This window comes from Temnothorax longispinosus, chromosome 9 (assembly GCF_030848805.1).
Source record: "Temnothorax longispinosus isolate EJ_2023e chromosome 9, Tlon_JGU_v1, whole genome shotgun sequence".
In the NCBI taxonomy this organism is placed as follows: Eukaryota; Metazoa; Arthropoda; class Insecta; order Hymenoptera; family Formicidae; genus Temnothorax; species Temnothorax longispinosus.
The window spans coordinates 5716633-6000223 of NC_092366.1; the positions used below are offsets into that span (position 1 = coordinate 5716633).

At 43.9% G+C, this 283591-nt stretch overlaps 6 protein-coding genes and 1 long non-coding RNA gene across 21 annotated transcripts in view; 3 read left to right on the forward strand and 4 right to left on the reverse strand.

Moving 5' to 3' along the window:
- Positions 1 to 1266: 1266 nt before the first annotated feature.
- Positions 1267 to 93664, reverse strand: Unc-13 (unc-13). 8 transcript variants are annotated; one of them, XM_071787429.1, is made up of 22 exons: positions 92782 to 93663; positions 90060 to 90978; positions 55674 to 61306; positions 55345 to 55595; positions 42461 to 42504; positions 40971 to 41061; positions 34797 to 34871; positions 32038 to 32257; positions 29952 to 30072; positions 23041 to 23147; positions 16747 to 16888; positions 15999 to 16451; positions 15621 to 15771; positions 13698 to 14432; positions 13387 to 13608; positions 12851 to 13303; positions 12626 to 12757; positions 12332 to 12557; positions 11906 to 12055; positions 10826 to 10930; positions 10553 to 10715; positions 1267 to 10453 (listed from the first exon to the last, which is right to left on the reverse strand). In XM_071787429.1, exons 3-22 carry the CDS (start codon positions 60817 to 60819, stop codon positions 10156 to 10158), a joined length of 9285 nt encoding a protein of 3094 aa, XP_071643530.1. In that variant the 5' UTR covers positions 60820 to 61306; positions 90060 to 90978; positions 92782 to 93663; the 3' UTR covers positions 1267 to 10155. The 8 variants fall into 8 exon arrangements, with proteins under 8 accessions (XP_071643530.1, XP_071643528.1, XP_071643527.1 ...); XM_071787427.1 differs by having other exon boundaries at positions 12332 to 12545; positions 55345 to 61306; positions 92782 to 93664; XM_071787426.1 differs by having other exon boundaries at positions 10826 to 10924; positions 55345 to 61306; positions 92782 to 93664.
- Positions 93665 to 104250: 10586 nt separating this feature from the next.
- LOC139818629 (uncharacterized) lies at positions 104251 to 156213 on the reverse strand. Its single transcript, XM_071787432.1, has 16 exons — positions 155175 to 156213; positions 142444 to 142473; positions 140738 to 140840; positions 139742 to 139979; positions 130866 to 130989; positions 120849 to 120968; positions 118964 to 119133; positions 118541 to 118737; positions 118285 to 118317; positions 117504 to 117634; positions 117056 to 117245; positions 116765 to 116962; positions 114573 to 116570; positions 114361 to 114461; positions 114064 to 114266; positions 104251 to 104679 (listed from the first exon to the last, which is right to left on the reverse strand). Exons 1-16 carry the CDS (start codon positions 155194 to 155196, stop codon positions 104572 to 104574), a joined length of 3966 nt encoding a protein of 1321 aa, XP_071643533.1. The 5' UTR covers positions 155197 to 156213; the 3' UTR covers positions 104251 to 104571.
- Positions 107746 to 119061, forward strand: LOC139818632 (uncharacterized). Of its 2 annotated transcripts, none has more exons than XR_011733466.1 (3): positions 107746 to 108496; positions 118577 to 118726; positions 118926 to 119007. It is a non-coding gene; the product is annotated as an uncharacterized lncRNA (long non-coding RNA). The 2 variants fall into 2 exon arrangements; XR_011733465.1 differs by having other exon boundaries at positions 107753 to 108496; positions 118577 to 118706; positions 118926 to 119061.
- A 7394-nt stretch (positions 156214 to 163607) lies between the features above and the next one.
- On the forward strand, positions 163608 to 182917 carry LOC139818575 (unconventional myosin-IXa). Of its 6 annotated transcripts, none has more exons than XM_071787313.1 (16): positions 163608 to 164698; positions 165854 to 166737; positions 166813 to 167117; positions 167215 to 167832; positions 167909 to 168207; positions 168273 to 168532; positions 168608 to 168915; positions 168994 to 169331; positions 169424 to 169484; positions 169808 to 169855; positions 170441 to 170770; positions 171696 to 172607; positions 172676 to 172756; positions 172825 to 175064; positions 175158 to 176168; positions 176426 to 182917. In XM_071787313.1, exons 3-16 carry the CDS (start codon positions 166825 to 166827, stop codon positions 176521 to 176523), a joined length of 6897 nt encoding a protein of 2298 aa, XP_071643414.1. In that variant the 5' UTR covers positions 163608 to 164698; positions 165854 to 166737; positions 166813 to 166824; the 3' UTR covers positions 176524 to 182917. The 6 variants fall into 6 exon arrangements, with proteins under 6 accessions (XP_071643414.1, XP_071643417.1, XP_071643418.1 ...); XM_071787314.1 differs by lacking the exon at positions 163608 to 164698 and adding an exon at positions 165402 to 165470; XM_071787315.1 differs by lacking the exon at positions 163608 to 164698 and adding an exon at positions 165615 to 165736.
- Positions 182918 to 217280: 34363 nt separating this feature from the next.
- On the forward strand, positions 217281 to 233183 carry LOC139818584 (neurotrimin). The gene is made up of 5 exons (XM_071787341.1): positions 217281 to 218082; positions 223389 to 223540; positions 225394 to 225601; positions 225691 to 225987; positions 226293 to 233183. The coding sequence occupies exons 1-5, from the start codon at positions 218013 to 218015 to the stop codon at positions 226475 to 226477; spliced, it is 912 nt and encodes a 303-aa protein (XP_071643442.1). The 5' UTR covers positions 217281 to 218012; the 3' UTR covers positions 226478 to 233183.
- Positions 233172 to 235337, reverse strand: Kdsr (3-ketodihydrosphingosine reductase). Its single transcript, XM_071787340.1, has 4 exons — positions 234793 to 235337; positions 234216 to 234645; positions 233893 to 234134; positions 233172 to 233818 (listed from the first exon to the last, which is right to left on the reverse strand). Exons 1-4 carry the CDS (start codon positions 234940 to 234942, stop codon positions 233633 to 233635), a joined length of 1008 nt encoding a protein of 335 aa, XP_071643441.1. The 5' UTR covers positions 234943 to 235337; the 3' UTR covers positions 233172 to 233632.
- Positions 235338 to 275893: 40556 nt separating this feature from the next.
- Positions 275894 to 283591, reverse strand: part of LOC139818591 (RNA-binding protein MEX3B-like) — a 41184-nt gene continuing 33486 nt past the window's right edge. For both annotated transcript variants that reach the window (XM_071787357.1, XM_071787359.1), the window contains one exon: positions 275894 to 283591. This exon is cut by the window's right edge and continues 3180 nt beyond it. The gene's annotated coding sequence lies outside the window, so the exon portion shown is untranslated.

A 283591-nucleotide genomic window follows, 5' to 3' on the forward strand; every position in this document is an offset into this window, starting at 1 on the left:
TTAGTTGCTTTCCATTTACATGAAAACTCAGATAATTCTCACTTGTGATGTCATTCTGTCTTTATTATTCATTAATTGCCAAAAAGGATAGAACGACGTCACAAGTGAGAATTATCTGAGTTTTCATGTAAATGGAAAGCACCTAGCGTTTCGGATGTTTTTCTTGAGAAATACCAATTATTATATTGATTATTAAATTTTCAGTTTTTGTTTGTAGGGCGACACAAAATCGAATGGTAACTTTATATTTGCGAAAAAACAATTTTAATATTTTACTCACAAAAATATTCTTGTGTAATCTTAACGGTTCGACGTAGGGGGAGGGGGGGGGGTTAGAATCGTGATATTCTAAAGTGTTTCAGGTTGCGAATTTTTTAATTTAATAATCTGGTCACTTTACATGAAAAATATTACAAAGGCAGAGAGAAGCCTGAGAGAGTTCTTTTTCCCGGCCTTTTTCGTGGGACTGTCGAAAGCCCCTGTACACTACCGCCAGTACAATCCATTTTCGAAGTTGGTATACTACGTAGCCACGTTCATTTTCCGACCTATCGATAAAACATCATTTTGGTGCGCGTCCGTGCTACATCTGCGAAATGTAATATATGATACATATTACAATATTATTTAACTAACGCTTGCATGAACATCTAAAAAAAGCGATCATTCGAAGTCAGAGTGTTACGGTTAAAGTGTGTTACAATATAGGCTGTGTTCCTTTATTCACTGCCAGTACTGAAAATCTATAGTTACGTGACGCAAACTATATATTTTCAGCACTGCCAGTAAAAAAGAAACACGGGATTAATGTATGTACAAGTATATGCGTCAGTTTTTCTTCTATACATGATCATTTACGGTGTGTTATGATAGAATCGTATCCGCCTTCGGCTCGTGCGTAAACTCCGCACCCGGGAATTTTCATCTTTACGCACGGCTTACACACCCTATTTTATGTTGCAAGTGCCTGGAAAGTGGTCTATCACACACGCGTAGCGTGCGTAATGGGGCACTTTCCATGCACGTGTTGCATTTTCTTAACTACTTAACTAGTGGCCGGATCGCCCCTAGTTAGTGGAAGAGTACCAATTCAATTTCGAAAATGGATATACTGGCGCTAATGTACAGGAGCTTTCGAACGGTCCCATGAAAAAGACCGGGATGGCTTCTCTCCAGGCTTCTCTCTGCAAAGGATGGAATCCGATGGAATAAAAGGAGGGTCACGGACACGGCCCCGGCGACAGATGGAATAATTTCAGAGGCAAGTAGTTTCGGATAAGTTTATTAGAGTCCCTGGATTTACCTTCCCCTGAGGCAGCTTATCCCAATAAGAAAGCCATCCTTTTCTACCCCTCGCTCAAACGGTACGCACCGTCTTGATACATCGCAAGGTTTCACTTTCACTTTCCCTCTCGCTATATTCCATTTTTTTTTTTAAGAGCACCCTTCGGATATGGTACGTTGATCGCAAAACGAGGAACGAGAGAAGTGCGCGAAAACGGACCGCGGATAAGGAAGTTGCGAAATTAAAGGAATTGTCATATTGAACGTGTGACTCGTTTACTTTGCTCTTAGGACGCCAACCGTAGAAACTTCGATACTTTACAGACTCGCTAGAGGCACGATAGCGGCTGCCTGATCGCCCGAGTGTTTATACAGACTCGTTCTCGCGTTTCCGGATTGATTCTACCAACCTTGAGTTATAACAGGCTTTTCTTATAATTAACTAAATTACGTCCATTATACTATGCATATTGTTCTACGCACTACGCTATTATCTAAAACGAAACAATCACTTGCTATTACAGAGAATTGAATAACGTTGATAGAATCGTCTCTACAAAATTCGACGAGATTTTTCGAAGATCTTCGGATACCGAGCAAGATGCAGCCGCTACGATTCCTCCTCGCGATGCGAACAACTTTACCATAGGCAACGTGATATTTTTTTTAAAAACATTTACAATGCGGAAGTATATACGACGAAGTAACGCAACGCAATAAAGTAGTCGTAAAGTTCAGCGGCCGTCTCTCTCTCTCTCTCTGTCTCCGTCTGTCGTTTTTAATATGCTAACACGATGGAAACGAAACGTGTATATTGAAACACTTCACAACGATATTTTTCCCCTTTTATGTACAATTATCCCAAGAAGATCGGAATACGTCTATTTTCTGTTTTCACTTTTCTATTACACTTTTGTCACAACAAAAGCGTACCTGAAAAATGGAAAATAAGAAGTGACAAGCTATTCCGTCCCTTTTCGAAGAGTGTTTCCTCAGGCAAAAATCGTTCTGAAAACGATTGGGCTGTGGAAACATTCTCTCATCCGCTTTACTTCTCGCTCAAGCGTATTACCTGCAATACCTGCACATACGTTTACTTGTGTGAGACAAAAGAAGAGAATGACAGTCAGAAAAAACACGGCACAGCGCATTGTAACACATGGAGGCAAAAACATGTTGGAACATTGAAATTTTTATAGGGGGAGGGGGTAATTTTGATGGGATAATGAACATTCGGAAAATCACCGCTCCGTGGCTGTCTCTCGGGATTTCTTCTCGAGATATTTCCCACGTTTCTTCTAGATGTTCGGTGAAATAGCATTTGCAACAAAGATATAGACAATTTATAATACAACGATAAACAGTCTGTGTATATTTGCAACAAGATATCTTTCCTTAAGCATAATTTCTCCGAACTGCATGCTCTTTGCCCAATGAACCTTTTAATTTCGAGTTCTTTTTCTTCAGCAAATATATCGTAACCCTTCAATACACGCAACGTCATATATTTTTGTAAGTTTTAAATTAAAATCTTATTCAAGCAAAACTACTTATGATTAATTGAAAAATATGAAGAACACAAGAAATGTATTATCTCCTTGATTTTCAATTCCTTGTAAAAACTAGATTGCTTTTGTAAAAACAAAATAAATTTTAGCTTGATTGAGAAATTTGCAGTTTAAAGGAAACGCGCTTAGCATGAGAGGGGACATCCTGTATAATAATATAATATGACTCTTAAAATATAATTTGTGTGGTGAAAATGGGCGGAAAAGTACGTTTTTCTCTGAGTTTTAGATATGTTTCAGAATAGATTCAAATCACTCGAGGAAAGATAAAGTGAAAGTGATGATGGTTCAGAATTATTTTTCGATCGAGCGGGTGAGACAGCAACACGGATCGCGATCATGACCATGTATATGTATATGTATATATAATGTATATACACACTTGTAAATATGTATATAATATGTGCAGTCGTATGTGCAATATATTCTGTGATTACACGATCGAGATGCGATAATATCTTACACGTGCGTGTGTACTGTCGATGCGAAAAAAAAAAGAAAAATTAGATTACAGAGGGTGTTTTTCGGTTGGGCAACGGCGAACAGACGCTTCGTTCGGTGTCGACGTAACGACGCGAGTGTGACTCGCTATCATGACGATGATGATGACGACGATTGAATGAACAAGGTTCGCACTAACGATCTCTCCCTCGTCTCCCGCCGAGTCGGAAACCTCGTGGTCTTCGACCGGGCCGAAATAATTGTGATCGCGCGAGCAAATAATGTCGGTCGATATCCGAGTAACAAGAATTCTATTTCGTTATATTGCGTTCGCTTACGCAATAGAGAATATTATTGAAGAGGCGAATGAATAAGGAAGAAAAAACGCGTTTATTTATAATCTTTCGAGACAATTATTTATAGCGTTCGCTTTGAAATTGAACGTTTTTAGATTTTTTAGAAGACGAATATCTTCGTATATTTTTGAATATCTTTTTTTATCTCGATGTCTTCATTCACTCACCCCCTTGTCACACTGTATATGTATCATATACAGCGTGTATCAACGTTGTATTACTCGAATAAAGACCAGCAACAAATCACAGTTAGTCAAACGAATGCTGTACACGTGCCGGATTTCCACCCCGCGTGATTCCGTCACGCCGTATATGTATACGCCATATGTATACAACTGTATATCTAGCTACGACTTAAAATTAATAGTATTTAAACTCTGTCTCTCTGATATAATAATGCGATGATATGGCACGTGGTGTGTGTGTATGCATGTGCGATGAGATTCAACGATGATATATAACTCTAATAGGTCCCTCTCTCGATCGTCTCTTTTCTCTATCTCCCTCGTCCATTCGACTACAATGTTTCCCCATTATTACCTAACTAATCACTCGGGCATTAGCCCCTCTCTCTCTCTCTCTCACTCTCGCTCTGATTCCACATTATGTACCACACTTCTCTCTGGAATCCAACCGTATATACCTACACTCGATTACTCTCTAAATATATGTATACGAACTCATTGAATATATAAATGTAAATAATAAACAGGCGGGACCGTGTTCTCGCGGCGCGATCAGCGCTTGGAAATACAGTTGCCCGAGTTTTAATTTTTATTTGTCTAATACACACACGAAGGTCGCCTTTTTAACGTCAACATGACGCGAGAGAGTCTCAGACAATCGCACTTACGCTGAATATACGCCGTCAGAACACGGACCTCGACATTGGCCATACGACAGCTAGGATCTCTCACGTTTAGCATTAACACGAAAACGGTTAACGAATTCATCGTTAGAATCGACAGCTCCTCAACGTATACGAAATAGAATTTTCTTATAACCCAAGGAAGAGATTTTATATATCTTTAACTTTTTTTATTCGCTAACTACGTGCGGCACGATATTTAATGGATGATGCGCGATATATCCTTAAAACGAGGCAAGTCGTACTGTATATATGGATCTCTAATATCTAGTTGAACGGTGCGATTGATGCGAGCCGACATCCTCCGTGAAAATCGCGTCTCACTATGCATTGATGTCACCAGGATTGTCAGGATTGTCAGGAGAGGCAACGCGCGCTTGCCCGAGCCGCACGATCGCCGTCCGATAGTTGAATCGAGCGAATCGATCAGTGGGACAATACTGGTAATTCGTCCGCGACGATGATGATAATGATCGACGATGACAATGATCCGTTTTTCAGAGATGAGAAGCGTAACGACGACGCGTGCGTTCGGAGCTTCGATCGTGTGAATGTGGACTATGTGGAGTCACACAAGCGCTATTCCGCATGAATGTGGGTGTGTGAGTGTGTTTTTGTGTGTATGCGATGTGTATTTTGTGTTGTATGGCATTATTTACATATATGTGCGTCCGGTTCGCTGGAGAACAACGCGTCGGCGCGAGTGAACAAACGAAACGTTAATTATCGATGAAGATTCGGTACTCTAGGATTCTACGCAGATAAATCCTCTTTGTGTTGAATGTGCGTGTTTCATACTCGGATACAATTGCTTTGGGTCATCTTTGCACGCTCGCGGCTTGCGTAACGGCGACGTGTCATCGAAATCTCTCTCCCTCTTTCGTTTCCATTCTCCCTTGCTCGAAAAATTTTCTCGACAATAACGGCGCTTTCCGTGGGACGACGAAGCTTGCTTCTTCTCTTCTCGCTCGTTAGTCGTAATTACCTAATAAATCACGCTGGTGATACGCGCAAAAGTTACGCGTTCCGCGTTTTCGCGCGAGTTTTCATCGTGCCACCCCTCTCGCGCCCTATTACGAGTTTACTCTTAATACGCTTTTACTTACGAAACACAAACATCCCGTCTTGTTTTATATATTTATTAGGTACATTACATATGTGTCAATACGATTCTCAAGCATAGTATTGTCAACAGTTGTGTATATCTTTTTTTTTCTCCTTAATTTCCCTTTGTTACGTGATCTCTCTCTCTTCCCCCTGCTAAAAAAATGTATATCTCGCTTACTTAGCGGTCTGGAGTCTGCCTTGAATTTCTGATCGTGATTCTCTACACTTTCATCGGCGACCGGACGCAAAAGTTTGCGGCGATCCCTTGGGGATTTCCCTTCAATACAAACGAGAGATAATCCGAGATACTTTACTTTGAATATTTTTTTTACGCTTGAAAGGAACTGTGAAGCAATGATGGATCGATTTACAGATGATTCAGATTTCATTCCAAAAAATTAATCATAAACTTTATTTATTTAAAATTGTAATTGTATTTATTTAAATTTGCAATCACTCAGAGAGGACTAAGAATGATGTAAAACTATGAAAAATATGTTTTAAGAAAGGCAAACCCGTAAAATTATAGTAATTATAGTATAGTATGTTAAACTAAACATATATGGTTTAATCGTAAATTACGTAATTTTTTTCAGAGCTTTGGTTTTTCGAGTGGATTCTTTTTTATCAGCACCGTGTCATGTGTAATCGTTCACTGAATTTCCGAATTTTTGTCGTTATGCGCTACATACTTTTGCGTCCTGTAATTTCGCGTCAATATCTCCTTGCAGCTGGTAATATCGTGGCTGAAGAGTTACGATTTGTCAATGCGGTACACAGGATGTTCCAAGTTTCGCCCATCTACGGATTCTCCGATCAATTTCGAGTATTCTTCCTTAAACGAAAAGTGTCAAGGCAGCGATAAGTTTTAAACTGTAACGTGATAAAAAGTCTAAGAATTTCAACGAGCAGTAGAGATGACGGACCTTCTTTATTTAATTCGAAGGAAATTTTACTTTCACGGTATTTTAATTTACGGCTTAGACGTATTTAACATTAGAAAGTTGTGAAAAAGGATAAAACTTTCGTTAAGGAGAAATCAACTGCGAATTGGCCACAGAATCGATAGATGAAGGGAAGTGGAGGCGAATCTGGATCACTCTGTACATAATATATATATATATATATAATCTCTCTTTCTTTTACTCTCATTATTGCGACGAGACTCCTCGGACGTTTACAGAGAATAGAAATATGGGAATGTATTTAAAGAAGAAAAATACTGTTGCTATGTTTAGGATCGGTGTAATGTCGTAGTCATCTATCTTTGTTATCTGTTTCCAATTTTTCTGTACAATTTCCATTTTCCGCGCAGGTACGCGGACTCCGTCTGCAGGTCTTGCCTCGTACGTGTACGTGTATATGTTTCTTGTGCGTGTAAGGTGTAGCGTGTCAATGTCCTCTTTAAGGGGTAATTATCACAGAATACACGAGATATTTTCATTAAGCTTACAAGATATTAATCGAAGCGGAGAGTAGGAGGAAAAATTGGCGGCCGACCCCGTCGACGGTCGCGGGTGGTTGCGGGTGGATCTGCGATCGGGGGGGAACGAGTGCCGAAGTAATCGTCTGGGTGTGCTGCCCCGTCGACGTGGCCGATCTGAGTGCCGAATTCGCCAGCCCTTTCGTATTAAGTAATGTACTTAGTGTTAGGCAGCGGAGAAAATAGACACTTTTATAAATGAAGATGGTGGCGAGATCGCGGACCCGTGTTTTTCTTTCCTATCAGCTTGATTTTTCCCGATAACCGTCAACGACATATGCAGATGCAGGTGCTTCGTAAATCGGTCACCAAATTGAAGTTAAAAAAAACTTCCAACAGAATTGTAATACAATTTCGAACATCTTATATCATTGGCTAAAGATATTTTGAAGAATTCGATACCGTAACAATCTGTCCCACTTTTCTTTTAAAAAATACTTAAACAAATTAATCTAAACTTAGCGAATATAAATTATTAATTTATAATTGATTAAAGTTACTTTATTTTTCTTAATGTTAAGATTAATTCTCTCAGATTCTTAAAGAGGCGAGCTCGATCACTGTTATGTGGAATTCTTTAATTCACGGCCTAATGCTTCGACGTGTACTCAAATTTGGTAAGCACCTGCAGCTGACAATGAGATAATTGGACGTTCATTATTTAGATGGCTCTCGTCTCTCTTTTTCTCTATCTGCCGATCGAAAATCCCGCGCTCGCAGCTACATCAGCAGTTTTAGACACTATACACAATACGTAAGTATAATCTAGACGTACTACGTAGTAGAAACTTTTGAATATAATAGCGTAATCTCCGGAGTTGTGTTGTACTTGCCCCGCCCGACTCTGCAGCCCTGGGCTGGACGATGACTGGATTCATCGGATACGAGGTCGCGTGCCTTCGAGTTTCTCTCACGGAGGGATCCGACCGAAGCTTCGTGCGATCGTAGCGGATGATAGCGAACAGGGGTTCTCTCTACCCACCTTCTCGGCGCGATATACGTGTTCCTGATAAAAAGAGATCGGCGAAAACGCGGTGGATGCGTTTCTACGGACAGGCGAACGTCCGCTATGCACACGAGGTAAGATGTACAAGATGCGGATGAAGCTAATAGACGGTAGAGGTAGTTATACTAATAACAGTAGCTTTAACGTCCAGTGCCTCACGTCACATTCCGAGATAGGCGTAAAAAAACAGCGATAGCTAAAGAGAGAGAATCAAAAGCTACGATATAATTACTTGCGCGCGCGCTACAAGATTACAAGTAGCCGTCGAAGTTCACGGATACATTACTCGAATAGCTCGGGGTATTACCTAACTTTGATAATATCCAGTAATCGGTCACACTCAGATAATATTCAAAGTACCCAGGGTATCCGAGTACCGACAGCACTTATTTACAGGAGTGTAAAGTTCAATTTTGTAGACTCGTTCGCTCGCCAGTTCGTAGACCGAGGATTCGCGTTCGCAGCGTGTCGGGGGCGTATCGCTGGTTACGTTAATACGCGATTTCCGGAGGCGCGAAGGGATGTTTCGCTCGTACATCTTTCGCTCGGCAACGGTCTGGAATCGGTACGCTGCTCTCGCGTAGCTCTCGAAGCTTTCGGGCGGATCACGGCATCATTCATTCGCAACAGCAGCAACAGCATCAGCAACAGTCAGACTCTTACGATCATTTCTGGTATAATCTTACGAATAAGAACGTACTTTACAATTACAATGCCTTACTAACTTTTATCTGTTTTTTTTTTATTACTAATGGCACGTCGCTACGTGACGTCACAGGACGTGCCTATTTGGTCGTACGCAATGCTACATTTAAACTGTATATTTAGAAAAAACTTCTTCGTCTCAACAATGTTTTCACGTATCTACAGTAAATTCATCCTCCCGAACAAACGGCCTAGAAACGACGCGGTCGTATCGCGCGCGCACGTGTGTAAACGTACATGTGAGTGTTATGCGTACGTGCGTGGTATGTAATCTTTGTGTATACGATTCCGGGTGTATTTTCGACTTCGCCCTTTGTTTACAGCACATGCGGCCGCGTCGCGATCAAGGACCCCGCACCATACGTGGACTCGCTCTTCGTCCTCTTCCATTTCGAAGTCAGTCTTTCGGCGAACGGCGGCGCGTCCGATCGAGAGAGTCTTTGTCGCCTTTTGCGCGAAGCACCTGTACTTGAGTTTGTTCGCGGTGTTGATCTCTCGTCCTATCTTACATTACGAATATTACCAAATATATTGCGTACTGGCAGCACTGTTTTCACGTTTCGCGTTTTTTGTCTAGCGAACACTCTCTCCTTCGTATCTCCATCTCTTCCTGCGTCTCGCCTGCGACACCCGCACGAAGAAGAGTCCGATCTGTCTCTTGTCTCATAGTAGTACCGGAGCATCACTCATTGTCGTCGTTATCGCGAGCTCTGCTTTGTCGATTATTTTAATTCTCTATAAATCCAGGCGGGAGGAATAGCTCTTTTTTCATTATTGTAGTAGTACGCAGGACGAACGCCGAGCCACGCGGGGTTGACCTAGCTCGTCGTCCTATCTCGAGATCTGTGGAAGATGGTGGTTCCCGGTGCATCGTCGCTGTCCAGGGACGGGGTTGAAGCTCTGCGTGTATGTGTGTGTGTGTGTGAGAGAGTCTCGTAAAAAAGGGAGAGGAATTACGCTCGATTGAACTCCACGGCGCGAGGGAAGCTGGAGAGAAGAAGCTTCACGGTAAATCGAATCCCGTCGCTAGGATTGTCCCTCCTTGAGTTGCGTGCCTCTCGGCGAAGAAGGGCGGAAGGGTTCGGGGCGATCGTTTTCGCCGGGTGAAATCGCGCGAATTACATCTCTCTCACGGAATCGTGAAAGGTTTTGTTCGCTTGTGGCACCGAAGGCATCAAAATGCTGACCCCCTTTGGACGGCCTCCTGCATCTCCTCCTCCTCCTTCTCTTCCTGCTCTTTTCTTCTCTTTCTCTTTCTTCTCCTCTTCGGGCTCTTTCCAAGCTCGAAGTACTCGAGTCGCTTCGCTATCGGCTTATTAACGCAACGTCGTGTCTCCTCAAGTAGGATTCGGTAGCGGTGCCTCCTGCCTGATGTCACTCTTTAGCTTCACGAATTCCTTGGCGATCTCGTCGTTGTTGCGCTGCGATAGGATGCGCAAGATCGTGTAGCCGGTCTCGTCCATCTGGATACGCTTGCCGAGCGACAGCCAGCATGCGCACGAGCCTTCCTCGACGATGTCCTTGAGTTGCATCACCGCGACTCCGACGAGCCTGTCCTCCCTCGCGAAGCAATAATCCTTCACGCAGATGTGCAATTCGTAGAAATCTAGCTGTTGTTGCTCGTTACCGATCATACTGAGGACAAAGACGAGGCAAGAGTCAGAGAAATCTTAAATTTGTATTTGTGTAAATGGTAGTAATTACCGAGAAATTAAATTTTGCGTCGTAACTTACAAGTCAAAGCTCTCGTTAAATTGCGGCGACCAGTTATTGCTCTTTGATTTCGTCGATTGTTTCCTTTTCTTGCCAGTAAGATGCGGTCCGATTAGATTCACTTCAACGTACGGCCTGAACATGCCCGTCGCCAACTGCCACTTCAAATCGTTCGCGGCCACAACTAGAAAACAAAAGATTTTTTAAAATAAAATTATCGATGAGTAAATTAACAATTAGAATTACTAATTGTCAATGTTATATGATACAAATTTTACGAGATTGTAATCGTACCTTTGACGGTGACTTTCTGCTCTCCCGTTCCCGGATGTGTAAAGAGATCCACCTGGATGCTCACCTCGCCTACCGAACCTTCGTCCGAACCGGCGGTATCTGGAACTTCAAGAATTCGCAGTCAAAATTTACGCTCAAGCACGATGATCGTAAAAGCTAGAAATGGCATCTAAACACTACGCGGACTTCGTCTGATTCTATCTGATGCTATGATCTGAGACTAAGGCTAAGAGAGTTCTAGTTCTCGATTTCTATTTCTAGAGCAGATTACATGCTCTGATAATAGGCAGGTCAGGTACTTGTTGTCAGCATAATTATCAGAGAAGACGAAGTCAGCCTCAGCGAAGTTTTCACGATTTGGTCACACGTGGTGTGTGTATCGGGAATTATAAATTTTCTGATTTCATCGGTTTTGCATTAAAAGAACAAATCATTTTCTTTTGTATTCGGAGAATTCTAGCGACAATCTCAGAAGTGCGTATGATACAAGTGTCCATGGTGCAGATGATCGATCGATTGATCAATTAATCTGTGAATCTTTTTTTTTGGCGTTTGTTCCTTGAAATTTTCGAAGGAACAGCGTGGCGCTAGATAACGACAAGTATGTCACGCGCTTGTAAGAAGATCGTGTATGGTGACAGGTGGTTAAATGACAAAGTTTTCTTGATACGTATGTGTCAGAAGCGTTGTACTGAAAAAACATGAGACCGAAGGAGGCAGTTTGCTGGTCGATAAAGTTCTCAGTAGTAGCAGCAAGAGTGGCGGCAGTAGCAGCAGCGGCAGTGATAACAGCACAGCTTCCTAACACAGCTATCGTTGTCGAGACATTTTTGGAACATTCTTCTTCTTTAGGAATATAAAGACATGAACATAAAGATTTAAAAGAAATCTCTTATCGGCTTATTTATTCTTATTTATTAAACGGATATTTTCAAATTGATAGTAAAAGAGTATATTGTGGAAAAGTGAAGAAGAAAATTTCGCATCGAAAGACGTCTCGACGGAACGATCACAATTCACTACGGCCTAAAAGTCTCTCCGACACTTCCAGCGACCTTCTAAGGTCTGCTCTGGTGGTACCTTGTCGGCTCTCTCGACGAAGAGAGGGCTTGCTCTGGCGAAGGGGTTCCTCGAGGCTTTCCATACCCTCGGCTCCTTCCCCTTCGTCACCTCTCTCGCTGCTCATCGAACGCTGACGCTGACGTAGCGTTGACGCATCGTTCAGCGGCACTGTCCCGACAATTTTCATTACGTCGTAATGTGAGTGTAAACACGCACACGCCGATATATACCGACTTCTCGCACGATAATTGCGCGACGGAACGTGTAATGTGTCGTTAGAATATATCGTTTATGCCTAACTAATTCATGTGTGTTCCTGATTAGTTTCGCTTTTATCGCGATTTCGTTCCGCAATTACGTAGTACAAGAAACATATATAAAAATAATAGTTATTATTACAGTTTATTCATTTGTAATGTGAATAATGAACTCCGAGCGACATACCTTGGTTGACTTGCGAGGTGACGAAGGTCTTGATGAGGGTGTCCGTCGTCTGCGTGTACAAGCTTAACGCATAACGGAGGCTCTGCAGTTCCGGTGATTTTTCCAGGTACGTCTTCTTCAAGCCGTTACCGGCGGCGTGGAAGTACTGTTTGATTGTGTCCAGAGCGACCTCGAGAACCGCGCACTGCTTCGGCGAAAGATTTTTTTCCACTTCCTTGGAGATATCCTGAATGGATATCATAAATTTAGATAATTCAAATCATTTTTGCGATTTGAATAATTTGTTCCAATTACCATAACTCCGCTGAGAGCATTCTTGACATCGGGTTTTCCAGCCATGTGGTTCTTAAACAGCTTCGACATGTCTTCTATCTTGGCGTTCGCAGCGAGATTCTTTGCGTTATCCGTCAGATTCTTGAACATCATCTACAAGAAACAAGAATCACAAATTATAACACATATGTCGCTTAATAATACTTCTGCCAATTTTTTTCAAATAAATTTAATTATAACACGTACGCTCTTATCCGTCATAGGTGGCAAAACGACGGTCTTTTCTAAAATTCTCATGACTATCTTCCACAGTTCTTTCAATAGTCTCTTCAATACCGTTTTCTCGCACGATTGAGCGTATAGAGATAGGCTACCGTCGAGTAAAACCATGAGTGGCCTCAAAACGTCTTCGGCCTCCACGTTTACGTTGTTTCTTTGCGCTGGCTGCGACAGGGTTACCTGTCCTCCGCCTTTGATAGCCAACAAAAGATCTCCTACCTCCCTGACGGAAACTGTTATTCGCGGTTCCAAACTGTCCGCGAATAGTATAGCCAAATCATCCAGAGCGCTGTTCAGTTGTTGTTGCAGCTCTTTCAATATGTTCGCCGCGTCCTCCTCGAGCTTGTCGCCGCCCATCGACTCGAACATCTTTTCTAATTGCACCCGAAGTTGTTGGATGTTGTTCATTAAAATGCACGCCTGTGGAATAAAAGAATTTGTAATAAAGTCTGTCAGTAACTTTGCGCGAATTTTTGTAAATTTTGTCACTCTCGGGCACGTACAATTCGTTCCTCCTTCAGATGGCTGGGGAATTCCTTCTTCACTATATCCGCGTAAGCCACTAAAACTTTGACGATGGTCTTCGCGAATCTCTTCATATATCTCTTCCAGATCTCCGGGTCCGGACATTCCAGCTTCGACACCACGTCGAAGCACTGCGTCAGCTGTGTGAAAACATCGACGACGGAGACGCTGAAGAGCACATGCTCGCTGCTCTTCTGGAACTGTAAGAAAAGATTGAAGAACCACATTAGAGAACACTGCTGCATCGCCGTATCGAGACTCGTGGATAAAATCATGGCATATCACTTACGCCTTCCTTTTTATCTCTACTAAAGGCACCGTGGAGATATTCTAATGAGACGTCATCGTTTTCATTGAGCCATTGCATGACGAAAGGCTCGAACCAGGCCGGGTATTCTGGTACGGCGCCCTTGTATGGCGGCACGTCTTTGACGTAATTGGCGTGCAGCCACTTGACTTTGAAGTGCAGATTCATATAGGCCGAGGACTTGCACAGTCTATGCTGCTCGTGCTCCTCCAGGGCGTACTTCATGTCCACCGCGAACAAGGACCACATCGTGGCCGCCGACAGTTGACCGATGTTGAACTCCTGAGGGAATTGATTTAACACGGGCGCATAGCTGTTCTTGTCCTCCTCGATCACCGAGACTATCAGGGCGATCAGCTTGTGCCAGAAGTCGAGCGAGTCGAGTCGCGGCCCATGATCGTCCGAATCCCGTTTTGCCTCGTTCGGATCCGCCTGGAACTCTCGATTGTACAAATCGTAACAGTTCTCGAAGAGGAACTGGTAGGTCGATCGCAGGCACGCCTTCACGCAGTCCTTCACGACGGTGCTGGCCCGCGGCGGGCTCGACAGTTCCTGGACCTTCATACGGAAGAACGTAATGCTCGTCAGCAGGTCCACGGTGCTCTTCAGGTCCATCAGCTTCTCCTGAGTCGAGGCCGGGAAGTTGTTCCTGTACATCGACAGGTCGATCCTGAGGGAGTTGTGCAGCTGATCCAGTAGCTTGACGAATTTTTCTTTCTATAACGAGAATCGTCTACTTAGTTTCTTTCATCAGTAATGGTAGTTGCGGTAAGGTTTCCTTTTTGAGAAAATACGCTACGATAAGTACGTCGACTTTTTTTATTTTACCGCGGAAATTTTTTTACCGATGTAATATCTATATGTTTCGCTAAGAGAGTTCCTCGAATTTTTTTCTCTTTTAATTTTTAGCCGAATTTCTTCGTGCTCGGAAAGTTTCGCGTAATATTTTCGAAGAGAAATATCATGCATAATTCAAAACTATGAGAAACACATACTCTCTCGTACACCAGTTCTCTTCCGGAATTAAGAGATTTATGAATTTAAATTTTGTACGAAATTTCGATTTACATATCGTTCGCTGTTTTATGGGAGAGAACGTCGATTTGTAGAGGTATGTGAAAAGAATTTCCATATTCCCCGCGCGGCGGAAAAATCCATTCGCTCGGCCTTGGCTGCCAGTCAGTTAAACTACAGATGGTGGAAAAAGAACGCGGTCAAAGAGAATCTTAATTAAAATCTTAATTAAGTGGCGTGCATACGGTCTTTCCGCTGTTTTTTCTCTTTTGTTCAAGAAAAAGTTGTACGCTAAGAAAGAAATAAAAAATGCAATCATAAACACGGCGCGACCTTGCCACTCTTTAATACAGGCATGGTTTCGTGACTCGACAGGTTTCGGAACCGAATGTAAGCATCTCTCGCTTAGACTTTATTGTCTTTTAAAATCAATACGGCTAAAAGTCAAGTTACTGATTCTTGGAAGAAATCCATTCTAATCCGCTAAATGACCAATTCGCCAAGATTCAGGCTTTATTCAAAGCGCCTCGATGCCGGCAGAGACTTCGCTTAATCCCTCTCGAAAGTTTGTGAAGTAATTATTTAACCAACGTTATATATATATATATTCGCGTCGGCTGATCCCTTTATTCCTGGTGACCTGGTGAGAACGGAATTGACGGAGGATCGGGTGAAAGGCGCGTTTTTGCGCAAGTCAACGCGTGATCGTCTAGGTGTCTAGGATATGAGAAGTAGCTCGGGATAAGGGATAGCGCCGGTTGCCAGGAAATTGCACGAGTATTTCTCGCTTCTCTCGCCGTCGGGTACCATTACAGCCTTCGCCATCCCTTACTCCTCTACTGCGCGCGCGGCGGAGATACCGCGGCGCAATCTTCAACATCCGGCACTTACCCCGAAGTTACTGGCAGCAAATCTATCACTGGCCGACACGGCCGGACTGGCGGTTGTGTGGGCGTAGTACGCGTTTATGTTTGCCAGGAGGGTCGACATAACGGCCGGCACGCCTGGACACAGGTACTTGGTTGAGAGGCAGTGGAAGTGCCTGGAAAATACGATATCACGATTGTATCGAAAAACCATTCGTTTTGATTCTCTCTATTGCGTCAGAGCGCTCATCGCAGTTTATTTTAATCTGAAATACGTGATTTTAACTTTTATTCCGCTTATTTCGATTTCAATTTTAATAAATATTGTCTTGTTATAGCAAAAACCAATAGTCGTTAATTGATTAATGGCCAATTGCGAATATGTGGCTTAAACGATACTCACGTCATCGCCTGGTAGATGCTCTCGATGCCGTAACGCATGGCGAATTCGTCGACGAGCTCTTCGCCGGGAGGATCGAAGTAGAGCTTCCAGTCGTCGTCGCCCTTGTTCTGAGGAGGAGGCAAGATCACCATGCCGCCGTTCTCCTCGCACAGACTGTGAAAGAGATTCTCGTGCAGGCAAGTGTACTGCACGTGGTAAGGTGCCACCTTCTCCTCGCCCTTGATCTCGACGCTAATGTGCAGTCGAATGGCGCCCGACACTGCGCTCTTGTCCGTCCTCTTCTCCAGGTTGTACCAGACGTCCATCTCGCCGCTGAGAGTCCGTACCTCGATGATGGTCTGCCCAAGAAAGTCGTCGCTCTCCCTCGTCAGTTTTTGCCTCAGCTTCGACTTCAGATCGTTGTCCTCGTCCCACACCCGAACTTTGATCCGATCGGACGAATTGTGGCACTCGCTGCGAACAGGAATTTGTGGTTTTTACGACGCCTAGCGTAATGCACTTTAAATCACGCTCTTCCTGAGACCAGATTGAATTTTCTTCCAGCGATCTTAAGCGACTGATAATTTATCGACGAAAATGTACGCTAATGTAATTTTAACAATGGAGAAGTAAACATGTAAATATGTGCGAGCAAACAATTTGACGTCATCGCTTGTGAAAACGAAAATTCACAGTCAGCAAGATTGAGAGCGAAGAGAATTACGCATTTTGCTGGCGTAGCAGAGAGAAACTTATCGAAATTACTTACAAGTAGAACTTTTCGTGCCAGACTGGATTTAGTTCCCGCGGCATGGTCCTCGTGCGTTTCTTTACTTTGCCAACTTGGACCGTCACGTAGGGATCGGATGTGCCGCTCTTATCTTTGGCGATTAATCCCTGAGCGCTGATCACTAAGGACGGAAGAATACAATTAGGAGACCGTTCGTCAGGCTAATGCCTAAAGGTAATGCCTAGAATTCCAGATGGAACAGACTGAGCGCGAAGAATTTAATTCCCGCGGGCGTAAATTTCTAATCTTGCGGTGTACATAATTCGATTACCGCGGGACAATACCGCCGAATGAAAACATTACCGAAGTTTTGCCAGCTGGCCAGTATCCAAGAACGCGACTGCGAGAGTTAATCCAATAGAGCTAACAGAACCGGATATCCGTCGGAACATATGTTCGCACCGCGCTGGTGAAAAAAAAAGTTTGCCCTGAACCCGCACATTCCACTTTCAATCGCACGATTGCGTCGCGATGAATTGGCATACGTGGAACAATATCCGCGTGTCTTTATCATATTTCTTCCTCGTATAATCGGGCGAATAAAACGGGCGGGCGATAAAACCGTCGCGTAGAATCTCGATTCGCGACTCGCGCCCCGACGAACTTAAACGGTACCTTCTTACGCGATAAGCCAACTGAAATTACGAACTATCCTGCGGGCCCGTCGCATCGTTCGGTAGATCGTCGTTTCGAGTCGACGGGGTAGCTGGACGATCGGTCACAAACGCGTGGTTACGACTTTCAAAACCGAGGCTGCACGTTCCCCGAAGCGATAAAGTTTTACTGTCCCGTCCCGATTCTGATTTGGCGACGTATTTTATGCACATCCTCCGTCGGCGTTAGCCCGCATTTACGCCACGACGATTTCACGTTTATTACTTATGACAGATATAATCCGCGCCGTATCGTTGGAGTTGCTCTACTTTGACAGTGACTAATAAGGCTAAGTAGGTAATGTAAAGATTTTATGCCGTTAATTTATGTTAATCACAGGATTTTCTCCACTCTTGGAGAAAATAGAAGAAAATAAAAACTCGTGTTTTCCTGAACGCGACAATATATGAATCTACGAATCGCTTCCATTTTTTTCGCTATCATCAACTTGATTTTTGCGCTTACGATAAACAGACAGCGGACTATTTGGAAGAAGTCTTTTCGCGGATGTTTCATATTCATCTATTCGCACGTGCGCGTCGGCCGAATGAATAAATATGACTCTGCTTTATGTGAGAATTTAATTAAAAACAGGTAGTTTGAAAACAGGTAGCGAGTCCCGCAGGGCTTTTATCTCGAAATATTCGAGGAATTGAGAAGAGCTGATGCTTCCCCATTGTATCTTTTCCGTTATTAAATTCGTTAGGTGTTTTTTTTTTGCGAAACTCTTCAGATTTAAAACAATCAACTTTATTCCCCGAGGGTGAGAGGAACTTGCGGCGTATTTCAATTTTTAAACGGAAGAACTATTACCCGTACGTACACGAACGAGTGGCAAATCAATAAACGTAGATAAGTCAATTCACGATTGGTATTTTTCAATGGCAAAATGGCGTGAAATATTCTCTTTTTATCCGTGTCATCATAGTTACAAATAATTATATACGTTGTGTGTGAGAAGATGCATGCAAAGGCTCAACATCCATCCGATTTGGACATTCGATGTCCATTGTAGGCAGCCATCGTAAAAGCGTGCAAAAGCTTGGCTTGGATCACGTACATATATATCATATAATAACGTACGTATATAAGGATACATACGTATACGTCCACATACATATATAAGGCATATATGTGACAACATAAAAGGAATATTTAAAACATATAAATATATATAGATAGGTATATATATATATATATATTTGGGTGTGTGTGTGTGCGTGTGTGGTATCATATATCAAATAACGTGCTTCGGTTTGGATCGACGGACAGACACACATGCCCATGCTACTAACTCTTTCTGATTCGCACCGCCGATTGCAGTGGGGACGATCGTCGATGCTTCCTGCCCTCGATGAATGTCGATTTCATACCTAATCTCATTAATCATCAAGTCATCGCCACAATCCACTTGGTGAGAGAGATGTCAAGAGTCTCGGCGCGTACAGGCGCGTCCGTGTATTGTGTGTGTACGTGTGTATATCCACGCATGTGTGTGTGTGAGTGTTAATTTGCGCAGCAGATTGCGTTTTACAACGTCTCTGCACTCTGTATATAAATGAGCATTGCGCTTCATTAATTTGATAATTAATCCGACATAAGAATATTATCGCCATATGCGATAATGATTGAGGCAGGTTTATGGATTTGTGCAGCACCGATTTATGCGTTTTGTTGGAGCGCAAGGCGCTTAAGATGGGGAAGAGGTGCCACGCACATAGCGCTCGGCAGATGATGCACGCGATAGAAACTGAGCACTTCATCGCGCATAAAAATTACGAATAAAGCAAATGTGTCGAACATTCGAAAAATCCTCGCTGTTAAACGAAACGATGTAGACGGGGTGAACGCGTTACGCATGTTTTACGCCGTCACGTCGCGTTCTGCATGACCCGTTATAACAGAACTCGGCATTTCGAGAATTTAATTTTTAAATATCAAAAACCCGAAATATAACGCTTCGCTAAATTTCACGTATGATTTCGAAAAAGAAAATGTCGGATCGATCGTTGCAACGATTGATCGCGACGCAACATAAATATTGCAGTATCATTATCGTCATCAAACGTGTAATTTGTCGTTTGCGTGTGCGTTACGAGGTCGATCGTTATCAACGCATATTGGTTCTGCGTGTTAAGTCGCGTACTTACTCCGTACGCAGATCCAATCTCGCGATTGAACACACACTCACACGCCAATTTAACGTGTCGGGCTCGCAGCCGTGAGTCGCATTCATTTTTAATTGATCGTACTGCGGCGATGCGTACACATTGGTGGCGATTATGCGCGGTGTCGCGCGCGGAATACACTACGTTTTCTCTGGTTTCTTTTTATTTTATCTCTCTCGCAAAGGGAGATTCTCTCCCGCGGGAATAATACGATCCTTCCCGCGTCTCTCTTCGACGCTCGATTCTCCGGCGCAATCTGCAGCGGTATATCTCGTCAGATCGTAGTCATTTTAATTTGCGCCCAGTGAATCAGGAGATTTGATTACTGGGGCGGAAGAGGAAGCGGCGCCGACTGTTACCACCTCCGCTCCACCTCTTTCCCCCAATTCGCACTCCCTTATTTCCTTGAATCTCCTCCCTTATTTCGCGGCGGTTAACCCGTTGAGGGCGCACGATCAAAATCAGATTACTCTCCGAAAGCACACGGGGGAACGTCAAAGCATTAAAACCAATAAATATTGAATAGCTCGATCCAGTTTCTCGAATTATTTTGAAGAGAAAATTTAGACCCTTATTTATCTCAATAATGAAAAATAACGCTCGAATCTTCTCGCAAAGATTTATACGATACGTTTCGTAGTTGCAGGTCGATATTGCGTCGCTTCTTTTCCCTCGAATGTAATTCTTTATCAGGACGAAAGTCACGAACAGAGCAGAAATGGTCAAGCCAACGAAGCAAGCAGCCAGCACGCGGTTGACAACAGTTTCTTGGCGAACTAACTTCGCCCAGAAATTGTCTCAATTTTCTTCCGCTTCTTTTTTTGATTATCCGAAGTCGTTTTCCGCGCCGAGAGTACATAAACGCGCGACGAAAGAAACGCTCACGACGGAGGAAATAAAAAGCTTAGAAAGGAGGAGAGACGCGCTGTCTAAAACAGACTATTCCGCCGATTTTCATTCCTCCCGTTTCTTTTTTTATACCGCGTCCTATTTACTTATCTCCCGTTCTCAACGGGATAATCGTAACCTTCCCTTTTTCATACCGCCGTCCTCGCTTTTTCCCTCGCTACTTCCGCTGTTAGCGGTGGACTAGGAAAGCACCGCTGGATACGTCGGCAGCTTTTGAAAGGCAAAAAAGTTTCGTTGCAGCTCGCCGTGCTCTCTGCTTATCGACTTTCCTCCGCTGGAACACATTCCGTGGCGCAAATACCGTTCATCCTCTCCTTTATCTTTCCAGCTTGATCGTAAATAATTAAGTACCCCCTATAGTGTCTCTCAGTCTCTTGCATTACGTTAAGTGCGCAAAATGTAGTTTATGGTAAATTTTATGTGCTTTATGTCATTTGAAATTCGTCCGTGTTCTTCGTCCGCAATTCGCAGCTTTTTGTTCTGCAGCTTCGATTAATGCACGGTGGAACGATGTGTTAGAACCGTCTTGTTATCGTACCATTATTGAGGCGTTAGATATATATACGAGCGATGATAAGAGATATGAAAGCGCTCCTGGGCGCGCTCAACCGAAACGTTAAGCCCCTCCTTTGGGATCCACGGCGAGCTTCGGTTATTTAAGACGACCGAGACTGCGAGACGGGGAAAATTTCCTCCGCGCATAAGATTCTCTTCACTCGGGTGCGCGAATCCCCGCAGCAGGAGCGTCGCTGCAGGCGTAGCTCGAAATGGTTTCTTCCATTATCCATTTGCAGGTTTCACCATCGGCAGTGGTCTTAAATGAAAGAAAACAAATCGAATATCCCACTGGATTTTCCTCCGACGAGTTCTCTTAGCTCCTCGCTTTTTCGGCGAGTTCCTGGCGTATCTCCGACGTTGACGTCCCCGATCGCATTTCGACTGTTTCTCATTATTGGCTGCGAGCCACGTTGATCGGGGACACGTTAGCACTCTTTCCTTTTCTCTCTGTGTTATATTTCGGATGCTTGAAATATTAAAGAGACGTGCTGAGAATTGAATTGGCGGAATTCTTGCGACAAAGCGATATAACATTATCCTGTGAGATTATGACGAGAATTCCGAATACCGCGTTTCCTGAAAAATGGGGATATGCCCGTTCAGTTGTATTCTTTTATGCAATTTCCCAGTAGATAAGAAATATATCTATTCATACATGTATGATGTGAATGGGCTGCGGAGGCTGAGCACAGCTATTACGCTGGTCTGTACGTTGAACTATCGATCTTGGCGAAGAGGAGCGCATATGTATGCAGCTTGCACCGCTCGCGTCTGCCATGTCGTTCGCGACACTACGATTGCAATTCCGATCGGTGAACTATAATTTTCTACGACATACGCTACTTGTAATACCGTATAAAGTTATACGCCCCGGCCGCTTATCATTTTTATTGGCATCTGGACGTTGTAGCAGCGTCGGCGAATTGATAAAAAATCGGAAGAAATAAAAGTCGCCGCTGTGAACGGGAAAGGGTTGCGTTAGTCGAGAGGGTTTTGGCCATTCCCGAATGGCGTACAAATGGGATAAGTCACCGATGATTATATTTGCCGATTCGACATGTTACCTTGATGTTACGGATCTGGACAAATCGCTTCGTTGGAACGACGTCGTCACGCTTTTCAGTCGACCGACCGGCGGAACTTCAAATTGCTTTAGTTTTCATTGTAACAACAGGAATGCGAAACGAGCATAGCAATATATATCGTCTAACTTTAATATATTTCGAAAGTTTACGCAAGAATGAACAGTAACGTCGGGGAGAGATTCAAGTACGCCCCTCGATCGATTCTCGGGGTTTGACTTCGTGCCGGACGAAGTGCATCGATCGCACAATGTGCATGCCCCGGTGGTGCAATTGGAATGCGAGAACTCGACTGTACGCGGCACAACGCAAAGTGTACCTCATATATCACGCGCCGTTGCTTATCAACCCGATGGTGCTCTGTGATATAGATCTTTTCGTGTTTGCTTTGAAAGACGAGAGTCGCGCGCGCGCGAATAATGACGATTGAAAAATTGAGATACGTGTGCGTGTGTGCGTGTGTGTGTGTGTGAGAGAGACAGAGAGAAAGAGAGACTGTGCTCTTATCAAGGGGCGCGCGCACACAGGATGCATAATACGTCGCTTCTGCTCTTGATTACGGATTGTCGGATGAATTCGCGGCCTGTCTGTTTCGAGGCGAAGTTTCAAACTCATCAGAAAATCTGTAAGCGACAGAGATTACGCAACCGTGAGATGCGCTCCGTAACGCGGTGATTTTCGAAACTTTGCTCTCGTGATTCGGTGAAAGAAAATAGTATCACGAAGGAAAGTAAATGGTGATCATTGTTCGCAGAGAGTTTCAAGAAGTTTTTGTGTAAATGTGTATTTAAAGCATGTGTGTGTGTGTGTGTAACGTGGTTACAGAACTGAGTGGTGGCTCATTATCGAGATTGTGGTGAAGGATCGTTAAAACGCTTTCTAAAGTATCAGTATCGTGTCACCTGTGATGGCGATCTTGCAGGACCACTTGCTGGTACCCTCAAGGACGATCTGTTCGGCCTGCTCGAGGCTGTCTATGTGGGTATCCGGGTCGACTGAAAACGTCGTGCTGAAAAGAAGACAATGTCGTCGTCATCGGATCGTCCTTCGACAACCTCTCGTACCCTTCTCCTCTTATCGTCACTTCTCCTCTCATTTTCACGCTTTTTAGAGATTCCTCGGGGAGGAGGATCCTCTCGAGGCGGGTAGCCTCGAGGCGACCAGGAAGTGTACGTCTTACGGAGGCCACCGAAGGACGCGGGATCATCGCGAGGCGGAAAAAATCGTCCGTAATCATCCAACATCATCCAGCAGCAGCGACGGCAGCATATTCAGCAGCTCAGCTATGCTAGCAGGAATACATTCGCGCAGCCAGAATGCTAAAGTATTTTTCCGGGGGTTTTTAGCCTGTATGTATCTCGATATTTCGTGTATGTGTATGAGTGGGTGTCTCGTGTGAAAGCAAAGCGAGACGTGTGAGTTAGATCCGCGCCTCAATACAGGATGAATTAGCTCTGTCCGCTAGTCCGAGTTTCTCCCCTGTGATCTCCTGTACCTTTTGCGAATTTTGCGCGAGTCGAGCATACGGAATTTGACGGATGAATATGGATGATGGATGTCAATCGGGACTACTCGAATTATAGCTCGACCGGAAGCAACGCGATTGATTTTATTTACATGATAAAAAAGGATTCACGCTGGGATTCACGCTTCGGTGTGGAGGAATAATAGATGGATTGAAGCCGAGGAGAGCGAGAACCGCGTCGATCACAATGCCGTACAACGGAACGCCATACCAAGTTCTATCTGAAGTTTCGTTGTAAGTACACGGAAGTATGTGCAAGAGAGACCAATCGATCACGCCGATACGGTAACGAGCGCATTGCCATGCCACCTGTTAATCTCTCGTGGTTGTGGAATTAGCGCTGTTTTATACAGGAAGCTGTTCTTCTGCGAGGGCGCGTCTACCAGCGTAGAATAAGAAACTTGTTGCTCGACTTACATGGCCCACCGCCAACACGAGACTTTCATTGATCTCTAAGTTATGGTCTCTAAATAATCGTTTTACGAAGACGATCAACTATATGAACATCTTTATAAGCGCAACGACCGGGTTACTCGATCAAATTTCCACCTATCTATTAACTCAGAAAAATCTAATTTTCTTTTTTTTTTTATCAAGGAATAACTACAGATATCTTTTACTTGTGTCGAAAGTTCGGTGTCAACATCGAGTTAAAAATTTCTAAAAAAAATTGCGAAAATTGGAGCGTAGGTTTGGAGTCAGAAGATAATTTGAGGTAACGTAATTTTTTTGAAAGTAAAAGAGAAAAAGAATGATGAATCGAAATTCTCTTTCAAGTTACGGCGATCAAACAACGTTGAATTATTCTTCACTAAATATGCTGCGAGGGCTGTGTATGTATTTACATTTCTACCATCCCCGTCGGCACGATAAAACAACGATTGGAAGAAGAAAAGTTTCATCTTTCCTTTGAACCGGAGCCACGATGGTCCTGAAGACGTGTCGTCGCGTGAAATGAAAACGGCGAGTACAAAGGCGCACGCGAAATATTTTGGTCACCCATTCGGTGGGTACTTTTTCCTCGATCGAGTATTTCTCCTGCGCGTGTTTCCAGCAAAACATCTCGCACGGAAATAGTCCGTGGGAAGGAAATCGATACGCACGACATGTGCCAGTGCGGTTCGTTTACGAGAAGTAAATAAAATGACGCAGACTAACTTGAATGTTTTTTCAATAGGAACGTAACTTTATAAAGGTACATTGAAACAAAGAAACAAAGAAAATGTACCTAGTTTCATTGTGACGTATTGTCTCGCTCTTCCTGCATGCCCGACAAACTTTATCGTCTACAATTTATAATCGTAATTTATTTCCCGAGATAAAGCGTATAGGAAGCGCGAGAGAAAGGACAAATACATTTATCTATCCTTCAACACCTACGTCTTCGTAATAAAATGCAAACCGTTGAGCTAATCCGACATCTATCGAGACGAATTCATTTTCCTTATCTTCGACACGCGAGACCTATATTTCCGCTACGGGTTTCGAACCGAGCAGCTAAGCTGACGCGTTCGATCGGGGCGATGATCGATGCCCCGTGACGTTCGACTCTCATCTCGCAGCGAAACGCAACGGAAAAAAAGAACGTGCCCTCGATATACCGAAGATTACAGGTGGTCGGTAGATTGCTTTCGATAGACGTCGCTGTGGTATTGGTCTATTGGTCAGGGACTCGCGTTCATGGAAGCTCGACGGCTATAGCCGGGCCGGGTTTACCTTAGACAATGGCAACGGCACATACTTGCCGCCACAACAAGTTGCCACGTGACCTTAATGGACTTTCGATTGAATTCTCTCGGAGAGGAGCATCGCGTGACGCCCTGACCAGGACGATCGCACGACGCGGGGAGTATGTAGGGGGGAGTATGTACTACATGTAAATATATACATTCACCGTGGAGACCCACATATCTTGATATCGATGCGTAAACAGACACGCGAATGCGGCACTCGAATCAGAAGCGTGCACGGTGACCTGGTTAATGTGATTTCGTTAACGAGAAATAATGAGCGGCCCGTGGATGCGTTTCAAGGATTTCCGGAGATACTTCCACCGAACGGTAGTAATTGAGACGTTGTTTCTGGAGGAAAATTCGCGCGCTCGAGCCGACTGCGAGAGATTTCATTTCGCCGATGGAACACGAAACTCCACTCGTTCCCGGGGAAAAGAGGCTATTGCAAATAGCGCGTTGAGCGCGCGAACGAGGAGAGAACTGTCTGCAAACTCGATTTCGTCGATCTCGTTGAAGCGGACCAGTTGCCACGGCGCGGGCGGAGCAGCGGAGATTGGCGTGAAATTGGAGCGAAGGGAAGTACCCTTTGAAGGTAAAAAGAAGGAAACGTTGCGGGAGGGGGGGAGAAAAGGGGGAATCCCAGGTAATGCCCAATTACAAACCGGGTGTTGTAAACTAACGGTCAGCGCGCTGTATCGGCGTTACATCCAGCGGACAAATGTATTAGATCACAAAAAAAAAACGCCAGCACATACACGTAAAACAGCAGCATAGCGTACACGCGCACACATACCATAATCTGCACTGGTTAGGTGGAAATAGTTGCGAGGGTATGTAAGTCAAGGTGTTTCTAAGGAGGGAATGGATGTAGTTCGTCCATCGTGAGAGTACGCTCTTTGTGACGCAGTCAATGTTGAATATAGATATACACTCAGCTTTTAAAGAAGTTAAAGAAAAAAGAGAAAAATATTAAGGCAAAAGCTAAGTTTTAAATGGTAATTTATAGCTCCAACGTGAAGCGGTTCTCCTTTATTATCCACATTATTTCTCGATGATCGAACGGCTTTACGAACGGAATTACATATGGGAATGGGATTACATGTAGGACAGTGATTGTTACTCAATATCGGTACGGTTTATGGCACAATCAATACAACACAGCTACACGCGCGGCAGCCACCAAGAGCCAATTAATACCGTCAGGTGTAAATGGCAATAATAACAATAATAAGAAGTATAATCAAGGTAAATATTGTGCGTACACGCATTATGTATATGTATACGGGAGGCAACGATGAGACTCGCACTGTACAGATCAAAATACGTATAGGCATACTGCAGCACACACATGTATCGTGTATCGGGACGGACACCATACTGATGACACGCTCGTCGCGTGGGGTACGGAGAGTGCACAAGACCAGTTTAGAAATCGGCGAGCACGAGCTGGCCAACAAACCTGTAATAGCGATCTTCGCCGACCACTTGCTGGTACCGTCCAAAACTGACTGCTCCACCGCCATCATGTGACCCGCGTGCGCCTTTTCGTCGACTCCGAAGACTGACCTAAACTCCGACGAGACTCTCTTTCACATAAGCTGTGCCAACGGCCGCGATCTCGTCCTATCTGCTTCTCTCGTCGTGAAATATATCTTTATATTCCGAGATTACCTTCACCTAAAATCGCCTTTTTGCCGCGAATTTTCAACGGAAGATTATTTCGCTCGCGAAATATTGTCAATCTGCAATAGTGAGTAGAAATTCGAAAAAAGAAGGAAAAAAGGCGCGACGGCGCAAACGGAATTTCAACCGGCACGCGAATTTAGCCATTCTTTTGCAAACGGGTGAAAACTGCGCTCGCTTTTACAGTTAGCGTTCCGTGAAACAGAACACGTTTGCAGGGCTGTTAGCAGCAAATCCCTACGTGACAGCTTGAGAATTCTCTTTGTAGGATCAACTGTTCATTCAGACGGCGCTGTTTCTTGCTAAATTTTTCCGATGATCCCGAATAAAACGAAAACGGCGATAATCGAGCGTTTCGGCAACGGAAATTTTTGTGCCAAACAAAATAATCTTCTGAGGCGACTGGTCATCGATCAAATCGCTGACGAAAGCACGGTATCGGTGTCGGTCATATTTACGTTCGGATACGTCACGATTATATCCTTCAGAGAAGACGAGATCGAGCCTAGTGACGGTAAAGATTTCGCTTTAGCTTCGTTCTCCCTTACAATCTGCCCTGCCTATTACTGTCGCCACTGCATCGCCGTATTCGCGTTTCATTTAATTATAGATTAATCCCAGTCTATTGCCGCTGGGTACAAGCATTCTTAATTGACAACTAATTATTGTCGCCTGGGATATTAAATTAATTTTCAGTAATACATATAACCATATTGCGGGGCACGACATTCTGCGTTGCAGTATTTCTTGCAGAAGCGACTGCCGCTTTCCCCGGCACGTAATAACGGTCGCTGCAGCTGTTCCACTAATTTCGCACGTACTAATTACCGACAATCTAAATTACTAATGCTCGGCAAAAATGAGAAAAATATCTGCGTGAGTATTAATGCGCACTGATTAATTCATACGTTTACTGATAAAATAATCTTTGCTAATTTTAACGTTTGAAGTTTAGGTTGAGTTGATTTCAAGTAATTCAGAAAAATAATATTCCCTGCTAAGGCAACTCACTGCTTCATTAAAAACTGTATAAATGTAGTTTGCGCTTCAAAAATCCCTCTAATATGCTAATTACATGACTAATTGAACAAATATCGATTGGCCGGTTTATCGGCGCGGTTATTGGGCCCCTCGCGATGCAGATCGCGCAAGCGATTATTAATTAACGTTGATTTTCATTAGCCGACTGCCTGCCGAACTGGCTTTTATCGCGATGGCTTTTACGCAATCGTGCTCCACCATGTCTGTCGCGCCGTCGATATTTATAATAGTCGCGATAACAAGCCGATACTAGGGTAATAAGATTGAAATGTGGCGCGAGCAGCGGAGATATCTCGAATAGCTCGCCGCTTAATTAATTATGGCAGATATGCGACGGATTGACGCAAGGTGCGCAAATGCGATTAGACGGTTATTATGACGATGCTGACGTGCCTAAGCCGCGTGTGTTATCCATTTATCATTTACCGCAAATAGACCGGTTATGATACTTGAAAACGATCACTCGTCGCTTGACCTCATTATATTTTCGTAAAAACAAATCAGAATTTATTTGAATAAACATTTAAATTTAATCAGCAATCTCACTGGATTACAGTTGAAATTCAAATAACACACAAAAGATTTTTAGTTTGTGGTCTCTCAGACGTAGTACAATTCAGAGTTCGAACTGAAATAATATCATGAATGTATGTGTACTTGTGTGTCAGTGCCGATTATTGAGCGGACAATATTAATTTGTGAGATTATTTAATTCTGACAGCTTATTTGATTGCATGAAAATAACACGTTTATTGAACGAAGCGGATTTTGCCTTCCCTTTAAATCAATAATATTACGGAAATTATCATATCTCAGTATTACATTATTAAACTAAAATCGTTGGGCATGCAGTATTTAACTTAAAATTTACTTAACTTTTAATTAATAAATATATAAATTACATATAAAAAAAATATAATATACATATATAAAATTTATATCCCGTTTGCTAAACTACTCTGTCACGTCACAATTTTGAGAAATTTGTAGTTAAAATTGCAAAAAGGGCTATTTTAATGTACTTTGGTACATTATAACTACGATATATGACGCGTTGAAGAAGCTTTCTTCCATAAATGCTTTTTGGACAGTTTCGAACAGAAAAATTGAAGAGAATATCGGTCACGTGTATGATATGTTTGCGGTAACGGAAACGGTGCGATGTGAAACGAATACACACAAATTCGCCAAGATAACAAGGAGATAACTTCGAAGTCTGAAACACGAACCGTGTTTGCCGCGCTTATCGTAAGGCATTATTCACGAACATTCACACAATATATGCTACCCCGGGGGTGTGTCGTGACGCATTAATATTCGTCCGAACGATGTTTATACGGCCTTTAACGATTTCCTATGTTTGAGGTCGTGAAATAGATCCGGCTCGGCTGTGGCGATTTATTCGCGGAACAACAATTTGCAATCCGCTCGCGCAAAGGGCGAGACGAGTCTCGGGTGGAGCGGGTTTCAAATGGGTTGTTGCGGCGCGGGCGGACTAATTAATGCACAGTCGGGAATAGCTTTTTATCCATTAAAAGAAAAAGCACAATCACAGGCGACATTAAATACGTCCCTTACGAGACTTTTATTTACAATGCACGAGCCGCGCTATTATTCACTGACGACGAGAACCTGCTGAAAAATGGCGAGCAGTGGTGACAGACGACCAATAAATCGCATCGGGATCGATCGGTGCATCGATCGACACCATTCCTCCTCGAACCGAACTGTCTATTGATCGACAGTACGGTTGTCGTTGGATTGACTTCTGCTGCGAGGAAAAGAAGAAAAGAAAAAAAAAAAGAAGCGAGCGCAGAAAGCGGATACTCACCGAATTAACTCGAAGATCTCCGGTTTCTCTCGTTCTCTTTGCTTCATTCTCTCCTTCATCGCCGTGATTATGCTAATCGCCTTATCCTCAGCGCCGTGCTTTGAGCTCTTCTCAGCCGCCCCTATGAGAACGGAATAACGAAATACAGATTATATTCGAGATTCGCATATATTTTGCATATTTTTGTTTAGCCGGGTCACTAAAGATGCATTACCGAACAGATTTTCGATCAAACGTTTTAAATCTGATTACTCGTTTACAGATTAATTTTCAATCTTCTCGATGTCATACCGGTATCGATAAAAACGTTTTTATTTCCGGCAGAGAGGAAGTGAGATGGAAACGTGTTTTACACGTAAAGAAGATTTATTACGCGATTCGGTGCGCATGCCGCGCTGTTTTTCAATGCGTCAAACGATAAAACGCTGGCAAAAAAAATCGTGTTTTTCCCCGAGGCAGAATTTTATATATCGATGAAAATCATAATTCGTATCATCGGTATATAGTGATTGAATAACACCAACACAGGTTTTTTCGTTCTTTAGTATCATCCGAACACGAAGCTGATAATCACCGTGTAAAGGTCGGTATTGCGTTGCGCAAAATTACATACAAACTGGAAAATATGACATCGCGTACAGATCGTGATAGATGACCATGCGTTCTGCGTATCACATAATATTCATGTCAATTTTGATTACATATAATCGTTGGACATCAGATAGATTACAGATAGATTACATTAGATGCAAGAACGATGACGCGATAGCGATACATTTCGCATGCAATTTACCCGGTGTCGATCACGTTTCAAATTTTCGCACGAAGGTATACACATCGAAGCTGCTTTCCGTAGCTATCGATATCGGTAATTTTAATTATTATTACACTGGAAATCCTGTTGCACAGCCGGATAGCGGTTGTACGGCGAAGGAAAGGGAAGTAAGGATAAACGATAGTACAGGACGTGACGCAAAACACCCGGTACATTGGAATTACAACGGACAGCAGCGGATGAGGGAGAATTAATTGAGAACGGAATTACGAGGCAAACCGTCGTGCGGCGAATCAGAGGCGGAGAGGCTGTAAATTAATCGTGGACTGTCCGATCAAGGAAAGAAACTTTATCGGGGACAGAGCCAGAGGGGAAAGGAGTGAGAATCATTAGTCTGGGAGTGTTAGTACGAATCGATAGCGAATGGTATCCAGGCGAAAGGGACATCTATAGAGAACGCAAAGATCACTGGAATCAAATTGAAAGTCTGACGGACGGGCCGACGCGACGTTAAAAGTGTCATTACTTCCCGATTTCCGAACATTGGAAATTGGTTTATAAAATTCGCCGCGTCGTTGCGGATACTTTTATCGGGGCAAAATGCGAAAATGGCTTCGCAAGCGTATTGCGCTTACGTAAAAATGATTTTTCCGCGCGACGGCCAATCCGTGAAATTCAATTGCGCGGTTTGACAATCGTTTGGTTATCCCCGTTACGGATCGATTTTATACGGAATACAGGAATAATATCCGTTTATTGACAAGACACCGGTCGACGACGGAAATAGCACTAGTATAAATTGCAAAAAGCAACGAACGGAGGTCGAATCGTCTTACACGGCAAATTAATAATTAATTCGCGTGAGTAGCGACAGCAAAGACAGAAAATAGTAATTTAAACTGCTGCATTTATGTCTGCTCAGACTTATTCATTCGCTCTAATTTCTGTTTAACGAATTGCGAAACTTTTCTCGATTTCGCTTGATTCTTGTTACTCCGTCGAGGGACAATCGATTTTATTATTGCCCAGACGTTAATAAATAAGCCCGAAGTTTTTAATTACGCTGAAAAAAAGGGTAATTTTGTTGTAATCTCGGCGTTTCCGAATCTTCAAAACACATTTGTAATTTCCGCCGACAAATCCCCAATGTGTGATCATGACAATTATCAATTTCGAGATCCTTTAATTAATAATGCCAATTAACCGAAGTGAAATAAACGATTAATTCTACATATTGTCTTTCGCGATAATAATATTTCGTGGGCACGGAAATTGCGCTTGGAAAGCAAAATATAGATTGACGTTACTCACTCTGCAAGCAATCGGCGTTTAGGAGGTCCTTGCACTTTTCGTGACATTTGACACCGCATTCCATACATCGAACTCCCTGTCGAGCAATGCCCCAGAGAAGACCCTCGCACTCGTAGCAGTACGTCGGCGACGTGGCCGTCCAAGTGACGAAGTTGTGAGGAGTGGTCGATGATATAGGGTAGATCATCGCTTGCAGAGTTTTCTTGTACACGTGCATCTTCTGCGGGTGTTTCATGGTGCGATTGCATCGCCGTTATATTAAGAAATAAGGAGAAAGAGAGAAAGACAAGTCGGAAAGGAGATAGGTAGGCGTTTTATGTAAACATTCGTTTTTCTACTACTCGGTTCTCCATTCGTAATAAGGTTTACGACTTTTGAGTGATTTAAACGATTCGTTGGACATTATCGTGAATTGCTAATCCTTTGAAGAGTCGGTGCTTTCTGACACGCTCAAAATTTCCAATGTTGCGGAATGTTTTACATTGTTTATCGAACTTTAAAGATTGTTCCGCGAACATTCTGTTTGTCGCGAATAGAGGAGAAATACCGTGAATTCCTGACGTTCACAGCGGATGAAGCGCTGTGACCGTCGCGGTCGTGTCTCCATTAACGTATTATAAAATTCTATTACCCGTGTGTGAACAATCGATCGAACAATTGTGCAATAATAGATCGGAAATTATATTAGCGGGGCTATTTCTAATTCAAGAAATGAGACAGTTTTATCATGACCTTTTAAGAGAGCAATTTTGTTAATTTATTACTTGCTTCGCGTTACTCCCTTGTCGATCTTCAAAGTACATTTTCTGCAATGTAAAATTTGCGTTTCAAATTATAAGCGGAATACCGAAGGATTAGCATTTTGTCCGTTTTTTTTTGTCCGTTCGATCTCTCTCGCAAAAACTCCCTCATGGATTCAGTTATTAACCGAAGTGCCTTTGTGGGTTCTAGTTACATAATCATGTGCACGCAAACCATATAGGTTTCACGAAGGAAAGCCCGTGTATGGTTCCGATAAAGGCGAATTGGATGCGCCAAGAAACTGTTTTAGGTTTCTATTTGCACGTGCCTCTCGAAAACAGAATGACTCTCCCGTCGTTCTGGTTTTAGATTTTCCAAGAGCACCTCTATATCGATTTTCTTTCTCTTCGGGGTATCTTTTTTCCATGCTTGTGGGATAGGATTACCTAAGAGAGATTCGCGAGCACACGTACGCGAGCTTCTCGATTCTAAGGGGATCATCACGTTTCATATCGGACATCTGGAATTTTCACGCTTTATCTCGTTTTGCGACTTACTCGAAAATACATTTTTTTTCTTGCAAAGTCCTGTACGCGGACAAGTTTTAGAGCGAGCGACATTTTCTCTGGATATCGGTAGACTATCTAGCGAGAGAAGAAGGATATAAATGCATCGATCCGCTAAGCACATGGTACTAACGTGTGAACTCGGGATGTTCCTCGGTGCATGAATTTTTCAAATTCCGTATATCTTCATCCCGACGTAAGAACGTATATGTGCGCGAATGGCTGAATTACCTTTCAACGAATTACTTCGATATCTTTTAGACGATCGGCAATGTCGAAAGCATTTTTCAATTCAAACTTTTTCGCGTTTGTTAGCAAAGCCTGCGAGTACCTAAATCGTACGCCTAACGAACTGTGCAGTATAATTAAATTGCAACTTCGTATCAACTTGTTACACTCGGTAACTTTTCACGGTAACTCGGGGTGTTTTAATAAATCACATATCTGAGAAGAGCTTCGATATTTCGTTATCGAATATTGCGCGCGTGTCAAAGTGATCTGGAAAGGACACCTAGGTATTCGATATACGAGGAACATCCAACGTCACAGAAATCGGAAACTCCTAGCACTAGCCTAGCTATTTCTCTCTGATATGGTATCCCGCGTGATACCCCTATGTAGACTATGTAGGCTCTTCTATGGACGTCCTATATGTACGCGTGGTCCGACCACTATTTTCTCACGTAATGCATACATATGCATGTATTTCTTTGGCACGTACGCGATGCGTATCGCGTATCACGACCCTAGCCGCTAATGTATTTTACACTAGGTCGCTACGTGTTGCTCCAAAGTAACACGGTGCGAGAAGAGTGGTCAAATAGAAAATAAGGAGATTCAGAACAAAAACAGGCTAGATCGCACACTTACGTGAAAGAAAATAGCGTGGCAATGAGGATAAAATGCAGCACGTTTCGTATGAAAAGAAAAGAGAGTCCAACGGTTAAGTTAAACTCCTTCGGCGCCGGTCTTTCACCGGTATTGAAGCTTAAAATTAAATGATGTACGATCTAATTCCTCCCTAACGCCTGTCTCCGTATTTCTTCTGATATTACTTTCCGCCTTAATATCTCGGTCTCACAAGCTAGAAGCTAAACGTCCTTTTCTACTTTCGCTTTTAGAACTTTGCTTTCAAAACTTTTCCCTCATCCCTTATCCATTGCGCAAAGGTTTCCGAATGGAGTACGTCACGTAGAAAGAAAGTAATTAAGCTTCGCTTTGTGATTTATGTGGCACTAATTAATGCGGTATATCGCATCATCCAGTGGCAACCTTGAAAAATGTTGCTGCGGAAGAGAGCTTAGTCGTTATTTCACTTGTAGAGAGAACTTAAATATCAGCAGGATGACGCGGCGGTAGCTAACTCTTCTCTTTCAGAGCAAGCATGTTTCTCTCGGTTCATGAACTGGTGACGCGATGACGAAGTATAATGACTAAAGGGGAAGTCCTTACCAGCTCTTCGTCGTTCAGCGTCGCTCGAGGTACGGCGGATGTGAGACCAGCGTTCCTCTTCGTCGCTGCCATGGTCTGAGAAAAGATAAGAATTAATGTGCATCTGATAATGGAATAATAATGCCTGGTATCTTCCAGTCTCTCTATCGCATAAATGATAGTCCTGGGACTGAAAAAACTGAAAGGAAGAGAGAAAAAGAGATAGAGATAGAGAAAAATAGAAAGAAAAATATTAAAGAAAAGCATTAATAAAATAAATCGAGAGACGTGAAGAGACGTATGTAAATAAATGTGGAAACACGAAGAAAAATTCTTCGAAAAGTGTTATTTACAGATATTTTTCGACATCGAGATAAAAAAACGTGGCTGTTTACGAGTCACAATAAAAATAACGTTACAACGACATGGAAACGTTTCTTAGAACGACGAGAAAAACTCCAATAATGATGGTGACAAGATATATATATCTCGAAATATTTAATATTAATCAATCAAATGTGAGTACATTTCCAAAGGAAGCAACTTAACATCGAGATTAAATTGCAACTGCCGTAGTAATGTAAAAACTTGCGAGATAGAAATAAATCCAAAGCCGAAGGGAAATCTTGTGACGTAAAAGTCTTGTGACGTAAAAGAAGCGGTGATATTACATGCCAAGTGAAATATCGATAAAGTTAAATTTTTATTTACAAGTTTTATGAAGTGAGTATAAGTGTGAGTTATGTATACACATCGAACGCTTGTAAAAAATTGTGCTGAGAGATTGTTTCACAGATGTTATGGAAAGCGCTTTCCTTAGTACTCCATATTTAATACACAGTAGTAATTTTATGTAACCGGACTTTGACATTTACATATCTCGACAAACACACGCGTTTCTGAAATGCTGAAAATTTAACAAGTATCTACTGACCGCGCGTTTGAGCATACTGTATGACGAAACGTCAGAGCAGCGTATTTACTCGTGCAAACGTTTGTGGATTAATATAATATCTGTCCGATTATCTTTGCGCGTAGTCGCGTGCATGGAGAAAATTAATGCAGCGACGGTCAACAAACAAGATTGCAAGTATTAAAACTGGTAGTAAGATCCAACTCGATGGTCTGGATTAATGCTACCGTATACCGAGACCCATGGCGGAAATTGTACTGAAGGCTAATCAAAGGCCTGAACCCTGTTTAATAAGGTCGAGTGCAGTTTCAACGTGGCGTAGATTTGCATATACGATTGGTAACGTATATACATATGTGTGTACTGTATCTAATATCGAAATTAGAACGAAGACAGCGATAGTGAGAAGGTGAAAGGCAAGAGTCAAGAAGCGAATTGAGCGGAAATCCTAGGAGATATGTAAATCAGTTGGTAGAAGACGAGAGTGAGAGAGAGAGACACAAAGAGTGTGAAAGAGAGAAATAGAGATAGAGCGTGGGTGAATCTCTACGGAGAAAAAAAAATCTAATCTAATTAGCTTATAGACGTCTGATAGGTATGGTGTGCGATAGGATTTGTGGTTAGCATAGATTTTAATTAAGATATTATACACGGAGCCCCGCGAACCGTGCACGCGCCATTGTTTGATCCCGACAATCGGGCATTTCATTCCGTACATGCTAATATCACTTTTATCGGTCATAATCCACGTATGCCGACGCGACATTGTTTTTCTAACGCGTTCCTCGATCGGACGAGGGATGCTGCGACGCGGCACGGGAGGAGGAGCACCGAGGCAATTTAATTCTGTCTCGTGTGAGAATTCCGCGCGATATCATTTTTCTTAACGATGTTATCGGGTCATCTCCTTCGCTTCGCTTTTCTCGTTTCCTCTCGTCGAGAGGTAGAAACGAAGGAGTGAGAGGAAGAGAATCGGCGAATCAAAGAAAACTTCCGTTAAAACGTTTAAATTTCCTGATCGAAACTTACGACTACATGTGATATTTTTATAACTATTCGTAACACGTATCTATAGCTACCAAGACACTCATGCGATATATTGATGCTCGAACATTTCTGCATGCAGGCGAGAGACATCATAACTGTTATAAGATAAAACAAAATTAATCGTTTTTTTAATCGATAGATTGGAAATTACTCGATGATCACATAGATCAAATTTGAATGCACGCGAAACAGATGATTATACGAGAAAAGTTTCTTCGGATCGCTAGATCGCACATCCGCGTCGTGCTTCATTCAAAAAAAAGCACAATGACAATGCGTCTCGTTGAAGTATAAACATCTCTTGTCTCTCCGACTACACGTACCGCGTTCAATTTAACGAGTCGCTGGAGACTTGATATGCTGTTTTCTCGCATTCGATATTTTATACGCGGGAGATAGAAATTGCGTGTTTCGCAGATAACGAAATTACTCCGGTATCTATTTACTAACGAGTCGGTACACATGTAACAGTGTTATATTAAATTAGAGATGTAATCAAGAAGTTTCTACACCGCTGACTCTATTCCATCGAGAAGTTCGCGACTTTCAACGATTCGCAGCGAGGGAAGCATGCACATTCCCTTTACAGCAAGTAATCAGCAGAAAAAAAGACGTCGTAACGAATTAGAAAAGAAAAAAAAAACAGCCGAGAGCAAGTAACTTAACAGAGAAATGTAAATCGCGTAGAACAAACGAAGGAATGTAAATCAAAGAAAAAGTAACAGTATACACAGCTAGTGAGAATAAAGACGAATTAAAAATTTACATGCAAACATTCGAACAAGCTTTTAATTGACTTGGCTAAGGAGGCATTTAATTTGTACCTTCAAGACCTGGAGGTAGAGTTTTTGAGATTTTTTGAGAGGTTTTTTTCAGTGAGTGGTTTTGTTTTTTTCAGGTGTTCAGGTGGATACAACAACGGGCGCCACAGAGAACAAACAAAGAAAATAGCATTATATGCCGATTAGTAAGTGTATCACTTGCAATTCCTTCTTTTTTTTTTTTTGTTAAATTACGATATAGATATAGATGTTTTAAAAGTTAGACACAAGAGAGGCACAAAGACGATGTTAACGGATTGTTAATTAGGATTGATTCATCACGAAGAGATAATTGCGTGATATAAAAACATGAAAAATAATGTAATTTTCTTGCAATCAAGATATTACATCAAGTTTCGACAATGACAAATACTTTGTAATTTTAGAAATTTATATCTCCGTGGTGAATTTAAACGACCGAAATTACTGGGCGATAATCGCGTTTTACACGTGGTCAGTCAATTTCGTTCGTTCGACGACCGATGCAGGCGATGCGTGGTTCGCCAATGCTATTGCAATTTTTTCTGGCGAATAACGCAAACGTTTTTGCGGTTATGACCCAGTAATCTTTTCACGCTTTTTGTGGACTGCCAGGACATTTTTATTCATGTGACGATACCGCATGAAAATATACTTCACGTCGCGAGACTTCAGGATTTCAGGATTAGATGAGATATGCACAACAATTATATGTAAACCGTTAACATTAAACAGGGAGACAAACATACAGGAAGACAGACATCGGATACCGGGATCTAAAGGTGATCGAGGATATCTATATTCGGGACCGGAGTGCTATGCTACCTGCAAGAGGAAAGGTAGAATTGGTGAATCTTCTTTTTTTTTGACACTGAATTCATAGGAAAATGTAATCGAGGTACTTAAGTAATCTCGAGTCTACAATTTTCAAAATGGGACGCGTTAAATGTATCATACGGATTAACTGAAAAATCTAATTTTCTATTATTTTGCTCTGATGAAAATTACATTTTGCTGCCAACGCTTCACTTTCCCAGTGTTAAATTAAATCACGTTTTCCGCGACACACTTATCCCTGCTAGGCGCTTTTCTCTGGAGCGCGATCGATAAACTACTTAAGAATTTCATTTAAAGTATCACGCACTAGTTGCACACGCGAGCCTTTTACCCTGCAATGGCATCCATGACGTAGACAAGACATATTTATTATGGTTTCGAGCACGTGCGTCACTCTTCTTTGAGTGATCGTTTACCGATCACAGGTGACCCCTGTGCATACGTGTGAATCAGATATATGGGATTTACATTTTAACGCCGATTCCGAACGGCTTTCTATACAGAGAGGTTTTCCCGGGAAAGACGCGCGTCATTATCGTGTATACAATAATCGAGCTGCAGCAAGCGTGCCGCTTTATAAACTACTCATCGCTTTATACTTCTTCTTTCTCTTCTTTTTTAAATAAAATTCGATTGGCTATTTTTACCAATTTATTGGTTGAAAAACACAATCGCGGAGTGATTTACTTAAAAGGGTTTGCGACTACTTGTCTTTATTCCGCACACTGTTTATACGGCAAGCGGAATAAATCGTTGCGAATATATCGATGACTAATCCGAATTTCAAATCGCGAGTTTCCTAGTATTTTCGATCGACCGATTGAAGATAAAGGCACGAGTATACGAGCCGCATCAGCGAATTGCGAATTTAAAGTCTGCGGGAATGCTTTGATCGATTTGCTTAATCGTCATTTGCGCGATTATATTTGTTAAGTTTTGTTGAAATAATAATTGAAACCTCTCAGCCGTATTATTCATATTTGACGAATAAATGAATTTTATTTTATTCACTTGTATATTGACGGATATATTTAGGACATTAATGGCGTAATTATCGGACTATGAAACGTAATGTCTTTTTTATTTGGGAATTTCAGGGGAAAAAAGGAAATGACACGTGAGAGGAAATATTTCGTTAGATTTGCTCGTTGGCGCTTTGCGATGGCTTTTAGAAAAATTAGCGATTTAATTCGTCGCAGAAAACGACGTAACACTGAAACGTAAAACACGTAATTAGGTCACGACGAGATACACGTTTGTTACGAACCGCATCGGAAGATCTCCCGCATCGTCTTGAAATTTAAAGGGAAATGTTTTTCATGTCTTTTAATTCTTTTGGCTTTCGTTTTACGGCAGATCCTCGGATGCGTCGTGCATGATACACAAAATTAGATCTCGCGACGAAGGTATTTTAAGTCATCGTCGTCGCCGTCGTCTCGCGAGATGGAAATGAAGTTAGAGAAGAAGCGATGGCTGTTTTGTAATCGAGAGAACGTAGCCGTTGCGTTTCCGCAGCCGTTGGATGACAAACTAATTAAGCTCCAGGTATATAACTTTCAGTTATAATTTTCCGCTGCGTTCACTAATATATTCATAAAAGAAGTTGACAGAGGGACAGAACACGAAGTTGGTCCTGGCGCAGCTTTTTCCTTGGAAACGCGGCAAGATAAATAGAACGCGAAGCGACGATGTTGCCCGTGGTCGTTGGGTATGTATCAGCAAGCGTATTAGCATAATCGACCGCACGTGCCGCCCGATTGATCGGTTGTCGAATATCGGTTCATATTTTATATGTCACCAATTCGACCCTCGAACCGGCGCATCTCACAAATGGATTTACCACGTTCGCCAATAATATCTCACCCCTGGTTTCCTCATGGCGGTTTATACGTGTAAACTGAATACGTATAAATATATAAAATATTCCGTGGAAATAATGCTATCTAAAAAAGGCATGTTAATTTTTAAAAATTCCCGTGTCTGTATACCGCATCGGAGAACTTTTAAGGTTATAATTTATACGCTGTTGTTCGGTGGGCTCGATCACGTATTTCGCGTGGGCATCGCCAACAGTGTGCACACGCTGCACACATCCGCGGTAATTAATTTTATAGCTCTGTTTTAGTCTGCCGGTGCAAACGTAGAACACAAACTCGCAAAGCGTACCAAAGGAGCCGCGCGTTAAAATTCTAAAATGCCAGGACGTATCAAGAGATAGCCTCGAGCTAGTTGGGCGAATTAATTAAACTCAGCTGGCCGCATAATCGGCCACGGAGATCGAGAGAGGTCAAATTCGGTGCTGTGCTGCGCGGAAGTGGAGAAGACTGCGTTTTTTTAGCTAGCATTAGAAAATTTAGAAATAGATCTCAACGACCACGGTCAAAGAGAACGACGACGATGACGACGACATCGATAACGACGGCGACAACAACGAGAACGTTTCGTCGGATCCGATAATTATTTCCGACGAATATATATGTATGGACACGGTCCAGGCAATGTACATATATGTATGTGTGTACACGGTGTACTTATACATATGTATAGATATCGCGGAGACAATGACGGGACGGTGTTAATGGGCAATCGGCTACCTACCAGCTCGGAAACCAATGGTATCGACTTCCGGCGCGGTCGAATGTCCGGCATGCTGTCGATGGTGCTGTAGAAGGGATTGTCGCCTGGATGTCTGGAACAGAAAAGATTTCGGAAGCTGCATCAGCACGAGTCTGAGATTGCGTCCATCTCCTGCTTGAACAGTTTGTGCTAAACTTGCAGTTTTTATATATATATATATATATATATATATATATATATATATATATATTTAGTTTTATATATTTTTTAATCGTTATTATTAATACTTATAATCGCGTGCTATTAGTACTTATTATGAGATTATATTTGTTCGAACTATGTTTTGCAAGTATAATTTTTAAATATAAATATAATGAGTTTTAAAAATTTAAATTTCAAGAATCAATTGAAAATTCAAATGTTTGAATAGTATAGATAAAAAAGAAGTGAGCATCGACAAAGCGTTTGCAAGTTGAATCTAAGATCGATTCCATGTGGATTGGAAATGAACTGAACTTTCAAATCAAACTGCAGGTTTAAGTTAGCCATATAGTTCTAGTCGAGATCTCTTCGTGCAATTCAGGATGTTCGAAAATCTCCTGGAAGCACAATGGAAATTTCGTGCTCGTTAGAAAGTTTTTAGAAAATCCAAGTTTCCGTGAGTTTAAATCTGTTCTTCACTGCATTATCGTAAGAATAAAATTATATTAGGAATTTTTCATCGATTTTCACGCGGTTTTTTTATTCCTGACAAATTATTTATAAGTTTCTATATCTCGAGAAATATCGCGATAAAATGTACGAAATAGGATAAGCCGTAAACTTATTTGACATCAGCGATACATTTTATAATATTAAATCTGCTTTTACAAGAACTCGTTAAAAATGACACGTTAAGTATCTGTCCGATATAATAATCTATAAAATATAGGTAACGCTGTTACAAAGATCTCGATTTTTAGAAAAATGACAGCAAAAGTAAAGCGAGCATCTGGGTTTTCCTAAGATCTAAGAGCCACTTACGTGATTCATTTTTTTTTATATGTCGAATAATGACACCGTGAAATACATTACCACTCATGCGATTCAAAATGGAAATTTATTGGAAATACTGATGTGTAACCGTGAATTGAAAGAAATTTTATCAATGTGTTCATATCCCATCTTCCATTTGACACATAAAAATGACATGTGTTGAATCATCCCTCAAGAAAATCGATATATATATTTCTCCGTTTTTTTTATGTACAAAATTTATTTTTTATACTTCATATTTAATTAAATAAAAATGCGATGAGGAAAAGGAATTACATATACATATGTAAATTTCATATATTATATAATATTATTATGTGTGGGTGAAGATACCAACAATGACACGGTTTTAAAACTGCAATGATGCTTCGCAGATATATATGAAATCTGTATGCATTTCAAATTGAAATTGATGCGGTACGAGTATAATTATAGGATTAAAAGCTTAATTGAGGAAATGACGGAAATGTACTCACCCGTTCGCTCGTCCACCGGATTCGCCGCCCGGTCCGCTGCCGTTCTAACAAACAAAAAAACAAGTTTATTAAAAACAAGCTCGGTAACAGTTCAAAAAACGAAATGGAGGGCGCGCAATGCCGATCTCGTGAACGCAATATGTGGCGCAGGGTCATTTTTTTTTCATTTTCGCATAATTACAGTCTTAGATAAAGGACGCGCGGCCATGGAATGACGCGAGCAAGAATAACGATGATACGAGGCGCGATCGATTTTGAAAATTCTCATTCTCTTCGTGCTCAAAGCGACAGATATTCTACAATAATAACGGCTCGGCTTCGGTTGGATATTACAATACCGCAAGATGAATTCCTCTCTTTGATTTCCGTGGCCGCGCGCGCACGCACAATGCTCTGTCTCGTTCTGAATCGTTTTGTTATCTAAGGGAGAAATTACGAATGGAGAAAAATGAGATGGACACAGAGGAAATTGCTAGATGACATGGGGAAACATTATGAAATAGCTGCGTCGGTCGGTAGAATAGAGGAAAGGGAGAGGGCTATCATTCGCGCATGATTTTGAAAAACCTCCGTCCCTCCGGTTGCGGAGAGTCGACTTCTTCACCCTTCCTTTCTTCTCCCGACCGCTTGATTTAGATTCAGGACTTCCTTCACCCGGTACCACTGGGGTCGCTTCGTCCGTCTTCGCACTCGCAGCTGCATTTTCCTCCTCGCCCATCTATTGTTCCTCGCATCGCAAATCTCTCCGTCGATTGCATCGATGTAAACGTACTCTCTGTCTCTGCCTCTCTCTCTCTCTCTCTTTCTCTCACACACAATCCAACTACGAACCACCACCTTCCGTTTAATCCCTTTCTCGTTCGTCGGACAGGTCGAACCCATTCTCGTCTCGCTTGTCGCCATTAATCAACCTTCGGCCCGCCGGTGACCTCGAAGAAGCACCGGCATTTTGTCGTCTGTCAGCTGGTCGGATTCATGGTTCGATCGTTCGTACGGTGGACTCGCGATAAATTCTGTTGGTCCGAGTTTTCGTGCCTTTACTAGTCCCGAGGTCCTGACCCTCCTCCATACTGGTCCTCTTCGCATCAGGCTCCTCTCGGTCTTAACTGTGGTTCCCGTCATAGTAACGATTTTTCTCAATAAGGATTCGGCTCTCCGAGTCGCGAAAATCTCGAGGACTAATCGATACCTGCCGCCGAAGAGAAAGGGATATATATATGTGTATCAGCAACTGACATGTTGGATGCTGTTCACGCTTCTTTCATTTTCTCGAGCATCTGTCTTTCCCACCTTCGTTTTTGCTCTCCTACGCTCTTCGCCTACTAACCCACGTTCGCTCGGCCGCGCGATGAAATGGAAGTTTCGGAGATAGAGTGTGTAACAGCCCGTATAAATATAATATCACGTACAATACGTCGTAAATTCTGTCACGATAGAGATATAATATAAACTTATCGATAGCATAACAAGTGTAATAAGTATTTAGAGTTAGAGCCGCAGGTATTTCGTCCCTTAACGCTGTCTCTTTCTCCCCCACTCTCTCTCGCTACTTCCGCACTCAGTTTCTCTTCTTCATTCTCTCAAATTACAATTTCTCACTCACGTATTTGTCGCTCTTTCACTCTTTTTCTCCCACTCTCTATCGCTCGTTCTCTCTTTCTTTCAAAAACAGTTTCGCGGAAAGGGGTTCTTTTTTTCTCTGATCGCTTAAAAAGCTTAGATAACATTGGAGCATAATATTCGTTTCATTTTCACGTTTAATCACGAAATGGTGGCCTTTGAGAGCGTCTCGTTAGACAGAATGCGCAAATAAAGCATGAAGCGTTAATTCTCATTATCGCAATGCGCTCATATATGAATTTGCATTCGTAACGAATTCGTTGGATGAGAACGTTTTAATTGACAGTAAGGATTAACGTTTGGATCGAAAAAGAAATAATTCAAAAATGCTGCGGCAGAAGCGTCATACAATAGTACGACATAAAAATGAAAGAATATATAATCATGTAGCCGTAAAATTTCGTATGAAAGAGGTCACGCAAATAATCTCTATCATCTCACAAAGCGGGAATCGGTTTCGTCGGTGGTCCGAAAATTCACGCTGCACATTTGTGGCGTAAAATGACATTTTCTGCCAGCGAAACGATACGCAGATTAATTATTCATAATGTATATGGAATTTCGCTGCACAACGGCTAATTAGACCTGGTCGACTCATAAATTTTCGCCCCGTAGCGAAATTAGATGCGACATTTCCGATGTTACGTGACATAATTTTTGTCAACATGCGGATATTTGCGCGGTATCGGAATTAATTTATTTATTCCCGATAGACTCGGTGACAGTCGATAAATAATACGGGATGAAAATGTAGATAATACTTGGAGACACGCTCAAAGGCAAGGAAACATACATACAACTCAATAGTAGATACATGTCTATACAGAATATAGTATCGCTTCGCGAATATAATTCTGGCAAGCGTTTACACACAATTAACAACAAAAACCTAACCGCGTATGTAATTGTGTCTGTATGTGTATCTGCATCTGTGTTATCTCATTACTCTCTAACAAGTTTTTCTTTTATCTATTAGGCCTTAACAATGTATTTTGCTTTAATTCGCTTAGACACTAGTCGTCAATTGACGGTGCTATTCGCTAAGTTGATAAGCCTTAAGAAACCTTCGCTGTACTACATCGATCGACGAAGGGGCGAGCACCTTCGCGCCCGCCCCTCCTGTTAATGATATGACATTTAATGAAACGATATCGGATGATATGCAGGTGCGATTTTAAGGGGGCTGCCTACTCGTCGAGACTCTGTGATTTGCGAAATTGAAACGTCGGGGGCAACGTGTAGTTAAGTATGTCGAATGATTCTTTCAGTTTTTAGTAGACTGTATGATGTCGAGTATCTCGACAGCCATCGGCTGAAAGCCAGATCGCACTATTTTCACGAGCAAACTGTTCTTCTTGGCATCGAACTGGATCGGGGTCGCGGAAAAATTTATGCGAAACTTCGCCGTCGTCTCGTCCCGACGAGAAGACACACTCACGATAAAGCTCTCCGCTCTGTGCTCCGTATCCTGGGTTTTACCCGCGGCCAACGCGTGTACCTCACGAAAATATGTATGAAAGAGAAACTTCTTTTACCGATTTGCGCAAATTATTCCTACGTGTATGTCAACTATATAGTCGGCAAATGAGACTGTTAGATATTATCAGTTCTATAATATTGCGGTAATTTCTCTCTCGTTTCACCCACTTATCACGTCGTCAATTAATTAGGAAACTCATTATAGAGATACTCTAGGAAAGATCAACATCTAATGCGTGTGATATGTAAATATGCAATACGTGGTGACATGTGTGATTTGAGCGATACGTAATACTTGCAAATATCACTTCGGCATAATATACGTAGTGGACGTTGATGATTTGCGATGATAAAACGTCGGAATTTCGGCAGGCTTTGTAATTTTTGCAATTTAACGGGAATAAAATACGTCATGTGAAAAACGCGACCAGTTCATTTTCGCTTCTGCGTAAAGATTCCGATAATAGCTGGCGTGGCTCACTTACGAATTCAAGGTCTACGCTACGACGAGGAGCCATTAGCCAACGAAAATACTTGAGCATGCGAAACTACGCTTTTATGCGACTCTCAAGGAGAGAGAAAACGTCGCGATTGGAAGTTGATTGTACAGTCGCGTTGCGTATAAAAGTTACGAGTCATTGGAATAGATTTCCCGTGGGTCCCCATATTCGGGAAATGAATGGATCCGATTGTCGCATATGTACGAAAGTGCGCGCATGTCGGTGATTAATGGAAATGGAAATGGGGCAAGTTACAAGGGAAAGCTAATACACCCCTAGGAAGAAGGCTGGTCCAGGAAACGTTCATATACCGTTTACGTATGCATGCGATGTGCACGTGCTTTTGCATAAAAGCCAATTCTGCGCTGTGTCCCGGTACCCCCATCAACCTGCTGAGTACGCGAACAAGTGCATACGCATAAAAAATATACTGTAAGCTGTAAAGTTTAGACTGAAACAATGGAACTTGGACGAAGACCGTCGAAATTCCGGATTCCTTACGATATGTATGAATACAGCCGTGATTTATGAATATGTATGCATTATTATGAGTGATTATAATAATGTTGATTTCGTTATGATATACAAGATAATTATGAATAGACAAATAATTTTATATAATAGAAAATAACTCTAATAGACCGGATTTTCCAGAAAAAGTTCTGCACGCGAATTTCGAAGGATTAACGATAATGTCGATAATTAATTGAATTAATCGATTCCTCGTGAGGTGATACGCGAGTAAATTCCCGTAAGTGTTTCGACGTCAGTCGAAAACTGGAAATGGCCGCAGGTAACCAGAGGCATTTCGCCCGGTGTGTCTATGTATCTAACGTGTGTATATGTGTAACTCTGTGGTATAACATGGACACCGTGTACGTGTAGGTATGCATATGCGATTTCTGCGAATGATATGTCGAGCTGTATGTGTGACGATAATAGCATGGTGTGCGCCTAACTGTGCTAGCGGCCAAGTTGTAGACCCGCGCTGCGTGGCAACCTAATCCCACGTTCGCCTAATCATCCCACAGCTCACCGCGATTTATCTTAAACTTCCGCTTCCGCACGTGGATACGTATACGTATAGTAATACCCGATTCGCCCGTCGTAAATTATCATTATAGTCCGTATCCGTTGCGTCGCGAGCACCTTTATTGTTGCACCAATAATCTTAATTATAACGGGATATGTATTTGGGATACCCTCTCTCTCTTGAAATCGCCTCTGTAAATAGGGCGACGTTGTCTGAACACATGTAAGAACACAGAAATATATTCCGCGCAAGAGGAAAGAAAGAAACTAGAAAGACCATCTTATGTGTTAATTTCGGGTCGTAAAAAAAAAGTCTTTTTACACGCTCAACAATTTGTTCGCGTCTATTATACATCGAGTCTGCATAATCGTTGCAGACGATGTTGCGCAACATTCGAAAGACATTAATATCCGTGTCTGCGTGACACGACACCCTTTGTGCCTCCCTCTTGCGTCATGCGTTTAATGTTCCGTGTAATTTTGATGCGTCTGCATTATCACTGTGGATTCGAGATAATTATTCACGAACGGTTGCCCGCAATGAATTGCAAGATGGCAATAAATGAGGAGTACGATTAGTCGTCAGACGTGATTCTAGGTGTTCTCCTGAAGCCAGACGCCGTCAAGAGTTGTTGGGAGATGAGCCAGAAGTAATCTGTGTGACTGGCGAATTAATTTGAGAGTTCTGTGGGGGTGAATTGAGCCCCAGTCTGTTTATATATATCTCTACCTTCTTAATATCTTTCGGATAAAATAAATTTTTTTATTGCCGAGCAAGTGAAGGTGAATTTTTATTACAGTGCTTTTATTACGAGTTGTCTCCTCACGTTTCTGTACAATATCAAATCCGATATTTTCATGTGTCGTAAAATTCCCCGTATATTTCTTTATAGTTTTGGATCCTTTTGACGTGCACGCGATATATCAGGGCTGAACTTCCCCATTCGGCATGACTAATGGATTAACTAAGTTGAATGCACCAAAGGCGTAACGCGCATGCAACTTCCAGCACGGAGTAACTTGCAGTTATGGAGATGCTGAATGCGTGACAGTTGCTCGTGATCTTATTACGCTCCCTCCGCAGTGAGGGAAGATATTGGATGAATCACGGCAAGACCGAGACACGTCAAGGGGATATTTGTTAATGTCGTTCAATTGCACTCGCAATTTGTATCTCTTTGACATTTCTCTAGAGACACGCGAAAGAAAATGCGTCGCCTTTCGCTTTTGTCCGTGTTATATATACGTTCCATCGTTCTTCACGCTCTTCACGAGATATATTCCGCAAAATTACCGCCCTTACAGGCCACGCATTTATTTTCTTAAAGACTAACCCAGATGTGACCCTCTTGGCATACATCACGACATTTTTTACTCTATTTCACGACTACGTATCTATTACCGTGGCGACAAAATAGTTTTCTTCCCACGCGAAGGACACCGTTAGAATGTTTCACCGGACGTGAAACTTCTCCTTGAACCTTTGCCCGGCATCGAAGTGTCTTTCTATAAAATTGCCATTAATGGATCTTAATTGTATCCTAACGAACTTCGTTATATTTTACTAGCTGCGAGCAAACTTTTACGTCATTAAATATAAAATAAATCTACCGGGGTATAAGTATCAAATTGCTCTTTTACCTCCCGGCTCGAGAACTTTCAGAAAACGATATGCGTCATACTTACTTGACAGTTTTTAAAAGAATTATCTTAAAATTGAACGTCGTGCGCGCGCAAGCGGGACATTGGATTCATGTAATCGATCATTCTATTATCTCGGCTAGTTCCCGTAACGGATCGTACTAGGTCGCGCTGTCGATATATCGAAAAAAAAAATGGCAAGTTTGCGCCTGCCTGGATTGCCAGACAGATCAATTAAAATTAATCCACGCTGCCAATTGCATAGCGCAAAAATACAGAAAAATGTGAGGAATTGCGGATTAAAAAAAATGAATCAGAAATTATAACAAAACACAGGAAAATTGAATAACGTTTTGTGTCGCGCGTTAGCTCCGTCGCAAAAAATAATTTTTCGGAAACGAGAATTTTCCTCGAGATTTAGTCATTGCGTTTCATTGCGTTATAGTCTGACGTCTGACGACTAATCTCTATTGTCTCCAATTTTCGTACAATGTTATTAAAAATTTTTCTTTTTAACGTTACCTCTAACGACAGTCCCGTTGGACATTAAAAGAAAACGAAAAGGGCCATTTTTTTTAGAGTGTGAGCTTGTGAGATGCTATGAGCTACGTTTGTTTCCCCACTTCTATTTCCCATTGTCTCGATTATCACACGAAAACTTATACGCTACGTTTTTTTTTCGCGCTTGCCCCGCTGAAAAAACACGACTAAACATTTTGTTATAGTATTAATTGACACAAATCTACCGCGTAGGCTAGTAATATATATGTATATATACCTTCATGTATATATTTATATGCGTAAATTAGGCGAATGTGTACGTGTACGTGAGAGATGTATAGCGAAGAATTATATGATGATATCTTTGGTATATGAGACGTGAAGTGTCTGAGAGAGCCAAGAAAAAATCGGCCTGGCGCACCATGCTCGAGCAATAACTCGACGAGAAGACGATTACGAGCGTGTATTAGACACTTATAGTGGTACCACGACAGTATACATATACAATTATTAATGACCATTACTAGGCGTCTAGTATATACTTATCTCGACGCGGACGCGGTAGTATTCGCTCCTTTCGCATTACGCTCATATAAAAGTGAGAAACGGTAGAGAATTGGTCTTGTCGTATATTGGCCTCGTATCGCTGCCGATCTCTTTCGGGAGAACTCGCGACTCGACTGACGCGAAAACTCGACGTCGGTATTCGATCGGCCCTTTTGTTCATCAACAACTTGAGGCGGATAATATACTTGCGGCGCGGTAATTGATTTATGCGCGAGCACGAATCCGACTGCCGTTGCGTCAATCGAGTCGTTCGTTTATCTCGAAGACGATTTCACGGAACGTCGTGGAGCCAGCCGCTCGATTTTCCTTCCTCGAAGACACGCTCCGCTCGGCATAGCTCGTCCAATTAAAATCATTTGCATCGACGGATCATTCAATTAAAAAAGTATTTCACTCTCGCCCCTTGGGTGCTCCTCTCTTTTCCTTTTTCTCGTTCTTCTCAACGTGATTTTACGCCGTCTCTCAAGTCAGACCGTCGCAATTTGCGGAAGCCCGAATAAACGTTGATAAAACGTGATAAATAGGAATTTCATTGAAATGTTTGTTGGCGCGGACTACGTGCCGACAGTTTTCAACGAGTGACTTATGCGGCGAACGCCGGGAAAGTAAGGAATGGAAATTTGCAAAACTGTACAAAGAAGGGAGGGATCTCTCGTTTGTCTCGCAATCGACTCTTTGATTAAATAAAATTAGAGCTTGTGGCGAGTTAAATGGCGGATTTACGAGAAAGAATTTTAAATAGGCGTGAGAAGAATAGGGACAGCTTTCAACCACAATGCTCTTTAACGTTGTAAAGCATTACGTTATTTTGTGATGACCCGTACAAACGCAATGCCCGCGAAACAACTTGCTAATATGCGTGCGTCAGCAGTGGCCATTAATTAGGAGCCTGACATCCTTGCTAGTTGTTGATAGAAGCTAGGATGATTAAGGAAGCTGCATAATGGACGCGCGTTGTGCGAAACAACGGCTTGTCCTTGCGGTATGTTAAATGTAGATAATGCTGTACAAACAAGTGAGATTTTTTGTAATATTTTTTCGCGACGTAAATTTGGCGAATTGCAGCAAGCCATTTAAGCTCTCTTTTAAATCTCTTTGTGTAAGTATCCGCGCTATATCTTTAACGAAGTAGCGAAAGAAGAGCGCACCAGTTTTTACATAAAACTCGGTTTTATGTAAACTTATCGTTTTCTTAACATGTTGTAATTAACAAGCGACACTTTTCCTTCAATTTCTGCCGGTAAATGGTAGGATTTGCGTTTGGTTTTACTGCCTCGTTAAAAATGTTCATCCACCGGCGGCGAAATAATCGGACCGTGAATTGTAAATGAATTAACATGTGAAAAAATTATAATTTCTTTATGGAAGAAAGAGCAGAAAGAGAAAGAAAGTGTGTGTGTGTTTTTCGCTACGCAGCGAGTTAATTATAATTGGTCTCCACATGCACAGGAAGCAAATGCAATTACTAAATGCGAATATGAAATTTTTCCTGAACGACTCGCTAACGGAAGGACTTGGAACTATTGTTTTAGCTCTTTCCTATATATAAAAGATGGATTCGAGAAATTTTTAAATAATTTTATATTTAGATTATATATATTTATATATATAAGTATAAATTTATATAATAATATATATAATAATATATATAATAATTATATATAAGTATAAATTTATATATATTTATATAAATAATATATATTTATATTTATATTATATTTATATTCTTTCTCAAAGAGGGCACCTATTAAGATGAGCGAAAGTGAAATTTTTGATGCAATTGCGGAGTTTGCTTGCCCCTTTATTCTTATCATAATCAGCGTGCAAGGCTCAACGACATATAATTTCGAAAGAGTTGCCAGTTTCTTATCACTTATGCATCCATGACGGATTATCTCAGAGGTATTCCTCCGTTCCTAATGCGCCTTTTTCGTTTCCTCATTCTCTCTTAGGACAGCACTTCCACAATCTTATTATTTTTCAGTATTATTGACTCTTGCACCGGCGACGCCGGTTTCGGTACCTTCTCAATGCTATCCGCTTTAAGAAATAATGTGCAAAATTTGTGGTTTCTCTAAAGGTAAAACTTTGTTACATAAAGTATCCCAAAATAATTCTTCGTAGTTTAGCAAAAGTTTTTAGTAACCCCGAACTCTATGTGAATTTTACGAACGTCGCTGGCAACTTTGACAATGCTCGCGATATACATCTTTACATACGCTTTCGTATAAATTTTGCATTTTCGTTCTTCTCTCGATACTCTTTTCTTAATAATTCCCCTTATTCTTGTCCGATAAATGTGTCAGTATCGAAACCAGCGTCTCTACACATTTTCTTCGAACACCAGGTACTGCCCCAGTCACCTAATTCTAACACAACACATCGAGAATTACGCAGGATAATATTCCCTAGCTTAAGTACAGTACTATACGTCTGCAAGTCTTTAGATACGGAAGCATATGTATCGGACGTGGATGTATGTGTGTGGTGTGTGTGTCTCTCGCACGCGTACCAACGTAGTTCATTCATTCGATTATTGCGAAACAGTTTCTATGCAAGTCGAACAACTGTCGGTGTACGCAATGCGGTCGATCGTACGGAGTAGTATATGCATGTCTGTTAACAAGAACAAGAAAAATGCTTATTTCTGCAAGCTATCAATCGGTTGTAATAATACCTCCCTGTCGTTTGTATGCACCTTTCATTTAATTATCGAGATATAAATTCGTGTGTTCCGAGATTTAATAGAAACTAAATGCAAATTTCCATTAAATAACGCTGTTCTACTATTTAAATTATTTATAATTTACTATCGCGACTTGACGTGTAACAACACAAATTTCGAAGTCAGGTTGTTAAGTCAGTACAGGTCGTTCGGTGTATACAAACGACACGTTACCGTCACGATATAGTTTTATTACTCTACCATGGTATAATGTATAATAATTATTACTACACGACGTACAACAACGATCATTAGTCTTGTCGTTTTCCACCTTATCGTAGCTGCACCGCGACGTACTGACGACAGTTAAAAAAATTTTGCGCACGCACCGTATATACACGGCGAATTTTTTCTCTGGCGTAACACGCGCGTTTTTCGCGTCACGTTCTTTCACGGATGTACATATCTGCTGCGGTCGGCATAAAGATCATCGGAGGGACTCGTCGAATTTTATTTTATTTTTTTCAGGAGACGCTCCTGTCTCGGAAGGAAATCCACGGGAGACGAACCCCCGTCGTTGGCTCGCTTCGCGATGGAACGTGTAGAAAAGGTAAGAAGTACAAGCTGCGGAGATATTGTCGGCGTAATACTGTCTCTCGCACGACGGCGCGAGTTACGAGGTACGCGAGGTATCGATTTTTCTGCATTCACGCGCGATTGAATGGGATGTATCGCCCCGCGGAATATATCGTTGCACTAAACGTGTGTGTCGCCCTGAATGGCATTAATATCGGGGGCAACGATAAGCGTCGTCGATTTTGGAAGTCCCTGTATATTGTACGACGGATACCCAAGGCGTCTGTCAACCGGTTATCGTTATCGATCGCGATCGATAGCGCGATCTACTTAACTTGATCCGTCGTTTACGTAAAAAAAAAACGCGACGTTAGGTAAAAATTGCCTCGGGCAAATCGTCCTTGCTGATCGGAAACGTTGCAAAATTGACTCTACATACTTCGATTTCGCGTGGGTGATATAGGAAGATGTGTGAGTGTAACAGTGGCGGATATATGGATGCAATATTCTATGATGTCAGGAACTAAGAATTCGGTATTCGCAGTTTGATCTTATACCCAAGGCCGCGTATCGAGCGCGACCTTAAAATGCTATACGGATTTATAGTCGCGAGTTAAAGCTCGCGATCGTCTTACGTCTTGCGAATCGTAAATCTATACGTATAGGATTTCGAGAAGATCGCACACGTGGGACAATCCCGAGTATAAGATTCGACTATGAATATCGCAAAAGGAATGATCTTCCGTATATACCGCGTGTTTATTGTCCACGCGTCAAGAAACCGTGCGAGAAATGTCCATTTAGCAACGACTATAGTCACCGCTGCTGGATCTCTCGCGCGTTTCTCTCACTCGTCTCGAACGATTCGTCGCGCTAATAGCCGCGCTTTTAAAAACCCTTTGTGTTTCTCGCGAATTCTTGCGGCGTCACTACTTCTAGGCACGTATCATGCGCCTTTTATCGCAGCGTGCTCTTTGTACCTAGATCGCAGAAACGCCGGTCCATTCGCCGGCGCAATTTCCACTCCGGGTCGTTTTCTTCTCTCTCTCTTATATAGCATGATGAACGGCTCGCGTGTACGCGAGTATTTCCGGTATGTTTACAGGCGTTTACGGGAGCGATGGATTTCGATGTTTTACGATTTTCTCCGCAGTGTCTGCGCGACGTACGTTCTTATCGCTATAATGTGACTTATCATTATGCCCTCTGCGATTCTCAGGTAACATTCGACGCGAACAATGGCGCTTGTACTTGACGCAATTTTTGACAACTTTTGACAATGAGACATGCGAGAAAAATTAAAGAATGATAAGGACTAGGTGAACGATAAAAATAAGATAAGAATAATTTGACGACGCGAAATACTTGTCTGAACAATTATATCGCATTTTTCTTTTCGCAGGCATATTTTCACAACACTTGTCCGCGTCGCTCAGACACAGCGGTAGTTTCTAACGATAATAGTTACTAGCTTAAAGCGTATCTACGAATAAAGCACCATCTAAATTACGTCTAAAATGCTTATTAAATGAGCTTTCCGACGGCCACGCGTCGCCCGCGTGGGATCTCAAGATCAATCATCGTCGATCACAATAAATCAATCGCTACCGAAGCGGCGTTTCCTCGCCCCTTAGAAATATTGCTTGATCAAGCGTTAGTGGTGTTACACTTAAATTGACTAGTACCGTTTGTAACATGTATCTCACACAACCATCTCAGAGGTTCTCGGTCTCCCTTAACAACCTTAGTGAAAGAGAGCGAGCAAAATTGTCGTCGCTCTCTTTGACGGCAAAGCTTGACTTCCTTTCGGTGTCGCGCGCAACGTTGATTGAGTATACGTGTCACTTGGTGACACGGTCTTAACTTTAACGCCAAATATTGTTAAATTCGCAATACCTCACCCATTTTACAGTCAGTCGACGTACCCGCGTACTCGATATTCGAGAGATCTATACCGTGCCGCATAATGAATTCGAAGCACGCGGGAAATCAATCGTCGAGAATTTTACGTCAGCTGCCAAAACGATCAAGGTGCTAAAGCGCTGACAATGGTGAAGAGATAAAGGGCCCCTTTTCCGGCATGCTCGAGTACCGTCTCGTTTGAGATAAATCGAATTCGGACTTGACAATAATTGAATATCCGTATCGAGATGTCCAATAAAAAGCGTTAGAATATCATATGTGTAGCCGATCGCAAAAATGCGCGAAACGTGATAAAAACGATTTCACTATTTTACCCAACCTCCGAATCTCGAGTACGCTTTACAGAAGTTTTCGTGTCCTCACTTGATCATGATACTCACTGCCGTGGGTCCCTGAGAGATAGCGTTCTCCTTAGAGGCCTCTTCGACCTCCTTGAGCTTCTCCTCGGCCTTACGTTCCTTCAAGGCCTTGAGCAGCTTCCACTTGGACCCGGGTGGGCCAGGACTCACCTGGCCCTCCTTCAATGTCGTGTCCGAGCTTCCGCAGGACGAGGAGTCGATCTTGATCTTCGGTAGACTCAAGGTCGCCGTGGTAGCTGTCTCGGCGCTACCGGCTCCATCGCGCTCGAGGCCTTCAAGGACAGTGCTTTCAGAATCCCAAGCTCCCGGGATGCTGACCGACACTTCGCTAGGTGGTACACTTACGCTACCTTCGCGGGACAAAGAATCCGAGCCCTGCGGCATCTTCTCGCTGTGACGTAGCGTCGAACCGTTGGAGCTTCGTCGCGATTGTTGCTCTTCGAGATCCTTCGGCAGCTCCTCTTCTTCTTCCTCGTCCATCGATTGTCCGGGGCTGTCTGGACCGGATGTTTCGCCGGAGGAACCCTCCTCCGTGGGTGGTGGTGGTGGAGGCTTCTCCTTTTTGGCTTCTAGCTCGTGCGCCCACGTATGGTAATCGGTCACTCTGGCGAACACAGCTTCCACACTTTCCGCGGACTTCCGTTTGGGTATAGGCTTCTCGTCGCGATACCTGCTGTCGTTCTCTTCGAAGCGATGTTCCTTAATGACCGTACCGTTCATCCTGCTTCGTGATTCTTCTCTACCCTCCTTTCTCTGATCTTTTGGTTTCGTGACGGCTTTGAGCTTAAGCTCCTTCAGCACGAACGACATCTTTTCTTTTACCGTTTCGTCTGGTTGGTAAACCTCGTCTTCGGGTTCCTCGATCAGTGCTTCTGTCATTTCCATCTCGGACTGTCTTTCCATCTCTTCGAGTTTTCTTAATTCGTAACAATACCATTCGTCTTCGGAATCGATAGAGTCCTCGGTGCTTTGCCGTCTTGATGACACTCTTGACGTGCTTCTGTACGAATGAGTGCTGCGATTATCCTCGTCAGGTTCACCCGATCGCCCAGTCCAAGGAATCTCTAGAGATTGTTGATGGCGCGGTAAAAATCGAGTTCCTCCCATGGTATTGTAACCTCTTATGGACGCCGATGGGCTACCCTCCGACGGCGGGGCCTCTTCCGACAGACTGGTAACCAGTTCCGGTAGTTTTGCACTGCCAGACTTCTCGCTCTTCTCACTCTTTTCCGACATATCTTCCGGATACTCGAAACTCGTTTCCAAAGTCTGCGCCGGGCCCTCCTCGCCCGGCTTCTTTTCGTTGTTCTCGTCAGGCACCGATTGGTCATCGGATACTGTTGAAGATTGTCGTTGGCGATACTTGCCGAGCGCTCGTGACACAGCAAATTCCATGCTCGAGCCACCGATCAAAGTAACTGGAGGCAGTTTTGGCGCCTTCTCATTGGGGGCCTCATCCGAACTGCCTGTCGATCTCTTAATATCGCCGACGGTTTGGAAGATCGACGATCCGCCGGATCCCGAGCCAGTACTTTTTCCCGAAGCTTCTTCCTCGAGCAAAGCTGCCTGGTCGTTCGCGTCATGCTCGTTAACCTCGTTCTTTCTTTGATCCTTTTCTTTGATCTCTTTAGCCCATGTATCTTGAAGAGCCTGTTGGTGCAATTGCTCCTGATGTTGTTGAATTTGCTGTTGAAGCGCTTGCTGCTGCTGCTGAAGCGCCTGTTGTAGCTGTGCTTGCTGTTGTAGCTGTGCTTGCTGTTGTAGTTGCGCTTGATGTTGTAGCTGTGCTTGCTGCTGTTGCATATATTCCTTTTGTTGCGCTTGAATCTGTGCTTGCTGCTGCTGCTGCTGTTGCGTCATTATCTGCTGCGGAGGCGGCTGCTTCCTTTTCGTGCTCGCACTCTTTACTTTGGCGAAGAAAGGCGGTTCTTGAACGATGTCAGATATGACGCTGTCTTCATCCTCCGAGAGACCGCTTTGCCGACCACTGCTCCATTCCGTCTCGGACTGTTCCGGATCGGACAGAGATGCGGACTGATGACTGCGACGTTTGGCCTTCTGGAGAATGCCGGAGACCGTGGAAACCAACGTATGTTTTTTCTTTTTTCTAGCGGTCTGAGCTCTGCCCCGACCTCGGCCCATCATTTCAGCAGGCAATCTTGGCTGCTGACCGTCTTGCGGCACGTCCAGATCTTCTCTTCTGACACCACCTGGCAACGATTGACTTCTGTGACGTTTAGTGAGATGCAAATCAGGCAGCCAGTTGCTCATGGAGCTCATCGCGTTCTTCAGCGAAGAGCCTCTCCTGACCTTCTTCGACAGCTTGCTGGTATCTACCTCGTGATCTTTCAAATTCGAGGCGATACTGATGTATCCGGATTGCGAGACTATCACACTGGAGGCGTCATAATACTCGCCCTGCTGCGTCTGTTGTTGTTCCATTCTTCCGCCCTCGTGATCCTGAATGTACTGATGCTCCCTTTGCCACTGTCTCTGATAACCGTCCGCGAGTTGCGCGCTCTCGGCACTGCTCAGTCGCTGGCTGTACGGCTGATACTGCTGTTGATAGGCTTGAGGATAATTCTGATTTGCGTAAATATGATGCTGCTGATACGCCGCATGCGCTTGATAGGCCGGTGGCTGGGGATACCTCCGGTCCGTGTACGGACTTTGAGCGTAGCTCCCGTCGGAAGTCAAGGATCTGATGCTGGAAGATGTCGAATCGTGCGGTATCTGTTCCTCCATCGAGTTTAACCACGACGAGCTCTCGTTTGTCTCCGTACGTGGCAGATTAGTCGCGCTGGTCGGATAGTACGAGAGAGCGTCTGTGATGTTGCCGGTGGGAAACATCGTGCGATACATCGCCGCCTTGTATCCTTCGTGGTTCGTCATGCCGTCTGTGAAAGAATTTCCGCGTATCGGTTTCTTCCCATGGGACATCATAGTGCCCGTCGTTTCCGCGTACTGAAGCGCGGCGTAATCCTGATAGTTGGTATATTGATCCATCGACTCGGCGGGGTAGTAAGCCGAGGTGGTAGTCTTGGGCCCGTAGCTCCCAGCACCGCTGGTATAGACGCTCGTAATGGCCTGCTGTCGATTACTACCGGCCACGGAGTAAATAGCCGGTTGCTCCGATCTGTAGACATAATCCGCGCTCGTATCGGAGGACGTCGAGCCATAATGTTGAAGGCTCTGCTGACGACTGCGCTTCTTGGGACTCTGACAGGTAGTAGTTACACCTGGAGCTGGTGGTGGCACAAAAGTATAGTCTTCTTTCGCTGGCGATTTGCTGGCGGTCGTATATGCCGACAAGTGATTCATCGTCGTTGTGTAGGGATGACCGGACGTAGTCGTCATGGCGCTCGCAAAGGCGTCTCTACCCTCGGGAGTGTCATAGAGTGGTTCCTGCGTGATAGCGGTGGTAGTAGTCGTTTCTGGAAGGGGTGGTATCGAGCTGGATGTTCTGGCGGGCTGCGTGCTAGATATGAGATTACTCGCGCGGGTGTGATCCACCGAATAAGAGGTCAGCATCTTAGCGATGGTGCTCTTCGGGGAACACGGTGACTTGTCTAAGCTGCTCCAACCGCTCATAGAGGACAGACCGGAATCGGATTTAGCTGTGACTATGTTAGCGGCACTGCCAGATTTACCCGCATGTTTCGGTGAAATTCGTGGTGATTTGGGCGAATGAGGAGTGCGGGGGCTGAGACGACCTTGGTCCATGGAGACTAATTTTTCCGCGTTTCGCAGGAAACTCGGGCTCTGAGACTCCTTCGCGTCCGATTCTCTTTGTTCTGCGCCGGACATGAGGAAGGACTCGGTGGTGTCTCGCGGTGCTGGTGGAGGTGGTGAGCTAGGCGATGGACTAGGTGGTGTACGACTTTCCTGGAATTCGAGATTGAGTCGGGCTGCGCTGCCAAAGTAACCGTCCTGTCTGGTGCGGAGACCCTGGACGCTGTGAACGCTGTGTACGCTGCCGGCCGACAAAGTGGGTGACGATACCTTGTCGGTGGTCGTACTGTAAATGTTGGGCGAGGCGCAGGTGACGGCGGTCGCGAAACTTTCGGCCATCAGATCTGTCAGCTCCTTGTTCTCTGCGTATCCCTTTGCGAAGCTACCGACATCGATCGGCAACATCACGGGCTCCGGGCTCTTTTCTAGTATGGCCGATGTATATCCTAATCTAGGCGGGGTATAAGTAGTCGAAATAGAGTCTAAATTACTCCTGGACGTAGAAGTCAGTCTTGGCGATATAGATCTCGTTGTAAAGTCGCCATCGGTGGCCAATCCGCTGTCAGTACTGACTCTGGAGATCGATCTGCCGGTGGAGCTGGGACTTTTGGAGAAGGTCCAGCTGTCCACGTCGGTCTCCGCGTAGATCTTCCTCAGTTGTTCATCTATGCTACTCGCCTCCTCGGCCAGTTTCGCTTCGGCCTCGGACGCATATTGGTTTCGCTTCGGCGAGTCTATCAGTCTCGATTGCAATTCAATTAGATTTTGCGAATCCTTTTGCAACTTGCTGGTTAGCCTATCTATTTCGTGCAATTTTTCTAACGCCACCTGATCGAGGGAGCTGAGTCTCGAGAGTTGAGCGAGATCTTGCTCGCTGACGCACGGCGTGTTCCCTCTGTAGCTCTTGTAATCGGCCGCGCTGAACACCTCGCCCTCATCCTCGTCCGCTTCATCCTCCTTCTTCATTATGGAGGTTTGCACTTCCTCCTTGGTCGGTTGGTTGGACAGTTCTTCCAGTTCTTTTTCCTTCGGTATAGTCTTGTCGAAGATGCTGGACTCGATCTCCTTCTTGCCGTTTATGTCCTCGTCTTCGGCCTCCTCCCAGATCATACCCAGCTGCGACGTCGGTCTCGACGTGTCGCCACAAATCAGATCTTCCCTATAGGCGTTATTCAGGCTTCTGTAGAATGCCTCGTCGGGAATGTTGCCCTCTTCCTCAAGGGTCTCCAAAGTGTCCAAATTCCTGACATTCCTGTGCATGTCGGTGACCACAGCCGCGGCCGTTGTACTGTCCTGCGTGAGCCCGATCCTCGCCAGCTCCTGTTGTGCCAGTTTCTCCCGTAGCACAGTGGTCTCCTCGATGCTTATCGCAGCACCCAGACTCTCCGCTATCGCGTCTAGCTCGCCTACCGAGCCTTGCTGGTTGGCCAAAGTCTCCTCGACGATACTCACGTTATCGTGAGCGCCGCCGCTGGTATAAAACTCAATCAGCTGGCTGATAACGTTCTGCTGCTCGTACAGCAGGCCCTCCAGCTTCTCTAATCTTTCCCACATTTTTATGTACTCCTGGCTGAGAAGATCCAGTGCCCTCCACGCATACTTCAACTCGGTTTCAAGGATGTTCAGTCTCGTGCCTAATCTCTCCATGTAGTCGCCTATGATGTAATCGATATTACCGTCGCCGGGCGCGGGGTAGCTTGGCAGGACTGGCGAATGAGTCCTCGGACTGGTCGGTGCTGGACCGCCCAATTTCGTCGAATCCATATTTCAGCCTTATCTAGTCGCACTACGCGTCGCAAGTACTTTTTATAGTAATCCTCTTAATTTTTGTTTGTTTGTTATGCGCCTATGTTTCTATTTGACGATCCCTGAGGCGATTCATCGTCGAGGCTCGCTCCCAAATCAAGTCACATCCCCCCTTGTGGACCAAGAAGGAACATGAATTGCAGCTTGGCGAACCTCACGGAGGCCATCGAGTTTTTGGTCGTTGCGTCGCGTTTCGTGATGATCTCCATGCTGGCTCGTTTCGAATTCTCACATTTCACACGTAGTCTAACTATGTCCTACGATTTCTTGTTCACTTTTACGTCTACATGTATCAAGTGTCTGTCTTCGCGTTCTACAGGCTACACTGCGTACACAAAGTTTGGAAGTCGTTGAGATGCAATCTTGATAGAACGCTCCGGATCGCGCAACTCTCTGCAAATGGCACTTTGTAACCAGTCTCGTACGTTCATGCCGCCGTTGTTATCTGCAAAATAGCAAAAGCCAACCCGTGCGGCTTGGTACAACGGATATCGAATACCAAGTCAACACCGAGTATCAAGTCAACAGCTCCCATGGTGTTTGCATTATCTTGATAAACATTATCAACCGTGTATCAAGATAACATAGTTAGAAATACGTCGAGGCATTTGCTTCATATCCACGAGATAAAAAGATAAATATTTTATGTAGCCTAAAATTGTATTATTGAATTATAATTGAATTATAATCATCATAGGTTGACTATAAGTGTGTGCCGCTATCAAGATTTCTGTCTAATTGCGCCTCGTTGGCCTCAATCTAAACTTAATAGCGACGAGGCGAGACTCCGCCGCGCTGTGAAATAGATCAAAATTCTGTCAAATATACGTGAACACTTAAATATTATATCGCGTGCTAAAAATCGATTGACCGTATAATTTATGAAATAAAGGATTTAAGAGAAATGCTTCATTTACACGTCATCTTATTGATCTAGCGTAATTCTACCCGGTGTCCTGCTGCGAGTTACATTCACGTATCGGTAGCAATATTCAAAATAACCATCACGACCTGAAAACCTACCGATCGATCGTATCTAGATCCTGGATCCTCATAAACTGTCGACAAGTCAATTCTTTATTGCCGTTATTTTTAGATTTCGCGCAGCTATCGATATTTCTTTTTATACGCGTCTTTCCGTCACGATTTACCCCAGACAGTACAGCACGGACAAGATACTGCTTTTTATGATGGCAATGAAATTACTATTCCGTAATAATGGGAAAACGTGTCGCTTAAAGCTACCCGAAATGATCGTGCAATCTCGAAAGTCGTTAACCTAATTTCGCGTGCATTATACAGGGCGTTGAAACAAAAAGACGCGTAAGTTAAATAAACCTTGAATTTTACGTTAAAATTTTACGTTAATTTTTCCTAATAATTGACAAAAAGCAATATCATCGTAAATCGTCGATTTAAGTGATGTATCGTAATGTAAAATTTATTCGACCGACTGTCATTTTAATATATATTAAATCAAGAAATACCAGCTTATAGAATAATGTATTCTGAACCTTTAACCTTTCTTCAATTGAAAAGTGTTACAATGTTAACCCTGCGTGTTTCGACAAACGTCATAAAAATGACATGAGACGTAACTGTCGTGATTTAAAATATCGCGTGACACTTTACTTTGTTAAGATAAATTATCTCGGATTTCAAGATTCTAACAACGATCGTGGCTCGCTATTTACGATCGTATATCAAGCGGCACGTGCGTTTATCACCCGTGCCCTTTTTATATTTTACACTCGAGAATCTAGCTCCATCGTTTCACGTGCTGCTAGCTTCCTATCGGCTTCCTTCCGGTTAAGCGAGCTGTCACGGGCCGCAGAAAAGAATACCGCCACGACGATATTGCGCTGGATGTATGTGTACCGCAGGCAGATTCCTCGCCGGGTTAAAATGGGCATTCATGAGTTGCATCACAAAAGGGGCGAACGGTTATATCGCCATTGCGAGAATTCAACTCGTGGAAGATTCCTCCCGCGTTCGCAAATATTTCCCCTCGCCGCGTTTCTTTGAATGTCGGCAGGCAGAAAGTAAGATACGCCGTATATGTCTCGTTTTAATATATCGCTCTCTTGTAACGCGCCCTCCTGCACGCGCTACGTGCAGGATAACGGTACAAAATTATCGTCGTTAATCGCACAATTAATAGCTATTAATATGCAGCGGTTATTTACGTGACGGAGTATAGAGCGTTTCTTTATGGGCCAGTTATTTTTATTCCCGCTCATGCTGTCGCTCTACGTCTTTACGATATCAATTGCAGATAGCTGATGGCATGTAAACACAGTAAAGCCGAATGATTATCGATCTACTATCTATAAACTACGTATCAACTGGAATGTTTATTGTGCTATATCCGTGTCACAGAGATTATTATTCGCGTAATATAGTGGGCGGTTAATTCTTACCGATAGTTCTACCGTAGACTTTATATTTTTCATCACGTCACAAGACGATCATTACTAACACGATAAGTGTCGTTCGATATCAACCGTCGTCAACGAAGTTGCTTCCTTCGGTGCTTTCTATTGTATATTTCCCGTGAAAGTAAGTGAAAAGTAAGTTACGACGCGGCAGTAAAACGAATCTCCGTTTCCCAACTATTTCAGATTTTACTTTAAGCCGACTTAAGCCGCTTCGTAATTAATTAAGAACGGAAGTCCGGTGGATTGGCGACGGAAAGTCTGTCGGAAATCGAGTATTTCGATGCAACAAGTCACGCCATGTATCGATTATCTGATGCCCGTTGAATAGATTTTATACGCAAAATCATCCCGATATGTAGATTGTTCTTATCGAAGATGAATATCACTGCAAAATTGATCGTAAATTGATACATTCGCTTGTGCGATTGGATTTGTATCTTTTGTACCTTTTGAAGCTTCCATTGCATGGAATTTTTTTACTTTTAAAGAGGATTTTGATGGGCCCGCCGACAAAGTAGATAAAATGTCAGCGAGTGGCGAGAGTCGAAATTTATTGTACTTTACACGTAAAAAAGATATTCTTCGGTCTATAGAAAATTTGTGAATTTTTCGAGCGTCTAATGTTTTTTTTTCCACAAAATTGGCTTACCTCATAAATCTCACAAAAATCCTTGTCCGCTTTTTTATACAAAAATCGTAGAAATTTATATGCTCTTATATTCTGTAAAATAGCGTAATGATTTATTTATGCTCCCACGGTGTGCGGTATCGTAAGTAGTATTTTAGGGTGATTTGTAGAAGAGCTTACTTATATGCGACACGAAAATTTTTCAACGAAAAATAACGTAAAACACTTTTAACCGGGTAAAACCCGGTTTCTCCCGTTAGAGAAAAACCATCGCTCGGCCGCTTCTGGATAGCGTAAAAGACCATAATCTTGTTAAAAGGGGGACCGAGATTAATTCACAACACGTCATGTATAGCGAAAAATGGGACAACCCTGCGGGATTTAGCAGTTTATCGCCGGAGATTTTCTTATATGTGCATCACATGTTTATGGAGAAAAATATCCCTTTGAAAATTATGCGCACGGGACTCGAGAGGGAGGGAGAGAGAGAGAGAACATTCGAGCGCATCTAAGATAAGAAAGAAAACTAGTTGCTCGTGTAATTACTTGTATTGTTGTGAAACTTCGGGGAGTTGCCACTTGCGTGGCATGTCGCTATATGCAGTTTAATGCGATCATAAATTTTAATTTTCAATTTCATCGCGACATAGTTGCTGCTAAGGTACTTTCCCAGGTAGTTTTCCTCTCGAGATTTCCGTGACAAAAAAAAGAGCGTAAATTATTCTTGTAGTTTTCATGTTTTCAAGATGACACGAGAAAGACGTATCTGTAAAATCATACATTAATGTAGTTTTTGTTGAACCACTTTCTGCAACACATGCAATATGCAGTTCCACAAACGTTCCAGCAAGATGATCACGACATCGGAAACATTAACCTCGTACAACGCGCAAAGAAACTATACTCTTTCTCCTTTATTGCAGTTTCGTCCCGAACGATAGTTTGGAAGTAGAAAAAAGGAAAGTGCAATTTCTTTGAACGACATTAATTATCGTTACCGTGAGTACTTGATACAATGTTCATGATGTTGCGTAATATTATATGTGTGCGTATGTTATATGTGTAGTATGTGTGTCCTAATAAAAAATCAACAGATGCTTTGATATATAATTCGCGCAAAAATAAAAGAGAATAAATACGACAATAATATACATCTAACGACCACGATGTATGGTTGCTTTTACTCGAGCCTTCTCTCGCGTATCTTTTTATTCTATCCTAAGAAGACCTATACATAGGTCGAAGGCTGCGCCGGAAATGGGATACGGGAGAGATACCGCTTAATCCCATCCTAGACGGGGAGAAAACGACTTCTCACAGATGGCAGGGTCAACTACGAAATTTATACGATGCTGTAGAAGTTAGTTTTTCGAGATAATGTCTCACGCAGATAGGCTAAATTTATCAAGCAACAGGTCTTTCTCTTTCTCGCTGTTAGTATTATTAATTGTCATAAAACCATTCTTGCGCGGCAGAAACCGCTCGGTAATTTTGCCGGGCCGGCGATCTTGCTGCGGCAAGACAAAAGAATTAATCTGCATTATTCCGTCGATGTGTAGCGAATATTGCGCTTAAATTGTCGTCGTCGTTCATTCGTGAATTTTCTGTTTAACAAAACCATTGTGTAAAGTTTAAAAATACGTTTATTGGCAAATAGAAACGCAATTTCGACGTAATACGAGACATTTAAAGTATAAGCCGAAAGACAATGGACACGATACTCAATTATATTTATTTCCATATTTAAGCTACAGTAAGCTTCTACGATATATTCTATTCACTGCGTGTAACGTCGCAACGGACTTTCATGTATTTAAACGTGATCACACGGAGAAAATTTTATGTTAAATTTTACTATGCTGCCGCACCAACTGCGGACCATCAAGACGCCCAAGTTTAAATGCTATAGTCTTGTGTAAAATTACTATGTCCATAGCATTTAATGCTACGATCATAGCATTCAATGCTATAATAATGCTATGATTGTATCACTATGGACATAGTAATTTTACACAAGACTATAGCATTTAAACTTGGGCGTCTTGATGGTCCGCAGTTGGTGCGGCAGCATAGTAAAATTTAACATAAGAAATAAGATATTAGCATGGCATAATGAAATGTTGTTTATAGTTGTTTATTGTTATAAATTACTCTACACTCCCAATAAAAGTAAAAACAAGCAATTGTTCCGTAAATGTCCTGCAAACGAGCCTGTGAATGTCCTATGCCATAAAGGCGCCATAAGGTATCTCTTTTATTAAATTTTAGGGGTTTGCCCGCGCATATTGTCGCACTACGGATTTACAAGATGCGTCATAACGTGCAATATATTGTGGTTACCCGGCACAATTCAGTTTATGTACCCGATAAACCGCGTCGTGGAAAAGGCATTATGGTCTTTGGAAACAACTCGCGCCGGTCTCGTCGCTATAGATACATGTATAGATATATATGTATATCGATATCGTTCCTGCTCAAAGTTTACATAAACGACCCGCCATTGTAAAAAACGAATAACCAGCTGGAAACTATCGAAGAGCCAGCTGGGCCCGGTCAATAATTAATCCGAGTGAGCAACAAAATGCGCTGCACGGTGTCGTGTATTCGAAGATATTTATGCCCGTTTATAAATTTTAATGGCCTCGCCGAGTTTTAATGGCCTGGTGTTTCATGGCATCTAAGGAGTATCGTCAATAATCCCGAAATAGTCGTTCGCGTGTATTAGCGTTCGAAAATGTTCGAATTACGCGAAGATCGGGCCGTGCGAATCGCACTTTATCATACATTTGACGGGATTCAAGCGAAATTCACCTAGTGTGTCTTCATTATTGGAAATCGCGTCGAATTTCCTGCGACCGTATCTATTTCCGTTATCTCTATTTGTACCGTTATTGACATCCGTCCCGTTAATTGAACAGTCAATTTTTGAGAGGTTGATAATTCATGAGGTTTTTCAGCCTCTGACTTCATCGACGCGTTCGAGAATCAGTCTCTCTCTCGCTCTCTCTCTCTCTCTCTAAATTTTTAAGTTGGTTTCACTCAAACCCAATAAAACGGGCATCGCCGTCCTCACGGACGCATAAAATACACCCGAGACCATTAGAAGCGGATTTACGTGGCTTCTTCTTCTTTCGCGAGATCTCATTTCTCAAAGAGGGGGTAAGAACTCCATGGTAAGATGGAATTGGATTTTGCTTGTAAGACGCGCGCATGACTCCCATACGTGAAGCAAAACATTTACCGTACTCACCTAATGAAGGTAAACCCGGACACTGATGTAAGATAATACGTTTTATTATGCTGCGAGCAATATTGCGTAATAATTTCTACTTTTCAGGACAATAGCCATTCTAGATAATATTTTCTTGTATTCCTGCTGGTCTCTTTCGAAGAAGCCAACCTCCTGCTCTACCAGCAAGTTGGCCGCGAGATTATCCTCCTGACGCTACATGGGAAAAATGAGTTGCTTTGCAACAGCGACACCCACTGAGAAGCAGGGACGAGCGAAACGATACAAACGTTTCCGAAGGAGTATGGCGACAGACGTTGAAATGGAATTCGATTCTGCACGGATGTTGCGCGTATATTGTCGGTAAATTGAAAAAGCCAGGTTCTGGCAGGTGGAGATATGTTCCTGATGCTGTGGGCAATAACGTTCGAGCATTTGAGTCTCGAATGTAATTTACTTTAAGAAGCAATTGCTCGAATTGTATTCTTACGTTCATAGGGGATTCCTTGTTATTAGATTATTAGATCTCTACGTTATTCCAGAGAACGCCATTTCTATTGCCTCCGCAATGGCTTGCTCGTAATAATATCGTGACCAAACTATCTAATATTAATCTAATATTAAACTAAATCTAATATTAAATCTAAATGAGGAATAATTTTCTTCGCGATATTCGTAAAACTTCTTTCGTAAGCTCTGACGTTTGAGAAGCGAAGTTATGTAAGAAATATCCCCCCACGAGAGCGTGTGATCGAGGTACTTCCTTTTTTTTCGGAGATACATTTTTCATCGGGACACCGTCGAGCCGTTCACGATCCAATGAAGTTCGAAGTTTGAACAACTCTACCGCTATGTCGCAAGTTTTTCCTTTTGTCGTGCTAACCGAATCGTATTGGGAAATCGAACTTTTTGGTGGACCCCGTGTTTCTAAGAATTTTGCTGAAAAATAACGATTTAAAGGTCGGCCTTAGAATTGTTATCGCAAACCGCAATGTATATTGAAAACAGCAGACAGGGTAAAATTATATATCCCTATAAAAATTTATATTAAAGAAATTTATGTCAAACGTATTGTTAAATAACAGGATTATGTAATCGTTATAAAGATCAATGAGTATAATTGTAGCACATTTTCAAACGATATGAAAACTTAGATGTTATATCACTATTATGCAATTACCGAGTTGTTGAGATAATATATATTTCCTATATGCATCTATTTATTAAATATCGACATTCTATATTTATAGCACAATTGAGAATGGAGAAATTTCGCAACGAGACGTCGCGTGATATTTCGCGTATTATTTTGTTACTGTATCCGTTCGCGGTGTATGATAGATTAACTTGAACCGCAGGTACGCTTTAAAGTTCCAGCGAAGATAACCCAGTCTTCGTCGTCTGGCGAGCACTCATCTGACGAATATTAACTTTGTTTTTGCGGTGGCCAAGTTTCCGCAAACTGGTGTCCTTCGGGGACCGCGTTGTGTACATGTATCGCATGTTAATCATACTCTCGTGATCTGTCCGCGTACGCGCATAATTAGATTGACAATAACACCGCGCGGGTTGCGTGCTTTACGTCGCCCGTACACGCATCTACCAGCTCGTCAATAATACGATAATCATGATGGACGATTTGTATTACAACACTTGCGGTGCTCGCGTAGCGAGCATTTTCCGCGACGTTTCGAATTTCGCTCACGTTGATGAACCGCATTATAACCAACAACGCAAAGGGCAGGCGGATCTCGCAGCCCGTAGGGTTTCCAGGCCCAGCTTTCACTCCCGCGCGTCGAGGATCAATATTCGCCAGCAACCCTCCAAAACCGTGTGCAAATCTAACTTCCTCTCTCTCTCTTTCTCTCCCTCTTTCTCTATATCGGAATTCGATATTTATCGTAGTCTTGTCTTCTTCCAGTAACTCTTCGCCTTATCTGATATTTGTCCCTCCCGCTAAACAGCTGTGCCTCACTGAATACTGCTCATTTTTAAATTTTATTTCCGACAATTTCTCTTTTAGATCAAAAGACGCTTTGGCTGTTTGTACGATTGTCTGTCTCTTTCTTCTTCTCTCTCTCTCTCTCTCTCTCTCTCTCTCTCTCTCTCCCCCCCATTCGTCTTGAATCGACACTCCTGCGTCGGTTGACTGAAATTCTCGTTCACCGAGAGCGTCCTCCGAGGTTAAGGGGGTTGAGAGAGGGTGAGAAACGGAGAGAGAGCGGAATTGTGCGCGGAACTACCCGGTTCACTGAGCCCACTTCAGATTTTCATTCATACAAATGTCAACCTAACACCTCGCGTCAAATGAGATCGACCAGTCACTTGACTTCCAAGTTATCGCTATCCGAAAGAAATAACATCGTCCGACAATCTTTCTCTCAGTTTTCTTCTCACGTTGTTTATCGTTCGCTCACCCTCTCTCCTTAAATCGGATAATATGCGCAACGGATCCGACCCCGCTCCAGTAAATCCACGACATCGGCGTGTTTGCGTCAAAAAAGTTTCTCTCAAGATTATAGCCCCAGGGGGATTTTTTCTAAACGTTGTAACTGCGTGTCGTGTATCATTATCGCGACTAAATAACAAGGAACTGTCTAACAGTTTAACGATGCTATGCGATCCTGTCGCTGCTAGCGGTATTCAGACAAGCAAATCATGGCAGATATTCGAATAAACGAGGCACATTAACGGGAAAGAGATAATCGTTACTTCGCATTGTCAATCGGTAACTGCCTTTTGCTATCGAGTTATCGATTTTTACCACCGTATAATCGGACACTTAATTTAAAAAAGATAAAAACGCGGCTAAATTGTAAATCCCTATCTCATGGCTTACTATTCTGGCAATAAAATTCTACGTATAACAGTATTGTTATGGAAATTAAATTAATCGAAAAATGGATGTTAATAAGTGCATTTTTATTCATAGCTTCAATTATAACATAATTAACTTATACTCCTCTCAAATATTTTAAAAATTCGTGCTTTAATCTCGCGATATGTATATTAACAACGATGCCCTTTCATGAAAATAAAAATATTTTAATAAAAAATAATTATACATATGTATATTTAGTTATATGTATCTGGAAATTATTCAACAAAATTCCCTTTTCTGGCTCTCAATACTGTCTAACAGAAATGTAAAATATACATTTGCAGCAATCAATAAAAATAACAATTTAATTTTCATCATTATATTAAAAAGATAAAAAAACCGCGTCGTATTTTTTCACTTTTTGCCCGATATCGATTGCTTGAAAATAAGGTTGTAAGGATGCAAATGAAGTGGATCAATGGATAGATAGGTGACACTTCTAGGGGTAAAAAAGTGGTTGGGGAGGGTCGGCATCCCCCCTGCGGGAAAAGAATCAAGGAGTTTTTTCATCGGGATCGGAGACACGGGAGGGGGAATATTATATTTTACGTCAATATGCTCGTTACGTTTGTTCTCAAATTAAATACGCGATGTCAGTACTTGTGCTATAAAATAAACTGAAAACCATCGTCGAGAGAACCGTCCCTCGTAACCGTCAAAGTTAAACAAACTAACGCGCACATCTTCACATTTAATATTTTTCAATTTTTTGATAGAAAAGTTTCAGGTAAAGTTAAAAATCGCTAAATAAACACGAAGTGTTCGAAGTGTATGAACTGCAATGTAAAGGCGTAGTTTCGAATAATTTCAATTCCAATTTTACTCGAGATGGCTTTTCGTGGCACGTTAACATCGGGAGAAGAAGTGGCAGGGTTAAAAACGTGGAAGCACAATTGCTCACGGAGGCGTGCAACCCTGAAATCCCCAGTTTGCGATAAATGACACGATGGCTGTGTCTGTACGGCCGTACACGCACTTAAGCACGCGATCTCACATAGCCCATAGGTGATTAAAGAGAGCTTAATAACAGCCGCTCATTACATCGATCGCGACCGCTTGCGAAAAAATCGTTAGATACCAGCGAGAAGGCGCTGGAGGCAATCATCACTGGATAGTGGTTACCTTCAAGTATACAGGTATCGTTGTCCGATACGGACGGTAATTCGCGACACGGATCCGATACGCGGAATTCTTCGAACCGAGGACGAAATAGCATCCATAAAATGTCCTCCCATATCAAATCTCTCGTGTCATGCACTCTCAAATTCGTCTCTCGTGAGTCCTTTTTATGTCAATTCGATCCGATAGCCCTGGGCCGCCCATCCTTGCGATCGGCCGATACGCGCGGATATCGTAAAGAATCGTTGCCTTTCAATTCGCGTCGTTCGGAAAATTTGCTACATAAATCGGAGATTTGCGATCAGCTGCTCTTTTCTTTTCTTCCTTCATCCATCCATCATAACGAGCAGATGTAACAATGCAACACGCGACGCAACTTGTACACGCGCGTAGCATTACGGCTGCTCTGATTTTACCTGTTCGGAAAAAGAAATATCGGAAAATTACCGTGAAAGTTGCCTTTTATTTCTACGTCCTACGTATCTGTCGCCGCGGCAAGAATGTAAAATGTCCAACGCGCGAGAGGTAGCCAGCCTTCTCTCCGCTTCTCCGCGGCGGTATTGATCCGCCAGCGAAAACCGCGGCATTCGAATTTCCGAATCGGGTCGACGTCTAACAATAATTTTCGAGAGAGTATTTCGAAGTCAACGACGGGGTCACCGAGACAACCGGGTGTATCAACGGAGTCACGAAATTTCGAGGGTCGTAACTCACGGCGAAAAGCAATCCCTGTCCAAAAGTTTCAGTAAAATTGCTTATACTCGGGATATAGATAGGTCTCGTCCTTTTAGTCGCGTCGAACAAAGTGTTAAATTAATTCATTATCGATATCAGGTCGAGTAAGTATCGAGCGACTTGTATGTGTATGTGGGTATGCGTGTGTATATATGCGCGAAGGGAGGACTGATCGTCGTTTTATTTAGTGACGGAATATCGAATTTAACAGCTTCTACGAGCGAAGACGAGCCGAGAGAGTCGATCAAGCTGTGCTTCGTAATTAGTCGAGCTTCGTCGTAAATGAAGCATACACCCTATATATGCCGTCGTTTCCTTAAAAGCATCCCTAAAGACGACTCGAATCGAATTTACTCTACTTTTTTCTTGGGCTTAAAGATAATTTCGAGCGAATCCTTCGTAATTCCTTTACTATATTATAAATCAATATCCTATAATGATCGGTGTGCCCAGAAAAGAAACTAGAACTCACCGTGACGTTCACTTCTGTCGCTATTCAACTACGATCGAAAATGTTTTGGAGACTTGACGGTACTTGAACCTTCTTTAATTCTTTAAAGACCTTTGAATGCATGTGTTATTCAATCGTGCCGACTCGATTCAGATGGATAAATTATTCAAATGAGATTATTCGCGGGCAGAGACTTCAGTTTCCGATCTTTTAGGGAACGTATGAGACATCGCGGTTGAGTCATCAAAATGCATAACGCGGAAACCATAAACTATTGTCCAATTATTCCACCAGGCGTGCAAATGAGCGAAGAGTAAATATTGTTTGCGCAATGTGCATTTATACACAGTGTACAGGTGTTGTCGCGACACGTGTCCCTTTTCCTACGCAAGTGGGTTGTTTGCTTGTTAGAACAGGCGCATAGAAAGGGCGTAACTGCACACGAAGGATGAGGAAAAAAAAAGGCGAAAGGTGAAGGACATCGCTCACGTCCCAGTGGCTGCCTCTCGTCCCTGTTCACGTGAGATACAATTGCCTACTTAATGCGACCTTAGTTAAAACTTAAAACCCTCATCTCGCAGGTGCATTCGGTAGTCTCCACGCAAAGTATAAATCCGCAAAACTTCTGCGAGACCGCGGCTTCCGCGAAATTACCGAATATTTTGCCGTCCGGCCGAAACTGCGGTAGGAGAAAGCACGCGAGGAAACTTTCCCGGCATCGAGGACAAAATGGTCGGACGGCTGGTGGCGGTTCCGAGATGCCGAAATCCCGGGATTGGGGAACCATCCATGTATTTCGCACAGAAACAAGTGGAAAGTTTCGCGTTGCCAGCCGAACAATCTCGCCACGCGTCACCTGCTTTAGTTTGTCCTTGTTCTAAGAGCGGACTATAATTGGGACAATGCCGTTTAATAAATAATGTAACGAGGAAGACGGAAAGTGATAAAACTTAAAGTTCCCTGTACGTTAATGTATTTACACTATAAACGTTCTTGTAGGAATTGACGTTAAATGTAAAGTTAGTTCTTTCTACATAACAGCATTGTATGATGACACTACACATTGACTACAGACAAGACCTGTCTCGTTATGAACCAGAGACAGAATAGAATTCTTTTGTTGAAAAAAAATAAAAAGAAATAAAACAATATCTCCTTTCTTCCCAGCGCGCTTGTCTAATTTCGCAGGATATAAAGCACTAATCAAGGCACGTTTCCTCGGCGTATTTTCAGAGACCGTACAACCCCAAAGCGGAACGTCATTGTAAGCGCTCAGCCAATCGAGCGACCGGAACTCCGAGATAAGCGCGTGCCGTCGCTCCGTTCCGAGTAGCAGTTTCATTAGTTAGCACAACAGGGTCATTCCCGTTTCCCGTATGCGCTTCCGGGTGGTAAAGAGCCTGTTGGCGCGCCTTTCGACGAAATTTCTGTACCGGCACGTCGCGTCGTGGGCGCTCGAGTAACGCGCTTATAGAAGCATTCACGTGCACATGTGATTGCAGTCAATGCGAGAAACCAGGCCGCACGTACTGACCGGCTTCCACTTCCGGTTGGAGAACTCCATGAATGGCGGCTGACTCGGTACGGAAGCTATATAGAAGTACCACTGTTTATCAATTGTCGATTAATTCTTGCATCGGAAGGGAGAAGCGATGTATTACGTGTCACGATGCTACTTGTCAAACGATTTCAAACGCAAGCTGGACATATTCGCGGTTATATTCGGTGAGATCAACGCACCTTCAATTAGCATCGCGATCGTGGAACTTTCAACTGAATATAATCCCATACAATTACATTTTATTAAGCTTGCATTTGAAAGTATAGTACGAGCGCTCGTAATACGAAGTCCATGTACTACAAGAGGGTGTGTGCACACGTCGGTGTGCCCCGACTTCCGGTCGGTGGTTAATGACTGCTCGGCTGATACAGGAGGCGGCAAAACTATTATCAAGTGGAGTTATGAATTAATCTCTGGACAAACGCGGCGTAAGCATTGTGAAGTTTATTTTAGAGCGAGATTCCTGGAAAGAGCTTTCCTCGCAATTGCTAATTGGTGCAATCAAGCGTTGATATTTGTATTGCGCCGAACTTTATTAAAATTGACGTTGCAGTGCTTTACTAAAATTGACGTCCGGCGCGATGCTCTGCGGACCGGAGGAATTTGTAGATTTAACGTGTTCTCTCTGAAACGTACACCGGTTCATTAAACCACACGCGGTTACTCGAGAGTTAAGGCCGAAAGAAGATTATCCAACGGCTCGAGTGCACTGCAAGACACTAAACAACGCACCTGGTAGCGTTAATTGGAGCGCTAAATTAAATTAAAGCCGGCGGCAGGATTCGTGCCTTCAGGATATTTCGAAAGCTCGTAGCGTAACAATAAGCGTTATAATGTCATGTCGTTAGATTAGATAGAATGGACTTAAGTAATCCAATTCGCACGTCGTATTGTCGCATAACAATTCTTGCATCTAGTTAAACGGCTAATGTAATGAAGAGCGATGTTCGGAGAGATCTTCAAGAGAGTCAGGGTGAATCAACGTTGCTTATTTCGTGCTTCTATTAAAGATCGAAATTTGAATACGCTTCTTTCAAGAGAATGATCAAAGAATCTCGAATTTCTGCTGGAAAAGAGACTATATTAGAGGAACGACATTCTCGAGATTCTCCTTCCCTCGCATTGTATCTTGACGCAAGAACTTTCTTTTGAAAATGCTCCTTGGAGTGTTTCCCCCTTTCCCTTTGTTCTTCTCGAGACTTCTCGTCGCCGTGCTTTAAGCCAGAGAAAAACTTTTCCCTTTATAAAATAGTGATTTAAACTTTAGCCCAGCGCGGGGACAATTTTTCCCCGTATGCCTCCGGTTAGCCGTAGCCTCTATCGCAATTAGAAAAATCGATTAGAAAAATCGATCGGGTTTCACCCCCGAGAAATAGGGATAATCTCTGATTTGCATCCTTGGCCGATTTCCAATCGCGACAATTGCTTTTGAATTCATTTTAAAATCGTAAAGCTAAAGAAATGTATGTATGTGATAAGAGAACCAATTTTTTATGCTTAAGGTTTCATTTGCATTCGAATCCACCGAATGTCTGACCAGAAAAGTTCTAAAATTAAACTTTTTGGTCGAGTCGTTTTACGCAGCTCGTGCAGAAAACCATTTATATTCTAGAATAGAAACTATTAAACGACAAATTAACGGCAGAAGTGATTATTTGAACGATAATTTTTTGGCAAATATTTCGCGCGTTTCAATCATTTCACGTGAGTCATAAAATTTGGCGCATCCGCGCGATGCATTTAAATTAAACTCTAAATTGGATATTCTACCGCATTCTCGGCTTGTGCGAAACTCAACGCAAATAAGGCGCTCGTGTTTCAAACGGTGCAGTGCGGCGGACGAAACGGAGGTGCATTAATCACGAATTAATTATCACGCGTGGCCCTGCAGCTACGTAAAAGTTTTAATTGACCTTTTTAACCGCCCACAGGAAGGGCGCGAGCATAAATTTTGTGCGTTCCAACGCATAACGGTAACATATGTGACTCTTTCAGCAAGCCGGAATGTTTTGTCTCGCATTGCATCGGCACTTTTGCCGCGCAAATAGTATAACATATTTTATCTCGACGATGTATGGGCGCAATTAATTTTATCGGTATAGACCCAAGGTCGCTTACGCGCGTGCACGACGTTAGACGTGTTCTGAACTGCTGCGTGCTCATATCTTCGTGGCGCGAAGTTCATCTGTTATAGCGACGCGAATTACTAATGCGAGATACGAGCGGCGGGCGAAATGTGCCGCGGGCCAACAAGTACCCTCGATTCCTGATTATTCCACGATTTAGCAACGATTGCGACACATGCGAGCCGAATTCACGTATTCTCCTAAGACACATAGATACAGTTAGGCATATCCTGCCGAGGACACATTACGTGAGATTGCATTACGCGTATACATATTGGATTAATTGTCACACTTCTCATCATGATTACACGGATAGGTTCAAACGGGATGCATAATGGATCAAGATTTGGTGGCGAAAATTCAATATTTGTTAATTATTCTTATGAGGCTAACGAATACTGATCGCGAATACAGACTCACGTACTATTATTAGTAACGGTGCTTCAATGTTTGAACCCATTTAGGTATTATCGACGTAAAGCGAGGGCTTTTTGTGCGGTGAAACCCTTTAGTGGTACTGTTCGCGTCGTGGGTTGCTGTTATATCCTATCCATAAACATCATTAATTAATTTCTCGCCGCTAACGAGAACGGGATTAAAGCGAGCTTTCGCCACGGTGGTTTGGCCGAGGGATGTTGAAACTTTCAAATGATCCAGCATGACAAAGTGGTTCGTCCACTTGATCGAAGTGTTACGGGTTGGTGCCGGTATCTGTGCACGGCTGAATATTCTACGTTCTTGCAATTAATTCAATCAATGCGTTCGCGACGCGGATCGGTGGTGCAGCTGCCAAATTTCCATCCGCGTGTTGTCGATATACCGAAGGTCGTTTGCATGTCGATTCCCTCTATCTATATATGCATCTAACGGGAGGAATAACTGTGATTGCGATATTTTTCTAACAAATATTATTTGTAGTTATTGCAACAGTACGGACAATATCGACAGGTAGATTGCGCGGGTCAAAGGTAGCGACAACAACCAAACGATTAATTTAAATCGTTTTGAGAGATTTAAGTTATTATACAATTGTGTGATTCCAATCTGCGATTAAATTACAATATGTTCGAACCATAAAGTAATTTCGTCTGTCATCCAGAATAAAGAAAGGGTTCACCAGAAGAACGTGCAGCAATTAAAAGATTATATGGCAGTCACATTTTATCAGACGGCGGCAGTTATTTGTACGGAATGGAATTCGGGGAATCGGGAAGAAAAACGAGGGAAGCCTGCATCAAACGGCGCAAAGAATGGAACGGAAGATCGATTCGCTTTGAGACCGTTACTTAACCCGTTTGCCCTTTCGTAGGAAGGAAGGAAGAAAGGAGTCTGTGTGAAACTTGCAGCCTTGAATTCCTAAACGAAGCCTGAATTCCAAATTGGTGCAAGAGCCGATGAGTCCTGCAAGATGGATGAAGCAATAATTCGCTATCACACAATATCGTGGCTTATTTATTAAATCTCGTCGGCAAACTTCACGACCGTTATATAAAGTATTTATAATACCAGTACTGCTAAAATTATAAAATTATGATCTTACGAGAACAACGAACAAGTCCAACGAACTAATTGAAATTGGTGCAAGAGCCGAGGAAGTTTAACGCTCCTCGCAACCTCGCTTTAATCTCTTCGAATCTTTCGTGAAGGTCTATCTACCTCAGATTGCTTCAGCTCACGGATTGAGGACTCAACAAGTACGCGACCCTTTAGAACTAAGAAAGCGCAGTCCGTGGAATTTAAACGCCTCCGCGGCAGATTGATCGCGAGACCTTGCGAGGTGACCGGCTTATTTCTGCACGTCAGAGAAACGGACTGACCGTGCGGTCGGGCAGGAATAAGTTCGTTCGTTGAGCTTACTTGGCCTCGATCGATGCCGGCTGTCTAGCTGGAATTGTCTAGCTGTATACGTATATATCGTTCCGAACGCGGCCAGTCCATTACTCTGTCCCTGGTGTTTCGGAATGACCAACCCAACAGGACAACTAGTTTTCATCCCTCTGTGTTTCATCTGCCATTCCTTGGCTCCGCGTTCCGCACCGACAAACGAGAGAAGCACGGTCGTGGCTGGTTTGACCCTGCCCGTTGAACCAGCGACGGTACGACGGTATTCGGTATCTTTCCGATGGCTCGGGATATCGATTCTCGTTGGATAACGGATACAATTATAAATAACCATCTGTTTCCTTGCCGAAGATATCAAGTCATTTTATTAAGTACATTCACGATGCGTAGAATTTTGAAAAATTCAAACGCGTTAAATGCAATTTCCGCGAACTAAATGCAATTTCCGCGAACCGTGGTTCACGGTTAGTGAACCGATTAACAGCGTCGCGAGAGCCGACATGTATAACGGCCTTTCAAGCTCCCAAAGAACTCGAGAGAATCGAAAACTTTACATTCACTTTAGGCCACGAGGGAAGTACCGTTTTCCGCAACTTCCGGCGGTATAATACCAATCTCGAAGTTCGCCGTGTCCGAAATCACGAGGTACCTTAATCCAGCTAATCGATTTTGCTTCGCAAAGTAGCGCAGACGCGCACACTCACTGGCAAGGCGGATTAACGCAAAACGCGAAGGGCGACCGAGGCCCGAGACCGTTGACCTTTGCTTCGACACGCGAAATCGAACCCTTTCCCTTCAAGCTCATCGCAATGGTGGATCACTTTCCGAAAATTTCTAGACGGCTCATGTTGGCGTCGAGGCGATCGATTAATGCGCGGTCGACTCGGGTTTGCAAAGTTTCAAGTAACGAGGCGTGACGCGATGGTATTTCTCGGTAGTTGAACTTTATTTCTGCTACCCACAGCTATGTGTAAATGATATTCACCGCGTTCTCCGGTCGACTAACGAGGGGAGAAACACGAGAGAGAAAGAGGGAAACAGACTTGTTATGATCAGCTCGTCAAGATGCGGAAGCAAAGATACATAGAAACGCGCTGCCTGATAAAACTCAGACGAGTCCGACGAGTCCTCGTTCGCTAATGTCACTTCAAGTGACTCTCGCCTCACTTTCTGTCCTCTTTTTAATTTCCCTAATAAATAACTGTCGTAACAAAATACATCGATGCGTCCGTTCATTTATCCAACTTGGTCCAAAATTGATACGAGGACACGGGTGCCGTAAAGATGTCCTTCTTCGACACTATAAATTGGATTTTACGATCGCGCGTGGTGGAGGGCGACATTCGCATTCAGTTGTCTACGTGAGCTCGTGCCGAATTAGTGGCTCGATTGCCCCTTGTACCCGGTACAATCCCCGGGCCCGGGAGAGATGCCACAGACCGGATATTCAAATGGAGAGATTACAGCGCGGTCCTGAATATCCATGAAACGCAATAATGTTGGCTGTTATCTTGCCTCGCAATCATGCAATCGTTCTTTTTCGTCGCCGGCTGCCTGAAGTTCCTGGCAAAATATTTCGCTTGTAGCGATTAAATTTACCGGTTCATCGGAACGAAAAAGAGAAAGACGGAGAAAAAGATAAAAGAAGTTATTATCAGTCTGTGGTGAGCTCTCTCTAAGGTCGTTACCATAACGTAAATGTAAAACTCTCAAGAGAGAGAGAGAGAGAGTATATATTAAATAACTAGAGAAGAAAGAAAAGAGATGCGGCAGCGCTATGTATAAAGAAAATATAAGAAAAATCCCGAAATGTACACGCAAATATGTATCACAGATTCGCAGTTGTTATTTAAATAGAACATATAAAGAGTAATATCCCCCTATATCGATCTAAAGTATCGGTAGCTAAGTTAAAAGAGGAATCTCTGCTTTTGAACGGTTAAAGCATCAGGATCACGAATATACAAAGGCAGAGTTCTCAAAAATAGCAATAAGACAAGTTCTGTGAAGTATTACGATAATCCATGGCTATATGAGATATTTGTGTTCTCTTTGTGACAGTTTTTTCACTTTTTTTTGCCAACATATTTGTCATCATTATCACGTGACGGCGTCGATCAGACTTTTAACGAACGACGTCTTTACCACGGATGGTCGATCCAATACTATCCTTTTTTACCCCGATGGGTAAGGCAATAAGCACGACTCTGGAAAAAACGCGCTAATCCAGGCTTCCGTTTAATCTGGATTCTGATCTTCAGCAGCCTCATAGTTCAGATACGGCGATGAATGAAGGAGGAAAATATTGACTATAGTAGAATTATTTGAGATGTATCTCGAATAACAACGGAGTATAATGCACGTTGCACATATTTGCCTCGTTGAAAGCGCCTTTGTACAACCGCTATCGGAGTTCTAGTTAAATATATAAGTAATTTATATAAATAATCTCTGTCATCGGATTTATTTCAAGATTCTGAAGTATCTATTAATAATATTGGTAACTCGGCCATCGCAGAAGCTATCCTATTCGTTGTAGAGTTTTGCTGCAATTTGAGAACGTAATATGCGATACCTGAGAAAATTTCAAATAACGAGACTACGGCTCCTACGGCTGAGGGATATACCGAGCTTCTTTTCCCCGGTGGGTCACAGAGCGGCTACAAAAGCGGGAAAACAAGAAATCTCGTATATATCTTCAATATTTATTTTCGCGAAAACCGCACAGGGACGAAAGATATTTTCAATGGGAAAATAACGCGAATATAAGTTTGCACAGTTTTATTTAAATTGTGCCGCGTGTTATTAAAACATTGGGTCGGTTAGACTGAAATATATCGTCTTCGTTTATACACCGTTCCGCAGTCCGTTCTAAGGGATTAAGCGAAACGTTCCTGCGCATTAAAGCTGCGTTCGATCGCAATTTATTAGCTGTATTCACATATCCATCGTCGAGGACGCATGAGGAAGATCGATGGTTCCCCGTCGGAAGAGATTGGATTCTCTTTTTTTCTATGTGAAACGCGATCGTTTTGCGACGATCGTTCATCTTAAGACTATAGACTGAAACGTATTGTTGTGCGAAGCAAAGCGGACATAGTCGACATTAATCGATATCTTCCAATTTCTTTAATTAATATTACAGTAAGAATTAATTTAGTGTACTTGTAAACTGAAAACAGAAGGCAAAGTGGTGGAAATCATAATGAGCAGCTAGAAGAGAAAATAACAAATGTTGTGTAATTGTTCCGTAATTTCGTTAACCGGTCGAGACGTAGATATAACAGCAGATATTATCAACCCATTACATTATGTGTGTTTACCCGTGTTATTTTCATTAAATTGCTTCTCTCCGCCGGCCACGAACGCTAAATTATTAATTATAAAGACATCGAGTGTAACAGCTGTAATCATTACAGCTGTGTCGCAACTACGTACAATTAATCTCGCGACATAACTGGGCAAGTTTACAGGCGGAATTTTGTAATCGATGTAACTCACTTAAATCGCGTCCGACCCGTCCGCGGTCTTACGAAAACTCGAGAATAGTGTCTACATAGTTTCATTACGTGCAAAAGCTCTCAGGTCCTGTGTGTATGCATTTCCTTGAGTTATTTCGCAAAACTTCCAACAACGCCGAGTGTCACTTGCACGTACAAAGGATGGCATGCAACCTCTTTGAAACTCGCCGCGACATACATGTATACATTGTATATGTACAAAGTAAAATAGACCTGAAGACGATAAAGTATCCATATATAAATATAGGTCTACTATATAAAGTTGTAAAATATTCTCGCCTGTGCTTTACACAGTATTCTCATAACGAAAAGAAAGTGAGAGACGTGACTTGGAACTGCAGAAATTGCAGTTGCACTGCTTGACTTGAAAATTTCGAAGAGCGTACGCTAATGTGGATTGTATCACTTTCCGGTTAACCGCTACGTTGGAAAACATTGGGTGGAAAAGTGAAAGACGGATGCGAGATAAGAAAATATATGTATCATTTTTTTCCCTTGTGCGTGGAAAATTGGGAAAAATTTCGTCCGAGACTATGGTCGGATACGGGGAGAGATGTACGATACGATTTATCGTCGAAACAGACAGGAGGGAAGGTGAGGAGGGCACACACGAACGTCTAGGCGGTCTCCATAGAGTTCTCCCTCGCGTGCTATAGATCACCAGCTCGCTAAGATTACAGCCATACGTATGCTCCTCGACAAGCTGTACAATTTTCTGACGTGCGCGGTTAGGTGCGATCTAGCGACGTTTACTTGATGGACAATGCGGATATGCGCCATGTGGGACTGTCAGACGGTGCGAAACGCGCAAAGGCAGTTCCTTAATGGTGCACGCGGCGGTGTCGAACAAACGTTCGCCAAATCGATACGCGATGATATGCTTTACCTTGTCCGATGCTGCGATTCAATTGCGCACTAAAAGACCGTGATAATATTCTAATTGCGCAATATATAGTAATGCGAGTAACGGTATTGTTCATATAATATTAAATATTTTTGACACGTCGTTTGACTTTTATAGCTGAAGAGATCGTGAGAAATTTTTAACCAGATAATGGCAATAACAAAAAAATCATGAAATTGCTGTGATGTATTTGTAACAGTTTCTCGCATATTGTCTGCATCAAAGAGTTATCTTGCACGGGACCGAGATAAATTATTGGGAGATCGGGGAGATATGAGAAAGCGTTGAGGTCGGCAGATTGCACGTGATCGATGACTGACGCACTAACGCAATTTAAATTTTTCAAATGCACCTTGCAAACGGAGAGTTACGAATATTGTCACGCACGTAAAGCGCACAAATAATGCAATAACCATGCACGCTGTAGGAATATCTTATTATTCCGACGTATCAGACGTATCTATCGTTTTCTCACGACAGATACGTCAGTCGAATAAGCGTCTCGAGGAGTGGTCACGACTGAATTTCTCTCTAAACATATCTGCAGGATGACTGCATCTCACATTTTTATCCGTTTTATTTTACAGAGATAAAAATTGCAAATCGTAGAATTGTAAAATTGTAAGCGCAAAATAACAATTATAGATAAAGCGTAATTAAATCGCGAGGGGGGACGCTTGACATTTAAAAATTTTTCTTTGTTTTATTTTAGCTCGCAGCTTTTTGCGGTAGCGTAATATCGAAAATCGCAAAGAGCGAAACAATACGAGTGTGCAATACGGCAGTACGGCAATGCCGCCATGGGACTCGATCATGGGACGCATCAGGTATTTTCGAGGGAGAAATAAAAACGGCTGGATCCGAACGTGTCGAGGCGAACGCGCGCGTTTTTAATTTTCGCTTTTCCACGTCGTTTATCGCCGCCGTTGATATATCACGCCGGTCGCGATTTCTTTCTGTTACCACGGTATCAGTCGTGTCGCGTCATTAGACGGTAACGTGGTAACGTCGTTACGACGGTATCGCGACGCGGGGCGCAAAGATAAAAGGAATACGACGTGCTAACCCGCCCGAATCACTAATACGTCCTCCTGCGCTCTCTCTCTCTCTTTTTTCTCGTTCGGTGAAAGACGCTGAAGTTCGTGAGCGCGGTACCATCATCTCGGGGATGATGGTGAGAACGATAATGGGCTTTGTCTACGTCGCGCGTTCCCATTCTTCGTGCGTTTTCAACCGGGGAAGATTAATCATCCCCTAATATCAATGTCAACCTTACGAATTAGCCTCGCGGGCACCTCGTCCGACTGTCTTTCTTCATGCAGATTTTATATGACTGTTCGCGACCGAGATTTTTACACGGATATCCGAAGACAAGATTATTAAAGCAGAAATTCTATTGTCGAACATGCCTATTGTTATGGAAATGCGCCGTAAGTACGCAAAAATATGTAAGAGAATCTAAAGCTGGCTCACACAATCAGTGAATGACAATAATTCTGGAAATATTTTTATATCATTAAGCAATCATGCAAATCGTTCTTTTTTCATCAATTACTTAACGCAAGTTAATAAATTACAATTAAAATTATTTCTTTTTAAATAAAATAATTGTTTCCTAAATGATCAATAACCATTTGGCAAGTTAATACTGTCTTTAGAGTTGAAACTTTCGTGTAGTAATCACTATTATCCATTCTCACAACGCATTAATTATCCATATAATAGCACAGCACGATACCTGTCGAATCGATGCCTGATTTCACAGTGTTGGAAGTAATTGAAAAATGACAGAATCGTACTGACAGCAGTATTAATTTGCGCGCTCGTGATGGAACGCACTTTCGTTGCGCTGTTTCTCGCTTGGCGCTGCAACTTGCAGCTTTCGCCGTCGGTGCGAGCACTGACGGATCTCCCCGTTTCGAATCCTGTGCCCTCGGGCACAGTTATGTTATTCCGAGCCAGTTGTGCTTTTGTGCGCAATGTAATTGTTTTAGGCAACGGAAAACGCATACTTGCAAGATGTAACGGCGCGGAAAAAGAAAGGGACAGACAGAGGAGGAGAGCGAGAGACCAACAATGCAATCTACAGAATACGCGCGCGTGGTACTCCCAAACAGCGTGGCCTGAAACCCTTTTGAACTTTCGAGTCAATCTCATACACCGTTGTCCCAACGAAAAACAACTCGGGCAGCGCGCCCTAAAGACAAATACGTGGTTAGAAATACGGGGTATTTATGTTCAATTGGATTTTCCCTCGACTAGCGTATTCGAGAAAATGAATTATGTAACAACTGGCAATGTCCCGTATTAGAGTAGAATAAGAAAAATACAAAATTCAGATCTCGCGGAGCTATATTTAAAATTTCGATAAGTTTAAATCTTCATGCGACCCTCATACGAAAATATTTTTCTAATTTATTACAATGCATTTCACGTATTTTTAGCATCGAAAATTTAACGCGCTGTTAAATGTTTCGACATTCTCGTCAAATACAGACATAGAATTCTTCTCGTATTACGTATAAAAAAAATTAATCAGAGATAGATTGAGATCAAATACCTTTTAACATGGTATAATCATGTGAATATTTCGTTTTTAAAGCTCTATTGTAGAATGTTATAAATTTCACCCAATTTTATAAATTCCAAGCACATTGGGTTTGAGGCCCGTAATGCGCTTTCGCGCAATAAATTCACAATGGCGAGTTTCGTGGTTGAATACTAAATCAATGAAAACTTTTCAAATATCGCGTTTCTGTTACAGACACGACGAGTGATGCGTTTATTCCGGCGCGACGTACATTGAAATCTTGTCAATACACATCTTCTGTACCATCTGGTCCAATTCGTTGGCTGCCAAATTATTAATTTATCAAACCAGCATTATTTTCCGATAATTTATTGAGTTCATTGGAAGAGTTCAGCACCTCATTAATTTTATCATATTATTTTATTATAGAATCAGAGAGAGAGAGAGAGAGAGAGAGAGAGAGAGAAGAAGGGAGGGGGGAGGGAGAGGGAGGGAGAAAGGGAGAGAGAGAAACGGAGAATATAGAAATAAAGAAAAAGGAGTTTATCCTTATTATAGCAAATGATATTAGTTATATAAGGAGTTATGACACAAATTACGACGTCACAGTCGAAATTCATGACCCCAAGCCGCCGGAAGTTCCAAAAGATGTGTAATGTCAACCATGATAATATCAAATGTAATTTTACGTAGGCGAAACAATGTGAAGTCGTACGGAACTATAGATTTAACATCTGCAAATGGTCGTCTATTATGGCTGTTGCGATATCATGTGTCATGAGGTTCTCATTCGGAATAATACCCAATTACCAGCAATAAAATTACGACAATGGAATGCGGATTAATAACGGCGGTATGAATTCGACATTTGTCTGGGATCTGCAATGATAAAATCAACGAAGTTACGACGTGGCGCTTAGAACGCAAGGTAAACAGCCAACAGCAAATAAAGCAATATTGATTTTGTAGAATGTGTTGTTGTAACTGGGCAACTGGAAATGCATTTTATGCAAAACATTTCCACGGGGGAAAAAAATAGTTACAGAGGTTCTCTTGGGATTTTGCGAATATAAATTGGAAGATGAAATCGCAGTAGCGTTCTCTGGCGTGGCGTTAAAATTAAGGAAACGTCACTTACAATTAATTCTGACGCGAATTAGAAGAAATGTTTGCTCTTAAAGGCAAGTAATCTGAATCCTTAATGACTTGTGATGTCGGAATAGTCCGGATTTTTGACATATCGCTGAAAAATATTACGATCTGACAGTAATGTAGCAAAGATGGATTGCTGCTTTAACGTGTCCTACGCTAGTAATTTCTGTGCTAATAGATAAACATGTAAGACGACGTTTCCTCAAATAATTGGGCAATTTGCCGGAGGCCGATATGTAATTACATCGATGGCTCGTTACGTCCGCTGTCGGCATCTGCTTTTATAAAATTAGATAGCGCAGTGGCGTCATATAACGAGGGCTCAAACTCGTATGATATGACGCCGCTTTTATCCGCAGTCTTAAGTATGGTCTTTAGCTTACGGATGCTGCGGAGTGAAATAAAAGGTTGCCGTCGACAACTGGATTATTCTGCGGTGAAAGTGTTCCGGGAGCGGCAATTACGAAATATGCAGCGGCGAGCTTATCTTCATCGTTGGAGGGACTGGTAAGAAGTTTCCGGCAGTAGAGAGGGATCCCGAAAGGAAGGGATCCAAGAAAATGGGGCCACGACTGTCACGATCGTTGTCATTCTTGTCAAGTCACAAAAATAACAGTAAACTTGAGGCTGAGACGCGAACACATTTATTTCTCGAGAAAACGTCGTCTTCGATCTCAGCAAAATATACCGCTATAGCGGAAGTAGAACGTGACGGCAAGTCGAGTATAATTGTTTAAAATGGAGAACCGTAGAGTGATCTGGGAAACGGTCTCATAAGTAGTGGAGTAGAAAAGTTTGTGAAGCAAAAAAAAAAGATTCTTTGCTTCGGGATGAGTTATTTCTTCACAACTTCCGATGTCTCCACAACAAATTGTGTTCCTAGTAAGCGTAATGATATATCTCCATTTCTATGTTCCTGGCATTACTACAGAAACTACTTTATACATGCAAAAAGGGTCAAGACGCTATTTCGTGGCACGCGCCGTTTCCTATGGACATTTCGTAATTATTCCTTATTAACGGGCATCATTTTGTAGACAATCTTTCGATAAAACAAACCAACACCTCGTATTTAGACGGATTGAATTTATGTCCGATTGATTGCCCTCGAATTATCTTGCGTGCAAACAAATTATATCTCATGAAATTAAGCCGATTTGCCTGTAGTCAGTAATCAACGACGCTCGTCGGAAGGATTTAAATACTGTATATCTATTACGTGAGAAATAAATTTGCAATCTAGTCAGTGAGTTTCCAACGAGCGTCTATCATTAACCGTAGTTCGAGTTCGAAGTAATTCGGCCTTGAGGATAAGGGAGACGGCTTTTTCGAAGACGAATAGCAGACTCGAGCGATCGACAGGAGAACAGGGAGACTGCGCGAGGAGATAAAGCAGGATGGCGATCGAGCGAAGTGTTGAAGGGTTGGACAAGAGACGGGAGAGCGAGGCAGATCGGCCGCCGCAATAAGAGAGAAAAAGATGGAGTGAGAGAGGGAGGGAGAAGAGTGAAGATGGTGGATCTCTGAAGAAAAGACGGGGGGAAAGAAAAGGGGGCGGGGAAGACAGAGACTGAAGAAAGAGATGAACAGACGCATCAACGAAAGGAAGAGAATAGGTGAGACGAAGAAAAGTGCAGCAAAGGTGGGAGAGGAGTCAATGACTCGTGAACTTTTCGCATCGATTGCATATATTTAAAGCACGGGGTCAGAGTGAAGTGACAGCCGATACGAAATTCAATTTTGTGTGTTACATTCAACGCGTCCTAATCGAGTCGAAAAACAGGATTGTTTGCGCTTTGGGAAACAATGGGGAGCTGGACATACTGGACATAATGTCGCGACTGACCGCTTACGACATCGTCAAACGCCCGACGTCGTATATAGACGAGCAGCGTTTAACGTCGACGCGAAGTTTGCGACTCAATTTTCATAGTGGTGACGCCTACGTTCTCTCACCACTTTGTCGCGTCTTGATCGATAAATACTCGTGAATGCGAACGCTCCGCAGACAATTCAGACACACACACACACGTGTCCGTTCTGTATCTCGATTCTCGCACAATTGCGGCATTATATACCTTATTGTTTCTCGGAGCGGAACTGCGCGCTCGCGCGTTCACGGTGATTTCGACGGAAAAATTTCGACGATTTGAACAGAATCGTACAAGTATTATGCAGCGGAATGTAACGGCCGGCAGTAATTAGCCGTTCCGCTGAAATTGCATCGATTTGTTCCCAGGCCGCCGGTCACGCATTAATGAACGCGAATCGAAGGTTTAAATGTCGTAATACCACGAGAAACGCTATTGAATTTTAATTACGATTTGCTCGGTCTGAAAATCGCGATATAGTACGCTGCATTTTTAACGTGTTGAAAGTAACGCGATGCTATTCACGACGCTGCTGGCAAAACCGCTCTGTAATCTGCATATTACTTGTCGCGATATCACGATACCGTACGTCGCATTACTTTGTTGCCCCTCCTAGGATTTGCATGAAACATTAAGGATCGAAACACATCAAAGCCTTTGGACACGCACAACCGAGCTTCAACGGTTTACATTTGCGAAACCAAAAATGTGCCAACAAATGTGTGTTAGCCACGCGTTCGCACGCTCGCTTTTGACATCAAAGATTATTTGCGGAGTAAATGGCGAAGCCATTAACTCTGCTAAATGACGAAAAAAAAGTAGGAATATATAGTTTGCACATTGTCGCTACGTGCTAGCTGCACCTCTGGAATCTACCTTTTTCCTACGAACATTGAATCAAGTCGATCAGAAGACCTAGCTGTCTTACTAAGTGCTATTCCGCTCCAACTTGTCGCTAGCGTTCGTGTAATAGAGAGATATCCCGTTCGAACAAACTGGCTGATACGTAATTGAGATCAACGATGTGGAAAGACGAGGTGTGAACGGCGACAAAAGGAAACGACCGAAAAAGGAAGGAGCGAAAGATATCAGCGAGAATTCACGCGGGGATCGCGCGGTTACATTCTGCCCACAAATTACAATTTAACTGGCCTCGTACAGCGCCGATTGGCGCCTCTAAGTTCGAGAAAATAGCATGTCGTGGACGCTTTTCTCGCTTCGTAGAAAAGCTTTGCGTTCAAATGAAGGCGAGCTCCACGAATTTAGTGGAAATTACAGCCTTTTTATTGTTACGTCATGTTATAAAATGCTCGTCTATTTTGAACTTGGACTTTTGCTACACAATTTACACATTACATAAAATACAGGTGAAGTTCAGTACGGGATAATTAACAGCTCATCAAAAGAGACGTGGATTAAATTAGTTCGCGGTTAATGGTGTTTAATGTACAATTCGAAAAGTTATAAATTGCATCGCGGAAAACCAGTGGCGGGACGGTAATACGCGATTCGATACACTGGCATCTTTCCCATCGGGAATATTGTGCCGTTATTCCTACATTTTTCTTAGAACAATAGATATGTTGTGCGAATGATATTCTTGTTCGCGGACATAGTGGCGCGGCACCTCGGCCCGAAGGCGAACACGACAATGACAAATGTATGGAGCCCCATTGTGAAAACCTATTGTACACGCGCGCGACAATAATCGGCCGCGGTACACCTCGTTTTGTTCTCCACTCCGGTTTTGTGACCGCGGGGAAAATGTCGGATAGATGACATCGGCGTGTATCGCACATGTATCGCATGCACGTAGACCAGATAAAAGTCGCACCGAGCCAAGAGGCGTGTAACGTTACGTACTCGAAAGCGTTTACATTTGAATCCTCTTGCAATTGCAGTTGCATCGAGGTTTAAACCTTTCGAAAAGTTATATATCAAATGTCAAGTGCGACACACACACATAGTTAAGCCGCTTTGGATGATAAAAAAGCTTTTCTTTCGGTTTTTACTTTATCATTAAATATCGCAACTGACAATTTATACAAAGCGACAGTACAATTTAATTAAATCTACTTGCCGATGTCAGAAGTAACTTGGCTTTATGATCGGAATATAAAAGGGTTGACAGAGTGTACCCGGAATATAAAATTACCACCATGGAAACTGGAAACTGTTCGGAGAAATTGAAAAGTAAATCGTTCTCTTACCTTCGAAATGGGAAAAACGGCGCTCTCGTTTCTTCCCTTTTCCGAGAAGGAGATTTAATACCTTATCAAACCAGGTACAATCATCGCACCGAGATCCGTAGCACTCTACACACAGATACAGTTTATAGGCCGTTTTTCCGAGCTTTTTCGTTGTCGATACTTAAGAGAGGTAGATTATTTAACGGGGGAGACTACAGACGAACCAACTTTAACATTTATAATAATTGAACGTGGAAACTTTAACACGACGATTAAATAGTAATTGACAACATTCGTTTGGTCGTTAAGCATCACCTTTCCTCTCCCTTTTCGCGCCGGCTCTTACGCCTGTGTTTTCCTCTATATCATCTTCGTCAACGACATACATGTATATACACGTATACATACATATCTGTATAGATTTATAGATTTCTCTTATACGGCGATATATATCTCTCAAACTTGGAACAAACGGTAAATTTTATAATCACACTCCACACAAATTAGTATTATTATACATATATATATATATTCAGAAGAGGATTATAATATTAATAGGATCTTTTTTTTATTATTATTGATGATGACGTTATCGCGTTAGAACAACACAGACCAGTTTGTAATTTATCGAGCACTCTCACGCCCGATTTTATCCTCTCTCCACTCGATATGTCACGAGATATCACGCATTCCACGATGCCGGCCCCTGCGTGTATCCAACTGGATCTCGCAAATTCCTCTTCTCCCGTTACTCCAGTTTCGCGATTTTGCGCGACACCGCACGATCCTCTCTTCTTTTTTTCTTGCGCAACACTAGTGAAAACAGCACTGAGATTTCAAAACATTCTTTAACCCGATTCTCCTCTCGTGTGTCACGATTCTCTCGCGCACTCTCTCGCCGGAGGAATCTCTAGATGGTTACGACGGATCGTGGTATCCACTGAAAGCACAAACACGTGTCGGTCGATGTGTCGCCGTCTCGTAATTCGCTGACGCCGGAAACGACGATTGTCCCCGTCGTTTTTCGACGGCCGGCATGTGCACGCATCTTCACTCTCGGCTTTATCGCCGGCCTGACGCCGAGCTTAGGAAGGAAGCTCGTTGTCGCCGCTCGTGATCGCGTGCGAAACGTTAAGCGGCAACGTGCCACGAGAAGGGTAAGATGGATAGGTTTACGGTTTACGGGATTCGATTTTCTCTTTCGCGCAATATTTTACTTTTGAGCACGGAACTTGAGATCTATGAGTACACAGTTTGTTCCAAAGAGATGTTAATAGACAAATGAGCCTGTTGGAGCGATTTAATATTTCAAGCTGAGTTCGCTTTGTTCTGATAACCTACGAGAAATGTTTCGCGTGTAAATTCATCATCATGAACTCGTAACTTCCGTTACGAGGGGCGAGCATTGAATCTCGCATAATCAAGAAAGTTCCGAGAATTATTTTATTACTTCGTCCATTCGATCGTGGAAGTTACAGGATTAGCAAATTTGCATTTCACTTCATTTTGAGAGAGACTTACGACCAAGTTCGCGTTTGTAACTTGATAGTTTACGTTATTACAAACAGGCTTCAAGAAGAGAAGATAACAGTGTCCCTTGAACCGGAAAACTAACTTCTTCGAAATAAATAACTAGATTCTGGTCTTTCTCTGTTGGCTGTTTCTTCGTAATTGTTATGTTAATTCCGGAGTAATTAACTGCAATCGCAGCATGGGAATAAAAATGTTAGTGGCTAGTAATCTCTATTTAGCTAAGATTTACAGTCTCCTTTCTTTTTATACTTCGCCAATAAAGTGAGCATTCCATTTTATATTCCAGCCCTATCTGGCGGCTATACAAAGTCTATGGAAAGTTCATTGACGGGTGTAGTATTCATTCTATGTATATTGCTTTTTACGCTATTTCAGAAAAATACACATCAAAGAACCTGTTACGTTAAAAATAAATAACGCATCATGAATTAAACAGCGCATAATAGCGTATTGATTAGGAAAACATTTATTCAAGTAGTATTACTCTATTATGTGACGCGACTACGCCGATACTAGATTTCCACGAAACTTTTCGCATTTTACATATATACACAAGTGTTTTAATTACAAAAATTATCGATTTACCAATTCGCTCTATATTTTGTACCGAAGCTTTGAGGATTTATTATTTTCATCCGCGATATCAATTTCCGAAACGTAAAACCGTACAGTTTTATTATGTTTGATTAGCAAGCCAGCCGGAAGCTAGTTTGATTATAAAGGCTGTATATCGCGTAAATATATAGTCCCGTTACAACAAGGGATTCTCGTGGCACGCCGAAATTGCCTTGCTGGGCTTTATTTTGCGCAAACTGTGCGAATCTGGGAAGCCTATCGTCTGTTTGTCTAACGTATCGATCCTTGCCGGTATAATCGGCCAATATTTTTCCGATAAAGTAGAATACATATATCTATACCTTTATTGTTTTTCTCTGCTTAGATTGGAATTTTGAATACCAATTATGGAAAATTTCCAGTCGATATAGAGTATCAGAAATTATTTGTAAATTAATGTATCCTGTGAACTATTAATAAATATTATATTTATGCGCCAATCAATACCGAATCGCTTTAAAAGTTTTTGTTCAAAAATTCAATTCGCGCGAGTTGCAGGTATATCGAATTTCAATCTTCCAACTTTAATTATTAATCAAACGCTAATCGATTTCGGCATGTATATCACCGAGTCATAAGCTGGTCAGCGAGTTACTTTATTTTCCTGTTCCTTTACATTGGAAAGAAGGAAATAATCCGAGAAGAAGAATGCGCGCACGTATCGTTCGCGCACTCACGAATTTCCACGCGAAAGAGTTTTCACGCCTGTCCGCGAGTTCTCACGCGAGTTTCCGAGACGGAACGAGCGTTCGTTTTTACGCGAACGAGGCCCTCACGCGAGAACACGCCGCCGCGTGGAGTACACGCCGCTCACTCCCGGGGTGTCTTTTCGATCAGCCACACGCTATCCCGCAGTGCGAAAAACCCTTTTTTCTCCCCCGTACGTTGGGACGCACGCACGCGCGCGCACGCACCGTCGACGAAGACGACGCATCGCCGTCGGAGTTCACGCGCACGGGGAGAGCTTCCTCCACGCCTTAAAATCCTGAGAGCGTCGGGCGTACTGGAGCCGAGAGGAGTCGATCACGCGAGAGAGAGAGAGAGAGGCCGTTCACTCCGCGCCTTCGCCGGACTGTCGTTCACGCGAGTAGTAGCGTCGCTCGGGCTGCCGGCGACGGCGGGACGCCACTCGACGGCGACGACGACGCCGGCACTTCCTCGCTACCATTATCCACACCTCGTTCCACTGAGGTCCCTCACGGGGAGGAGAGCCGGGCGCGCGCGTCTCGTGCCGTATATTTAGGGGAAAAAACACGGCGCGCGGGTCGCCGAGGGTCGTCCGTGCGAGAGCGAGGTGAGGCGAGCGCAAGGTGAGGCGAAACGAGGCGAGGCGACGTGACGCGACGCGACGCGACGCGACGCAACGCAAGTAGAAATGGATCGACGAGGGCGGCCGCCTTCAACGGGTCTAACGCGCGCAGCGGGAAGGCCGTGTAGGCCGTGTTAAGCACGGCACTCGCTACTGCCGGCTGGTACAACGTGTACCTCCGCTACTAACCTAGCGTGCCCGTCCTCTCGCGTCGCTTCGCCTCGCTTACGCCGTGACTCCTTCCCACCACTCCCGTGTGCAACCCCCGCGGACCCTCTCGCCTAAGCTACCTGGCCAAACCCACCCTCCCCGCGCCCCCGTACTCTCCATACTACAGCGCCGATCAACCCCTAGGGCGCACGAACCACCACCCTTGCCGGCCGAGACGCCACTGCGCATGGCGCAGTGCTGTGTTTTTCCCGCAGAACGCCCGAACGAAAAAGGATTTTCTTCTGCCAACGTTAGATTTATCTTTTCCTTTTTATCTTTTTAAACACATATCTTGACGTTATCCTTAAACTGATAAATTTATTTATGTACGTGTAACGGGGGATGATTTATGATGAAGGAGGGACATCACAAACAAAAACATTGACAAACCCCCCTCCCCCCCAATTATAATTTGTAATTTTCTTGCACAATTATTCTGCTGACTTTTGCTTTGTATGTATTTTTCTTACTTGTTTATGTCTATTTTTTTTTAAATATACAATGCTAGAGGCGTCTCTACAGCCGTGAGAAATCTACCATCTCAGAAATTCACGGTGGTACATCAAGAACGTTAAAGCGGAGAGCTATGCATTCAAGCTCGTAGAATTTTCATGATTCCGCCATGTATCGCGTATGATGAATAAGTATTGCGCTGGATGAAAGGAAACTTCGTTCTTACTGCTCAAAACGAAAAAGACCGCGCAGACGAATAGCGTTATCAAAACCAGATCACGATGCATTGCGTCGTTAGCGTGCCGCGACGGCGATATATCGATCGAGACGGTGCGCAAAATTGCGTGGCGATTCCGCATTCGCGCGGCGATTTGCGAGAGATAAAATTCGAGTTGTATGAGACGAGAACACGAAGGGCAGGAGGGTGCGAAAGTCTACCTTTCTAGCCACGCGACTTATCTCTCGTTCCCGCTTATTCGCATATTTTTTTTTTTATCACCCAAAGATGCGATCTCTGGAGAAATTACATTTCTCGCGTGTGCGAGCGAGTAAACGGAAACGACGACGGTACGTTCGCCGAAAGGAAGCGCAAGGTACGATGACACGCACGGCGCCGCCACGCGGCGATATTCAACCAGTGGCGGAATGGTGGATGTTGACCTACGAGCCAGCCAGCCAGCCAGCCAGCCAGCCAGCTAGCTAGCCAGCCAGGCAACCCGAATGAATCCTGGTGACTCGGTGACCGATCTGGCCGAACCCGCCGGCAAGGCCGGAGGCTGCCGTTTGAGCTCTGGCGCCCCTGGGGAGACCTAGGTGGATTTGATGGTGCGTCGGGCGGAAGAACCGAACGGCGGAGTACCGGACGATGCACGAGGGACGGTCGTATTTGCACGCCGAGAGGAAGAAGAAGAAGAAAACGGGAAACGAGAAGAGGAACAAGGGGGAAACAGAGAGAAAGAGGGGAAAAGGCAGAAAGGAAAGGTCGTGATGGTCGGAGAGAGATGGCACACACGGTAGAAGCCACCACGTCGTATACCAACGCCACTTCATATTGATTTTCCGGAAGAGGGGAGGGTGGAGGAAAGGGGGCTGGAATAGTGGAGGAGAGAGTAAGCGCGAGACAGAGAGACGGGCGAGAGAAGGTAGAAGAGCGTCCAAGGTGGAGAGACGGAGAGAGAGGAGCCGAGGAGTAAGAAGGAACGGAGCGAACGGTTCTTCGTCGTTAACCACCGTGGCTAACCCCTAAGGTTGAGTCCGGGGAAAATGGCGGGCCGGGCCGGGCCGAGCGTCGGTACGGCATAAAATACGTATGCGCTTTACCGAGGAGGCACTGCACGCGCACAACTGAGGATAAAACCCAGAAACGAGTGCAAGTCTATCGCGAATGACGGCAAAACTGTGTACAATTAGAAGGATTTGCTTTAATGCAAATTTAGACCACAGCAACAGTACGATAGATCTAATGTTTACATCGAGATCTTACATGATTTATTTTTCTGAAAAATAATCTTACGCTATTAAGTGGCAACGTATATAGAGATAAACATTATAGATGGATGTATCTTAATATTTTATACAACTTATTAATCCTTTGATTTTTGCAGAATTAAAAATTGCAAATTAAAAATTAAATTATAAATTACAGGTTTTCTTTATTTTAAACTTGCACAAATCTAATTTATAAATTTAATTAATTTTTTTTATTCAGGCAAATGTTTGCGCAATTTTTCAAATCAACAAGACAATGCGTTTTGTGTTAATCGAAATCGAATCGAAAAAAGGTGAAACATGTTGCTATTTTATCGCTTCAATTTATCCCTGTCTTCCAGTCCGTATGTGTACATCAATTATGTGAGTCTACTAGTCTAGTAATGAAAGCCAATGTGGACGGAGATCAAATAAAAATAAACATTTACTTTTTCTGATACAGTATACATATATCATTTCTAGACCGATATGTATGGGATGATGCGATTATATCATATGAATATAATGCGATGTATGAATATAATGCAAAAAACGGATAATGCAGCTTCTTACTAAGTTTCATCACTTCTTAAAACGTATTAAAAACGCAAATTGAAAGCAATTCGCATATTGAAAAGAAATGCAAAATTTTCCTAATTTTCCTAAATTCTCACTTTATCGTTATTTGGTTTTATCAATTCGTACGCGACAAAAGCGATACGGTATTATGAATTTCCAGCAGCAGAGATGTCAACTGCTTCGGCATGTCACTACCATTTGTATGTAACTCTAATCCAAAGACACGTATTAATCCGGTCGTTCATAATAGTTAGGAGCTACTTTGTCCTGACATAATGGGAAGCTTGTTAACCAATCCCACGGTCGCACATGCGTGCTATTATGGATCGTTATCAAAATTAAACGATTATCTCATTCCCATGTGCGAACCGTAATCATCTTTTGTCGAACAAATCAGTTCTCGCCCCTTCAGAATGATTAAAACCGTGCGATAACATTTGTTATAAATACTCAGATGGTGCGTACTATCTAACCCGGAAACCACTCCTCATTTCATTACACTAATGATTATTATCATTAGTTTTTTGTGTTAAGTAAGCAAAAGAAAGGGTACACACACACACGTGCGCGCACGCGCATATATATATATATATATATATATATATATACTAATTATATATATACATATATACATATATCCAGTCTACTTCGTTCCAGTTGTACAGTCCTTTAATTACAGAAAGTTTGAAAATTTAGACATGGGATCTATGTCTATGCTCGAGCCATTTTACTCTCCTCTGGCAGAACAGATTTCTTATTCTTTTCACGTCGCGGTACATGACCTTCTCCTAACTCTGACAGGATTAAAACATTCTTATTTTGTTACGTAGATGCAAAACGTAGAATGATATATATATAATTATATATATTATTCTTCTAAAACATTCTTATTTTGCTACGTTTTGCATCTACGTAACATAAGAATGTTTTAATCCTGTCAGAGTTAGGAGAAGGTCATGTACCGCGACGTGAAAAGAATAAGAAATCTGTTCTGCCAGAGGAGAGTAAAATGGCTCGAGCATAGACATAGATCCCATGTCTAAACTTCCAAACTTTCTGTAATTAAAAGACTGTACAACTGGAACGAAGTAGACTGCATATATGTGGCATCCAGTAGTAAAAATCGACGTTTAACACGCCGTTTTATTATAGCTGTATTTTGTGTTATGTGTTAAAAGTATTGAGAAGACACTTACGACACTTCGCGACAATTTACAAACGAACTGACAATGCAATCGCGCAGCGTATCAATCTCACGTGACATTAAATATTTAAATTTGTCCAAGTTTAAACCACTCCTTCGTAAGTATCGATCGACCGAGAAAACCAGATTGAAGCTTGCGCACGTGTAAAGAACATTTTTACACGTAGTGATGAAATAATTTACCGTAACCATACGCTGTTCAAAAATTATCTCTCTGACAATTACAAAGTCGCAATTAATTTTCCCAGCACGAGTTACAAGTATTGAGATAACGGATGACATAACCCATTACGCTTATAGCCCGATGCTGTGCGATTGCAATTTTTCTGCAGGATGCAGAAATTTTTCATGCAACCTAGGAAATATAGAACTCAAGATGGAAATGTGTTTATCCATAAAATTAAAGAATAATATTTTCAGGTAAACTCATCCCACGTTGGAAAATTTTTGTATATTTTCCGAAAACGTTACCGAGATCGTAGAATTTTCTGATACAGACGCAAATCGAACTTGTCGTAGTTAATTAATTGTTCGCCGACAAAGCAATCAATGAAGCTGAGTAGCCAGGTTATGAAGCCGAGAGCACGCCAATAGCCACTTGTTGTGGGACCGCTATTACTTAGGCATCCGAAATGATTACCTATTTTCACGAAAGATGGATAATCAATCACGTCCGTGGGTTCGAGAAGGTCGTTTCACGAGAGGGCAACGTTTTACTTTGTCAAAGCCAGTCATCGATTTTTGCCTGAATCTGTGCGGTCGTTTCTGCTTTATCGTATCATCGCCGTTGGTTCCACGTTGGTTTAGTCGGTCAAACAGCCATGAGCGTTTATTTTCTACAATTGGGTTATTATGCGATCTATTTAGCTTGTCAAACTACATCATCGAGATACACCGCTAGGAATAATATAACCGAGATAGGAATAATTCGTATCGTGAGCGCGCAATTTCTTCGGAATCTCCTCAGGCACTTCTACGAGTGCGCGTCTGTGTCACAATTTCAGACAATAAAAGGAAAAGTATAAGCTTGGAGTTTGGCTTAGCGGATAAGCATCAAGCTCGAGTACAGAAGTCTCGACGTCTTCGTTGGTGCGTGCAAACAAAATTTGAATATCAGTTATGGGATGGAAAGTCGGTCAGCCCGAGATTTGTGAAGCGAATGAGAAGTATGGAGGAGAACCGGGTAAAAAGAAAGCACGATAAAATAGAGAGAAAGAGAGAAAGCTGCACTTGATTCCGGTTTGGCGGAAAGCCGGAAGTGCAGTGTAACAACGCGAAGTAACCTAGGTTGCTCCGTAGCTAAGTCGAAGAATAATTTACAAAAGCAGAAGAAATTAACCGTCCTGAAAATGAAACAAGCAGGCGCAAGTTCCGGCAATATCTTTTTCTCTCTCTCTTTCTCTCCCTCTCTCGCGATCTTCGAGTAAAAATTTCTAAAAGCTCTAGAAAAAAAACACTAATCTATACACTTTTTTTTCGCCTCCTATTCTATCTTTCATCTTGGCCTTGTGTAATCTCGAATGCTAAACTTACATATTTTATGTAAAAGCTGCCGATATGATGGCGAACAGGCGCTCGGTTATTTGCATTTGCTTACCGATATATGTATGTAAATTTAATTTATGATCATGAAAGTTATTTTGGTCGATTTTAGGTTCCACGTGCGCTTGCTTTTATCCAGCAAACATTGCAGAAAGGGAACAAAGACAGTGTGTAAATATGCTGTGCGTATTTTCATACAGAAAAAACCGACACAAGACACCAGGAAGTACATGATGAATGGGCTCGGCCAAAAATACTATACGCTCATTCAAATGTCATTCGCAGTTCGCGAACTCGAAAGAGGTTTGTTGCCCGTAACAGAGTCGTAAGTTAGATGTTCTCGCTTCCGACCGATATGACAACTGTCTCCCTTATTTCCCAGTCTGCCGGCAACGACGAGTCAGCATTTTCGGTTGTGATCGATCGGACGCCCCTTCAATTACTTAGCAGACGAAATAGCCGAGTTGTATGCTTGGAAAACGGCCAAGAGGTCAAAACGCAACAAGCTTGCCCGATCATTTGATTCGAGCCAGCCGTTCAGTTCCGTGTTTATTCGAGAACCATGGAGCGATAAATAAATTGAACGGGACAAAAAGAGGGAGAGAGAGACTTTACAGCGCATCTTACAAATGTGACAAAAGAAACTAAGACATTGCTCGACGAGAATCCAATTCGGTCGCTTCGAGTAAGCGCGCGGGAAACTCTGTTGGATACAGGGATTAGAATTTGGGGTGACACGCGGCGAGGAGTGGATTTTCGAAAGTTCGGGACCTACAGTGGAAAGCACTTAAAAGCATACGAAATTGGCGCGACTCGTCGGGAAAGCGAGACACGTCCGTGAGAAGCTCCGAGACGGGCCGGAGAGACGAGAGACTCAATAAAAAAAAAGGCGGAAAAGGAAGTCAAGGAGCAAGGCGAGATGTGCGAAATGTGAAAGACAAGTGTCGACCGCTCTGTGTTATTTCCGGCAAGGCACGAGTCTTAGAGCGTGCTGTTAGAGAAAATCTCGCCGTCCCACTTTCAAAGAGCGTTTCGCGTCAGCTGCTCTTTTTACTTTCCCGTTCTTCAGACTCCACGCTCGTCCGCACTCCGTTGTTCATCGTACGAGGATTCGACGACGCCGTCAGTCCGAAATCCCCCGGCAGGCAGGCGCGTACACGAGAACACCTGTTCTCGATTAGAGAATTTGTCTCGAAGTGCGCGAGGGCTTGTTCTGCTGTCCGGAGCAGCGAACCCCTAATGATAATTAATGAGATCTCGGAGAGTAAAAGGGCTGAGCGTTCGCGATATCATTTATTATGAGACGAACGGCTCGATGAACAATTCGAAGCTCAAGGAATTTACATTCGACGAAGATACGCTTTCTTCGCGAAACAAAAAGAAATCGTTATGAAACGGCGGAAAATATTAAAGGAGCAGTAATTGCCACTTTAATTTCCGCAGGGTGTTTCATTAATATTAATAAACGCGCCAACACTCATATATACACACATACTCCTCTCTCTATACATATATATATACCTACACATACATATTTCCTGAGGTGGAATGAAGAAGAAATTGTGCCGTAGATGAAGCGAGAAAGGAACGGCGATAGTAAAAACGTAAGGACGTCGAATTAACCGGGCGAGCGCATGCTCGGCTCGACGAAAATCATTAATTAAGCGAGAACTAAATGCATGAGGAACAAGCCCCCTGTCATAACTTCCGCGTGACCTCGTAAATCACAACGAGGGTTTCTCGTACGGCTTCTTTTGCTCGCCCGCTGAACGGACGATGTTGCGACGCGATGCACCGTGTTGTTCAAGACGCGAGAGCTTCATTCGAAGCAAAGCGAGTGCGGACCGAATGTATTCGCGAAGGAATGAACTTCAACAGAGAAGCAGAAAGATCATTGACCGGGATTGTGGAAAATAAATCGCGCTGCAAAAAGATTTATCGATTATATTACAGATTATTCCTCGTTGCGGGTCACCCGAATGGACGATGAGCGAAATCGTAACTATCGTTTCATTAGCCGCGCTGAAAATAAAATCTAAACGATCTTAATGATTTTCGATGACCTCATTCGCGGTCGCGAACGAAAGTAGAATTTCTTCTCCTAGCTCGAGCAGGATATCGAGCATTATAATTTTGTTGAAATATAGCAGTATGATTTCGGAACGAGATCTATACAGATTTTCGCCTCCCATCTCTCCGTCGCGTCGCCAGATGATACTATTTCTGCGGAGGATCGAAGCTCGGAGGTCCAAGAGGTCCGAGACCGTTGCGAGAACTTCGGCGGTATGATGCTTTTAGCCCGTCCCATCGGACGAGTTATATTCAGTTTCGTTCCAATAACGTGCATACAGAAGTATCTCGACGTGCGAGAGGACGGAAAGGCAATAACAAGAATAGCCCACCGTCGGTCGATAATTTCGTCGGCGATCGACGAGATGCGGAGCCTGTGGAGATGCGTTGTTCATGCGAGAATTCCAATTAGACAATTCTGGTCGAGCGATCTCTGCGGGTACTCGAGCGCTACCCTTGCCTCGGGAACAATCGGCCCTCCGGTCTTAGAAATCATTTACATAAGGCCGAGATCAGTTTGAAACACGTCACGTTAACCGATGATGTTAACTGACGACGGTCCGCGCGTTCTGCCGATTACTTCGAAACAAGCGAATTGTATGAGTTCGGTTAATCGCTCCGTTCCAGTTCGATCGGTCGATTGTCTGGCGAAGCACCGTCTTTGTCCGATGCTTACGTGGTAGTTCTCGTAACGGCAATTCGAGGTTATCGATGAACTCTTTAATGGTTAGCAATAAAACGAACGACTGAGGCTACGTAATGTCGCTCGATAAATACATCTCATAGATCGTTCTCTCTCTCTCTCTCCATTTAGATCTCATTTATATCACGACATTTTACCTCTTTTTAATCAGTCTCATTAATACGATAAGAATAAGGTTTCATCACGCGATCATTAACCTTCTTAAATAAGTAAATTTATCAAATACAAGATAAAATCTGTAAAATTTATAATACCCGCGCACATAAAGCGAATTGTGTCGTGCGATTTAATAATTCTAAACAACGATTTCCCAAGAGAAAGTGAGAGAGACACTTGCGAGACAACGTATCAGTTCGTTCCTCATCGACGGTCCTTAATCTTCGCGTATGACTCCAAGGGAGCCATTGCCGCGAAAGTATTCATTCGTCGACTTTATGGACACACGTTGGCAGATCGTAAGGTGTCGCCTTCTCTTTTATATTGCAACGCGGCGGAAACTATTGGTTCTGGTATAGTAACGGCGGCACTGCCTCGAGCTTTCCTTCCTTCCTTCCTTCCTTATATCGAAGGCAAGCTTCACAAAGCACGGAAGCCGCATGAGGTGTTTACGGGCAGCAAAGCCCGGCTTCCTCGTTTAGTTTCGAAGCATTCGGGCGTGCTGCTCGCTCCTCAATTCGACGAGAATTTTGCGGCATGTACCGCACTGTCGCCTTTTCAATGCCATCGACTTCTTATTGCGAACGCTCATCTGCCCCAATGTCGAGGCATTCACGAAAATCACCGCGGGCGACCCTACCTTGATTGCTAACGTCAACCTTCACGCCTCACGTTTCGTGCGTTCCACATAATCGCATCGCGACGATAAAAAATTACGCCATTTCTCGATGGACGACCCTCGACGACAAAAGAGAGAAAACACCACGAGATCCCCGGCCAAATGACCTGACAAATTATCATGAAGAAGATGAATTTGGGGCGTTTGAGATAATGTCTTCGGGTATTTCTTAAGATAAATTGAAAGTATATATAGGCACAAGCCTGGGTTTGCGTCAAATTTACTTCGTAGGCTCGACAAATCGATCGGGTAATAACTCTAACGCGATGTGAGCGGAGCAAACTCGTATTCGGTTTGCATCGAGTGTACTCTAACAGAATTTACGCGTGTAGAGAGAATCCGATATGTGCACTTGCCGTAATGTGTCTTTGATCAAATTGCACGAGACAAATCAGCAGGATCCATGCGTTTCGCCGAATGAGCGACATAGTTAGTGGTATTGCGAGGCAAGTCTCTGATTTCCCGAACACGGATAATTTCCCAGATGAGCTTCCCCAAGATACGCTTGACCTCGTTTTAAGGCCGGATATAAAAACCATTCTGCAAACCGCCACCGCAAAACCGATATTGCAATTCGATTTTGCTACCTTTCTTTTTTTAACAGATTTCCATTACTTAAATAGGTAAAAAAAAATGTCAAAAATATTAATTTTAAAATATTAAAAATATTATTTAAGATATTTAATTCTAAATTTTAATTCTAATTTTTCTTCATTTCAGGCGCATTTGCGCACATTTAGCAAAAGCATTTCTGAATATCTCGGATTTTTTTTTTTATATTTGTGTGTCTATGTCTATGTACTGTCTTCCGTGTTATTATATATCCGTGTTTCCTTTCTTCTCGCAATATAAAAGGATGGATATATATCAGGGACACTCACTCGTGACGAGTATACAAAAGGTGGAGGCAACCCTCAAAGTAACGCGAAGAAAATGCGGATTTTATCGGTCTCGGTCGACGTGCTACCCTCCGAATGTATCAAATTTCGAAACTATTTAAGCGAACCGTCGTATACGATGGTCATACGACACTGTTAACCCCTTTCAGAACTGCGAGCACTTTAGGACCAAACTATCGATGATCCCTTTCAATGTGTCCGTCAATATTTTCTTAGTTTATCTCCCTCTTTCATTTGCCCAGATCGCCGATTCGTTCCGAAATCGATAAACCGATATTAAATCGCAGTTTTATTCTGTAATCAATGTTCAGCACTTCTCACAATTAAAGTCGAGCTTTCAAAAGGTAACCAATCGCGCTGTCGGAAAACTGACAGAACAGACACGGAGTTATAAAAATCCAGCGCGAATCATTCCGGCACGTGAGATCATAAATATTCCAACAATTTCCAACGATTTTAAAACTGTAAAATCGTTACGATTCTCATAGCGAACGCTGTATTACTAGCGATAAAAAGAAAAGCTTGAAACGATAAAAGTAAATATCAGGCATATTGCGCCACGTCTCATGAATATTTAATCGCTGGCCTTGCTTCGTTTGACGCGCATACACTCACGTCTCTGCATTCACACATTTCCTCTGTGCACTCTCGACCGATATATTCTAATGCCTGTGGCTGGTCGTCAAGCTTTACACACGCTTAAACGCTGATTGTTCCGATCGTAATCGCAGACGGTGATTGGAGTGCATTTCTAGGATTTCAATGAGTATAACGGAAGGAAGATGTGTGGCAATAATGGTAAAAGTAAGTCTTTTTTTTTCTTATTACACTCAACATAACGCTCGGATCGATTCAATAAAAACAGCTTATGAATTTTTGCTGTAACAATCCTATAATTACCTTATAATTATCCTATAAATTCTTTTATAAAAATATCGTACGCAGAGGAAGTCAAGCTTTGCTTTGTATCATTAACTGATACTTTGAATGATAATCAGGGGCAGTTTTTAGCAACATTCACGCACAATTGTATCTTCTTTATTCCCATTTATTGGGAATTTTCGATGGCAAACGTGGTTTATTTGCCGTTGTAATAACATACATTTAATAATGATTAATGGCAGAGCATTGTGCGAAAATAGGACTCACCTGTCGCAATCAGCAATGTCGCATGTCGCATCAATACAATTATTGGGGCGATTGACAAAATTGTAATACTCACCTGTAACAAAAAGAAGAATATTGTGTTAATATATTACTATTCTAATTGTATAATAATTATATATTTATTTATTTATTCAATAATGGTATTATTACGAATTTTATTTGTGCTAAACTTTAGAAAAATCAGATTTTATGCAGTTTAAATGAAATGCGATAAGGTAGATGTTAGAAATGGAAAGAAGATCAACCAAGATGGCCAGGAAGAAATCTCATTAACGAATAATATGACCCGAGATCTTCGCACAAAAACACAATATGAAAGAGACTCGTTACTCGGATGTTTAGAAAAGAGAATGGTGACGGAGCCATTACTGTTAGCAATTAACCGTATTTGAACATGCAGTCGTGTGTGCAACAAAATCCTGTTGAACGACGAGTAAAAGAGAGAGAGAGAGAGGGGGGGAGGGAGAGAAGCAGCCATTTTAATTATATCGTTGGTGTTCATGAATAAACATGAATTCTGGATCTGACGTTCAAAATGTCTGCGATATTCCGTGGCAAAACGGCGATCTCTTCCGAGCTGAAGAACAATGAGGAAGAAGGCCGGATAATCTTCGTTGCGCAAATAAAGCTACCCGAGATATACTAAATTTCTATGCAGCCCAGATTGAAATTGCGCGATAGTGTGCAAATGAAGATCACCTAAGCCCAAAAATCATTTAGATCATTTAGGAATTTAATAAAGCTACGGCATCAGCTTAAGATCGTATATATATTAAAATATATATGTATTGATCCATATATAAATTGCATAAATTGATTTATTCTTTCAAAATAAGTTTACTCATTAAATTTATTATTTCAAAGCTACCACAATACAAATGGAAAATGTATTAGTGCGTTCTTACAACTTTTCTATCATACAACAGCAGTCAGCACTCTCATAAATTACGAGTTATCTTTATAAACAAATTTAAAACAACAATTGCTCTGTTGCTTGTAAAACAGAAATCCATATTGCCATCTTCATTTTCATGATGAAAAAAACAGCCGACGCATCTTCGTCCTCAATGCCACTTTATTTTTTTATTTGTATTTTGCTTTGTACAAAGTGCACAGTGCGTGATTAAAACCTTCCCTAATGTTAATTTCAGGGGTTGTGAATAAATACGACCATTGAATGTTAATTGCATACGTATACTTTTGTTTCTCGTAAGCATTAATTGTAAATAATTACAATTAGAGAGAGTATTTACTTGTAAATGTATTCAAATAGTATTCTATTCTATCTAGAGGATAACAATAATAGTATTATATATCATTTATCATACGTATATTCATATCCTTTTAATTAAAATAGAAATATTTATAATTTTGACTAAATGTCAACTGAATAATTCTCGTGCAATTTCCAATATAAAGGTACAATATTTTACAAGCTCGTTTCGCTAGGACGAATGTACATTGGAAACATTATTATCATATTTTAATAATTCAAAACGTTAGGACGTTTCAAGTTGTTGCAAAAGACCAGTGCTGTGATGATGGAAAATATTATGGCATACGACCGGCGAAGTATCTTTTCCCGCCGCTCGCTCTATCGACTAATCTTATCAGCGTTGTCATAAAGGAAAATAACTCGTGGACAGAGGAGAGAAAATTATGGGATATTAACCTCGTTCCGCGGTATAGTCGGATCGAGAGGACGAGAATCAAGCTGGCGGAGCTTGAAATGTTTACAAACTGCCGTTTACAAAACGGTCAATAAGATTTATGTCAACCGGAATACGATTAGCATGACGCTCATTACCGTAAATGGCACCAAGGCCGTTTATCCTCTTAGAATGACACTCTGTGTAGAAAATGGCTAATAAAAAAATGTAATATAACGTTTTTTACAACAGCCAGTTCAGGAATCGTAGTTCGCGCCGTTTCAAGCGCTCGTATCAGCTAGATTAATCTCTTTTTTTTTTTCGAATTGCGTGAACTTTCTACCTCATTTTTAGTCATTGTATAAATATATTATATGTAAATGCTGGTAAGAGGGAAGCTATAAAACTGAGCGTGATAAAGTCACACGATACTGCGACGGTCCGCTGATTAGATCATAGATTGTATCTGTGTAGGAGAGAAAGAATTACAGGGATTTATTTAACAACTCAGTTAAGAGGCTCAGCTCTAGAAGCGCATTCTACGACTTAGCGTATATATATGCATATACATATGTAAATAACGAAAATCGAAGAAGGCTACCAATCAAGTAAATTACGGCAATGGCAGTATCGTGCAACATCAAAATTTGTTTCGCATTTCATCGGGTTTGCAAGCGATGCAAATTGCGAAAATTGATATAAAAAGCTCGCTCCTCTCGAACGTGACGTTCGGATTAAATCGCAGCTTCGACTTCGTTTCTTTTGATGATCGGGTATCTTTGAGACTATCGTGCGGAAGGATCTCTGCGAGATTCGCGACTTGCTCGGAAGCGAAGCGGGTTAGATAAGGACCGGCGAGGCAAATGGAAGGGTCGATGCCTCGTTTGCCTGACGAGACGGATAAAAGGAAACGTTTCCAAAGCGCCTGGACCAGTACCAATTGGCCTGGTTCAATGGACACAGACAACCTCAAAGGATGAAGATCCCCGCTTTTAATTCTTTTTTACAATCTTCTCGGTAAATACAAAATCTCAAATTGAAAGGAAAGCGCCTATCCCGCTCGGTTGCCCGAAGAACAGATACGAAGTCATACAATAAATCCTTTTACAACGGCACTTGGACATTTTCCAGGACGTAATTCGTCGACCTACTACCAATATGGAACGAGTAAATACTGCGAAATTAAATGAAAAAGAAAACTGAGCGTAGTTGAGAAAAGATTTAGAACGTACACGTGTTACTCCTTGTTGGATCGCGCAGGAAGACAAGAACCCGTTTACGTTTGTGTTTCAGCTGAACCACCGGTGAGAGGTTCATTTGTCATTGTTGCAGCTGGCTAATAGCGTAAGTCAATCAACGAGAACGTTAACGAGCATCTAGGGGATTACCCACATCGCGTAAGCTGAGCACCAGGATGACCATAAGATCGGCTAATCCACGATTGATTGGCTATTTGACGCTTATCGACACTGAAAGTGAACTGAGCTAGTACCTTGATTAATAGCCTTTTAAATTAAAAAAACCGTTTAGCGGTATTGGGTTGCATGTAATTAAGCCATTTTAGGTCTGTGTAATAAATTATTTTGATTTTAAATCAAATAATCCCTGAGGAAGGGATTTTATCTTTCTCTATCAAAATTCTCTCTCCGAGTTACTTCTCGATATGGCACATATCTAGGTGATGTGACATTTGCACGAAACACACGTTTCGAAACCGCGTTCCCTTAACTCGTCGCGCGTCGAAGTAACGTTAATGACTCTCTACGGCGAAGTTACAGAAAACGACGGGAAACTTGGCGCGGTAGAAATGGTGCGACGGACATATACCCACGGAATTTCCACGACAACGATTCCAATAATATGTTTTAGCGGAGATTTCCGCTCCGCGTAGAACGCATCAGTTTAAATTACGAGGGCATTATCTCGTTGCGTGGAAATTGCACCGTAGTGACTGCTCGTACCTCATAACCGTTTAGAAAAACTTCGCAACCGGCAAAACTTCAGCGCGGCGATATCGCGCGGATGCAGCCGCCGGGATTTACCGCGGGGTGATATCACGGCGCGCTTCGACAACGATGCAGAGGCAGGGATGCGAACGTTCGAGCTACGCTCTCGTTTTACATACTCTCGTTAGCATCGCTCTCAAATAACAAGCCTGGAAGACAAATACCCCCCCGTGATGACCGCGCGCGGGATCAGGATACGGATAGGAAGCGTCTAACGGTAAGTCCTGCAACGTATAGGCGGCGCGAATGTATCATGAATATTTCAAGACCTGTAAGTATCTGCGGAGGCACGGAGGCGAAAGCTGTTTCGAATTCAGCCGAAGCGACGACCCAAGTATCCCTCTCTTCTCTTCTCTCTTCGTCCGACAATGAGATCGATACTGTCTTCGATCGCGATCGCGGCGAACAACGTATGAATATCGTCAATACTCGGCCCGATGAGTTATCGGTCCAATAAAAATCAAACAATGGAATCGTACGTGCCGCACCGCAATAAAAACAATAAAATAAACCATCTTGCCGAACAAATGGCTCTCTCGAGTCTGCCCTCTTGTCCGCGGTCTCGCTCGTAATCCGTCAAGAAATAAAGCGTGTACGTGGCGCGAATGGCGAGAGACAAATGTAGACTTGTGACTTGTAGCTTCACTTGTCCGCCGTGTAAACCAGTGCATTTTGCTGCTACCGCCGCCCGTAAAATGACGTAATGTAATCCGCGCAAATACGGGGGATGAGAATACTTTTTGTTCGCTTTTCATCCCATCTCGACTACAAAAGTCCTACTTATCAAAATCTCGCTGATTGCAACAGGCAATTTTAACAGATTGAACTAAAGGCGATTTAAAGGGAGTTGAACTTCCTATTGAACAGATACTGACGTTTTACTAATAAAGATACCCTACCGATGTTGCAGAAAATAACGTTTCAATTCCCATTTTTACCGGCAATGACTTACCACATCTCTCTCCAAAGACTTAGGGCTAAAAACCATTATTCGTCTTTGCTTCTTGATAAGTCTGCTGAGTCTCTGGGTTCTTTGAGCGCAGGTCAATGGTTTTCCGGAGATCGGAAACTCGTCCTGCAACTCAGTCTCGAGATCATCCACGCTTTTGTCAACCGGTGAATTCTGCTTCGTCGTTACCGTGCTCAACGGCACGGCCTTCGCAATCAGAGTCTCGCTCCGCACGCTCCAACTGGACCCGCCGTATTTCTTCATGTTCATCAAATCGCCTATACTGCCTCTCACGCTACTGCTGCCCAGCTGAAGGTTCGTACGGGATAAGGCGGGTGAATGCGGAAGCGACTCGGAACATTTCTCCGTCGACCTGACAACATCTGGCAGGATTGTCTTGCTCTGAAGCTTATCCAGATCCGACAGGGACGATCCTCGACGGATTTTCGCTCGCACTTGAAGACTTTTCTTCGAGAATCTCTCCTTGCTCTCTCTCTCCTTCTCGCCGCGGCTCACGCTCTTCGAAGATAACGATGACTTCATAGCGAACAGGCCCGCCTTCAAAGGGAACAATAAAGCCCATTCCGTCGACTTCTCCCGAGTTTCCATTGTGTAGTTTTTCGTCTTTCTTGATGATACTCAGAAACTCAATAAGATAGCTCTCTTTCTTTCAGCGGAAATTGAGAATTCAATTCGTCAAAACGTTATCATTTTTTCGAGTGACGAATGTTCTTGTCGTCCGTGATGGGGTTTCAACACGATATTTCGTCATATAGAGCCGTTAAACATATATTGAAACAAATCGTGGTTACATGTGTCAAGGATATTCGCGATAGTGTCGCATCCGCTATTTAAAAGGACATCCGCTTCATATCGGCTTATCGAATTTCGTTCAAACCGTCCATTAATTACATCCTTATACTTGAACTAGTTGAAAAATTTCTTTTTATATATGTAGCATTTTTCTTTTTATGACTCATGATATTGATCTTCGTTGCACATATAATCCACAGGTACCTGACGTCCTCCGTTTATCCTTTTCGTAATAATGTTCTATCCAAGTTCCTACGTAAGTTTCCCATGTCGCCGGTATTCAAATCCAAGAAGCGCGGCGCGACTTATTTTGACGTAGATTTATAGTGCCTCGCGTGAGAAAGGGAAGATCCTCTTTCAGCCAGTTCCACGATCAGACTCGCTAAGAGATCCAAGCGCGAGAACCGAGCTGAAGGTGGTGGTCAGCTTCCCTCGGCTGGACCACTCGGTGGTATTTTCACTTAAGTTAACACGACCCCCCGCACAGACGCGCCCTTTGCGAGGCATACGACGAGACTTCCGTCTAATAAAAGCCTAATAACGATCGATACAATCGCTCCGCCTCTTTCATCCGCCGATTCGTTGAAGTCGAGAATGTGCTTAACTTCGAACTTGGCGAGAAGAGGTAACTTCAAGGGAAAACTTGAAGAGCGGGGCGAGACTTTCGCCCTTCGATCCTTTTGCACGACGTGACGATGTGCTCGTAGTCGTCGGACCATTGACTATAACGATACTGAAAGAGAAACGTTCAGCTCGGGTTGACAAGCGCCAGCCGCCATAAGCAAATGGCGGGAGGCAAGACCTTGCCGCGAAGGTGATACCGATTTCTCGCCGTCGGACTGGCAGTCATACGGGCTTCTGATTACGACGCGGGCCACCGGCTTGGCCTACATAGATTACGTTCTACGAGGTCCTACCACAGGAAAACGCGTGTATGCGCGTAGGCGTTTACGAGCTTAAAAGAAGAACCGTCTTCAACTTGTTATAGACATAGCTGAAATAATCTCGATACATGCATTACATTATTATTGAAAGAAATCAATGTACATTTAATCGTATGTATGTTGAAACTCGATACCGCGTAAAACAATTGTTCCTTAATATACATATGCATGTATATCCGATTTAATTAATATGTAAATTATATAAATTAATTAAAATATAAATATATGCCATATTGAACGTATTTAACATAATTGACCGGAAATTGAAATATAAAGCGTATATGCTGATTGCACTTGCTATCCTACATGTGCTTAAATTGTGCTTAAATAATTTCGAGATGGACTGACAGAGTTCTCCGCGAATAATACGCTGTAAGCGCGAAGAATTGTGCGTAGAGAACGAAATGGAGGCGAGATGAGGCTTTATCAAGACTCGTTCGACGGCGGAATGCAAAATGCATGCGACGAGAAGGAATCCGAAATAAAATGCAAAGTGAGCGCGCTCGCAGCACGGAAACCTACATCTTTACGTGAATAATAAAAAACGCGGCGGCGATGCGGCGGTGAAATCCGCCAACGTGCGTAGAAATACGGTGGCGGTGACTATACCGGCAGTCACGATCAAGTATAAGAACGTGTCTACACGTAAAAGCTATTTTATCAGTAAGAAACAAAGAAGAGAGGAAAAGCACGCTCCGGTGGCTGACCCTTGAACTCTTATAAATCGCTTTAACAAGAAACTCGGTCTCGAACAGCGGAAAAATTCCCCCGCCGTTGAAACATCCGTCCTAATGCGATCCGATCATTTTTCTTTTCCTTCATGCGCGACGAGAAAATGAGAAGCACCCGGAAAATATCCCGTGAAGTGCTTCGACATTTCGCGAGACGCACAAAAATGGGTTCTCTACAAATTTTTATCGCGGCGATAATGTTATCGCGGCGATAATGTTTTCGCGTAGGATGGAAACGGTTGATTTGTACGAGTGCGTTACGTATCGTGACGTATACTCTCGGGAGCCATATCGCCCATATCCCTCGCGTCGAGTCGAACTTCCAGGAAGATCAATCCAAAATTATTTCCCGTATAGGACGATTACTCTGCCGAGGATAGTTCTTCCGGCATGCAGGTAACGAGGGCGCGAGATCACGCAAAGATGATAATTCAGTCCCGCAAGAGTAATAGCAAATTTGGCTATTGTTCCCTCAAGCGCGAAAAACTTGTGGTATTCGTTCGTTTAAATGGTATCTAAACAATGCCGTAATATTGCGATTTTTTTCATTTATTATTCTCTCTATTTCTTTTTTTTACCGTATTTTTTTACGCAATTTCGCGATAATCATAGAGTGCGTAGGTTTATTTTTCAAAATCGACAGCTATTCAAACCGTTGTTAGTTGTAGTAATTACAACGCCACGAGGCCGGTCTTCCTGGTACGGTTTCCAAGCCGTGGAAGCGGAAAACAAACAATCGCTTCGCAACTGCCTGTTTCAGTCCGCCCACGGCCCCGCGCGAATTTACATTTTCCACCGGCGCGGCGGGCTAAAGTTTCTCGAGCATATACGATATATCGACTGTTGCGGTTCCCAGGAGCGCGCCAGGTGCGTATACTCCGCTACTTTTGTTCGGTTCGACAAGACTGCGTTAATGGAAGTTTCGTGTAAGCCAGGCGTTAATCTGGCACCGGACGATCCGACAACGAGCGGTACACTTTTTAAGGTGGCGACGCTGAGGCGATAACGAGCGTCAATAATTCGCTACGATACTTTATGTCGATCGTCGAGTATTTGCCTCGCACCTAAATCAATAGGCGGCATATGACGGTAATAACGTTTAACGGTCGTCGATTAGCACGATATGAAATATCGGTGCAATTGAAGGGGAAAATATGTCTGACTAACTGGATAAATAGCAAGAAACTCTCGATAATAAAATTAGCAAGTGACATCATTTTGATTTAATTATTACCGCATCGCTGAAGATGGCTTAAAACCGAAACATTTGATTTATAATTATGTATCTTATTATTTATTAAAGATCATCGGTTTAACACTAACTTACGCGCCGTCAACCGTGTTGAACTCTCAAAGCCCCTTTTTATTTGTCACGAAAAAAATATGTCTTTGCCGCAAGTTACGATGAGAAAAACGGGCGAGCGATAAAAGGCAGAAAACTGCCGTAATGCATGCGTACATGTCGTGACTCTTATACCCATCTCTTTGTCTCGAGTTTCAAGTAGAGTAAGCTCGAGGATGATTGGAATGAGCATTTCGGCGAAACGATGCTATCGATGCGTCACGCGAGTGTCCGATTATTTAACAGTTTCGTCGCATCCTTCCCGGAAAGTAACGTCACATGTCACACTTCTTTATCTGCACGCCATTTGCGAGATATTTGATCAATTTTCAGCTGATATATAAACCGATATACATATGCCGATGCACGTACATACACCAAGTCGAGTGTTGTTTTTGTCTGGTCGCGGAAATGCATTTTTCTGCCAATCGATAGAGAGCGAAACTCCGCCTGCCTCTGCATTAATGATAACATCGCCAGCGTTCTATCAATCATCATGACACATTGGCACATCAGCGATCGCTAAATATGGGCGAAACTAGTTTATGCAAATAATACCCGACTATAGATAGAATCAGCGAGTCTTTATCTCGCAGCCTCATTAAATATATTCGATGAGGATCAACGTACTGCCAGCGACCTTCCGTCCTTGAGCAATTAACATATAAACGAGCGACAAACCGGAGAACCGGGTAGTTCGTCTACGTGTGCAATGAATCGACGTTACGTGAAGGTAATGATTGACAAGGCCATTGTAGCTTGTCGTGAAGGACTACGACAAATGCGGGTTACTGCCGACGATATGCCGGCATCGCCGCATTTTTCCAAAGGTCGCCTCTGCGATCATTGACCGTCATTCTAACGAATGCCGGTGTGATTGGTTTAATGGTTGAAATTTAAAACAAAGAATTGGAAATTTATTGGCAGTCATTACTGCCGCTTCGCTATGTTCCGTCATCTTCGCGGAAAATTAAAAACGTGTCGTTAGGTCTTAATTTTACGTACGTTTAGCTGCATGATGATCTGATTGTACGCCCAGTGCCACCGTTGCCTCGCCGTCATGTCTGGACGTTCCTTCAGTTGCGTGGGCACCGGCGTGACCCCGACCATCCCAAGGAGTTCCTCGTCGGCCGGCGGCTCTGGCGGACTTCTCGGCGGAGTGTCCATCTGAACGCTTTCATCCAACGACGCTTGCTTTATTATACTCCCTGAAAATTGAGTCAGCCGCTCGATTGATTAACAAGAAAATGTTATATAATATTGTATTTCTTATTTAATTAATAATTAGCAAAATGATCTTACCTCGCGGGCTTTCAATATGCGACAAAGGCGGAGTTTCTTTGTACTGATCAAGTGAGTCCTCTCGAGAGTTACGAAGTAAGGCTTCCTCACCTCGTTCGTACCTTTAGCAGAAATAAAAAATTCATTACACATTCGAACTGATATGATATATCAAAGAAAGAACATTTTCAATTATTAATTATAATTTATAATTGTAAAATTTAATTTTATACCTCTCAAGAGTCTCGTCCCGCATCTGGTAGTCACCGTTCACTGTGTTGCTGAGAACAATATCGCTCTGATCTATCGACTCCTGATCCTTGAAGTGACCGCGTTGATAGCTCTCCGCTCTGGAAATGGGATGCGGGGTAAAGTTATGTCCGTAGTTGCTACCTCGTAGTTCTTTCTGTTGATACGAATCGGTCCTGGTGAGAGGCGGTTTGAATACTTCAGTGGTCGACGAGAAGGAATCCTTTCTAGGCAGTTGAGCGTACGATCCTCTACGACCGTAAGAATCCTCGGTGTAGTTATCCGAGACGTAAGAATCTCCTCTCGTGAGTTTCGGTTTCTGCGAGAGCGTTTGCTGAGAGTGCTGATTCTGATGCGACAGTTGCGAATCCTTTCGCTGCGTCTCTTTAGGAATAATCTCTGGATAATCTTCATCATCGATAATATCCTCCTGATAGGAATCCGTTCTGGCCAACGGTCGTTTCCCGTTCACGATATTCGTAGTGGTGTGGACCATCGCGGTAGTGGTTACGTGGTTGGCCGTCACATGATTGCCTATCGTCATCGCCTGTGATTGAGCAACATTCTGAGGAGACTCAACTAAGGTGGCGGGCGCGGGACTCGAGTCACCCGCTGTCGAGTACTCGCTGTACGCCTTCTTGAGTTGACTGCTGTTGGAGCTCACGGCAGTTTCGAACGAGTCCTTCAGCTCGTCGTCCTTCGACTCAAGCGAGTCCGTATTCTGCTGAAGAAGCGGACTGGCCTCGCGCTTGCCGCTGAGTTTCTTTCTTCTCGAGTTGCTCAACGCATCCTCATTTTCTTGAGACTGATAGATATATTCCGACTCGCTCGATGGATAACCATTCGGTCTTGTCTGACCTCGTGGCGTGGTCACGGATAGCTCAGGCACTTCGCTCTGTCTTCTGTCCGTCGCCGTCGCTGTATCCTCTTTGTAACGCTGTTCCTCAAAGGACCCTTGATACGAGTCTGGATACTCGTCGTACGACTCTTGATAATTATACGTCGTAGGCACGTCATTCTGCTTACTATACGGAGTATGATAGTCTACGAAATCTTCCTGCGGCTGCTTGGTATAGGATTCCTGATAATTATCCTGTGACGTAACAGGCACTTGATTATACGTCTCTTGATAAGTCTTCTGATAATCGGTCGACGTATTGATATTGTACTGGGAATCATACTGTTCCGGCTGATACTGATTATAGGTGTTCGTGACGTTATTTTGATCGTAAACGCTCGTCGGCACGGTAGTAACACCGTAATCGTCGTATTGCTCTTGATAAACGTCCTGCTGCTTGTATTCCGGCTGTTGATATTGAACGTTGTTCTGATCAAAGCCCATCTCGTGATAATTGTCCTCAATTATCATGCCGTCGGGTTTGTCGTACTGATTCTTTGCCTGATTCGCGTACTGGTGATCGTTCGCCTGGCTAGCAACTGGATATGTCGTGTCCAGATACGCTTCTTGATACGCCTGAGTGTTTTGCTGCGCGTAAGGTTGCTGGTACTCGTCCTTGTATGAGTTCTGTTGCGCGTACGTTGTCTGTTCGTAGCTATTCGGCATTTGTTGTTGCTCTGGATACGATTGACCATATTGGCCATCGACTTGCGGCGTATAACCGTACTGATTATCCTGATTTACCTCGGGATACCGAGTCTTGTTAACGGAGTCGGTCTGACTGCTCTGCTGCTGGCTATAAATGTTCTCCGTATACGTGTCCTGCGGCAGATTGTCCTGACTACGATAAGCGTAATTATAGTCCTCATTATAGTCGGATTTGTAGTAGCTCTCCTCGGAGGGCGTTCTAGTCTTTGGCAGTTGTCTGCTCGGCGTAGCGGGCAGAGAAGCGAGCTTACGGTTGATCACCACGTTGCTCGGTTTGGTCGGGGTCGGAGGTAGTTTCTTACCGGTGCCACCCTCCTGCCGCGACATCGGACGTTGCTGCGGCTGCAAGATCTTCCGGCGACGAGTATTATATCCGCTTTAGAAAGAAATATCAAGTATTTAATGTATATATGTTCAGGTATATCATTCTTTTAAGTTTTTCCTTCTTTAAATTTTAATTTGTGTTTTTAACTTTTTAACTTTCAGTAATTGTAGCACATTCCAACGTTCCGCTTATAATAAAATTTATCATAAAATTAGAATCAAAGAGAAAATTCTATAATGACATACTTATAGTCGAGCTCATCCGATTCATAGCTACGCTGTCTGGTAACAGTGGGTCTGTAGTCCGGCCGATGTATACCGATGCTCGAAGCCGGCCTCTGTGGAAGCGTCTTTCGGTTTCGTTTATTTTCATAGTACGTATTTGTTCCTAAGAATCGTTTCCCTCCACTGTCCCACTGTCTGTCCTCATCGTCCTGACCATATCTGCGAAGAGAGAAAGAGAGACGGAGATTAGTTTCTTTTTCGACAATTACATTCTTTTTCTTCGCGGTTTTTATTGGCGCCGTACTGGCTTACCTCTCATCCTGATAGACGTATCCCGTTATGGTATCATAGTATTCGTTATACCTAATATCCGTCTCGCATTCCGGATACGTGGCGCTCATTTTACCCACTCTACCGTCGCTGCTATATCCATCAGCGTAATACGAGTGATCGTCGTATAGGGTCATCTGTCTCTCCAGAGACGGTCTTCTATACGGAATTGCTTGGAAAACAGGCAAAAAAATCATACACATTCGTCTTTATTCCTGACATAGCGAATATTTGATAAAATTGAAAGCAAATGAGTTTAATTAAAAATACGCAGACACATTTAATGAATTTATTTATCGTTGTGTAGCTAAGCGTAGAATCTAGGATTATTGCAAGGATAGAGAAGGAGAAGGAGTAAACAAAAGATATGGAGAAAAATGCAAGAAATTTTATTGAATAATCGACGATGCATTTAATCGTGGCCTAGTACCTTTTCCTCTCGGTCTTCTTGTAGTAGACGTCGTGTTGTTAGAGTAATATTCAGTATCGCTATAAATTCTCGTATCATCGACCCTCGTGCTATGATAATCGTATGTACCCTCGCTGTACCAGCCATCTTGACTGAAAACATGAAACAACTATCAAAACTCTTGAGTCACATTCAGAACGAAGGAATTAAACCGAAAATGAGATGACTCATGATAAGGGACTTTTTGTCGACCTTCCTGAATGATCAGCTGCAATTACTAACTGCACCATGCAAATGCCTGTGAATTGGTTTAATGTACTGCTCCAAATTGCAAATTACAATAATATCTTTAATTTAATTGATGTACATTCGATAGTATATGTATTTCTCGTGTTAAAATTCTCGAGATATTTTTAAGTCGCAGAGGCAAAGCCACATGCAACTAAAATATAAGCCACGTAACAACTATCAATTAAAGGCATGAGTTTCTTATTTTCTTATGTACGTTATTAAGGCGAAACGAGTGCTCAGCGATGGTGGCCTACTAACGTACGGCTCGCCCGACGTAATCACTGTTACAATCGATGTGTTTGCAATTGCATACGATTAATTGAGTGCAATGCAATCACAAGCTAAACCTAGCGTTGCGGTAATGCACGGTGCCGATCGTGATACGCACGGTAAGAACACAACAAAAACATGATGGATGAAGTTGATAATCGCATATGCGTGAGAGTGAGTGTGTGCTGTAGAGGTTCACTGAAATTCTCACGAAATCACCGCGGCCGCGCTCGTATCATACCTGTCCTCGTAATCCCACGTGTGCTTCCGTCGTCTGAATCAGGCAAGAAAATAAAATAAACGATTTTCTTCCGTCGTATTAATCTTTGTGAACTTAATAATAGGGGTTGTGCGCAATTGGCGCGTGAATAATAAACGCTCTTTGCTTTCGCACAAAATAGAATCGTTACGTAGGAATCGCCAATATGTTTAAGCGCTGGTTTATTACATTATTGTCGAATAATTGGGAATTCTCGCGGCCTTTCAGCGCGTAGTACCTGTATTCCTTATAGTGCTTCGGTCTACTGTTGTAGAAGAGTGGCTCGGAAGACTCTGAAGGATGCTGCTGGCCCTGCAAGTACCGTTGCGGTAGACCGTCCTCCGGATATGGCTCGTCATATCTCGGACTGTGAGCCGAACCTCCGTAACTTCCGTAATTACCAGGTGCCAGCCTTCCTCCGACGGTGACTGGAATCTGGCGACGTTACTTTCTTAATCTACTACTTTGTAATTAAAATGTCGCCGACGGAGAGCGACAAGCGGATTAGAAAAGCATTCAATCGTTCAAATGACAGTCCAGATAGTTTTGCAACTAAATCGCTTGAGATTACTGAACGTTACGTTATTAGGAGTCATTTAATAAAGTATCTATTTCTTTTTAAGTGTCCGGTGCAGAAAACTTTTCCGCCGTCGATCGATACCTGATGATCGTCTCTCTCGTAACTATTTTCTCTCGACGTCTCGAGGGACCTTTGAGGTGTAGCCAATTGGTTAGCCGCCGTACGAAACTGCGAGGCCGAGCTGTTCGCGCCCTGCCCACCTACTGGATAATTCAAATCCGACGTGTAGTCGGAGTCCTCTGAGTATCCCGCTGAAAGATGGATTACAATGTATTGTATAGCGTACTGGAGGAAACGATCGGAGGGACTGGAGTAAAAGTCTTTAGCGACGCCTGATAGTGCTCTGACGACTTTGCATTGGGATATTGGATACGTCGCCTCGCTTCTGCAAATGTCGACGGAAATCGTTTTATTTTCCTACGGCTGAAGAATGTTAGAAAATAAAATGCATACAACTGAAAAAAGAAAATAAAAGTCAATACTTCGAGCAGGCAGAAATACAAATTGTTATTATTACTATTATTTATTTTTTTTTTTTTTGCAATTAATAATCCGCTAAATGTAAATTCTAAAATGTAAGTTCTATTTTCAGGGCTGCCTATTACAACGCAAATCGATATAATGTATTTTCACAAAATTCACGTTTACATTCAGAATAGTGAGTTAACGGTTCGCGTTCGTTTCCCTGAATAAAACGTGAAGCCAATTCCAACTTCGTCGTGACAGTTTCGTAACTTCCCGCAGGCAGAATTGGTCGATATTGGTAGAATCCGGGAACTGAAGTGGGTGCAATAGCAGGAAGCAAGATAAGTATAGTTAACAGCCATGCGACAAATTGATCGTTATGTATAGGCACCGTCTCGATTTAATTTTTTTTTTTTTTTTTTTTAGTCTCTCGTCTTTTTTTTCTTCCGGAAATTGGGACCGGTAGGAATGCAAATTACCGTACGGAGGGTATTATGGAACGTTTGCAAAGAACATAGAACGAAAAGATCGGCCGGACACCAACGATTTGTTCAGTACAGAGAGAGAGCTAGTTTGCTTGCTACATGCCTTCTCATAGCTGTTACACGGGCTAGGGGTTGCTAGAAGGGGGTGTAACAACTGGGGTGGTAAGTTACCGACGACACGTCGATAGCCGATAACACATATGAAATGGCGTCTCGTATGCCTGTTCCTTCTAGGGTACCACGGCTACGTACTCTCCGTGGATAAGACACGCGGCGTACGATCGCTGATTGCAAAATAGGGACCAGCACGTAATCAAATTGATTTCTCGCATGGAAAAATAAGGGCGTAAAAGTTTTATGACTTACTCGGAAGTAGCGTTCAAGCGAACGACCTAGAAAGCCACGGTTTCTAAAAATACTGCAAGTATGTCAGACGACCCGACGTGTGGATGAAAGTGTCGTGTGACGTAGGCTGCAGCAAATTAGTGCTCGCGATGTAAATATTACAAGGCGTTATTCGCATATGACTATCGATCTTCTCGCGTATCTTTTTTTCTCCTCGCAATTAGAGACCAAAAAAAAAAAAACGAGTAGCAACGATCGCGAACAGTGTAGGACGAAAATATCGCGAGTAGCAAGAGAGTGCATCATAAATGCGCGCCGCGATAGACCCGTAATAGAGAATGTGAAAGGTACGCGCAGAACAAAGCTGGAATCGAAATAATTCAATATCTGTATTTTTACTTTAATACCGTACGCTAACTCCATCATAAAAGATCGATACCGTGATTTTCTTGCTTTCTCGGCTTACGTCGGGAGATGTACGCGTTTTATTTACTTCGAATTCGCCGTCAAATCAAATTTCCACGGGAGAAAGAAAAATCAATCCTCGGCACATCGCGAGCGAATCCGTGCCGGATCAGAGACGGAATCGATCTGGGACGTTTCTCTCGCGCCGTAACGAGCGATTCGAATAAGATATCAGCCATCTAGACTGTAACTTGGACGGTACTTACAGTGGCCTATATTGTACAATATCTGCCTTCGTGCCTGTTCGGCCCGCGCCTCCTGGTCCATCATGTTGTTCAGCATTTCCAGCTTCCTCTGCAGATCGGCCGCCTCCGTGTTCTCGGGGTCTTTCGAAAAGATAGATATCGATGGGGAAACAATTAATCGCGAGTCTCGATAATCTGACGTTTTCAATCGATCTGTCATCCTAAGTTTACTTAGATACGTACTTAGTTCTCGTGAAAAAAAAAGGATTGACTAAATAGAATGCTGCCTATATCGTGTTTCTACAACAATGTTCTACTAGTCCATCTAACAAGCTCGCGATCAAAACAGCTACAAGAACTTTGCATTTTGACAAAATATTATTCGTAGGTCCTTACATAATCGTATTTTCTCTTTTTTTTCTAATTTAACTGACGTAAAATCATCGGAAACATGTCCGTTTGCCATAATCGGGTGTACACATTGCTCGAAAATTGCGCAAATCTCGGTAAGTGGTCTAGAAAGAGCGCAATCCTCGCCAGATTACTCTGCATAAATAATATCAACTCTCAGCGTTATATCCCTTTCCGTCCGCCCTTCTCCTCCACCCCCCCCTCTCTCTCTCTCTCTCTCTCTCTCTCTCTCTCTGCGCTCAATCATAATTACATATTGAACTAACAAACTCCCGAGGAAGGCTTGCAAACTTTATCAAACTACGACAACTCGCGACTCGCCGCTTCCGGAGAGCTCAGACCGATTTATTATGGGACTATTTCGCGAGCTACTCCATTCCAGCCAACAATTCTGCTACTCTGACGACGTTGGAAGATACTCCCTGATGGAAAGAAGAGGACGGCCGTCCTAGCGTTTACTCCACGCGCGTGTCGAGTGCATTAGTTTCTCTCGTTTTGCTATCGCACTTTCCACCCTGTCGCTAAGGACAGTCTTGCTACTTAACTAGCACTTCGATCGGCTACTTAGAATGTAGACGTCTTGATGAAAGTACCATCTTACCCCAAAATGGAGCACGTTTCATTCGTGAGAAAACGTTAAATATTAGCCACCCTGTGCACAAGTAGGAAAATGTCTCTCTTGATCACTTACAGGCTGCGCTTTCGTTTGAAAAGCGATCAGATGCTGCAATAGTGCGATCTTAGCACGGATGCTTTTATTTGTATCTCGTTCTCCTTGGATTGGAGACGTTATAAGACCGCATGTATCTCGTTGCCCTTTTGCGTGTAATTTCTGTTGAATCTTGGCCACAGCTCGCTACTGTGTATCGTGCAGGGAGCACGATTTCCAACGTCATATATATCTCATCTACCTCTCTGGATACAATTAAAAAAAGGGTCAAGCCTTTGACCCTTGAGGAGAACGGTTCGCCTCGCGAGTGCCGTCCGCTCTCCTTTGAGAATCGTCAGCCGCTGCCGGCGTAAGTTTCGGTCCTACCTTAACCTCGGCGGTATATGTCTCCACACTCTCCATCCCTTCAGTGACCCTCGTTATTCGCCCTGCAACCGCAAGCCGGCGGCTCTTTCACCCGTCTTGCGCGCCGACTCCGTCGTCTCATCGGCAAATACGCGGGGAAAAAAATGGAAGAAAAAGGAAGCTCACATTCACAGCTGAGTGTCGTAACGCGGAAATTGGAAAAAAGTATCTTGCACTTTTGATACGTCGCGTCGTCCCGCTGTCGCACATTTCCGGCTGGACGGGCGAAATAAATGCAATGTCATAACTGCAGGCGTCGGTATAATGGCGTACACAGTAACAGCTGGCCACCCGTATATTGACAAACTTTTAGCGACAACCGTGACGCTCATCGCGAAAGCGGTCTTCTTCTCCTCGCTTACAAAAGTGCTTCCTCTATTTCTGCACTCCTCCTTATTTTCCTCGTTCCTCTGTCAGACGTCACTCACCTTCGGATGGCTAAATTAAGGACAACGGTCGATATCGCGGCCGAATATATTTGGAGACGAGTTCACGTACTGTATAATGTGATGGTTGTATAAAGTGTACTCCCCATCGTACTCTCGTATCTCATCTTTACTATGTAAGTTTCAACGCTGTTACTGTTCGATGTTATCCGCTAAATATATTCGGTATATACATTATTTTGTTAATTTATAATTGTAAGACCTAATTCGCGTTATTCTCTCCGTCGTCTTCGATTTCGTGCACAGTTAAGGCGGAGCGACCTTCCGGAAGGAGAAGCGCCCGTGCTCCTCGTAGATTCTCAAAGAAACGAAATAAATTTTACACAATAGAGCGCCCGAAACCGTGGTTCCCACCCTCTTCGTGTTCTCTCACCGCTTGAAGGAATTATACCACGTTACCGTGCTTTTCAAGCAGATTCTATTGATTCTTTCTCGACTTGAAAGAATCGCTTCAGCTGACTTCGAATGAGCGTTTGACGTCTCTCTGGTGGAAACGATTGAAAAGATTTTCCGCGTCAATATAAAACGTCTCGAGAAATACTCGAAATCTTCTCAAACATCTCATCGCCATTATCACACAATTATGTAGGAATAAGTTAGTATAATAAAAGAACGTATTTATCAAACTTCAACAATCTTGGCGATTCTCATTGGATTAATACATTAATTGGATCAATATTATTAAATATTTAATCCTTTATTATTATCTTATTTATATTTTAACAAAATTAAATCCATCATAAAAATATCTAGATAATAAAATATTCAATACCATTTCATCGACTTATCTTAAGGCAGCGGATTGCCTGGAATAGCACCAAGAGTGAACTCGCGTATTTCGTTCTAAATGGATCGCCTTATATACCGACAAGCGACACAGGTGACGATTTACTACCGAGTTAAATCTCCGGAAGGTCGTCTTCGTTCTACTCATCACTCCTCGTCGCTTTTGTCTCTCTAACCTCGTATATCCGGTTTGCTTCTTCGTATTCGGTCACGTACATGGCTGAACGGAAGCGTATAATTAATCTATTTTAAATGACACGGAATAAATAATTATCTTTCAGAATACGTGAGATAACAGATTCTACTGAAATAGCATTTTTTACGATTTTTCATGGGGTTTTTTAAATGCTTGATTACAAACTACAACTACACAATCAAATTGGTTAATCACAATATCAATTTAAATTTAAAAAAACGTTCCAAAACAAAAACGTTCCTTTTGTAAAAAATAAAAAGTGGCACGCGGTTGATATTTCATTAGTTACGTTTTAAATTCGCATATTAATATCGGATTGACAACGTGCACGATGGCCGATAGCTAAAAAATGTCCTATTTATTGTATCAATATTTATTATGTTGCAAACATTAAATATTGACCGTTATTCGCGTACATTTTGAATGTCTAGATTTTGCCGCAGGAAAGTCAGATATATCGCGCACGATACGCGTTCCGCATGTTAAACATTACGAAGTAGGTAATATATTAACAAGAATATTGTTGTGTGCGCTATATGCATATATCAGAAACGACGAAGAAGAGAATCCTTCTTCGGATATAATGTGTTCGAGCAATGTATACATCCGTTATCTGTGCATCCCTTTTTTAAAAGTTAAAGAGAACTTTATTACATATATTGCTTACACATCCGTATTAAAAATAATAATAATTGTCGGTAATAATATCGAATATCGAATATCTATAATGCATTATAATCATCCTAGGATATCATATACAAAAAGAATCATCTTTGAGAGGAGTTGAATAAACGAACAACTTATCTCGACGTTCTTTCAAAGTGTCTCTCTCTTTTTCTCGAAATATCGCGTGAATGTCTTCATTGTACGAGAGAACGGTCGCGGAGAAAAAGAATAGATAGGACACAACTCCACGATGCTTGCTCATGCTTGAATAAGATTGAACTATAAAAGGACTCTCGTCATCGCACCCGAATGAAATCGTACGTAACGATGGACAGTGTACTAACCACTAATAACGGTATTGCTCCCCCATCGTGGTTCGTTTGTGATTCTGACGTTAACGTTACTAATAATGCCACAGCACAATTCCCGTGTAACTAATTACAAGATACAGATATAGTTTACGTAAGACAGATAGGTAGAGAGAGACGGAAATAGAGCGGAAAAAAGGGGAACAAGTGTCTACGGACAGTCGTTAATTACAGTGTCGCAGCCATAGCTTAATGTATCTGCAGGTACCCTCTCTTTCATGTATCGATACTTGAAAGAACAACACATTGTATGTATGTACAACAGAATCTCTGATCTCTTTCTCTTTCTTATCTGTATTCACTCGAAATCACCTCCCCCCCCCCCTATTGTGCTATCGCCGCGCCACTGCGTGCACGTGCGATGGTGCTCCGGGAGTAAGTGTGTGTGCGTACGTGTGTGTGGGCTCACACGAAAAAAAAAAGAACTTATACCTGAAGAGAGAAAGTTTCTCTTTTGTCTTCAGTCGATTCAAGTTAATATCGACCAATTGAACGAATGCAATGCGCAAAAATGCAGCGCCTGAAAGCGAGGCGCCGGATGCTCGATTAATGCATCACATAATTGCGTCACAAGGCTCATTATTTTTCTGTGACGTAAGAGATCATCTTAATGAGAAGAAGACATTTAAGATGCACGAACTAGTGATAACATTTATCGTACAGACAAAATAGTGGGCGTGTTCTGCAATAATAATTCTTCCGAGCGTGTAATAAATATCTGAAGCCTGTCTCCTTCCCAATTAAGTAATTAAACAGTTACGCAACTTTCTTTAGGTTCTCCACGTTACAAACGAGTTATGTACTCGTATGCTGAAATAATGCAGTTTAACCATCATAATATCCATCAGTGCGAATAACAAAGCTAATTAAAATGATATTAAACTGACGCAAAACAGAGAAACGGAAGCTAGCAAATAATTAATCAAATAATGAGAAGAGAAGGATATTTCAATGAACAAATATTTGAGGACATAATAATTCAAACAAATCGCTTTTGAAGTTTAAATCGAATATGAATTGTTTATGAAATAAATGTGACGGTTAAAATTTATCGGTAGGGATCGTCACCGTCTGTACTTGCTAAGCGATCGCTTTTATCGTTTTCATCTGCTTCTTCTGTTAATGTTAATAATTTTTTCACTACGTGCGTCACTCATAAACACAGTGCTCGTTTCAAAAGGCACGTAACGTTCGGTGACTGCTTCATCGACCCTTTAGACATTCATTGGAAACGTCGCATGGAAAATATTTTATCATTTGCAACAATATTGCCGCGCGGACAGTAGCGTGAGCGTATATTTTCATTTCCCGGTAAAATAGAATAACAATAGCGCGCCGGACGAGGGCAATCAAAGAGAATACGTGAAAGCAGAAACATCGAACATCCCACCTCTTTTCGCTAAACTCACACATGACAGATTCACACGCAGTGATCTGGTGGTGAAGGGATCATTCGGGATGATGATGCTGTGCTTGTTTTACGGCGCGCGGCGTTGTGTTTCTCGGTCGACGATACCCGGGACAATAAAACCGACGCGACGTATCGCTATACGCGGAAAAGTATTCGAAGAACAACGGAATTTTAAAAATTACGAAAATACGTCGCGCGTTGGGTTTTCCCGGTGATGCGGCGCGTCGACGGCGACTTTCGAGGTAAAGGGTTCTAAGTAGGTTTTCAGTAACACGGCCGCGTCCGTCGCAACATCGCATAATTAAAGTCAGTTAATTAGGTACGAAATCGTATCAAAGTCCGCCGTTAACGACTGGAACAACTTCTAGTCGCGTGACTACCGCCCACTCAGGAACACCTCCGCTTCTCCTCGCTCGACACACGCACGTGGGGTATAACATAAAGCTCAAAAGCAACTGCACTTAAGTTAATGAAACGAGGGGAGCATTGGCTGGCGGAAGACAAAAGATATCCGGCGGACGCGATATGCACAGATAAAACTGAATGGCGTAAACGCGTCTTTCGGCGCGACGACGACGACAACGGCGAGTCTTCCTCCTATTTCGCACCCGAGAGAACCGAGTTTCCTCGCGGAGCGGCGCGTACAATTATTACAAACGCTCGTCGTTACCCGGCCAACTCGCGCGCGTTAAAAACTGACGCGTGAAGAAAGATAAGCCGAGGAATTCAGGACGAGGAGAGAGGTTGCTGGTGCAGTGACTGACGAGCAAGAAGGGGTTCATTAACGCTAATTGCGTACAAATAAAAAGGATTTTCTTCGTCGCGGATCGTGGACACGCGTGTCGATGATCATCAAGATTTCAGATAATTATTCAATAGCTTTTCATCTCTCAACAACGGAAAAAAAGTAGCAATAGTGACACGGCATATTGGATTTTTACGCGAGGAATGCATATTGGCATTATAATGTTAAGAGATAATCGAAAATAATCTCTCTACAATTTTTCTAGATAATAAATCTTGGTATATTGAAAAATCTCCTCGAACGAGCACTTATCTCGGTCATCTCGAGGAATTAATTTCCGCGGTAATTGTAATTAACTGCTTTAATCGAGAGGTCGTTAAAGGGGATCGTTAAATTTTACGGCGGGAGAAACGCGCGTGATTAACGCGAATCCACGATCGGCGAGAGAGTGCTACATCACATGGCACTTGGATGCAGGTCGGTCGGTGGAGTCGAAACGATAAAGCGAAAAAATAGAGATCTCGCGATCAAGGACGATCCCACGATCGGGATCTCTTGACGAGGGTACCTGAGCCACACATGGGCCGGGCTGCTCGCAACTGCATTGCTGTTTTGCTCGTTAGCAGGGCTTTCCATCCAGTTCGTTGTACGCGCTTTCCTGATTGGTCAGACACTGATCAGACGGAAGGTTGTGGATGTGCATGATTCGAGTGGCGATCATGTCCATCGTTTTGCGCTCTTCAGCGCGTGATATCTCGTGCGATTGCGATTTCCAAAAGTAAGTTTCGTCTTGTGGTCTATAATCTTCGTCGCAAAAGGAAAGCAAAATAACGTACGATTGTGTATAGGTACTTAGCGATTTTCTCCACTAGAAGCTATACTTAGCGGTTATTATGCAAAGTACTCTCCAGTACTTTTCCAATACTTCCTTTCATCTGTAGATTATCTACATCAATTTGCACTTGTTGCAGAAATCTGATTGAGCATCTGTTTCACTTTTTGATATTCAGTATCAGATATTGTAATTAATTCTTAAATTAAACCACTAAAGTCTCTACTTCCAATTAAATTATAAATATAATCTTTTGTTGTGCTAATATAATATCAACTGCAAATTGATCAAAGAATTCGTAAATAAAAAGAAAAGCAGGGAACTTAAAGCACATATGCTCGAAAGAGGTATCGTAAAGTAATCAATGGGTAGGAAAAGTCACATCGAAAAGACGCGAAAGGTTTTGACAGTGCGGAAGACCAATATTTTTCTTTCATACCTTTCTCTCGTCAAATTGTAGCAATAGATGTGTCAATTTTCTTTCGATAAAGACTTAGAAATAAGTAAAACTGCAAAATTTATTTGACGATACCTGTTATTTATGCCAATTCTACGGGTCAAAATAAAAAAAAGGAAAGTAAAGAGCTATTATGTCAAAAGTCTCATCTCACGCAGTGACGTAAATACGACGTTAATTTGGTTAGTAACTGACTAGTTATCTGCAATTTTCGAAGAAATTATGTTATCAACTTTCGACATTTTAAGTCAACGAAATTGTAGTTCGCGAGTTCGGAATTTCCTTGCCGTCCATTGTACACACTTCGATAAACGGCAACCTATTTCTCGAATAAACTTTAATTACGATTTCCGCGCGTCTCTCTTTGCAAAAATGTTCTTGATTTTTCTTTATAAGCAGCTTCCCTGCCTCTCGTCTCGTTCTACATGATAAGACGAAAGAACGTCTCTCTTTGCGCATCCTCGGGGCGAAGAAAGTCAATAACAAAAAGTATTACACGGGCGGGAAATGTACTTCGTGCGCGGTAAAAATCCATTAAACGGCGCGCAGTTGGCGGATCGAAAACCGGAAGCGGCGGCGGCGACGGTGACGGCGGCAGGGAAATGCAGAACGGAAAAAGAAATGGCGTGAGAGAAAGAGAGCTGGCGTATCCTGTGCGCGGCGAAACGTCAGCACGTGTATAAAAGGGGAAAGGAGGAGGTATATTATAAGCGGCCTCGTTTTCCCTCATTTCGCAACACGGTCAAACCGTGCATCGCGTGGCGAAAAATAATTTGCGCGTTTAATGGAACGCGGAACGTTCGTACACGGGTGTTCGTCGGGTCGAGCTTCGCGGTCGGCGTTAAGAAAAGACTCGCATAAGTACTCACGACGACGACGTTAGATTCTAGATCGAGATATTGTTACTATTACGCGAGAGAACCCGTTCGGAGACCGCTATAGAAATAAATTCCCGAGAATTTGCATACGGATTAAGCGCTATCGTCCCGCGCTTTATCCGCCGAATCGCATTAAAAATGTCAAGTGCCTTCGTGCACTCGTAAATTCATTCGGATTCGGAAACCCGCTCGAATCGTAACGTACGATTGGCCCCTTTTCGTGGACCTTTTCGTCGCGGGAGGTTGATAGCGTATCGATCGTGCGGGCATGTCGACGACCGGGCACTAGGTGAAAGCACGTCAATCCTGGTTAAAGGCCCGTTCAGTAATTGCATGGATCCTCGTGGTCTCCGCGGAAACGGCGGGATTAATGAACGGTTCCACGTATATCTAATACGCATATGTATGCCAAACCCGAAAAAGTTGTACTTGTTGCTGCCACGAGTTCCGCCGAAAACTCCGTAAATTGCAGGTCGCCGCATCGATGTCCGGAGGGACCTCGTCGGGTACGAGACCTTGACAGTGCTCGCCGAGGCGGGCAACGAATCGGAGAAAGATCGCGAGAAGAGAGGATCGGAGAGCGTACTTAAGTCTGAAAGAAATTCGCGTGCACTTGCGACATCAAAATTTGTCGCGTTACTCCGCCACCGCGGAAATCGAGCTTAACTTTGCGTCGCCTCTTTCTTTTTTTCATCGCGTGAGTCCCACGAGAGTTCTTAAGCGCGTTAGATTTCAGATTAAGAAACACGGCCGGGCTAACGATTTTAGATTCCGCTCGCGACGAACGGCAGGAGGTACCTAACACTCGGGTGCTTCAAGAGCGTAAACTTCGTAGTCCGTTTCATTTACTCGGAAATCCCTTCGTATCTTTCGAGAGTCCCACGTGCCGTTTCTCGGTTACCTTTTGTCGCGCGAAATTGCAGACATCGAAACAATTCGCGGGGACACGTAAACTGCGTAAAGCACGACGGCGAAGTCGGAATGTGCGGGCGCCGAGCCAAGAGCGGATTCGACAAGTTCGCAGACGTACTCAATTAAAAGTTCGTCTTCGCTCAACGAAGAGGCGCTCGACAGTTCTCACCGATGATGGTTTTGCCTAACTTTTTTTTCCTCTCACCCCATCGCGGATTCGACGATGCGATCTTATCGAGTGACACGGAGAGAACTGTTTTCGTAATTCGAAATTTCGCTTCGTTCTCTTACATGCCTTTCAACTGTCTCTTAGCACATTCTTTCGACCTCTGCCTACTTCTTTCACATTCATCTCAGATTACGTTCAGAATTCATTGATTGTGAAATTGGAAAACGACCCGTGCTTTGAGCTTTCCTTTTTTTTTGCTCCGAGAGCGCGCACTTTTGGCAATCGCATCGCGCTCAATGAATACCACGCGGCAAAGAGTGACCTGCCGCTCTTTTGCGGCAGATTTCTCTTAATCTTGCGTAAAAAAAATCATGGCGCAATCAGAACGCAGTCATGCTTGGCGTTCGAGGGGGCGATTAGGAGCGAATGGGCAAACGGCAGATCGGAGATGCGACACGGCGCGAATCGATCGTAGGGTCGCAACTGACAAATTACAACGTCAGGGTTTGTATGAATATTCTCGCCGGCAAGTGTCGCAGGTCGGATCTTCTGTTCGCCCGGCAAATGATATGACACCGATATACGTCAAACGTATTCCCATATCTCGTATATGTACGATTACATACGTCAACCATGCGATTTTCATCATCTACCGTAAGTCTAGCGGGATTGTGTCCGTCACTTACCATACGGCAGCTCCAGCCGGCAGTCGATCAGAAGCGAATGGCCCGTCGGTTTCTTCGTGCCGACAATCTCGTTGCCCCTCTGCTCCAGCTCTAGGCCGAGACTGACCCACTGTCCGGTAGTCTCCTAAAATCAGAAATACCGTCCTTCATAAGCGCAGAGGCACTTTTTTCCCTCCAAGCCGATAAGCCAGTAAAGCGCCACGTATACGTACGTCGCGGTTACCGCGCTACCGGTCATAATTCCTCGTTACTGAAAGTTAAAATGGTTACGGCGACATCCGCGTATCTCTACCCAGTCGCGGAAACGCCGCGGTATCTTCAGCGTTCGTGCACAAAATAATGAATTAATTAATACGGCCCATTAGTCACGGTACCTTCAACGAGCAACGGTTGCCAGCGCGGCGGCGCGGGAAATAATTCACTCGAAACAATCTCCCTCTCGTATTCCGGCCGCGTCCGGTGTGCAACCCCCGAGAGCAGGTGCGATTATTAGATACGAGCCGGCGCGTAATTTATGTAATCGTCGAAGCCGTATTCTTTGCGCGGCGTATGGAATTAGTCTATGCGCGGATGCGATATTGCGCCATTGCATTGCGAAGATGATGTACCTTACGGACGTGCACGTGCAGTTTATGCGCCGCCGCGCCGGCACGGAGACGCCTGGAAAAAGGAAAAGGCGTATTCAATCCTCTCAACTTCTGCACTTTTCCATTTTGCGAGGCGAGTGGTCGGAAAAATCGAGCGCAAATTGGATCGAGTGCGGTAAATCTAAGAAAATCTTGACCAAAATCAATAGACGACGAGCGGAACTGCAGCCGTGGCTGCACATACTTCGAGATATATATTATATATATTTTTTTTTTGTTGCCTCACACGGCACGTGATCGTAAAACAAAACATAGCTTCGAGCATCGATGGTTTAGCGGCTTAAAAGCTTTGTACCTACCATATAATTCAAGTAAATCACGCTCGAGCGGGAGCTTTTGTCCGTATCAATTTGAGTTTTTACACGATCTTTTCCTTTTAAAAATACAAACTTTTTTCCCCTCGATTACGGTATGATACATCGAACTCTGTCACGCGTCGTGATGACGTGACGCGACTTTCACGATCGAAAAAGTCGAAGGCGGCGATTAGTTTGCAAATTATTCACAAGTTTCGCAATCGCAGTTGTAAAATATCTTTAACAAGTTGACGGAGGCATAATTTAAATTCGCGAGAAAAACGAGTGACCGACTTATCTCTGCGCGCTTTCGACGATCGCAGGGAACTTCGACTTCGCAAACACGCCTCGCGTACCACTTCGATATCGACAAAGACGAGGAAAACACCGAGATTTCGCAATGTCTGGCGGCGAAAAAGTATTTCTCGAAAACAAAATACAAATCCCGCGGCGGCGTCCTGTCTCGAATGGATCTGTTTGTCCCGCAAAATTCGGCGAGAATTACGACCCGCGTGGAAATTGTGGCCAAATTTCAATGATGCGCGAAGAAAACATTGACATAACGATGCTCTTTTGCCAGATTATGCCATTTAAACTTTGCTGTTGTTATATCAGTTGACTTGATGAATTGATTTTCTCTCCAACGTATTATATTATGTACATATAGGTATATGTCTGATAGCATCAATTTCGTGATGAATATCGCTGACACAGTAATAGAAATTATAAACGAGTTGTAATTCTGGTCATTTCGTTTTTTTTTCATTTTGTGATATGGAAAATAACGGCAACGCGATATTTTTGCAGTCGATACGTAAATGGCAGTAGGAGTGGAAATTGCAGAAGATTATTCCGATACCGGCTCGTGATCTCAATTGGTCGGACGCGACGCTAAGATATAATCGGCTATTATTAGGGGTAGGTTGCATTTTGCCTTTGGAAATCAATAGACCATTAAAGACCAAAGCGGCCATCCATCGGCCGGCGTACAAAAACATCGACGGCAACAGAAATTCTACCCTGTTATACGTTACACGAAAATACAGAGATCGGAGTATCAATTTATATTCACCTACTGGCACGAATCTCTCTTCTTCGGTCCCGTGTCACATAAATGTCGCATGTAAAATGTAAATTCTTTTCTCGGACATATTTTCTCGCCGCGAGCCTGCAATTTTAATGGACAACGAGACAAATGACTTTTTTATTATTATGGGAGAAGTTAAAATTTTCTACATTGATATAAAGAATAGGTGCCGTGAACAGCTTCGCCGTTACGTGCTGAAATAAGAAGGACAGCAGTTTCAGGAGCACCGTGCGGTTGCTCGTTCCAGTTAATTCCGCCCTATTACGGTACTGCTGGGGGGAGAGTCGAATTAGGTTAGCAGTGACGGGAACTGGTGTGACGCATCAATTGCCCCTACCTTTCTGGTTGCAATCTCTTTTCGCGCACTAACTCGGTCTAATAACGTATCTATCATACGGGAAAAGATAAAAGAGCGAGTGAGATACGCGTTCGCGTCTCTAGCGAGAAGATGGTCGCGCCATCGATCGATCGCTATCACTTACGACGGTCTAATATGCGCTTCTATCGAGCACTGAGAGAAAGATATGATTTCTCGATGACATTAGAGCGGAGAAAACGAGTTTTCACGCAATTTATCGACTTCGACTGCTGATAGAGCCGGCCCAGAAGAAGACGGTTCTTTCTTTTCGCCAGAGAGGATAATTTTTTCATTTGTTCAAAAAAGAAGAATGCACGGTAGACTAATGAATGTAAAATTGCGCACGTCTCGCGCACTTCTCGATCTATCCTAATTAAGCTATCGTATTTTGTCGCATCGGTCATTATTCTCCGGAAAATATCACGTAATATGATTTATTTTCTCCACGTGAGAAATAGCGAGATATTGCGGAAGAAGATGGAGAAACCGTGTCGTAAACCGCGCGTTTCTGTGCGAACTGACATCGTGCGCACGACGCGATCGTTAATAGTCCGTTTTATGCCTCTTTTTCCTGCCTCTTTTTACGTCTCTTTCGCGTCGACGAAGTCTCGTTTCTTAATCTCGCGACGATAAAAAGAGAATTGCCGACGCGACGACAACGTCGTGGAAGCCGATGATCGTGGTCGCGGAGGTGGGGTTGACAAGCGTTCGCGAATGGGACACGACACCCGCGTAATTAAGCGTCCGACGGCACAATGACTCTCCACCAGTCGGCAGAAATACTCGCGGGTCGCGCGCGTATCGTGCACGAGAGGCGCGGCGTGGAATTCTCAACGATTTTCAATTCGGTTGGAAAACGGCGGGTGTTAGAGCGTGTTAATGACGTCGGGAAACCGCGCGCAAGGACAATCGAAAGTTTCGAGCTTTCTCGTCGCGGTGAAAAATCAATCGGCTTTCGCGTCGCTCGCAATCTGAGAACTGCCCAATAATACCGATCGCAATCGAGAAAACTTTGGTCCACACAATAGTCGACGTATAGTCGCTGACGGTTCTGCGAGATGTAATCGGGATACAAGCTGGATCATGCAATTGCGAACATTGCAGGTTGAACTGTAATACCTTTGCTCGAACGAGACGTATATATGTTCATCACGTGAACTCGAACGCACCAGCAACGTTGTTGTTTGCGCGTTTACTTACAAGCGCATTTGTTACGGACGGCCGACTATTTGTCTTGAGCCGTTTGGAATGACGGTTGCATTCGCGGACAAGCATTATTTCGCTTGATAATCATGACAATTGTACGACTACGATTAATATTTGAACAAATTGAAAGAATTAATATCATTGGACAATAATATCCTTTGACTGAGCCAGTTTAAAAGACTCCGCGTGCAACCGTCTCTCGCGTACTAAGGTATAATAACTGTCCGTCGTTTTACGAGCAATAACAATATTTTAACCATTCTCGCTTATGACAATGAATTTATTTGATATACAATCGTCCCTGCCAAATGATCCTACGCGCAACAGGAGGGATTAATATCAGCGATTTATTTCTGTCGCTTTATTACGTCACATGTTTGTATAACTAGACGGAAGATTCGAACACAACGTTCATTCGATAGTGTACCAGCACACATAACGTTTCCCACGCGTCGATGGGTGGTTCGATTTTTCCGCCCACGGGAACGCGAGGAGAGACTCGTTCGCCGATAAATGCCGTCTCGACCGGCACACGGCCGCTTGATTTCCCGCTCCCGACATGATTCAAAACGGGATTGCCGACGATTGCCGTTCGTCAATTCTTCGGGTCAACAAAGCGGTCGACTACACCCACTACCGAGGTCTCACGAGCCACTAGTCAAGAGCAAACAGCAAGTAACTCGCCCCCGATCCGAACCAAAATGTCCTAACTCGGGCGGTATTCCCTCGTTCTGTTCCTAACACGAGAATGCTCGACCACGTGTCTACGATCGTGACGTGATTTCGACAGGACTAGGATGACTACTCCAGGCAGAGATGGAGGAGAGTCGAATGGGGAGGAAAAGGTAAAAGCATATAGACGGCCGCACGATCGATCGACGACTCCTTCCATCACGTTTTCTTCCTTTCTCACCCCTGCCGCGCACTTGCCGTCCCCGAAAGTACGATCGTCCATCAGCATGAAATTCTCCATGGATCACGAAGATGATCCTGGGGATTCGTTTCCCATCAGCCGGTTCTCGAGTCACCGCAGTTACAGCCGTTACTTCTCTCGCGTTACACGCGCGGCGGATAGGTGCGCAGGTCTCTTTGCCGCCGTCGCTATTAAGTAAATCGACGATGGTCTCGTTCTTGTTTTCTCTGTCCGGGTTACAGCGGAAAATGTCAGGGAGCCACTTAAACGGGCCGTCGATTGATTTTTCCGGCGTTCGTTAAAGTCGAGGTAGAGAAGGATCTAGAGGCTGTCGTCGTCGTGGCTATCAGTGAGATGGATAGATCGATAGACAGGTAGATAAATAGACAGATGGGAAGAGAGAAACAAAGAAAAAGATTTGAATCGGTAATGAAAATGCAAATCACGAAAAATAAATCGCTCGTGAACGAAAGGGTCCGATTCGAACGCGAGGAGATCTATCTCTTCTTCGGACAGAGTCATATAAAACCGGAAGGACAAAATATGCGCTCGCGACGTGCCATTAATCAGAGTCTCACGAATTAAAGCCGGTAGTACGGGGGGAGGGGGAAGGAAGGGGCGAAGATGAGTGTTGAATCAGCTACCGAAATTCAGCCGCTGGCGCTGGAAGGTCCGCCGATGTGAAAATCTTCGGCGCAGCTATATGTCTTCGCGGAGACCGGAATTTCGTCCCTACGTATAATATCGGGTCACGCTGACGTCGGCGACGTCGTGAGGGGAGACAAAAGATCGTACGAAAATGCCTGTTAACAGAGACGCTGTCAGACCCGCGCGTCAGTGGCACGCGAGCGGAGCGGGACAATAAGACATCATCGTCCGTAGCAAATTATAATCTACGACTCCGATGTTGGTAGCCGGCGCGCCAGGCCGGAGAAATTATTCGATCCCGCTCAGGCAGGTGTATTTCCAATGCGTATCGAATCGGGCCGCGCGTAGATCTCGCGTGCCGTTTTATGAATATTTTAAGCCGCGGCTGACCCAGATCGTCCTCTCCGTAACACGAAGGGAAGGCAATCTGACCTGGCGCATTGGTACTTCGAGGCTCGTTTACTTCACGTTCCTTCGCGTTTCACGCCTGTGTTTCTCGCCCACCTTTGTCGTCGTCGAGCATGCGGTTACATATCGCCTTCATCATCTCTCCCGTTCGTCATCTTTCATCCACTCTCGACCGAGTCCCCGTTGTTCCCCGCGTCCGCGTTGGCTTTTTATCCTTTCTTTTATCCTTTTTACATACGTGCGCGCATACATTTACCGTCTCTTTTTCTCCCTTTTCAGCATCGACGCTTTATCTCCGCGAATGTCACCGTTGCTAGAACGCGCGCGGTTCGTCGATCGTTCAGAAACGTGGAGAACGATTTGCAGCGTGATTTGTGGATTCACCCATTGTTGCCGCAATCGTACGGTTTAAAGCAGAAAGCCGAACGAAAGAACCTCGCCGAGAGAGAGAAAGGGAGAACGCCTTAACGCATCTCTCGTCGCGGGATAAAGGATGACAGCATCGCTTTTGTGTTCGCGGTCGCGGATCATAGATCACACGGTCATCAACTTCTGCTCGTGTATCGAAGAGCAACGTAGCTTTTCATGGGAAGGCGAAAACATAATGGATACGGGTATAAAAAACATATAAATGACGCGCAAAATACTGTATTTCGTGAGGTATGAATGGGAGATCGTTAGCGCGAGGAGACTCTCTTCTCGAAAGCCGTCCGGTAAATGCCGTGTCAGGCTTCTTCCAACCGAAGAAAAAGCGCGAGAATCAGCTGAATATTTCGTCAAGGTCGTTGCCTTTCCTATAAACTCCACTTGCATGTGTGTGCACGCAGCTCAGAGTCGTCGTAAACCCACGTCGACCACAGACGCCCGCTGGGCGACTCGGCTACCCCGAACGTTTCATTGAGCGTCGCGATTTGGCCACGCGCCAAGTGACGTCACGAGCGGATGAGAATTCGGGTATTGCCGATAGTGATGGCGATGTCGTGGTCGAGAACGACGCCGCGAATGATTTCGACCTTTCGTTCGAACGTAAAAACATCGTAACGCTAGTTTGAATCTTTAGCAGGGATGCATTCTTTCTACTATAGAGTTTTCATTCAGGAAGAAAAGTTTTGTGGTCAAATACACAGCGTTGGGTACCGTAATCTTTTCGGATGTAAAGAAACACGATAGCCTCACGAGAGAGATACTCGCGAAGAATAACATTAGTAAACGGACATAAAACTGGAATTACGTTCTCACACGTGACAAAATTGTCTAATATCTATAATACAACTCTCTAATTTGATTTGTCCGTTTTTCCAAAAAATGCTGCAAATGCATTTCGTACGGAAGAAGCAAACAGGCTAGGTCTGACTTTAGTCGACTTCTTCTACTTGTTTGTCAATGCTATATTGTATATGTATACGTATATATATTAGTCGTTTGTATTTTTTGACATATTTTTTCGTACAAATTATTTGCTTCATTAAAAATACAATTTCATTAAAATGCTAATTTAAACGACTTAGAAAACCGTCGCGAATATCGACCGGAATATTTTTTCATAGAAAAAGTTCTAATCCGATTTATGATACTAATAATGAGATCGTGTTGCCACAAGGAAAATCGTCTTTAAGGCATTTGGTCGGTTCTCTGAGAATTTGAATAACAATCAAGAAGGAGAAGTAAAAGAAAAGGAGAATTGCTCCTTTTCCGGGTCGCGCATGAGTGACTCCTGTCTGGTCATTTAAAAGAATGAGCGTTCCAAAGAGTTATTATTCTCGCCAGGGAAAGGGTGATTTTGCCGAATGAATACCTTGCATTTCTTCATTCCTGCAACCTTGAGAATAAAGCATTCGGGCAATTTAATTAGCGAGGATTCACTTTTGTCGTCGTGCACAAGTGCATTCAACCATGCCTCATAAATGAAGACGGAAAGATAAAGGAAAGGAAATCGCAAGAAGAAATCTTGGTAGGTCCGAAAACCTTAAAAGAAAGAAAGAGAGAGAGAGAGAGAGAGAGAGGGGGGGGCATACGATAGTAGTACAAGGATGAAAGGAATCCCGATCTTAATCTTTCTCGCTACTTCTCATGAGTTCTCTATGGAAGACCAAACCGGAGAAGATCGATGATTTATCCACGTACATCAATTTATCGTATGAGTCGCCAAGTGAAATGTAATTTGCGTTACGCGAATCGACATCCCCAAGTTCCGGTAACTTACGTTTCAAGAGCCCGAGAGCATGCCCGATGGAAGCGGCGATAAGAGAAATTGGGTCCCCCGTGGCTGCTATTAATATCTAATTATGCGCGCTAATTATGAACGTAATATGCATCGTAAATGTGTTTAAGAGAAAGAGAGAGGGAGAGGAAGGGGGAGAGAGAGTGAGAGAGAGATAAATCGCCATCTCTGCTATCACAACTGTGTTGCTTGCTCACGTCAGCAACGTAAATTACGCGCTATCGTTAATCACCGTATTCTTCGAGTACGGCGTGTACTCTACATTTGCACGTGATTGCGTTCGCGAAAACACACAACGAATTAAGCGGCATAGGTCACCGTTGCGTCGCCTTCGCAAATTCAATTTATATATCACGCGCGACATAATATACTAGCTGAATTGACCTCACAATCGGTCACGCATTGGACGTGACGTCGATTGATTCTGTCACGTTCCCTATAGGTTTATAGCTCGCACCTCGTTTCTAAATTTATAACGCTTTATGGAGGACAAAAAAAATCGCGCAGAATTTTCACACCAGCGATAATAGAGAGCCACGATGACGGGACGCTGACGAATATATATAATGTGTTGTAAAGAATTATCCACACTTATTCTGCCAAAAACCGACGGATGACTAATTTTAAGTAGCGTGCCAAATAACGATTGATTTTGGTTCCGTTCCGACGAGCAAGCATCACATCGAGTTTCATTTCGCGTACGATGCTACTAAATACGGAGAGAGAATTGACGGGAGCGTATCCGGCGGGGAATGAGCGGATTCTGCGGAAGATTATTACGTGCGGAGGGTGCTTAAGAATTGCTCGTAAACCGTAATCGGCGTAGGATGACGTTCCTTTAAAAATAGTCGGTCTCTAGGTACCTTCGCGACGAGAAATAAATGTAGACGAAGCGAAATGGCTCTCGTCGGTTGTACCGAATAATAACGACTTGTATACGGAATATTTGTCACTGCCATCGCGAGGCAATAGCAGCAGTATCATTAAATATTTCATTCGCTTTTAATATTCTTATTTTAATATTCTTCGACGCAAAAATATGAGCGAGTGTAATATTGCGGTGTATATAGCGAATGTATTGAATTAGTGTACCGTGTCAGTGATGATGTCTGGCTGTGTGTTACTGTTGGTGTCACACATATCGGACGTGTTCTGTTCGGATTGTCGATCCTGTACTTCTGCCGTACTTAAGTTGCACTGATTTCTCGTTACCTCATTCATGTAGGACACCTCTGACAGCGGAATATAGTAGTAGCCCAGAAAGCGGTCCCACAAGAATCCCTTGCACCATACCTCCACCACAAGCCCGGCATTCATGTCATTCGTTTCGCTGCGTAACAAACAAGTTCCATTAACCTTTTGTGAGACCATGAAGAAATATTACATCGTGAAGTAAACAACTATGCTTTCCGTACAAAGCAGATTAAACGAAATTTTACAGCGAGACTTCTAACGGAGAATTCCCTGGCGTTAAACGCTGCGTGAGTGAGCCAAGATCAAGAACGATATATCTTCGCGTATATAGTAACGGTCGAAATTGCAACAAGACAATCCTTTTTCACTTGCAACCTAATTTTACTTTATAGCTTTTCTTTATATTTCTCTTTTTTGGTAATCCATTTAACAAAGTCCGTTCGAGAAACAAAGACTATAATAGACCGAGGCTCTTATCTCAAACAAGAAAGATTTGTTGATAATGCTGAGCTACGAAAAAGAAGCACGTTTTGCCCTCTGTGATTTTATTGAAAATTTTCGCGATTCTTGGCTTCGCTCGGCAAATTCACGGACCGGTCGACGGACAGGATTTATTTCGTCTACGCAAAGATAGAGTCTCGTTAAATGAGAGTATGATTAGTCTCAGATTCCTCTAGATGCGCACAAATTACCGGCTGTCCTAGATATTTTAGTGCCGGCGCGCACGCGATAGTTTGCATTGTTTTGCAAAGTGTGTAACGCCATAGTAACGGTACGGAGAATTTTCGAATTGCTAGAAACTCGTTTAGCTTAACAACATTTTTAACGGGTTCTTCCTTCAAGCTGTAGCGTGTCTAATGAACGTCCGCGCAAAATTAATTATCGATAACTTACAAGAGGAAGTCTTGTTCCCAGCATGGATTGGCCCCTTTCACAGTGACTGTCGTTGACTTCACATTTTGCAGCTTCAACGTTACATAGGAGTTAAACTGATCCGCTGAAATTCGATAATCTATTCTTTAGTCGGCCAGTCAAAATACTATGTACGTTAGAGCGGCAAACCTTCAACATACGAGCGAAATACTGAACGAATTATTAAATCATTACGATAAAACATATCAAATATATCTCGACTGAAATATACGTTGTGTTTATCATTTTTAATAAAATCACTTGAAACAGATGATTACATTTCGGCAAAAAAATATCGTACCTTTAATTTCCAATAAAACGTGTAATATCAGCGAATAAGACTGTTTTATCCGCAATTTAAGAGCGGTCCTGATGACATTCTCGCGCGTTTTATGTGTTCGAGAATGGGTGCACGAGCAGCACGAGAGAGGGACGAACTGTTAAATTCCAATAAGTTCCACCCACACCCTGGCCACCTCCTGTATACTCTCAGCTGCACGTCTTCGATAAGTCGCGCAAAAAGCAGAAATGAGATTTTACGATCCGCGACACGATGTTTCGGGCACGGTAATGCGTCATCCCCTCGACATTTTACTTTACAAGCCACAAAAATTGTTTCTAAAGCCGGCGAAATATGTTCGCGTTCCACGGCTCACTCCGACCGCTGAGCTCGGGAGAGAGAATTGTTAATAAAAAATTAGACGCGGCATAAATAGATTTGATCAAAAATAACGTGCGGCTTTCTCCTGACCTGAGAAGCTACCAGATATGGAACAAATCGAATGTCGTTTGCATGAGAATAAACCCCACCAAGCTGTCCTTATAGGTGAGAGACGCGCGAGATACCGCGGTGAATGCAAAAATATATGATCAATTATGAGGAGATTGCGTACTAATTTGCGTTCTCGGTAAGGAGGGAAGTTAATATGAAGAAATATAGAGTCGAGGCATTGAATAGAGAAATTCATAAAACTAAACGCATTTATGTTCGCGAGCGTGGACGTTATCGTTGCGCTTTTCAATTCTTGCGACAATTGCATGAAATAATGGTCTTCATAAGTACATTCTGTACAATGACGTACACATGATGTGCGAATGAATATTTAAAAAAGGTATAATATGAGCTTACAAACGAAGACTGTCAAGATTACATTCGCCATCGTAGGAAATATTAAATGATACGATGAATGACATAAATCCAAAGTTTTTTCCGATGTTATTGAAATTATTGATTAATTTTTCCCCTGTTAAAGAAGTAGTTTGGAAAAATTACGATAAGCTTTTATATGCGCAAAGTCCCGTCTTAGATTTATTTAAATTCAATATATTTTACGATCTTCCCGTAAGAATACGTTACATCTCCGCACGGAAAAATTATTTCGATATAATCGGAACGTCACGATATTCTGCTTGAGCAATCGCATAATCTAAAACTTGGAACTATTCCAATCGCGGGGTGCAATAAATTGTCCGCAGACTTTAGAAGCGAAGCATGAATAAAGACCTCGGTTTTGCGGCTTGTCTCAGCCCCCAATTTTGAACGCTCGGTTCCACACGTGTCAATATTTCGCTCGTATATAAGTTCGGTAATCAGAATGGAATAATTGGGAAACAAATCGATGGATCAGATGAGAGTGAAACTTTCATCTCCCATCGTAACTGTTCCCCCATTCTTCCCATATACGAACCATCCTCGCAGACGAACCGCGCCTTTTTCACTGCAACAGAAAAAGCAGAGAAATGATTTTACATTACAAGTCTGGAAAAAAAACACACATAAATAACAACACCTATATTTATGTTTAAATAACCTGAGCCTGATTCTAAAAATCGTAGGGCTTGTAGAACACATAAAAGTAAATTGCTACAATCAGCAGAAGATTTACTGTTAATCCTTTTGCAACGACTGCGTTCGTTGTGTACACGCGTATCAAAAATTATGTACATCAATATCGTGCCTACTTACGAGCATTATAGCCCGAGTTATCGGAGTACGTAATTACTCTGATCGATTACACTTAATAAGATTTAAATAGACATATAGGTCATGCGCAATGTAGAATCAACCGCACGCCGGTAATTACCTGCTACACGTCACACGTATATAAACTTTCAAATTAAATTTTCATCAAAGAACATTTAATCCGCGTGTTATATCCTTTTGTTACAACCCGCACGCGCTTATTAACTTTTCCGTCAATTCTCTGTAAAGATCGTATTCCGCAAACGCATTACGGATTTAGCGGATAAGTAAAACGGATCGAGCATTACAATCCGCCGGGGTTTGACAGTTCCTTTTTTTAATAACCAGTCTAACGGATAGGTCACGGAACGACCTTGTCTATAAGCACGTACGTATGTATGCGCGCGTATGTACGTGTGCAAGTGGAGCGCAGCTCCGCCGCTGCCAGTAGCGATTTGAAGCGTTGACCTGTGCTAATAAATGCCAGGCAGTGTCTACACGAGTGCCGGAGTCTATACGAGTGAGTAACTGCCCTTAGAATTAATCCCGTTACCGCAAGGAGAGACGACTCAGACGACACATCGTCCAACGGCGCGGCGGCGGTACGCACGTACACAACGATGCCGCGACGTGCCGCGACGGATTGAGGGGTTGCATCGCGCGCGGCGATGATGAAGCGGGTCAGCCGTGTATCCGCATCAGGTCACAGTTCATAGAGAACTTTTTCCCCCGCTCGACAGACGCGCCTTTCTATTTTGTGCGCGCTCGCATCGCGCGATTAATTAAGGGAGAGAGCCTCTGGCCGCGGGCATATTCTCGTCACCGTTATAAAAATTGTCGGTCGCAGGAATGAGCTAACGCTGATGTCACGCGAACAGAAGAGTACGCTATACGGACGACGTATAACGCCCAGAGGGAATGGTGAATCGGCTGTTACATCCACTTCTCGTAACTGAGGGGCGAAACTGTGGTTGCTTAACAGGTGTACGTATATACACACACATACAACGAACATATCTTTCTCTCTTCCTCTTTCTATTCAACCAAATAAACTTCATTTTGTTCTCACTCACTTAAAAATAATTAAACTCACGCAAACGGCGAGCTATTTGCTCGCGCTTTGGCAGTCGGCCAGATATGATTGAAATCCAATATGCAATGAGAAAACCACGGAGAAATGCCGATATTTAAATCGACTTTAAGGATGCTTCAGTGAAAACGCGAATACCGCGTTGCACGTGTGTAGTATCGATATATACTCGGAATAATTGCGTTAATTCCGAAGAGCCGCGAGCGTGGTTTCCGACAGTTGGCCACATCCGGATACCCCGGTATCGCTACGGTCTGTCGCGCCGTTAACGACGCGAGAGAGCGACGCGTATACGGAAAACCGTGCATTGCATTGGCGCAAAGTATTGTAAAACGAAGCGTCGTTGTATCGGAGTTATATCGCGCGGAATTGATCGCTCGGGGCGCCGATGATGTATGTACACAACGGTACACAGGAAGATGCCTCGCGCGCCTCACGTGTGTATATGCTATATGCACGCGCGCGTAGGCAGATGCATGCGCGCGACGAAAGAAAAGTGAAACAATGACGTCAGCTTTAACGCTTCAGTTGCGATCTTTTGCCTTCGAATAACTCGAGACAATGGACGCCTGGCGTATGAATACGTGCCAAGACCGTGGTATCGCGTCACACACGCGTGCGCATACACACATACACACACACGTACACACATACGCTCGCAAAACTCATCCTCCACCATGTTCCCTGTACAAATGCGCCTTTGTATAGCACGTACACGTGCAGAGAACACGCGTATATACGTGACACACCGCTTACTTTTCATCCTGCGGCAGTTTCCTTCGGCGACGATGCCGCTGTGCCGTGCAAGTGGATGCAGAACGATAGCAACCGACGTGACGATGGGCAGGGAGAGAGGGTAAACGGGGTGGAAAAACCGGGAACGCGTATCATATATATATATATATATATACATATATATATATGTACGTTATTTATAGGCCAGGCCGGTATTAGAGGCAATATTTACGCGGCACGCGTGAACGCGATATCTTATCGCACCATTATCAAGGCGTCGTCGCTCAGGTTCTGTCAGATGACCAACATATATATTTCTCCCTTAAAGCGCCAATCCCTTCCTCTGCGTGATATCCCTATACAAGTGAATTGGCCAGCGATCGGTTGACCTGTATCCCGTGTACTCTATCTGATGTTCTATGGTACATTTAGCTATACACCTATCATTCGTCAAATATTTCCAACATTAAATAATTCTCAACGTAGAATATTCTCATCTTCTCGAAAAATATTTTTAGCCTGTTTCCGCGATATTTCTCAGAGAATATTCGCTCGAGACATCCTCGAAGGAATATTCTCACGTCACATCGCTTTTTCAAAGAAGGCTGGCTTTACATTATCGATCATCCATTATTATTTCGTTATGAAATATTGGGTCAATTTAAATGGATTTATATATTATATAAAGAAAGATATATATATATTGAGAATATATGTATATACATATACATATATATCTTGGAGTCTGATGGGATTCACGATGTCTTTTCATGTTAATGCTTGTATTTATCAAGCAATTTGCATCCTTGGTGAGCGTTTGCGCGAAGTGCAATCGATGTAACGAGTATAATAGGTCGCGAGTGGTACCTCGTAATGTATGCACCTACGCCAGTTGTGTCCAATTAATCATTTTCTTTCGCGGCGTGTCGTAATGTAATGAGATCTCTTCTGAATGTATAATTAAAGATTGCAGGAGGCGTAAAGAAAAAACTTTTAGGAAAGAAGTGGAACGGTGGTGCAAAGTCGATTAACCCTCACCGGTCTCTACTCAGGTTGAAGGTACATGCGCAGCTGGCGCAAATGCGAGGTGTTTAATGAAGCAAATCGGAGAGAGCGTTTCGAGTTCTACGAAATCAATTAATGTAGGCGGAGAGAGAGAGGGGGAGAGAGAGAGAGAGAGAGAGGAAGCTTAATAAATTGTCAGACCGCTTTTGATATGCGCTTGAAAGAGATATTTTCATGGTATTCCATCGTACAGCAAATCGAAAAGTTCGCGTTATGCACGAAATATCGTATGCATCATCGTCAACATATGAATCACCGCGCCAATTCCGGTCCACGAATTATCGATTATACATTTTCGATAAAATTCAGAGGATTGACTACACGGAGTAGGGGCTTTATCGAGTATTTTAAGAGAGGGAGAAAGAATGATCATCACCATAAATCAGATTCGAAAGCATTTGCGATATTCCGGATACGCCGAGTACGCGAGGATGATAAGATAAACCACGCACGTGATTATCATGCACCACGGATTTTCCAGAATCCCAGTGTCGCGGAACATATGGCCATTAATAATACGATGAATTTAAGAGAATTTAATCATCGCTCGGCGTTATTAACTCTGTAAAGTCATTTGACCCTTAGTTCCGCAAACACATAAAACTAAAAGCCAGAATAAAATACTCCGTCTCTTTCTCTCTCGTTGGGAGATAGAAGTTTTAAATTAACTCATACGGGTTGATATCGGACGTATCAGCACTTTAGGAACGAAACGAGTAAAGATAGCTTCGGAAGATAAAAGATCGTTTTTCTTAGGAACTATAATGCAAGTCTAACACAATCGACTTTCGTTTCCAAAATTACGAGACACTGACTGACGATGCTGTTTGAACTCAACACTCGAACTATAAACACTCGAATTCAAAATCTCTTATTCCTTCATTTTATGGGTGCTCCAGTATTCTTCGAAAACTAATAAAAGCTGTTAAACACCATCGATAAAACTACAAGTGATATAAACGAATAAAGCACTAATATAACAATGGAAGAATATGTTTAATTAGAACGAACATTAATTAATCTCTCTCTTTTGCATAAATACTTTATGTTGCCTTGAATAAGCTGTCTAGTAATGAACAAATTCAAACTCGTCCAAGCATAAGTATTGCATTCCTAGAAACTTGTTGTTCGCCTTGGATTAATGCAAATTTTTAATTACTGATGCAGCTGTAAGATAATAATGTTACAAATACTGTAACATTTATGCTGAAGGCAGCTTATTTATCGCGATGCAACATTTTTTTTCTGCGTTCTGAAAGTTCTCGAGAATTATTAGCGACAGAATCGCGAGATGTAATTAGCAGATTGCACGTTAATGAACTTCAAACTAATGCAAATTTTCTACTAATAAAAATTCTGATGCTTCGGATTACTGTTTCACTAAGCCGGCACGTACATAATTTACTACATTTCCCCGTTTAAATATGATATTTACCGAGACATCACACGTCAGAATAATTTAGTCGGTTCGCGTATCCGAAAAAATTTTTTGTCACGTTATAACAATCATCCGCGTGTACATCTTGATTTGTTACATCTACTATTCCTAATAAGAGATATTTAATTCCTAATAAGAGATGTCCGATTAATTATTGATAGTCCCTGCCTATTCATGGGTAAGAATTTAGGATTCAAGTATATTAAGCTATATTTAAACCAAATTATCAGAACACAAAAAATTTTATATGGAATTAATTTGCTAATTATTTGTTATTTTTTGCTTTTAAAAGTAATTTTTTGCTCCAGCTATTAAAAAGTTACGAAGGGCTGGATAACTTAAGATTAAGCTGCCACGCCATTGTAAAAAACAAAAGAAATATTTTTGCAATCAAAAAATAGCAAAAAAAATAGCAAATAATTTTGGTATTATTAACTTTTTGCTTTGACTTATGTATATGTTTTTTTGACAATGGCTGGATAGCTTAATCTTAAGCTATCCAACCCTTCGTGACTTTTTAATAGCTATATGAGCAGCTATTAAATACAAAAAAATTGCTTTTAAAGCAAAAAATAGCAAATAATTAGCAAATTAATTCTACATAAAATTTTTTGTGTTCTGATAACTTGGCTTAGATAGTTTACTATACCTCTAGGATTCAATAATCTGTTTTTGGGCTACCTCTCTCTATTATTCCCGTTGCCTACAAACCCTATGAGAACAGGTCATTCGTGTTAATGATTTATTCCGTATGGCGCCGCACTAACCCTGCGGAGAAACGACGAACAGCAGCGGCTTCGCCGCGCCGTTGCCGAAGCGTACTCCCTAAAGTTTAGCCTTGCAACCGATAATTCCTTCGATAATATTGTTTTCGCGCATAATTAACTCCCTGGGTAGCGCGCGTGTACGCCTCTGTGCACGTCGCCTCTGCCATGAAATTTTCGTCAGGCGAGCCGCCCCGTGAAACCGATAACCGTCGACACGAGGACGACGATGGTGTGCGACCGCACGAAAATGGCGCGCAGAATGAAAGTTATCGCAAGAGATGAGAGGGACTGGAGGAGACACGATCTTAGCCCTGACGTCAGGGAATGAGCAGGAAACTGAGTGTCGCCGCTATCCGCCAGGACGAATTATTAATATCCATGCTGCGAGTCGCACTCGCACGGAAGCGACAGGCGGAAAGTTTCTGTGATCCCCGGCAGGATCACGGCCTGGCGTTTATACGGCGACCGGCATTAATACAGCAATGATAATCCGCATTATAAAGTTCGCTTTATGCTCGCGACGTCGAACTGGCGACGAATGCTACCGTCTCCCATTGAGTCGATAAGATCGGTTTAACGGCGAAGTTTCCTGTGGATGGAGAAATTATTGATAGGGCACATCAATGATTTCTTCTTTATCGAGAAAAAAAAAGGAAACTAACGATAGGTGGGAAATAGAGAGTAACAAACTTTCTGTGAGTTAAAAACTCGAACTCTGCTCGATAGTTCGAGCTATTCCATTTCCCCTTACTCGCGGTTCAAGAGTTCAAGGACCCCTATTTATTATGACGATGCCCGATATACCGATGTATCGAGGTAGCTCCTCCACGAACTACCGACGGGAGCCCTGTATTGGATTTCGATCTCTCCTATACGTGCTAGCCGTATAACGGCAAACGATAGAAAATGGAGATGGATTACATTGAGTATAATCAGTGAATTCGCACGTAATGATCGATGAGTTATAAGATTTGAATTTAGTGTCACGAATAATTCTCAGGAGACAACATTTTTTAAAATTAATATTACAGTTGTTTTGTAAAATGATGTATTTCAAGCAATAATATATATAAAATATGCATAATGATTTTACTCATTTTGTGGAAAGGTAATTTCTCGGAGGCGCGTAAAGTCTGGGATACGAAAGTTCGTGATTAATACAATCATCCGGCTTTAGAAATGGACTTGCGATGATGAGATCTTTATACGAACTCGAAAGGACTGGACAAAGGGAATAGCGCAGCTAGGATTATAACAGAAACTCGTAAATGCCGTCAGTAGCGTTACTACGTGGAGTAAATCGTGCACCGCCGAGTTTGGAAGTTCTCCACGCTCAGCCATCGCCCTTTCTCATAGCAATAGACGCTCGTTTGAGGCGTCTACTCTTGCGATCAATCCCGGTATATCAGCGTCGCTGTATACAAAGTGCCTGGCGGCTCTCTGTAGAGAGGCCGATCAAAAGCATTCCTAAAGTTTATTCCGGCCGAATCCACGCCGCCCTTCGAAAAGCATCGAAAAATGGAATATCATCGTTAGCGATATGGTTGAGCTATCGTTATTGCAACCTTTGAAATGTCCCTTGAAGTTTCTTTATACCGTCTCTCGTTCTTCGCTCAACTCGAATAAACTGCACCGAACAGAAACTTAAAAGTTCGAAGGGTCAGGAGAAGAGCTTGCGAAAATATCATCTCGGACGCTAGTCACCTGAGAGAGAGGGAGAGAAAGAGAGGGGGAGAGAGAGAGAGAGAAGTGGCACAGAAGCCGGTAGGATAACCGTTTAACACGTCGCGTCGTGAAATTTTTCGTTAAACTAAACCTTCATCGACTCGGAAAAGTGGTTCCCGTTCACCGAGGTGCGAGAAACGCGAGCAAAAAATAGCTCGTCGTTTTTCAGCACCGATAATCGACGTGGCTTCACGCAGAATATGACGTTTACACGGCGAAAATTTCTGCTCGATCAAAAATTTACGTATATTTACAAGGAGCTAACTTCCGCTTGTCACTTCTGCTCATCTAGAAAAGTGATCGATAAAACGAATGTTTACCGATAAAACGTACAATTGCCTTACTAAAGGCGGATACTTCGAAGAAGACATTAACCGGTTACCCGTGTAAATATGTAAACTCGGTTAATTGCTCGAAATCTCGTATACCGGCGTGTCGTTAACATTGTGACATATAGCTTCGTTTCGCGTTCGCGATCTTGAACGATGTCCAAGTTTCAGCGCGCGGTTGCTATACTTCGCCCTGCTTGAAATACAGATACAATAAAGGGAAACTTTTGCCGCGAACAACTTGCAGCGTTTCTTACGCTCTGAATTCTATTTCGCTTGCAAACTGTTCAGACTGATACTAACGCCCACCTCATAATTTATATATAGAATATGTCACGTATGTAACTTGAGAGCTATTGTTGTCTGCATATTAAAATAACTATCATTTTCTTGTGTGTCAACTTTCTGTATCCACTTATATCTGTATACAGAGAAAAAAAAATACACGACCATTGCAGCACTTGTTACTTACAAAAATTCGTATTTCATGATAAATGAACGAGACGGATGAAATATTTTAAGAGGTGTCAGTCTCGAGGAAAAGCTCAGAAGATCTCGTTTCCGAACGTGGATAAGATCAACCTTCGTTTATACGAATGGTTTGCGAGAGGGTGGTATCCGTGTGCCTGATAACGCTCCTTCTTCCTTTTCCTGAAGAAAACCCTCCCGCGTGTGTTCGCCTATATATAAGTACGTATGGATGTGCACGTGCGCGGCTTAAAGTGCGCCAGACTACCGCAAATCGACCACCGAAAGTCCTCATTCAAGAAAATCGAAGGAACGAGGTAATGCAACGTAACGCGGGAAGTCATTTTGCATCGTCGCTTTCGCGAAAATCAGCATTTTACGGGAATTTTCGTTCGGTGAAAATTTTTTGATCCTATCGCAACTACATATTTTTCATACATATAAAATACATGCTGTTACTCATGTATATTTTTATCTACGTGTTCGAATTTACATGAGATTTTAACTATTTGTAGAGACAGACAGGATAAAAAGTTTCACAGAAAATATTCTAATATTTTTTCTAAGAAATTCTGAGAAAGTTGCTTTGAGGTGAATCACTTTCAGTTATCAAATATCGTATACTAAATTGATAAAATCAGTTTTACCGCTTTTCGCAAATCGAAATAATCGTAGTTTAAAGACATAGGTCGGTATTCATTGACGATATTATATATAAGATCGTCTTAAGTTCATCTTTAGACACTCCGTAGCCAATGAAACGAGTCGTACAGCATCTGAAGATAAACTCAAGAAACCATCCTAAATATAAGATCTGACTATATATGAATACCGGCCATAATTATTATAAAATATAAAATGGTCTTGAAAAAATAGCTTTGTGCGAGATGTAATGCGTGCCGAAGCGTGATTTCTTTCACAATTTTCATGTTTCTGGAAATGCTAATACTATCCCAATCGGTGGTACGGTGCGCGCGATTTTGCACGACAACACGCGAAAATAATGGTTCGCGCGATAACGCTATAATGAAACACATTGTTGTCGTTATTGCGAGCATTTCATCTCCATTATCGATGACACATTTCCGGTGTCATGGTGATGAGACGTGGCGCACAAATATGCGGCCCCACACGAGCAAGCGAGCGACGTGGGAACGATAAAAAGAAAGTAGGTCTCTGCCAGAGACGGCACCATTCAAACTGTTGTGTTTTTTCTGAAGAGGGGAAGTATAACGAGAAGATTTACAATAATAATACTTTGTCATGCCAAAAGCGCGCCGTAAAAATCACAATAAAATCCTCTCAAATTTCAGCTAAACTTTTCACACTACTTGCGACGATCTCGAATTGTATTTATCATTAAAAAGGACGTCTCAGTTTTTTCCTTTCACTTGCGTTTCTTTTGGACATCCCGAGGGACATGGCAGGGGATTCAGATAATTCTTAAAAAAAAAAAGGAAGCTTTCAAAAAATCAAGAAGACACATGCAAGAAGTTTGTCGAGACGAACTTACGAGTGGTAGTAAAGATGATTATAAGTATAAAGGAGGTCTGAGTGGATTGAGCTTGAAGAGCTTGAAACAGTTTCTTTTTCATGTGACGGTACTCTTCAATCTCTTCTTGCTCCTCACAGACTTCCTCTCGTTTCCTTTTACGCTATCGCCTCTTGCCCGATGCTATCGTTGTAGTTTTTACGACGATACTTTTTCTTACGCAAATGCCCACGAATTTTTCTCTCTGGAAAGAATTTACCTACTTTCTACATATGTACACGGTTGGAGCATGCATCCCTTTTAAATCATTGTTCAAATATTTTAAGAACGTTCGCATTCTCGTCTCGAATACTTCAAGACTGTTTATCCTCCAAAGATAACTCCGGAACGAACGAATTGTTTTAATCAAACCGCCGAGGATCTGAATCTAAAACTAAGGAGAGATAACTCAACCGTATGCAAAGCGCAAGCTGGCTTTAATCACAGCCAACGGCGGTTTAAGTCCGATCGCTGTTTCCGCACGCAAATTGCCGCCCTTTTCCTAACGATACGTCGCTCAGGGTTCTTTGTGATCCGCTCGTCTTCCATAAGCGCGGGAAGCACGAAGAGAGACTTGGCGAACAACAATCGCTACGACGTATAACACCGGTTTTCTGTGCTTAACTTCGTCGGGTTCGTCCCTTAACTCACGGACAGCGGGAAAATCCAAGCTGGCTCGACCCGGCAGTATATACCGAAGGGTTTACATAGGTCGTACCACCTGGTAGATACATCGCTGCTCGTCGCTTACCCGACGAGCAGGGTAAGTGAGAGAGAAGGAGAGACGAGGTGAATCGCGTGGTGGTTGCGATAGCAGCGGGGGTCGCGGTTAGAAAGACGAAGGCAGAGGACGAAAAGGGCGGCGGTATAGGTAGCAGTGGCGGAGAGGCGGGAGGGGGATGGCAAAAAAGAGAGCCGCGGTAGGGGGTGGCGGTGGCGGGCGGCGAGTGGGGTCGAAGCGGCGGTAGCTGAAGGAGGGAATGACCCCGCGTACCCGGGGTCAACCGTTGCACTATGCTCTCCGTGTCTCATAGTCATGGACGAGCCTCATTCGCTCGCGCGCCCTGATATACGGGTTAGGCGTGTCGTGTATATGTATACACAGGCCTGGAGGAAGCCATCTGAGCACACCTGAGTCAGGTGGTTGTTCCTGCTTGCCTTACTGTCGTGTCGTATACATATACATGCGACGCCAGGTATATTGCGCATCGCTGCGCCACGCCGTCGACGCGATGGCGATATTTATGAATACACGCGGGATGAGGATGGCGAGACGAGACAACGCCGAGCATTATTTCTCGTTATTGTCAACCGATATATCTCTCTGGGCCCACTCCACTCGAACGATCCTCTCGCCTAGACGTCAGCTATCTCACCCGAACACTCGCCTATGCAAAGTATATGGGAGAAAGTAGAAACTCGACAGAGGAAATATTTCCATCTAGTTCCATGCGGGAACAATGCATGTTAAAGGCCGTGGCGTGTAACATCAGGAAAGATACATCGCAAAAGTAACGCAAAACTATTTTGCCCGTCTAGTTTTAGACCTGCCGGAAAAAAAATATCGAACGAGAGAGCGTTCGAGAGTGCGCGACACGACATCCATTTGACGAAATATCGACATCCTTTAAAGGAAGTATGTAAAGGAAGTTTTAAAACTAACAATGCGATTATTAATAATCAGACACTTGAGAAAATCCTATGCTGACAATTATCCACGTTTTTAATCGTTTAATCTCGGATGTAACGTGTGAGTAAGACGAATAGCGAAATTATAGGACACTCGCGAAGCACTATATAGACGTTAATAATTCTTACGGCTATCTATCTTTTCATACTCGGAAAATGCACGAGAACGATACGCGTAAAAATGCACGAAATTTGTATTACGTATCTTCTCTCGAGCGATTCTTCCGCGAGCACTGGATTATTTCGCAACGTCAAGTCAAGTCAGATTTCAGTATCGCACGCGCAGCTATTCGCGGAACAGTGAGCTTCCGCTTTCGAAATCGCTTTATGCGCGATCATATTTCTTGGCCAGCCGCGCCTATATTTTCCGCCTAGAACAGCAGATATCCGTGGCGGTATTAAGTTATGATGGATATAACCGTCCTGCATCCATCATAAAATCAAGTTACAGTTACGTACAGCTATCGCATGACGTTTCGATATCGATTCTACGTGCATACGTATGTCCGTATTCGACGGTGTGTGTATGTGTGTACATGTATCCGCGAGACGCAAGACGCTGTATAAATCACGTTCCTAAGTCGATAATCGAGCGCGATACGCACGAGACAATGAGAACGAGAGATGTGCGATAACGGTAAAGGCAGCTATACGATCGATTTGCGTATCGCGCAACAGTATCACGTCCTAGTGCCGCTAGATTATAATCCAGCGCGCGGCATTGTAATTTCTCTACGGTATCGCTGAAAATTAAGTGCATCGCGCAGTTGCACAGTCGCACCACCTCGTCCGGTGAGAATAGCGCGGCGCGAGAAATGCAAGCGACAACTTTTTCACGATACTTAATGCCCGCGTCGGCGCGGGCGTCGTCGCAGCGACATGCCATCGCGGGCCGCATCTCCAATTAACGCGATTAGCGATTTCATTAGCACTAATTACATCACGCGTCGCGCTTAACTCGGCCCTCTCACATATGTCCACCTCATGGCGCAGTAACGACCGATATCACGCGTTATACTTCCGGGATTTCCCTTATTTTTCCCCTCCACGCAACACGCAAATCCGGAAAAGGTCGGAAAATCCTCTTTCAACTTTTTCAACCAAGGAAGGAGTTTTTATCTCCGACGAAAACCTCGTAAAGAAGTCGAAACTATTTCCAGCCAGCCGCCGCTTTTTGCACGGGAATTTAATAGCGCTGTATCGCATGTTTCGCTACGCCAAACCGTGGAGCTTTTAACGACAAGCTTCGATGCGATTCTCAATCGCGTCTGCTTTCTAACATACAAGTTTAACGATTCGTTCAACCTTTTCTTTTCTATTAAATAAGTGTTACTTGAAATAATTATTTAAAGATAAAGGAACAAATCTTTAAAGAGCGGTGGAATTTGTAACTAACTGCTATAAATATAAAATCATGATAATAATTTCAAGATCTTTCAAAGAACCTTAAGCTCGAGAGGATTTCACAAGGCTCAGGCTGCTTCGCTGCAGTACAATTACAAATCTTAAGATCTACCGGCAGATGTTTCATTAATTAATTTCGATAACTATATCGCGCGCCGGGAGTTTAATATAAATCATAAGTTTTTCGAGGAAAGCTGAACGAGAGAGCGACTCACCCGTTACGCTGAGCAGCGACATTGTCTGAGGATCCCCCGTTTTGCTTGGCTCAATCTCTCGAGTTGTCTCTAATTTGCCAAGCGGTGCACTCAATACGGCAATGTAGAGATCCGTACAAAAGTTACGCTGCTTTACGACGAAACACGCCGGTTCGCATATAGATACACTGTCTCGTATACGATACGCAGGCTAATATCCTTCGCACGCCTGCACTATAATAATCCTTTTTTCCCCTCTTTTTCTTTCTCTCTCCCCTCTCTCTCTCTCTCTCTCCCTCTTTTTGTCTTTCTTTTTCTCTGTCTTCCGTGCTCTTTATCTCCCTGCTCTTTGCTCACTATGCGTCTCTGTCACATACAATATATAAACGCGATATACGTGTCGCATCTACACGTACATAGATATACACGTATATGTATATATGTGGGTGTGTGGGTGTATGTGTGTATATGTGTGTGAAATACGTGTTTATGGTCACAGAGTACACGCTGGTTACGCGCGAATCGAAAGCTTGAAGAGTAAGGTCAACGGATATCCCGAATACGTTTGTTCCGGTTTTTGCTCCTTCTTTATTTTTCTCTTCTTCTTAGCAAAAATCCTGTTTACAGTCTGTCACAGGTTGACCGCCGCAGCTGCGGTTAAGCGTCCATCCTTATCGCGATACAACGGCTTATCTGGATCGGCGATACCTGGCTCCTTCTCCTCCCCGTCGCTCCTATACCCTGGTCCACCACCTCCCACCCTCCCCCTCCCGGTGTGTACACTGGCCGATGACCGTACGTGACACGAGTTCCTAGGTGCTCGCCTGTAACACTGTTTTCTCTGTATACCGGCGCGCGATGACGATCGATCGGCGCGGGGAATGACTGTTGTAAGCGTTATTACCACCGATTGACTCGCTATCGGTCGTTTACGGCGTCGCGTCGCGAGAGAGGTCGGCTTGGCAGATTAACGTTTACACGTTCGCCTCGTTAATCATACTCTATTACTCATTACTCTCTATACGCCGTCGATTCGGCTAGCAATAGCGAGGCTCTTGGTCACGCGCAACAATGCAGAAGTCCGTTCCGGCGGTTGAGAAAACGATCGTCGCTGCTCGCTGCCTCGCTACTGCAGTTCGCGTCCGCGTCGCTCCGCTTCCTCGGGACTCGTGCCGCTGTCAAATCGTCCTCGCGGACGTCGTCGTCGGCGAGCAATGAGGCTACGATGCCAATAATAGCGATACGCTGGCAATAATAGTGATACGGCAACACCGACGCGATTGCTGTACAGCCACCGTTGATCCGCTGCGGCTCGATCAAATTGCTGTTGTTGTCGTTCTCATGTACCACGCGACGGCCGCAGTCGCGAGACAACATCGCCGAGACAGCGTCGCTATGTAGGTCCGTCGTTGATCGCCGTTTTCCACCGACGTTGTGGTAAGCTCGACCGAGCGTCTCTCGCTTCAGGAGTAGCGGCCACCGTGCCACCGTCGTCGTCGTCGTCGTCGTCGTTGTCGTCGTCGCCGCCGCCGCCGTCGTCACCGTGCCTCTCGTTATTATCATAGTAGCGAGGACCGCGGGGGACGTGCCGAGTCGCCGCCGTCGCGCGTCTCTCGTGCTCGTCAGGGGAACGTGCACCACCAACGACGCCAGACACGTCGTCGCCGTCGTTCCGAGGCGCGACCGGTCACGCGCATTTCACCACGGTGCCGTGAAAGAGCGCCGGGCACGTAAGACAGAAAGAAAGAGAGACGGAGAGAGCAAGAAGAGAAAAAAGGAGAGAGAACGGAGGGAAAAAAATGGGGAGAGAAACTAGGGAAAACCGCGCGCTCCGGGATCGAACTCGGAGCGATGGATGGATAGTGAAAGAGAGAGAGAGAGAGAAAGAGAGAAAAGGGGAGAAGGAGAAGGGGATGAAGGGACGATCAAGACCGGAGGAAGCACGCGGCGTCACTCTTCGAGAATATCTCTCACGTATACACAGAATACCGTTCTCTCTCTCGTTTCCTTTCTCCTCCCCCCTCGCTCCTGGCTCCTGGCACCCCTCGCTCGCTGGCTCTTGCTCTTCACGCCGTTTCCGTGTCGACCGCGGCCGCGTAACCCGCACGCTGTGCACTCGACTTCGCTCCGCCGTACACGGGGGGAGGAGGGTAGTAGTAACGTGCGTCAGCGACGTGCAGCGTTACCGGAGGGTGGAACCGTGTCGCACGCGCGTAATCGGAGCGCGGTACGGCGCGTTCGCGTGCGGTTGGCCGCTCGATCTGTCACCGACGCCGACGTTGTGTCCCGCTGGAACGTTATTGCGAACATACGCGGACTGCGCGACGTCGAGCACTGTGCGAACGGAGACGCCTCCGACACGCCGCCGCCATTTTGCTACGTCAAAGGGGTGACAGCGCCGGCGCTGACAAAGCCGGCCAGATCCCGAGCGACGTCGGAGCCGTCCGACGTGCCGCTCGGTGGCGAGACCACCGTGAACCTCGCCACCGCGAGCCACCCCCTCTCGGGGGTGCGAGCCACTCGCATCGGTCCCCCCGTGGTCCTACCTTCTTCTCCTCGCCACCGCCAGCGGAGCTGCCTTTTTCGACGATGCGTTCGCTCGTTTCCAGGGGGTGCAACGTCTTCAGAAATCGTTGCGGACCCGGCCCGCTTCGTGAGCGATCATTTCGGAGTTCGAGGGGAGTTGGATACCCTCATCCGTATCCCCGATTTGCACGACGCTTGAACGTTACTTTTTATGCGGTCAAAAATTCCTCGAGTAAATATTTAAAATGCCCAGCGGGGTTTGCCTCGTAGATTTTCTCGAAATTACATCGCGTAAAACGCACACGTTTTTTATAACGTGAGAGGACTGAATTTACCTCTTGGAAGTTGGGTCGATCCCCACGGTCGCCTTGCACCCGTGCAAGCTAAGTGATCCTAATTAGCGATGCTGTCGGGTTTCGCTCGAATTTCCGGAGCGAATGCACGTCGCAAACGGGGCGAGACTCGTTTTCGCGCACTAATATTAAGAGAGAGAAAGAGATAGAGAGAGAGAGAGGAGATTAGTCTCGCTGTAAGATGCCTAATTCCGATAACAGCTGCCTACACCGCCATCCGTGATTACTTTACGAGGCGATGGCGATCTCTCTAGTTACTTCGAACAAACGTTATCCTGTCGCCATCACGAAAGGCTATAAAAAGAAGACCGAAATCGTTGCATGCCGACAGCACGATTGAATTTATGCGCCCGGAACGAACAAAAACCTGCTGATCCATATTCCCAATAATACGTGCCCGAAATAATTTTATTCTACAAAATAACATCCGCGGTTGCCAGAACGAATAATACGTTACAGCGCGCCCCCGCAGGCTTTCCCAAAATTAGCTAAATCCATGATATCCCGCGCGTAAGTATTTCAGATGGAAAATTGGTTCATTAGGATGCCTGTGTAAACTGTTTTCTCGTTAGCGTGAGAAAGGGTCGTAAATGCGGGGTTGAACGAGCCGTGGCACACGCAATGTCTGGTATTCGGACTCTCTCTGTAAATGCCATCGCGGAACAACGTTATACCACTATCGCCGATCGTAACGTCGCGATAAGAAAATTTTGCACATTGTCATAAAGATACTCGATCTTTAATTAATTTTGCAATCTGCTTCCCATTCAAGTCCGGTGAACGGATTTGTAAAGATTCGCCGATATACACGGACGATGCGACGCGTCGCGAAGCGCGAAGCAAGTAGTTACGCCGCGTTACGGCGCGGCGCGTACTCAATAAGTAGTAAATCCCGCTCGCGCGCGACGCGCGACGCGTAAATAGCGAGTCGCGTTACTGACTCGTACTACTGAAGAAACGAGAGAACTATGCTCTCGCTCCATGATTATCATAAATTTCTTAAGCAAAATAAGATGTAAATATTTCTCTTGTTACGTTTGTTGAAAGGTCTAAAAATTGAATAACTCTCAAATGTTTTATTCAGACCGAGAACAGCTAAAATTATAAAGAAGGTTTAAGAAGAAATATATCCGACACAAATTTTTATGATATGATGATAAAAGCACGTATGTATGCATTCAGATCTCCATAAATTTTACGGAGAAGCTTTTGAATGGAAATTCTATCTGATCTTTTCGAAAAGTTCTTTTCAAAAATTATCAGTGTTGTTATATTAATTAATCAGGTCAAATTATAAATATGTTGTAACATATTTCAAGTTACAAAAAAAATTAAAAAAGTAGCTAGTGTGATTATTTTGTTGATTATTTTCCTGTGAAAAATTACTTCTTGACATGTAGACTACTCATCAGCTATTTTATAATGCGATTAAGCATTAATTATATTTATACGTGCTGATGATCAGATTCTAAATGCGGAGGAAAATTCGCGGTATCGATTCATCTCTAGGATCCAATTGCTTCGTCAACGACGTCAGTTCGATGTAGAGCGATTTCATTAGGCCTGGTTATAAATAGTCTTTCATGCTTCATAGTTATCAATAAGAAATGCATCGTGCACGGTAGCAACGACGTTCTCTTTGGACATCGAGGAGCATGCCGCTGTCATACATTGCTGTAAGCTCTTTATTCCACGGCAAACAACGGCACTGTTGTGTCGGAAATAATAAGACCCGTTGCTTTAAAAAAAAAAAGAACATTCTGAAAATACTGAAACGTTGTCGTAGAGAACTTCGGTGCGTTTTACCAACTCGCGTATCGTGTCTATGCCCACGTACAGGTAATATAATGTCTTTATCAATAACGATTACCGCACGCGGCCAGATTATAGCCTTTGATATTACGTATTATGAAACCAACACGACTTCTTTTTATACATCGTAGTGTGGTTTGAAACTCAAGTATATTGAAATACTCGTTGTTTGAAAATTTTATCTCGCAATTACTCGTAATTGATATGTAACTGGAAGCGAAATTGAATCGCAAGCCCATTAAATAGCAACAATCCCACTGATGCGTTTACGATCGTTGTAATCAGCGTAGCAACAACGGGACAAACGGTATCACGTGATGCGAAGCGTGAGACGCATGAATGAACTTTTTAGAGAAAGAAAAAAAATAAAAGAACAGCATCCGCTCTGGAAACGGTTTAGGTCGAAGATTGCGGGCTTCAAGTATCGCTGACTCACGGGCTGCAGTCGCGATCGTGAAAGGGAACGACGGAAGAAGAAAAAACGAGGGGGCGGAAAAAAGGCAAGGGGAACCGAGCCTGTGTACATACAATGCGTAACAGTAAAAAAAAATAAACGCGCGGAGCATGATACTCGCGATACGCGCGCACGAGTGGACGCAACTCGACGCGCGTATACGAAACATTTATCAAATTGTTGTTAAATGACGTATTCGCTAGTCCAAACGTTCTCCGGATATCACCGAGGCCGCCTATCTCCGCCGGAATCGATACAATTATTTGCGCGATAATGCAAGCCGATTTATGTCACGAGGATGGTGTGTCAACCATCGAATTCACGACTAATTGAAACGTCCTGTGAAACGCTCACGAGATATCGAATAATCTTTCCAGAGACACGTATATAATCCGTCAAACCGTTTTTCACGCGCGAATTCCGCCATACCGTTTACACCGTTAATCGATCGTGTTAAATGTTGAAAGCGCGAAACGTTAGAACTCGCATAGAACATACACGTTTTTAGTACGTTATTCTTTCAAAGCATTTTTTGTCGAAGCCAATATAGATTTACGCAACATCGAAAAATGTGAGACACACGAATATTTATTTCGTAAACGCTGGCAGAGAGATTTAAAAGGTGTGAACCATCACCTCAAATTTCAACGACCGAAATCATTTTTCCGCAATAAATGCCAAAATATAACGGAAAAAGCGAATTTGTCCCGCCGAGCGCGATGTTCCATCTCTTTAAACCTTGACATTTATAGCATGCGGCAAAAGTACGTATCTCATATTCTTCACACTAAAAATTTGCGTCGGTTTGAATAAAAAAAAGGTGCGTGTGTCGCTTCTAATAAATACCTTGCCGGACTCGCAGAATCGACGGAAGACTCGGGAAGAACGGGAAGAACCCCACGGGAAGGACGACGAGAGAGAGAGATACCTGCAAACAGATACGTTCAGTTTAATTCGATGTTGACGTCTTTGTGGAAAAATATTTAAATAACGTAGCGCGATCCGCTTTTTATACAAAACGCGATTGACCGATGCAAAATGTGCCAGTGGTCGTATAAGCCGTATTGATCAGCCCTGCGCCGACGACGCGCCACTTCCGTTAATGCAGACGCCGCCGCGCCGGCCGGGGAGAGAACGCCGATATACCGAAATTCTCCGTGTTACACATGGACCATTAATACTGAGCGTGTGGCATTCCGTTACTATATTCCGAGATGCCTATCCCGACGATGAAGGCTAGTCGCGGCGTCGTGACATCCACCCGGCCATCGATCACAGTTAAATTACCTGCCGCGCGTTCTCCGAGCCCGTATATAGTATATACACTCGGTCCAACGGACAGATCGAGGCTACCGGAGAATCGTCCGGAAAACGAGACGCTCTCTCGCACTCGTCCGCACACGCGATAAATAATTTAAAAATAAATATAACAATTTACGAGGTAACGTAATAAACATATCTCTGTAACTCGCGAGTATATGAATACCGGGCGATCGAGCTTTTCGAAACGTACATAAAAGCAGCCGTAAATTTTGCATCGCTCGATTATCGCGTCGTAATTGATTGCCGGGCGGTGTATAATTAATAATCCCCTCCTCGCTGAACGCGGCGTTCGTTGCGACGCGTGTGTCAGAAATAAAGTGATATTCGGAGTACGATCGCGCGTTTCGATATTCGAACGCGTTTTGCGCGCGCTCCCCTTTGTCGACGGTTTTCTCTTAACCCCATTCACGGTTGACCGGCTACACGCCCGGGCCGATTGCGTTATAAAAAATGCACGAGCCCGCCCGCCGTCGAACGGGCCGGATAAAAAGTATGTAACGCGGATGACGAGATATGAACCGCCGTACGAGCCGCGAAACTGATTCGCCAGTTTGAGAAAGGCGTTTGCTCGAGTCTGCTTTATCGAATATCTATACCGCCATATTGTGAGAAAAGGGAAAAAGTAAGGAGAGATCGATCTAATATGGAAGAGAAGAGCCCGGCGGCGAGGGTCTCATCCTCCGATCAATTCTGACTCGCGCTCGTTTACACGCGATCTGATGGTTCTCGTATATGCGATAAATATACGGTAGCATTTCGCAATATTGTAATGGACAAACCGTTTTAGATTCTCCTGACCGCTCGATCCCCGCAATCGCGCAACTCTGCAACCGCGAACCGCGAACTTGGCGCGTCGCTATACGCCGCCGTCGCCCGCCGCCACCGATCGCGCTCTCTCGCGGTCGATCTCGGCGTCGACTACCGCGTCGGTAATCGAGAATTCTCGATTCGAGATTCGATTTGAATATGCGCGAAAGCGAGGGAAAAACTCGAGATTTATTTTTTCTTTTTTATTTTATTTTTATCCTCTTCTCTTTTTTGTAATTTTTCTTCACGTTATGAAGAAAAAGCGATAAATGAGCGTACGATAAAAATAGAATATGTAGCATATATCGAAAGATAAAACTGTTTAATCATCTTTCGAATAACGTATAATAATAAAGTATTTGATTCGAGCAAAGCCATGTAAATTAATTGTATGCACAATCGTGTAAAATACATTCGAAAGGAGAGAAGGAGATGGCATTGGACATAAAAAAATCATTTTCTTAAATGTAAACGCTTATGAAAAATTAAATGTATAAATAACAAAGGATTCTCGGTAATGAAATTAATAAGTGAAAAGGGGCTTTGAGAGACTGCTGAGAGTATGTGTTACAATGCGGTTGACAGTGCGTAAGTTAACGTTATATCGATCTTGAATAACTAATATAGAATACATAATTACACATCGTTGTGCATTAATTCGTAAAAAGCGCTAAATATTTCGAAAACATAACATCTCAAGTGTGCCATAACGAACATTCGTTCGTTGAATGTTATTTCTCATAGGAAATTATTTTGAGACAGAACAGAGCCTGTAATATGGCGCGTTACCCGTTGGAAATATTCCTGGACTGATCACTGACCACGTAATTCAATATCCACGTTTTGTACATACGCAGAGGCGCCACTAGACGGATATTCCACCTGAAACGCGGGCATGTCCATTTCTGCCAACGCAGATTGACTTTAATCTCGGTTTAACTTACTTTTCACCCTTTTCTAGTTGTAAGAAATAAAAAAGATAAAAGGTAAGTTAAACCGAGATTAAAGTTAATCCGCAATGGATAGAAATGGACATCGGACTTCTCTCGGCGAGGATCATGTCGCGCGCCTGCGCACGGAGGACTTGGTCACGAATACTTTCGAGTCGATAACGACGTCATGACATATCGGGCGATTCGGTGCGATTACGCATCAATTCAACGACACGTCGAGCAGAATCGATCACGCTCGTCCTAAATCGTGTCATCTTTACGTCGGGCTGACGGTCGTACCGTCGAGAAAGAAAGAAGCCGGAGCCCGGAGCCCGGAGCGGTGACCAAGTGACCAACGCAGCGCGCAGCAGTGACGGAGTTTGACGAATTGACGGAGATCGGGAGATTGCACAGGTTGGAGAGGTTTCGCCGTGGCGACGACAGACGGCGCTGAACGCCGTCGGCCGAATGACGTTCACACGGCGGAGGCGCATCGGCGACTGGTCACGTCGCCGTGGCCGCCGCGACCAATTGGCGGCCGCCGGCGCGTACCACGTGACCGAAAAAATCGAAATGGTGGACGTATCGGGACGCAGGACCCCGTGCGGTGACGAAGGACGATAAACCTGGGCAAGGGTCCCCCGTCCATCCGTGGCGATCGGTGAGACCGTGCGTAAATCCTCGCGGCGGGCGAGCGTGCTATCTCGCGAGGTGTCGCGCGGCCAGGTGGAAATCCGTCGCGACGCGACGCGATCTCGAGGTCGTCCGCGGGCCCCGCGGTCCCCAGGCCGGTCCGGTGCGCGCTTGACGGATCGATCCCGCGACACGGTGCACGGTCCACGGTGCCCCGCGATCGTCGACCGCGCGCGGCCAGCAGCGCGCGTGTGATCGTGTGTTTACCCAAGTGTCAAACCAGCCCCGTATTGTACGCGCGCGTGTCCGCCGTGTCGCCCGCCCGTGTCCCCGCGGCCGATCGCTCGTGAGAGACGGTGCCGACGGACGGTGGCACGGACGACGTTGGCGCGGCGCGCGTCAAACCGCGGGCGCATCACACCCGGCCGTTCGTCGATCCATCCGCGCGACGGTGCGCATTGTACGTACATACGTCCGCGTGCGCGCACAATCGTCGGCGACGCTAGGAGTCCGCGGAGGAACGAGCGGATGCGAGAAGGGGAGAAGGCGAACCGAGTCGGGACCTCACGAGGAGTACGAGGACAAGACAGCGGCTCTCCTTCGCGCGGCGACGGCGGCGGGCAGCATGCCCGAGCGCACCGCGCGGGCCCCGCTGCTCCCGGAGGACGATGCGCCCCAACGTGGCTCCCGCGACCGACGGAGGAGGTAAACGGCGACGGACGCGAAAGTGTATCGCGCGCGCGAGGCAGGCACTCACGCATGCCTCGCAACGATGCATTCCTTCGCGGTGATATCGCACGGCGCGGGCGCCCCGTGTGTGATTCAGCTTCTGCCCCAGAAACTCGCCGCGACGGTTCACAGGCGCGGTTTATCACGTTGACGTTCGCTCGGCCGTCGATCGGCGAGGCACGGTCCGTGACCCGTCAGTCCGCACAGCGGGGGACCCCGTGCGTGTCCCCAAATGTCATACGGCCGTCGACTCCCCCCCCCCCTCCCTCTTCTCTTCCCTCGCCGCTCGCCGTGCGAGCGGTGCGAGGAAACGAACGATTGCGGTATCGCGGAAACGCTAAATACCGCTCGCGGCATTCCTTTGTACGAGCGTGTACGAGGCGCGAGGCCGCTATCAATCGACGAAGTCGCCGATCTCGAGAGAGAGAGAGAGCCCCTGGACCGCGACGGAACGCCTCTGCCCGTGTATTCCTGGAGGTAGGAGGGGGAGCGGCTCGCGCGGTGTGTTTTTATCGCATTCGCGCGCGACGGCGCGGTTATTTGCGTGCACGCACAGTCCCACGGTCTCGTCGGAAAAACCGTCGTCCCCGGGGTAGAAGTGAGATATTTTTGAATTCGACCGTGCATCGTGCATCTCATCGACGTTCGCGGGGCGCGCGCGACACGTGCGAGAAGCGCGACTCGCAGTGGAGGACCGCGCGCGGTGGCCGTCGCCGAGAGAGAGAGCGATCGGGGGAAATAAAAAAAAGTTCGATTATTCTTATCCGTTCTTCGCTTTTAATAGCCGTTCCAATAGCCGCCTCCCTCCTACGCGATTCGCAATGTGCGTTCTATCCTGCGCTCGTTTAAAATAGAAATGCAATGCACCTGTTCCATTCACGTTCCCGTCGCACGCCCTGAGAGAGGCGCGTTACAACGTAACTAAAACCGGGATTGGTTTATTTTATACGCGTGTAACGCGATCCCTCGCTCGATCGATTTAAAATTTTTGCCGTTTCCGTGGTGTTGAATGAGGTATTCAGCTTAAATGTAACCCCGATTGAAATGATATTAGACGTTTAATGTGATCCTGCTTTCGCGCCCTTCTTTACATTAATGCGTTATATGCATTTATTATTATTTTTTTTCCAGATAGGACACTTTTCTGATTTAGAGAAAACTTTGTGCAATAGACGGAAATGATAAAGCAGCACCTGTGAAACTATTGCAATAAATATGCTGAAATACTCAAGAGGCACGAGAATATTTACAATACGCTGAAGACCTTGGATTTTTGTCAGAACAAGGAAACTAAGTTACTGCCTACCAACAATAGCACACCCACGCCTGTCTGTCACCTGTTCAGTGAATGTTGTGATAATAATTTAATGCTGTCGGAAAGGCTCCATTTGACAGTCCGGGTTAAGCGCATGATGTTCAAATAAAGCAGGCTATTCTACGACTCTATAAATACTCTAACGCTTAATGAACAAATCAGGAACAAGGACCTATCGAATTGACTGAACGTATAAATCTATTGAAAAGAAAGAAATAATTCCAACGACTCTATTTTATTACATTAATAATTATTAACGATTGGAATACTCTACGATATATTGAGAAAGACCTAGGAATAATTTTGAAAGGGTTTTAAAATTTCTTATTGATATGTTTTATGACCACGAGAGATGCAAATTTTTATTTTATATCACACAGATTTATTTTTAAAACTTTAAGTTGATACACGTTATTAAAGTTGATTACCTCTCAAAATCTCGAGCCAATTGGCAAGTGTATTTGGCAAAAGTAAATAATCCAAAATTGTATCAAAAGTATAGTAGAATTAACGCGTGTAAATAATCATAAACATTGACGTTGTATTGTTGCAAGCTTGTAAAACAAAATGTATAATAATTATTTTAAACGCTTAAATCAGTGGTTGTACATAACGAGTAAACAAGAAGAAGGGGAAACAACGTATTTGAAATATTATATAGATGACAGAGGACATACTTGCTAACCCTCTTCGATACAAGGTATGCTGCTATAATAGAATAACTTAATTTGTATGGTAGAGTATCTTTGTTTATTTTTATAATCCATGATCTCAGGGTTAAAAAAAAATGGACAACAGTGGGTCTGGAGTGGTGCAAGTATTCGTGGGTGAATGGAGCCCTGAATATGAGGCGCTCTCCATTAAAGCCACAAAACAAACTTCATCAGCCGAGATAGTAGAATGTATTATTGAAAGACTCGGACTGGTGGACGCTTCTGTTTCGAATGGCTACGAGTTAGCGGAAGTGGTAGGAAATTCTGTTGGGCAGGAATGTAAGGAAAGAAGACTCGGCCCGGCTGAGTGCCCCGTAGCACTAATGTTACTGTGGCCAAAAAATGATACTCAGCAAGAATATTACAGGTCTATTATGTTTGGATATAATAATTACGTTTTATTATATTAGTCGCTTGATTTAAGGTGATTTCTCACGAAACAATTTTCATGCTTGATTTTTCAGATTTTACCTACGAAAAAAGCAACCAGACTACTTGTGGTCTGACAGTAGATTTCCTATGGATCCTCAACTCCTAAAGGACTATTTTAATAGATTCCTTTATCAACCACGTGACAAGGAATATCCAGATCTGTGTCAGCTTCCAGATCTGAACGAACAAACCCTATTGGATAATCTGAGGGCAAGGTTTTTGGCTGGCAACATATATACTTATGTCGGCAGCATACTAATTGCCTTGAATCCATTCAAATTCTACCCTATCTACAATCCGAAATATGTCAAGTTATATCAAAACAGAAGGTTGGGTCCGGACATACCTCCTCATATATTTGCCATAGCCGATGCAGCTTATCATTGTATGCTTAAGGAGAAGAAGAATCAGTGTATCGTTATTAGTGGTGAAAGCGGTTCTGGTAAAACGGAATCAACGAATTTTTTGTTACATCACTTGACAGCGCTTAGTCAAAAGGGTTCACATGGCAGCGGTGTGGAACAGACAATACTCAGCGCTGGACCTGTTCTAGAAGCATTTGGCAATGCGAAAACGGCCCATAATAACAACAGCAGTCGCTTTGGAAAATTTATCCAAGTAAATTACAAGGAAAATGGAATGGTCCATGGGTATGTTCTACAGTAAAAAACATTCTAAATATAAACTAAAGTAAAATATAAATTTACATCTAAATGCATTTTATAGCGCTGTGGTACAAAAATACCTTCTGGAGAAATCAAGGATTGTTTCTCAAGGACGAAATGAAAGGAATTATCACGTGTTTTATTACCTATTGGCTGGCGCGAACGAGCAAGAGAAACAGCTATTGCACTTGGAGAGCTGTGATCGGTATAATTACTTAAATAAAAGCGGTTGCTACGGACTGGAAAATATCGACGAACGACATGAATTCTCGAGATTAAAACAGTCCATGGAAATGGTGGGCTTTACAGCAGAGAAGCAAAGGCGACTCTTCGCAGTTCTGTCGGCAGTCCTTTTGCTAGGTAATTGCCGAATTACCTAGCCATACCATGTGTGTCGCTAAAATAACTCTGCATTCTTGACTTAGGTAATGTTGAGTTTCATCCAAGAAAGTCATATCATCATCATGACGAAGCTGTAGGCGTTAAAAATCCAGAAGTAGTTGCATTGATATCGGAGCTTCTCCGAGTGAAACAAGAAACTCTGTTGGCTGCACTCACTGCCAAACGTGCAAGAGCTTCCGGAGAGACTTTAGTTATTAACTATAGGCTTCCCGAAGCGATTGCGGCACGCGATGCCATGGCAAAGTGTCTGTACGGAGCTTTATTTGATTGGATTGTGCTGCAGGTAATAAAAGTGCCTATAAACAACTATGGTTATTAACTGCACGACACTTGAAATAATTCATATCGCTTATATCAGGTGAATCATGCCCTGCTTTCTAAAAAAGATACTCTCAGAGATCATCAAGGCAATAGTATAGGTGTATTAGATATATTTGGCTTCGAAGATTTCAAAACATGCAACAGTTTCGAGCAATTGTGTATCAATTACGCAAATGAGCAATTACAACATTACTTTAACCAACATGTTTTCCAATACGAACAACGAGAATATAGAAAGCAGGGAATTAGATGGACAGACATAGGATACAGCGACAACTCCGGATGTCTCAATCTCATCGAAGGAAAACCGAGTGGTCTCTTGTGTCTTCTTGATGACCAGTGCAAGTTAGTATTATTGCTTGAATACATTGTTCTTTCCGAAGTTTGTGAAATATGTTTCGAATATTTGACTTTATCTTGCAGCTTTCCTGGTGCGACAAACGAGACGTTGCTACAGAAATTTAACTCTGTGCATAAAGATAATCCATTCTATGAGGCACCGCAGCGCCGAGAAGCGGCGTTTGTTGTACGTCATTACGCCGGTGCGGTCAAGTACCAAGCAGCTAATATGAGAGAAAAGAATCTAGACTTAATGCGACCCGATGGCGTAGTTGGAGTGTTGAAAAATTCCTCCCTTGCTTTCGTGCGGGAGTTAGTCGGCGCTGATCCGGTTGCCGTATTCAGGTGGGCCATACTGCGGGCCTTCTTTCGCGCACACTTTGCATTTCAAGAAGCCGGTCGAGCACACAGACATGGTAGAGGTAGATATTAAATTATGACACGTTGTTTGAACATTTTTAATGCATCGATTAATTCAAGGAATTAATTTAAAAATATGTGCCTTTTCTTTCAGTTGATGGAACCAAGACGTCTGTACAAAACAGGTACAGAACACCCAACGAGAATTTAATAAGGTAATATTTAAATCTTTTTAGCTCTCTAATTAAATAACGTTTTTTCTATATATGAACGGTAATAAAAGAGTATCAAACGCTTCTATCTGTAACCTATATATAACAAAGCAAGATATAGTATTAAATTGAAAATTGTGTGAGAAGAAAGTGCTTGTTGCGCTTGTTTTTTTGGACATGTTTGATCTGTATATTGTCTCATCTAGTATGAATCTACGTTGTGCGTCAATAATACATGCATCACGCTCTGACAAAGTTTTGGTATTTATAAATTAAGACGAATCTATTATATTTATATTGGCCATATGTCTTTTATTCCTTTGTAGCCATCTTGTGACGTTGTCGACAGTCAATCTAACTATTAACCGAATTGCGTAAGTGGTCTTTCGATCCACTGTATGTGTAATTTTCGCAAATGTTATATTTTGTTGATATATCCCATGGATTTACAACAAATTAAAGTATATTAATAATATTTGTGACGATCAATCTCAGCTTTAAATAATTTAGAAAAATATTTATTCTGAGTAAATTTGTAAATCCATATATATTTTGCTCCAAATATGTGTGTCTACAGATTTTATTTTGATTTATGTTTGCACCCCTCGTGTTAGCCATAACTAGAATGCAATTTCCATGACATTTCCATACAATTACATTCTATCATTGTACAATGTTCTTCTTGTTATTGTATCTGGGCATGATTTATGACGCAAAACTGAATTTCCTTTTATACAGTTCATATCTCAATCATCTCATTTTTTCTACTTTTCGAATCATTCATCAATCAATGAAACATCTCTGAGGAATGGATATCACATACCTATATAAAGCTCGGTACACGCGACCGAAAAAAAGCAAATTAAAAATGAACAACCAATTATTTATAAACGATAATTAGTTAATCGTAAGGAATATCGTCGGTCGACGAAATAATTAAGAACTAGAAAATTTTTCAGTTCACACAAACATACTCGCCCACCAAGTTATCAGAAGCAACGCAGTGTATGTTTACCACCGGCCACTACTCCTTCTGCTACATTATCTTCTATACAAACCGAAAACGACAATATAAACAACAATCGTCTATCATGGCCACAATTTAGAAACATTAATCAGACGCAACACCCGTCAAACGTTGCGTCGTCGAAGGGTGGTTACATATTAAGGGGCAGGGAAGACCAGTCCCATAGTAATAATAAATTCAGACGAGATACTCACACACCGCTAGAGAGGGTGCTTCCAAAAGACGAAGCAAACGTCATGGAACGCGCTAATCAGATTGTCATGTATGTAAAACGTATCTATTCGATATACTCATTTAATAACGTAATTTAAGCTACAGAGAAAAATTACTGATCTACACCAAGATTAGTACGTGCTCCATAGCAATTCCGGGTGGTGATGGGTTTCTTTCTTGTAGGTAATAGCATTTTCGTAAGCCATTAATAGTCAAAATTGTACCGTGGCTTTATCCATTTATCTTAACTTCTCAATGACATACCGCTGCATATCTTTTGATAATCAAAGACCATCATATTTCATCATAGAACCATTTCTCATTATGTGTAGTCTATCGCCAATCTTGCAATTGTTTTCGATATATTTAATGATGATTGCTGCATGCTGAGTGTTTTGCAATAGTTCTTTGAAAAAATAATTTTTACAAATTACAAATTGCATATATCTTATTTGTAACTACTGTTATGACCATGAATAATTTGATTTGTGACATAGAATATGAATTAGTTTTATTATAATTACAAATTAAAAATAATGTAATTCTACATTAGTATTTCATTTATATCATTATTATAACATTCATCTATCAAATATTTCTACATATTACCCTTAAGCTTGCTATGTTTCTTACTATATCTACTTGTACTATACTACATCAATTTTCTACTATGCCTTATTTCATATTTTGTATATTAGATATATTTTGTGTATTAGATAAGCATACATTTTCGATACTTGTAGACTTTATAGAGCATTGCTGACTAGATTGTAATTCCTTCTCCTGTGTATATATAAAATTATTATCAAGCGTGTGATATATATTATATAATATAATATATATATATATATATATATATATATATATATATATATATTTGTATATACATGACGATATGGTAAATCATAACAGGAGAACGAATATACATCATGTAATAACGAATATTACAAATATTAGCATCGGAATGTTTACAGGAAAAATAAGTCATTTCGGCCGAGGGAACGTGGCAAGAAAGGTCTGAAAAATCTGCAAACTGTAAAGACACTCGCAGGAAGAACTCAGAGTTACGGTACTGGACCGGGAAAAGCCAGAAAACAACCTATGACTGTTTCCGCACAATTTCAACAGAGTTTGCATAGCCTGATGGATACTCTGAATCAGGCAAATCCTTTCTTTATTAGGTGTATTAAGAGTAACGCTAATAAAGTGCCGAATGAATTTGATGAGGAAACGGTACAACGACAGCTGCGCTACACGGGCATGTTGGAGACTGTCAGAATAAGGCAGGCCGGTTTCAACGTGCGATTAACATATGAGGAATTTATACAACTCTATCGAATGCTACTTCCTAAGGGTCTTCTGAGCTCGCAGTCCGACGTGAGGGACTTCCTACTGACTCTCAATCTCAACAGAGATAATTATCAGTTGGGTACTACCAAGGTCTTCCTCAGAGAGTCCGAAAAGATCAAACTAGACATTGAACTTCATCAACAAATCATAACGAGCATTACCACCATACAGAAATGGTTCCGCGCTTGTTTGGAAAGGAGGAAGTTCCTTAGATTAAAGAATGCCGTTGTACAAATACAATCTTTCTGGAGAATGGTCTCAGCACAGCGACTAGCTCAGGTTCTTCGTGCAAGAACCGAAGCCGCATTACATATACAAAATGCTTGGAGAGCATACAAACAACATAACTGGTTTAAAAAGCTGAAATCATGCGCGATTACCTTCCAGGCATACGTCAGAGGAAATAATGCCAGAAAAAGATTTAATGAAATGAAAAGACGGAAAAGACTTTTACCAGACAAAATTCAAGAAGTCAAAAGAATTCAAGAATACAAGGAACTTATGTATGATAGAGTGTGCGCCAAAGATAGCGAAGAGTAAGTATAACATGCGCATATAACACAATATGAATAACGACTTTATACTATTTTATTTTAATGTACAGGTTTACGGAAGATCGAAGTCTGACAGAGTATGGTGAATCACCTCGAAAAATAGAATCTCAAAATCGACTCACGTCACCAAGGTAGGTATCAAAATTTGAATTCCACAGTTAGAGCGTTTACAAAAGCTTATTGATTTATCTTTTTATAGGAGCGATAACGCGTATCGAGACAGCACTTTGGATACAAATATCTCGTATTCCAAACGAAAGCTTACTCCGAACAAGCGAATTTTGCACGACGCAACGTTGAAGAACACCGAAACCTATCATTTCGATGAGATGACAGAGCGTAAAAGTAGTCTCGAGAGTTTGACTAGTCTGAGGAGTTACGAATCTCAAGCCAGCGTCAACAGTTCTGAATCGCAAGAGAATTCCGGCTCGAGACCCGTGCCGAGCACCAGGACGAAACGCGGTGATCATTCGCCGGCGGTCGCATCGAATGTAAATCTAACGTCGAGTCGACTCTCTTCGGTGAGTAGAAGAACTGACAGTTCCTCGACGGGATATAGCGACGGTGAGACCGAAAGCGAAACACCGAGCGCCGTGCAAAGTGCTCCACCTGTTTTCAACACGAGTCCACCGTTCGTCAGTTCGCGCGACATGAAGTATCACTCCACCAACGTAAATCTGACGCACAGTCCGAATTCGGATATCTGGCGTCGTAGAGTAGATTACTCGCCCGCCAATTACAGCGACTACTTTATGTCGGTACCTCAGAAAGCAACTGTTACCCGTTCTCCGAACGTTTCTCATTACAAGAATGTGGCGGATAGCGTTTTTGAACAAGCCCGACCGGAGAAGCCCAACGAAGCAGCGAATTATAATGTCAAACTCGACACGAGCGATCGCTTCGTTCAGATGGAAAGCTTGGCGAGCAGCAAGCAACAACGTGGACTCAATGACAACAATGTAGCTAATGAGCGAATGGAAAATATTCCGATATCGCCGACAAAGCGAGATCATACCAAGCACGGATCTGCCAAGAATATCAAAGATCTTAGCTATTTGCGGCGACAAAACTCGGAAGGAGATACTGCGCTGAAAGTCGTGGACGTCAACGATGACAGTGCTTTGAAGAGCACTTTATTAAGAGGATCATCCCCAAATGAAAAGAACTCACGTTCGAAGGAGAAATACGAGCCAGACGTGCCGGTGAGAAACGCAAGACGAAATAGACCTTCGAGAGAGGTTCAGTGTCGATCTATGGGCGAGAGCGTAGTCGAAGCTAACACGGAAACGCGAAATCTGCTTCTTGGTACGATTAAGGAAAGCGACTTGAATAAAACGACGAACGTATGGTCTCGAAAAGATTATCCACACGAGACTGCTTCTCGATCCGTTACGGATTGGCCCATGAACAAGAATGAAGCTACATACAAGGTGCAGCAGCCCGGTAAACGCATGAGATCTAACGCGATCACGACTCTCGAGCTGCGAAGGAGAAACTCCGATCCAGCTACGAAAATTTCGGGTCTAAGTGAAGATAAAATAGGACAGGATACCAGCTCGAACGACCTGAAACTCGCGCCTGGTATGGATCTTCTTCAATGGAAAGGTAACAATCAATCAATGTTTACCTTGGCCGGCCATCGTTTCCGAAAAGTGGCGAGATTTGCTAAGGACGACGTATGCGTGTGTTGCCATGAGAAAATGGACGCGTTCGTGACGCAAGGCTACAAATGTGTCGACTGCAAGCAGCTATATCATGTCAAGTGCATTCAAAACGGCGGAGTACTAAGAATGCCGTGCTTATTGGCCAACAGACGGAAAAATAGAAAACCACCGCGCACACCGTACGATACTACGAAACAAACAGTCACGTCCAAATTCAGTCTAACCGGTACTTCAGCCTTCTCCGATAGCACGGACAAAATCATTTCCGATGCCAAGGAGTTAGCTCTGATGCAAGACTTTATCACCAAGAAGATCTACAAAATGCAGAGTCAAGAAGAGGGACGGAAACCGAGCGAAGTGGATCGCGTTTTCAAGCATGCTCTTAGGAAATTCAAGGACGACCTGGTGATCACGTATAGCGTCGCCATACAGCAAGGCGTAGAAGGTAACATCAAGTACACCGATTTGATCGCCAACTTTCTTCACGTTATGGAAACTGTCTGCAAGCAAGAAAACACGAGAGAAGATTTCCCTGTAACGATGGGCGTGAATGCGTTCAGAGGTTTCATGAATGAATTTATGGCTATGGTTAAAACTGAAGCTCTCGAAAAGCAAAGCAAGAGCAAACGGAAGAAGGAGAAGAAGCGGAAGCAGGAAGAGCCCATACGACATGGCAGTCACATGTTCCAGTTGACCATTATTAACATACCCACCGCTTGCGAAGTCTGCACATCTTTCTTCATGTGGCCTATTGAACGAGGACTCGTGTGCCAGAGTAAGTAATCTCCATTCGCATAATAAATCCGTTTTTTATATTTTTTCTTTTCAACGATTATAATTAATTGCAATGTATATATTTCGTTTTTAGATTGTAAATTGACATGCCACAAAAAGTGTTACATGAAGGCGTCAGCAGAATGTGGCAAAGATGGTTCTCTGTCTGAAATGAATTCGCGCAAAGTATTTGGTGTACCACTGTACAAGTTGGACTGCGGTGACGGCAAAGTACCACTCGTAGTAGATCGATTGATCACAACTATCGAGATGCACGGTCTCTATACCGAGGGCATATACAGAAAGAGCGGTGTCAGTTCCAAAGTGAGAGAACTCAAAATGAAAATGGACGAGGGCGACTTAGAGAAGGTGGATTTCGAGAACTATCAAGTGCATGTGTTAGCTGCGGTGCTGAAGAGTTTTTTCAGAGACATGCCGGAACCGCTCTTGACCTACGAATATTACGACGACTTTCTGCACGCGGCAAACTTGACGGATCCGCACGATCGAATCAGCACGCTCTTCGCCATACTGAAGAAATTGCCGAAACCGAATTACGATCTGATGGAACGCTTGATTGTTCATCTGGCGCGAGTAGCGCGACACGAGGAGGACAATAGAATGTCACCATCGGCTCTGGCCATCGTTTTCGCACCGTGCATCCTCAGAACGAACAGGACATTGCCCGCGCAAGATTCTCTTCAAGACGTGGGCAGGCAGACGCGTTGCGTCGAAACGATTGTGCAGGAAAAGTTGAGAGTAGTCAGAGCGACGCTAGCGGACATAAATACACTCGAGTCAGCCTGTCACACGGCGACACATCGACTCTCCAGTTTACGATCGTCCAAGATCTTTAGTCCAGAAGAGTTGAACGTGGCCGCCTCGACCGCTGCAGGACGGGCAGCTGCGATGGATCGCGACAGGGATCGAGGAGATGAAGAGGAAGCGCTACTCGTTGATCACATACAAGAAATCCAGAAGGAGAAGGCCCTCTTGACGTCTACTCTACCCAGTTTAACGAGAGCTTCTTCAGACGATGATCTCCTCTTGTCAGCTACGGATCTAGACGATGGATCCCTCGACGATCTTCTCCCATCTTCCGCTGGTAAGTACTTTCTAAGAATTGATTATAATTGTGCAATTTAATCAACAAATTTTCCAATAACGTTATTTATGTTGGCAAAGATTTATAAGAGAACTATCAAGAAATTATGCGTTTAATTACTTCCATTGTTTTACTGAGTGATTGACTTCTAAGACAATTCTTTATCGTCAAATCGACAAAAGGTGCTTAAGATAGGTACTAAGATAGATATAGATAGGCTTCTAGGTTTAAGATCTTTTTACTTTTATTAATCACAGACGGACTCGTAAGGAAGAAGCCCGTTCAAAGGCAAAGTTCAGCAGACAATTCGTTTCCAACGATTATCAATATGGACGACGACATGGTAATGGTATGAATAGCGTCCACGAATAATGTTAACGCGCATTCTGAATGATCATAGCAATCTGATAGATGATGCGAAATATCGTATTAGGGCAGAGAATCAACAACTTTAATTGCTGGTCTTTTCAGCCGATTGTTAATGTGTTGAGACACCTTTAGTGAACGCATTATATAGTTCTCGTAATTTGTTGACTCCATAAAAAAAAAAAAGATTTAATTGTGCGACTGAAATAATTCCATTCTCTTATCTCGAAGTCAGTAGAGATATCTAAAACTATTTCGTACAATGTATTAGAAAAAAAAAACTGCACAAATTTTAACTTAGTCGCATGATTTTATTCGCAATGCATTCCTTTCTTTGAAGACTGTCGAAGTATTTAGGCGCAACGTTTCGTTCGTCTGTAGATCCTAAAAGAAACATTATTAACACGCCGCTTTACACATTTTAAATATAAGAGATGAAACCACAGAAAAACTAGAAAGTATTTAAAGAAAAGCGTACTGCTCTTAAAAAAAATATATATATATATATGTATATATATATATATTTTTTTAAGAAATTTTTGCTTATCAAAGTGATGAGGGAGTCATACCGAATTACTTGTTTTTACAAATTTACGTTCATAAAAATGTAATTTATTGTTGCACCGTGTTACAATTCTCAGTAAACATTCTTTTTTACGGAGAATCTTTCTAATATGTGTAGATGCGCTGTTCCTTAATAACTATTTGTTTAGCGTTAGTAGATCTGTCACTTCAAAATCATCTCTTCCTAAAGGATCTACTTGTCACGTTCGAGTAGAATCGATAATCGACCGCTTTGTGAATTCCTGTGCGAGATGTTTTTACTATATTTCGTTACGATGTCTGACGACGATAGCCGATTTAAAACGTTAGGTTTAGGCGCAGGAATTTAAGAGACGACCAAGAGAGAAAGAGGAAACCAAAACATAGTTTGTACATATTATGCAATATAACAATTTCGTAATAATCTGTTATTATTGTTGAATTTACGCGAGAGACATTTAACGAGATTATATTTCTACTGTCGATATTCGTTGTAGGGATAACCACGTCGTTATCGGGTCTCTACCGGTTTTAGTTTCTTCTCTGGATCGATTTTTACTTAACGCGTTTTTTTCTCATGCTCAGATGCGACGTCCCAGAGACATGTGTGCGTATATGTAAATAAAACGCACATTACATACAAGTACTTATGTACATAACAAATTCGCGCGCGCGAGAACTAATCAAACTTGTTCGCTCGGAATTTATTGCATTTTTTTTAAATTTTGTTTTAATTTATAATATATATATATATTATATACATATATGTATGTTACTCAGTGTGTCTTAGATCTTTATTGATTCGTTTTTCACGACTTTGCCACGCCGCGCCGTCTCCTTCGTCCATTCGTACGAATTCGTAACTCGTGCCACTTCGTGCGCAATAGCCTGACGATTGTGAGAAAATCGACAATGTGAAAGGAAAGGGGTGAAAGAGATTTCGATCTCGCGTAATAGAAGTCTCTGTCCAATAAGGATAATCAGATCAAGTCCCCACTTACGTACCACGAACTTAATTGAATTCCCTTGCGAATTAATAGTTACGCTTGATGATGATCCCGGATAGAATTGGTCAGTGAATTGAGTCCTACCTTTTATTTCTTTTCCCGGCTTCGGTTAGCAATCGAGTATAACGATATTTTCAATTATAATGGATACAGCGGATGTGGATAGAAAATTTATCATTACGGCCGCGAAGGGGTGACCTATATAAATTTTTTATTCATTATTTCTGATCGCATACATCATACGTTCTGTTGCATCCAATCACCAAAGACTCGTACGTGCAGTTGTTTTTTCATTCTTGTATTTACGTCAATCCCCGATAGTTTCTTTTTTTTTCTTTTTTTTTTTACTTTGCGTGCATCGTCCGCTTTTTAATACTGAAGCGTCCTATATTTTTAATTGCCTTCGCGTAATACTTTAAAAGAATGAAACTTATATTTCCGTCCTTTCTCGACTCTACAGTTACGTTTGTGCCGCAGGTGAATGTTTTAAGTTTCGCGTATCGGCAATCGATGATGTGGTAAAAACTTCTTTTTCCGTTCAATTAAATCCCGTCTTTGAGTACTGGACTATGCGCGACTTTTATCCGGATAACTTTTAGGATTAAGTCGAATAATTAAAAAAAGAAGAAAAAGAAGGAAAAGAAAAGCAAGAAAGAGAAGCGTTCGTTCTTCCAGAGCATCTTTTTTTTCCTCAACTCGCAAAGAACCCATCTCTTCGCGTTTTTGCATTCGTTTTAAGAATAATCGACTCGGCGATGACGAATATCCAAACGATTATCGTCACGTCAAATCGATCCTCTCGATCGTTTTAAACGGTCTCGGGAAACGGGACGACTTTAAATTGCCTTTTTACAATCGATAAGTTTTACGAAGTGTAGCTAAGGTAAATCGTTATGAAATCGTCTTCACTTTGCGTGGGGGGGAGGGGGGGGAATAAATCGTAGTGTTATGTAAATGTAACGTTACCTTTCTCATCTATAAAGCCATGACATCGTGCTCGCGGTGCACAAATGACTTTAAGCGAAGCGGAACGATCTTAACGAAAAAAAAATTCATATACTATAATAGAGAATACCTATATATATTTTTGTTACGTCCACCGAATGAGAGTTCTAAAGTGTGTGTCGTCCTGCGTTAATATATATTAATCGCGAGTGTTAACGCGCTGGTTTCACCCGGTATGCGGTCTGTTGAGAGAATCTTTTTTCTTTTTTACTTGCGACTGTTCTTTCGTTGAAGTGTTCCCCGACACACGCGGTTGACTCAAAGTTTGATTTCACTCGGTTCTTTTTTTCTTTTTTTTTTCTAGTCCGTTGTTACGACATCGAGATATATCGAATTGTTGATTGATTTCTCTCGTCTGTCCTGCGAATAATAACCGAACAATCTATATTCTTCGAGAATTTTACTAGACAGTGGACAGAACGTTTATAATAATAGATATTGTAAATCTGCAGATTACTTCGATGTAACAGAACTGGGTTAGTCGCGTAAGATAAAAGGAAAAAAAAAGAAACTAATTATCGTTGTATATGTAAAGTATCATCTACACAAGCACATACGCTTCTTTACTGTGGAAAGTGCTTCGCTCTTGTGATCCGCTCGTGCGAGAAATACCGCGATGCCGATATCGCGAAACGAGATTCCCTCGACGTTCCTTCTCTATAGCGAAAGCGAAAATCTCGAACGGCCGTACGAATAATGAAATTGCAATAAAAAAAAAAATCCGCGCCTCTTTCTGCAAGGGACGCTCAAAGTTTCCACCAGCGTGTCTAATTAAATGTAATTAAGAGCCTACACCAAATATATTTCGTCGTCGCAAATTCGGGATTTTCGCAACCGCGGATACATCTTATCCGAAGACGAAGGACACAGTCGGTCGTAGTATCGTAAGGGCAGCGCGCAACAACTCTTCATGACAATATCGTTCCGCAGAAAGTCGCAATTTCCGATATACCCCACAGCTGCTGCAATGACGACGGCGATTCTCGACGCCCTTTTCTCTCCCTCCCGTTTCACGCTCTCGTGCCATCTCTCTTGATCTGCTTCGCGCGTCCTATCTTCTCAGCTATCGGGAATCGAGGCAGCGAGCGTGTACGCGCGTCGCAGACATATGGGAAACCGAACTGAGATCGGTGCTGCGCTACTCGGCCGAATTTTCGAAATACGCTTATTATAAATATAGGGAAAAATTATACGCTCGCTGCCCACGTAATTCATGTTCGATTTCCGTTCGCCAATCGTTCGAAGCTGCATCGATTTTTCTCCCGGAACATCGCCGATCGATTGTGAGAATATTCTTACGCTCGAAATCTTGAACGCTAAAATAAATGTGTTACACAGTTGACGCGGGTGTCTTAGAAGAGAAAACAAACTCATGACAAGAGAGAGGCAAGAGAGAGGCAACTGGAGAGGATAGTATAGTTCTCGATAATCATTGAGATGTCGCGATATTAATGCTCTTCCCTGTTTGTATCTTGACGTTAAATCTAAGGACGACAGTGAGCAGGACGTCTGCCGATTCCTCGAGTCACGGATATCGCTATATAGGATGTTTTATATCGGAAAGTATATATTTTCTTGTATACTTTGTGCTTATGAAAGATCGACTTTACTAAAGCTTAAAGTGTATTTTTGATTATAATCCGTCTAAAGCTAAATTAAAATTAAATCAAAATTGTTTAGGGCCGTAGCGACGAGATGTAGACACCACACACACACACACACACACACACATCCTGCTCGTTATATTTATATATGTGTGTAGCCAGAGTGTACACTTAACAATAGTACATTAATCTTGAACGAACGAAACTTCCTTGGCGAAAATTTTTCCCGGGTATCGTAATCCGTTATATAATTGTTCGTTACAATTATTTATAAATTTTCAATGTTGGATATCTCGGCGCGACCTCGGATTTTAATTTCCGCTAAGGAAAACATCGAATACGACTTTGCTTGCAAAATAAGATCTACGCACTCCTCTTGGAATAATATGTATACATACCATTTATTTTTCTTCGAACGAATGTGTATGCGTGAAAGATAATATATATACATATATACATACCATACATATCTGTATATGTATATATATATATATATATATTATGTCGTGCCTCCGTGTGAATATATAAAAGAAAATATAAATATATATATACACACACATATATATCTAGATATATATAGATACATATGTGTATGTTGCGTGTGTGCATGCGTGTGTGTACTGTGTATTGTAGGCATTCGCAAAAATGCTCGACGGACGACAGCGTCATTTCTCGCACGACAGCAAGCTCGAACGAGGAACGACGCGAATCACGTGTGCACGATGGAGATTATAGACTTTTATTTATACAGCGACGGAACAATTTTTCGAGAGAGATACACGTATGTGACGCGGTAACAAATCGCACAGAGAGAGAAAGCGGAATATATCTTCTCGACTCGTTAGATAATAGCTCAAATAGATTTCTGTCTGTGTGTGTCTCTCTCTCCCTCCCTCCCTCCCGTTCTTTCGTTCATCCCTTGCGATTTTCACTCTGTATTTTTTTTCTTTGCTTTGCCAATCGCGATTTGCACTGCGATTCACGCGTGGCGAATCGCTCGGCTTTCCGGTGATCCGTCGAAGGTAGATTTTCTCCTCGCAATTCGTATGACCCTTCAAGCTCTTTCTCTTTTAACCCTCTTTTAACCCTTCTTTTTTAAACTTTTTATTTCGTTTGTCTTCCTCTTTTCACGTTCGACTGCTAATAACCTTTTGCACCCTAATAACCGAGAGTCACCGGTGAGTGAGATACCGTGGAATAGATCGTGCGCAGGGAGGGACGATTCGATGGGAACTTCGACGACAGAGGCGGTTTATGAAGCGTAACGTTTATCTCTTTTTTTTTCATCCCGGAGTATCGACGCGGAATGTGGTGAGTTTGCGACCCGTCACAGTCCACTCGTACGCGATCGCGCGTAATTGTTCGGAAATCGATACTTCAGGATCAATCGGTGACACGTACGAGCGTATTCATCTTCGGGAATAATAATTTCCGCGAGGGACAAAGAGCTCTTCCTCCGGGGCTTCGTCCTTCGTTGATCGTCAAAGAATCCGCGCGGAGGCTCGGAGCGCCTTGGCTCGGACACGTCGAAGATGAGGGTCGGGATCGCCGCTAAACGGCGGCGGCGGTGGCGGTGGCCGATGGCAAAGACCGTCGAATCGACCGTTTCGCGATGGAAAGCTTTATTAACCGATCGTTAAGACAAAGAGAAGAAGGTAGAAAGAAGGTGAAGAAGGAAAAAGAAGAGGAGGACGAGGGTTGATCTCTCTCCGCCTCCTCGCTTCCTTTTTCGCGCGACGAAGGAAGACGGGGATCGATCTCCGGTGTCGCGGGTGGGAGACGTATCGATCGTCTTCGATTCGACGTAGCGACGTAGCGTCCACAGATCAAAACTAGACGGAGATTAAGAACGTGTCGAGAGACACGTTTCTCGACGTGCGACACCCCGTTGATTGCGCTAATCACGTATGCGCGCGTTAGTTTCTTTTCTTTTTTTTTTCTTCTTTTTTTTCTGAGTTCGAAGATTTACCGATTTAGTTCACGAGTCCCGCCGTCTCGTTTTACTGGGTATGCCTGTCGGTGTGTAAGTGTGTCCTCCGAGTGTGTATTCGCGCCAGTGGCGTGTAAGGTCATGTATTGCTGGCGTGGGAATGACGGTGCGCGAAATTTACTTCTTCGTGATCGATTGTAATTTTATATAATATTTGTAAGACAAATTAAATATTATGTACAGCATACCTGACACAGTAAATAATAAGTATCTACCTTATATCTCTAAACAAGAGTTTGTCTGTCGTTTTTCTTTTCAGGCACCTAGACTAGATAATTGGATGATGGTAAATTGGCGGAGGTGGAATCGATACGTCGAATCGACATCCCGTCACGCTTATAGTCGCTCATAATGTTAATCTTTATTATTAAATGTGATATGAAAGCGCTCGTAATCCGCGCTTGGGGGGTGATGGAGAGAGAGAGGGTACCGAACATTCAGCACGCCGAACTCGTTATTATCAAGCCCGCTATTAAGCTAACGCATATCGTATGATCTAATTAGGATTTCCATCAAATAGCGATTGTGAATTAGCACCGATAGATTGCCTACTGTGATCATTCCCCGACGATATTCATTGCCTAATTAGATGCCGCTTGCGCACGTTCGTTTGCGCCTATTGAAATCGGTACTATTCATGTAATCGACAATTTTAAGCCGAAGTAATAATTGACAATGAAGTAATTCTCGCAACACAAAACGATACGCGTGACACGTGGTACTGTTAATTGACTCCAGTAGGCATCCGGAGAGTCTATACATTTATCTCGTGACCGCGTAAATTGATATCATTTTTAGAAAATAACGTTCTAAATCCCCCATCGCATTTCGAGGCGAAATACGAAGCAGGCCAATTAAGCGTCGGCTGAAATTAATAAGCTCTTGAATCGGTTTTTTTTTCCTTTAATAGAGCTATTTATATCTATCGACGATTCCTCCCGCCCAATTAAGGACGCCGCTCCCTCAGATTCCTGAGGGTGGTTTGCGGTCGAGGGATGGAAGAAATTCTGAGCACCGCCGGCGCGGGCGCTCCAGAACCAAAATCTCCTCGCAACGACGGCAGAACGAACGGTAATGTTCCCCGACCGGCGAACAGAAATGAAATTCCGGTGATTTAGCTGTTCGAATTCACGGGCGCGCAAACACACACACACACATACACATATATACACAATCCGAGAGCGGTAAATTTTCCCGAAAAATGGTCCACGCTACTTCTTTCTCCGGTACGTGCGCCGCCCTTTTCGTCCTTTCAGTTCTCCCCGATCGACTTCTGTTCGTGAGGTTGATCCCTTTTTATTGGCACAGACGAGACTTTTGGTTTTTCCGGCAATTTCCCTCCTATTCTCCTCTTAAAGATTTAAGCAGGTGCTCCCTGCCGATGCCGGACAATTAGATACATGTCACTTTCATTTCCTCCTTTTCCCTTTCTCCCTAGCGCGAAGAATACGCGCGAGATAATTAATGAAAGAAATATCTGAAAGAACGAGAGAATAAGAGAGGGTGATCCACAAAGCAGATTTAGATTCAACCCAATTTGCTAAACGAGCATGCTCGACCCTTCACCGATTAGCTTCGGAGGCCACGTGACGCGCGCGCGCGAGCCTGATGACATGCCACGTCACGAGCAGATCTAAGCGAATTTACGCCTTACAAATTGTACCGCGGCGAACGTGTAAATACAGATCGACTCGACGTAAACGTGATATTGGAAATATCGACAGTCTCCGGCGCGGTGGTCTCAATGCCGGCGCTTTTATAACCCAAAGCCCAGAGACTGTGGGATGGCGGCTCGGTTCTTCTCTCGCTTGTTACGCGAGCTGAAACGTAAATTAATACTAACTACTTCCTCGACATATCGAGAGGTTTTTACCCTCCCCGTTTTTACACGGCAAGAACAAAAATAGAATCGGACGACCCGGCACCGAGTCTCGAGAATGACGATTATCGTAGAGTAGCATCCGACCGCTTTGAGAATTCGCGGCACGGTCACGATTGTTCTCCCCGGTTCTGCTAATCGAATCGAATTGAATTTTCTTCCTCCCGACGATCCCGGGAAAACCCTCGAATTCTTTAGTCGCTGCCTCCGGAGAGTCAATAAAAATTAACGATTGATTTGGGAAATTAGGGACTCTCGACGTCCCTCGGATAGGGAGAACGATTGCGCCCAGGTGTCTCCTGAATAATGGAAACTATAAGGTTTTTTGGTAGTAATACTAACGCGCGCTTTTTCTATTTGCGTAACAAGTCGAGTCTCTCCGCGGAAGACTAATAATAATAAAAGGAGAGGGAGAAAAAGAGAAAGAGGGAGAGAGCATCGCGTACTCCCGACTCTCGGAAAGCTTTGATTGACGTCCGCTACATCATGCTTGCAAAATCTCGAATGTAGAACGGAAGAATCTAGTATCTTGACGGATCGCAAATCGGAACCTCCATGTCGATATATTCACCGAGGGAAAGTAAGCGGAACGAATTGTCAGTATTTACGAGGAGCGTCCGTTGTTTACGTATCCGTCTATCGTCTATCGGATTGTCGTTTCGGATGACTTTCCATTCCGCAAAATTTGCATCCGACGACGAGACGGATCGAAATGCCGCCGCCGGTTGAAATCCACTGCTCTCTCTCTTTCTCACTCTCTATACATCATTCCCGGCGCGGCGTCCCAATTAGGTCAATGAATCTCCACGATTATTCAGTGGACAAAGGGCAAATATACCGTTTTATTTCGGGCAACGTGCAACTTAAAGCGCCGAATTAAGCTACAACTACATCTGTCGTAACGCTTTGATCGTGGTCGTGAGCAATGAAACCGTCGTAAACCGTATATCTATGCCAATATATCTATAAACACATTTTTCTTCGCACGTCGAGAAAGCTGACAGGTTAGATTATGTTGTAACGCCAGACAAGCGTCGTAATCGTAAGCGTTAGAGTTCAAGCTGAATCAATTCATACGATGAGCTTACGATAGCTATTACGACGAGTGTTAACGATCGCTTACGGTGAACATTACGATAGATGTAGTTGTAGCTTAATAAAGCGCGGTGTTTATTTCGACATTAGAACGCGGGGGATCGCTGTACGAGACACGTCTATTCAGAATCGGATCATCTCCACTTGTATTCCGAGAAACGGAATAAAGCGGTTCGAGTAAATGCGAGAGAGACATTTATTTTTCAAAGGTATTTATTTAGATTCTTGAAAAATATATTACAGCTGCACATACACAAAACGTAGGCGACGCGTTCTTTTCGAGGTTTATTTCGATAAAATATTTTCACTCGCAAATTTTTCGGTTATATCGAGACACCGGGTAATAAAGAATGATAGAGGGAATAGTATGGAAACCAGGGAGGCGAATGACCTCTGTATGTATACGGAAACTTTTGGCCGGCCGGCTTCCAGGCAAACTTGTTAAAAATTGATCAAAGGTTAGCCATCTCTCGTTGGCAGCAATCAAATAGTTACTATCATATATGAGGTCTCGCCTGAAAGCGCGCGAGAGAAAGGGAGGGAACGCGACGATTAAATGTCTCTGGAGAATAATACGGCGGCAATATTTAGGAAGAATTTAAAAAATTAATTTTAACGAAACGAACAATTATTTGATATTGGGTAACGGGGAGGAAATGTGCAAAAATAATTTCGAAGAGATGAGATAAAAATGTCAGAATTATTATAAGCTGAAATATTTTATCGATTTATAACAGATTTAAGCCGACAAGTGGGGTATAAATATTACGATTGAATCATTTAATTAATAATCGAGTAAATCTTTTGAAAGTAATCGGTAAATCAAGTCTCTCTCTCTCTCTCTCGCTATCTATTAGTAACATCTGTTAAAAAAGTCACGCATTCTCTTATCGGCCGCATGGGAAGCGACGATGGAGACGTATAGTGATTAGGCGGCGATGAACAGCCCGTTTGAGGAAGACAGCGTGTATGCATGTGGCGGAATTTTTGGGCAGCAGTCGGCCTCGTTATGCTGGAAAATCTGAAATCGATTGGTGAACCCGGCCCGTGTCGGCGGGGCGTCTGCGCGACGCAGATGTCGACGCAGACGCCGAGGTTGCTCGTCAGGTCGATAGCGCCGAGCTCTGGTTAAACTCCACGAACGAACTTCGCCGATGGTCCGTGAGGAAAAGAGCCCCCGGTCCGTGGAAACGTGGAGGTGAGGAAAGAGGACGGGGAGTAGGACGGAACGAGTGGGTTCCGAGAGAGGCAAGAGAGAGAGTGGAAGAAGAGGAGAGATCCTTGCTCTTCTCCGGCTCCTCTTTCCGTTAGAGACCATCGGCATCGCATCGACGAATTAATTACGGATACGCGAAGCTTAGACTTTCGTTTAATTTCGTCTTCTATCGCCATCGAAATCGGATCGAACCCGATCTCCTTCGCTCCGTTTCTCTCTCTCTTTCTCTTCCTCCTATCTGTCTACCTATCTCCCTCTTACCGCGATATCCGATTATCGAATGTCGGTCTCATGTCAAAGAGAAGAGAGATCCGATTATTTATTTCCTGCCTTCGCCGAGTGCGCGATGCCGCCGTCGAGGCAGCGTTCCGTTTTGTGTCAAGTTACGATGGATTTCGAGAAATAAACCGAAAAGTAGGATGGAAGTTTAGGTCGAGCGGGATCGATCTCGCTTTACGTCTGCATACGGGTCTCATATATGGGAGAGAAATAAAAGTTGTGCTGCATCCTAAATGTTATAGAAACCCGTTTTGCAAAAAGATAAATTTCTTATAGCGTGCAGAATATACATATATATATATATATATATATATACACCGATACACGTCAGTAGTGCGATTTTCAATTTTAGCAAAATGTTATTCACATTATACATTGGAAAATTTTTAATTGATCACTTTAAGAGAGTTGCGCGTGTATCTTGCAAGAGGCAATTTTGCTCTAACAATAAGTAATCTATGATATAACAATTACGATGTACGTATGCAAGATCGATATTGCAAACGTCTAAAAATAAGAAATAGAATTGCACTATTTTTTTATTATGTCACTCATAAAATAGACAATCGCTTTTTAACAAAGTGCATTGAGCGATGTTATATCTGAATATATATATATCATATTAGTTGCTTTCCATTTACACCAAAACTCAGATAATTCTCACTTGTGATGTCATTCTGTCTTTATTATTCATTAATTGCCAAAAAGGATAGAACGACGTCACAAGTGAGAATTATCTGAGTTTTGATGTAAATGATGGAAAGCACCTATTGTAGAAAAATAAACATACTTGAACTGCAACGAGACTGCATTTGATTTTGGAATCGAATGAGGGCAAGAATTAATAATGAAACAGATATGATGATGTACGTATACAAGATCGATATTGCAAACGTCTAAAAATAAAAAATAGAATTGCACTATTTTTTTATTATGTCACTCATAAAATAGACAATCGCTTTTTAACAAAGTGCATTGAGCGATGTTGTATTTCAATATATCGTAGCAAAATAAACATACTTACTGCAACGAGACTGCATTTGATTTTGGAATCGAATGAGGGTAAGAATTAATAATAAAACAGATATGAGGATATCCAAGTTAAGTTAGCGTATATATAAGAATAAGGCAAAATATAAATCATGTTTTTATTTAAAGCACAGTTCATCAAATGTCTCTAAAATAAATTAATTCGCAGTAAGATACAGTGCGACAACACCAAAATGGAGCTCATCAGACCGCGAAGGCTTCCCTTAATCCGGCTCGATTCGAGATCTTCGAAGAATCGAAACACGACTCGGGACACGATTCGTCCCGATCCTCGTGGGGAAATCGGTGTCGAATTCGAGCGGGTCCTGTCACGGCAAAGCGAAGTGGTAAAAAGTATCAAGGTCTTGCCTAGGACTACACTCGGCTAGACACCTCGGAAAAGTTCCGAAATCCGTGAAACCTCTGCTCGATAACACTATAAATCTCGAGCGAGCGCGGCGAGCAACGCTCTCCTCCGCGTACACGGCAGGGCTTTACCTTAAGCTAGGATCGATCGAGCGCAGTGACAAACGTCGCTAAATAAATTCGTCCCCTGGACGAGCGGGCGGAGTAGTCTTCGTAGTACTCGTGGCTGCGAAATTATTTTAACATATCGATACCGTGAAAGGTGCTTAGAACCTTTATGGACTGTCGGCTCACATGAAGATTCATTTCAGCTGAGAAGAAATTGGCGCCTACGTTAATATCTTTTATAGATACAATTTATGCAACGTAAATTATTTAGAATAAAATGGAAAGAGGAAGATAATTATTTTGTTTGGGAACACAATAATCTTTAACAATCTGAGATTATCAAGATAACGCGATAATTATAACGGATCAAATTTAAAACACAACACAGTAAAGAGAGAAGGAGTGAGAGAGATTTTTAAAGGCATCAATTGGTATAAACGCGTGTATCTATTCGTGAACAGCTGTACCCGTTTGATGGCGTATATAGTAATTCGCAAGTCGCGTACTCGTTACACTTGGCTCGTTGAGCAGCCGAGCCGGCGGATCTATACGGAACACGTTTTTCCTTTTGCGAAAATTGCGCAAGTTTCGCGTAACGACGAGTTTTTCCTTAATAGCGGGTGGTTCGCCGCTGCGTCGCTTTGTCGAAACGAGGTCGGCCGCGCCGCTTAATGTCGGGCTTAAAAATTTCTCCGTGTGAAAGAGCTCTGGCCAACCAAAGTCAGTTCTATTCCATAGTCGGCTTTCGCCCTGACAGCTGTCGAAGACAAGACGCGGCGCGTACATACACACGCCGCGCACGCTGTAATACCATTTCGATCAGACGTGATTTGCCTCTGTCACGTGTCGCCCTTCGCCGCGCCGCTACAGCTCGGCGCGATGTTTAGGTGTCACATTTTCTCAAAAATACGTAGTACATCTTACATCTCTTTCACACGTCGTAACCGTCTCGCGCGCATGGTTGATTCCCGCGATACATATATATAAATACACACACACACACACACATGCACATAATGTAACAATTGCGAGATGTGATCTCGTCGCGATCGCGGCCGATTGGTCTGACGATGTAATTTCGCCCCGAGCAAACGTCGCGGCGCGGCGCGGCGGCGATTCGAAAGCGAATGTCTTATATTCTCTCCTCTCGTTGGTAAACGTCCTCGGGGTCCCTTGTTCGCATAATATTCGCAAATTGCTAGTACTGCAATTTCTCCCACCTGGCTACAGCGCTCGTCTCCGGTTTACGGCCGGCACTTCGGAAAATATACCGCCATTCTCTCGTTAAAACTTCGCAGATCGAAGGCGGCGCAGCGCGTGATATAATAAGAGGCTTCTCCCCGGAGCGATAGGGATTCTCGTCACGACAGAGACGAAAAATGTAATCTCAATCCAAGTTCAACGCAATCACGAACATCGATCTGAAATGTAGTTCGCAATTGAGTGAACCTTTTGGAGAAGCAAAAACGCGCGTATACTCCACATGGTGTGTCTGAATCTCCCCATTTATCTATCTGAAAGAGAAAAAACATACCTGTACAAAGTTTTTATTCAATTTTCCGTGCATTGGGCCAAACAAAAATTGCTTTCGGCCATGCTACAATCGACGATGTTGTATTTTATTAGATCTACGACGTGATAGAAAGAAAAACGAAAAGTCCCGAGATCATGCGTAATCGCCTTTCAGGAAGGAGCGGCCGCTCGAGATCGCGCAAAGCGACGTGCTGAAGAGAAATATTTCATCAACGTTCAATACCGAGCCGCGAAATAATATTTAACTACTCGTACGATCCCCGCGGAACGGAATGTGAAATTTAGCAATCCGGTGGAGAGATATCGTAGGCAAAAACGCGTTATCTTACGGTACACGCGCGTACGAAGTTGTGCCGTTTAATAAATGAAAAAAAAACGGGAGAAAAAGAAAAAGAGATAGAAGAGAAAATGAGAGGAAGAGGGAGGAAACCCGACCGCGAACTCGTGACGCGAGAGAGGACGTATGCGGGAAATTATTAAAACTTTGCCGGATACGTCACGCGAGAGAGGGAACGAGCGAATTCCCTCGCCGGCTCTTAAAAATGTCTATACCGCCATTGTGCACGGTCATTCGATGAGGGCTCGGCCAAACGGGAGCGCGAACGCGCGGTTATTAAATAACAAACGCGGTGAATGACATACGCCACGTGAAAAGCCCTCCTCTTTTTCCCTCTTTCTCCCCCTCCCCTTCTTTTTCTCTTTCTCTTTGTCGTCCGGGAATCCTTTGCCAACGACAACGAAATAGCGCCAGAATTCGGAAGCAAGATTTTAAAGCTATTGCGAAAAAGGGACCGGAGAGCACTGAAGGGAAGCTCATCCCGACGATTTTTCCTTTCTCTTCCGTCCTGTGTAATTTCCGCGCTGCGTTTTGAAACAAAAACGCGAAACTCGGTCTCGCGGAAAGCAATAATATCATTACGACGAGATCTCGCGGAAACGATATCTCGCCGCAGAATTAACGTCATAAATAATGTTAATTAATGGTTCCATCTCCGATACAGCGGAATGAATTAAATAATGATCGCTGACCGCGCTCTACCGCCGGCGCGCGATCTCTCTCTCCTCTCTTGATCCCGTTTACGTCCGACAATAATTCCCCTCTCATCGTGACCGGCGCCTGCCGCAATATTTTCCCACTTCCGCCGTTCCACTTTACATAACTGCCCCGTGTATAGACGCACCCTCCCTTTCCTCCCGCAAAAATACATTCGCATTTGTCATCGCTGTCGTGGCCGATCTGACGATAAGCCTTCGCCGTCGACGAAGAGAGACGTGGAGTAACTCGATGCATTTTTTATAAAAGTATAACGCAACATCGTGCCCATAATGAATTTATTACTCGAACAATTAATCAAAATAGAGAACTCTTCGATTATCTTGATGTCCCGATATTATCGCGGATCACCGTGTTACGGTGAAGAAGCATAATTATCAGTTGACTGTATCTCTCGTTACGTTCGCTCTTCCAACTTGTCCTTAAACATTTCAAGTATAACCCATTTTAGTTTTTCTTTTTCATCGTCATTGCGCCTCGTAACTTTCGCGGTCATTCGGGCCGCGAGGTTGCGCGTAAAAAGAAGGAGCGGGTCGAGAGTTCGTGGAAAATATCCCCTCGAAAATTACCCAATAACCAGCGTGACCGCGCGCGGGCCGCAATCAAGATCGTCGTCGCACGAAGGAGGTAAGGTGGAGTAGTCGGTGCGGAGTCGCAGGGGTGGAAGAGGGGAAAGAAGAGAAGAGAATCCGGAGAAAAGAGAATCCGCTAAAACGATTCTGCTCGCCGATCGCCTCGCCCTGAGCCCCCCATCCCCTCGGTTTCCTTCCGTTTCCTCCGACCGACCCCAGGAAGGCAGGTGCTCCTCCCTTCGCGCGACGTGTGTTCGTGCGGTCTGTCCGGCTTGTTTACGACGCGGGCATCGAAGCGAACTTCGCCCGGGGGATGGAAAATCCGATATAACTCCGGCCAATGCAAGCGCTCGGCGCGCTACGTTTTCCTAACGCGTACGGGAGAGAACAGAGAGAGAGAGAGATCTCTCGCAGAGAGTAGTAGTTGCGTCGCGCAACTGCGAGGCAACCAAAGGCACCGCCGAGCCAGACGCGTGGTCCCGGGAAGCTAACTTTCTTCTCGTTCTCTCCCCACATATCCGCGATATGGCTACGTGTATGCGTGTATCACGCGTGCGTGTGGCATCATTGCATCCTTTGCGGCTGGGTTGCAACGCAACGAGAACGTCAAGCAAGCCCCCTCCCTCTTCCCCCCAACTGTGTTTTGAGGAGAACTCGATTTAATAATAATCTCATTCGCGGAGATGCAAACTTGCTATCGCGCGCGGATTGTGCCAATTACGGCGTTTCACGCGCGACTGCACGCGACTCGCATATCTATGTGTCGAGCGCGCACACGCGGTATGGGATAGTTGAGGAGAAAGATTGAAAAAGTCCAATAGATACTTTACTAATTATATATATCTCTCAACCGCGAAATATGTTTCCCCTCTTTACTTTGCGTGCCGGTAAATGGAACAATTCGTGTAACGTTTTTCCGAGCATCCTTTTAATTATCTCGTTTGGTCCGTAATGAATTCCACCCTGAGGTGGAAGGGATAGAACGCAAAAGGAATTCGTTCCGCGATTTTCCTCCAATATGAATTCTCAGCGTCTACCGACGCGACGTGTCGTCAAAAACGGAAAGAGACACTCGCGTATAACCTCGTGTCTCGACACGCCGAACGTTCGATCGTTCGCGAGCGACGCTATCGATATTAATATAATATCCGCGTCGCCGTTGGCTTCGCGCTATTCAAGACGATTACCCCCATTAGCACTATTCCGCGAATACCGGGGTTAACATTGAGGATCAGCGGATCTCTCTAGTCTCGGAGGATTATATACCTTCCGAGAACTAATTCCGGGAAAATTTAATATTGAATTTTGCACAGTAGGCATTCGGAAATTTTGAGTCAGGGTATACGTATGCGGGTAATCGTGCACGTACCGAATTCGCTGTTATCGCTTTACTCGCGTCTTCTCTGCGTATACGTACGAAAATCAGGCGGGCGTGCAATATCGGTCGTTATGCACGACGGAAAATATACGGATCACGATTTATTTTAATGCCCTATGTATTTTCAACATCGTTATCTCCCGACCGTGCCAGCAGCGGTGCGAAATTGCATCGAGCTTTTTGTTAAAGATTTCTCGTATAATAATACGGCAAATTGATCGCTCAATTCTGTGTCAATACTTGCCCATTAATAGCCGTTTCATTTCATGTCATTACATCGACGCTATACACAACGGTAAATAGATGCCGTTAATTTATTTGAGTTAATTTCTCGACATGCATAACAAATTGACCTACATGAGCCGGGACGCATATATTCAATAATACGCCAATAATGCGCGATATACGCAATGCGCGACCGAGAGAGAGACGCCCGGTCTCCCAATTATTCTTTCATGTCATACTTAACTATCTCATTACGCGACAAATGTTTTTCACGCAGCCGATGCCTTTGCGCATCGCTGCATGTTGCATTACATATGGAATACTCGCGGATTGGAAGCGGGTTCGAAGATAAATACTTTTATCTCTTTAAACCAAACAAAAATGGTTGATACAAACATGTGTCTCGGAAAAAAAGTACTTTCTTTTCGAAAGCTTTTAAAGCTCCTCGTTCTCTCTTTCGCGCGCGTTTTGCCCCGAAACAGTTTTTAGTAACAGACGACGCGCAGAAGCCGAAACTGCATACAACTGCAATTCTCCTTCGGTGGAAGATGTTTTGAGTGACTATTTCGGCGACACAAGTTTTATCCTTCTTGCGGGGGAGGGAAAGGTTGGGGAAGGGGTGGTTAGTACCTTATTCCGTTCGGGAGCTTTTCAAAACCGAGACCTGAGACTCGCCGCGCTTCGTGTCTCTCTGAAAAGATCTCTTCGACAACGATAATACCGGGAACAATAGTCGTCCATTTGCCGAAGAGAGCCAAAGTTCCTGCTGCTGTTGCATCGTCCGCGTCGTAGCGACGTTTGCGACGCTCCCGTAGAGAGAGACAGAGAGGAGAGAGAGAGAGAGAGAGAGAGAGAGAGAGAGAGAGAGATCCTTCCGATACCGTTCGCTCGCTATCGAAAATCAGGATGAATAATCACCGCCGGGGAATTTCGTGAAACCCCCATCAAGAGACGAACCGAGAGCGGGATCGCGTCGCACGGGATGAACGAGACGTGATTGCAGGTATCTCGCAGCTGCATAGAACCGAATCGAGGTACGAGTAACGGTGGTCCGAAGGTACGATAAATATCGTCCTTCTAGAGGAGCAGCGAGACGTTCAACGTCCAGGCGCCCCGTTACTGCACATCTGGCGCTGTCGCTATGAATATAACCCCATACCGGGGGCGGCTCCACCCCCGGCATTTTCCTTCGTACGCTGCCAAACTCCGCCGTTGCTTCCCTTTACCCTTTAACCACCACACCTTCGACTTCTCTCTCCCTCTCTCTCTCTCTCTCTCTCTCTCTCGTCTGCTCCCTCCGCGTCGCTCTCGTTCCCAGGACAGGAAAGTTTCATCCTGTTTTGCGTTAGGAAGGGAGAAGAGAGGAGAGGAGGAGCAGGGGGAACCCGCTAGATCGCCGCCGGAGATGGCTGTGTGTCGCACGGTCGCTGCATCACGATCCGCGCGAGCCGGTCTCCGTGTGTAGAGAGGTAGACGGAGATAGGTAGAGGTAGGTGGTGTAGGATGTAATCGTTAGATCTGCGCGCGGTGTTTCCCCGCGAGGAATCCACCAAGTTCCAGGCTCGTTCTCTCGTTCCGCGCACTCGCGCCGGGCCTTGGCGTCGAAATGGAAGAGTCGACAGGACAGGATGCGATCGCGGGGCGACGGAAGAAAAAGGGCGCACAGGATAACGGGATGTCGTTGCATTTCGAAATCAATTTACCTGCGTTCTCCAGGGAATACTACCGGTATCAGGGGATACTTTTGTTCGATTCGCCGACGTTTTCGCCAACGTGAGCCACGCCGTGCGGGATCTGGCAGCGGGGGAAGTAGGCGGGATAGGTTTAGAAATTTTAATATACATTCCCTTAAAAATATAGAGACGTACCACGGCCCGAAGACGAAATCGCGCCTCGAATACCCCCTCTAATGCATCATCTCGCATCATTTATCTTTTTTCACACAGCCTAATGGGAGGGGGGCGTTACAGATAGTACTTATCTTTTGCGCGTGAGAAGGTAATTTTACACTCAGGCAAGATTTATTTTCCCGAGGAAAATTATCATCCGCTGTAAGTTTATATACGCGTGAAACGCCAAAAAGCAGCCTCTAAACGTCACGTCCTGCTCCACGGTACGGGCCATTCGTCTTGTCAGCGTTCTTTTACTCGCTGAACCTCCGCCTGCTTCTGACGCCCGCTCGCGGGCGCTCGCGCGCGATGCTTCGCTTGCCGTTTTTAATCTTTCACGCTTTCGCGTATAACGCGCGGTGAATATTCGCTACGACCACCGCGGAACAGCGTTTGTTTCTACATCATCGCGATCTCGATGTATTCGGTTCGCGTTCGAGATCTCGGCGAAACATATCTATCGTAACGTTTCCCGCCCGTCCAGATCTTCGCGCGATTCACGATCGGATTTTTACGAGAATGTCGAGCGCTGTTTACTTCACGAGGAATTCGTTTCGTTGATATTTATAGCCTCGATCCTCCACCGGGGGCCGGCGCACGTATCCGGCTCATTCATTAATTTCTAACGGTGATTCCCGCGGACGTAAAATTTACGCGAAACGACGTTAAACTTACACTCCTCGTCCACGAGCCCGTTCGCAATCTTCCCCACGTACGTCGCTTGGTCTCTCTCTTTCTCTCTCTCTCGGTCAGGCAAGCAGCCAGCCAACCAGCCAGTCTGTCAGCCAACGACCCAGCCTGCGTCATCCCCTTGCGCTGGGCGAGTGCAAAGGGGATGACGGACCCGGAGCAAAGCCACAAACTAATTACGACCTGGGGCGCCGTTGAGAATAGACGCGCCGGTGGTTGCACGGGGCCACGAGCAGGAGGAGCAGTCTGAAGGGGGATAAACGGCTGTGCGGGAGACGACGATATCATTAGTATTCGGCGTATATACGCGGGCAAACCAAAAACTTCCACCTCGTCTCATGCCTCGCAAAGTAATTTAGATTAAATTTCTTTTTTTTTTTCCCCACATTGCTGAGACAGTTCGAAGGAGTCGCAGGAAATTGTGTTCTCGCGTGATGGACAAACGCGAGTGATAAGGGACTATAACATGAGGTCGTTCGGCGGGCTTTAACGATGTAGGCACGCGTTCGCGCGCACAATGATAACCGTCGAGATATTGTTTGACAATAACGAGTGTCGCGTCCTATCCCGGGGTTGCAGGTGTACACACACGTCCACGAAAATGCCGCGTCTCATTCGTCGTAGCTGGTTGCTGCTGCCGCTGCTATGCTGCTGTCTGATTCAAGTTGTGCGCGCCGACGCAATTAAATCCTCGTGCGCCTAATTGGCCATCTCGTCGTCGCAGACTAGGCTTAATTGAACTATATGGGCCTAACGACGTAATTGTCGCGACGATTTAGAGTACGAAATGTTCGCCAAGACCGGAGATGGCGTGAGATAAGAACGTTATAGAAGAGCTAAACGACTCTTATATATGCTCGGCGAATATTATTTTCGCCCGTTGTACGGCCGACCACGCCGCGCCGGGCACATCGTGGGCGGATGTAATATGCGGAAGTAAAACAATATCAGTCGCGCGTAAGGGGGACCGTCGTGTCCCAATATTAAATTCAAACACATATCGTTATCGCGATCACACAAATTAGCTTCTATTTATCTATGTAAAGTCAATTTGGTCGTCCGAATAGACAAATAGACGGCTAAATAATTTATATGCTTGTAAATTTGCGTAATCGATCGATTAACGACACATTGTCTGTCCCGAACGACTCTGTTTGTCCATTCATAGAATTTCTTTCTATGAATAGATAAGTAGAGACGAAATTGTGTGCGCCCGGATGTGATGTGGATATATCCGCAGAAAATTGGTTCTTATTGTTAGTATCCCGAGTTCTAATTTGGACGATCGGACGTCGACCGCATACTGAATTACTTATAATATTATATTAAATTATATTAAATTATATTTCAATATATTATTTATATTTTATAAACTATATTTGATATATTTTGATACTTAAATATTCTATTTTTATAAACTATATTTGATATATTGATACTTTAATATTTTATTTAATATATTTTAATATTTAATATCAAATTACATTTTAATATTTTAATTATATTTTATTGTATCTATTACTTATACACATCATATTTAAAAAAGCAAGAAAGAAGGGAAAGTGATTAATTACGCGCAATTGTTCCGACTCACGTACGGTATCGTGGCAATGATTTGACACAGAGGAGGTGTCATCACCTAATTGCGTGCCGTGTCTGAAATTGCCGCGAAGGCTCGTCCGAGCTCGACGTCGCAAAAAGCACGTGCGCCTTGTTTACAGTAATAGTGACAAATGAATATCGCAAACTATCTGCGTCTCCTTCGTTAACGATTCACGTGTCACGACGGGCGGGGAATAACGAGAGCACGGCACAACACGGCACGTGGTCGTTACCTGAATCGCGGTTGCGCCGCGTATAATAAGACGAGAGACGTGGCGAGGAAGGGACGCGGAAATAACCGAGGGACGAACGGAGAGGAGAACCGTCGCACGAATAATTGCTCGGGAACAAGGAATAATCAAGGTTGCCGGATGACGTCACGACTGGCCGGTTAGCCCAATTTCTGATGCCGAAGAGATCGATGAACGGACGACAAAATGTGCGCGTTCGTAAAGCTCCGAGATATATTGCACGCAAAGAATTTCTCGCAACTTCTCGTTCGCCGATTCTCAGGCAACTTTTCGCGAAAACGAAGAAAAACAACTCCGATCAGGGCCACTTTCTTTTATTTTCACTTACGTTTTTCAAGTTTTGAGGATCGAAACTACCCCTCGAAGTTGTAAAATGTTAATTTGAACACGTAGGTGGGCGTTAGGAGCGATTTACTGAAAATCCATAAATAAAAAAGTTTTAATATCACTTTAGTAGTCTCGCGGAGGGAGCAGAGCGTGCACCGCGTACGATGTTCAGTAATTTGTCCGGATAACGGCACTGTACTTCGTCTTTAACGATACTTCGCCGGCGGCGTGAGTTTTTCATCGGTCGGCATTCGGTAGCGAAATAATTAGAGAGCGTAAGTTAATTGGCGTATTAATTTCTGTCGTCGGGGACAATTTTTGCAGCAGCTTTCCGACGCTTCTTGCTATATACGGTAATCTCGGTTCGAGGAGTTTTACAGATTCAACAACACATCATTTGCATACAGCGGGCAATATAAATTGACAATAAAAATCAGGAACGATGACGCGGTGACGCAATAAAGCGCGTCATAACGCTTTAATAAATGTCACACGATAGTAACGCCGATGCCTTATGACCCGTGCACCACGAAATGGTAGCCATAATCCACCCTCATTCGGATAAGAATCGGCAGTTTCCCGGAAAGAGAGAACTTCCAGGACTTCTGACGTCGAGAGTCGTATCGATGCGACAGGTAAAAACGAAATAGTCCGACGGAGGTGTGTTACGTTTCTATATTCGTGGCCGACCATTGAATCGTGTGATTTCTTCGAAGGCAAAATAGCGAGACGACGTTATATAATAAAATAACAATCGATAAAGATTATTATTAAAGGCTTGTATTATTAAAGGGGTTAAAATTATCGCGTTAACTGTGCAATAATTATGTTTTGCTATTGCCTGACGCGAAAATAGGTTTGCCTAATATATTCTTATCTATTTCTCATAATCTTTTCTTCAAAAGTGAATAAGAGCGTGCGAAAAGTATAAAAATATTACCGTCTTCCAAGAAAGATTAAACCTGGTGCATTATTACTCAGCAATTATTCACGCGGTCATAAATAATTTTGCGCTACTCTAACACCTATAAACTCGAGGGTTCGTTGCAACATAAGAAGGTACTCGTGTCGACATCGACTTGCTTTTTTCCTCTTTTCCCGCTCGGACCGAACGCCGCCCCTTCAATCCGGAGCGTGAGTCGATCGTTCGCTTGTGTACAGCGAGACTTCTCTTTTTTCCACCTGTCTGTTCTCCCGATGTGATAGTTATAACGTTTTGCTTTTGTTTAAAACAGCCATCAATCAACGCGCATTCAATTACAGTGGGGAGGAGAGGGTTCGAGAGCGCACTCTCCTCGTCTCTCTCGATATTTTTCGCGTCGGTTGGAACGTCTGAATCGGAAAAATGAAACTGACGAGTGAAGAATCGCCACGTGACGCGGGGAAAACGGAGCACTACTTAGCTCTACAGCAAATAAACGCGGGCGAGAGCCGTCGTACGCGCGAACGCCTCGCCCGTTTCTTCACCGTTGTATCCCTGCGGTGTCCGTCTCCGTGCGTGCGCGTCGTCAATCAATCAAATTATCCTTAAACATTGTCTCGAGTTACCTTTCGTGCAGGTAGGATATCCCGCCGCGACCGCGGCGTCGGTCAACCGTGATCCTCGACTGCTTACTTAGAGACGTACCGTTGATATATGGGCAACGCGAGGCCGCTATTACGCCGGGGCCTCTGTAAGGATTGGGTGGGCGATCGATCGCGCAATTACGAGGTACAAATACGTATCGCGGCGCGGAGTATCATCGACCTTTCTCGTATTTCGGCCGTGTACTAACGGGGCCGAATATCGTCGAGCACGCGCGCGCGCGTTTGTGCAGATAAGAGGATTGTTCCGATACTCCACCCGCCTCTCTTACCCCCTCGTGTCTGCACGCTAGCAAGAAGGTACTCGTACGTAGGTGGTAGCAGTTATTACTGCAATAAATAGAGCTATTACGGCGCAACGCACCGAAAGTTCTCTCGGGGATGCAGCCAAGTGCTCTCGTTCATACCGTTGTTTATACAACATCCAACGGGCACTTGTGCGCCTTCGATTTTCCCGGGGAATATTCCGTAATTAATGTCTGCAACGTGCCTACGTGGAAAAATGCCGGCTCGAACGATCTATCATTGTTCCAAGCGATTACCGTAACAGATCTCGGCGTTATCCGAATGAAGTTCTTTTCGAGTATCTTCTCAAACAATTATTTTATTTGTTCTATTAGTAGCTCTTTTCAAATAACATATGTGTGTGTCAGTTTATCTAAAATCTCTGCCCCTATTTATATATAAAGTAATATCGATTAATATATGTAGCATGGAGAAATAAATCGGACGCGCGTCTCGCGGGTGCAAATACTAAAACGCATTGCAGATATCATTACATCGCAATTCTATCAGGCTACATAAATAAGCAAATTGTTCGAAAGTCTAGCAATTTGGTTGATTCCGACTGCCGATTTTGGCTGATCTTAATCTAACACTGTCGGTCGCGCATTGAAATTCATGAGGCAAAATCACCCCCCAAATTTCCACGGCCAGACCGACGCTAATTTGCGCCTTCCCTGGTTTATTGTTACAAACGTTGATCGATAAACCGCCACGATTCGTAATTATTCTTCTTATAAAAAGATAATATTGCAAATATCCCCACATTGCTACCGCGACTTGGGAAATTTTCTATGCAATTACTGAAGAGGCTTATATCTGTTCGCGTTTCCTGAATGCCACGAACCTGAAAACCCGTACTTCCGCGGCTACTGCTTCATAACAACAAATTGTTAGTGCCTTATCTTTTGCTTGATTGCAATAAGGATATTATTATTATTATTATTATTATTGTTGTTGTTGTTGTTGTTGTTGTTGTTGTTGTTGTTGTTGTTGTTGTTGTTGTTATTATTATTATTATTATTATTATTATTATTATTATTATTATTATTATTACTGTATTTACTTAAGTACATTCATATGTAACGAAACGAGCGTGCACGTCCACTTTCCGTTACCGGCGCGTTGGATATGTTTTATGTATTCGATGGGGATTCTGGTTGGCTGACCGCCTGCCCTACATCTGTTCTCCTGAGGAGAGAAAGATAAGAGAGCTCATTCCCCTCCCCTTGCCCTGCAGTCAAGGGAAAAAGAGGATGAGGTGGAAGAGCGCTCCGGTGCCCGGTCTGTATCCATCTTATTTCGATCCCATTGATCCGACGATATAAACGGCATCCAGGCCAAAGAACTCGCGAAGGAAAAGACCACCCCGGCACATCGGTCCGCCTGCCAATTGTGAGAAAGCTTCCCGACCTCTCCTCGTAATTCTCTCATCGTCCTGCACCGTCTCGCAGCTGAATTTAAAGGACCACGTCGGGAACATAAAGAAGTTCCGCGGCTTCTCCCGTACTTCATCCGCGAAATATTTCACGCGGAATGGTATCCGAGTAGTTACGAGCGGGCTGCTTTACATAATAAAATTTAACGAGAGCAAATGGAATACAGGCTCCGACCATTTAAGAAATCAATCTCCTTTCTTTTTTCTTCTTTATACTTTACGCGTCCTTACGTCATCGGACGCGCAAGTTTCTGACGAATCTCTCTCTCTTTATTGCCGCGCGACGCGACGCGACGCCACGAAAATGCAGATTGGTCTGTAAAATACAAAGGCGTAATTCTCCGTTGGACGGATGGGCGGCGAGACGGTGGTTTTCCCGACCCTTCGTGGAAAATCTGACATTATAATGAGTTCCCGCGTTATGGGGATTATGTCGCGAGGGGAAAGTTTCCGAGGGCTCCTTCTCGCGTATACACGTGTAGTACGTGCTAACGACCCCTGGAATTTTTCTCGCGCGGGCGTACAGTGTTTCGTCTTTTATTAAAGTCGGCAGACGGAGAGGCTTGGCGAAGATAGAGAGGAGGACGGGCTTGTGGCGTGCCGGTGAGAATACGTTTGGCAGTTTCTATCCGAGTTTATGGACTCCGCGAAGTTTATACGTGGCCGTTGTTCGCCTATCTGTCGACGATGCTTGCGCCTCGAACTTCATCCGACGATGCTCGCGAATATTTACTTAATCCGCCGGCTTTCTGGCGTCGATGCATTCCCCCGCGCGTTGCATATTTACATATGACCTATACATATTCACAACGGGGAATATCTCGCGTGACTGCTGATAGCGCACAGTATGTGATTAAACCGAGTAACATATTCCACATGTTACACGACACGTACAGCGTATCATATTCGCAGTTACGCAAAGTTCCTTCTGCGTTACTTACGACGGGCAAATATAAATGTAAATTTTTCTTTAATGTTACAACATTGTTTTTTTTTTCTTTCACGCCCATTTCCACGGAGAGATCGGAATCGGAATGCACTTTGTTAGCGAAGTATCGCCGAGGAAAGGAGAACAGGGAGGATGCGCCACTTCGCCGGAGTCAGCGACCGTTCCTCCTTCCTCGCCCCTCGCGAAGTTTTACGTTCCACTTCTTACCCCGTCGAGAAATTCTCAGTAGGAAAGGGGCTGCCACTTTTTCCGTCTCGAGGACGCTTCACCTTGATCCAGGTAACCCCCGCGAAGAGTGGCTCTGATCGATGGATTCGAGTTCTCAACTACTGCGACGCGCACGGACGCGCGTCTCTCAACCGCCTCGAAGAAAGCTTAAGTCCCGCGCGCGGGCGACACTCGCGCGCGAAATTTACGATCCTTTCATTCCCTATATCCGTGGCATTTATTTCGAACAACTCCGATGATCGGAATAGATATTTTTATTCCGCCCGTTTGCTCGAGCGTACCCGATAAAACCGCGGCGCTTATACATACACATATATATATACGCGGGAGTGAATAATTTTCCTTTGAACCTGGAAATGAATGGCGGTCGCGCTTTCAATTCGCCCAACTTCGCGATCTCGCTTCTGATCACCAGCAGAAGACTTAAGAAAAGGCAAGGGGAAAAATTTGTGCAGCAAAGAGGGGCGGGAGAGGGGGTGTGACTTCCTTGCCTCGTAGAATTCCGCTTATGTTCCTATATAGTTTCGGTGAAGTTAGCGTAAACAGTTTTGCTAAATGGACCGTAACTCATCGAACGTGGACTTTCTGTATGGTGCCTCGCAAAAAGTTCCTTAAGCCGCTAGCCCGGAGTATATTGCATAACTTGAATTTTTGTATCCCGGGTACGGCGCCGTGAAGTTAACGCGGAACGCGCGGAACTTACAACCCTGCAAGTTTACAGCGTCCAAGTTTTTTTTTTATTTTATCTAGATTTTCGCGAAAACCTCGCCTCGCTTGCACTGTGAAATTTTTAAGCATTACGCGTGTCCCAAAAATAAAGCAAGAAGAGAATGTTCTCGCAACTTGACTCGCATTAACTCGATTATTTCGATAAGTCGCGTGATTTTATCTCGAAAGAGAGAGAAAAATGGTCTTTCAAAAAGTTCCGTATGCGATCAGTCATTTCATCGGCTCTCTATTATCGCGATTCAATACGCGAGAGTGCTACACCTCGTGTCCCTCGTCTCTGCAAGGAATTTGAAATGAGATCGCGATGCGGGGGCGAAATAAAAGATGGTCTTCGTAAAAAAAAGAGAGGAAACTTTTCACGGCCGTCCGGTACCGCAATAAAGCCACGCGCGTTTGCGCCAATTCGACCGGGTAATTGTCCCCGCGCTAAAAGCAAGGGAGACGTCTTTCATATACACGTTCGACGCACACGCTCGTCGTCGCGTCGCCGCATTTGCATCGTCGACAAAAGCATCATCGTAAAGTCTCGGTGGAATATCATTAGAAACGCGGTCGCCGCCGTTGCGGCAAACGCGCGATAGAGCGCGATCGTTCTATCGACCCGTGGAAATCGCTGCTGAAACATATCGGCCACTAAAACACTACGCGGTGGTGCAGGGCGCGATAACGGCGTTTCTATTTTCCGCCGCTTTCCCGCCGCGATGCACTTGGTCGATACGTATCCCGCGCCGATGGTTTATCTTCGCTTTTTCTTCGCCCGATCCTCCCGCAAAGATTCTAGCACGATGTTCCCAACGTGCGATTTGAAAATTGCGCACATAACATGTATATGCTGCAGATTCGAACACTGATAGCATGTGTAATTTTATTCCCGTAACACGCTATTGTCATGTCCTATTATCATAGGATAGCAATAACATACAAATAAATATAAAAATTTTAACAGTATATAGGTTAAACATGTAAATAAATCGATAATACGTCAAAAAGTTATTTTCAATATAAATTTAAGAGACAGATGCTTTCAACATGTGATTTAAAAATCACATATCTAGCATTCATGCTCTAATTTACAGAAACAGTCGCTTCAATTGTGACCGGGCACTATTACCATAGGATAACAATGATGTAAGAATAAATTAACATATAAGATTTTTAATAGGTCAGACACGAAAGAATCGATAAAATGTCGTAGGAAAATATCTATCATTTTTAATTTAATTTAGAACCGCGCTGCACTTTTGACGGGTTAATTCGGTCTTTGCCTAATGTCATCTCGCATTGAAACCACAATTGATTGCCTGCGATGTAGTTACGATATTGATTAGTGTTAATCATCCTCCACCACCGTGTCGCGACCTCCTCAGAGTCGGATTTAATATCTCTGTACGCTCGCGGCGCGGATGCGCGGTGCGGATGTGGTGTAGCCGTGGAACGATCTAATTCCCGGCTGCACCAGGCACGGTACGTACGCGTATTGTTAACGCGAGGACAACACCGCAACCGCATACGTACACAGAAAGTGCGTTACGTACTTTGTGTACCTTAGCGGCGAGATCCACCGAGTCTCTCTTTAATCCCTCAGGCTCGTCGCAGGTTGCTTAATGAAAGCGACGTGGTTAAGTGAACATCGCTTTAAATGTTACGTTATACCCTACCCTATCCTAGATCCGGGATACATTCTCTCCGACACGTAAATACGCTTGCGAACATTCGCGAGTTCTCTATCCGAGAAATTGGTAGATTAAATGGATCCCTACTCCTGGACGTGTCGCGCCTCCGGCAGGCTTAAAAAAAAAAGAATGTTATAATGTACCCTGAGAGAACACCTGCCCGAAGAACTTTGATCCTTTATTCAGAAACTGTAAATAAGTTGTATAAATCAAATTTACCTCTTACCCCCTCTTAGCTCCTTAACTCGCGGGTAGAGAAAAATTGGAGTTTATAATTTTCGTGGCTCTAGGAAACTGTTTATCCTACGAAAGAGCTTCTTAGTTACTTTGGAAAATATTTAATTAGCTAACAAATTTTATCGTTGACTTGTATAATTTGCGATCGCACGAGAGGAGAGTTCGGATTGATGCCGTCAAAGCGTGTTTCTGTAATCCACAGCACGGGCGATATTATCAATCTGTCGACGACATTTACTCGAGTTTGATCCTCGCATAAAAAATAAGAGCATCGTAAAGAGTACCCGTTGCGCGTATTAAATAAAACGACTCTCTCAAAACCACGAGAAGTGAACAATCACGGGGCCACTTTTCTCGGGTCAAGTGCCATCCAGTTCTATTTCTCTCTCTTTTTCCATCTCTTTCTCTCTTTATTTGAATAATTTTCGAAGCGGAATCGATGCGTCGCGTCGGCAAAATTCGTGCACATGTTGCATTTCGCACATAAAACGCTATTGTTGCGATTCATTTCTCATCGTGATATTTTCAAAATCGATCACCGTGAAATATACTCGAATGATGCGCCGAACATCTAAAAGATTCAGGTATATCGATCGACATTATAACCAAATCGCTTATATTCGTCGACGACCTAAAACACTCTCTGATTTGTATGAAAATAAATGCTTTCGGCGCAGAAATTTGAAGTTGATACTCACTTCTATTTGGCTGCTCGAAGATACGATTTGTCTTTGCGAATTTCTGGCTATAACAAACTCGTGAAAATAGATAAGATAATTTTATTAATCCGATTAATCTTTTCGAGAGAGAAAATTGTAATCCGCTGAACTTCGACAAAGTTACAAGTTTCCCCATCATGAATATTATTCCCTGGAATCGGACGGTTCTGCTCAGTATCAATTTCCCGATGACAGTTTTGAGCGCATTAAACAACATCACGAAGCGAAATATATTCCAATTTCGCCGAGGACTCTGTTTCCCGTAATGCAAGTAGTTAGTAGAAAGTTAATCCACGGCGCACACTCGAGAATTTACTTCGGCTTCTGGTTTCTCCACGCTAACCATTTATCCTGCTTTAAGGGGGGTCCGCGGTTTAAGGGAAAGTGGATTACCGGAAGTCCCGGTACGACCGTCCCGTTCGGGTCCAATCTCGGTTAAATTCGATCACGTGGCTATTCGCGGAACGATAAGGGACGATTCAGCGATATAGTCCGCCTTTTGGGAGTGTCGCTCCTTATCTTTCTCCTTTTTTTCCCTCTCTCTCTCATCTTGTGGCTGAGAACCCGAGAAGAAGCACATTCCGCAACGACAGCAATGATGCTAAAAGCAGTCAAATAAAAATCAGTACTTTCGTTAGTACGAGAGACGCATTTGGGGAAAACGTATATCCGTATATATCGAAGGAGGAAAGATATCCATGGTAACTTTATTCCGCCTCGGTAGCGACGGTCGGAGAAAAATGGTTTATCGAAGTGCTAGGACGTCGCGATCCCGCGCGATCGATATCGGACCCTTGTAAATCCGATCGTTCGGTCGCTCGCTCACGACGAAAAAGTCCGAAATAGAAAAATTGCCGCGAGATCCATTCGGCCCTCATAGATGCGACTCGCTACATCTGTAATGTCCGTGGAGTTCGAGTGCTTGCGAGCACACGAGTCATCTTCCCGTCACATACCACTCCGTTTCGCTTCACGGGCACATTTGCCAGCGTCTCGCGGTGCTTTATCGCGAAATTATTAAAAATATTTCATCTCCCATTTCGCGCGCGGTGTGAATCGAAGACAGCGCGTAACTGTCCGTAATAATTTCGTGTAAACGGAGCGGAATTGTATTGTATCGCCGCGACACAGATGTGAGAGAAACGCCATGAGTCTGGTTGAATTATTTCTCCTTAGCTTCCCCGCCGCTTATCTTGATGCTATTCTAGTTAGCGTCTATTAATGTATATTTAGTGTAAGTAGACTTTGTAATAAGGTGACGTAATCCGCTAAAATAGTCTTCGGTGTGCTAGAATCCTACGAGAGTTACAACTAATATTCCGTAGCGTTAGCATCCTCGCGTAATTGTGTTGCTAATATGTATTTTATATTATTGTAAATATGTTTGCGTAAATAAGAAATATTTTGAGTATTTTAATAAGTTCTTATTAAGTGTGTATTAGGAGAGACTGGGGCAATCTGTCTACAATTTATGCTTCTTTAAAGTTTACTTATAAAGTAAACTAATAAAGATAGCTGAACATTTTAATGGTGTAACCTTTTAAGCTTTCTATAAAAAAAAAAAACGTAATTAGAATCATTCATGTTTTAACATTTTAAAGAAATAAATTTTGTAAGTGGACAAGTCGGTTGCGGAATGATTTAACGCTTCTCACATCTGATAATTATAGATATATTAATTGATAATATTATAAAATTGCTTAATTTGAGTTAAACTACTGTCACACAAAAAATTTTTCGACCGTCGAAAAATGTTAATAATGGTTTTCGCTTTTTTTTTGGTAACGCATAATATAGTGTCTGCGAAAACCATCGCAAGAGAACAAAAGCTTCTGAATCTTTTACGACGTAGAGCTTTTTTCAATTATTTGTTGGAACGGTAGAGATATTTATCTTTTAACACCTGAGCAGTACTGTGGACACACAGCCTCCGTAGACAGATAGCCTTATATATTTATATCTTTTTTCATCTTTCATATATGTCTAGTTTTTTTTTTATCAAAAGTAAAATTATATTATTTCTTTTAAATTTTATTACTTTTTGAATACAAGCATACACTTCTAAAAGCAGTAGCTTTTAGACGTTTGCAGATCTGGTGTAATTATCCTGAAAATGGGCGAGGGTAACTTTGGACAAGCAAACACGATGGACTATGTAAGAATAAGCCACAGGGTGTTCCTCCTGCTTGTCGGATTTCGCACGTGAGCCTTACGCGCGTCGGAGATCGAGGAATCCTTTTTGGACTCATTTTAATGGCCAGAGGTTGAAAGTAGGGTTGAAGTGCCTTCTGCTATTAGCGGGAGGGCGATTAATGATTGGGCCGTGCGAACGGAACATCTGCTTGCGAAATGGCGGGCTTACCGTGGAAATCGTTTAATCCTGTGTGTATCTTATCTGCTAAAGTGCTAACGTAGCCACCGCTTGTTCCGCTTTAAGCGTACGTTAAAAATACCGAAACAGACGTCCCGGAAATTCGACGGAAACTCCTGTCAAATTTTTTTTCTCGATAACTAAAAACGTCTGGCGGGTGTTTTTATTTTTATGAAAAAAAAAGGGAGATATAGGGAGAGAGTGTGTGTGTGTACAGAGTTGGACACGGAGTGAGTTTCAAACCTTCTCCCCTCCCGCGCGTAAGTTACTTTGAAAGATGTGCAAATTGCTCCGTTAATCCTAATCGCGGCGTATAACCGGCGTTTCCTCCGGGCGCTTCAATTTTGATCCCGCCTAAACGCGACCTAATTTGCACTGGCACGTATAAAGCACTGTGCACGTGGAAACGCAGAACTTATGTACACATCCCGTTGTGTGAGCACTGAGGTGTTTACACTTGCGTATAAACAGACGTGTGGTGTGTACCTGAGCGCGGACGTGGAAATCGGTCGCGATGAAATGACTTTAGATAGGTTTCGATTCCGTTCAAACAGGGCATTCGAGTTACACTCGAAACGGCGCGGCGTAAGAAATCGACGTGATCGATACTGTGGCGTTCAAAATGGAATATATTACCATAATCTCTCTCAGTCCCAGAACCTACCGGATTTAATTTCTTCGTGTGCCTCAAATTTCACTCCGCAGTAAAATTTCTATGATATTTGAACGAGATAGGAGGAACCATTTGCATTTATTCGCATATTCGCGATTGTATCGTCTCGCGCGATAACGCGTACGCGGCACACGAATAGGTACTTGATTAGACACATAGCGCTGAATGAGAGAAGCGCTCCAGATCCCAAATGGACATGTAATCGACTGGTTTCGTCTGATGCATCACGGACACACTTGGAATACGATCGCGTGGGGGATTACCCACGAAGGGGATAATGCCGAAGGATCGCGCACAATAGAATTAATACGGCGTAACAATGCCAGATTCCGCGGACTCATGTATGCCAATTATACATCCGGCTTTATGATGCCGTACGATTACGCAGTTGTGCAGGCGCAACGAAGCACGCTAATCTTATCCCGAATGCGCGACGTATTGACAATCTACACCGCGCAACCTTGCCGCGTATCGTCACTCCATTTATCGCTCTGTTCCAATTTCCAATAATCGTTGGCAAACGGCAAATAGAGGAATTATTTATTAATCTTATCAAAGAGCGAGAGAACCCGCGCTTTTTTCACGCAGTATTAAATGTACTATAAATCTAGTAATTTCTTTTTACAACTCTCTAAGTTAACTAATATTAACTCCGTTTATAATAACGTTTATAATTAAAATACTCATTAAAAGAAATAAATGTACGTGGAAGAGAGAGCCATGTTTGCCCCCCGATTTCTCTTTGCACATATTTCGCATTAAAGTTCACCAAAAAAGTAAGAATATTAGGGTCCATGAGATCTATAGGACCCGAGAGAATATTTCTGAAATATGCATGTTAAGATCATGCACAATTTCGAAAGATTCCTGTTTCATAGCCGGCGACATTTAACCGTCGTGACCTCTGACTACGGGGATAGCAATTGAGCAGAGATTCTCCGGCAGATATCCCTTGAGAACATGATCTCGGAGAAGTATCGTGTTACCAAGCATGGCGGAAACGGGATAACAAGAGTGATCTTAATCCTAATGACGCGTTAAAGGATGGGCCCCGGCCGTCGATGCCGATGCCGTTAACGACCTCATCGATCCGAGGCTTATCTGTGCGCGGAACTCAGCGGCGATCCCGCGGTACGGTCGGTTGTGCCGCAAAGAAAAATGCCACGAGTTTTTGCGAGATCCGGACCGCACGGTATTTCCACGGTGTGTCCACGTGTCAGAAGGACGAAGGGCGTGACTTTGCGGACGACATTGAAACATAATCCATCGTAAGTCATTCTATGCAAATTGCGTAGAAAGTAGCCGCGCGAAGTTCAAAGCTTCGGGATTAAATCTTGGTTAACTTTTAAATGAGAGCAGGCGGAATTTTCGTGCGCAACACTCGAGGTGCAGTTGCAATTTTGCGAGAGAGAGACGAGATTATCAGAGTTCAGCGATTAGCGATATCTAGTTCGCCGGAGCCGGTTCGCTTTGTTAACCCAGAGAGTCTGGAGTCCGCTTAATTTCCCGTAAGGCTCAACCCCACCCCAAACTAATGAGTCTCAATGTGCCCCAATGTGCTGTATCGTTGTCTTCGAATTGCACACCCGTCGACACACTCGAGAACACGGGCGCGCGATAATGCGAAGTTCGCGTGAGAGGCGATAATTAAGCCTCGCATCGAGTCACCGCGTGCCGGCTGGTGGTGCGGCGGAACAACAAACAAATCCGGAAAGTCTGGAAGTCGATCCGGGGGCATTTTTAATCCCTTATCCGCGCCACGAGCGAGCCTCCACGAACTTCTCCCAGTTCTCCCGTGCAATTCAATCTAAAATTCTCGCATGATTTTTTTTTTTTTAAGCGCGCGTTGCAATTCTTGCCGTGTCGACCGAAGTCACCGGACGAAAAAAAAAAATATACGCTTCTCTAATTAACAGCCGACTATAGCTGCTACGAGACCGTTTCAATAACCTATAATGATCATGACAACGTAGCTTAACTGCGAAGCACATGTTTCACCTCGTTACTGTCGTCGGGCGACAGTAATATGAAACCCTTTTTGTACGGCGCCGAGAAGTTTCATCCATCGGGATGGCGAGTTTCATTAATCATCTTTCGGACGCGTCTCCTCGTGTCTCATTAGTGTGTTATTTCCAATCGAATCGTATTATCCGATGACGGATCGGTGCCGACGGCGTAGTTCCGATGGGACTACGCGGGCGAAACAATTTATTTTTTTTTTCTCGATATAACAAGATGTCACCGTGAGACGTCTTGCGTATAGATAAAATCGTAAACCTCCTTTCCTGTAAGGGCGCGCTTTTTATATACACACACTTTAATAATTTCTCGCTCGTTTTCAGGAGCAGCACGGTTGACCTTGATGGATCGCGGTATTTTAACGTGTGATTAATTTTCAGCACGGTCGCGTTCGCACGTTGCGTTTTAAAGGGGAAGCAGCGTATATCGAGGTAAGCCCCACTCTCTATTCTTTCCTATTTGCCGCCCGTAAAATATATCGAACCTGTGCGGCGCTGACACAATATGACGATAAATGAGCCGTAAAGCGGGAAAATTAGGCCCGACAGCTCACGTCCGGCACGTCAATATAATGTCAAGCCCAGCCATTTCGGAGAGCGGCTCATTACGAGAATTACACTTCTGTCCGCATCCTCCACCGCGCGCCGCCGCGCCGGCCGTTGCTCCGGAAGTATTATTGCTATTTTGACGAGCCACGGAGTTCGTCGCCGCGTTGCCATGTCAATAACAGCACAACACTATAAGCTTTAAGTGGCACAACTTTAAAGAATCGTACAACTGGATCTACCTCACGAGCAATTGTGTATTTCGGGCACGCGTTATCGCTTGCCACCGCGTAGCGTTAATTATATCCAGTTAATTTTTTCGCTGACAGTGCCTTGTCGCCGGCGCGGCGATGTCAAACACGTGTAGCTAACGCCGTAAATAGACGTAAATGTCACGCCGATCGCACGGTAATTACACCCCGTCCACGGTATCGGCCACTCGAATGTCACGCGCGAGATTTGCGGATGAGGGCTGAATTAATGGACAGCGAAAAGTAGTCGCGGTACGCGGTACCAAAAATAATCCGCCTCTTTATTCGTAATCTTCGAGGCATTTTTCATCGCGCGCCTTTCCGTTTATTCTGGAATACGGCCGCGATGGGGGAGGAAAAAAAAAGGGAAGAAGCACGGTCGTCGGGCGGGACAATAAAGACGATAACGTGGACGATGAAGAGGACAATGGTTGGGAAAGGACGGACAGCGCAGCGGCCGGATAATGGAAAGATCATTATTTTCGCGGAACAAAGTCCCGTCGAGTCGCCGCGCTGTGTCGCGACGACGAAGACAACGACGACGACGACGACGACGACGACGCTGACGCCGTCTTCGCCTGAGCGCGAGCGCGCGCATCTTAATTAACGGCCGCCCCAATTAGAATGGCGCTATCCAAAAGATTCCGGTCGCGCTTTGACTTCCTCTCCCCGTTCGAACCTTTATGCCACGCCGCGGTCTCGCTTTCCACGTTTCCCTCGTCTTATCGCGGCGGGCTTCTTCCTGCTACTTGTTTCTCCCCGTGAATAAACGTCCGCGTAACAGTAACCCGGTTTCCGTCACTATACAGCACAATTTAGCCGGCACGGCGACACGCGCGTTTTCGGGGGAAAATTGCGGAAAATGGATGCGGCGTGTTTGAGGATAATAGGGGAAAGTAGGGTAAAACCGGATAGCGCTCCGGAGTCAAATGGAGCGTACCCGCGCTGTCTCCAAAGCCAGCGCCGCGACAATGACTCGCCCACCGGAGAGAAGAATAGTAGTTACAAACGCGACGACATCTTGCCCGGAGCTCGTTGAGGAGCATCAGCCGGTTTTACCCGCGTTATATCATCGGATTCCGCGAAAGTACAGCGGACGTTCGATTTTGCCGTACGCTCTATCCCATACATAGAATTTTATTCCGCGCAAACTTGGTCCCGCTTCGGGCGTAAAATTGCGGAAGAAGTGCATCATAGTGCACCGCCCGTTCTACAAACGCAGCGTAATTTCAAGGCGTGGGTCGCGCGCGTCGATAATTTCTCGTGAAACGGGGACAGGACACACACAGCTCTGTCCTCATCTGCCTCTCTTCCGCCCCTCTGTCTTTCTCCGCGAGAGTCCGCGCTCCGCTCTTCCGCCGCTTTCTTTCTCTTTTTGCGCCTCGATTTGTCAGGGGTATTAATCGCGAACGCGATAATGTCGTTGCTCGTGCTTCGTGCATGACAAACGACACCGATATGGCGTGCCTGCACGAACCGTCGTTAAAACGGGAAAAATGTATTTATTCTACGTGTTTCACGTGTTTCTATGTATTCTACCGGTTTCTAAAAATTAACTTTCCGCGCAAATAGATAGAAGAAGAAGAAAGGAGCGGGGAGGGAGGGGTAGAAGGAGGTCGACAGGGCGAGAGCGGGGACGGAAACGCTGCAAAGTGCATCAAAAGTTTTGCGTTTCGCCACGCGTTATCCAATTATCCCGGAATCACGTGCGCCTCGTAACGCCCGCAATTATCCGACCCCGCGTCGGATAAAAATCCCTGTCGACGGGAAAATTCTACGGACACGTGGCGGCGTTAATGAGGATACGAGGAAATATTTATTTACAGAACACCCTCTCATTATTATTAAAGCCGTTTACCCCGATGCGCCGAATACGTTTTAAGTGCATAGCAGCGAGGCAATACCCTCCCTGATGACCGGTTTTATACCGCGAAACGGCCGTTATAATGATTCCTCTCGCAATTTAGAAAATCTCGCGTGATGATGTGCGCGCGCCGCCCCGAACGCAACGCGATACTTCCAGTCTCGCGATGTACTTATTTTCATCCGTCGCGACGCCGCTTGTCAATAATGTTTTTGTCGCGCGAGACGGCGTTCGCGGTCGCACGGAGAAAGAGAGGAACGAAAGAGGCGACGAGAAAAGTTTCTACCGCGGTATCGACGCTGTTATCAATCCACGTCCGCCAATACGCCGACAGTCGCGCGCGCGCCTCTCGTACGGAAGATTATCCCGATAAAAGATAAACTTCGCCCCTACGTCGGGTGGTGAACCCCGCGCGGAAAGAAATTCAACCTCACCGTCGCAGCGCGAGAATGAAAGAGGGGGGCTAGGAGTCTCCGCCGCCCCCTCCCCCCCCGACGCGCGCGGATAGAACGGACGACAGTATGCACTCCGATGCACCTGCCGCTGCGTGTGACGCTTACGCTCACATATTTTATAAAACTTTTTTCTCCCCTTGTACTTGCGCTGCACAACTGAAACCCCACCCCCCTCACCCCCTCGTACACACATACACTTAAGAATCCTTGCTCCGTGTGTTATACGGCGTGCGAACGAAAGTATATAGCCCAGACAAGTGCGGGGAGGGAGATAGCTACGGGACGCAGCGAAACTGGGATATTTCCTCCCCGCTAACTTTCGAGTACCGGGAATTTGAATCCGTGGCACATGGCCTATCTCCTACACGACTCGACGGCGCGGCGGGAGCGCTGCCGGGAAAGCCGGAAAATCGTTTAAGAGTAAATGACGTTTTATTAACGGCTCCCTCGGGTCTCCTCGCCTTGCCCATAACGTCACGCCGTTAGTTCTCTCGCAAGAGGGACGAGTTTAGCACGCCGCGTCGGGCCGTCTGAAAGTTTCAGCGCGGCAAAAGCGGCACAAAAGCCCGGGATGTCAGCGTGAGAGAAGATAGAGAAAAAGAGGATAGGAACGGATGTACCGATAAAAAATGAATAATCGACTCGCGCGCGCGCGAGAGAGAGAGAGAATGAGCTGCCGCGCTTTTTGTCGATTCTGCGACGGTTTGTCGCGTGTAAGGTTTATCGGCATAACCCAACGGTCGAGAGATGCACAGTCCCAAAGCCGATCGACGTTAACGTTGAACCCCAGCCAGGGTCGATGCGCCGTGAAAAGCGTAGGACTTTCCATCGGTGACACGACCCTTCGCGTTGCCTGAAGATGAAGTGAAGGGCCATAAAAGATGAACGGACAGCCAATCACCTTTCGTCTGCCTCTCGGCAACCGGGGTTTCGTAATCCCGCGGCGGCGGGATTTTGACCTCGACGAAAAAAGCTACTATCATTTATTTCACGTACTGCGGCTTGCTGCTTTAATGACAATAGAAAGATTATATACTTTTCTTTCTATATTGACATAAATAATTTTGTTTTGTCTACGTCGATGAGATAATTCTTGTACATTTATCTCTTTTCATAAAACAACGTCTGTCCCAGGTGAAGACAGAAAAATGAAATAACGTTAATTTTCTAAATGTACGTAAGTAAAGTAGACGAGGAGATAAGAAAGTCCCGAAGTAAGGACGAGGACACGAATGAGATCAGTCGATCATCGGGGAGAAAAGTTATATAATTTACCAAATACACGTCGTTCATGCAAATTACGTCGGTGTCCCGTAAACTCGGCGTGATACGAAAACTTACTTCCAAAGACGACGGCGGTTAATTTCAGCGAGCCATGAAAGTTGGTAGCGATATTCGTCTATAGATAACGTCGCGGGCGGAAAACCTCTTTGTCGTAAACGATGGACGCGAATCGAAATAAAAATCCGCAGAGTCCGGCGAACCGAGTATTTATTTATTTATTTATCTGTCTGTTAACGAGAACAATCGTTTGTTGATAACGTAAGCGAAATGTATAAAAAAATATCGGTTGCAGCATGAATATGTAATGCCAATCGCGACATAAAGAATAAAATAGCAGTGAGTAGTTTTCAGTACTATTAAACTTTGTCAGCTGAATTAAAGTAGAACAAGATCAGGGACACGTCGTATTGTCTAAACGTCTCGAAGAGCGAGAGAACGGTACTGATAACGGAACGGTCCGTTGTGTTGAAGGAGAGCACGAACAAAAGCGACGGCGGCATTTTTTCTTTTTCCCTATTAAATAACCGAGCCCACTGCCACATCAGTCTCCGGGGATAAGATTCATACCGTAAGCGGCTTAACATTTGTCCACGATGAAGCGTGCTGGATCCCCATGGTGGGACGAGAGAGGGGCACCAAATACATTTCCGCCATTTCGTTCCAGGCGGTCTACCTCAATTTCAACGTTGCATATTGCATAGGTATACCTGAGTTACGATACTCGTGAAACATTGTTCAACGTATTATTTAACTTACATATCCAATTATAAGTACAGAATGCTTTTGAAAAATTTAATTTTCTGCAAATGTAATTATATCCTCGAGAATGCGCAAACATAATTTGTATCTCGTTCAGTAAAGAGATCCCTTTCTCATTACTCTTTCGTGCTTTGCGGGAAAGCTGTTTCAACCTGAGAGACTTTTCAGTCGCATATAAACGTGAGAAGGAGACTCGAGCGCGGGTAAGGGTTAAATGTTGTATATACGCTTGCGAGAAATTAAGGAAACCAAAAATCCGAAAAGGACTCGAAGAATTTATTTAGACGAAGTCGTGCCGCGATTGAAATCTGCGCGTTACAGGAGAGAGTGAAATAAGACGACTCTAATATTTGAAATTGTCCGAAGTATATTAAGGAAAATTCAGAAGGGAGAAAATAAAGCATGGAAATTAAGGCGACGAAGGCAATTACGTGGCATCGAAGATCTTTAACGATTATTAACGAGCGTGTGATGATCGTGACGGGTTGGGAAACGCTCCGATGCGCCGCCTGACACGCGGTCACGAATATAAAACGCGACCGTTCAAAGTTTCTTTGGACGGCTGGCAGGAGACAGAACGCGAGTCCGAGGTCGCGTGCCATTCAACCCCCGGCGGGAAGGCATGGGAAATGACGATGTCGTGTAAGAAGCGTGAAATTTGTCCGTGCTTGCGGGACGAGTAGCAATTGCGGAGTCTTGTCGCCGCATAGGACACGCAGAAGCGACAGTAGGAGAGAGAAAGAGAGAGATAGAGAGAGAGAAAGAGAGAGAGAGAGAGAGAGAGAGGTCGGACGAGAAATGCGAAAGGAGACGAGGAATGCGAAGAAAAATTCGGAACGACAGAGCTGCACGGTGCGACGCGGCGCGACGCGAAGCGGAGCGGAGCGGAGCGCGCAAGGCCGTATAGCGCGGGGACGGAAGGCGCGCGCGGCGGAAAAGGCAGAAGGCCTCGAGGAAGGAGGAGGCTGACTGATCGCCGCCGGAGTAGAGGAGAGAGAGCACGCCTGCGCGGAATCCCCGGGCGGGCGCGGGCAGTGCCACCGGAGGCCCGGCGGTTTCAGAGCTTCGCCCGGGACGACGAACCGCGGACGAGCCGAGTGCGGGAAACCCGGTCGTGTGTTTCACAGTACGACCGACCGATCCACACACCGAGTATAACCGTACAAACGAGGAGGCACAACCGCGGGGGTTGAAAAGAAAGGGAGGTGGGGGAGGAGGGTTGGCCCGATTGAACGCAGGCAGACCGCTTCGTGACCTTGGTGCGCGCGACACTTGGCGTCTTCTTCGGGAGCAATAAAGAAGAATTTAATCGGTACCTCTTTTCCAATTGGGGTCGAGTGCACGCGGAGGTGTACGGTCAACTCTCCGCGCGCGAGACCGCCCACAAATTAAGACCGTAACTCGGCCTCGTTCCGCCGCGCCGCTTGCGTTCGCGAGTACTCCGACTGCGAGATAATGTGATGTCACAGTGTTAGGAGAGAAAAGAAAAGAGAGAGAGAGAGCAAGGAAAAAATCGGTGGATGCATAAGAGCGCAACGGGGGGGTTGCAACGAGAGGGTTGCAACGACGGGTAACGCGGGAGTATGCGCGAGTCCTGGTAGCACCGGCTGCTGCTGGAGGATGAACGGGACGACGACGAAGGATTATTAAAGTGGAGGAGCGCCGAGAGAGAAAGAGGTGCATCGTGGTGTTCCATGAGATGTCAGTGGACCCGTCGTCGGGGACAGTTACGCCGTCGTCGTCGTCGTCGCCGTTGTTGTTGTCGTCGTGATCACCATGAGGAGGTCCTCCTACGTCAACTACTACGTCCTGTGCCTCGTGTGCTGGATCCTACTAGGCATTACCGGTAAGCTTCATTCGGGAAGATCGCCCAGCTTGTCATACAGCTTACGTTTCTAACCGCGGCGCGGATCCGTGAAACAGATGGCGGCGTCGAGATGTCAGATCAGGGGGGGCTTCGAGAGAAAGACGCTGTTAGGGGGAGACGCTGTATAAATAGCGGTTGTCCATTCACGCGACACACATAGACAGGCGGATGGTGATCGAGCCGTCGACATCGCACGGGTTGTGCGGGGGAGGCGAGGCTCCGTCGGACTCGTGCCGCGGATGGATCGATCAGATTTTGGGGTGTAGCAGTACGTTGCATACGTCTCCCTCGCACCCCGCATGCACTTACGAACGTACGTACCGCGCACTCGTGCGCGTTTCTCCCGCTGTCGCGAATACCGGCGGATACCGAGTGTAGAGATCGTACGGGAGGGGGAGGATCGAGGATACGCGAGAATAGATAAGGACTAAAAAGGACGGAGACGGCCGAGGGGGGGACGCAACCTCCGGTCCCGGTCCAGGACCGTATCTAGCGCCACCCTTGTTTGTCGCGCCGCAGCATTGTGCCTCCCTCCATGCTCTCTCTCGCTCTGTCTCTATTTGTCTCACTCTCTCTCTCTCTCTCTTTTTCTCTGTCCCCCTTTCTGCCTCTCTTTCTCGCCTTCACATCCTCGCTCTCGACGTCCTCCTCTTTGTCCGCCTCTCTTCACCGCCCTGCGTCCCTGCGGGATCGGCAGCGTGTCGTCTCGATGATTCCGTCATCACGGGACGAAGACGAGAAGGGAGACGAACGCGTCCCCCTTTCCTCCGCTGTGGCGTCGTTCAGGGACGTGTCTATCGATTTCATCTCGCGCGGCTGCATCACCGCGATGCGGTCGTGCTTTAAAGCCCGCTCGTGAAACAGGAGCGTCACGACGTCGTTCCGGAGGGTGCAGTCATGCATTCTACGAGTACGTGCTATTTGCGAGATAGCCTGACTACCGTCGAGACATCTCGTCGGGAGAAACTGGGCGATTTTTGCATCTCTTCTTTAAACATGAGTTTGATTCAATCTTTCGGAAGGGGAAAACTTTCTTGAATAGCTCGCAAGAAACATCAATTCCTAGAAAAAAGAAACCGTTCCTCGTTCCTCGAATGTAACTCGCTTCTGATTGTAGAATTCAGTCTATTATGAACCATGAAGAGATAAGCTTTTCTTTCCAGCGGAGCACGAGAGCTTTCGTCCCGAGATGGAAAGAAACGAGAGGCCAACTGTAGGATTACCTTCTGAAAGCGATTTCCCGTTTCTCGATTGAATAGACGACTCGAATATACGATTCCGCTAAGCGTATCAGCGATTAACCGCGGTGACGCGATCAACTCGCAAAGAAATATCTGACGCGTTTCGGGTCGCATAAAGAACGATCCCGCTCGCGAGCCCGCGTCTCTTCGGCGTGGCGTGATCAATTCCGGAGGCAGCGATGCGCGAGCGGAAAATCCGAAGCGCCGATAAAATCGGATTATCACCGATCGAACTCGTTCGCGTTCGTAGCCGCGCGGAAAGCACCGCCGACTGCGACTGTCGGTCGATGCAATCAGTTGGCGCGTCCGTTCGTCGAATAATCACTTAACTTGGGATCTTGCCTAAAGATCGGTGTAGTTTCGCTCGCCTCCTCCGCGCGCGTATAGTTTCTCTCCCGCTAGCGGTAAATCACTTGGAAAGTACGCTAACTGCTCTCTCTCGACTACGAGAGCCACTACGAGAAGTTCGCAGTTTCAGACCCCGGTAATGGCGGGTTTATCCCGACATCACTCTCGCCAATACATTATGCACTTTCGATCCGTATAGTACTCGCAGACACGCGTGAGGCGTGGGGGAGGAGGGGGGAAGCTGCTGCACAACCTAACCACTGATTATACTTCGCCGCGGTGATTAACCGCGGCCCGATCCGTTCGTTCCTCCCCGGAAACGGAGAAGTTCGACGCGACTATATCAAAGCGGCTGGCGCAACTCGGGGCGTAACTACTGACTCGAGAGTCTCGAGACGCTACGCGCGACTCCTTACGCGAAATCACGCTCGTGACGCTTATGGAGATTTCTGAGCGCATAAAATGAATTTGCGGAACGTGGCGCGACTTCAACGGGCCTCGCAGACGTCGCCGTGCGTGGAAGCGTTCAGGAAATTGCGTCTCTTAAAAAGAAAAAGTCTCTTAAAGACGAGCTGACGTGTTCCATTCAATTTTTAAAAACACTTTATCGATATTTCACTGCGATAAATTAAAGGCGGACAGAAAAAGATTACTGTAAATATTTCATGTCTTTTCATGACTTTAAATGGATCTTGTCGTAGGGAAAAAGAATCGGAGCGAGTGAGTCTATTTCGGCGTAAGCCCGTCGTGTGAGGATTATTATAAAATCATATCACGCCGGCGGGAAATAATCCTTCAGATGCTGAAAAACTGGGATTTATGTGGCAGTTTAGCACACGATGACGTCGTAAAACTGCACGGGCATGCGTACGTGTTGTTCTGACAAAGTGGGAAAGGAAACAGCAGCCCTGCCGGACGCAGCAGCTCCGCCGAGTCTCCTCCGAGCACATCGGGCGGCATTGTCTCTCGGGAAATATACGATTTTAGATCCGCCTTCTGTTTCCGAGAAATTTACTTCTTCCTACTCCCTCCGCCGCGCCCGCGATCACGTCCCATCACGCTCGATTACGTTAGCGGGGAGACACTTTATCGTAACTTATTGCTGCGTGAAGCGGAATAGATTTATAAAGCAATACTTCCTCGGATTTTTATAATAGTTTTCATACCTTGGCAGAAGAATCTCTCTTCGAAGACGCCGCTCTCTCCCATATTTCTTTTTTACTCAAACATTCTTCTTATTCAGAGTGCTTCGATGGAAACGATGATCGAAGCGATTCCGCTTCGTCCCGCTTGTAACGATTTATGCCCTCGGAATGGCGAACGGTCTATTTCCTCTTCAACGCTCCCTTTAAATAATACACAACGTGAGAATATCGCGTCGTCGGCCAGCTTTGTAGCTTTTATCGAAATCTCCGGGACGAACGTGATTTCCGCGTACCCCTCGGGAGCTACGAGGACGGCGCAAACCGACTTACAAAACGTCGGCATGAATAATGCAGCCGCCACTTGTCCCCCGCTCGTCGTCGTATTTGTGTCCGACGTCCCCGCGCGATAAACATAAACTCTTACGGTTATTCATCAATGAGCCTGCCTTGGTGCGTTATATTGCGAAATTACATGCTTCATGTTGACGTGCATACATCTCGCCGCGATAAAACGGCGTCATTCTCCCCTTTGCGCCCGAGCGCTCCTTTGCCCTGATTTAATCTCGAGATAAATGCGATTGTATTACGCACCCCTGAGGAACACGATCGCGCGCGACCTTTGCGCAACTCGCCGCACGTCGACATGAAAAATAGGTTTGGGGCGGCGTAGGCATGGCATCTACCGAGCGGCCTATTTGTGCCCCCTTTTCTCGCGGTAGGCAAATGATCCCGACTCGATGGCGAGGGGCACAACCCGCACAACCTCACGGCGACCGACAGGGGCGCGTGCGCGCAGCTGCGCAGATTTTGCCGTCCCTCAAGATCAAGAGGATCGACTGTGCGGGTGGAGGAGGACCGGTAGCGCAGCCCCCAGACACGAATTCGTATCTCCGGCACATTTGACAATACACCACTCGTAGCCGCGCGCGCTGATTGCCAATCTAGCTCTTCTCGGTTCGCGCGGAAACGTGTCGGCCGGATGGATTTGTCGGCTGCGGGGAATCACGGAGTTACGACGTTTCTGGGACGATGTGATTTCGAATCTGGGGATAGAGGAAGGCGATTTTATCGTGGCCAACCGCGAATGATGATCAAAATCACCAATCGCTCTTTGGCATTACACGGATCATCGCGATAAACCCTCCTCCCCCTCCCCCCCCCAAAAATCGATAAATCTGACGAAAAGATTTAATTTTAGAACTTGATTCGCAATCTCTCGTTTGATTTTCGCTCGTAAAGTAAATGGAAGTTTTTATTTTCGCTTGAAATCCAACGGAAGGGAGATCGATGAAAATTCTTACCACCATTGTTTACTTTAGCTCATCGATTAGCCGTCGAGATTAATTTATGATTCATTACCCCGCACTTAGCTTGACTGAAACAATAATTATTACCGTTGCAGCGGCTGTGATTTTCTTGCGCATAAGTAGAACAATCGATGCGCGATAAGCTGAGCCGTGTGGAGCGAGGCTTACGTCTTGTACAGGCGATTTCATATTTACTCCTTATCGCGTCGCGCGATTATCGTGCTGTTGATCTTAATTAAGCGTAATTATCGCCAGCTTTGTCGTTTGTCAAAGTTTCGGGAAATCTTGATAGCACGACGACATATGCTCACTTCTTACGTAACTCGGGCGCTCTCCGCTAATTAGTAAAGTAATCAGCCACATTTAATTAACAGATCGAAGTAAAAGACGAAAGCGAGATAAGGTAACTGCTAGAAAATATACTCTAACAATGAGTTGTAGCGGAGAAGACATCGCGGACCTTTATAGAAGCAATTTATTAATTTAGCATCTTAAATGCTTACCGCGTCAGCCTAACTCCTCTACACATAAAATATTCCCTCGTCCTAATTGAGGATTTCATTTTTCACACTTAGCCCCGACGACCATTTCTCAAATTATGGTCACCGCAACGGCCGCGCAAATCCGGACGAGCAACCGTGGGGGATTTCGTGCGCTACCGATCGAAAACGAGATCGGATGATGTGATATCGTCAAGGTCGTTAGAATAACGCCCACGTTGCTCTCCATCTTTCTCCCTCTTTCCCGTTGAATGCTGATCTGCCTTTAGATTTCCCGGATCGGAATCCCCGGGATTAGTATCCATTTCCCCCGGGCACAGCTCCTCAGCGGGGTCTCCTCCGCGATAGGATTTATTCCGAATAGCGTCGCGCGCGCGACCGGGCGGATACGGAATACGAATGCGAAATAGGTAAGTCCCTTCTCGAGGTCGCCCTGGCTGGCTCTCCTTATTATTCCATTGCGACGGCTAACGTCGCTACCTCCATGTTAATTCGCCGCATAACGTGCCGGCGGCGATGCGGCGACCGGTATAAGCGTGTTACACGGACGTCTTAAGAACGCATCGCCGCGGCGATAATTCGCGCATTTCACGCATTCGCGATGTAGCGAAAGAAATATGCATCCCCTGTCTCCGTATTCTCCGCATTGCGCCGTTTTCCTCTTTCGTCTCCGATCACGGGATCGCACGGAACCTGCACCGCTTTATACACGCGAGACACTTTTCTGAACGCACGTTCTTTCAGGGGTAAGTACGAGATCTCATTCGCTGGTGAAGAGATTCGACGGGATTTACACGGGGCCTTACTTCGACTCGAACACTCCAACGAATATCACGGCGCAGTTGGGCACTCATGCTTACCTACCGTGCAAAGTGCGGCAGCTTGGTAACAAATCAGTAAGTTATCTATCCATGCAATTGAACTCTCCGGTATAAAAAGGTCTGTGAGCGTCAAGAAGAGGAAAGAAGTTCTCCTCTCGGAGAACGAGCGAATATAAGCAAAAAAAAATTAATCTCTTACGGTACGAGAAACGCTCACAGCAATTTTTATACCCTACATGTTTTCTATTCATCCTCGAGTCTTACGTATAAGGGTATCGTAATTTCATACATATATCAATATAACTGTCATCGCACGTCGATTTGAGACCTAATTTGTCCTTGTCATATCGTCTCCCGCATCTTTGATAGAAACATGTTTGCCTTTACGCGTTACGTGTATTTGACAGCTTGATTTATTAACAAGCTTATTTGTCGGATAACGCGTAATGGCCAAACTTTTGCCTGACAGTGGTATGACAATGGGACTCCATTTGATATAACGCTAAAAAAACAAGGAGAAATTGTCATAAGCCGGGCGTGAGTCCGGTGAGACTTACTGTCTCGTCGTTCCCGAATCTCTCCCGAATACTATTCCGTTGTCCACGTGTGAACAAGCTAAACTTATTTACACGCAAACGTTCGATTGTCCCTATTTAATTATTAACGGTAAACAACGGTACAAAAAATTATCGGATTACAATCGGCACGTCAAAGCGAAGTGGGCAGTTATTTCCGTTATCAATCATTCTTTTCGCTAACGTCCCGGAAAAATCGCCCGACCTTGGACAACCCGCGATTACTTCTATCAAAGGTCCACGGACAATAAAACGTCGTAACTAATATATTTCAACCATTTATCGCGAAACCCATCCTATTTCCTCCGTGTCGGATAGCTGTCCGCGACAGATAACCCACCCACGTGTCACGAGCTGTTAACTCGTTCGCCAACGATCGGCGTTCCCTTTTCATCGAATCAATTTACCACGCTAATAAAACGCCCGCTAATGATTTCGCGTTTTACCCCGTTCGTGAAATCGGTATAATCTGAAACCGGTGGGCAGCGAGAGAAGGGGGCGGTTTCGCGGAACGTCGGTCGTCGTCCGGCGTGTAATAAAATTACCGTCGGCACGCGTGTGTCTCTCGTTAAGGAACTTCACCGACGTGTACGCAGGCGTACTCTCGTCGTACCCTCGGCTGCATACGGGGTATACGCCTGTCGTCGTTGGCACGCGGTCGAGGACTAAGTATCCGGTAACACGCGACCCGCGCGTATAATCCCGGCGCGTACTTGAGGGGACCGCGGTCGCCGCCTCGATCCTTATCGGCCGGCGAATTAAATGTATTCGTACCTCGCCTTCTTTCGACGCAGCACGGACGACCGACCGTGGTTCGCGGCACCATCTAGATTTCCGTTGGGCGCGCGCGAGCCGTCCGGTCGATGAACGATAAATTAACTGCGCGGCGAGGGGAACGGGAAGATTGATCGTTCGGAATCGGAACGAACCGAATGTACCCTTTCTTATATTTTTTCTGGGTTTTTTTTTGGTCGGTGTATATCTCACTCCTGTTTCTTATACTCGACGAAATCTTTTTTACGCACCCCAATTTCGTCCCTTTCGATGTCCATTTAGTTGCGAATGATGGGCCCGCGGTAATCCCGGTGATTTCGACATCAAGCTAATGCGACTAAAATGAACGGTGAATGGCGAGGAATGAGTCTCTCAGATATATTGAGAAAAAAATTCGTTAAAAACGTTGGTCGTTTCATGATAAGAATAGAGAGGAAGTGAGCGACGAATCTCTATGCAAATTAATAAAATGCAAAACCGACGACCGTCTATATAAGAGACTACAAAAAGATCTCACGCGTGAAAAGAATTTAAGGCGTTCAAGGCGAACAAAAACAATTCATTTTGATTAATCCGAAGGTCTCCTGGATCAGAAGAAGAGACTCGCATATCCTTTCGGTGGATAGAACGATGTTCATTCCGGACGAGAGGTTCCAGGCGATTTTCGGGGAGGCGGACACGTGGACGCTGCAGGTGAAATACGTCCAGGCGCGCGACGAAGGCGAGTACGAGTGCCAAATCTCGACCGACCCGAAGAAGAGTCACATCATCAAGCTCAACATCGTCGGTGAGGGTCGCGGAAGGCGATTACATTAAGCCGATTATCCGTTCTCAAACGACCGGGCGACAATACCGTAACGTCCGACCGTGTTACAGTGCCAAAGATCGAGATCTTGGGGGACCGTGACATGTATGTGAAGACCGGAAGTACAGTCGCAATACGATGCGTGATAAAGCAGTCCCTCGAGGGCCCGTTCTACGTCTTCTGGTACCACGAGGGCGATCGCGTTCTAAATTATCAGCTGGGCAAGATCGACATTCAGACGAAGAGGATCGAGCAGGACACGGTGAGCAGCCTCGTGATTCACAACGCGAGACGGGAGGACTCGGGTAACTATACTTGCAGCCCGAGTAACTTGGATAGCGCGAGCGTGCAGCTGCATGTGCTAAACGGTGAGTGGAACATTTTATCACTTTGGCGGAAAAAGTTTGGAAAAATTAAAATGGGGAAAAACAAGTTTCAAACTTTTCTCTTTCCCCGAGCATAAACTTTCGTTTACATGTGATTCACTGTTTGCGGGATCGCACTTTTTTTCACGCGGACTTTTACAAAAAGCACTTGATAACTCGTATCGTGAAAATAACACGAAATGAACACAAGGTTATAGGTTTTTTTTGTTTTTTTTTTTTTCGTTGCAGCATATATAATCTTGCTATTTTATTACATGCAAATATATATATATCCGATGATTTTCTAGGGGAACACCCCGCGGCGATACAGAGAGGCATCAGTTCAGCGCCGGGCGGCTGTCCTACTCTATGGTGGCTGGCAGGAGTGGTGACACTGTACTCGAGTCACGGCAGCCGTCTGTTCGTCCTCCTTCTTTTGATCCTTATGGTTCTCTACTCGAAAAATCCATCTTACTTTGCGACGGAACGATAATCAGGCAACCCCGCAAGGATGGTATACGCGTATAATCGATTATCTCCTGCTACGAGACCCCGACTACCTCGAGAGAAGAGATCCTCGACGTTGCGGACCGATTTTCAGAGATCAAGGACAAAAAGGGCGAGGATGAGAGGATTAGGAAGATAGAGGGTAATACGATAGAGAGAAAGAGAGAGAGAGAAAGATCGGAGAAGAAGAATAATGATCCTGGAGGTAGTATGTTTTTTCTCCGTATGCGTGAAGTAAGAGTTAGAGGTTCATCTCGATTATCGAGACAGTGATCCGGCCGTTAGAAATTAGGAATTAGTTTTATTATATGAATTCTTGTTAAATTGCTGCGAGAGAGTTATACGTGCTGGAGAAGCTACGAAATTTTTGACGTTATCGGAAATATAAATTAGGTCGAGCTTGAACAACGGGTAGTCCGTGAACGTCTTGAAAACTTTCAGTTGCGAATTCGGGATAAACTGACAATTTTATTTATTAAGATTATTTATTGACTTTTACGTTCATTAAAAATTTTATCTAAATAAAATAACGTGTCATTCTTACTGTTGACTTCTTATTGTAACAGATATTTTTGAGTTTGCTTTTCTAAAGACGTATTCCACATTTATATTTAACATTTGCATAAATGTTTCACGCATTTCCCGTCTGTTTAGCCCGACGAGGTAAAAAGTTACGAAATTTCAAAAAAGAAAGCGCCCGAAAAACAATCGCGATCGCGAGATCCTATCGCGAGGGCGTTGGGTGATTTCGTAGCACTCGTTACAGGAACAAGAAAGCGATAACGTGACGAGAAATGTAGAAAGACGAGAAACGATGGTGGGAGAAAGAGGAGAGAGAAAGAGCAAGAGTGAAAAAGAACCGTCACGAGACTGGGGAAAAAGCAGAAAAACTTCGTCCGCGCCGCTCGAATAGAATTGAAACTTGTTCGATGAATTTTTCGAAAGGCGATGTAATTAATTATATTCGATAGCGACCGATTACAAACAAAGCGTGTCTATACTTGACGTCTACCGCGTGATCTAGGATCGTCCTGAGACCGAGTGATCTCGGCCATCGTCTCTCAGACGATTTGTCGATACGCGCCAGAAGCAATTAGAATCTCTCTTCAGTTCGTCAATCAGCGTGTCTGTTCCAAGATCGTACGAGAACCAAACTTGACGAGAAGGGGAAAGAAACGACGGGGAAAGAATCGAAGCGACCCTATTGAGAAATAAAAATGTTATTATTATTATTAATAACACACGGCGATAGTATTATTCGATCCGAGGAAAAAAAATTCATATCAAGCGACATTTTGCCCATATCAAACTCTCAGTCACGATATTCTGATATTCCCAGCGCCAAGGCAAATTTGATACGACTATAGTCGGAGAACGTCATTAAATTTACAGACAATTTTTATCCGGGAAGCTCATCGATTGCGCGAGTAAGATGAAACAGGATATCGCGATGTGGAAATTATCACTGCCTCTAAAAATACTTGACCGCTGCTTTGTTGGCGACAGGTGTCTCGAGACGATCCGCGATAAAAATTTTGGTAATTGAAACGCATTGAGTATACACACGTCGATCAAAATGTATCCATACGTCCGCGCATGCACAGGCTGACTCACCGCGACGCGGGCCGTAAAGACCGAACTTATAATATCTTCCACTGTCCGCTCCCGTACGCGTCGTCTCGCGATCTCGGAAATATCGCGGTTTTTTATAGAAAATCGAAGAACCTTTTAGGAATGTAGAAAAAATTTTGTACACTCGTTTTGCTCGAGGGATTAAATACTGCCGATAAAGTCATATTTCATTCCTTCCTTGAAAAGTTGTCCGAAATGTCACGAACTATTTCTATTTGGACTGTTTATTCACGTTGGACGACGTTAAAGGGAAAAAAAGACATTTGTTTTGTATAAAATTTACAAACGTACGTATATATACGTAGTGTAACACACGCCAAATTTTACACGTATTCTAAATCCCATTCAGATGTCCTCCTTCGATAGATTTCTTTTTCTTACGAGTCGTCAAACGTCTCATCGTAACAACATAGGCAAAGTACTTTCGACGTATAATACTTTTTGATAACGCATATTTCCATGTTTTTGACGGTTTTGGCCCGCGGCGTGCCGCCTCTGAGCATGATCGGTTGTATAATTTAGCGGATGAACGTACGGCTTTCCGGTGGGCACCCGTGCGCCCCCCGCGAATTTGCTTTCTTCTCGCAAATACTAGAGGGATGGGGAGGAAATACTGTTTTTTATAATATTATATATTATATATATATAAATATATATATACAAACGAACAGAAATATATATATGTATATGTGTACGCGCGCAAATACGTTGCACATGGGTGTTGAATATTGAACAAGTTTCAGCTCGTACGAACGAGAGGCGCATATAAAGCGACTAGAGAACGTTGTACGTTCTCGTTGAGAGAATTCTTGAGGGAATGTCTTGAAGAGAGATACGAATAGGAAGAAGGGAAAAGAGAGAGAAACAGAGAGAAAGAGAGAGAGAGGAAAAAAATACACCATAGAACACGAGGACAGCGGCAGGAGACGAACGATTCGTTAGAATATCTACGATTCATGTGATTGTAAATAACGTAACATAGCGTATAAATAACGTAACGTTAATTAATGATATGCCGTACGTGTTACGCTAAAGAAACAAGAAAAAAAAATTAACTAAATAACGTTACTGTGTAATTTTTCGGATCGTAAAACGCGCATTGGAAATGAGTCTGGCCGCCCGTGCTAACCGGCTCGGGAATCATGCACGGTATCGGGAGGCAAGAGGATGTGGCACATTTCTTAACGATAAGGGAGACGCCGCGCATACGTATACGATGTTCCCAGAAATCGAAATATCGTCTGACGAATTTTCGTTTCGACGAACATTTATCGCGAGGGGGCGGGTTGGGGAGGAGAGGGGGAGGGGGAGGACACGGCCGTCGTCCGTGATACAATCGAAGGAGAGATCCTTAACGCGTCCGTCGCATTCAGCCGCGGTCACTTCCGGATCGCGGCGGACTTATCGTCGGAGATCGGCGCGTAAGACCACCGAGGAGGACCGGAGAACACGCGCCAGGGTATCGGCGCGCGCGCGCGCGCTTTTCCCGTTGGCGCGCCGGGGTGCGTCCGAGTTTTTTTTTTTAGGGGAGGAGGGAAGAAGCGGAGAGCGCGCGCACGTTTCCCCGTGACGAGCGCGCTCGTGGATAGCACGGGCCGGCCACACACGCGACTAGATGTAACACTAATTAACGCCTAGCGATTAAGCGAACTAACGGATATAAATGCAAATATATCGTCGGATATAATAGCCAGGCGGGACGAATGCGCGAGCGGCTGTGTGCGTGCATGTTTTGCGCGACCGCGCGAGTGCGAGCGGTACGGTTGGTGCTTTAAACCGTGTGAGCCTGTTCTGCGCGAGAGAGCGAGAGAGAGAGAGAGAGAGAGAGAGAGAGAGAGAGAGAGAGAGAGAGAGAGAGAACGAAGGACGAAAGAATGAGAAAGCGAGAGAGAGAGAAAAAAAAATAAGCCACACACGCATACGTACATACAGACGTACACAACACATACAACACGCGCACACCCACGCGTATACCGCGAGAAGTTCGTTGGACTGACGTGTAACCAAGACGTTGGTCGAATGACACATTTTAAGATAAAGACAAAAAGGTCGATCGGGGACGTAGCTATCTTCTTTATATCGTTTCCGCCTTTCCTTCTTCCCGCGCCTCGCGAGGCCTCGCGGAGCCTCCTAAAGGCAACGACCGACGCGACAAAGGCCGGAAACGGTCTGTGTGAGGCCGCGGTCGCGATTAAGCTTCACCACCCTCTTTCTTCTCTCTTCTTTAATGCGGGCCTCCCCCTCGCGAGGTGGAAGAAGGAACACCGCCCTCGTCCCCGTTGCCCTTTTGCTTCACCGCGAGAAAGGGGAAAGTAATTTAAAGAGAAGATAGCATGAGAGACGGCGGGACGGCGAAAAAAAAAAACCCAGTCGAGAAACGTCGTCTTACGATCTAATTCTAACGTAGAACAGCATTAAAATTTTTGTACCAAAATCTATCCAGTAGCCCTTAAGTGTCGCATACACTTGCGTTTCCGTTTCCGTTCGACGTTGCCGACGCGTACTTACCCTCCTTATTCAATGTCTTTGTTTCTTGGTCGAAACACGTCGCGGGGGAACGGAGCGAGTAAAACTTGCCCGAAAATACCCTCTCGCAAGTTTCTCGGTCGCAGCATTAAAATGGGTGCTCGTCAGCGCGATCGTATACGCGCTTCTCCCCCCGCGTTCTTCCACGCGTTCGAATAAATCAACCCCTCGCGTGCCACCGCTCCGCGTTTCGTAAGGCAAGCTCGCGAAGTAGAGCGCGAAAATGATACGATTACTAATCGCGGTCCGGGAGAAGTCTCGAAAAAATCTCCCTGATTAATATAATGAACGATCGCGATCCGATCCGCGCTCAGCCGATTCCCGAGAGTCGTGGGTAACGACTTGAAGATAATGAAGAACACTTCTCTGTTTCGAGAGAGTGATGCTTGTGACCGTCCTGACAGTACGTCGATGTGCTCTTACGCGTAGATGACACAAGTTAGATGTGTTCTTTCCGAGATAGTAGGCTATATGTGAGAGATACGGAGCGACACGACGCCGCCGCCGCCGTCGTCGTCGCCGGAGAGATGAAAGACGAAGTGAGACGCGGTGACCCAGAAATACATAGATCTCTCTATCGAGTCGCGGGGATTTCAATTCCGACGTGATCTATCCGTCTGTTGCCGCGCCATCGAACGGTCCCGAAAAATTCTTTGTGAAGGCGGGAGAACATCTCGGAAATCGATTACGCAGCTCCGAGAAAGAGAGAGAGAGAGAGATAGGGGGAGAGAAAGATTGAGAACAAGTCACCGGAAAAGAATTTTTCGAGACGAGCGGCAAACGAAGTGTTATCGTGAAACTTTTCAGACGAGAAACTAAACGTCGAAGATTACGAAATACCGCGCGCGGAGGATGTACAGGACTGTTGTAATTTTAACCCTCCACTGCTTTTGGATCCTATTAGAGGGCGAACCGCCTCCCGCGAATGTATAATAAATTTCCCAGACAGCACGCATGTCCGGAATCGAAACGTTTTAAAGATATCTTTAGACATCTTACGTCCCAATTTTGGACACAGCGCTGTCTGGGTTCCTATTTCGATGATACGCACGCACGAGTTCGAGACTGCGAACGGAAACAAATGGTTCGCTTTCTCGCCCGTGCGGGCATTTTTTCCCCCCGTCCGGCTGTGGAGGGTTAGAAGGGCGAATCGGAGAAACCCATTTGTCGTCGATCGGCGCCCTCGGGACGGCAGGTACCTCGTTAACCGCGCGGATCACTGATGACATTCGCGAGAAAGAAATGCACCGTGCAATCACGCGACTGTTGCACGCGAGCATTGACGCTCCCGAACGTACGACTCGAGTGGCTCGACGAATTATCGCGAATTATATTATCGAGTAAACGAGATCATTTACGTTCGATCCCCCTTAGCGATACGCAAAACCGAGTAATTTATTTATATCGCATTGTCGGACACGAAAACGCGCGTGCGATCGACATCGGTAAATCAGGAGTCTCGATGAGTCCATTTACGAGAGAGCGACTGAGTGAGTTCGACAACGTCCTATTAATGTTGAAAGCGAGATCCTACGTTACGGCACGCGACAGATCACACTATAGTAAGGGGTCTAATTAATCACTAACACGTCTGCCGATTCGAACGTTCGACGAAGGTGATTTACGGCTGCCCGTCGCCGTGAAGGGCGGACTATCGGGAAGACTAGTCGGGAAACCGAGGAGAGAAGGAAGGCGAAATTTGTCGAGCGCGCGGATAAGCGGACGATCGATTTAAAAAAAAAGAGAAAAAAAGTAAGCGTAAGTTAAAAGAAAAATAAACAGCAAAACACACTGGAAATATTCCTCGAGGCAAGCCTCGTCTCATGGATTCGCGTCTGTACACCTTGAGCGCTTTAAACGAGAGGAGAATGGACTTTTAACGAATCTACGAGATGATGCCGAGGAAAGCGAAGGATGTTAGAGCGAATGTGGGGATGAGGATAAGCGGAGCGAGAGTTTAAAATATATGCGCGTGAAGTGCACGAGCGAAAGAGCGAGAGGGTGTGAGTGAGAGAGAGAGAGGGAGAGAAAGCGAGCGAAAGATCGAGATAATAAATCAATGTTAAACCCATCATTACCGGACTCGCAGTTTCGGGAGACAAATCTTCGTTGACCGCCGTTTCTACGCATAAGTTTAGTCTCGTTTTTCGGAAGCTGGACGCGCGACACGTCCTTTCGGCGCCCGATCGCGGCTGCGCGATATACTACTTACTGGACTTTAGACGAACGTGAAAAGAAATTTACTCGTTGTCCGCGTCGAGAGCACGAGCTCGGATCTTTCGCCAGCGGCGGGACAGACGCGCGGGAACGCGATCGACGTAGAACGGAGGAGCCCCGTCCACCGTCTCGGGAGTACTCTTTACATACCAGTTTCAGCGTTTTTCCGTTTTTAACTTATTGTGGCGAGAAACGGGACGAAGAGCAGTCCCGTTCTATGTGTGTAAGAACCATAAAAGCTTAATAAAAGAAAAAAAAAAAACATTATACTATGAACTTACGGAATACCTAATAAAACTAAGCCAAACCGTTAAGAACAGTCTTTTATTTCTTTCGCTCCTTTGTATACCGCATTACGTATCATTGCATTGCATATCATATCATTACATATCATTACATGTCATTATATTTCACACAATTTATTATATATTTATCACTGTATTGCATACACGTACATATCCTAACATCATTACATCAGTCACATATGCATCATTATATATTAATGTACTTGGCATTTATTATGAAATAATAGATTTTGCTTAAAAAAAAAAAAATCAAAACGAGATTCATGTAGATGCAAATAAATTGTCTTGCGATAATACAAGCACGAACGTATAGAGCGAGAAAATTTACCAAAAATATACATATTAAGTGAATGCCTTAACTTAGAATGGAATATCTTAGTTAATCTTTTAGTCGTGGACCACAGAATATTGTAAGAAAACTTTGTTTCTCACTTGACTTTTTCCGGGGCCTCGGAATTCGTTCAGTTGTTACATTTTTTGATGGCTCTCTCGAAGAAGGAGCGGTAGAACACGCCGATGAGCCTCAACACTCCCATTAGCCAAGCTTGCGCGATCAACTCGCACAATGAGGTGACTTGCGACATTCCCGCGCACAATGTCACCATTATGAAACCTTCCCAACCAACGGTAGAGAAGAAATGTCTTGCCTGAAGCACGTTATCGTTTAACACAGGAAGTCAAAGAGAAACAATTTTAAATTTATTAGTTTTCATGCACTTACCAACGCGTCCTTGAAAGTTTTCTCAGCAACAACCTCGGGCTGGACCAGTTTCACCGTCTGCGATATGACTTTTGTCTCCATCGGCTTTGACAACTCTTCGACCGCAAAACCAGGTGTATCTGTGTCCGGCGGTAAAGACAGAGTAACAGAGATATTGTATGGTTGAAGTTCCATCTCCAAGCTCTCCGCCAACCCACGGAGTGCAAATTTTGTAGCACTATAAGCGGTGTATCCGAAGATACCTGCAATGCATTCTCTTTTTATATAAAGACCAAGTCATAATTGATGTGTCAGTGGTACAAATAAATTTATTACGCAAATACCTAGGAGACCAGCTTGAGACGACATAAGTACAATCACTCCTTCCTTAGAATCTTTCATTCTTGGCGTCACTGCCTTAATGCAGTAATATGTACCTAGAAAATTTGTGCGTACCATCTCATCGAGATTCTCTGGGGTGGTGTCTTCTATCTTGCCAGCGATTGCGAGACCAGCGCAATTTACAAGCATGTAAATTGGTCCCATAACCTTCTCTAGATCGGTCAGCGCTTTCTCAACAGTCGAATAATCCATACCAATATTTAAAGATAGACACTCCACCCTTTGTGTATTTCTGTTCTCGCATGCTTGCAATATTTCCTCCTTGGCTTTCTCCAAATTCTGTTCATTCCTCGCGATTATCGTCACATTTGCTCCCTTCTTTGCGGCGATAATCGCCATACATTTCCCAATGCCGCTGGAGCCGCCGGTCACCTACAAAACAATATTTACATTTATATTACAAAATAAGTTAAAAAAGATATGATCATCGGGACGGCTCTTATCACATCGTCTTGTAATTTACGTCATTATATTTAATGTTTTTGTTTTTTTTTTCCTCGAACTTTGGACGACACTCACGACAACATGTTTGTTCCTGATGTCTTTTATTTTTCTCCCGAACAAATACTCATATATCAGAGCCAAGACGACTAACACGACAGTCGCCTGCATAAGCCAACTACCAACTTTCATTATCACAGTTGGTATAATAATGTCAGGGTCCGACATGATGACTTATCCGTTCTTTTCGGCAATCACCGACAGAATAAATGCTAATACCGCACAAGCCAAATATCACCCTTCTTCTTCCTCTTCTTCTTCTTGGGGTTTATATGGCTCCACTTCCCTGTAGAGCGTGACGTGACACTGCCCCGAACCTTCGTGACTTTCGTGAGGTACAGGACAGTACAGGAACTGATGCGACCCAATTACTCTTCAAACTCGAAAATGTGTATGTGTATATGTACGTATTGTGTGTGTATGTCCGCGGTGTTGGGAACTCTGATCAATTCGTGGGTGCGTTGGACCCAGGAAACTAGAAAACTCTGGAAACTGCTCGGATCAATTCACCCGGCGAGAGCAAGGGCCAATATCCGGGCAAGATCACTATAACGACCACGACGACCACGTGGCACGTGGCACGTGGGCACGTGCATTGTCGCGTTTATCGGAACTACGATGAAAACGCGAGAAGTCCTCGCAAGGTACATACATGCACACGTTTTAGCTTCTGAGCGACGCGATATCAACCGAGAGGAGCTCTTCTATACCCTTTTCTCACATCCTACATTACCTACGTTGAGTACAATCCCCGCGTAATCTGCGATCGTCAAATCAGTGCTCTTTAATTTGGAGACCCGCTTTTCAGGCATATAAAAAGTTATCGTTATCATGGCGGATCGAGGATCGAGTGAACATCAACACTGGGTAATTTTTTCTGACTGTATTTAATTAATGAGAGGCTCGGAGATATAATTAGAGAATACTGACATCACTCTTGACCATGTGGCCTGCATCGAAAGTAAGTGAGCAATATATAAGTGTTTTAATTTACCCAGTCACTGTTTCGTCATTAAAAATGTATGGATTTTTTTTATACAGCTGCGACCAGCGTTGTACCCTGGTCGGAGCTATGTAAATTTCAAGATTACATCTACATAGATTATTTACATCTGCATAGATCATTGTTTACGACGTTCATGTTTACGCAAACCTTTCTCGTGGTAAACAATATAAGCAAAATGTAAATTATTTATAAATTAGTGATTGATTAATTAAGTTTTTTGAACTATATTTTCACAAACAGTTCTAAAAAAAATAAAAATAGTTTTGCATTTCAGTTATGATTTATTTCTTAATCAACTGTGCAGTACAACATATAAAAATATACTATAGAATATTTACGTGATTTTTGATCTGTTAATTTTTCGACGCATGCTAAAAATTGTGTCAAACTAAATAATAGTAACTGAAAGTAAAATTGCAAACAAAAAAATATAAATTTCCGATATTTCTGAAAATATAAATGTTCGATGATCCATGAATTACTCATTGTTTACACGACACGTTAAACGTAGTTTACGTTGTATACATGTAGATGTAAATTATTATATTTTACGCATAAACACCCAACCCTGGATCTTGAACACAGCTCCGACAAAAACTGTGAAAAATAAAACAGGAATAGGAAAATATTGTGTATTTTTTAAATATTAGATCTTTCTCTGCAACATAATTCTTATAATGATCTAAAATAGAGCAGGAGACTAGGGACAAACGTAAAATATTGCTTATTCGAATCGATATTTTCCATTTGCTTATTTGCACATCAACTTTTTCTTTTTTGTAAGGCAAACATATTCTTTGCTTACATGCATTATAGGATGGGTAAAATCTAACCACATGTTATAATTAAGTAAAAAAAATTTTTTATGAAATTTGTTACGATTGCACCCCTAGGGTCGGTTATAACAGGGCTCAAAGTTGATCGTAACATGGTAAAATAAAATAAAAACAAACATAATCAATGTAACAAAACGTTGTATTTCAACTTGATAATTGCTTTAAGACAAAGACACTTTTTTCAAATAATTATAATACAATACTTCTGAACATTTCAAATTACATATTTTAAACATAAATTATATAAATGTAAAATTAACGAAAATGTTTAACATAGCAAGGAATTTCTCCTTTATAATATAAAATATTTCTAAATTAAAATTAATTAATTACTCATACCTGAAAATAGTAAAAATTTCAAACGTCATAAATTTCTGAGATTTTGAGATCGATATTAATATAAACTAAAAAAAGTAAGAAACTAATAAAATAAGAGTATGGACTTACTTTGACCCTGTTTTTATGGACGCAATAAACGCACAACCTTTCATCACTGAGTTTCGAGCGCTACTGAGATGAAAAGGCATTAAAAAGACGTTATATAGCAGCGGACAGATTCGTACGGGAATGATTGACTGATGACTGGTTTTTTTTAATAATCGCGTTTGTTACATTCATCCCACGTTACTTTTGTCTCTGGTCTCCCCTACATTCTATATATTAACTAAAATATACATTAACTAACATAAGTTGCTTGTATATGTTTTTATTTTAATATTACTATTCTGTTCTATAACACAATAGATATTTACCAGTAATATATATATATATATATATATATATATATATATATATATATATATATACATAATTTATCGATTATTTTCTTGATTAAATTTCTTTGCTTTTTGCTTTACAGTATACTATTCAATTATATTTATTCAATTTACACAGCTTTTATCGTAGACAAATATTATCGATAATAAAACAATAATTTGGTGAAGTAAAGTTAACCCAGTTAAAGTGAAATTAAATTATCCAAAATTGGTCTTCTTCAGTAATATTTTTGTCGCGTTGTCATCTCTTTTATTTCGAAATACTATTTCTTACTCTGACCGCGATATTGCTGAGAGGACATTTTAGCGCGCAGTGAATTTTTTAAGTCATGCTAGATCGTCGGTAAATGTGTCATCGGTATCCGTCTCATACACATGATCGGCGGTCAACAATTAATCAGTTAAAAATTTCATGCAATTTTGCAACACATGAATTTTCTCGCACGATATTTTATATTTTTCTACTCTTTCGTTTTCATCGATCGACCATTTGGCACCAAGGATTCTATTTTTCTCGCTCGTTAATAGGTAAGTAAAATACTTCGTCGACGGTAGCGAGCAGAGAGCGGTTTTTTATCACTACTCGCGTATTTCATCGCGATGAAATAAAAACCGCGCGTAAACTCGAGACTAGATTCTGCCGAGTTTACCGCCGCGGATATATTGTACTGATATCGCGACCGACTGCGTTATCGGCCGTTTCTCGACACGCTCGCAGGCTAAATTCCCTCGGAAACCGCTCGGGTGAAACGACTCGTCGAGGAAATTATCGAAGATTTTTATTTTCCTCTCGGCGAAACTTTATTTTTCTCTCGTGATACTTATGCGAAGTATAAAAATGCAGGAAGAGCGGGAAAACACGGGGCGAGAATCCGATACATATTGCACGCATCGATCCTACACGCCCGGTGCTATTCTGGTTGCATACGAATAGGCACCAAGGGAAGACCTCCACCGGCTCCACCACGAAACTGCCCCTCGTCACCCTTGGTACCTCTTCTCGTTTCTTCGCGTTCACCGGTATCGACCTAATGGCAGTAAAACAGCATCTTACCAAGATCTATATGAATGGGAAATTGGAAAAATGTCATTTGATCGTGAAAGATTAAGTTTTTCAATCATCATATTTCTGTTAAATCAACGAGAAAACCGCTTTACGAAAAACGAAGCAATTCTACGCGTAATACACGTATATTTATGCGTGCATGCGTAACCGCATGCATCCATAAGCGCCAGTCATCAATGCAGTCAGAATTCATTACGCTACTGAAACCGCAACGTGACCTCAACGATTTCAGTTCATAATCTATTATGGTTAACGTATATAATAGCCGGCTGCAAGATTCACACGGCTCGACGATCATAACAACGATGAGCGGAGCGCAATTTCTATTTTAATGCATATCAAAAATTTCATCGATAACCTACGAAATATACTTTTTATCGAGGACAATCAGAGAGAGAGAGAGAGAGAGAGCGCTATTTATATCTCCACTTTTTGGGATAAATTCTCTCAAACGCAGAAATTAAATAATAAGGTACATATCAATTCAAGTCATGCGTAAACAGTATTATACAAAAATCAAATGTATTCTCATAACCCTCTACGTCAGTCTACGTAACATAATTATCTAATATTATACTATACTAAATATACTACACAAACTACGTAACAATATAATATTACATTGCTGTAATATTGTGCTATATTAAAACAATTATACAAAATCAGAGAGAGAGAGAGAGAGAGAGAGAGAGAGAGAGCACGCAAGTCCGGCGCGACACCAGTGACGTCACGCATTGCGAAAATTTCTGGAATACGAAACGCATGCGTCGAAAAGTTGCAGGATAAGCCCCCTGGAGTACGTGCATTCACCCCCGTGTTACCATAGTGCAAACCGCCACGTCCCCCACCCCGTCCCTGCCGTTATCCTTCGCGCAAAAGGTCACGTACCACCACCCTGTCGATCGTTCACCTCGTCCTGGGACTCGCTCCTGGCAGCCAGGTTAAAGCGGAAGATACGAAGGATACGCTTACGCACCGCGCCGATCCTTCGAATGGACCAAAATTCGACGGATTATTCGTGTAACTCGCTACATTGCGATCGAGGCAAGAATATCGACTCGGATCAGCGAAACGACATCGCGAAATGTCGTTACGGTAACACCAATTCGTTAGACCGTAGCAAAAAATTAATTTCTCGGACCATAGCGTGTCTTTGTATAACGCAACGGAACTATAGATTAAATAAACAAGACACTAATCAAGTGATATCGATTACAATGCAGTTATATTTACAATTTGACCAATTTGATAATTATAGAGATCGTCTCTTATATATCATGTATCACATATATCATGTAGAAGTATGTCATGTATCATTATAGCATTGTTACAAATCTATTATAATCTATTGTCAAATCGCATTAAATTAAAAGCGAAATTTGAATTTTGTACTCCGCGACAAACCGAAGAAAGGTAATTTCAGCGGGAGGTAATCTCAGATAAGCGGAAGATACGATGATCCGAGTGTGCGGAAACCTCGATCGGGCCCGGGTCCGCTTTTCGGAGAGGAGGTGCCCCCGTTAAATCACTCGGAAGAGTCAACGGGGGGGTTAGCGGCGTAAGAGCGTCATCGCGGGAACCGCGGCCGAGACTCGTCGCGGGGCTGCAGGAGCTGCGGCAGTCCGGAGCCGCGATTTTGGACATAGAGGAGAGCGAGCGTACATTGCACCCAACAGAAGGGAGTGTCCCGAGCCGGTACACCCTCCTCCCTCGCAGCCCCCAGGCCCCGACCCCCGGCCAGTACCCCCGCCTGCCGTAATAGCCTAGCTACGATCCTGGATTCCGTGTCTCCCGGGCTGCACCGGGGGGTGAACGCCCTCGCCTGACCCAGACTCAGAATCGATCTCCATTCGTTGCACGGTGTGTTGGCAAACCCCCTCGCGACGTCCCATCCACCCCCGTTCGCGCGGGCCGCCGCCGTTGCCGCCGTTGCCGCCGCTGCCACCGCCGCCGTCACCGCCGCCGCCGACACTCCCCACGCACGCGAGAGAACGGCTACCCTCTCGCTGCACCCGCGGATTTTCCGCGAAATCGCGCCGTCGTAACCTTAGGAAAAATACGGGGGCGAGTCCCAGCGCGGAATCGGTAATGGACGACGACCAGCAGCGAGCGAGCGACCGATAATAATGAGCGCGGATGCATTTTGCACTCGACTCGCGCGAAAGGACGTAATGGACGTCGCGTGAAGTTCCGTCCTGGAGAGATGAGGAAAAACCATGATCTGTGGTGGCACGTGTCGGCACGCCGGAAATCACCGCCGGGGTAACCGTTTCTTGCGCGCGTTATCGCGGTCGCGGTGCATAAAACGCGGGACGCTCGCGAGGGGGCGGACGAACGGATCACGGATCCGCGCAAAAGGATTTGTATGGAGAAAACGTACGCGTCACGTATTTACCGATGCTTAAAGTAAAAGCGCGAGCGCTCTCTTTTATTCATATCCCGACCATCACCGAAAAAGCTCGGAAGCTGAAATCCGATTTGTTTGCGGGATATCCGGATCGGGAAGATTGGAGGGAATGCGATTTCGCTCCCAGGGCTCGCGCTGCCGCGCCGCGTTCTACGCGACCGAGAAGTTTTCCGATTTCTCTCGTGAAACAGGATACGATGGCCCCGACGCGTTAACGAGGGAGGTAGCGCGATTGCTTATGGCCGAAATTAAATTCGCGGCCGAAGTTGGAAAGATGAGACCGCGACGCGCTTCGCAACGGCGCGGCGGCGCGGGGCGACGAGGCGCGTATAAATCGCGTTATAACGAAGAATTCGAATATCCGTTGATGGGGCACACTGTCTATTCCAGGACTCGAACGCGCATGAATGCTTTATGGAGTACTATTCCAGTCCTCAGCTTTCTCTGCAGTAGTGCCCTACACACCTCTAGAACGTCCGTCGCGAGAGTCATTTTTCTGAAACACTCACCTCGTTCCACGTATCGATTTGAGTAAACTCTACAAAATAGATAATCTCGCGCGATTCTCGATTTTGCACGATTTTACAGCAATATTCTCTCGGAGAGCTAGGCCACGGATGTAAAATTCAATAATTAATATCTAAATCTGGATTTTCGTTACAATTTGTGTATTAATTATACACGAGGAGTATATACGTATATATACCTTACATACATATATAGCTCTAATATATCTATTCTTCATAAAACTAAAACGGATAGATTTAATATTAATTGAGTCAATTATACTTCCCTCACTCGCCGTAAAATGTGTACATCGCTCGATATAATATTTTTGTCTACATCTGGTTTAATGATCGGCAAATATCGGAAATATTTTTTAAAATGAAATTTCGATGCAAAATATTCCTGCGCGATAAAAATCGGAAGAAAGCTTCCAAAATAAGGATAGGCTACGAGTATTGCGAGACGTATCCGAACGAAATGAGGAATATATAACGCGGAATTAATTGATCGCTGACTGCATCACGCGCCTTCGGAGACTCTTCTTGGCATCGGTAAGCGTCACTGGCAAAAGTTGTGCCGACAGTAAATACGCCTCGCGTAGAACGCGCGTATTTAACACTCGCGAGCGAGAAGAAGCGATATGCCTATGTGTTACATCGGCGGCGGCTCTCCGGGCTGCGAAATGAGGCCATTTCACGCCCCTCGTGTATTCCCCGTGTGGTGCGTCCCCTTTTTCCACTTCAAGATACGTCAACGGAACAATCGAGGGAGAGTTCAGCGTACCGTCGTCGTCGTCGTCGTTGCACGAGTCTCTCTCTCTCTCTCTCTCCATCTCTCTGCTTCCACCCTCTCGCTTTCCTCTCACGGCGGTATGGATCCACCGCGTTGTGAGAACAACGCCTGATTCTAATGAAGTTTCAAACTTTTCGAGCCAAACCACGATCCCAAGTGTACCGCGTAGCCGACAGACGCTCTGTTTATTCGAGATGATTTCGATGCACCGACAACCGCGGTGAAATGACTCGCGTGCGGGGATGGCACAGTTTCCAATTAAACTTTCCCCGCGACAACAATCTCATTTAATTTTTGCGGTCTCCGCCGCGCCACCGCCGGTCATGTGTGCATTAGCCAATTAGCGTGCAATTTGCCGCACCGCTTTCAAGCACGATTCTGGCATCGATTGCTCCCGTAAAGGAAAAGAAAATAAAGAAGCGAACGACAGACAGACGGATAATCTGATCTGATTTGTTCTATAATCACTCGTCTGAACTCATGTTCTTTCGTGACGAGCTGGTACACCTTCTAATTAGAGACATCAGCCCGTATGTCATTACCTATTTAAATTCGATTAAATCACGTTATTAGGGATCAAAATTTAAGGTCGTTCTACGCTGACGTGTCTACTTATAGCTCAGTTTGCCATCGATAGCGCTCGCCGAAAATATGTCGCCTCTTTTTCTACTTCGTATACAGCGCCCGAGACGGTCGGGCCCGAGTTCGTTGCACCTCGAAATCTCTAATTCGACTCGTCGACGGGGAACGGATTTCCCACAGAAAACATCGACCGAGGCTTTTACCGAAGTTCCAAACTCGCCATCCATACGGCGTTCGTCAGAAAAAGCTCTCGGTCCCTCATTTAATTAATAAAATATCCAACCGTTGTAGCTGTAAGTTTAATTTCAGTCTGGCTGCAACTGGCAGTCTTAGAGTCTTCTATAGAACTTTATACATAGACTTAGTTACTCGCAGACCTAGAGCCTTAGAGTCCTACATTGCCGTATTGTGAGTCTGTAAACTTTAATCTGATTTTCATCGTAGTTGTAAAAATAATTACAACTGAAATTCATGAATTGAATAAAATAAATATACAATTAAATGAAGGAATAGATATTTAATATTTATCAATTATTCGCATTAATAGATGCCAACAAAAATATTATATTTATTTTTGCGACTGTTAGAGATAGAAAGAGAGAGAGAGTAATCTCTCATTGATCCCCTACACTCCTCTCCCATGCAAGTGGATGCATTATCCTTCGCGGAGCAAGGTGCAACGTCCGGGCGTAGCATCTCTCGCGTCTCGCCGAGTTGGAGACTCCGGACCGGACTCGCCGTGATGTCCCGCGACTCAATTTTAAAGATAACCGTGCTTACCGATCGGAGGGAAGGACGGGGTGAGGGAGACAATGTTTTGGCGGCAGACGAGGTCTAAAGCGGAAACCAGCGGTGGATGGGCGCAAGAAGGGGTGGAAAAATTAAAGCATCGAGACGCCGACAGGGGCGTACGCCGTGTCGCACCACGACAAGGGTGGATGCGAGGATGAGGAGGAGAAGAGACAGAGAGAGAGAGAGAGAAGGGGGAGAGGGTTGTCGGCTGGCCGGGACGTTGGTGCGCGCCGGGATGTCAGAGGGGGTTGTACGGCGACGCACGCGCCCTTCGCTCGGCCCTGACTGCACCGCGGGGCGGTTCAATGTTACGGGAGGGCACTGACCCGAGCGAGCAGAGAGGAAACCACCCCTCGGTGCACCGTGGTGGGTACACCCCTGGTTATACTGTAGAAGTCCGCCGCCGCCGCCGCTGCCGCCGCCACCGCCGCCGCGCCGGTCCCTGCAACCAGCCCTGCGATGATCTACCCTCGACGTCCGCCACCCCCGTCGGCGAGCGTTCACCGCCCTCTCCCGCGTCATCCTTGTCTCACCACTCGGTCGTTCTCTCTGTCTATCTTTCCGCCGCCGCCGCTGCCGCCGCGACCACCACCCCGGCATTGCCGATGAGGGTGCAGCAGCAACAGCAGCAGCACCAGAGCCCGGGATACCCATTATCCACCTCTCACAAATCACCTGGACCACCGTTTACGCATCGCGGAGTGTCTTGTGCGAGCAGCCGGGATTCCGGCAACAGAATCTCTACCGGCGTTGCCGCTGATGGGATTGGAGGACAGATTGGACATTTGCAACTCGCGCCAATTGCAAAGAGCACATTTATGCTCGATCACTCGTGGATTGCGACTGTAATGCAATTATATTTTGTGAATGAACAACACTCTTAAATATTCTCTCAATGGCGAGTTCCTTACGGGCAAACTAGTTTATCACGTTTACTATCATAGTACCAATATAGATTATACGTGTACATATATCTCGCCACTATTCATTACTACTAGTTTTATAGTACTAATATCTACTGCTTCTATAATAATCTTAGTTCTATATTAATTCTAATTGCGTGGACTTTTACCAGTTTCTAATCATAGTAATTTAAGCGCTATTTACTATGGAAAATGATAAAAAAATATTTTTATTCACGGATCAAGGGATTTGAACATCGCGGATATGCACATAGCGCGCTGCCGCGACGCAACTCCGCAGTCGGAATTATTCAGCCCCTCGGGCCGCTACTTCAAGAGAACAAATCCCTCTTCGACCCCGAGGAGGGGTCGGTTTTTGTCGGTCAAAAAACTCGCTCGAAAGTAAAACCGCGTGACGTCGTGTTACGAATTAAAAAGAAGCCGGGGCCTGTTTACACGTATTTACGAGCGCGAAAAGAAAAGAATAAAGCTTTGCAAGCCGTCGCATGAGAAGTGTAGCTTGCGGTAGGAATCATTCTCGAGACAATTACATCACTATATTAAAGGAACGAATTGAAAACCCCATCGCGAAATATAATCGGGGGAACGTAATAAGTCAGCGAGAATAATAAGTCATACACAAGAATCGCGAAAGCGACGACGTGATAAAAAAAATAAATTTTCTTAACTCTTATACTCACACACATAATTTAACTTTTTTTTTAAATTATGAAGGGGCATCTTTTTATATGAAATTTCTCCCCCCGTATCTTTCTTATGCGTACACTTAGTTAAAAGAGACTCACAGCATCAGCACGATAAACTGAAACAGATTTTACATCAATCCGATTAAAGTACACGGTAATCAGAGCTTTTCGATCAAACTGTGATAATTAGCTGGACAATTCGATACACCCCTTAAGAGATCTAAAGCTAATACTAAGTCAATATCTCGCAGAATCCAATCCTCGTCACAAACTACGCGACATTCAACGTCGGAAGTCGGCTTCCGTCGACGCCTATTCTCCGCAGGCACTCGAGACGATCTTAGCGGGGGGTTTCCCGATGGGGTTGACTCTCGGGGAATCGAGTCGAGTCGGGCCGATTCCCTGTTATGCTAATTTGTTAACGGGCGAAACCAGGATAACCGTACTCATCATGAGAATAATTCGGCTCGACCGGCCGAGTCTCCTCTGCCCTCCCTTCTTATCCCGCTGCTGCGCCTTTTCCCACCCTCCCTCCCTTCTTCTCTTCCGAATCTCCACCACCTGGCCCTGCGAAAAACTCTCGCGCGCGTACGTACGCCGGGCATTCGTTCCGGAAAGTAATTTCTTTTCTCTCGGGCGGCGTTTCGCGTGTCGGGGAACGAAACGTCGCCTCTCGCATTCGTCTTCCTCCGGCAGGAACCGCCTCGCGCGAGAAATATATACGCTCCCGCCATCCGTCTTCGCGGAACCATCGGCGGGAACCGGGGATTAGAAAAGGAGGAAGAGAGAAGTAAACGTGGCACCGCCGGAAAGAAATTACCGCCGATTATCGTCGACGCAAAGGAAGATTGGCGAGAGATGTTGTCGGCTTCCTCGCGCCGCGATGATGAGAAGATATAATAAGCGCCATAAAGAAGGCTTCGTCGTGGCCGGTCGTGGACCCAGCGCGATATTTGCGGATTCTGGGCCTCCAATTAGGAGGACATTTGCATAAGGTCCACGATAGGTATCGCGCGACGCCGTAATTTCATGCCGCTTGACTGGTTGACGCCAAGTGTATAGTATAAATATCCATTGAACTTAAAGGATTCCTAACGTCGCTGAAATTTTCCTGAAATGTTTGCTGGATAATTTTTCTACTTCGGAAAATATACATAATGCTGAGATATCGGCGTCCACGGTGAAATTTATTCTTCAATAACTGTCGATTTTAATAAACCGATTTGTCGGAATTCGACATCTTGGTACAAATATACGTCGAATTTTCTGTGATCTAGATATCAGACTTACATTTCACTTCCAGCAAGTCTCTCGTTATGAATTTCTTCGTGAATTATAGAGTGTAATTTCGTCGTGGAGAATTCGTGGGAAATGTCAACCTTCTTGAAACAGATGAATTTTTCAATTTTCCCTTGAGGAATAGGAACGCGTCGTTTTCTAGCCAGAAACGTTTTTAATCGGATTAGGAAGTTCAAGCGGTCAACGAAATTTTCTGTATTATCGTGAAATTTTATTTTCCCATCTTCGACAAATCCGAAGATGATCGGTCCAGATCAGAGCGCCCTTCGTCCGGACATTTTCCAAGCGTCATGCGGAAAAATATGCGCGCAGACAAATTCCTCATTCTTGAGGGAAAATCGCGACGGGGGTTCGGTCGCAGGTACCGCCGCATCTTCTTCTCCATCCCTGTGGGGTTTATTGGAACGTTTCAGCGGCAAAAGAAGACAGAAATAGCGAGAAAGAGAATGGAAAAAGAGGAAGAAACAAATAGGCCGATGGAGAAAGATACCTAAAAAGAAAAAGAGAAACAAGAGAAGGGAAACAAGAGAAACAGGGGCCTACGTCGTTATTTCGCGGTGGATGCTGCGGGATCAATAGCGTGAAGAGCCGAAGAGCCGACAGGGTGAGCGAGACGGAGAGAGATCGCGGCGGTAGAGGGGAGTCTAGCTGAAAGGGATGTGTGGAGGGAAGGGCGGAGGAAGAAGGAGAAAGAGAGAAAGGAAAGCAGGAATAGCGACGGGGCGGCGGAGAAGGAGAGACACCGTGCACGGTGCACTTACGAGAGTGAGAAGGATGGGAGACGAAGGGTGACTCCCCCAGTTTCCAGCACCTTTATCGCTCCCGCTCTCCCTCATTTGCTCCCTTTTCGTCCTCCCCTCCCTCCCTTTCTCCCTCTCTCTCTCTCTCTCTCTCTCTCTCTCACGCCTTGCTTCGCCGATTATGCCTGTCTCCCTTCGTCTCGTGTCATCTCATTCTCTCCGTCTATCCGCTACCCTTACCACCGAACAACCCCAGGAGTCGATGCATCCAGGGTCGTTGCTACCGGCAGCGAACGATCCAACCTTCCAGGCATTCTCCTTCTCTCTTTCTCCTCCTTCCTCATTCAGCCTGCCTGTCTCTATTTCTCTCTCCCTGTCCCTCAGTCGTTCTCTTTCACTCTCCTTCTCTCTCTCTCTCTCTCTCTCTTTCTCTCTCTCTCACTTCGTCTCTCTCTATTTAGCCATGTATGTTTAGCCATCCTTCTTCCTCTCATACCGGCCGATCTACGTTTCTGCCTGCACGCTCAATCTGCACACGCATGCATCTACATCAGCATCGATACGCGACTAGCGTCTATGTGGTACAGGTGAAGTCACCGGGCACCGGTCGGTATGGATGAATATGCGCTTTTTCTCGCAACGCGGATCGGCATACGCGTAGGCGCCCGCGTGTTTATGTGCGGATGCGCGCTATACGTGCACACGCGCATGCTGTTGATTTCGCGCGCCTGCATCGCCACACCGAAAGAAATACAATCCGTGCCGGTCGCCCGGTAGACTTCTGCCCACCTTGCAACTGCGTGCTCGTGTCGACTTTTCAAGGCCGAGCTGACCGCGCGGCGCCTTACTTTTTCGCGAATCGCTCGATGGCCCGCAAATCCCGCCGACTCGATACGAAGAAATCGGCGTACACGTCCTTGCATTTGAGAGAACGTTGATGATTAATTTAATCTCGCGTCAGCTGGTCTGCAGTTTTATAATTCCAATGCCGAAAAGAGTTCATATTTTTTCAGTTTAGATATTAGCGATGAGGATTATAAGCGGAAATTTTATTTCCCTCATTTCCTTTCTCACAGTGATAAAAGGTCAATTTTCATTCCTTTCTCGCACGTACTTAACATATTATTCTGCGTAACTCTTGCTCTGGCAAAGCCACGCGCTATAATCTGTACACGAAAGTGAAGTTCGAGACCGACGGGACCGAGTTCTCGGGAGATTCTCCAACTCGCGTTATCCGCAGAATTCTGTAGCCGGGAGGCCGATCAGAATTCCCGTGGCGGCCGGCGAGTCCGTGCATCGCGAGCGTCGAGCAACAAGAAGCCCACAATTTCGTTGCGGGTATACTGTTTTCATCCGATCCCTTTGTTCAGCGCTTCTCTCCCCGAAGTGGGAGAGGAGTCCACCTCGAAAAAGTGCGACGTCTAAAATCACGTTCGCTCGTAGGTATAGCGGGACGATGAACCACGACCGGAGACCAGTCACTCGAATTCATTAGCATATCGCAAACGCCACGCCGGTAAGATAGCAATTAGCGCGAACCTGATTTTAACATCATAAAGTTTTAATCCTCGAATGCTGCAAAGAAATGCCGAGTTAACTTTAATTAATTCACGATTGATTAGTTCGCCGGGGGGAAGGGTGCCACTTAAGTTATCCATTTTACATTTTAAACGTCAAGTAAGTCGACGCACGCACTGGTGATTTGCTCGCTCGCAGTGAAATGATTATTGCGACCACACCCGATCGTGCGCCGCGCCGCGCCGGCCGCCCGTGACTTTCTGGGTGTCGAGGATGAGCTCTTCGGCCTCGGCGCGCGGAGCTACAGAAGCGATAATAATTATTATATTATCATTAGCCGTTACTCATCCGGTCTCGCGACAGAACTGGGAGAAGCGCGGCGCGGCGTCGTAATTCGCGGAACGCAATCCAAGAGGATGACGGAAGACGAATCCGTGCTGCGCATTTCTTGTCGCGACGTTTTTACGCACACATGCGGCACGACGCGACGTGTCCTCTTCTATCGTCTACTCGCAAATCGAGAGGTCGTGATCGCCGCGATAAAATCCTTGACGAAATTCGCTTCGACAGAACTTTTTTATGCGATCCGACGAAACGCTATTGACGATGAAAATAACGAGTTCGCCGAGAACTGACAGCCCCTGGTCGTGGTCCGACTGAGGAATTTCAACGGCACGCGAGTAAATAATAGATGACCACTATCCTCCGATTGATACTCTTCGATCCAGCCCCGGTGCGCGTTTAGATACATCCACGTGACGCGCGCGCGTCGTAAATATTTTAATTTCATTACTAATTTCGCATTTGCGCGAGAGCCCTGGCGCGGCGTGCGCTGACCGTGGAGAGATGTGCGGGGAAATAACGCGCGAGCAAACACCGTTGCGTGTCCGCTACGGTGCGACTCCTTCTCGCTAAGAGCGTATAACGTGAGTGTTTGTTCCCGCGTACTTTCCTCTTCGGCGTTACCGAGCGTTACCGAGAGAGTAGATTAAGACGAGAATACATCTCGGCGTCGTGGATCCACTGTAACACGTATTACGAAAAATCAACTTCGCGCATTTATATTAAAATACTGCATAGATGCTCCCGTAAATTTCCCTCTCTTTTTTTCTGTTTTTTTTCTCTCTCTCTCTCTCTCCAGCGAGAGAGAGAGAGAGAGAGAGAGAGAGAGAGAGAGAATTATAGGAATCCGGGCGATGCATCCGGCGTGCAAAAATTTCCATCCGCCTAAGTGCACGGACACACGCTTAATCGTCTCGATGAACACACGGGATCCCGCATCATATTCGCGCTGCAGAAGGATAACGAGAATGTCGCACTCTCATCTCCGTCCAATGCCGCCGACGTAAACGACGATAAGGACGGCACCGGCGGTGGCGACGTGACAACGCGACGAGACGGCGTCGCGTATCGCGCGAGCGTAAAAGGCCGGAGTACTCGATTCATTTCTCGGGCATAGATAGTGATCCCCCACGAGTCTAGGTTCTACTCGATTACGGAATATAATAATAGTCACGTATAGAAAGTTATGCGATAGCTTATTAAATTTCCTGATTACTATCTATACATCATCGTCGATCATGGTTTAATGAGGTGGAGATGATTTTACGAAAAGTATACCCGTTGTAAGAAGCATTAATCCGAGATCGATCGCGTTCTCGATCGCGCCCGATACTTTCGCAGAAAAACATAGCGGAGGCGAATTAACGTACATTAAAAGAAGAAATCAAACGTCGACGCTCGACGGCGCGATGGCGCGTCGATTCGCCAATACGCGCGTCAGGATTCGTATCGATTTCATCCCCGTGAAAGCGGAGGCGGGCGACGACATGTGCGCGAGTACGTATTTAGCATGCACAACTCTGGCGCGCGCGCGAGCCGCGTGTGTAAATCAACGAACTTTCGGACGGACAGTTCGAAGGAAGAGCGATCAAAATGGAAATGCGGATGCGCGAACGCATTGGCCGGCGACAACGCGCGTGCATCGCACGAAACTCGATCGAAACCTCGACGCGCGGCGCGGCGCGGCGCTCGTAACATCGCATAAGGCATCGGACTGCAAATTAAAAAGTTGATTTCCAGTTTTTGAGAACGAGATTGAAAACCGTGAAATCGGAGCAGCGCGCGTAGCGGGCCGGGTACGGATCCGAGAGAAAGGGAGAGCGGCCACCTTTCGACGGTGGTTGTTTCGAAAACGATTGGTTTTGCGGTCCCGCGAGCATTCGGCAAATCCAGCGGAGTGGAGAATTTAGAGAATCGATCAGGACACTACGGTGGAAGTGAAAAGCGGAAGGGCTGTCACGCAATGCCCGTTAAATTGACATCGGCCTCGAATTCACCGCGTTCCCCCGATGAACTCCGCGTCGCGATATCGAAATTAATGCCGCGACGTGGTAGACGCTATAAACATCGACAGAAAGAAAGAAAGAGAGAGAGAGAGAGAGAGAGAGAGAGAGAGAGAGAGAAACGAAGGTTCAATTACAGTACGCTCAAAGTTAAGCGATTAATGAGACCTTATTATTAGAGCGAATCAGATTTAATCGTTATTCTACGCATTTTAGCATACTCTATTAATAATTCCAGTTGTGCGATCGCGATCGCGGGCTTGCGCAAAGGACAAAAAAAAAAGAGAAAAAAGAAAAAAGCCGTGAGCCGTAAATTACCGCGACGGTCGCGCACCTCTTCTCCGCGCGCTAATGAAATCCCTCGCCATTCTCGCTTCCTTGGCGCGTTTTATCCAATAAACTGTGTGTAACTTTATTACTGTCCCCTCCGCCCCTCCACCCCTCGACAACAAAATTACGATTACCATCATCCGCGGCATTAAGTACACGGGCATTATTTCGTTCGACCGGACTTAACCGTCTGGGGCCGGCTCCTCGGCCTCGCATCTCCTCTTTGCTCCTCGCCTCTCTCTCTCTTTCTCGCGCGCTCTCGTCTTTTTCTTCGGTCCGATGTTCCTTTTCCTCTTTACGCGCCATACGGCGAAAAATATCCAAGATTCGTGCACAACAGAGAGAAAGAGAGGGTTAAGAGCGGATCGGAGTCGGCTAGCGGCATCAGCCAGGTGGTGCACTCCGAATTATACCGTGCTCGCTCACGAATACGCACGTACGTGCGTACGTATGTACGTACCTGCCGTCGAAATGCTGTCGTGACATCGTACTCGCGCGCACCGTGCATTCGTACCCATACGTAACCGCGCGAGCGAGAATGAATAACAACAGCTCGCGCGTCCAACTCGTCCCAGGTGGGAGGCAGCTGCCAGACGGCAAGACACCTGCCCTTCCTTCTTGATCGCCCAGCCGACCCGTTTCGAGGGTCGAAGAGGTGCCGTCGACGCCACCGCCGCCGGTCTCCTTCTTTCCTCTCCTCTCCTCTCTGCACCTCTTCCTCTTCGTCTTACTCGAGAGGCACTGTGCCGAAGATCGAAGTCACGTCGTTGTTGCGATGGTCATCGCCTTCTTGGCCACATGCGGGTGCCGGTACGTAGCAGGTGCTACATTTCTCTTGTATTTCTCATTATTATAATTAGTGTTAGCTCGGCGCGATCCAGCGCGGGACACGCCGCGCCGATCGACACGTGGCGACCGCTCCGGCTGCGCTCGTCCGCGTTATTTGTACAAGAGCAAAGTCGTACGAGAAGCAATTACACGCTTAAACATTAAACATACGCGCGACGAAGGAGAAAGACATCTACGTGCACTGCGACCGTGCGTGAGCGCAGTTAGTACATATGCTTTATTAGAGTGCTGTTTAGAAGAATTATAAAGAGATGACAGAAAAATATTTGTAAAATTGCATAATATGACACAAAATACTTTTCCCCATCATTGAATTATTAAAGAGACAATTATAATTTATTTATTCATCAATAATCTGATTTCTATAAAACTAGATGATGCCTTTGTTCATCCAAATAGTTCAATGTTTATCGATTATCGTATCTAAAAAGTAATTTAATCATGACATGCAGTGCGATTAAAGTGAAAGAAATAATTATATAAGAACTGGAAAATGACTGTCTAAACGAAAACACTGTAAAGGGAAAAATAATGATGTATCAACAGCATCAGTGTTATTGAAATAAAATTTATTGGTACAACCAATATTGATATTAATATTGATGCAATCAATATTAATGAACAAAAAACATCAGATAATTGTTTTAATAATTTAAATATTTGGTCCAATAATATCCAATTGAATTAACTACGTATGCTTGTGGCAGCCCGTGACGTCGACGTTTAATTGAAGCAACTTAATTTTTTTCCCGTGTAAAAACGGGAAAAGTAACTTGACGAAAATTTCCACATAATTATTGTGAAGAATCGCTGCCGCATTTTTCTTACGCGCACGCACGATTCGATCTTACCGCCGTAAAAAAAGTTTATTATACGGCGGCACGCGGAGAGAGATCGTGGACCAACGCATCGTTTCTTCACGGCACCATCCTTTAGTCAATTTTAGTCATCGTTCCCTTCTCCACGACGTACACCAGTCTCTTCCAGCCCCACCAGCGATCCCACGTGGCACGGGTGCCGACTATATAAACGAGCACGCGCCACCACCTGCTCCTTATTATCCCTACCCCACGCTGCAGAAGGAGCACCCTGCAACCCTCGCTGGTGCGCCCGCTCGGCAGACCTGTGTTATTTTCTTCGGCGCCTTTGCTGTCGCCGCCGGGTAAAGGAGGCGCCGAGTAAAATCCTCCACGGAATTTTCTCGTTCTACAGGGCTTATACAGTTCGGACAGAAAGAAAAATTATTGCGAATGATTTATACAAAACGCTCTGAACGCGCGGGATAAGTCTGAGCAACATTTATAGCAAACTTGAGTTAATTATAGCTCTATCGATTTACTTAAAGTATAAAATATTTTACAATTTCGTTCCTTCGCACATCTCTCGAGAGATATGTTTATTCATTATAACTCTTTTATTCCTTGTTTCTTCCGAAGAAAATATTTTCTCCCTCCTCCTCAGAGGTTACAGGAAAGTACACGAGGTACACAATAAATTCTTTAAATTAAAAACTATGCTAGGTCTTTAAAACGCGCTATCACAATGAAGGAGTTAAAAAGGGTATTATGCGCAACGTCTATTAATTTCACTGCCCTTGGCGGATGGCGCATTTGTATCTGGGAGTTGGAATTGCTGCCTGAAATATTTAGCAGTCTAGCCTTGGACACCCAAGAACGAGAGGGGCGTTACGACGACCGAGGGTTAGAAATATATAGGGGTAGTGCCGATCCGTGTTCCACGAGGGACCTTGGAAGAAGAACGATTTGAAGAAAACTCAGCGCATATTTCCTCTCTACTCCTCCCCCCCTCTCTCTCTCTCTCTCTTTTTCTCTTTCGTTCTTGTCTTGCAATTACTAAAAGGACCAAGGTTTTAATTCATATTCACAAATAGTAATATATTGTTAATTAATTCTTCGCTCACGCGAGTAATGAAGAAAAATAATATTCATAATGAGGGTTTCTAAATTAAATATTTTATATGCCACACGAGACGTGCTACAAAAAACAGGAAATGTTGCCACGAAAGCGACTATCCATTTTGGCTTCGATGGCTGAAGAAAAAAATTGCTGATGGATAATGTTATGGCGAAAGAGCGACGGTGCTCACATAGTGCTGGGGTTGGAAGGAAGTACGAGGGATGGTAGAGGGAATGCCTGGATGCTGATACCAAGACCCACGATGGCACCCCGTTTCATCCAGCAGCATATCTTCTTTCTCTTTCCCTCTCTCCATCTTTCTGTTTCTCTGCCTTGCGCTCTCTCTTTCTCTTTCTCTTCTCTCCTCTCTGATTCTGTCTCTCAAATGTGTCTCTTCCTGCTTCTCATTCTGACGCGTAATATCGGCAACTACTACACCGCGTATTTCCGTCTCTCATACGGCGACTGTATGCGAATTGTGTTATATGATATTTGCGAACGGTGTAGATTTCCGAAGGGAGAGATTACGCGTGTAATTTAAATAGCGAACGAATGAGACGAATAATTGCGATGCTGGAAATATTACGGACCTAAACTACGAGGAATAATTTTCAGAAAAGAGCCAAATGCGAGAATTTTATTCGAGAGGGAATCAAAATAAATCAATTATTCAGTTCCTTGAATTTTTTAATGCTTCCAATTGCAGTTGCCAAAACTGAAACAGAAATTTCTATTTAAATCTTACAACTAACATTTGCATCGCGAGGAAAACTCTTCTTTTTTAAGAGCGCATTCAGCGTTTTTAAAAAAAGAGTGCCGATCCATCTTTGGATTCAGTGGCGAATTCTTAACGAGAGAAAGGTAAGAGAAGAAGAAAGAAAATTTCCTCGCGTGTGTGCAATTAATTATGAGAACAAGGCGAAAAGTGACGATTATCTTGGACGGAAGGCCGCGTTAAAAATGTCGTATCTTGCAATTAGCGTTCCTTTTTAGTGCTCGCCGTTCGTCGATCGGACCTCGCGTGCGCATGTATGCGATAATTAATCCCGAATATACCTGCACTACCGACGTCCATGGGGAGGAAGGGAGGCCGGAGGAGAGAAGTGAAATAATTCACGAGGCCCCGTTGCGAAGGGTTCGGAACGACGCGACGCGACGCGACGCGACGCGACGCGACGTTCTCTCTCCTCTCGGCCTCCGCACCCTCTATTACCACCCCCTACTACAACCTCCCCTCTTCCTCAGCCGCTCTCGTCGGAGCTCCCTCTCCGGTGGACGCCCGTGATATTTACGAGCAAACCGTCCGGTCGTTCGCATAGAAATTACCAGTAATTCGCTAATCGATATCACAAGTTGTTACAAAGAAACAGATAGTCTTGAAAGAATTTTGTCGCAAATGAAGACGCGATGGTTGAACTCCATTTAATTGCTTAAGCAGTTATTATTTAAAATTGTTGTCCATCGTTTTTTAATTATTGATATTTTAACTTGTCCATTATACTATCAATACTTGAAACCTTCTTATTATTTATATTATTTTTATATCTCACATTTGTATCTAAAGATTTGTCTAGGTTTAATTCGAGTTATTCAGTTTTTACATAAATGCATCTGTTATTATTCTCATTATCTAATCTAGTTTTCGTGATATAGATAGCGAAGAAACACGTTATTCCGGGATACATCCCCTAAAAGGCCTGCCCATTTACGAGTCAAAATTGCCACTCCCGCGTAATCAACTCTGTACCTGAGCAATTTCGGCCCCGCAGGGCCCATGGCGGAGGGCGAGGCCCCTCGCTCGCCCTTTTCCATCCCTCCGGAACGACTGCGGTTTTCGGTGCGGATCCGCAAAATGGAGCGGCCACCCTCTTCCGATACGTGTGCCGCGCCGGAGGGAAAGAGACGCGAAAAATAGAGAGATCCGAAACGAATGGTGGAAAAAACGGGCGAATAAACCGTCGCCGAGCGGCGCACAGCGGAGAGAAGAAGAAAATGCGGAAGGCTCGAAAAGAGTTGCGTTATCCTAGGACAGTTATGAGCGAACAATGCTCAAGTTTTTCGCGATAAATAGCAAGGGAGAATCGAGGACACTACGCGACACACGCCGCTGTCTGTTGTTACCGGCGAGATCAACCGACGTAAACAGGTTGCTGAAACCACAAGCCAGAAATTGAAACCGACATAATCCCGACGTGATTTGGGCTTCTGCTGCAAACAGACAAAATAATTTCTACGTTCATTCATGATAATGAAAATGGAACGATCGAAACGGGACACACTCTGCGCGGTATAGATCATATTTTGCTTCGCGTTTGCGTGTGTACGAAAAAGGGATGTGCAAGAGTATTAAAGTTTGCGCGCCAGCTATCTTGCTCGACATGTATTATCGTTCGCATAGGTGCACGTAGAAGCTACCATTGATCGATGTAGATTCTTTGAGGGATGAGTAGAATTAATCGGTGCACTCCATGGCGAAAAAGAATTTTTCGCAAAATGATACATTCTTGTTACATTTCGTCACCTTTGTGCTTCCAATTTCCTCGCACTCGAAGTCGTCGAGTCCTCTTCCTCTTCCTCCTCCTCCTCCTGCTCCTCGTTTCCGCAGTTCTCGGGCACGGGCCGGTTTGGGGATCGCGCATAGCGTAGGGCCGGGGGCCACCACCCTCGCAGACAGGGATGGCAGGGTGCAGCAGCCAGGGACAGAACCGAGGAGGTGGATGAACCGGGCGGCAGTCTGCAGAGTCGCGCATACATACATACGCGCCGTGCACGTAATAGATGTATGGGGCGCGAACGCGCGCGCACAAAAGCGCGCGTAGAAGCCACAAGCGGGTGGCAGAAATTGGCGTGGCTGCAGAATAGAGAGAGAGAGAGAGAGAGAGAGAGAGAGAGAGAGAGAGGGTGTATATGTGTGAAACGAGTAGGAGAAAGAATGTTTCTGCGAACGGGCCAGAGAATCGTCGATGTGGATAAAGGAGGATAGTGATAAATACATACACAGAAGAGAGATAGAGGGAGAGAGAGAGAAACGGATGGAAAGAGAACCGCGAGAGAGCCAAAGGGAGTGTGAGAGTGCGGCTGGGTTTCCTGGGTTCGTCGTCATGACGACGAAACCTCCGCTGCCAGACCAGACAGAGATTCGCGCCACCACCGACGGGAACGCATACACAAACGCACACGTCGGGAGGGAGAAAGGGCGGAAAGATGCAGAAGGAAGGAAAAAGCCGGGGGTACGCGCAGACGGCGAGGGAGACGGCGCGGAGAGTGAGCGAAACGGAGTTCCGTCTCCGTCCGAAAACTACCCCCGCGCGCACGGTTCCTCCAATCGTGCCGTACCCTCCAATCGTTCCGCAACCCCCGCGCCGTCTAGCCGTCCGTCGTTTGTTGCACCGAGAACGCCGGGCCAGCGACTCTCAACCCGGCCGGGAAACGAATCGAGGTATCGAGTGCTTCGACCCCCTATTGACGGAGTTTGTTGCACCCCTGCCAGTGATTCTCCGTCGAATTGCTCGTGGAAAGAAAATCGCTCTCAGGCTACGTGTTTTCGGCACTCAGCGAAATGTAGATTGCCCCTAATCCTAGTCGTCCAATTCTACTAAATCGAGGTTCTCTTGGTAGTCAAAGAAATCTTAAATCAGACACATTTCCGAACGCTAACTTTCTACTTTACTCCGTAAAAGAACCATTTTATTTGGACGTAAGATTTTCAGATGTAAAATAAATTTAAGAAACATAACGAAGAGATGATAACGGAAAATGCTTAAAAAATATGTATTTAATACTTATATGCGAAAGGAGGGTTCAGGAGTCGATGATCAATGAATAGACGAACGTTAAATATGATATTATTTATTAATATAATATATTTTATAATATATATACATATATATGTATGTGAGTGTATGTATGTATATATATATTTTTTCATATTTATTTATATATATTTCATATATTTATATATATATATATAATTCATTCATTTTTATTTAATTTATCCTCTTTCATATCATTAAATATATACGTGAAACCCTGATAGATTGGGATTAACCGTGTTATTTCCCTTTCTCTCTCCCTTTCTCTCCGCTATCATTCGCACATGTATAGTATATCTGATGTTCGTTAGGATGCACATACACATGTCGAGTGCCGAGTGTTTCGCGTACGTATTATACTTAAGCTCGTCGCGCATCCCTTCTGCCATTCGGTATCATATACAAATTTCTATTTCTCCCTCTCTCTCTCTCTCTCTCTCTCTCTCGCACAATCACGCACGCGTACTTTTGCTTAAATAACAACTTTTTTAGCGACGGCACGGTCGAACGACTAACCGTCTCCTGGAACACGTTTGACTCGACGTATCGTCTCTCGAGAAATGCAATGCCGATGCGAGTGCCCGAAGCGAATAGCGCGCGAGTTACGAGGCAGGGCGTAATCTTGAGTAGAAGCGTGGAAGGAAAGATGAAAAAAAAAGGAAAGAAGCGAACAAACGGCGCGCAAGCGGCACGCGGTCGATGACGCGCGCTGCCGATGCGCCTCGCATGCGCGGAATCGAAAGTTAAGAAAGGCGAGCATTCAAATCGGCTCGACGCAGCCCCGACGCCATGAGATAATTATTCAGATTAATTCAAGCGTACTTTTTCTCGGCGCATAATCCCGGCTTTGATCTTCCTTTTCTGTAGGCGCGAGGGGACTAACCATCCTTTGACGGAAAAAGAGAGACGGTCGCCTCTAACGAGTACCCCGAGTACAAGAGGACTCCCGTGGAAGTGATCGATAGAGGGGCATTGCCGCGCTTTACCGATCCTGACCTGCCCCTACACTCGCACGATTCGCACAGCCACATATTCTCTGCGGACAGGCCCGGATTAAAGAAAATCCGCGGCACCGGATCTCTCCCGCCGCGGATTTCCTATCGCGTTTCAACGATCCGCAGTCATCGCCGTTCTCTTCGGCGCAACGGGAGAACGGTCCGTCATCATCGCGTATTTCTCGCGCGATGATTGGCACAAAATCTCCGCTTCTCTTTCAACCCGATAAAAAGTACAATTTTTAAATGTCTTGCTAAAAGTGTGCTCGAAAATAAAGCCGCGTTTTCCGCTAATTTATAAATTTATTTGCTAAGTTATAACTTAATTTAATTCTGCACCGAATTTCCTGATTCCATACAATCGCGTATTTCTACCGGAAAGACTAATCTAGGCCTGTCGCAAACGCACATACATACGCTTAGACCGCTCGAGGCTGCGAAAAAAAAGCGCGAGCATATTATACGCTCGCGCGAGTGGACCACGGATTGCTCCTTCCAGTCGAGATGCCTTGTACGATGGTGATAATATTGCAAAAATAGATTTCTCGTGAATATAAACTCGTGATGTGAAAACCGGCCCGAATTTCGTTCAGTTCAGCCGTGTCCACTCTCCCTCCCTGTCCCTCGAGCGGCGAAAATGCTTCGTGCGCGGAGACGCACGCTCTCATGTTCGAGGACGAAACTCTTAGCCCTTTACTAAGAAAAACACATTTAACCGCCTAAAACACATTTGCGGTACAGTCTTTAACACTTTTACAGACAAACAGACAGACAGGCAGACGAACAAACAGACAGATATATAAAACACCGAAGGAGTTACGAGGATGTGCGCGACCTGGACCGAGCGGGGAGATGTTCGACCGGCCTGCCGAGGAGATGCGCCGTTTACGCCGGTACGCTCGTACGGCCGTGTGATTTATCCTACGATTTATCTCCCAAAATCGATATCGCGAAAAAAATAGCTTTGAGCATCTGTTTTAATTAAACCGGAAGCACGAGTCACGATGAATACTCGATGGGATGGTGCGTCCGGGTTGAACGTCCGAACGCACGGTCGTACATATTCGACATTGGGACGCTCTCTCCTCTCGGTCCGGCGATCCGCGAACGCTCGTTACGCGCATACGTCGTTGGCGATGCGTCGGGCGACGACGACGGGGCAGCAACGAAAATCCCTGACCCTCGCAACGTGCCTCGCACTCGACGGCCAGGTGTATCGAGAGGGTGCGGTAAGTGCTCCTCACATCTGGACGAGATCCGCGTCATTGGGCCGCGCTACGCCGCTATAGCCACGTGTCGACGATGTTCAAAGGTCACGGCACGTGCCATGCCGGCTCGACCGGGTGGTCAATATTTTCTCATCGTATCGCCGCCGCCGCCGCCGCCGCCGCCGCCGCCGCCGCCGCCGCGTCGCATTGCCGATGCACCGATACACCCGATCGGGATGAGAGATTCGGACTTGCGCTTGAGATCGACCCGCGGAAGAACGGAACGTACCTGACGGAGCCGCGTGTGTGTAAATCGCCGGGGATCGAGATTCGACGATCCCCGTCCGACGGAAGCTTACGTATCTTTGTATTTGTTTCTCCGGATCGTTGATTCGAATGGGGGGAAACGAGAGAGACGCGCAATAGTCACAAAACTAAAAAGGAATCCTCCTTTTACATTTTTAGACTCTTAATAAATTTTACAACATATTTCACAACATTTTATAAAAATGGCTATAGAGGCGTTTCTTTATATATTTCTTAATTTTATGAGCTTCAACAGTGTACGGGAAGGGAGATTTTTTTTTAGCTATCCATCTTTTCTTTTTCTCTCTTTATAATACTGTATTTGTATTGGACTTTGTTTCCTTGTACCGACAATAGATCTCGTTTCCCTCCTCAAGTCAACGATCATTGATTACGCGGTAATGGACACGCTTATTAGGAATTCGCCGAAACGATTTTCGCGATAAATGCGAGCAACGTGACAGTCCAGGTACTGACTCGGTGCCGAGGAGGTACTTCCGTTCGCCGATCAGCCGCGCGCGCCGAAGATTACATATCAGTCGGTCGCAGGGCTGAGAGAAACAGATTGTCGCTCTCGGTATACGGAGCGACTCTCGTCGAAAATACTCGCTTACTATGATACGAATGCGCGATAAAACGTGGATTACAGATATCGAGGAGTTTACAAGAAGGAGGATAAAGGGGGAGGGGAGAAGGGAGGGAGGATATACATATTGCTGAGTTCGCGCGACACCGCGTCATCGCCGGTCCACCACGTACCGGAGATGACGTTCGCGTCAATGAGAATCGAAGAGGATCGAATGAATAATGCGCGATCGTTCGGGAAGGGGGAGGGGAACGGGGGAAGAGAATTGGAGGAACCCGTGTCCTCATCTCGTGCCGTGTGGGCTCATCTCTCTCTTTTATCGTTACAAAATTTGATAAAAATACTTATCCGGTCGTCGGCGACGTTTTCTTATTTTTTTTCTCCTTTTAATAATTTTTTTTATCTCGTTGCCCTTAACGAATCGGTTCGTTAATGATTATCAGTCTGTCCCTTGGGATAAAAGAGGCGCCCCCGAGCCGCCTCTTAATAAGGGGGAGCGGAGGGGCCCGCTACTCCTTATTACATCTTACAAGGATCTATTGGCAAAACGGTATCCTCCGTTCCTTCCTACGCCTTTTCCGCCGCGCGGATTTCACGCCCGTTCTCTCTTTCTCTCTCTCTCTCTCTCCTTACTTTACGTCCCATTACATAGAGATTAATATATTCGCTTACTGGGATATTTATAGTTATCGCTTACACCGAATACACGTGTCTTACTCATAAATCCATTTCTCTCAGACGTACGATTTAACATCCTGAGCGTTGTGCGCCTCCTCAATCGTTCTTTCCGCGTTTTTTTCTTTTTTTTTTTTTTTTGAGCATGGTAAATCATCACCGCGCGCTGCGTGATTTAGGATACACCCTTCAGTTGCCTCTCGTTAACGTTAAAAAGAGTTTGGCACCGATTTTTTGTGACGTCCCACCTCGATCCTCTCTCGCGGCTCTTCCGCATCTTTTACTCTGTCCTCCTCCTTCGCTGATTGCTTTATCGCTGATACTTATTACCGCGCGCTTCTCGCTCATTGATTCTACGCTTTTCCTTCGTATTTAATCCAAAGCGCCGCGAGGAACCGAGAGAGGACGAGTGCGACGTAAAAAGGGGGTGAAAACTCGCGATTGAGCACCCTCGGCTAATCGAAGGGGTCTGCGCTCAGCGGTGCTCAAGCTCGAATTAATCGATGCAGGGCTGAGCAATAGTATACCGTCCGATTTTCTGCGAAATCCGTTTCATCTCCATCTCCAGGTCGTCAAAGCAATCTGAGGATAACGGCGATTCGTACGCGCGCCTCGGTAAATCCATTCCATCTCGTTTAAAAAGTAAATACTCCAAGTTTTCACAGATCGAACGTATTACCGCTTGGAATCTCCGGCGCGCGTATCCGGAATATCCCAACCGATACCAGGGACTCGATTAATATGCTCCTAAGTGATAGCGATCCCGATTAAAGTGGCGATGAATGAGGAATCGAAACAAAACAGGGGGGGGGGAGGGCGAAAAAATGCGAGGATGGAGAGCAGGTGGAACCAAAAGGGGAAAATTAGTCGAATGAGATCTACCTATACTAGGCCAGAGAGAGATCTTTAATTATTTATTATGTTCAGGAACTGGCGATCCAAAAAAATATATATGTGTACGTACAGATTATCATATTTCCACATATGATAATATCCCTAAAGTCGCATTATATATATATATATATTTAACGGGGGTGGAACGAACGAATCGGGGGAAGGAGGGTCGGCGCGGGTCGGGATCTCTCGAGAGTAGCGAGTTTTTTTTCCGTACATTCTTCCCATTGATTTTCGCGCATTCTCTCACCTCTCTCCTCGTCATCATTTCGGTCGTCGAGTTATTCCCGTCGTCGGCGTCGTCGCGACGCCGAAACCGAGCATCAGATTTCACGTACATACATTTCCGAAATGCGCATCGATATTCCATCTCCGGGTCTCTCCGTGGCGCAACATTATTCTGCCGCTCTCTCTCGTCGTTTCACGGGCCCGCTACGAAATATCATCGAAAACTAGATATAATCTGTTTCTTTTTCTGTTTTTTTTTTTTTACTTTTTTCTTCTTTTTGCTCTTAAATATTATTAGCTTCTTAAAATCTCTCTTGTTATCGTTTCCCTTCCTCCTTTTGTCCGTCCTCACGTTACGTAGATAGTCTTTTTGCGTTTAAATTCCTATTAATCTTTAGAGAAATATACGTATATAATACTTAGTTCCGTTGTCATTCTCTTGCCGCGCGCGCGTGTTTCCGCGATATTCTTTTTCTCAGTTCCCCAATTTTTTTAACGTTAAGAATTCCTCGCCTTCTTCCCGATCTCCTATCTTCCGCGTTAAAAAAATCGACACAGTCATGGCAGGTTGTTACCACCGAGATTTTCGTATAATATGCTGATATATAAGAACTGGACGAGATACATGGACGATCGGAAGTGAACAGTGACGAAACAAGTGATGCGAATGATACAGCGCAAAGACACACGTGCTGATGTGAAAAATGATATTAAATAACATGAGAATCGTAAAAGACTGCGAATAGTTACGCGAAAATATGTAGAGCCTCGCATCGTTATTAAAAATTATGATAAGATTAATATATGCCAATGGAAAAATGTATAAAGTAAAACAGAATCAATGTTACAATGCAAAAATATGTAAACCAAGGCGAAAAGAGTGATTTGATGGCAATCAATTGAGAGAAATAGATTGCGTCGGTTGATCGTCGTGCGGCGAAAAAGAAAAGAAAATAACTTTACACCGTATTGTAGAAGATAATATATATTTTCTTTCAATATATTTTATATATATATATCCTACATATACATAAAGCAATATATAAATATATCATCGATATATGTATGACACAATCGTTCAAATTATAACACATATACGTTATTACAGGCAGGATATGCAACTTTATGCAATTCTTTATGAAATACCTATTAAGGACTCGTTCTTAAATCTGTTGCGAAATCTCTCGCGACCGCTAAGAAATTTTACAAAATATCCGTTGCCATGCTCGCCCTACGGCATATCTCATAAATATATACGTCATGTGTAATATATAATATATATATTACGTTATACTCTCTAATATACAATTTCCGACAAATTATAAAAATATTACGGCGATATATCATAAGTCCTGTTCCAGTCTGTATATCGCATAATTGCATTATACATGCAAACACTTAAAAAGGAGGAAGCTTGAAACGATGTTAAGAAGTAAGAAAAGTTTTCGCCGAACGAGCAATCTACTTCTCTCTCTCTCTCGGGCGCAATTTTTTTTCGTATCGCGAGCGCCACCCTTGGCAAAGGCTCTCCGTCTCTGTCTGGAAAGGGAACTGAAAATCTAACTAAAACAGGAAAAATAGGCAGATGCGGCGGTGTAGGCCGGTAAGCAAGAGCGGTCTGAATCTCGTTATCTCATTTATAGTCTTCATTTAACTTTGATCTCCCTGAGAGAGCTACGACTTCTCCCTGCGCTATGTGCGGAAAGTCAAATGCACGATTCTAAGCGAGAAACTGATGACCGAGTAAGCGAACTTACTTCGCGCGAGATATTTAATTCAAAGAACGAGAATAAAGGAACTTGCAAAGGTGATCTTTCGATCTTTCACGTTGATCACTCTTGCTTCCGGAAAGAAGGAATGGCGAATGCCACCGATCCAAAAATAGGAGGAGCGCTCGATGGAAGAAATTAAATCTTTAGTTACTGCTATGGGGAAGAGAAAGAAAGAGAGAGCGAGAGAGAGGAGAGAATGGCGGAGATCGAGATTAGCGAGAAAGAAGATACGAGAAATTCCGCGGGCGCGATCGCCGTCGAGCGAGCGGCGATCGCGCCGTATCACTCACTCTCATAAAAGAGATCGGATTTTTTTTTCTCCTTGTTCTTCCCCATTCACACGCCTTGCGTACCTCTTAAATAGTCTCATTTACTTTATTGCTTTGTAATTCCGTATTGAAGACGCACCGGCTTTATCTAGGAGCCGAGAGAAAACATGGTAGAGATTATGTGACGGGGTCTCATCAGGACGGGTAATCGGGAAAATCGGGGGGAGCTGGTAGTTACGGACGTCTGGGCCTCGCAGGGATATTCACACGGGAAAAGGGGGGGGCAGGGGGAGATCTCATTAGATAACTAGTAGACAATGACATCACATAACATACGTAAAAATTATAGAGATTATTAGTGTATTAAATACTATTAATATATATATATATATATTAACTATTTATATATTTCTGTCGTGTGTGTGTCGTATCTATACGTATGTTTCTGTATGCGTTTAGTATAAACGTGTGCGTGGCTATATGTGTACCTGTGTTTACGTGTACGTGAGCATCCGTGCTCGGGTTACACCCGTGCGAGTAGCGTGGGGGCGTGTGAGCGCGCACGCATTGTGTCTCTTTCTCAATTTTCTTAGGCCTTAATCATTGCGCGGAGTACGCGGAAACGCAAGTGGAGGCGTTATCTCGCGATAAACTCCTCGGGACAGTGTCGCGCGTCCACTCGCGCGTGTCCGAACGGGCTCGGGAACCCCGTGGCCGGCGGCCAAGACAGGTGGACAAGAGATTTTCGAAACGTTTCGGATCGCGCCGCTTGGCGATAATAGCGATAACGACGATCGTTATCGCAGATATATTTTGCGAAATCCTCGTCGACGCGACTTTTTTCACGAGAGCGTTTCGCGAAAATTCCCGCCCAGCATCCCCGGACCCTGACGGCATTATGCAACGTTGCACACGTCAATAACGGGGCTCTCGGAACCGCGTTCGTTAAACGCCGATACTTTAATTGGATCCGCCCGAATCCACGTGCCGACCGGCAATCTTGGTGCCGACGATTTTCCAACGATTCTCTCCGTATTCGCGAGATCGCTACCGCATTGAGGATCACGCTGGAAACGTTACCCTTCGTCCTTTCCCCCACTGAATTTTCTATCTCTTTCCCCTCTCGCTCTCTCTGCCTATCATATCTTCCTCTTTTCTGCCTCCCCCTCTTGCTTCCCTTTCCGCGTTTCATTCTCTCAACAAATCGCTGAACGAATCACCGTTAACACTGAATTATCATTATTTATCCTTATATCGTCTGACATTTGTATAATATCCTATAGTGTCTTTACAAAAATATATATATCATTATTTCAGCACTTTGGCTATTGGAAACCTATCGTTAAATAATACTTCTTCGACATTGGTCCGGACGCGTCAAAATGATTCGAACGATGCCAACGAATTGTCCCGCTAGTGTGAACGGAGCTTTTCTCTTCCTTTTTCTGTTTTCGTCTTTTTTTTCCTCTTTTTTTTTTCATTTTAACGGCACGTAAGACTGCACTTAAGTTATTATTCTGTCTTTTATAGGACGCGTGCTTCCTCAACTGCCGATGGCGTGTCGTCGCGGATTGACGTTACGTTAACGTTACGGTTTAACGGTTACGCGCAACCCTGGGAGGATCTTTGGGATTCTGCAGAATCTTCGCGGATCCCGGCGACCGCGAGATGACCGCGGATCAGATGCACGCAACGTTACTTGGTTCGACACAACGCGGCGCGTATATTCACGGAGGTGTTGCTTGCTCGTTTACGTTGCATTGTGTGTGGGAAAGGGTGGAAATATAATAGTGTACCTACTTTCTGTATTGTATCTCTCCTGCGGTATTTTTCTTCGTTTTCTCGCGTTACGGATAATCAGTCAGAAAGCTATGCGGTATTCTCGTAAAGTACATATTATTATATATCAATACGTACGTAAATAAATATATATATACATGGATAACGATAAATATATGTATATAAACAGGGTGTCTCGGCTTCTACGGCTTGTCCTCCGTTCGCGGACTCTCTTCGAGATAAAAATTTATCTTTATCTAATAAACATCGTGGAAGTGATTTTAATATTAAATCTGTTTTCAAAACTGCGAGTAGATAAAACATTTTTTATTTTTACTTCATTTCCATATTGAATATTAATTCGAAGAATAAATGATCGAAATCTTTGTCCGTTAAAACTGTCGCGGGAAAGCGACCGCGGATTTGTCGAGGAATCCGCAGAAGGGAAGAAATGCGAGGAACCTGAAACATCCTGCATATATAATATGTATAATATATAATATATACTATATATACTTTTATATGTGTGTGTGTATAAGTATACATATCACTTCTGCACGAATCCATCGCGTTTTCAGCCGTTATTCTCTTAGGTAGTCAAACGCGAAGTGAATGAATGAGCGAACGAGTGATCTGCGAATGATCGAGACGCGATGAGATTGAAAATGATCGAATATACGCCGATTATCATATCTCGCGACGGACGCGTACGGTTTTATCTTGGCTAGGCGCTGCTCTTCGTCGCCGTCATCCCCGTCGTATTACCCTTCCTCCTTTTTTTTCCCCGTCGCTCGTTTCCTTTCGGCCCGTGTTACACACACACACACATTGCCGATAATAGACAGTAACACACACAACACGGCCGACAGTGAGATATCTTCCGGCGGCTATAGTTCGACTATGAAATATAATAGATTTGTAGTTACAAGTACACCCCATCTTTCCGCCACGCCGGGAGCTCTCGCCCCTGATGCGCGGCACGCATTCTCTCGATTCTTTACTTGACCGATTCAACTTTCTCACGTATGCGTGCAGCCACACTTAAGTAACTAGGCTATAGGAGCGTTGGGCAGTATGAGATTTCCTTCGTCTATTCCTTCAATTGCTCGCTTAAATGGTACGCTCGCGGGACGCCGTATAGTCGAATATCGTGGCCGTGGCCGTCGTAGCGTCTCCCCGTTTCTACACATTTCTTCTCTTTTATCCCAGATTCCAATGAAAAAAAAAAAAAAAATACCGAACGAGATACAAAAGATTCGATGCGGGAGGCTTGTCATTCTGCATTTCTTTGTACTCACGTATCCTCTCCCTGTACGAAGGCTATTGTCCTTTCGTATATTTCGATGATCGCGTTGCGTTGCATTTCGTTCGCGTTTTTGTCGACCCTATCAGATCTGCCGTTTCCGCGCAAAACTCACGTAATTTCACTGTATACTCCATACGTTGCTACGACGCCACGCTAATCAATCACACTTGAGAGACGTCCCGCGATAGTCTCGTAACGCTAATTAAAAATCTATGGTGTCCCGTCTTACTTGTCGCCATTAAAGGCTAACATACGCTACACTGATATAAATATATACGTGGTACCTGTATTTTACGTCGAAACTAGGATTTATGAACTAGTAGTACAGAGAGTTTATGACGGGGGGGTGTTACACGAGCGAGTCGATGTTTATATAATTCGTACTTGGAGTTTCAAGAGGGAGGTAATTAAATTGCGATAGACTTATAGAGCACATTTTCTCCTCTTCTTACGTAGGGCGGGGGGAGGGGCTGAGGCGCGGAGACGTTGCGTGAATAATAAATATCAATCTGTAATAGCATCGTACAATCTGTAAATATACGATGCGCCATATCTTCGACAATATAATTATAATTATCCATTATTACAATATATATATATATTTTTTTTTATGTATCATACACAGAGCATAAGTATATAGTATTTATCGTCATATATATTTAGATTTAAATATCATTTTAAACTTTTATAACGTTTCATATAGATCGAAAAATAAATATAAAAATAAACCAGGCATTTAGGTATTAATATTTTGTATCAATAAATTTTTTTTCCTTTCCGCCAGCTTCTCCTCCGCCTTTCTCTCATTCGTCGCACAATTCATATTACTCTCTTTGCCTTTTTTCTACTGTTTTCTTTTCCATATTATTCTCTCTCGCTCTCCAGCGATTTCCATTCCGTTCGTATTCCTCTCGATCTTCGGCGCAAGAGCGAGACGATGGTTGGCGTGCCAGAAAGTATCGCTCGAAAAGAAGTTCTCAGACGGTCTCTATAGCATCCTCTGTCTCTAAAAATATTAGTAATAGCTTGTGCGTTGTTACATTCGATAAAACGTATATCTTCGTAACACTCGTGTGAAACAAAAATTCATCCCTGCCTCCGTTTTGTGCTATCGTTCAAATTCCCATCGAGCTATAGCTGGCCTCTCTCAGGAATTCGTCGCGATTAATTACGTATCGGATACTTCACAATCTGTATAAACTGAAGCGGCATACCTTTCGCGATTGCGAAAAGCATGATCGTCAAATTCGCGGCACGCCGACCGTAAGCTATTCCGCCACGGCTGGACGTTGATCCACGGCGCATAATCGCACAATTTCATCACTCGCAGCATCACGGTTCATCTTTATTTATCGCCCATCGAGACGTCTAACGCCGAGCATCGCATTTCACCGTTGAGCCCCAACACGAATCGTGCGTCCAAATATATATCAGCCACATACGCGCCAGTTTTATTAATTACGTTAGATAAGATTTCTCTTTGTTTGAGCATTTCGCAACGCGCACAAAAAAGTACAAAATTAATTATTCTTTATCATTATTTTTCGTGTCTCTTTCTCTTTCTCTCTCCTTCTCTTTCTTTCTCTCCCTCTCTATCTCACTTTCTTTCTCTCTCTCACACTTTCTTCAAATTTCCCTCCAGTTTTGGTTTAATAATCGTTTCTCTCGTTTTTGTGCTTCCGCGTGTGCTGGCCATTTGGCTGTTTTTTTTTAATCTATATTTTTCTCTCTTTCTCTCTCTGACTTTAAGCTTTCTCCCTCGTTAAATATTTTTCTCAATAACATCGTCTGTACGTTTTCATATATTATTTTGAATTATCGGGATACGGCCGCAATTTGCGAAACCACGGCCGCATCCTTTAAGATTTTACATTGACAGGTGACATTACAATGACATTTCTTTCAATGTCTATATGTCTATATATATAATATATATTTAATTACATTTATATATATTATATATATACGCGCGTATGTATACGAATATGTGTATATGCATGTATGTATACGCGTGTATTTTCATACTCGACAGATATAGTAATAATATGCGTAGATATAAGGGATATAATTTTCATTTTTCATCCTCTCGTCGAAACGTGTCGTATAGATAAAATGCTCTACCACCTAAGAATCGCTATCATAATAAAATAGAAAAAACCCCCATTCTCTTATCAGAGGTCATGGCTCTATGCTATTATATATAATATTTTTTTATCATATATATATAATATATAAATATCTATGCAAATACGCGCCTTCGAATGTGTACATACATCATATATGTATATATAGATAATATATTTATATATTTTTATACTCGCTTAGTCCTATGTGTGTAATTTTATCGCACCTCTCAGATATATCTGGCTGCACTGCCACTAAAAAGACTCTACGTCGTCCTTTATTTCCTCCTTTTTGGCTATAAAACCACACGCGATTGTTCTATACGAATAAACTGAAATGAATTGTGTATTCGGGAACTAAGTCATAGTTATCTAATAATGCTCGTAGATATACGTGTATCGGCCGTTTACAACTAAATGAGAGAAGCCTGTTCCTTCCTTCGAATCTATCATTTTCCATTCCATGTGCCATTCTTCCGTGCAAAATAAATCAGTGTAATAATGGCGCGCACACACACACACACACGCACACACGCACACACACACACATCCTCCATTTTCGGGAATAATTAATTTAAACAAAATACGCGGGCTTTTGCCCTGCACGTATGATAAATCAACATTTCAGAACATCCATTTCATTTTTCATTCTGTTTGAATCAGAGAAAATGTAGATTAATTGTGATGTGTGGGATATTGCGTTATGATGAGCACGGCATAAACGTTTGTACATTATGCCTATATCATTATATTGATAATCGCATTATTATGTCGCGGTTGCAATATCGCATTGCTTCCCGTCACACGTAACAGCTGAGAATCACTGGCGACAGATATCTATTTATCGAACGTCATAGTCATATGCACACGACACGCCTCACCCTTAAAACGCATTTGAAATACACGCTAGTGTCTCCAGCCGCCTGCGCGATCTTATTAGTCTCGTCGGGGTAAAAAGGGGCTTAAAATTCATCGTAAATACGAAGTATAAGAAGTATTGACAGCTCGTCTTGAAAACTATCGGAGTCTGTCTATAACTACTGCTGCGCATTCCGTATTTATAAAAAAAAAAGACCAACGGAGTGGCTGTTTATATTCATACCATCGATCCGTGCTGGCGTGATATTGTCGTTTAAAACGAATTTAGCGACAAGCCTTAGGAACGTGACGAGATCGCAAAACCGAGTCGGGGTAGAAGAACCGGAGGAACCGGAGAAACCGGAAGTGGTACAATTTCTGGCGATGCGTAATACCCGCCGACCTTTGTACGGATAAAAACATCATCAGCGGCTTCGAAAGCGCGCCACGATCGGCGCCCATCGTCGCGTGATATTCGGCGTTCGAGCCGCCGAGATAATCAATAGTATAAGCGAATAGCGGCGGTGCCGAGCCAGCTGCAGCGTCGCGCGGCCATTACGGCTGTCTGGCAATGAGATCACAAAATATTTTGATCAAGGTTGAGACCCCCTGGTGGCAAGTCGTAAGGGGATGGACGGGCAGGGCGTCGCCGCGTCTCCGCGACCCCTACGAGCTATCGACCGAGAGAGGAGAGAGAAAGAGTGTCGAAGGCGACGCAGTGCAGACAGAGAGGGAGGGAGAGAGAGAGAGAGAGAGTAGAACGGAAGGAAACATAAAAGCGGCGCGAAAGCGTTTGTCAGGGATGAAGAAAAACAATTTGGAAATCAATAGAATTGAGAAAATTTGGGAAGATTTTTATGATGCACGTATGTACAAACACTTGGAAAAATTCGTGCGCAAGACACGGCGAAAGAGAGCAAGGATTTCATTGCTCATTCGTCTTTAAGTTTCATCCTACGCGACACGATGGCAGATTCGGATTTTCCCTCGCTCTTTCAGCTGGAAGAAATGCTCGTTGCTGCGAAATATATTCGAGATTAACACAATCCAATTTCTCGTTAATTATTTTCGAGCGAGATACATTTTATTGCGCAGTTCCTAAGTCCTTGGTAGTTTATATATATCGCGCGCTCTCCTACTCTCGAGAAACTTCCGAAAGAAAACCAGGGATATCGATCGACGAAGATCCCGACAGAGCCCGCGGTGAATACTCGAAGCTGCCTCTCGGATATCGCGTCCCATCTCCGCGGAGTCGCGCGGAGCTCTCTCTCTTCGGCGCGCAACTATCTAATTGTTCCGGGACGAAACTGTCGTAATTAGGGAAATGTCAAGCGAGAGAGGACCGTTTCGCGGACAGGGAGATCGATTTTCGGCTGACAAATTAAATTCGCGTAGATACAATTTAACCGAGAACCCGCGCTCCTTCAACATTCAAATGAGCCTCGATTCGATTTCGAATGAAACACGAAATTGGTAACGAGAAGACTTTTCCCGGGACTTTATCCGGTTTCTTCAATCTAATATCGTAGATCCTCCAGATCCATCGCAAGAAGAACCGAAATGTCGCGTAACAGTCGGATCGGCCTTTCGATGGATCGTTGACGACCTTTTGACGATCGAGAAACGGAGAAACGTGGCGCGAATGGAATAAGCTACGGGCCTGAAATCGGCCTCGAGGCGACCGTCCTCCGTCTGTCTCTCTCTCTCTCCCTCTCCATCGCTTCACCCTCTCGCGCTCTCTTTCAACCCCCCCGCGGTGGCGGAGCGTTCGCTGCGATTTTCCAGCGGCAACGTATGCCAGCCTATACACATACATCAAGAGCGCGCGAGCCGTGCGAGAGAGGCGAGCGCCGTTCCAGCTATCGATCTACTGCGGAGCAATAGAGGCTGACGAGAGAGCGCGCGAAATGGTTGCGGGGGTTGGAGACGGCGAAGAGAGAAAGAGGAAGCCACGAGGAGCGCGGCGGCGGCGACGGCGGGCCGGCGGACTGCCTCGTCGTATATTGGACAAAGTGCGCCGCGCTGCCATCATCGCGCGGAGTTGATGCAACGGAATATGACTCACGGCGATTTAAAACGCACGCGAGTCGTATACGCTTCTGCGCCGTCAATGGCGTAAAACGGTCGAGGGGGGACGACGCTTGCGCGATAATTTTTATATTCATCCCGGAAGATCTTCTCGACCCCGAAGATACATCTCAACCACTTTCAGGGAACTTTCAGGCGGAAGGACCGAAGAGATCAAGAGACGAAAAAGAGTCGTAATCGCGAGGGGAGGGGGGGGTTTAAACCGCAAAAAGTCGCGAGAAACGTGCCCGAAGAGGGAACGGAACGGTCTCTCGTTCGCGGGCGCAAACTCCCCGCGAGTATAATAATCCCGATATCCGAAGAATCGGAGAGCGTCGGGCCGTGAAACGGTAACCTCGGCCACCATCACGAGGACGGCATCGACCGCAACCCCAACGCTGCAATGCGACGTTGCCATCCCAACGGGCAACAGCCCTTGTGCGGCCGAGACGCCCAAGGGGCCGACGAGACAGATTTTCGTGGCACGTTCCTGCGTATCGTACCGCCGACCGGTCCCGCCGCGCCGTTTCGACACGCGACCGTTGGTATTAGGATCAGGAAACGCGGGAGGAAACGAGGGTGGGCAACCGCGGATATTTCCACCCTCAAATCCCGTATTCATGTCGCGCCGCTAAAATTATGCGCGCGCGAGCAACCGACGGCGGCACGCTCCGCGAGATCGTACGACGTAACTCGATTAAAGTATAAGACGGCATAAAATAGAATAATAAGAATAACGGAATAAAATTTTTGATGCGGAAATGTAAGCCTGTATGCTGATCGTAGATACCGAAAAGTGATAAAAGAGTGGAACAGACGTGAGGGAGGTAGAAAAAAAGAAGGGGTACGGATAACGCGAGACGCAGAAAAAATAATGAGAAATTAGATATTTAATGTATAAAAATCACGTAACATTTTATTAAATTTGTTTCCAGTAGGTATATATGCAAGTGTGTACGCGTCGTTCCTCGACTCATATATTCCTCCTTTTTAATAAAATATTTTTGGTACGGGTTAGCGTAGGAATCCTTAAATGTATGTATATTAAACGGCAATCTCTCCCTCTCTCTTTTTTTTCCATTTTGCTCGTCGTTCGAGTCGTCACGAATCCGCCATTCGCGTGTCGAATGTCGGCACAAAGTAGAAATGCAAGCCTACACATTGCGGCTCGTCGTTACAATGAACAACGTGTAATTCGTATCGTATAAAAATAAACGTATTTTGACGATAGAGCGATGGTCGATGGGTATATATATATCGATAATGCGGGTGAAACGACATCCGGCGCCACTGACACGTGAGACGGCGGAATATTATTGAGAAACAATGCTCGTCGCAATATTATGTTTGTCTATGTATAAACGTAAAGTATAATTCTCAAAGAAAAAGAGGAAATGTACCAGATAAAATATGCATTACGGATGTGGTACGCGGATACTGTTTCATTGTAGACATGGTTTTTTTTTTCGTGAACGATGATCGCATAGCTGTACAAGCTGCTCCAGAGCTACTCTTCTGTCAATCGCAAAATATTAGAACACGAGCATTAGGAAATTATGGCTATTTCGTTATTGAGAGTTGGGAAGTTGTGAGAAGAAACGTTGTCGTTGACAGTCTTCTTTTTTTTTCTCATTAACGAGGAATTGATTGCATTGGCTTAAAATTTCTTGACAGAGTAACGATAACTGTGGAACATCCTGTATAAATGTATTTATCGTAGCGATAATAATAAAAATAATAATAATAATAATAATATATCGTAAAAGACAATAAGAAACATAATAGTAATATGATGAAATATACATATACATCTATAATGTTGATTAATATAGGACAGTCGGTTGTGCGCGGTGTGTTTGATCGCTTCAGTGTGTTAAATCGTCACTCAATAATCCTCTTAACGAAGAACCCGTAATCAAGCGATTCTGATGCCCGAAAAGCAACAACTGATTAACCAAACACAAAGCTCCAAACAACCAGACAAGAACACAGGAAAGAAAACATAAGTACACATTATATAAAAATCATATTATATATTAAAATATTCATAATATAATAATAATAGTTGTAATATATTATCGCGCGTCCACAAAATTACATAAAAAAATATAGAAAATAATAACCTTGCTGCTTCTATAATTTATCTCGTTCATCTTTTATCTCTCGCTCGCTCTCTTTCTCTCTCTCTCTCTCTCTCTCGCTCTCTCTCGTCGCTTTCATTCTGTCTCTCTTTCTCTCTCGTAATGATTTGAGTACAGTACTCTAAAAAATAATTCTTGCATGTCTCTGTCATTTTTTCGCCCTTGCGCGCGCGCACGCACGCTCGTGGCTTTTAGGATCCTAATCTATCCGGAATAATAATAGTAGTCGTAATTATAATTAGTATACATACATGTCGTGTATTTTGCTGCGATTGTGTACGAGGGGGGGAGTGTATGTTTCGTTTCGTTTACGTTTACGGCGGAGCGGGATAGAAATGTGGGCTCAGGATCGTATAATTAATATCATCGTTCCGCGTACAGTGTACATGCGCGAGAGAAGAATGTCGCGCTAATTTCGCGCTCAGTGTCTATCGAGTCTGACAGCTCTCAATTGGAGATTAAGGGCGTCGGCCAACGAAATGGTCGGCCCTTTCTTTCGTGTGTACGCTGTACGCGATCGCGGGGAAGTATAGAACGTCGGGGAGACGCGGAGAGACCGGGTCACTCTTGCCGCCACAGTGCACTTGACGCCGCCGCGGATTATTGCTGCTTTAGTTAACATTATTACAAGGAGAGATTGATTATAGCTATCGTAGAGGAGCGAGCGGCGGCGTCGTTGGACACTGTGATGGCGCGACGAAATACCTGGCTCTCTTGTGAGATGTGACGTTATTTTTTTTTCTATCTCTCTCTCTCTCTCTCTCTCTCTCTCTGTTTTTTTTTCTCGATAACCCCAATAATAACAAAGGGAAAAGCAGCGAAACGTCTTGGTTTCGCAATTTAAGACTAATGCCCAAACAATCTGCGATAGTGCGTTTCTCTCCCTTCTATATTATCCGGCCACGATGAGTCGATCGACGCGCGCTTTTTCATCGATCGTCGATCCACCATCGACGGCCCTCCATCCACGGGGATTGTTCGAGAAAAAGGAAACAAAATGGTATGAGGAAAGAATTAATACGTGCAGGGAAAATAGAGGAGTGGATCAGAGATAGAGAGAGAGAGAGATATAGGAAGGGAACGATGAAAGCACGAAACGGGAATACTAGCACAATAATAGTTACACATACTTAAATGATAGATACACAATTAAACTGAAATTAAAACATCGAACATAAAATATCTTCGCGTTACATATATTAAGAATCTCTCTGATAAAAAGATCTTCATTCTCTCTCCCTCCCGTCGAGCCCCCGCATCGTCGCATTGCAGGGGCCACGAAAAAAACACTGAGCACAACATTCAATATATATGATATATGATATAATAATATAATAATCGTAATCATAATAATGCGATAACTACAATAATGCGTTTATATATTTCATGCACAATATATAATTAAAGATTAATTAAAGAGTAAGAATTTTCCTAAATGTCATTTTTAAGTCAAATTTATCATTTCCCATTTCTCAGTTATCTTTCGTTCTTTCTTTCCCTTTTGTTCCTTTTTACGTTTTTCCCTTTTCGAATGTTTTATCTCAGTCGAATGCATCTCAACATTTGCCTTAATTAGACACGCTTCTTGACCTCTCATCTCACTATAATCAAATCTAAATATCTCACTATATAATAAGATCGACAATCTCTGATTTGTTTTGCACGACTACTCAGTGCAGCTTAATTTTCTCCCCTCACGCTTTATATCCACTTGTCGGAGGAACAAGGCTCAGACATCCTCAATCTTTAGTTGTATACGACAATAAGAATATATCAATTACAATAATATTAATAATAGCAATATACGTATTCATATATATCTTTTTCTTCTGAAATACTGATTCCTATAGTTTCAGGGGCGGTTGCCTCCCTCGGATCCGCGCGTCAACAAAGTTTCGCACTGTCGTCCCTTCGCGTCACACAGCCTATTGCTCTTTAAAAAAAACCTCCTCAAGCCCGCGTAACCTGAGAAAAGAGTGCAACCCCCTGATCTTTTTCCTCACGCGATAATTAACTTATATATTTCTTTTAGATGTAAAACAACAAAAAAAAAACGATGAAGACTGGCGTAAAATCGACGAGAAAAGCGCGAAACGAGTGAAGTTACGACGAACGAATCAACGAAGCGCGAGAAAAGGAATGAAGAGACGTCACACATCGACGCAAACGTCTAAAAAAAAAAAAGAATTTACGCCAATTAACGCGATACCGCGTACACGAAATCACATGAAGCAAGCGAATCGAGAAAGAGAGAGCTTCAAAAAACTGATGGGACAGTTTTCGTTTCATTTCTGAGATCGAGTTTGTGGGCTGAGAGCTGAAAACGCAGCCGCGCACCGACGATACGTTGGCCCTTCTCGATCGGCTGCTCGTCGTTCCCATCATCGGTCCGGGTTACGGCGGCGATAAGAACGATCGCGAATCGACGGGGCTCGTATCGAGATCGAGAAACACACGCGTTTCGTATGCGGGAATTATTAATAACGTTTACAGTCTAGGAGAAACAGACGCGCTCTTGACGCGGACGTGGCCCCGTCCGGACCCAGCTACGTTCCTTTAAGATAATTAAGTAGATACGTGGTAAGTAATTAAGAGGAAACGTGGTCACGCACGTTCACGAGCGTTGCCTATCTTCAATCTCCGGCGACTCGCACGATCCGTACGATTATTTTGGAGCCCGACGCTTGCGAGTATACGAGTAGCGGCCTAAATGAGTAGCGACGACGCTCCCAATAATGCAGGAGAATAACGATAGAATAATCCATAGTGATCGTAAAAGCTGTGCTCTCGAACGCGCGGTCTCTTTTAGACGGTAATCGCGACGTAGAAATACGTATGTGTGTGTACGCTGTGTTTATATGTGGATGTGTATGGGTGTGTTTATATATTGTGTGTTATATCATATTTTTATAATATACGTATAATATATTAGGGATATCGAAACGTTCTCACTCATGTCCAATCACTATCCATCGTCGCCGGTCGATAGCTCGCGCAAGCCACGAAAACGATAAAACAGAAGAAGAGAAGGGGGAGAGAAACGATCGAAAGAGGAAAAAAACGGACGCGAGGCTGAGAGAAACGTTGAATTCTTTCCTTCACAGCGAGAAATGCACCGGGAAGCGCTCGAACGAGAAACGGGCGAGATGAGGGCGCGAAGAAAGCGCGGAAAATTAACGAATAAAACAATCTCGCTGAAAGATCGTTGGTCGTTCCGTGAAGAATCGCGCGAGACAACTCGATACTGCGTGACGTGCTATGCACAAACAAAAACTACATGAAATATATACTATATATATAGACCAATAATAATAATAATAATATTAATAATTAATAATATATCCATGTGATAAAAAAGCATTGAAGCAATAAAAACTTATTAATAATAATAATGTTAATATAATCAGCATTAATATAATAATATTAATCAGTTATATATACCTATTCAATAGAATATAATCATATAGTAAATAGAGTTAAATCAAGCAACAACGATCATTAATTTTTTTCTCTCTTTCCTCTTTCTATATATAATATATATATATATATATATAATATATATATCTATTTATATCCATCGATATATTCCTATAGTTAAATCATCTCTTTTTTGTAAATTTCCTTATTACTCTGCCATCTACTAAAGTTATATAATCTTTCTTACATTTAATTATTATACTTGGAGATATGTATCGTCGTGTTTAAAATGTGTGTATGTCTGCGCTTTCTCTCTCTTTTACATCCTTAACAATACGCTTTGCTTTATTACCTTACTCGAGTTTTTAACGTTGCGAGGGTGAATAGGGGTTGCTACTGGATCGAAGCCGAGAGGGGTCGACAGACGATTTCTCGCGCGGCGCTTGCTCGTGTGCTCGATATACGATAACCATTTTTTTTTCTCCCTTTCCTCCGTCGCCGATAAACTGACCTTTTCCGTTTCCGTTGTCGTTAAATCACGCCCGATACGCTCGTTATCGATTTTCTTCTCTGCTTATTATCCTGTTCGATATACTCATCGCGTTCACGTCGCGAAACGTTTTCCGCGTCTCTCCTCTCGCGAAGATCGTAAAAGCGCCCGGAGAGTATCTTGTGTCCTTACAACGTACTTCGTGTATGTGTATATATGAGTGTACCAGTCGCTTTTCGCAAGTGTGTGCATATAATCGTGTATCTGCGGCCCGAGTACGGTGCCTCTTACTACTTTTTCGCTTTCGCGTTTTATTACTCTTTTTTTTTTATTTCTTGATTAAGAAAATGGCAGTTATCGGTCACAGCCAATGGCTATATTATAATCATTAAAGTTTAATATTTTACATTTATTAAAATCTTACGTCACGCGACACCCCTTATCAGTTAAGTTACTCGTTATAGAACGCCTCTAAAACTAGACGCGCCACGTCTCCCTTTTTTATTTAACCGTACTTATCGGTATGTTTCGCGAGTGCGCGTTTCGACAGCATCATACGCGAATGTCCCCGCGACACGAGCGAGTACACGGGTTTTGCACGAATGAACGTACGTAAATACGCGAGAAGAGGAGCAAATGCTCATTCGAAGAAGTGAGAGCGATGTCAAGAATTCTCTCTTTCCTTCGTACTATCGACACTCGATAGCCGCGAAATAATCATGGCGATTTTTCCCGACTCGCGCTTCGTTACCATTGACGATTAGCTAAACTAACGCCCGTTTTATTATCACTTATCGGCGCGCGCGCGCGCGCGCGGTCAGCTTTTGATTTACGTATGGCACTATATGTTAAGTTACGCGAATTTACATCTGTCCCTCCTCGTTTCCCTGTTGCGGTGCCGATAGCGAACGGCGATGAAGCGATAATCATAGATGCCCTACGTGTTCGCGGTGAGTGAACGTGAGAGCTCGACGTGATCGCGTTTTTCCGAGCCGGTGGAAATTCGAGACGTTGGATCGCGACGACGTTTAGTGTCGAGTATCAATTCAACCAAGACGGGAAAAGAGACGCGTACACATGACGCGAGCACGTGTACGTTATGATGACGAACGATAACACCGACGACCCTGCGACGTCGGAACCTCGGCCAAAGTGAAGACTACCTAAATGCTCGTATTCCTGTGCGCGTTTGTATGTGTACTTTTTTTCGCGATTAACGTGTTAATTACAGTATAGGATTGTCCCAAAGTCTAGCGGAGGTTCTCGACGAGGCTTTCGTCCTGCGACATATTTATTTCCATTCGCCTTCAAAACGTTTTAGTCTTGAACTTTCTTCTCGCCGTTACCACTTTCGAGAGTACTCTCTCGCGAGTTGCCGAAACACGGTTCGAACCTAATGTGGACCGACCGTAAGGAAGACTGAGTAACGACGCGTTCTTTGAAGAATTTCAGCTCTCGACGCGCGATAAAAATCAAACGAGAACTCTCGATACCGAACTTCGAACCGTCGAAAGATACGCAAATTACACGTATTGGATTTTTCATGACGCGCGCGATGTGTATTCCGTTCAAATTTCTTATATATTCCGATACGTTTCTAAAAGCACCACTTAGTAACGGATGATTAGAGAGGCTAAAATTTCGCGCGATCTATATATTTTCCTATCGGAGGATGTGTGTCGGAATTTCGTCTCGATATTTCAAACTCCCGGACTCCGCCATCGGTCAGCACATCCGACGCGATCGTTAAAAAAAAAAAAAGGAAAAACTTGATCCGTCTTCCGTATCCCCTCTCCAGCTCCCTGCCCACACACGCGCCGTTCTTCCGTTTGACTTTGGCGTCATTCCGAGTTCTGGCAACCACCGTGCACCCTACACCCTACACTCAATATCCTACATTCCTCTCTCTCTCTCGTTCCCGTTTAACCTACTGTCGTTTCCTTCGCTATACTCTCTCTATACGAACCCTCTATTTTTTTTTATTCAAGCTTCCGTCTTTCCGTTTCCGAACATTCTCACGCTCCTCTCTCTCTTCGCCCGCGTGTGTTTCTCTCTTCGCGCGCCCATAGAGACCGTACTTTTCGCCGTGGAACAATAAGTAATATCGGCGTCTTGTTTTATTTTATCTCTCTCTCTTTCTCAGGATCGCTAATTTAAATATATAATATATTATTGTAATATCTTTCTCTCTCCATACGCTCAGTGATTTAATCGAAATGTATAAACGCACGCATATATACGTGGAATTGATGAGATTTTCTTCCCCACTCTGTCTCTATTTCTTAAAGTGGTTTCCCGCTGAAAAAAACTCTCGTTTCATTAGCGTTTTGTCCGTCTCTCCCTTCTTTGCCTCGTTTTATCGCCCTCTCCTCCTCTCATCACCCTCCCGAATCTCGCACACGCGCACGCCCGCGAGATCCAGAACGGATTTCTCAGACTTATTATAGCAAAGTTAATGAGAGATTTAATGACACGATCTACAATATATACGCACGTGTATGCCAGCCGCCTGCCATTATTTCGCGCTCGCGGCTGCGCGGCGTCTTTCGGAACGTAGATGCTAAAGAGAATACCTATAAATATATTTTATATTATGTGTGTATATATATATATAATATAATAATATAATTTATATATATGTATATATATATATGTGTGTATGTGTGACACATCACCATACTTTTTTTACCACATCTTTTTTTTTCTTTATACTTAACATAGAAAAAATATAGAATTTATTTTACTTTGAACTTAAATATAAAATAAACTTCTTTCTCTTTCTCTCTTTAGCTCTCGATTATTATAATATATAAATATACGCTTCTGTTATGCATCAACGTGTTATTGGTGTGTCTTTCGTGTGGTACGCGTGGATGTGTAGTATGTATGCGTGTGTACGTTCATTCTCGTCTGTGTCCGTGAAGTGTTTGCTTGTGTGACGTTATACAAGTAACAAATAATAATATACAAATATCGTTCGCGCATGTCTATCGCGCACCCTCCGGAGCTCGTGCGTACGCGAAATTATTTTTAGCGTGCGTTTAGCGCGTGCGGAGTGAGTGCGTGAGTGGAGTGCGACTCTTCGTTCGTGTGTCACGCGTGCGTGAGTGCGCGTACGTATGTGTAAAGAAGAGTCTAGAACGAAGATCGCGCGGTATATACGGAGAAATAATAAAAGGAACTGGAGTGTGTGTGGAGAAACACGAAACGAAGCGGCACGCGGCGAACGGCGACATTTTCGCGCGCGACGAAAATTTATAAAAAAAAAAAATTAAAAATAAACAAAAAGGCCGAGTCACTCGTGTTCAGAAAAATCGAAAAAATATTCTCTCTCTCTCTCATCTTCCAACGTCCATCACGAGATGGGCGATTTAAATATATATAATATATATATTTATATATAATATATAGTAATATGTATTATGTATCTCGACTTATTCGGAGCTGCGACTTGAGCATATATTCGTTTAAAAAATGGCAACGATTGACAAGAACTTTTGATAAAAAAATAGAAATGCAGACAACGACGAAGGAGACTTGGGGGAAGGGGAGGTCCGGGGAGAGAGGAGAAAGCGGAGAAAACTCGAGGGGGAACGATGACGGGGGCTAAAAAGAAAAGTGGAACGTGAAGTTAAAACTCGATATCGAAGCGAGGGAAAACGGAAATGCGCGGGAAGAATTGTACACTCCTCCCGCAGTTAACGTTTAAGCTATCGCGTTTGTTGTTTCGAGTAAAAATTCGAAGTATCGTCTTTCCTGTCACGCGCGTTAGGGCCCCATTGTAAAACCCCCGTTTGATTAGCTTCTTCCCCTCTTTCGTCTTTCTTCGAAACGAGATTATATATGCAGAAACGGGTCGTAGGGACACGTACCGTGCTCCCTCTCATGGATATAAGGACGAACGTCGCGGTTCTGCACCCTCGCGTCTAACGGGGGGCCCCTTAAGATCGCCCTTTGCGAAAGCACGATGCTCGTCCACGAGAACGGGGGAGACAGGACGATAGTCATAGTTCCGTTTTGTCTCTTGAAGGTAATGAGAGACGTTCAGCACTCGTCCTTCCCTCCCAACGATCTCGGAGAGGAAGCGGTACAGTGACATATCGTATATGTATATAGAATAATATGAACGTATATGCGGATGCGCGATCCGATATACATCCATGCGATATACATACATATATATATAATATATATATATTTATATTAATGCAAGGTAATATAGCGATAATATATGATTATGTCTTTCCAAACGAAAAAAAAGACACTAATACGTATGCATCGTCGATCCCTAAACGTGAAACGAGTATCGTTTTAGCGTCGAGTTTAAGCGATCCGCTCGATTATCAGCGAGTTGAAAAATACAACTCGCAAGAGCTGCCGGCGCCATCGACCGACCCCGTTTTTTGCGCTCGTTCTTCCTGCCCGAGAGCGGACGCGCGGCCCCTCGACTTACGCGCTGCGTTCTATTCTCTCTCCCTCTCTTTTTTTTTATCCTCATAATTTTCTGCAATTTTCCATTT

Excerpts from the sequence above, each read along its gene's own strand:
- Unc-13 (XM_071787425.1), bottom strand. The coding sequence starts at position 60,819 with ATGGATTCGACGAAATTGGGCGGTCCAGCACCGACCAGTCCGAGGACT. Across the intron at positions 34,872-40,970 it reads TACCATTGGTTTCCGAGCTG|ACCATGGCAGCGACGAAGAG; the intron begins GTAGGTAGCCGA and ends ATCTTTTCTCAG. Across the intron at positions 10,454-10,552 it reads TTTAACGAGAGCTTTGACTT|TATGATCGGTAACGAGCAAC; the intron begins GTAAGTTACGAC and ends CTTTGTCCTCAG.
- LOC139818629 (XM_071787432.1), bottom strand. The coding sequence starts at position 155,196 with ATGTCGCTGCTCAGCGTAACGG. Across the intron at positions 116,571-116,764 it reads TCGGATGAGCTCGACTATAA|CGGATATAATACTCGTCGCC; the intron begins GTATGTCATTAT and ends TTCTTTCTAAAG. Across the intron at positions 114,267-114,360 it reads GCATATTGAAAGCCCGCGAG|GGAGTATAATAAAGCAAGCG; the intron begins GTAAGATCATTT and ends CTCAATTTTCAG.
- LOC139818575 (XM_071787313.1), top strand. The coding sequence starts at position 166,825 with ATGGACAACAGTGGGTCTGGAGTGGTGCAAGTATTCGTGGGTGAATGG. Across the intron at positions 167,833-167,908 it reads GAAAATGGAATGGTCCATGG|CGCTGTGGTACAAAAATACC; the intron begins GTATGTTCTACA and ends TGCATTTTATAG. Across the intron at positions 176,169-176,425 it reads TCTTCTCCCATCTTCCGCTG|ACGGACTCGTAAGGAAGAAG; the intron begins GTAAGTACTTTC and ends TATTAATCACAG.
- LOC139818584 (XM_071787341.1), top strand. The coding sequence starts at position 218,013 with ATGAGGAGGTCCTCCTACGTCAACTACTACGTCCTGTGCCTCGTGTGC. Across the intron at positions 225,602-225,690 it reads CATCAAGCTCAACATCGTCG|TGCCAAAGATCGAGATCTTG; the intron begins GTGAGGGTCGCG and ends ACCGTGTTACAG. Across the intron at positions 225,988-226,292 it reads GCAGCTGCATGTGCTAAACG|GGGAACACCCCGCGGCGATA; the intron begins GTGAGTGGAACA and ends ATGATTTTCTAG.
- Kdsr (XM_071787340.1), bottom strand. The coding sequence starts at position 234,942 with ATGTCGGACCCTGACATTATTATACCAACTGTGATAATGAAAGTTGGT. Across the intron at positions 234,135-234,215 it reads GTCTCAAGCTGGTCTCCTAG|GTATCTTCGGATACACCGCT; the intron begins GTATTTGCGTAA and ends AATGCATTGCAG. Across the intron at positions 233,819-233,892 it reads AAACTTTCAAGGACGCGTTG|GCAAGACATTTCTTCTCTAC; the intron begins GTAAGTGCATGA and ends AACGTGCTTCAG.